Source organism: Pangasianodon hypophthalmus, chromosome 27 (genome assembly GCF_027358585.1).
Source record: "Pangasianodon hypophthalmus isolate fPanHyp1 chromosome 27, fPanHyp1.pri, whole genome shotgun sequence".
Classification (NCBI taxonomy): Eukaryota; Metazoa; Chordata; class Actinopteri; order Siluriformes; family Pangasiidae; genus Pangasianodon; species Pangasianodon hypophthalmus.
In genome coordinates this window covers 7,557,145-7,836,182 of record NC_069736.1, presented here as the reverse complement: position 1 = coordinate 7,836,182, position 279,038 = coordinate 7,557,145, and the positions used below count along the sequence as shown (strand labels likewise).

General features: G+C 37.9%; 7 protein-coding genes across 17 annotated transcripts; 2 read left to right on the top strand and 5 right to left on the bottom strand.

The window, feature by feature from the left end:
* The first annotated feature begins 9,037 nt into the window (after window positions 1–9,037).
* On the top strand, window positions 9,038–103,818 carry si:dkey-220k22.1 (multiple epidermal growth factor-like domains protein 9). Its single transcript, XM_026922487.3, has 6 exons — window positions 9,038–9,773; window positions 26,505–26,703; window positions 68,461–68,600; window positions 80,990–81,139; window positions 95,726–95,995; window positions 97,355–103,818. The coding sequence occupies exons 1-6, from the start codon at window positions 9,341–9,343 to the stop codon at window positions 97,774–97,776; spliced, it is 1,614 nt and encodes a 537-aa protein (XP_026778288.3). The 5' UTR covers window positions 9,038–9,340; the 3' UTR covers window positions 97,777–103,818.
* A 128-nt stretch (window positions 103,819–103,946) lies between these two features.
* On the top strand, window positions 103,947–117,648 carry si:dkey-220k22.3 (uncharacterized protein LOC796870 homolog). Its single transcript, XM_034300538.2, has 4 exons — window positions 103,947–111,088; window positions 111,638–111,665; window positions 113,524–113,583; window positions 115,432–117,648. Exons 1-4 carry the CDS (start codon window positions 110,993–110,995, stop codon window positions 115,845–115,847), a joined length of 600 nt encoding a protein of 199 aa, XP_034156429.1. The 5' UTR covers window positions 103,947–110,992; the 3' UTR covers window positions 115,848–117,648.
* A 28,899-nt stretch (window positions 117,649–146,547) lies between these two features.
* Window positions 146,548–149,060, bottom strand: LOC113531275 (tumor necrosis factor). The gene is made up of 4 exons (XM_026921878.3): window positions 148,619–149,060; window positions 147,813–147,846; window positions 147,629–147,706; window positions 146,548–147,469 (listed from the first exon to the last, which is right to left on the bottom strand). Exons 1-4 carry the CDS (start codon window positions 148,721–148,723, stop codon window positions 147,039–147,041), a joined length of 648 nt encoding a protein of 215 aa, XP_026777679.3. The 5' UTR covers window positions 148,724–149,060; the 3' UTR covers window positions 146,548–147,038.
* Window positions 149,061–163,605: 14,545 nt separating this feature from the next.
* Window positions 163,606–201,145, bottom strand: sh3glb2b (SH3-domain GRB2-like endophilin B2b). 6 transcript variants are annotated; one of them, XM_026921868.3, is made up of 12 exons: window positions 200,836–201,145; window positions 194,442–194,583; window positions 185,447–185,575; window positions 180,645–180,778; window positions 180,288–180,380; window positions 175,402–175,464; window positions 171,128–171,151; window positions 170,831–170,920; window positions 169,807–169,907; window positions 168,041–168,055; window positions 167,082–167,310; window positions 163,606–165,995 (listed from the first exon to the last, which is right to left on the bottom strand). In XM_026921868.3, the coding sequence occupies exons 1-12, from the start codon at window positions 200,896–200,898 to the stop codon at window positions 165,888–165,890; spliced, it is 1,191 nt and encodes a 396-aa protein (XP_026777669.1). In that variant the 5' UTR covers window positions 200,899–201,145; the 3' UTR covers window positions 163,606–165,887. The 6 variants fall into 6 exon arrangements, with proteins under 6 accessions (XP_026777669.1, XP_053086442.1, XP_026777672.1 ...); XM_053230467.1 differs by lacking the exon at window positions 171,128–171,151; XM_026921871.3 differs by lacking the exon at window positions 168,041–168,055 and having other exon boundaries at window positions 200,836–201,144.
* Window positions 201,146–203,210: 2,065 nt separating this feature from the next.
* On the bottom strand, window positions 203,211–222,664 carry pip5kl1 (phosphatidylinositol-4-phosphate 5-kinase-like 1). Of its 5 annotated transcripts, XM_026921559.3 has the most exons (12): window positions 220,373–222,664; window positions 219,869–220,036; window positions 215,165–215,365; window positions 211,037–211,087; window positions 210,315–210,469; window positions 209,054–209,178; window positions 208,932–208,966; window positions 208,789–208,841; window positions 208,158–208,270; window positions 205,896–206,058; window positions 205,053–205,091; window positions 203,211–204,774 (listed from the first exon to the last, which is right to left on the bottom strand). In XM_026921559.3, the coding sequence occupies exons 2-12, from the start codon at window positions 219,884–219,886 to the stop codon at window positions 204,351–204,353; spliced, it is 1,377 nt and encodes a 458-aa protein (XP_026777360.3). In that variant the 5' UTR covers window positions 219,887–220,036; window positions 220,373–222,664; the 3' UTR covers window positions 203,211–204,350. The 5 variants fall into 5 exon arrangements, with proteins under 5 accessions (XP_026777360.3, XP_053086179.1, XP_026777361.3 ...); XM_053230204.1 differs by having other exon boundaries at window positions 219,869–222,664; XM_026921560.3 differs by having other exon boundaries at window positions 215,165–215,362; window positions 219,869–222,664.
* Window positions 222,665–222,800: 136 nt separating this feature from the next.
* dpm2 (dolichyl-phosphate mannosyltransferase subunit 2, regulatory) lies at window positions 222,801–227,952 on the bottom strand. Its single transcript, XM_026922257.3, has 4 exons — window positions 227,842–227,952; window positions 225,443–225,532; window positions 224,802–224,904; window positions 222,801–223,354 (listed from the first exon to the last, which is right to left on the bottom strand). Exons 1-4 carry the CDS (start codon window positions 227,842–227,844, stop codon window positions 223,299–223,301), a joined length of 252 nt encoding a protein of 83 aa, XP_026778058.1. The 5' UTR covers window positions 227,845–227,952; the 3' UTR covers window positions 222,801–223,298.
* Window positions 227,953–229,330: 1,378 nt separating this feature from the next.
* eeig1b (estrogen-induced osteoclastogenesis regulator 1b) lies at window positions 229,331–278,767 on the bottom strand. Of its 2 annotated transcripts, none has more exons than XM_026921584.3 (13): window positions 278,645–278,767; window positions 278,248–278,325; window positions 277,853–278,141; window positions 245,126–245,246; window positions 244,784–244,813; window positions 237,466–237,582; window positions 236,953–236,999; window positions 235,628–235,794; window positions 235,432–235,533; window positions 235,107–235,308; window positions 234,410–234,531; window positions 234,120–234,189; window positions 229,331–234,022 (listed from the first exon to the last, which is right to left on the bottom strand). In XM_026921584.3, the coding sequence occupies exons 3-13, from the start codon at window positions 277,996–277,998 to the stop codon at window positions 233,977–233,979; spliced, it is 1,170 nt and encodes a 389-aa protein (XP_026777385.1). In that variant the 5' UTR covers window positions 277,999–278,141; window positions 278,248–278,325; window positions 278,645–278,767; the 3' UTR covers window positions 229,331–233,976. The 2 variants fall into 2 exon arrangements, with proteins under 2 accessions (XP_026777385.1, XP_026777386.1); XM_026921585.3 differs by having other exon boundaries at window positions 278,248–278,322; window positions 278,645–278,743.
* Between the last annotated feature and the right edge of the window lie 271 nt (window positions 278,768–279,038).

Genomic DNA, 279,038 nt, shown 5'->3' with positions numbered 1-279,038 from the left:
CATTTACTTTTATTATTCAAAGCCTGTGTTGTGCAAAAACCTGGTTTTTCAGGGTGAAAGCAACTTCTGCAGAACATATCAGAAGATAATCATCCTCTTGACCCATGGTTCTCAAGGGAACTCCTGGGGTCCGGGAAGGATAGCTGGGGGAGGTCTGAGATTTTATCATTTTATTAGAGTGGTGAAAATCACAGATAAAAAAGTTATTATACTTCTTATTGAGTTCTTATAGTTATTAGCCAGCTTTACTGGTGAACTGAATTTAATCTGTATAATCAAAATCTCAATAATAGAGTAAGGCTTAAAATAATGTCAATTTCAATCAAACATCAGGGTTTTTTTTTTTAATGTGTTCTGGGAGTAGAAAGTTGGGAATAAGACAAACATATGGCTCAAATAAACTGCCAACATATTATTGTACACATTTAAATAATAACTCTGCTATTTTTTTCTCCATCTTATTGCTGCAAATACAGAAAGAGGGATAGATTAAACATCTAAGATAATAAGATAATAAAAACAACAATAGTAATAAATATTTTTTTAGACAATAGCTACAATTCAAAGTTTACCTACAAATAGATAATATTCCAATAATCGGTTATTTTTTGTGTTATTGTTGAGATTTAAGTATATAATTCATTTCTACCACCAAATTTTAAATTTAGGAGCGAGTTTGCTAAGTTTATTGTAATGTGTGAAGTATTCAGTACTCTGAATAATAAATTAATCTGTACTTAGGGGTTCTTCTTTTTTAACATGTAAAGCAGTTCTGACTGCTAATATTTTGAAAACCTGAAAACCTGAAAAGAAGATGAGACATCAGGGACAGCTGTACTTGGTGTACTATGTGTTTTATCATGTTAAACTTTAATGTTTATTTGTATTTATTTAAATGTAAATTAAACTTCTTCTTTCAGGGAGAATGTAATTTAGGCTAATCATTAGAGCTGCAAAGCAGTGCAGGGAAAAAAGGCTTACAGACACTTCCACTTCTCAAAAGCAGACAAAACCCTCACTGTCGAAGGCTGGCTATTGAATTTAATGAGCAGAGGATAAGAGATCTTGCACTGGAATTTATTATTTTTTTTTAAAGGTTCTGCAAATATAGAACTGTACATAAAGATGGAGAGTGTGCTGGAACTTCGAGGGAACAATACATTAACTTGTAAGTTGAAATCTTTTTATTTAAAGTCATCTCTTTCTATTTAAAGTCAACTCTTTATTTAGACTCAAATCTTTTATTTAAAGTTCCTCTGTTTATTTAAAGTTGCCTTGTATTATTTATAGTCGAATTTTTTATTTGAAGTCGACTCTTTTCATTTAAAGTTGCCTCTGTTTATTTAAAGTTGACTTTTATTTAAAGTTGACCATTTTATTTAAAGTTGTCTCTGTTTATTTGTTTTATTTATTGTTGACTTTTTATTTAAAGTTGCCTCTTTTCGTTTAAATTCATTTCATCTTCTCTTTTTGTTTGTTTAAAGTTGTCTCTGTTTATTTAAAGTTTATTTGCTTTATTTAAATTTGCTTCCGTTTATTTAAAGCTGACTATTTCTATTTAATGTTGACATTTTATTTAAAATCAGCTCGTTTCGTTTACATTCAATTCGTCTTATCATTTTGTTTGTTTGAAGATGTCTCTGTTTATTTAAAGTTGTCTTGTTTTATTTAAAGATGACTCTTTTTTTTCAGTACTTGTTCTATTGTGCTGTAGGTTTATTTACAAAGTCCACAATCCAAAACGCAGTAACCAAGAACAGGCCAGGAACAAACACAGGGATATCAGCATATACGAAATAAAGGGCAAATCCAAAAGAGTGGTCAGTGAATCAGGCGACGGTCAACACACAATGTTAAAATTGCTGGGGTTGCCAGTAAATTACTGCAGAATTTACAGTAAACAACTGTAAAACATTTTTACAGTAAAGTACTGTAATATGTTAATGTTGTACAAAATAACATAGCACCCAGTACACTGGCTGATTCAGCATACAGCTGAGCTGAAGGGTCTTGCCCAACCATAACAGCTTGGTAGCACTGGGATTTGAACACACAACCTTCTGAGCTGTGACACAAAGCCTTAACTACAGATCCACCAACTCTACAACACCACAACTTGTTTGCATTGGTTTAACTACATCTCCCACAGAATTAACTCCACTGAAAGATTACATTGAATCAACACAAGCTAGTTATGGTGGCTTGGTGGTTAAGGTTTCAACTCGCAGCTCAGAAGGTCCCATGTTCATATCCCAGCACCACCAATGTGCCTTCATTGGGTCTTTGAGCAAGACCCTTCTGTTCAGTTGTATCCTGCATCGAGTAAATGTACTGGGTTATGTGTGATTTTATACTATGTATGAATTTACAGTACTTTATTGGTAACCCAGGTTTCCAGTGGCAATATCCAAGATCCAAAGGCGATTCCAAAAGAATAAGAGGCCAGGGAAGGGCCATACGCAAACTTACAAAAAGAATCAATGGCTCAGAAGTAAATGAGAAGAGTCACAGTGTCCATGTGCTTTACATGCTGTGGAAATGAGTGTGACAACAGAAGTCCTCTCCATTAGAATTTTGTGGATGGTGCCCTCTAGTGGTGGCAGCATGTCCCAGGTGGATGTGACAAAAGGTGACTTCTATTTAATGTTGACTCTTTGTATTTAGTTTTTAATTTTAAAATACAAAGAGTATTTAAAGTTGACTTTAAAGTTTTATTTACATTTGACTTTTTCTTCCATTTAAAGTTGCCTCTTTTTTTTTAGGTGCCTTGCCCTTGAGGGCCACCATAGGAGAGTATGTGATCACTTACAATAAACTTGGGAAGGTGCATTTCATCATGTTACACTACAAAATCGCTCATGTAAACACATACACTATATGGCCAAAAGTCTGTGTACACCTGACCATCACACCCATATGTGAGTCTTCCCAAACTGTTCCCACAATATTGTAAGCATATAATTGTATAGGATGTCTTTGTATGCTGCAGCATTACAATTTCTCTTAACTGGAATGAAGGAGTCTGGACATGTTTGATCATGACAATGCTGCTGTACACAAAGCAATGTCCATGATGACATGGTTTGCCAAGGTTGCCAAGAGCCTCAACCCCACTGAACACCTTTGGGATGAACTGGAACACTGACTGCACCCCAGGCCTCCTCACCTAACATCAGTGCCTGACATCATTAATGCCCTTGTGTCTGAGTGAACACAAATCCCCAAAGCCACGCTCCAAAATCTAGTGGAAAGCCTTCCCAGAAGAATGGAGGTTATCATAACAGCAAAGGGGGGACCAACTCTGTGTTGCCCATGGTTTTGGAATGGGAATGTATGAATGTGATGATCAGGTGTTCACATACTTTTTGGCCATATAGTGTATGATATCATGTGAATAATATGTGATCAGGTGTGGGAAAAAAGCCACATGCCCTACGTTGGAAAAACAAACATGTGAAAATAAATGAATAATATGAGAAAAACATGTGGGATATAACACATCTAAAAGTGTAAAAATCCCATGAGTTAAATTCATGTGTGAATCATGTGATTATTCAGATGTGAAATTGTGACTTTTCTGTAAGGGAAAAGAAAAAAAACTAGTTCATGCAATTCCAGTACTCCTCAGTATCTGGTGTAGAGATACAGGGAGGGGAAATAAGTATTCTGACATTTTTGTTTTTGTTATTCAATTTACTTCCGGTCAATATATCCACTTCAAAATTACACACAAAATGTTTTTTGACATCGTACTTATAAAGATGAACAAAAAAGTATCTATTTATAAGCAGAAAAAAGATTATTAAAAAACAATATTGATAGGGAAAAAGTATTCAGACACTATATTATATATATATATATATATATATATATATATATATATATATATATATATATATATACATACATATATATATGTGTAAAATGAAAATATTAAATTAAATCAGGTTCTAGATGCAAATAAAATAAATTCTTATGTAAATTGCACCTGGTGTCACTGTGAAAGGTGTTGCCATTGGTTGGGAAGATTTCACACAAGTAGCTATCATGGTATAGGTGAAGGACCTTCCTAGTTCTGAGGGACAAAATTATTAAACAACACTTGAGTAGAAAAAGCTACAGAGCCATAGCAAAGACCATAAACATCCCTGTCTGTACAACTGGTTCAATAATATGCAGGTGAAAAGTTCATAAGGAAGGTAAGACAGGAAATGGCAGTCACTCAAAACTACCTGAAAGCAGCAGAGAACAATAAGCAATGAACTAAACTGTCAAGCAAAACTCCTCTGTCAAAAAATGAAGCACAGAAATGTGCGTCTAAAAGCATTTAGCCAAATCAGAATTCCTTTGGAACAATATACTCTGGCCAGACGAAAGCAAAATATAATATAACAGCTTTGTAACAAAGTACTAATATATGGTGTCTGAATCCTTTTTTCCCTGATCGGTCTCATTTTTGAAACATATCTTTGTTTATGCTTATTAATACTTTTTTTAAGCACAAGGTCAAAAGACATTATGCCTGTAAATTTGAAGTAGATATATTCAGTGGAAGTATATTAAATAACATAAACAAATGTATCCGTAATGATGGAATATGGCATCTATCTATGGTCTATTAATTCTGGAAAGTTTCCATATTCATATAACTGTATCTCTAGGTAGCCTGGGCTGCAGCATGCCTCTCTTCATTTAAAAATGGCCTTGCAGACTCTGTGAGCAACTTTGCATACTGTTGTTGTCATTAATGACTAGTTTCATGGTAAATTATGCCACATGCTAAAAACCTTAAGGTTATGAGCACTTGGAGACAAGGTTGTATAGGCTCCCTCTCTGGGGCACTCCTGTCTATGAGTATTCGTCTGGCTGGTGGTGCCTGTTGGTCTTCACTGATGTAGTCTAAATAATCCATGTATCTCGTTTGACAAACACTGGTAAACTGACATTAAACTCAACTGTTCAAAGATGGTTGGCCAGTTTGACATTGATGGCCTCCTTTATTCATTTTCTCTGTACAGAATGTGTATTTTGTTGTCTGCAAAGTAAAGAATGACCCAAAAAGTTCACAGGAACCATGTAGGATTAAACCCTTAGATGGCAACTCAAGCCAACACTCTGTGCAAGAAAAGGCAAACAACAAAGTTGAATATTGTAGTAGTTCAGACTGCACAAAATATCTCAACAAGGTTAAACTGATATTTATAGTGACTTTGGAAAGTATTCAGACCCCTTCACATTTTTGAAAACTTTACTGTATAAAAGATTTACAGTGTTTTATTTCTATTAAGGTTTTTTTTTTTTTGTGCGTGGATTCTTCGACAATATAGACAAATTACCATATTATTGCTATCTTTAGTAATGATTAGGAAAGAATTGCCTGGTTTTGGAGGGTCTAGATTTAAGCTCATGGGTTTTTAGAACACATTTTAGCCCGTGTTGTAGTTTTTGGCGCATGTTGGACTAGCCACTGCATTATTCATCTTATAAAGCAAATTAGATGAATTAGAAAGTTGAACATGTTTTGGGTTAGTGATAATGAGCTATGAGCAATTCAGGATGAGCTATGAGCAATTCAGGACATGCCTTATATGGTGAAGTGTCAGGAAAAACCCAAGAGTAAACATTGTGTGAGGATCTTCAGTAAACATTATTTCAACCGCAGCAGCGCACAACCGCAGTCAAACACTCGTACTTCAGAAAGGGCACACAACAAAACACAAGTCCAGCATCATCACATATACAATTCACTGCAGTGAGGAATGTATTGACTTGTGCAGAGTATAGAGGAGAAATTCTTCACGTCAGGAAACATACACATTCTGGACAGACAAATGGTCTAAAGGAGGAGACAAATGTTTTAAAGGAGGACTACTGAGCTATGCAGAACTGCAACAAGCCATCTCTAAAGCACAGGGGAGGTCTGCAACACGATCCCACATTTGTTTATAATGACACCCTGATATACACTCACCATCCACTTTATTAGGAACACCTGTACACCTGCTCATTTATGCAGTTATCCAATGAGCCAATCATTGGCCATTGGCTCATGTGACAGCAGCACAGTGCATAAAATCATGCAGATGCAGGTCAAGAGCTTCAGTTAATGTTTACATCAAACATCAGAATGTAGAAAAATGTAATCTCTGTGACTTTAACAGTGGTATGGTTGTTGGTGCCAGATGGGCTGGTTTGAGTATTTCAGAACCTGCTGATCTCCTGGGATTTTCACACACAGAAGTCTCTAGAGTTTACACTGAATAGTGCAAACACAAAAAACACTGAGTGAGCGACAGTTCTGTGGGTGGAAATGCCTTGTTGATAAGAGAGATCAGAGGAAAATGGACTGATTGGTTCAAGTTGCCAGGAACAATATAGTAACTCAAATAATCAGAGTCTTCACAGTTGCAGACTGGAAAAAGACCAGGTGATTTTTTCTTTCTAATCTTCAACTGTCCAGTTTGGGTGAGTCTGTGCCCATGATAGCCTCTTGGCTGACAGGAGTGGAACCTGATGTGGCCTTCTGCTGTTGTAGACCATCCATGACAAGGTTCCATGATTTGTGCATGCTGAGATGCTTTTCTGCTCACCACGGTTGTAAAGAGTGATTTATTTGAGTTACTATATCCTTCCCGGCAGTTCGAACCAATCTGTCCAGTTCCTATTAAAGTGGACGTTGAGTGTATTTATCCCAGACCTTCAGGTCTATTGACACCTCCAGACCCTGGTATCAGTGATAATCTCATGATATCACAGATGTAAATTACACAGTGTTAGATTTGTCCACCAAGAACAGAACTGATAATGCCACATAATTAGTCCCTTTTTAAACTTGGTTTTTAGCAGGCTATTGTTAATAAGTGATTCTCAGTTGAAAAAATTAAGAATAAACAGGACTAAAACATTAGTATTAAGACAACATTAGGCACAACACAACGAGCTCCTCACCCAAATCTGCTTTGAGGTGGCAGGTTTAGTGTACTTCTAGTTATCGTCTCTCAGGGGTTGTGGGGATGGTTAAAGATTCTAGCTTCCTAAATACCTGCCATTCGGAATCTTTTATGAAAGGGAAACCATTTGTTGTAGGGTTGTATATAGACCTTTTAAAGCACAGGGAACAGCAAGAGCAACATTGGAAAACATTTGTGGTTTTGGGAGGTAAGCTCATGTGAAATAGGTGGATGTTTGCCACAAGATGGCACCAACGACTCATGATTTCACACTTTCTCAATGACTCACAACATTCAAAATATATCCTCTTCAAACCTAGTATGTATGTGGACACCTGACCAATCACACCCATGTGCTTGTCGAACATCCCATTCTAGATTTAGTCCCCCCCTTTGCTGTTATAATAATCTCCACTCTTCTGGGAAGGGTCTCCACTAGATTTTGGAACATGGCTGTGGGATTTGTACTCATTCAGTCACAAGAACATTAGTGAGGTCTGGTACTGTGTTGGGTGAGAAGGCCCAACATGTAGTCGCATTTCAATTCGGCCCAAAGGTGTTGGGTTGAGGTCAGGGCCCTGTGCAGGCCAGTTGAGCTCTTCCACTCCAACCTTGGCAAACCATGTTTTCATGGAGCTTGCTTTGTGCAAAGGGGCATTGTCATGCTGGAACAGATTTGAGCCCCTTAGTTCCAGGGAAAGGAAGTCAATGCTACAGCATACAAAGACACTCTAGACAATTCTTTGCTTACAACTTCATGGCAACTTTTTGGGGAACGCTCACATATGGGTGTGATGGTCAGATGTCCACATACTTTTGTATATGTTTTCCTCATAGAAAGTTTGAGTTTAATTCACTTCCGTTTCCCATTACTTTCAACTCAATTCAAAGTTAAAGGTTAAGGCTAAAGGTAGTCCCATTAAATCTTATACAACACCATACTGGACCTATAAAAAGCCAAACACACAATTTTTTTAAACAATTAATTATATTATTATCAAAGAATAAATTATGAGGAAACTGTTTTACTTAGCCATCATTAAGGTTGGGAGTCATTCCCAAAAAGAATGGATTCCAATTGGGATAATTTTATTTAAATTTAATTTATTTAGTTTTTAAATTATGAAAACTAAATTGGCAGTTTTTCATTCACGAATGTTGAAGATAATCAAGATTAAGACAATAGACAGATTGAGCTAGTGACCTTAAGTCCATCATCCACAACATCCTCAAAAATGAAATTACCTTACATTGTGTCCAATCTTATCTGTAAAGGGCCAGTGTCGGTGCAGGTTTTCATTCCAATAAAGCAGAAGCCACACCTAAGTCTATTGAAAGCCAAAGTCAACTGATTAAACAGATGGAATCGGGAGTGGCTCCTGCTTGATTGGAATGAAAACCTGCACCCACACTGGCCCTTCGTGAACATCCCTGTACTAGACTGTGTGGTTCACTGCTCATGGATAATTGTTTGTCAATGAGATTGTTAATGCTGCTGTATGTCTTAGTAAGGTGTTGGGCTACCACAAGCTGTCAGAACAGCTTCAGGTCTCTGGAACGGTATTGGAGGGATGAACATTCTTCCAAAAATATTCCCTCAGTTGGTGTTTTGATGATGGGGTTTGAGAGTCTGATGCTGTCTAACACCAAACACCAAAATTTTTCATAGGTGTTCACTTGGATTGAGCTCTGATGACTGTGAAGGCCATAGCATATGATTTACACCATTTTCATGGTCATCGAACCATTCAGTAAGCCCTTGAACCCTGTTTGAACAGAAATGTTTCATCCAGGTGATTCAGTCAGATTAACTTTATAATTATTTATGGTGACCTTTCCCTCTAAAGGGACATGTGGGCCAAAATCATGCCAGCAAAAACATGTCTCCCAAAACATAACAGAGTCACATGAGTTTCTTTCCATTTGTCACACATCTGTTCCTTACTAGAAAATATTGAGTGGAACCGATTCTTGGAACCGACTCTTGGAATCGACTCAGTCGATTCCCTACACTCGGAACTGGAGTCGGTTCCAAAAAATTCTGGAGTCGAATCCTGGCGGTTTAATTGTAGCTTTTCCATTAAGACAGTTCATTTAGGGAGCCAGTTTTGAAGCTCCTCATCCGCGTGCTGTGATTGGTCCAGAGGAACGTCTGTCTTCGAAAATTCCGTCGCGTGCAGTCTGTGATTGGCTGGCGGAGTGTTTGTAGTAGACGACTGCGAGAAGAACTGTCAGTAGTTGGAGTGGAACAGCAGAAACCGCGGTGTACGAGTTCTAAAGTAGAGACGTTCATTGTCCCGGGGGTGACCTGACCGGGGCTAGGCTTTCACCAACCGGATTTACTGTTACGACCTTTCACATGGGGAGCTAAAGTGTGCGCTGTATACAGAATGTTAGTTTTTCCGGTGTTTGAGTTACTCTTGCTCGCGTGCGCGGCTGGCTGGTCTCGTGCACTCCGCTCACACGGCAGAAGCGTCGCGAGGCACGCGCGTGCCGTGTCGGATAACCAGCTGGAGGTGTTTGGTACCACAACCATCCCAAACCATTTACCTGAGGAGAAGTTAGCACTGTTGACCTCAGCTCCATTTCTCACAACTCCAGAGGACAGTAGTAGGACCACCACGGTGACAACCACGGTCGCTTCTTTACCCAAAACAATGGCTCCAACGGTACAAAACTCGACAAAGCTAAACATTTCACTAACAACTACTTTCACATCTCCTACTTACCCACAAAACATAACTACAGTGGCTACGACGGATTTTACCACCACCACCACCACCAACAACAACAACAGTACACCCGAGCTTACCACCAAAAAAGGTAACTTATACCAAAACTAAAGCTTGTTTTCAGTGGACATTGTCTATTATTATACTTAAAAGTAGGTCTGAGTTAGGTTGTTTACTAATAAACGCCTGTGTATTAGTAAAGCTCACTGCAGCCACATAAGTAGCAGCTGCCACCCCTGAACTAATGCTTGGTTTTCCATCCTGACCTCAAGTCCCATCTCTGACAGGTCTATTACTCCTGTATCCTTCATGCAAACTACAGTCCTATTCAACTCATCATTGCAGAGTTATGTGTGTTAAGCAAAAGCCTTGAGTATTAGAAACTATACAGCAACCGTCAAGCCGATATACAGTAATATCCATATATGACTTAGAAATGTGATTCTTTTAAATGTCTGTGCGTTTATACATTTCTGTAAATGCACCCTTGTCCTACATTTTGGCTCCCCTGTGTCTGAAAACCTGGACATGCCACTGTCAAGGGCATGGAAATTGTATGTACTTCTGACCCAACAAAACACACAATACACAGTACGCAAGGCAAGGAGTGATTTCTCCATTTTCGATTCCTGTTCTTTATGTTCACCATTCAGATGTTTTTTTCCTGTCTGTAATGCGCTTAAATTGGTCTGTCGTGTACTAACATGTCATGGCGTCAAGATGCATTTCCGCTTTGAAAGTGGGAGAACTCAACATGTTTTGTTGTCATAGGAATAATTAATGGCTAAAAGCGAAAGAGCATACGAAGCTGAAAACTTCCATGGCCTTTGTTATGAGGCACACCTTTGTGTGCCCTCGTAGTGACCGAGGTGTATCGGACAGGAAACTCTAAGTACACCCGAGAGAATGTTTGTTATGAATGGCTATAAAGTTTGTCCAGTGCTGTAGATCAGGCAAACAGCTGGTAAACGCTCTTGTTTAACAGCTTCATGATTATAAAGATGAAAAGTTAAAAAGAGGAACTGTTCAAGCTCTTTTTACTCATTTATCATGAGTAGGGCTCTCAGAAGTCCAGCGGTTGCCTGAAGTTCATCTAGGATTACTTTTCCGCTGAAGACAAATGAAGATGGAAAAAAGCCAACTGTTGTAATTCCATATCTGAACTCCAAAGCTCCTGGTACATATGATTATGGGGCATGAACATCATTCACATTTACAGTTTAGTGTGAATCACCAATTTGGAAAGTCATCGCACGCCATCCTTTTGTAGAGATGGCAGGTTTTTCAGGCTCGAACTAATCATCTTATTTTGCTAGTGACTGTTGCTCATCATGTCTTTACATGTTTGCTATTGATATTAGGTGTCGCGCATATAGAGATTAAACCTGATTGGCAGTGGCTCTAGGAGTAATGATTGTTCCAGATATTAAAGCCAGAATAAACATGGCCTTGTTTAATAAAATTAGTTCATTAAACTTCTATTTTAAACTAATGAAATTTAAGCTTTGGTTTGCTCCACTTACTGGTTTGCCTTGCACAAGCATAAAGACTGATGCTAAAGCTCTCATTGAAAATCTCCCCAAGCTGAAGCCATGTTCAGAATTGCACTAAGGAATATATTTACATTGCATTTACATGTTTTTATTTGCCAGACGCTTTTATTCAAATCCAGAGCGACAAATGAGGCAGAATGCAATCCAAGCATAAAAGGAGCCGACAATAATATATGCGCTGTAAGGACCAAATGACCAAAAAATGTACAAGAATAAAATACTCAATAGCATATAAACTGTAAGGGTCAGAGTAAGTGCTAATACTCGTGAGTGCAACATTTGACATAAGCATTTAAGCTACACACGATACAGTTGCAAGGAGGCTTGGAAAAAGAGGAAATGACAATGACAAAAACAATAATACCTAACTGGCAGGAGCACAGATATACAGGTGCCCTTGAAAGAGCTGTCTCTCGAATTCACAAATCTTATTGGTCAGAACGTGTTGATTAATTTTTCGTAAAAGCATCTCCGCCAGTAGTTCAGCTGCAAGGCGAATCACAGGTTTATATTAATGCGCCCCAAAGTGTGTTGTTCCTAACATAATTAACCAGTATGCTCATCAGAGAAAGCGTACCCTCTCTGCCACCAGTTTCATTTACCAGTTCATTTAATGTGATGCTCTAAAATAGACTAATTAACAAAAGAAAAAGAACTGCAAATAAACGTTATGGGATGTTACCTGAGGTAGTGCTTATTTGCATCATCACTACCTTTAGGCTGTTTTATTTCTTTTTATGAAGATCTGTTACATTCATTTATAGATAAACTAACTGGTTGTCATAGCTTTCAGATTAATAACAGTTTGTGATTTCCCAAGAGCAAAGTGTCCATCAGCTGATCCCTTCTATAGTGATGCATATAGAAGGCCCTTTTGAGGTATATATGTTTTTACCTATTCGGTTTGGAACTATCCTACAAACGGCTCTTGTGGAAGTTCCTCCCTCAAAGAGCCCTGTGTAGACTTCATCATTTCAGAATGGACATTACCATCAGTTGGCTGTCATCACAGTTCATGCATTATTTGGGCTCTTTAGGTCATGATAGATGTCCTCTACAGAGCCTTAACAGCTGGTAGCCAAGCCATCAAACTGATTGGCAGCCGTTAGGGAGATGTTGTCCAGTTGTGAGTACCTGGTACCTTGTTGTATTGCTTAAGCCTTCCTGATCAGTCTTCAAAATCAAAAGCTGTAGTGGTCCGTGAAGGCTGCCTAGCTGGTCATCAGCCTTTACCTTGATTTTCATGGTTCAACCTCGATGATCATGATAATGAGCTGACCTTGATGTTCCAGTGTTTGCCAGGAACGTTGTCAATCAGCATGAATTTGTCCTCTCAGCCCAAAGTTACATTATGCGGAAATTTGTTGCAAGTTTCTATGAGTAATGTATTTTCTCTGATAGAGTTCTGTTTGACTTTTCTGTTCATGGGCCGAGCAAAACAGGAAACGTTACCTTCAGTGATCTGACTCACCTCCTGCACTTGCGAATGGGAAAAGCAAACATCATATCAAAATGCGTTTTACTGCAACACCCTTTAAGCAATTAATGGACTCAAATAGAACTGAATCAATGTACAGAGTTATTATTAGAATTGTTTATTTTCCCCTCTCACTAGGGGAATGGGAACATAAGCATCAGATTTCCTTTGCCCTACGTAGGATAAGACGATACAATCTCTGGCCTTAAGGCATATGTAATACTTACTGTCCCAATCTTTCAAGACGTGAACGTCTGTAGTGCGTGTATAGAATAATAATGAGATGTAACTCTGCCACAATCACATGGAGGTGCCTTTCAGTCTTAGACTTTCAGCAACGTGGCAAAAGGATTGCAAAATCAAGCCCCTCAAAATGAGCAGTATTTATTTCTGGTTTTTTTGGTAGCTTTTTTGTTTTTTTCAAAGAAAAATCTAATTTGAGCAATTTGCATCCGTTATACCTTTCGTCAAGTACTCTCTTATTGTGTCCTTTGGAAGCAAGGTCGGTGTTAATCTGTTTCTTCAGCAGGCAGTGTAGCAGAGTCCCTGTGACAAACTGGAAATTGTCCTCTCCTCAATCTTCCCCGCTGTCTACTTCCCTCTATCACACTTCCCTCTTCAGTCTCTTCATCCAGCCGCTCTTTCCCGCCTTGATTGCACCGATTTATAATGGATGAACCGTTTAGGGTGCTTGTGACAAATGGGTCAATAAAGACAAAAGAGGAAGTCAGCTAGTTTCTGCTATTTGGAAAGACATTGCAGAAAGGACTTCATGTGCAGGAATGGACAGATCGAGTTAAGCAACGGTCAGACCAAATCCAAGGAAATCGTGCCCGGTGGAAAAAAGTCAGTTTACTCGAACAGGAAAGGATGCAGGGCACTAAAGAGGAATTTGCTCATTTCACTTGAACACGAAAAACGCTGTTTTATTATTGTCACTTACATTTTAGTCAAAGTCTGCAAAAGAAAATCTCGCTAATCACTTTTATGTCCTGAAGATGAAATAAAAGTGATTAGTGGAAAAGACTGCAATAGCCAAAGTACACAACTGGTTTTGTCTGAGTATGAGAAGAAGACAGCAGCAAAACAGCAATGCAGTGGAAAGATGTTATTAGGTCCATCCATCCATCCATTCATTCATTCATTCATTCATTCATCTTTATGAAATGCTTTATTCCACCTAGGGTTGGTGATGTTTGAAGTTTTTCATTAATAAAATTTTTGCTTCTTTGTCTGTATGCACAGCACATGAGTGTCCTCTGTGGCCGTGTTTAGATATAGGTCTATAACTGTAGCTATAGCTAGATATAGTGTTGGAACATACGACTTGCATGTCATCGTTTATTCAAAAAAACCCATTTCCATCCATCCTTTTTTTTTTTTTTTTTTTTATTTATTTATTTTTTGCATCTTGTCTTTATTGATAATTGAACTTTTCCATCTCAGCTAAGCATAAAAATGGGTTTGCAATATGTGTTTTCCTGTTTTATGGCTTTTTTTAAAAGAAAATTTTCCAAAAAATCATTTTAGAACATTTGTATAAAGAGCTGGATAGAAACTGGATAAACCTATAGTGACAAAAAAATTTTTACCTGCTTATGGTACTCAATACACTGACTCCCAGCACAGTTAGATGTATCTAGATCTGCTGTCCTTGATAGATGATTATGGTGGGGTACATTCCAGTTAGTGTGGTGGCCTTGGTCTGGCCTGTCACTGAGATGCACAGTAAAGTCAGGCATCTCACCGACCATAGTGTCTTGTTCACTCTCTTGCTCTCTCTTTTACCCCCTCTTTCTTTCTGTCTCTTCTTGCTCTTCTATGTCTATTCCTTTCCCTCCCTCTGAGATCCTCTTTTCCAAAGGGAAATTTAAGTAAACAAGAAAAATGGGCTAGAACAAAAGAAAAGCTAATTTGGTACCATTATTGTACAACTGTTCTTTAGATTTGTTGTAAGTTTATAATTCTGTTGTTTCTTACAAATTATTATTTTTATATCCTGCACACAGATAATTAAACTTGCAGTTTAGAGGTTGTGATTTAAGTTCATCTTCTGTGTGAATAGAAAATGGCTGCATGCCACAAACTCGTTCAGAGAAAGTCAGCAATTCTAGACGTCTCTCAATTTATGTTGACCTTTTCAGCCCCACTAGCTACTCGTCTGCTAAAGACAGGCTGGAAGAACCTTCCCTCCTCCTGAGCATTTCAGTGCAGCATTGCCTTGGAAAAGGGCAGTGTTGCCCTGAGACAAGACAAGTGTGGTCAATAGTCTGTTAAATCATTTCACATTTCACATCTTTGATATCTGGACTATCCTGCAGACTTGCCAGAGAACTGCATACAGCTGACAAAGCCCTATTCTGACTGGATGGATTTTACATGGAGAGGAGGGGTAAGGTAATTATTACTGGAGTATCTGTGGGATTGTAGTCCCATCCAAATCTGTCATGGACTGTACGTGCAGACATCTGGAGAGATTATGGCATATTTTACCTTCTATAATAGGACATGTAGAAATAACCCAAGGTTAGAAATAAACCCGAACTGACACGTTGGTAAAGATTCCATTATATTCTGTGGAAAAAATGTTCTTTTAATGCAGTATAAAGCACTCCAGGAAGCACTCTTGTCTCCCATCAAAAGCAAAACCTAACCAAGTGTTGGCCAAATTTAAAATGCAGAGCAGTAAACTATAGACGACGTTAAAAAAAGATTTATCAGCGAATCGATGCTTCTAGGATTTCAGGTAAGTTATTGAGTTCTTAGCGCAGGTAAGCCTACAGTCATGTGACCTACTAATGATAAAATGCAACACAGCACTCAACGGTTACAATAAAGGTTTTAAAAGTATGCATGGTATTTTTAGTATGACAACCATGCGTACATTATGAAGACATTCCCATCTCTGTGATTTACACAGAAATGACTTATCCCATGTGAATCGATAATAAGTACAACAGACTTAACGTATGTCTGGAAATGTCATCTGAATATTAAGCACAATGTTCAGTAATGTGTATTTGTTCACATATATTTCTGCACACAATCTATCAATATAAAAACACGGTGATGTAAGATGATTTGTGGCTTCATTTATAACTACTGCACCAAATTTAGTCTGTACTGTAAATCTGCTGGGTATTTTGTGCATCATTCTCTCAAGGAGAAAGAAACTCTCAAATTCTGAACACAGCAGAAGCTACAGTGTGAAATAGTAGCTTAAATGCAGCAACACTGCTTTCTCTTGCTTCAGCACTTTAGGGATTTTGTTTTCAGGCAATCTGAGCTGCTTCCATATATAGAGCATAGGACACATTGCTGGGGAGAAAGCATGAAGTAAAAATGAGCCTAAATTGGAGAATGCTTTAACCATTAATCATATGTACATGTTTCAGGCTGCCAGAAGTATCTGACAGCAAGTCTGGTGGTATATTATTATTATTATTATCATTCATTGGGGAAAAAAATTTTCACCTCAAGATTTTCCATAATTCTTTTCCCTCATCCTACTTTTTAAACCATCATTCATATTTACTGTGGTCATCTACATCATTACCACATGAAAAGAATGAATGGACTCCTTCACTGTGCAATCAAGCAATAAGCTCAATGTTGGGGTTTATTTTATTGTAAATGATTATTTCTCTGATGGCGCTGTGGTGCAGCAAGTAGCACTGATGCCTCACAGCTCCAGTGTCCAATGCTGAACTCAGGTTACTATCAGTGTGGAGTTTCCTAGGGGGTTTTCTTTTGGGTTCTCTGGTTTCGTCCCACCTCCAGAGGATTAGTTATGCTAAAATTGCTCCTAGGTGAAACCCTGTGCATGCATGGTGTCTTGCAGTGTACTGGCATCCCATCCGGGGTGTATTCCTTTGTCACGCCCAGCATTCCTGGGATAAGCTCCGAATCCAACATGGCCCTGACCAGGATGAAGCAGTTACACAAGATGAATAATTGAACGACTGATCATTTCTAAACAAAAGAAAAAAATGTTAAAAATGGATATTTATTTACAGGACCTCAAAGTGTTTCCTGTAATTGAAGTAGATGGCATGATATTGCAGAATTAGTGCATCCTCTTGTGCATTATCCTGTCATATCCTTTCATTTGGTAACCCAATTTCTTTCTAACGCTTTTAATAAATGATAATACACAGTGGGACCGTTACAGACTTGCCAACACTGAACAACACAAAATGACATGATAAAAATAAATTTAAAAGACTTCACAGAGCATTTGGATGTGGATTAATACAACCGTGCTTGATTGTTTTCCTGGGCATCGTGCCTGTATGCTGTGGCTGTCTGAGTTTGAGTTGAACCCCACCCATTTTTTTGAGATTTTATTTTCTCTCACTCACAGTAGGTTATATTGTCAATACTGACTGACGCCTTGCTTTTTTTTGTAGTGCCTGAATATGAATCCAGCCTATTAGAGTCCAATTTAATAATGCCCAGGTGTTTGAGGTGCATGAATGCTCTTATCCTGCCTCCGTTTCCTCTGTGCTCATTACCCAGTTCTCAGGTGGAAATCTAGACTGCTGAGGTAAATGGGCAAGCAGAAATGAAATGAACTGATCAGGGAGACAAAAATAGACACTCAAGTATAATAACGGCTCCGACGCCAGACACAGCCGTCTATTTCAGTGCTAGTTTTAGGGCAATAAATATCTGATTTGGAATCCAGATATCTGATCAGGTGTGGAAAACAGAATTTCTATCCGCGTATTAAGCATATGAAGCTAGCATGCATCAGTGAGTATTCAGCCCATATGCTATGCAAACATCAGACAGGCGTTTGTGCCTGACAGGGTTTGGAGTATCATCTGCCATATGGAATTGTTTCTTTAGCTGGTTTAGTTTTTTTTTTCTGGAGAGCCAGTGGCAATGCAGGGTGACAGGATGCCACATAGCCTGAGGGAATCACACACTGCCACTGTATTATCAGCCTGTAACATTCTTATGTAACAGCGTCAAAGCCACTAAAGCTGACCCTGGGCTTTTGTCCTAGTATGAACACTATCCTGACATCAGAATCCATAAATCCTACAATACACATTATAGTTTTGTTCTGTAATGTAATAGATTGTGTAAAATGGTCTGCAGATTAATTAAAGGAAAACACCACCCTGAAAAACATGTTTATGTTGAAACGTTTGTGACGTGTGTAGTGATTAGGGTGCTAATTTTTTTGGTTGGTGCTGTATTTTCCTTATTCATGTTAGAAGTTAGACATTGTCTGTCACACTTGCATCATTGCTGGTGCAATTTTAAAAGGGAAAAAAATGTTTCAACAACCTCAAACATACAGTCAAATTTTGTTATTATCTCCTAAAAACAAAAGAGCAAGAGCTTCTCAGCATTTTCAATTTTCCAGCGATTTTCAATGTCACATTAATGAGAAATCCAACATAGAAGTAGTGGAGACACCAAACATTGGACTTCCAGAGTGCAAAGCAGGTATAAGACACATGTTGAGACATGTGAGTTGCATCAGAGACTTTATTGACCTAGTTAATGATCTACAAGATGATGAGTATGATGGCGTTGATGACAGTATTAGCATGAAAGTTGAAGGTTTGTGAGAATAGACCAAGTCGTCGATGAAATTTAACTCTGAATTTAATCACAACATAAATCTTTTTGCACAATTTAAGATCACACATTGAGTATAAATATTGATATGGAATGCACTCAGGGTGCATATTTCCTTTAAAGTAAATGTCTAATTTTTCTCAATTACAGATCTGCATCCTTGTTATTAGGGCAGCTTGTAAAAGTAAACATTCTAGGACATAATTCATTTCAAGTACAGGCATGTCTAGTAGAAGTGGGCCCTAGGCTTGTGCATATTGATTTATTTCACTTGCTTGCGATTTACCATTTTAAAATCTTGATAAACCATTTAATCACCCAGAAGTGAATAAATTGCTTAAAAACAATGGGAAAACAAGCATTTGTAATGGAATAATGGAGGGTGTAATAATATTATCAACTGTGCAGTCAGGAACTGCTTGCGGGCAGTGGCAATCACGAAAGCTCAGCGGGATGGTGGATTTAGGTGATTCTGCAGTATAGTGTAGTAAACAGTAGGAAAAAAATCAGTTGTCTAATATCCACATTGCTGACAATTTCACTGTTCATTTCAAGTGTTTGCTTCAGCTTTTATATTTAGTAGATGTGTTTATGTAAAATGTCACTGTTCTGAAGTCTTCACTGTCTGTCTCTCTTGACTTTGCAGGCAGTAGGGAAATGTGCAGATGTTGACTGCCGATGGCTTCATTCCACATTTGTAGGGCTCTGGCAGGGTTTTCATCAATCTGAGCAAGTTTCAAACTCCCTTCTGTGTGGTATCTGACAGCACTGAGCACTCCTGCAGTGAGACAGGTGACAAGTGTGAGACGAACAGAATCTCTAGCAGTGGATGTCTCCAACTGCTTTATTTGTCTGTCACTAATCTTGTGCTGTAAACGACCCTTGAAAGGTCCAATCAGTAGAGCTCTTCTGTGAAGTATTCACTTCAGCTGTTCATTTTCATTTTCAGAGCCATAATCATTTGGTAAACAGCAACAAACTATAGTCTCACAGGTATAGACCAACTAAAAATATGGACCATGATATTTACTCAGTGCCTCGTTTCTGCTCCTGTGCCAGATGCCCGGTTGGTTGGAGGCTCAGATGTCTTAATTTCCTCTGTTAACTGTGTGGATCAGTAACAGATACTCACCAAGGGACTTGCATTCAGGTGAATGCTGTACATCATTTCCTACTCTGTTCTTTGCAGAGTCCTTAGAGGCTGCAGTTTTCTCTGCAGCCTCTGTTAATTAGGTTTAACTGAAAAATGGCAGAAAACTGAAAAATGAGGATTAGATGATGTCCAACGCATTTAGATTGCACTGAAGGGGAACTACTGAGTTAAATTATAAGTCAAATCAGATTCGGAGCCTGAATTTATGGGGTTGAATGAAGATTTTATCATATTAAAAATTTCACTGCAAACCTTTGATATTTCTAAATGTTACCCCAGAGTTCACCCTTCACAATTCAAGTCCAAGATACAAATTCAATGAGTATACAGAACCTTACGTTTACATAGTTGTGAAACATTTTTAAAACCTTATTTTGTCCCAATTTATTTGCCAATTCTCACCCACAGCCAGCTCTCCCCTATCAGATGACAGCTACCAGTCAGGGAGGGTGAAAGCTAATGTGCTTCCTTTGAAACACATGAAGGCAGTCACCAGCAGTCATCTTTTCAAACTTCTGCTACATCACAGGGCAGTGTAACACACTCGGAGGAAAGCGCTATCTACCCTCTTCCACATACTTGAGCTCACAGACAACCATTATTGGCTAGTGTCGCTGTAATTGACAGATGAAAGAATAAGGTCACTCCTTCCACCATCAGGATTGAAACTTGGAATCTCCTGATTATAGGATGAATGCTTTTCTGTTGTGCCACTCACAAGCCCATAGTTGTGAAGCTTAAGGTTAAGCTCAAGTGGAAATTCCAGAAAACATCTCAACAAGAAAATCTTTAATCAGGCTTCCAGTCTTTTTTTTTTTTTTTTTTTTTTTTTTTTAATTTTGAATTTTTACAACATGTATTTTCATCACTTCAGAGTTTGCTACTAGTTGATTTTGTTTCTAAACTAAATTGTCATAACCTGAGTTAGGGGGAGTTGAATTTGGAATGACATTTAAAAATATGTGACAACTTATGGTCACAGAATTTTAAAAAAGGGCAGTTGGATATTATATTAATATTTCTGATGGAAAATTTTTAGTTATGATGAATTCAATCTCAGGCTGTGGCTAATCTGATTTTGAAAGCTGTGGCAATAACACAGCCATTGATGTGGATTTAGTGGATGGATTTAGTTATACATCAATTTATTGAGTTTCTTTTTCCTTAAATTCATTAAGCATGATGAACATCATGAAGGTGAGGTTCTGGTGAATCTGATTTTAAGGTCATTCTAATCAGTTCAAATGTGCTAAAAATCAGAATAAAAAAATGAATAAATAAATAAAAGCACACGTCCCTCCGGTTGAACCTGGTGGATGGTATTATTACGATGTGATGGTGCGCATCTCTCAGCTTTCCCATTGTGTAATCTTATCTTTAGCAAGGTCACCTCCATTCCACAAACATATTGGTCCCTCAGTCTTCCAGTGGGAACCGTACTTGCTGTGAGCTCTTTCTAAATATATCCCTGCTCTCCATTTCTCTCCCTGTATCAAAGATTCTGAGCATATAGTATAAATTATTTCAGTGACGGTTTACTGTAAAAGAGCGTCACAGTACAAAAGTGTCAGTCTCTGCGCATGCCGCTTGATTTGTGTGTTGGGCAATAAAACCGTGCTAGCAGGCATTCACAGTTTTATAATGATGAATTATGCGGCAAAATCAGCAGCAGGCTCTCGTCTCTGGAGGGCCATTTCACTCACGTGTTTTACTTTCTGACCTCCCAGCCAAGCACAACAATCCGGCGTAGGCAGTTTCCGAAAACCATTCCAACACAGATATGCCTGCCAGTGGCTTTCTTTCAGCATGTGTGCACTGAGTCCTTTGCTTCTCTCTATCTCACTCTCTCTCATTTCTTAGCCCATGTGGACTGCCCACGATAGTCTCCTCCAGGAGATACCACCTGCCTCATCTTTGGGGAAAAAGAAACGTGCTGCAGCATTTTTTCCCCCCTTATGATCACACAGTTCACAGCCAATATAGTGTAAAGCTAACTGTGTCTGAGAGGAAGATGAAAAAGAAGCAAAGTCAAACTAGCAAGTCACCATTCAGAGTATTTCTGTACAGCATTTATTATACTTTACTATATTGGGGGTATAACACAATGACACTGTCTACTATTTTTAGTGAATCTGACTGCCTATTTGTTCTCACCCTCCTGAAAGGAAAAGGTTCCTGCTTGCATGACTCTTTTGTCCTGCAGGATCCCAGTCCCAATGCACACATCTAATCTCAACCCTGTGAACCTGGCAAGCTTTAATCTGTTTAGAACACATTATCCGTTCATTCTGCATAATATTTTCTTATTCGGTTACATCCCTATACTATACAGTACATTATTACTGTACGAACATTATGATTAATCACACAGAGTGTTTCAGTAATGATGATTAAACATGCCATTTTAAATTTTGCGACCCCAGCAAAAAAGCTGCTGAGCAAATCGATTTTTTTTTTTTTTTTTTTTTTAAATTATTAAACTACAGCCAGTATAAGACCTCACCCAGTGACATTATAACACATGGAGCATAATGTGTTATTGATAAATCAGTGTGTTACCTGTTTGCTGGAAGCTGAATACATGCTAGGCCAGGCTTAAATAGTTAAATACACCCACGAGGTGTTTATCTCCTACTCCAAAAACTGAGGAGATTTGTGAAAGTCTATGCAGGTAAAAATTGTATACCACTGTGTGATCCACTGCTATGATTAGCCAAAAAAATAAACTACTTTATAGTTTAACGAGGCCTGTTTAATTTAGGCTTGTTCAGATTAGTAATGAGATAAGTGTGGCCTTCTGATTTATTACACTTCAAATAGAGAAGTAGAGAATAAAAACAGAATAAATGTAAAAATGCAGTAAACAGTTAAAAAAAAAAACAACAACAGATGTAACAGTGCATTTTCAAAGTTCTTCTTTCAGCTGCTCTGGTTAGGGGTCGTCACAGTGGATCATTGGTCTGCATATTTGATTTGGCACAGTTTTTACGCCAGATGCCCTTCCTGACGCAGCCCTTCCTGACGCAACCCTTCCCAATTTTATCCGGGTTTGGGAACGGCACTGGGAGTGCACTGTCTTTTGCAACCCCAGTGGCGAGTTCCCTGGCTGGGAGTCGAACTCGGGCCATGGCGGTGAGAGCACCGAGGACTAACCACTAGTCCTCCAGGGACCCGTAACAGTGCTTTTTCAATATATTTCTGATTTATTGATCACTGAAACCAGGACTGTGAAACGGTTACGCACGGCCAACATTTTTCACTGTGCTGGGAGGAAAGGGGCGGGGCTTGCAGGGTGTTAATGACAGAGAATTCCAAACACCTGCCAATCATTCCAGATTCACATGTTGATTGACTACCTTTTTTTTTTGTTTGTTTGTTCTTTATGTATTTTTGAGTGATAGCTTGTAGCTGATGTTAAAATGCCTATGAAAATGCATAAAGGTTAGCAGATCTGGATTTGACACTTCACTGTAGGCCTATTTAGCCTTGATTTCAGTCTGTGAAAAAGTCTGGGGCGGCTGAAACTTTGGTTCATCCTTAATAAATATAGTTATTTAGATATAGAGATTAACTACATACTTGTGTAATGTTAGCTAAGTCAAACATACATACATGGGTTTTATTTCAAAACATTCTTCATTTACCCTGTGTCAGTGCATCTTTCAAGCTGGAAAATCCTTCGAATATGAGAGTATCATCCAGCAGATTATTGTGAAATGGGGGAAAGGGGGTGGGCTTCCAGGGGGTGTCAGTTAATATTGGAGAGTTAAACCACAACTGTCAGTCATTCCAGATTCATATGTTGTTTGAGCCCATCTGCTCTTTTTATTGGGGGGCGAAATAGAATCATACCAGTGTATTGCAATGTTAAAATGTGGCGCGCCTACGCAAAATGTGTAAAGGGTGGCAAAGTGAAATTGTCAAATTTATAATTTGTAATTTAAATGACTTCTCAGAACAGGGAATAATCCTTAAATTAGTCAATTATAAAGAATATTCAGAAAGAGAGTACAGTTTGTCCAAAGTTTCAGGCCACTGATAACAATTCAGTATGCTTTAACTTAATTATTACAGTGCATGAGTTCAGAATTCTGAGCACACAGTTTGGAACAATATGTTACTCTTCATGTTTTTTAATGAGTACAATTCTGCTTTTCACTCCATGTCAATGTGCCTTTGGAGATATAGCCCCCTGGCCAGCAACAAAATGCCCCACCAACAGAGAATAGTCATTAACATTTCATGACATTCTTAGCTCTTCTCTTTGCTTGACAGAATATTTCTTTCCTACATTAGCGCAGAGTTTTTTTTTTTTTTTAAATAAATAGATGAGGTGTGGTGCCCCACTGCTTCTTCATCTAGCCACTGTGTACCTTGCGGATGAGACTACTGCGCTTTCTGCAGGAAGTCACATGAGATTGACAACTGAGTAAAAGGGCGAGAAATCCTCCCAATATTACTTGCATGTATTCGAGTTTCCACTACCATTTCATTAAATGCAGCAGACTGAAATGTTTCTGCAAGTTTTTTGGAAAGGAAAGGCACTTTGCAGTTCACATGTCCTTATGTTTCTGCAAGTATGTCTTCAAAATACAAAAAAGTCAGAAATTTATATTTTACCCTTTTCCAGTACATCTTCCTGTAATTAAAATATTTTTACACTTATTGGCCACTCTATTGTACACCTGCTCATTCATACAATTATCCAATCAGCCAATCATGTGGCAGCAGAATACATAAAATCATGCACATACAAGTCAAGGGCGTTAGTTAATATTCACATCAAACATCAGAATGTGGTAAAATGTGATATCAGAAACTGCTGATCGTCTTGAATTTTCATGCACAGCCATCTCTAGTTTACATGGAAGATTAGAAAACCACTTGGTCTTTTATCAGTCTGTTCACTTTGGGTGAGCCTGTGCCCACTATAGCCTCACCTTCCTGTTCTTGACTGACAGGAGTGGACCCTGATGTGGTCTTCTGCTGTTGTTGCCCATCTGCCTCAAGATTTGGCGTGTTGTGCATTCTGAGATGCTTTTCAGCTCACCGTGGTTGTAAAGAGTGGTTATTTGAGTTACCGTAGACTTTCTGTAAGCTCGAATTAGTCTGGCCTTCTCTTTGATCAGCAAGATGAAACTGCTGCTCACTGGATGTTTTTTGTTTTCCGCACCATTCTGTGTGAACTCTACAGGCTGTTGTGCATGAACAGTGTTTGAAACACTCAAACCAGCCCGTCTGGCACCATCAAAGTCACTGAGATCCTATTCTCTTGTTAGATAATGCAGTATTGTATCTCTTGGCCTCAATGCTTTGACAGAATTTATGATTCTGTATTATTGTCACACAGGTGTTTGTCAGTATTCAGTCCCTACAATACCCAGCATGAATCCTCACTGCTGTTACCTGTGGACTTGTGAGTCAGAATGACTAGCTAGTCACAGGGGGAAACCAACACCTAATGGAATGAGGCTATTTGTTTCCTTTATCAAGTATAAGATGAATAATCCCTGCCGAGTGCAGTGTAATAAATATGAATGGCAAAAACCAAAGGTGTTATTTAAAAGCTCTATATAGTGGTAATAGGAAAAGAGAAGGACTTTAGTGCTTCAAGCCTGAGGACTATGAGAGAGATTATTACGGAACTGAACGCAAAATATTCCTAACGAAGATTCTACAGAAGAAATTGTGATTTCATAAGCATTCAACACAAAAGAGATACCAGGGCTAGGTTTCTTCGAGAGTGGGCTTTGAGACATCGTGCAAGCTTTTGTTTTTAGTTTGTTACCCATACATGTCATGTAATATTATCATTTTTAAAAAAGTGTTCTTCTACAATGTGTTCTTTAGCTGCTCAGCTCAGATCAATGTGGGAAGACCTGAATATTTTTCTGCACTATTCTGAGTGTAGTGAGGTTTTGCATCCAGCTCTTTTATGCAAAGTCTGAAAAAGCGAATAAAAAAACCTGAATGGAAAAGCCTGAAATTTGAAAAAGTGCCTAAATATTGTAGAAAAGGATATTACGTTTTGACTGACGTGGAAAAGTTGGTCCATCAATAAAGACAGGGTGTGACGAAGAGTGATGGAAACAGGTTTTTCAAATAAATGATGACATAGAGGGACATAAGTCACATTTTAACATTATATGTAGATCTAAAGCTAAACATGTTTTTTCTTAATAATGAAAGCAATGTCAAATGTCCCTGTGACCCTGAGTGGGCTAAAGCAGATCCTGAAGATAAACAAATGCGTATATGAATGAACATCAAATGACAAATCTCTCTATTCACTGCTGTTTTGGTGCTCTTTTCTTTCTGTACTCAGGTCAGAAACAGTGGTGCACTTTAGCTGTTTGGTCTTAATCAACTTTTAGTCATTATCAGGATTTTCGCATGACTGTATATGATAAAATGAAATGAATCAGTTTTTCTCAGCTAGAGTCAGCTAGCAAAAACTTTTAATCGTTGGAGTCTTTCAGAATTGTCTTCCATGTCTAAGATGTGTCAATAAAAGGGTTTTTTGAGCGTTCTCGTTCTTCTGGAGGCTTCACTGTGACTGCCGAGAAAGGCAAGTCGGTATGTTTACAATAGATATATTGATAGTTACTCTTTTGATTCTGGCCCACATATCCTTTTAATCTTTCACTTCCTCTGTTTTGTGGTTTTTCCTTTGTAAAGATTTTTTTGCAGTAGGACAGAAAGGTAAAAAAAATTGTATATAATTTGTTTGGTTGATAATTTAAACAACTTATGATTTCGACAATTTATGCTTCTCTCTCTGTCTTTCTTTCTGTCCCTCCATGTCTCTCCTTCTCTCTATTTTCTTTGTCTCTCTCTCTCTCTCTGTCTCTGTCTCTGTCCTTCTCTGATTCTCTCTGTCCCTGTCTGTCTCTGACTACTTTCTTTGTCTCTGTATCGCTGTCTCTGTCTGTCTCTCCGTATCTCCTTCCACTGTCTTTCTGTCTGTCTGTGTCTCCATCCTTCTCTGATTCTCTGTGTCCCTTTTTTTGATTCTCTCTCTATCTCTCTCTCTCTCTCTCTCAGGTCCTCAGTGTAACTGCAGCGCAGACGGCTCAGTGGACCCAGACAGATGTGACCCACTCACCGGCAGCTGTAAATGTTTGCATGGCTATTCAGGACTCCATTGTGAGCAGTGTTACAGCGGCTATTTCAGAAACCATGCAGGTGGCTGCCAGCCGTGTGACTGTGACTCATCCGGAGCAGCGGGGCCGCAGTGTGATAGGTAAGTGAGAGAGGGACGTTTTTTTTCCACAGAACGTGCTTTGAGAATCCCTCAAGCAAATTGAAGCCCCTTACAAAGCACTTGCCAAAGCAGTTGTTCACAGTTACATATTTTGACGTCAAAGCGAAATGCTCATTTGCATGAATGATGTTTACCCTTGAAGGAGTCATAAGTGGAAAATGTACAAAAAGGTGAGGTGAGTCATTATCGTAGATCAAGAAAAATGCATTATGAGTTTGTCTGTAGTGTACATGCCTTTCATGGAAATCCTACTGTTACTTGTGACGTTGTATAATCGCTGCCATTTTGAGAATTGAATAGAGGAAAAATCGCGTTAATGTTATTGTGTCTGTGCTTCAGTAAGAAGATTCATTTTCATTTATACTGATAATCAGCTGTACTAATACACTCCAGTACGTACATCAGCAACCAGCATCGCAGCCGATCCTTCTGTCGTGCTGCCTCATAGCTATGTTAGATAGCTACGTTATGAGACAAACTAATTAACTAATTGCTAACATTAGTTAATTAGTTAGATAATATGGACATACCTTCTCTATAATGATGTTTTTTTTTTGTCCTGCTGATGAAACACCCTAGGATCTGAAGAGCCAGTGTACTTCTGTGCTCTTAAAAACTTTTAGGCACTTCAGAACAAGGAGAGGAGTTGTGTATGAGGATAAATATATCAGGAAAACACAAATTTGGTAAGTGTACTGCCAGTTTACGATGAATCAGCGGTTCTGGTGAAAAGACATAAATCTATTTTATTAGCTTTGTCGAAGCACTTTTTATTCCCTTCCGATGGAAGGTGAGTAATTTTAGCCATCTTTCACCTGTAGATACATTCCTGTAACATTCACATTCACAAGAAGCAAGAAATTCAGTCCCAGATATGGTGACCACAACAGAAAAGTCACATCAGGTGATTTAACACAGTGAGGTTTCTTCAAAAATGTTGAAACAGTTATATTTAATCATTCTTTTGCAATTGATGAGCTGCAACAGACTGCAGATGGAGTTCATGCATTGTCACACATCATGTAAGAGTCCTGCTATTTATTCTGCATTCATGTTCATACACATTGTGTCACTGTAGTCATAGCAGTCACATGTGAATCATCCTGTTCTGTTTCACCGGTCAAAAGGGTATACCAGTTGTCATCCTGTATCTTTGATGTCTTTGATGGTTCCAGCCAACAGAAACTACGGCACAGTGAAATGACTGAGTTGTTTGGTGCTCCTGAGTCATTCATCATCTTGTGAAGTATACTTAAGTAGACATGAATTTTTTGTTTTGCTTGATTTGCTTGAAATAATGACTTTCTTGAAGCTGTGCTACTGGTTGACAACAAATACTTGGTACCAGGGCTTCCTGTTGTACCTTTTGGTTCGGGTCTCATCAGTTATGGTGTATGATAAGGCATAATGTCATAGCTCTTCACACAGAGACAACCTAAATAAACTTGAGTGCTTCAGAACAGTGATGGATACACTCCCGGAATATATTCTGGCAGTGGTGGATGCGCTCCGGTCCTTTTCATGTCGCTTTTTTTTTTTTTTTAAGATTTGCTTCATTACATCTTAATTATTTTTATGGTACACATAAAATCAAGACCCTCATAGATAAAGGGCACAGCCATCACATTTAGTCACAGTCTGCATCCAAGACTTACATTGCTAGTGTTGCCACTAAAGAATAATTATTAAAACGCTGCTTAGCTTACAAACCATCAGAGCCAATGCATTATGCACATAATGGCAAAGGACCATAAAATATATTTAGCTATTAATTATGTTCACTGTGCCATAGACAGGTGATGATATTCAAACTACTCTTCCAGAACTCTTCTAGTCTTGGCAGCCATGACTCTGTTGCCTTCTGCATAATATCTGCTTTATATCCTCAGACCTGCCAACGTTTACGCATTATGTGCAGGAGCTTCGCATTTTGACGTCACAATTGTAGTGCGTTATTTTCATATGGCTGCACGGTCTGTTCTAGGTTATTCCTTTTGTGATGACGTTGCATGCGTTAACTTAGTACATCATGTCTGTATAATATGCAGTCATAAAATCACCAAAATGCTGACCGTTCAAAACAAAAGGTCAAATGCAACTGGCAGCTGAAGCCTATGCCTTTCCCATGTGTGACTGAAAGACTGAAAGTCAATTATTATAGAATCATAATTGACGCATGTCGTGATTATGTTAAGTAAGAAGTGTAATGTTTTGCTAAAAAAAAGTAATTAATTAATCCAAAATGTGCTTTTTATAAAGTTCTGGAATGCAAAATTATGCAAAATCAAATACTGTGTTGGGATTTGGTATTATCTAACTAGGTAACAGACTATCTATTTAAATGTCCTTCATGAATAATATTGCTAGAGTAAAACCCTTCCTTACAAGCATCACGCCTGCGCTCCACGCCCACAAGAGACAAACTACAAGCAACAGAAGGGACTTGTTGCTCACTAATGTGAAAGTAGGATTAAGCTGGAACTTGCTTACGAATCCAGGCTATGATAAAAGCCACTGACTTTTAATAAATGTCTTTGCTTTCATGTGGAAAATTAGTCAATTTAAAACTTTTCAGTGAAAACTTGTCTCTGCTTTGAATGAAATTAGGGATTCTAGTAGTTTCCTCCATTCATCTCTTTATGCATTTGCAGTGTGAGGTTGAAGTTAGCTTTGCTCTGCTGTGCCGGGACAGTGTGAGTAATTATAGCTTGGCAGCAGCAGACCGCCTGCAGTTGGAAACCACAGTCAAGCGAGCCTCAGCCTCTCAGCTCTGTTTGGATTGGAGACAGCACAAAGCACGTAGCCGCCTCAGTTTGAGTCCAGGCATCGGCTCAGCTCTCTTTCTCTCCCGCTGAGCATCAGAAGGAAGTTGCGTCCAAAAATTAAACTGTCATGATAAACTGTCATCCACTGACACCTCCCAAGAACTATTTAGACGCTACTCTATGGGGAATGCAGACTTTGGGTTGAATTTGGGCTCATGTGAGACAGGAAAAGTAGAAAGAATACATTTTGTCAGTTGTTGCTCCTAAGAGAGCATCGCAGTAATACTCCTGAACAGCTGCTGCTACTGACTGACCTTACATGCTAGGTTAGGACCTTAGACCTGCATGAGTATTTGGAGCTTGTCAGCAGTAGCTGTCAATTTTCAGAAGCAGAAGCTGTACAGAATGCACAGCCCCATACAGCATACGCATATATGTACTTGGCTATAGCACTTTACAGTCTCCAGGCAGAACCAACAGAAATCGTACAATAGCAGGAACTTTTGTCTGCCTTAGGGTTGTCACGATGTCACAGTTTGACAGTTAGTCACAGTGTATGACTATTGAGATGGTTACCTCACTGATGACTTTTTCAAAATACAGAGTAAAGTGCATTTCCATCTCTTACGTCAACCCGATCAAGTTTCTTACTCCAGCGTTTCTCATTCCTTTGGTGTCCGGCTGCAACTCCCCAAAAAGCCTCCTCCCTCTGGCTCCACGTAAATCATGCTACCGCAACATTCGTTTCTGCACTGAAAATGATTTGGATTTGATATCTGTCACTGTTGTAAACATATTAGATTGCTACCTCTGCCGCTGCTCCCGGCATATTCATAACGCACATCATGTCGTACACGATGGCCATAAAGTGCACAGAAGAACATCGCATTGCTGATCAGTACTAAACAAACATGCCAGTTTTGGCTTAGCAGCACTTCATACCTTTCCTCACAGCCACATTCTTTATTTTATTTTATTTATTTATTTAAAAAAAATTTTTTTAAAGCAACAACTTGATAAATACTGACAGTGAAAGAGATTTTATAGAAAAGTCATTCTCAAAATTATCTTTCCAAGAAAGAAGAACAGTTAATGGATTTGATCTTTTTGTGTATATATATATATAAACCTTGATATTTTTAGGCTATCATACTGTGGAAACTTCAAACCGTAACACCTCTCGTCGGCTTGAAGAATTTCTAATTTGAGGTCCTGACTCGAGATCAATAATGGTCAGTGGTGTCAGTGCATATTTAACTATGGAGTTGTTGTATTCGGTGATAGTCATATGAACAATTTTACACAGGTTGTATTCACAAGGGTCTAAAGAGCAAAGCTCTTCTCAGGACTGAAGGCTGACGGTTCATGCGTAATACATCATCCTGACTGATAGCCCCTTCTTCTCTATAACCCCTGTGTCACCTTCCTTCATGGTCAAATATACACACTGCGACCTGACAAAATCCCATTACCATTAACAGCCATTATATAGTTGTTCTTTTTTGATGTTGTTTAATAATCTTATTTTTGGCTTTAGTTAATAGTTTCAATTTGGTAATAGCTTTCTGTTGTGGCATGACTGTGAGGGTTCAATGTCATTCATGTAGGCATGCTTAGAAAGAACAAATAAAGACAAAGAAAAACAAGCTGCTGTACAGGAAAGATTGCGACCCGGTCACATTTAAACAGCAGCCGAAAACCTCCACACGTCCTGTGTCAGGGGATTGGTGTACTGGAAGTCATAGTGCAGTAGAGTGATTAAGCTGAGCTGTATGACTGTGTCAGAAACCTTCAGCTTGCCGTGGTTGTGTGTTTAGAGGAAGAAAAAGAAGAAAACTATTCATCATGAAACACTACAAAACTGTAGGTTACAGAAATATTATCATGTCTTGTATTATGCACCACATTTGTCTTGCCTGCTGTATTTTTGTGTTAGACATGGGGGCATTTATATTTGAATGAAGTTTGATTATAAGTATAAAATAATTTGTCCATCGAATATGATAGTCATACATCATGCATACATTGACCTTTCCTCTAGCTTTCTTTAAAGCTATGGTTTTGGTAGAAATAATGTGATGTTTCTGAGCTACTGTGATTCTCCCTGACAGTCCTGTAATAGTAATTCACAGTCAGCATCGTGTCATACTTCATCACACTTCAACTTTATGCACAAAAGAAGGCCAACTACATGGTGACAGGCAGGGGAGAGAGAGAAAGCATGTGAGAGTGTAAACCAAACAAGAGTTTGGGAGTGATACTATGAGAGGAAAAACAATTCACAAATGATGAAGCTTTAGATTTTTTTTCTCACTGAACAGGTAAGACATTCATTTCTTCACTAATTGCATGGGAAGCTAGTGATTGATAGGCAAGTGATTTATTCTTGTTGTGGAATTTGTATAATCGCCCAGTTGCAAAGTTTTTTTAGCCTAAGAGATAACAATAGCTGGTGAGTGGACGACTTATTGTGTTTGGTGTGTTTCCGAATTTTAGTATTTCAAACTTGGTTATTTTGCCTTGGGGAAAGATCCTGCGTTTAATCTGCTGTAGTGCCAAGCAACACGCTGTGAGATTACAGCGGAGCAACCCTTTCCCCTTCTGCAGGAATTTATGCTGCATTTGGCTTCCCTCGGAATTGGGAAGTTGGAACTCAGAATTATGTCATTTTTCAACATCCGATGCGATCTTTGTGCGTGGACGTCTCCATGTTCATGTATTGTTAGCAAAAGGCTAGCCAGGAAACTGTGACGAGCGATGCATATTTTCCTCCTCAAAACAGCAAACATTATACAGTCACTGTTATATAGCATAATAAGGTAGGAGGTGCTACTTTGTTTACTGTCCATGATGTGCAGCCTTGTTGATTTGACGTCACTTGCTGAACACTGGGTTGAGGAGAGAATCCCAAGTTCTAGAGTAGGAGTTCCGAGTTGAGTTGTTTTCTTTGTTTTTTCCTAGCCTGCAGACGGAAACTAAGGGTTAAGGTAAGCACATGATGAGTCACAGTAAGAGCTAACCAGCTGACAGTAACTAAATGGTTATGCTTATTCACATGGTACTCAGTAAATGTGACATTTATAACAACAGTAACAGATTATTTATGTTCCCAGAGTTGTAAACTTGGACTACGTACCAAACTACTACTATATAATGTGCAGTGTGCTGTTTCAAACTCAGCCTTGAATTCTGATTGACTATGTATTACTTGCTGCAGCAGTTTTGCTGGAAAACTGAAAGTCTCACTGAAAAATCTGAGTTAGGATTGACCATGATGCAGTCAAGTGTCACTATACCACGGAATATTAATGCCCAACAGATTCGACATTCAAATACAGATCAAGTGTGTTCCAGGAGAGTAAAACCTTTGTGACAGCTTAACTGAGCTGCCAACATGCCACCAGTGCAGTGTTCTGGTAGAAGTAGGTCATTTTATTTACTAAAATCACATAGTGGCTGCAAATCTATATTAGGTGAGAATCCGCAGTGCTCATTTAACTGACGGCAGACTTAGCAATTCCTGGCAGAAGATGATAAGCTTCAGTAAAATTCTGAATAATTCTTAAAGCACAGCATTAAGGCTAAGATTTCCCAGCTTTCCTAGCTGTTAGCATTCTGTAGGTCAGCTCTAGATGATTACTTGCGGCTAACCTCGGCTACTTATTCAGTTTTAGGCTCAAAAGGTTAACGTGAGTTATTTCTCAGAGAATGTAACCTGAATGTAAGCCAGAGTCCACTGTTTAATAAATACAGCGAGAGATCCTTATCGGCGCTCAGCATCAGTACAGTACAGTGTTTGCTTGTGTCGGTATGCTAGGTAGCTAGCTATGTCTCTAGCTTGTTTTTTGCACCATAAAAAACACCATATGTATTGCAGTACATTCTAAAAATGAGACATTTCCAGATGTTTTTTTTTTTTTTATATAATTTCGTAGGCACAGTAGTGGTGTTTTTAAAACTCGTTCAACCAGTGGAAGACTACTCGCTATTGACTTTCACACAAGAAATGTTTTTATTTGGTATGTACTGTATATTTAAACAAAAGGTGTGTCACAATGATTTAAGCACACTGACTTTTTGTCTAGGCTACAAACATGATGTGCTACCTCAGACATTATCTTAGAAAGGGAGTTTTTATACAATTTGTGTCTGTATTAATTCACTAGATAAATGTCTTACCATATTTCATTAAATTATGTTTGATACCACATTTTAGCTTAGTTAATTAAGTTTCTGGGCAGCCAAAACATAGGACTGGGTGACACATTAGCCTGATGGGCTAGCTAATGAATTAATTATTTATCACAGTGCAATATGAATGTACAATATTTTGCATCACAATTCATGGCATAGGGTTGAAGGCCTTGGCTTATGAAATGTATCGTACATGGAAATTCAGTCAGGCCAGTGCTATCAGATATCAAGTAGTGATATCTAGGTAGTTCTCCGAATAGGTATTGGCCAGGTAGTGAGTGATGTATGAAGCACTGAATTCAGTATAGACATTGTTGCACTGTGTGCACCCCATTAATGTGAAGCTCAGGCAAACAAGCCTGTAGGCAAAATGCCGTTTGTCTTCTAGTCTACTGGTTTTCAGGGGAAAGTGGCAGGTGCTTGTATATTCTGTGTTTATTCACGTGTATTCATGTTTCAGTAGCTGTGTGGTCTAATGACATGGTTTATTTTGAAATGCCATCTTGAGCAGTTTCCTTTTCAATACAGAAAACTAATTCTGGTCTCATTTATGGTTTAGGTGACTTTAAGGACTGATGCAGTCATGGTACAGGATGGATGTGTTTAGTTGCTTACATCATACTACACCACACACTGCGGAAACCCACATGCTAAAAACAGCTAGAGACGTTCCAGTGTCCATTAATCTCTGTACTTACACAGTTTACACACACACACAAGCACACACACGCCTATCAGCCTACAGTAGATTAGCATTCAAAACATGCTCTCTAAAGTAATAATTAGGTGCACAATTGAGTCCTGATTTGATTAGTCCTGATCTGTCTGTCAGACTTGGATATAAATGAATCAGAGAGCCGAGCCATGAGCTGGTCAGCCACTGTGGCCATAATGAGATTTTCACAATTGAGCCAAAAACACACACGCAGTCAGTCATCATGAGTATAGCAGCAAAGCTAGACACAACTTGGATGTGGTCAGACCACATGGGTCAGAAGAATGGCCACTGAAGAGCAACACACAGTGCAAGACGTGTTTGTGTGTGGGTGTGTGTGGGTGGGTGTGTGTGTGTGTGTGTGTGTGTGGTTGTTTTAGTCTGTGAGTGTTTGACTGTTTTTATAAGAGGAAGTTGAGTTTATTGGGGGTTCAAGAAGATTCCAGAGCAAAGGTTAAAACAATAGAGTTGCAGTAGAGTAGGGTTATGTTAGTGCACAAATTCTTATACAACAACACTGTTGAATTCTTAAATCTGTTTAGTCAAAATGTGTTGATTAATTTTCTGATAGTACCCACTGTATTTCAGATCACAGGTCTATTGATGTCCATGTTCTAATACATTATTGTTACTATACTAACAGCTCATATACAGGGATTATATGGCAGAGACTTTATAATCCAACTCTAATAATAAACAATTTCAAAAACATGTTGTTATTTAACAAAGAAAAAAAGTTGTTGATATGGCGAATCTTTTTGTAAGGAGATGTTTATTTAACATTTCTGGAAGGAATCTCAGGTCTCTGTGGTTTGACTTTTATGTTTTCCATTCTATATGGACAAAAGTTTGTGGATACCTGACCATCACACCCGTGCTTGTTGAGCATACCGTTCTAGATTTAGTGAAGTCAGGCGCCGATGTTGGGCGAGGAGGCCTGGATTGCAGTCGCTGTTCCAATTCATCCCAGAGGTGTTCAGTGGGGTTGAGGTCAGGGCTCTTTGCAGGCCATTCAAGTTCTTTCACTCCAACTTTGGCAAACCATATCTTCATGGAGCTCATGTTGTGCACAGGGGCATGGTCATTCTGGAGCAGGGAAATCTTAAACCTACAGCATACAAAGACATCCTATACAATTGTATGCTTCCAACTTTGTGGCAACAGTTTAGAGAAGAACCACATATGGATGTGACAGTCAGGTGTCCACAAATGTTTGTCCATAAATTTTTTTGGTCTTATCAACTGTAAGAAAGAGAAAAAAAGAGGCTGGTGAGGGAACAACTATTCATAGCTGTTATAACATAAACAATAGTAGGACCTATCTTGTTTCGTGGATGTTTGTTTATTTATTTTATTCATTTATTTTGAATATGAATATTATTTCTTACTCAGTTTCTTAGCAACTGTTAATGGGAGCACAGCAGTGAATAAGGATCTGTGTGAGAGAGGGGAAAGGGTACAATATGGAGGACCACCATCTGTGGAAGAAAAGCAAAGAGCATCCACACCCACCGCAGCTTTTGTGTGTTAGGGGTTTGATAGTATGTGGGGCTCCATAATGAGAACCTGCAACAAAATTAGTGAGAAACAGATGTAAAGGACCTTGTGATTCAGAAACATGGTCATGTTGCCTATATCACCCTCCTTATTGCTCAGACATCAAAATAGCTGAGATTTTGCCATGAATAGTTGAATTTTTCTGTAAGGATGGAATCGTTTAGTGCTCTATAGATCAAATCCAGTAATTCTGTGCTGCTGTCTGTGCTGGGCTATCTTACAGAGAGGAAGTGATAGTGTATGGCCTTCACATGTGAGCCTTATATGGTGACCCATCAGCGTTTGATTTAAACTCTGGCATGGAACTGCTTACAAAGCAGCATCCTCCTTCCCTGTCACTGATCTCGCTTACCATAAATAGCATATTGTTGGATCTTTACCACTAGGAGATGCGTATTTGTTTATTTGCATGAAATTTAAAATTGTTGAATGCACAATTACATATGCTTAGGCAGCTCGAAGGGCTTGAGTGTAAGTACTTCTGTAACAACTGTATGGTAATTAGCAGCTATTTAAAACATTCCTGAAACTAAAAAGGGCTTTTAGCATTTTGATAGTGCCATGTGGAAAGGCATAAAGAAAAGAAACTTAATGCTACCTAATCCTACTCCAAGGCTATTTTCATAAATCTGAAAGTGTTCAGATTCCAAATGAACTGTTTATATGCATTCTATGCAGGGTATATAAAGAAATCCTTCTTTACATATGCATTACATGTAATCAGAACAAAATATAAGCATATGTGAAAACCAGTGTTTAGTGTCTACTAGATGAGACAACAAGGCATTTGTGAATTTTGTCAAACTGAGATTCTGCCCAGGTATTTTTGTGTGCCCTTGAAAGGCCATAATATAAGGCTATTCTTTTTTTTTTTTTTTTTAAACTTACTATCTTTTGTAGTAGAATAGGAAGAAGCAGGCCTATATTTTTATATATAAGATATAAAATTATATAGATTATAAATAATCTGTTTTCCAAATATCAAAAATATATAACCTTAAGAAACTCCCACAGGTTTATCTCTGCTAAGAACATGCATTTCTCATTTGTATCTCATTTGAACATGTATTTCTCATCAGTCTATTCTTCACACTCCATCAACCTTTCTTTCTTCCACACATTTGTAGACCATTGGACAACACCCAATCTGAATCATTTTCGCACTCACTTCTAACTTGCATCAAGCGCAGCAGATAGGTTTCGAGTTTAACCAGCGTTATATGGTATGGTTTTGTGTGAGTTCTAGATAGCGTGAAAATGTGGAGTTGTAGTGTACTGTAGGTCATTTCAACATTATTTTTGCAAGTTAATGTGGGCAGAAAGAAACGAGGCAGCGGGCCATGTTTAAACCACAGGCCTTGAGTTTGACACCTGTGTGTTAGTAACAGTGTTAGCTAGTTATTCTACCTGACTTTTAATCTCCTTGCTTGTGTTTTTAACGAATGTTAAATTATATTGATCTCAGCATAATGTCATACAAATGTATTTGGCAATGAGGGGAAAAAATCTAAATGTATTCCATATTCTCCAGATATTCAGCAGCTTGCTCAGCTAATGCAGATACATTCCCTTTACTCATCTTTTAATGTTATCAGTATGAAGACATTGTCCAGAAATAACTGCACAGGAAACAGTTTATAAAAACAGGTTATAAGAAAGTGTGTTTTTTAGTGTATATATATTCTGTTTTTTGTTTGTTTGCTTACTGTTATTCTTATACAGTTTCATTCATATTGACCCAAATCCGTTTACTCTATCTTGATTGAGGTGAACACATTAAGTCTTTTATCTATCCCCAGTTTTGCTTGCAGATATGCCACTTGGAGTTTTGGTTACCTAAAAAAAAAAAAAGTCAGGTAACTGAATACACGCTCTCTCCATTAAGTCTTCCAATAAAGTGGAATACGCCGTCCTGTCAGCATCAACATGTTGGCTGTCTTAGACTTTTTACAAGGTTTGATGGTAACTACAAATGTGTTTCACATTATTGCCTTTTGTAGATTTCAGCTGATTAGCAGAATGTGGCTTATGACTGAAATTTGTAATTCTTATTCTGTATGTCATTTCTCAGTAAGCCAGATGTTTCTTTAGTGAAATTCACTTGACAGGAACACTCGATTAGAAATTTATTTAAATTTCATTTAGGTCTGGTCAAGATTCTGACTCCTAAACACTTAAAATGTCAAAATTCTGTAATGGTCATTGCAGCCATTTTGCCTGTTTGAGTTTAGGTCAGGGCTTCCGTAATGAACACATGGTTATCACAGTGCTTAAGTAAACGTACAGTTTAGTACTCATTTTGATAAAACCAAAATGGACAACAGGCTTCTTTTAGGCCTCTGTAGTAAGGTGCTGTATTGCTAATTGATTTAAATATGACTAGGTAAATATAACAGAGTAAATATACTCAACTCCACTATTCTATTTTTCCTCTCACTGGTGTTGCCTGGGAGTCACACACACATGCCAGTAAGATAATAAAAATACAAAGGAGGTCAAAAGGGTTCAAGGCCAGCGTATATATTCTGAATCAGTCATATATGATTCATGTGTGTGAGGGTGACCAGACACTAGTATCCCTGACCTTTGTCAGATAGACAAGCAGATGGTGAACACCGCTGACCCTCATTAAGCCTTTCCCTGCCTGCATGTTAACTCTGACTTGAACTATTGCATGTCTGAGTGTGTGGGTGTGTGTGGGTGTGTGATTGACTGGAACTGTTCCAATTTCCTCAACTGTGCGTTATCATTCAGGCCAGACGTATAGAGCATTGCTAATGGGCTTGCCCAGAAGACTACAGTCATGGAAAAGTACCTTTAATACCACTTTGGGGTTGTGAAACCAGATCGACAAATGTCTTTTGCTTTTGTAATTCATCAGTAGCAGCACAAGAAAAGTTCTACTATGAACAAATGGAAATATTTCATTGTTGCTGTTCAGGCTGGAAATAAATATAGAATCTGATCTAGGATCGTTCAAGTACGACTTGACGGTCACACATCTCAAATTTTCCTGAGCGCGTAGAAATGATATTGTCTCGGGGGGTATCCATAGATCTTTGACCTAGACCATGACTTTCAAACTTGATTACATTGCTGAATGATTTGCAGTGGCATGGCACTTTGTAAAACTCCTGACAGCCTGACTCACTGTCACTTACATGGTTTGTTCTACACGGGAACATTAAGTCAGTTTCATTTTGAATATTTCAAACATCCTTTTTTTATAATGTAGTTTGTTTTTGTTTATTTATTCATATGAATGCAGCAGCTTCTTGTCTTATTATAAGAGCTTATCCACAGCCTCAGAAACCTCAGTTGTTTGACGGGTTAATGATCATTTGGCTCATCTAGTTTTTCTTTTATATGTGCCACAAATGAGCATTTTTACTTGCATAAATGTGCTAAGGATGTTGACTTAACAATCTTCAACTTGGTCCTGAATTCTAAGTTGAAATGGTTAAATCCTGTAACTATGAATTTGTCAGTTCTTTAAACGGATTGCAGTTATCTCAGGCAGTCTTGGATTTTATAACTCTATTGTCAAAGGGAAAAGAAAGTAACAGATTAGTCAGTGAAATCTATTGTGTCTGTTTTCCGTTTGCTTCTTAAATATTTTTTAAACTTATCGTTTTTCATAAAATGGATACACTATTTTGTTAGCAGTCATTTAACAAAGCCTTAGCAAAATCAAATAATGTGGAACATTATCATGCATCATAAAAATGTTTTCAAGTATTGTGTTATGATATTCTTGCCACACCAAATTTTGGATTTTCAAAGCCATCATCAGTAAAACGTCAAAAGGATCAAAAGCCTGCAGCAGTTCTGTGGGAAGACAACAAGAGATTCTTATGTCATCTTAAAATAACTACCGCCATTTCTTATTAAAAAAAAACTACAACAGAAGGATAGAAAAATAGTATAGCAAAAATTGCAAATGGAATCAACATTTAAAGTTCCCTATTTATCTTGCCTATGCTGTACATTTCTGTATTTGTTGCTACAGGTTTAACCCTGGTGTTATAAACTTAGATTGGCAACCAATCTAGCTCAAATTAAAAACTTTTCTTCAGGTAGGGCCAAGAGGTATACTTCACTTTGAACATTGTAGCTAATAGCAAAAACACAAAGCTCCAGAAAGCAGGTGTGATTTTAAAAATGTTAAGGGTAGTACGAAGAATTTGCATATATCTTGGCAAAATCATGTTACATTGAAGATACAAGGCTTTAGAAGGTCATGATCAGAAATGAATACCCCTTTCTTGGTGTAAAGCATGACGAATGATGAGCTTCTCTGTCAGTAAGACATTAATTTAAAGGGTATGACATTTCTACATATGCTTTTTAAAAACTGTTGTCAAATTCGGGCTTAACTCCACTTAATCTGACATTTATGTGGTTTGGTTCAAAATGCAAGGTTTCAGGGGAATTGATCTGGATTTTGTCTTGGCCTTTGTATTTGGAACAGAAAATTTTAAATTTTCATCTATTTTTGTGTTGCATTATCAGCCTATGTCACAAATCCTGCTTTTTGGAGATGTGTCGTTTTTTTTGACAGAGAGAAGGCACTGTGCAGGTATATTTTTGTTTCCCAAGGTAAAATGTAAGCACATTTTTAAAGATCCATCCGGGGTGGGGGGGGGCCTAATATGCTGGTAGCATGGTTGAGTTGTGTTCTCTCGACATAGCATGCACTATTCATTGCTGAGTCTGCTAAATTAGCTGGGTTTCCGCTAATCCGCAGCTCTAAGGTTGGAGTCGCTTTTTTTTTTCTCTCTCTCCACACAATGCACCCCTTTTTCTTTTCACCTGGGCCGGATTTCCCCTATACATCATGCAATACCTTGTGGTAAAATAACCATGCTGCAAGTTGTGTACTCAGGCAGTTGGCTCTAGGAAGCTGGAGATGGACACCACGTATGTAGTCACTACCTCAGCTTTGACCTTCTAAAGGACACAGTGTCTGACTCTGACATTCCCTGCGCTGACTGTGTGGAAATGCCAGAGTCGAAACAACATGCTCAGCTGGCAGATTTAGACACTGGTTCAGTCAAATCTGGCCCACTGATTCACAAAGTTGGGCGATATGACCTTGGACAGAAAGCCCAGATTCAGCCACATGGTCACGTGAAAGTCATATGGCCATCAACACGTGCAAAGGAAGCTTATCACCAGAGCATGCAACTCCTCAACTCTTTTAGCCAAAGTGATTGCTAGCAAGTAGACACTTTTCAGAGACACCCACTTCAAGTCATCCTCACACATTTGGAGGAGGTCCCACATCAAGCTCCTAGGGGTCTATGGTGGGTTTGGACACCTCTTCCGGTTAAAAAATGCTGTAATGCCATCCACTGTGATGTGCACTGTGCTGCTTGTCATGTACACCATAAGGACAGGCAGGAACTTGATGCTGTTTAGCAGTGCCTGGAGGAACCCTAGTAAACAGCCAGTGCACCGGAATGAAATGAGCTCCATTCACAAAACAACTTGCACTTAAGGGCATACAAGGCCTGTGTGCTAGAGGCCCTTGCATCTGAATCTGAATCAAGGAACCAAAATCTTGCTGGGAATGCTATGGGACTGCTGGCAAGATCTTGAGGTCACAAGGCCAAAGGGCAAAAATTGGAATTCCTGCCCTTGGAAGACAAATTTTCAGAAATATCCGTGTTTCAGAGCAACATGACAATAAGTGTTGCACAGATCCACAGACACGAGCCAGTCCTATGTCTGCACAGCCTGATCTACATCTGTTTACAGCTACATCTTGTTGGAAGATCTGAGGGTCTGTTTGCATTGCAGGTTTTTCCCACAGCCCGTGGCAGTTCAGGTCGGAGAAACAGAACCTGTGCTGAGGTTGTTGAGACTGTACATGGGCACTCAATAGAACAGCACTATGTACAGAAATTGAATACATGTGTACACATGGCTTTTGTTAGCTGCCTGGGACACCATTCATGGACTCTGTAAATAGGTGTGTTCTGTATAGAACAGCAGTTACATTTACAATTTTAAGTCTGTATTTCTTTGTATGCTAAAGCTCTAATAGTTTTATTAGACTTATTTATGTTCAGCTTATTTACCACTTCTTAAATTGTTCTAGTGAAATTATTAGCACACTGTTACTTCACTATGTGTAACATGGAAACAGTTGACATGACTCTGTGTTGTGATGGTGGCCGTCATGCTTTTTTTTCTTTTCACTGTGACCTGCTGCTGTAGTTGGATGATGTCTGATGCCTTTGGCAATTTCCTGATTAGCTTCATAAAAGCCTTGCTCTCTGCCTAGCCTTGCAGCATGCCTTTTACACTGCACTGCCTTTTACAGAACAAAGATATGCCACCTATACACTGATTTTTGCCATTATGAAAGATGATGGACAAGTATTTTTATTTTTTTATTTTTTTTTTGCTGGGATACTGTAACAGAATGCTTGAAAAGAAAAAGACCTGTGTTCTTTCTGACAACGGAAAAAGGAAGTTGCAAAGTGCAGCTTATGGCTGCCATCTTCGGAAACTGTGGTATTATATATGAGTATATATGAAAGAATATTAGGCAGGTCATTGCAGGGAGGCTAGGTTCAGGCATTAGGCTCTCTGCAGGCTGTCACTGGCCTGTCTCTCTCTCTCTCTCTCTCTCTCTCTCTCTCTCTCACTTACTCACTCACTCACTCACTCTCTCACACTCACACACAAAACTGTGGGCATATTGCACTGACCTGGAATGACATCCAAGCTCTCCAAAGCTTGCAGACTCTACTATTTATGACAAATAACCTGCCTCTGTTAACAGATTCACAGCTGCTAAGAATGATCAAGATGTCAGTGTCACATTGATTTAACAGGTGGCTGCAGAAAGTAAAAAAAACTGGGCTGTAGGCAAGACAAAAATGCATTATGCAAGCAATAAAATTCACAAACTTTCACAAAATCCTGTCACATGCCATCAAATTTATTTTGATTTGTATGTATAATTGTATAATTCTAGTTTTTTTTTTTCCTGTCAAAAGTTATCAAGGACTCCTGAGTGGCACTACTGAAAGGCATGACCCAAGCATCCAGTGATCACGAGTTCAAATCCCAATGATGACACAGTCATCTGCGGCCGGGAGTCCAAGAGTGCAAAACTGACTGTACTCTCAGGGTGGAAGGGATGGCATTGCTCTCTCTCCTGTCAATCACAGCGACACTAGCCAATCATGTATGCGGAAGAGGCCGGATAGTCTTCCCGGCTACCTCAAAGCAAGCTCAGTAGTTAGCATACAGTCTGCATTTCACTCTGCTAGCAGTGATCTAGGACAGGGCTCTTCAGCCAGGAATCATCAAGCTGAATTCAGCCCAAGGCAATTTTTTAGCTTGTTTGTCTCTCTGATTATGTAGTGCACCATCCATCAGTATCTGGCCCTATGTTTATTTTAGAAAACCAAATTCCCATCAGATACAATCCAGCTAACAATCCACACAAACCACAGTCCAGTCATACAGTATTCTCAACCCAAGTATCCTGTTTCAGGTTTTAATGCATTAAGAGTTACCACTTCAGTGTTTTTAAGGCTCTTATAATGACAAGAACATATACAGTAGGCATTGCATCTGAACCACAATACAACATACATATCTCTCTACTTTTCTTTCTTAGCCCATTCAATCCATTCTTTTCTTCCTGGTTAGCTGTCAAGCATGAAAGGAGGACTGGGTTGATGTATATCACCTACCTGAGGCGCAGATTAGGAATTCATTATAAGCCTCTGGTGTATGAATCAGTAGACAGCCAGCCTGGAGATTTCCACTCTGTCTTCCACACACAGTGAGCCATCAGCAGATCTGCTACACTGGAGGTAATTAGCCTCTGCAGTGCTGCATCAAATACTCACTAGTGCATAATGTTGGTGTCTGGATACGGCGAGAGTAGAAGCCTTTCTCCTTAGAGACGCCTTGTAGAGTGTTTTATTAGGTTCATTATAGAAGGTGTGATTTATGTTATCAGAGATGTAATACAGTCTGACCCTGTCAAGAGGAAGCATTTGGTCGACATCTCCATGTTGCTTGTCATGCTGTAATATCAAATCATCGAAGCATTATAGTGGTCATTGGATTCAAGCCTTCTGGCTTTGACTGTAAAACAACAAAATGGCTCTGATGTGATTGTAAGTGCATACTTTATTTGTTTGTTCTGGTTTGCCGAACTCGTATGTCTGAGTCTTGGCTGGCTGCATTGATTGCTGCATTGATCGAGTTTGGGGGTCAGAAATCAGAAAGAGATCTCTAATCAGCCGACATGGACTGGCTTATATCCAGAGGCATCAATAGAGCACCTCTAATGAGAGGGCTTTCCCCAGGGGGGCAAAGACTAATGCTTAACAGATGAATTAGTGAAGAAATCTTGTAGTGAGATATTAGTTTTCTGTACAGCCAGCACAAAACCAGATACCAATGCGGCTTTGTGTTACCAAATGCACACTCACATGCTTTACCTTGCTGTCTCACACACGCAATATGCTAATTGTGATAGCAGTGTGTTTTGACTATAAGGCTAGCAGATTCATATGAGTGGTTAGTGCATAGTTACTGAGCACCAAAGGCTCTTTCACAGAACTGATGAGCTCATTTCCTCCTTCTTCACTTGATGTACTTGAGAGAAGGCGGCATTAGAGGATCTTAAAGGAGAACTGCATAATTATTTCCTTCTGCTTATTTTTCAAGCAGTTGATCTTCTGCTAATATTACACATCAACTGCCATCATGTTTAGACATCAAGGACGTGACAGCAAATTGTGTAACAATGCAGGCCTAGTTCATCTTTTTGAAATCCAAACATAGCCTAAAAATCGATAGAACCTAAGGAGGAAAAGAAAAACTATTTTATGATTCTGAAACATTTTTTGTGAAAATGAAAAGACAAGGTAACATGGTTTTGTGGAGGAAGCACTTCCCGTGGCGCCAAACACCATAATGATGGATAAATTTCCACATAATCAGAGTCTCTTCCTGGAAATCGTCTTGCAGAGTATCAGAATGTCTATATTTGTAAATGCAAGGACAGACATGTGAGCATTGGAGATGCAGTGTGCTCGGTGTGTAACTTGATATTTAAACTTAAAAGAGGCTTCCTGTGCATGTCTTATATTTTTAACTGTAAAATGGTGATTTGTTATACATTCAGCAGAGAGTGCTGTGCATTCTTTATATATATATATATATATATATATATATATATATATATATATATATATATATATATATATGTATATATATATATATATATATATATGTGTGTGTATAATGTAAACATTAAAACCACTGAGAGGTGAAGTAAATAACACTGATTATCTCATTACAGTAGCACCTGTCAAGGGGTTTGATATATTAGGCAGCAAGTGAACAGTCAGTTCTCGAAGTTGATGTGTTGGTAGCAGGAAAAATGAGCAAATGTAAGGATCTGAGCAACTTTGACAAGGACCAGATTGTGATGACTAGACGACTGGGTCAGAGGATCTCCAAAACAGCAGGTCTTGCGGGGTGTTCCTGGAATGCAGTGGTTAGTACCTACTAAAAGTGGTCCTGGCTGATCTGTGTGTGTGTGTGTGTGTGTGTGAAAGAAATTGACATTTTTAACATGCAGGAAAAAAAAACAACTGCAATGAACAACAGGAACAGTAAAACACTTATGGTCATATAAAACTGATAGTTTATGTGTATAGGTTTATGCATAGAAGTCTGTTCCCATTTCCACCACTTGTGCCTGAAACGACCTGTTTATGACCAAACTTCTCTAGTTTGTTGTGGAGATTAAGTTTAAAACAAAGTGCCAGTGCTTTAGGTCTTAAAGGGTTAATGAAAAGTTCTTGGTTAAAGTTTAGTGTACTGTTGTGTTTTATCTAAACAGTGTAATGGGCTTTGAATGTTATTAGTCCACTTTGTAGTGTTTATTCTGTTTGAATTGAGCTATTTTGATAATGCCTTGTGTGGATTATGGGTTGTTGTGTGGTATAGCTGGACAGAACTTTTGTCGTCTCGGAAATGTCTCACAAAACTGTGCACAAGCAGACCTGTCTACTAACCAAACAGACATTTAACAGACATTCTGTTACTCTTGCCGTCCTTATGGCAGCCTTTTCAGTCATATAAACAAGAATTCTATAAAGAATGTGGTTCATTCATTCATCTTTAGTAAACGCTTTCTCCTGAATTCAGAGTGTATCCTGGACAATGGGAGGAAACTAGAGAACCCAGCGGAACCCACACAGACACAGGGAGAACATCTGAAACTTCACACAGATCATAACCCCAGCTCAGGATTGACCCAGGAACCCTGGAGATGTGAGGCGACAACGCTACCCACTGCACCACCATGCCACCATTCTTAGATTTAGGCTTTATTTCTGCTGGTCAATGCTTTCACTTACAGAGAAGTGAAATCCTGCTTCTGACTTCTGCATTCTGAGATTTTTTTTTTTTTTTTTTTTTCTCTCACCATGGTTGTAGAGAATCGTTATTTGAGTCACCATAGCTTTCCTGTCAGCTTGAACCAGTCTGACCCTTTTCCTCTCATCAGCAAGGCATTTGGTTAGAACTACCACTCACTGTTTGGTTTTTGTTTGTGTGTTTTTCTGTGATCACTCTAGAGACTGTTGAAAATCCCAGACAATCCCAGACGATCAGTGATCAGTTTCTGAAATACTCAAACCAGCTAATCTGGCGCCAACCACCAAACCACTGAGATCACATTTTTTGCACATTCTGATGTTTAATGTGAACATTAACTGAAGCTCTTGACCTGTATCTGCATGATTTTATGCTTCTGCCGCATGATTGTCTGATTGGATAATTGCATGAATGAGCAGGGGTGCAAGTATTCCTAATATATTGTTTGGTGTCATTTGTTTGCTAGCTATAATATGTAGAGCTGAAAATGTATCTGGTGCCATCTAGAGGGTGTATTCTTGCTCTGACACACCTCTGCCCATCCGTCAGCACACATAGAGGTGACGGAGCACTGTGACCTGAGCTCTTCAGCTAGACATAATGAAATGATTGAGATTCTCCAGAGACACACGCAGGGAGTTTAACTGCTCTCATTGACCTGAGAGAGCTTCATTTATGAGCTAATGATGCTTTTAGTGGTCTGTTTCTGGCATGTATTTCCGTCATGTATTTCAGGTACAATTTAGAATAGAACAGGATAGATAATGTAATGTTGGTCTAAAATCAAACCAGTAGTATTTCTTTTAATAAGCTTGAACATTCCTGTTACTGCGTCTGAGCTCTAACCTTTACCGAAGCTAATGGAATGGAAATTGGTGCTTATTATAAGCATGTTTGGGCTGATTGTCCATGATTTGTTTAATGCCTCAGCAACAGTGACTCTGTAAACCACACAAAGTGGTGTGAAGCAAATGCAAAAAAAAAGTCTTACTCATCACAACAGACATTATTAGATTGAATGAAATTTATCCAAAATCTAAAATGCATTGAACATCATGCAGATTGGAACAAACAAAGTTGTGAATGTCTTTTTTTTTTTTTCTTCTTCTTTTTTTTTTTTGTTTTGTTTTGTTAGTATTTTACTCAAACTGTTCCTTTAAGCTGAGGTATTATCAATCCTTGTGTCGTGGTTGTGTGTTGCACAGTCATACAGAGGTCACTGGGTTTTTCAGGTACAGCAGAGACCACTGCACTCCAGAACACTGAGTAATCATTTCAAGTACACACACACACACAGGTTTTATCACTGAAATGGCATTTACAGGGCTCAGGGAGAAGTGAAAAAATGAAGGGAAGGGAAAAAAGAAGCCCTTTCTGTTTGTGAGTGCACCTCACATGATGTGTTTAGATTTGGCTTACCAGTCTACTTTGTCTGGATCACATTTTATTGCCAGTTCAAGGTTTGGGTGAGGGGAATGATGGTCTGTTCTGTTCTCCTCTGTTGTGCTTCTGATGCAGTTTTATTCTAGCATTGCTGACGATTATGGTTCTTGAGCAATGGCAAGCTGCCAAGTGCAGAGTTATCACCCCATATTAAGCCCCCGAGCTGTGACGTTTGTTAATTTTCCAGCTCTCTTGAGAATACAATTGTTCCCTTTCCGTCTTTATGCCTGTATGCTTCTCTCTCTCTCTCTCTCTCTCTCTCACACACACACACACTCTCACACACACACACACACACACACACACAGACACTGTCCGTCGTGGAGATGAGTTTAGCAGGCCCATGTTTGCACAGGATGTGGTTCTTGCCCTGTGCTGCACACCCGGCTCTCGGTCCCATGCCAGCTGTTAGCTTCTGCTCCTGCGACTTGTGGAGTGTTGACATTTTTACACAAATGCAGATGCCACAACACTCATAGGATCTGATGTACTAAACCTATTAGCTCACATAAATTAATTCCCCACTGCAAAACTAATTCTGAAAGCCAGTAACGATTTTAAGTCTTCGAATAGGTGACAAATGTTTTTACCAGCCACTTCAAGCATTTGTTTTACTTAAACTTGCTCGATGATAGCTTGTTAAACAGTAGGCTTCAAATGTCTTAAAACTCTTCAGATGGCCAACCTTGAAATAATTTATTCAGTTTTGTTGGGGTATTTTTTTTTTTTTGACAGAAAAGTCAGTATTAGTGAGAAAAGGTAGATATAGAACAAACACCCAGTGAAGAACTGTAAATAATGTAGCAAGAATGAACACACTTCTCTGCAAGCAGCTCCAGTACAGCTTTGACACAAGCAGACATGACTGGAATAAATCAGAATTACGATCAATACCAAGACAAAAATAAGCGGAAAATAACTTTCCAAATACACTGGAAGAACACTTACAGTTGATTAAATACAGGGGATATTACACAAGCTTGTACAGCACCAGAGAGAAATGAGAAACTGTATTGTGTTGTCTGGAGGAACCATCCAGAAACTGCAGTAAATGTTATTCTCAACCAATTTTAGGATTAAAATGATTAGAAAACACAAAGAAAGATCCATGTCCCTGTTAGTCTCTCATGCATTTCTTGTGAACACATGAAACATGCAGTGCCCTGGGAGCAGAGGAAAGAATTCCCAAGCATGCTACTTTAGCAGCGTCTGCTAAACAGGTCAGCCTGCAGACTGTATCACTTCCTGCCTGTGTGTGAAAGGTTTTGTTGCTGTAGATATCTTTTATCTGATTGTATATCCAGAATTATATTATTAGGGATGCAACCAAATTATTTGGTCAAAAATGGTCAAAATCTGCACAAGCCAAAAAAGAATGTTTTCATCTAAAATATCAAATAGGTCTAATCTGTGTCAAATCTAAGACTTTACAAATAATGTTCATGGTGATGATGATTATAAAGTGATTAAATACACTGTTTTTGTTTCTTTTTCTTTTGTACTGGTCAGTGCTCAGACACAGTCAAACCCTTTGAGCAGCAGCAGATTAACAGTGAAAAAATGTGGCCATGTGGGCATTAGACAACTGATGTACTGTATAAAAGGGATTATATAAAAATTACAGTTATATTTATGGATCAGAATTATGCACTGTGGAATCTCCTAAAAATCCATCATTCAAATGAGTGTTTCACGTTTGCCACTGCCAGCAAGCAGTTCCCGACTACACAGCTGATAATATTCGTACCCCATACTCCCCTTGAACGTAAATTGGTGGAAATACTCACTTTCCTGTTTTTTAAGGCTATTTGTTCTGGACAATTAAATAATTTACAGTGATTTTAAAAATGGTAGATTGCAAGCTGGGAAACAATATCACACAAGCCTAGTAACGCTATCAGTCCATTTGGCTGAGGGGCAGACCAGATGTTTGTCGTCTTTCCCTTTAATCAGCTAATGCGGTCTACCACCAAAAGCCATAATGTGTGTCTCTTTGCATTTCTTTGTCTCTCCAATCCTTTCTCCCTCTTCCTCCCTCTGTCCCACCCTTGTCTTTGTATGATCCATTCTTCACTGAGCTCTAAAAGCTCTTTTCATTTGCCTAAATGTTGGCAATGGCGTCAACCCTGCCCATGCCTTCAACTGACCTACGTCTGTTACGGCTGCGTGCGAGCAAACAGACCTCATTTGATATCATCGAAAAAGGCCTTATTCACTTCAGATGGAAAAAAACAGAAGTCTGGTCAATATACGACCTCCTCGAAGTCGTCTTCCAACCAGGCCACCCTCCTTCCACACCCACAGGGATAATGTCATCAGCAAGCTGCTCCAATACTTGTCCATTGTGGTCCTGCACTGCTCAAGTTCCAGCAGGATGAATCATAAAACATGACATTTGTAGGCCTTTTTTTCTGTCTGACAAATCACTCCAGAAACACTTGAGCTCTTTTTCTCCAGCTCGGTGACGTTTAGTCAAGCTGGCAGCAGCAGTCCATGGGGGAAAGCATTGATTGCGTTCTGAGAGGAGCTTTGAAACTCATTTCCAAGTACCTTATATTGATGAAATAATACAACACACAATGTTTTATCTCTTCATTGAAGTGCTGCAATGCTTTGAAATTCTATATGTGAAGTATTTCGAATCCTGCTGTTGAGTCGATTTTAAAACAGAAAGAATTTTAAAGCGTTTTGAACAGCTTTGCTGAATCTTCATTTTATTCCATGTACAGAAAATCATTAAAAAAGATGATTCTTTGTGGATAATTTAACCAAATGTTCACTTCAGCCTCTTGCACACCTTTACAGGATTTTAATTGGTTAATAGGAGGCAGTTGGTTTCCGGATGATTAGAGAAAGAAGCTGAATTGCTGTGAAATGCAGACAAAGGGAAAAGTAAATGAAATCAGGAGAGTGAAATTAAGTTTGACTGGAGGCTTTCCTTTCCTCCAGTGTCTCATTACACAGCTGCATATTTGACATAACGGTTGTGTGAAATGGGATTTGATTATTCAGATATTCACACACATAGGCAGGTCTGTTGGAGTGAAAGCCTAGAGGGTCAGGATCACTTAACACGGCATGATTGAGAAGCTCTGCATGAAAAGTTGGCTTTAGAAAGGTTAGTATTGCTGATGTGAGATATATTCTTTAGCGCAAGGAGTTATTTCTGACCAGGGAGTGTTTTTCCAAATTAAACAGTTTGTCTTTATCGCTACTCATATTATTAATACCATAATTACTATCTGCAAATCATTCATTAATATCAGACTAACCAAGTAGCTTTATTGTTCAGATTTCAGAATCAGAATCTCTTTATTTTGCCAAGTATGTTACACATATAAGGAGTTTGTCATGGTGTGTGCGCATGTGTATGAAATGTAATGTACTAAACAGACCAGACAAGGAAAAATGTTTGGTTGAACATGCATTAAATTTTTGTGCCAATATTGCAACACATTAACTCATTGTATATATATTACTGGACACTAGTTTTGAGCTATCATGACTTTGATGTCAAAATTTCTTTAAAGCCATGATAGCAGCCTCTCTTAGCTTTAACGTCCACAAAAGTAAATATATATTTGTATTTAAATATGCTATTATTAATAGTAGAATAATATTTTTCTTTTTAACCATTGTTCTGTAAAAGGACATCTCTGGACATAGTCTGGACATAGTCTGGAAAAAAGAAAAAAATAAGCCTCATTGTCTCAACCTTAAGCCCATGATGATCATAGCAAGGAAAAATCTAACATGGAGCTAAGGAGGAAACCTTTGGAATGGGTGGATCCAGAAATTGTCGTATTATTCTTGATTTTATGGATATAAGTTCATGGTCAGTGATACCAGTGCACTAGTTATCACTACAGCCATTATAGTGAAGGTGTAGGTAAAGGAGACAGGTTAGCCTTAATCTGCAGTCAGTCAAGGAGCTCAGGATGGCAAGAGTACGATCCATTTGGGGAAAGAAGGGCTTGGAGCTCGCCGGATAGCGCAGGAGGTTGTGAGCCTCAGGATGTCATGAAGCAGCAGTCATTAATAGGCCTAAGTCACACTGGTTAGTCCTGGGAAGTTGCTCCTTTCTACTCCTGCCCCAGGTCCTGATGCAGTAAACACTCGGCCGTGGATAATGGGACAGATGGGACTGAGCGATATTTCCATGATTTCCCAAGTGTACTCAGTGCTGCTGTAACTCTTACTAACAAACTCCTTTTTTCTGATTAATTCACACTATTGTGTGACAAAGCATCAGCTGACCATTAATTTTCATCTCCGTGCTTGACATGGAGCTGTGATTTCAGGAACAGGCGACAAAGCAACAGCATCAGGTGACAAAGAATCATTTGAATTGAGGGTTTTTTTGTTGTTTTTTTCCCCTCCCATTTCTTTTTTGCCAATTCCCAACCACTAGTTAGCTCTTCTGTCATACAGCAGCTACCAAAGGTGGTAGGAAGGTGATGCCTAGCATATGCTTCCTCCCAGACACATGAAACCACCACATCTTTTTCAAACCACTACTTGAGATTTTTTTTTTTATTATTCTATGCCAATTGGGTATGACACAGAGAAGCAACAAATACAAACAATTTGCTCAGATGAATCCTCTGACAAATCCTATGGCATATGTGGTCTAACATTTTTAAAATTCAAACTTTCAACTTCACTTCCTAGCTGCAGTTAGTTTTCATTTACTGTTTGACATGCAAAAATGGAAGAGAAACTTGTATACAACTGACAGTAAATGTGTATAAAGACATTATGAATAAAAGTTAAGCTTGGAGGGAATTAACAGATTGCTTTGCTAATCTGCTGATGATGCTAATAGGAAGCTTAGCACATGACATGTAATTAGTGTGGTATTTAAGTTGTGTTTAATTAGGTAGCTTTAAAAGCTATATAGCTATTACCATTTCTCCTCTGAGCTTAAAAAAAAAAAAAGTACACCCACAAGAGACAAAATACAAGCAACACAAGCGACTTGTCACGCGCTATTATGAACGTAGGGTTAGATATGAAATCATTATCAGCCCTGGATTTTTATGTAGCCGTCTCCTTTGATGGCTTCACCATGTTTCTTTAGTGCCTCTGTTCAGCTCTACATCAGTGTAACAGCATGGGATTATTGCTTAGTGCTCACTGTGCAAAAGCCCAGCCACTGTAGCCAAATAAAAGAACATTTCACTAATCGACTTTGTTGAAAGCTACTTGTGAAATAAATCAAATCTTTGAAATGAACAGTCTCCTTCTCGGCTGTGGATATGACCTACCAGGCTCAATGTCAAAATGTAAAAATGAACGTTTTGTCACTTTGGCATAGAGTCATAGAGGCCAGCGGTCATGCTTCACGCTAAATCTGTCCTGGAGGATTTAATTATGACTGGACCAAGGGTGCTAGCAGTAGTCAGCAGGACACTTCACTTGGAAGTTCATCACTCTAGTTCTGTCAGTCTGAGCAAGTTGAAACATGTCCTTTTCCTGTGTGCGTAAGAGGAATTGGCTAGACCTAATCCAGATGCACCCCAAACATGGCGTTAGAACATTCTCCAGACATGTAATGAAAAAAGTGTAGGGGCAATTTATTTTTGACAATGTGGCTAATGTCTTAGGCCTAGTTTCTTTCTTTTTTTTTTTTGCAGTGCTAAGCAGAGCGAACATTGACTGCACTGTTATTTTAGAAACATACAAGCAGGAAGTCATTAACCCTCGACTGGCTGAAAATAATTTGGGGAAACATTGCTTCTGTTGTTCTGGATTATTGGGCTACATTTAGCCTTCAAGCAAAGAAAACTGTGATCAGTGTTGCATTAGATTCTCTCTACATGGTAACTTTCACTATGAAAGGGCTAAGAATAGATACAGTAAAGTTTATTTCAGAGTCATAAGTAGGTTTACATATTAGGCTTGTGCAGTATTGATTTTTCTCTCCTCAATTTAATCGTCCTTAAAAACTTCAGGAAAACGAGCATTTTCACCATTTCAGGTTTGAGGAAGAGTAGGGGAGAGTGTAATCATATTTCCAGCTGTGCAGTCGGGAGCCGCTTGCCGGCAGCAGCAATCACAGAACTCAGCTGGATGGTGGAATTTTTAGGTGATTCTACAGTAAACAGTACAAAAAAAAAAAAAAAAAAAAAACGTTTTTCAGAATAACCCATTTACACGTTGGTTGTCTAAAGTCCACATGGCAAACATTTTCATTCTTCATCTGCTGTTGAAAGTGTTTGAACGTGTTTGAGTGCTAACCACAGGAGAGCAGGTTGTTTATGGTATTTAATCACTTTCTAATCATCATCTGCATTAACATTATTTGTAAACTATTAGATTTGACACTTCTTTATACACTTTTTTAAACCTTTCAGGTCAAAATTTTTGTCCTTTTTTTCCTCTTTCACAGAAAACTGCAAGTGCCACTTTTGACCATTTTTGGCTGAAATTTTTCTGTATCATTTCTGATAAATATAGGTAGCTGATAACCCTATACTTCTCTAACGTTAGCTGTGTCAAACATAGATTCATAGATTTTATTTCACATTAATGAACTCAAAATATTCTTCATTTACTGTGACAGAAAAGCAAAAACAAGTCCAGTCAAGAACATGTTAGCTTCTGGAGCTCCGTTGGCAGGTCTAGTAATATAGTCAGAGTAAATGTCACTGGATATCATGGCAGTGTAAAATTATATAGAGATGTTTGCTACCGGCACTAAAATGACAGAAAATTCACAACGACATCTCTCAGGGATCATTTATGCGGAACACTTAAGCACCTGCCTTCTGTGCTGATGAATATTTTATACTGAAGCGTACTCAAGAAATTCAGCTGCTCATCCTTGAAGTGTAAACAAGTACCATTGGTCTAAAAAAAAAAAACAAAAAACTCAGTGCTTAATATGATAGGTTATTGATTAGTAGGTGCTGAGTTGCTAGTGAACTGCCCTTGAACAAGACCCGTAAGCCTGAGCTGTTCAGCTCTGTGTTATTGTAATAGTCTCATTTGTAAGTTGTTTTGAATGAAAGGTGCATCGAAATGTAAATGTAAAAGTGCCCAGTGGTTTGTTAGTCACCACACCTCCTGCTGATCTGCCCACGTTTTTACTGAAATGAATGGTCCTTGCAGGCGGAACAGTCAGAAACAAGAATCATTCTTGCATTGTGCCCTATCTTGAGTGTTGGACATCCCCCCCCCCTCCGCCCTTCCCCTGCCCCTCACTGTGACGAGGCTGCTCAGAGGTAACCAGCCGCCAGAAGCCGTGGGCTAACAGAATGAGCTTCTAATCCTATCAGCAGGCCAGGCGCTGATAAATGGCTGCGGATGCAGGGCAGGCATTCATGGGACACTAAGCTCTGCTCCAGCAGCTCCTCTGTAATTCAGCTCGAGCCTCAGGCACATTGTCCCTACCGTGTCATTACCTATGCAAAGCAATATTCAGATTTTAATCTCAGGTAAATTAAACATTTAAAAAAAGTTGACTTCAGTGAGCAGAACCCCAAGGCATGCATTACTGTTAAAATAAAGCATGGATGTAAAATACACTGGCATTCCTGAGGAAAAATGTCTCTGAAAGAAAGACATGTCTTATTATATTCACATTCTCAGTACTATTATAGACATGGAAAATTATTACTTCTAATAATCTATACTTTATAATCATCATGGGTGGACAGATTGTAGATGAATATAGTTATATAGCTGCCAGCATTTCAAATCACGTAGTCCAGGTAAACCTTTTGGCAGCTTATCTTTGAGATTTTTTTTTTTTTTTTTTTTCGAGTGATTGCGATGATATCTTTGACATCTGGTGTTTCTTTTGTCATTATAGTGTTTTCACATGTCTCACATTCTTTATGTAATCTGCTCCCATTGTGTTTTCTGATAGTTTCTATGCTAAAATTGGTTGTGCCTGGAAAAAAAGGGACGCTCTTTGATCTTTCCTACAGATGACACAATGCATTTTCTAATTTGGCTCTGTTGCCGTTCCCTCGTCATCATTTGTTTTTCCAGTGTGTTTCAAAAAGTTATTTTCCATTTATTTTTGTCACAGTAATGACCACAAGCTAACCCTAGCATTATTTCTCCTTCCTGCTTTGCAGATATGTGGTTGATTTGGCATGCCTAATGTTCACCAACGTGTTTGTGTGTGCAGACTTGTGTACTGAGCAGCTCTTGTTGAATCTAGTCACCAGTTAAAATTGAGCACACAAAATTGAAACTTTAAGCGTCTCAGAGTGATGCAGGGACTCCACCGGGTTTCATTAGGATATACACTATATGGCCAAAAGTATGTGGACGCCTGACCATTACATCCATATGTGGTTCTTCCCCAAATTGTTGCCACAAAGTTGGAAGCACACAGTTACATAGAATGTCTCTGTATGCTGTAGCATTACAACTTACCTTTACTGGAACTAAGAGACTCAAACCTGTTCCAGCATGACAGTGCCCTTGTGCACAAAGCGAGCTCCATGAAGACATGGTTTGCCAAAATTTGGAGTGGCCTGCACAGAGCCCTGACCTCAACCCCACTGTACACCTTTGGGATGAACTGGAATGCCGACTGCACCCCAGACCTCGCTCGACATCAGTGTCTGACCTCACTAATGCTCTTGTGCCTGAATGAACACATCCCAAAAGCCACGCTCCAAAATCTTATAGAAAGCCTTCCCAGAAGACTGGAGGTTATTGTAACAGCAAAGGGAGTGCGAAAAGCATATATGAGTGTGAAGGCCTGGTATCCATATAGAGTATGTGTGTGCGTGTGTGTGTGTGGACACCTGGTTGAGGTCCAAACTCTGTCCAGTCTTGGCAAACCATGTCTTTATGGTGCTCGCTTTGTGCACAAGGGCATCGTTTTGCTGGAACTTGTTTGTGCACATTAGTTCCAGGGAAGAAAATTTGTAACGCGGCAGCATACAAAGACATCCTATACAATTGTGTGCTTCTAACTTTTTGGCAACAGTTTGGGGAAGGTGCTCGTATGGGTGTGATGGTCAGGTGTCTGCATATTTTTGGCCATATATTGTAGTTTGGTTGTCCGGGATTAAAAATTGATATCCCGAGGTGCCCGGATTTCTGATCTGTCTTGAGTTTCATGTCAGAAAACTCAGTTTGGGGAATAATGCATCTTTTTGTGTCCGTGTGCATCTGTTGATGTGCACCCAGTGTGTCTAGGTCACTGGTGATGACTGACTATCTGTTCGTGCTAAAACATTTTTCTTCATACATGGTCCTTGCTGAGAACCAGATGGTTCTTTAGATCTCCACTGATCATGCTGGAACTTCCTATCTCTACAAACTTGTCTTCTGTCAGGCATGACTTTTGCCTTGACCCATGTCCATCAATACCATAACATGGCAATGCATGGACATCTAAAAACCTTTTTCTATGTGACCTTCTGACAAAGTGATTAATGGAGGAGGGACCCTGGAAGGATGTTTCTGCTCTCCAGTTATTACGATACATATTTCCTGCTGTAGACGTCTTTCTACTTCACCTAGTGGAAACAAATTTTAATTGTTTGAAGTGTTACTAGGAAATCATGAAGACGAAAAAGACATCAGAGTAAAAATAATTTCAGCTAGAACAGCAGTGTTCTACAAGGAAATAACTGTGAAATAACTGTTTCATAAGAGGATTAGGCACAAGTGGCCAGAAAAAATGACATGGAAAGTGTGTTTGAGTACCTTCATTTAGACAGTCCTTGATATTGTAATATGAAAGATTTTTTTTTTTTTTTCATTTGAAGCACACATGTGCTTCAGCCTATTTTATAAATTAGATCTTCTTGTGAGTACCTGATTGCATTCCCCTTTTCTAATTTGTGGGATAAAAATCATTCAGCACTCATAACTGCTATGTATTTATTTGACATGTTGATAGGTTTGCAAATTCTCAATTGGAAATCACCCTGGAAAACAAATTTCAATTTAATTCAACCCAGCCTCAATTCCCCTTCATTTTTATATATGGCCTGATCATTTTTAATTAGGTTGTGGTTGGAGAGAAGTAGGCCATTCCTCAGCTCAAAAGCATAATGACAGACCTGATCAATAACATTGAGACATGGATGCTCTCTCTGTCTCTGAATTCTTTTTTTTTTTCCCCTTTTTTTTTGAGCTGCACTCAATCACATCTTATTTTCTAGAGCTGGTGAAAGGCCTTGGCTGGTGCAAGGCCCCATGTTCTGGTCCTGACACGGTAATGGGACCTGACAATGTGCTCAAATGTCACCTTTCTTTGTTACTCGTCCAGAAAACCTTACCAAGTGTACTCCTTAGGTTCATCCATCACAAGCGAGTTGGCATCTTTTAAGCCCCAGCCAAATGACCCTCCAAGGTCTGTTCTTGTTCAGAATGGGAAAACAAATGGCTGGTGGTTTCAGTTTGCATACATTACAGACTTCGGAGTGTTTCTGGGTAGTAGTGTTGTTGCAGTATCATAGTTTCACATTGTATGATCAGACGATTATCTCACCATTAACTTTTAATTAAAAAAAAAAAAAGAAGAAACTAAAATACATTTCTGTCTATTGTGTCAACTCGCTATTCTTTTTACCCAATCAAGATCCTTACATAGCGTTTTTTCCTTCCCTTTGTGTTTGGCTGCTTCTCCCCAAAATTTCACAACGACCTACCTCTGGACTAAATCATACTGCAGTGACCTCTGTTTCTCTGCGCAGAGGACACAGTGGCACTGAAAACCCTTTGGCTGTGTAATCCGCTACTGTTGTAAACGCGTCACACTGCTACCTCTGCTGTCGCTCCTAGAATGTTTGTAACTTTATCATACACAACATCTATGAAATGCTCAGAAAAACTTGACATTGCTGACCCAAACTAAACAAGACAACTACTGTATTTTGCCAGACAGCGCTGCACATAGCAGAGATTTTTATTTTGTTTATTTATTTATTTATTTGATTTTTTTTTGGTTCAGCGTGCCATCTCACAGCCACACTCTCTTTCAGCTTCTAACAACAACGTGATAAATAATTTTCATGTTACGGTTGATTAATACCGTGATATTTTTAGCCTGTGTATTTCACGCTAATGAGTAGTCATGTAGCATCAGTAGGCTGCTGATACAACACTGTCCTGTAATTTCTCTTGAGAAGAAGGATTGCTGTACAGACGTAAATTGAGTAATTTTTGAAGAGCACTTTTGCTCTCCTCCCTCATTCCCTCCATTTCATTCTCTCTCGGTCAGTCCTCTGCATTCACTCAGACCAGCTCTGGCATGCAGACGGAGGGGCTGTTGGTTCTTTCCAGCTCAGCTCTCAGTACAGAGCTTCTTTGTTCACCGTGCCCACTGCCTTACCCAACATTTTAAACATTTTCAGCCAGCACTATTTTTGAAGCTCCTGTCCTTTTTTTTATTTTTTTATTTTTTTTTTTTTTAATACTGACATCTGTGGTGGCTTTATTCTTCTAATGTAGCTCCAGTTTGATGCTTGATGGGGGCAAAGCAACAAGAAGATGGTGTCCACTTTTTTCCTTAGAATGATCATGGGGGGTATTTGTAACGCAAATGCCAAAAGTATAGAGGCAAACCTGACTACTTGTTTTAGTGATGCCCTTTTTTAAAAATTTATTTTCATTTTCATTCATTTTTCAGCAGATTTTAAGTGTAATTAGTCAGCCTTTGATGCATTATGAGATGAATTATCCTGCCTCATCTGCATGGCTCTTACAACTATGTGAGATTAATCTCCCCAAATTTTTCAGAAATATGATAGTAACCGTTCACATCACTGATAACTTAAAAACGCTCTCTGTGTCTGGGGAAACTAAGATCAGGATGACAGAGCACAGGTATTATCTCCAGATGTTCACATTACCTTAATTTTTTTTAGTATTAAGAAGTTGTTATTATTATATGGTTGTGAAGAGAACCAACTTAAAAGTTCTTTTGGTTTTTATTCATCACAGTGTTGATGCATTACTGCTCCAGGGTCAGTGGTTCGATCCTGAGCTCGGGTTACTGTGGAGTTTCGCATGTTCTCCCTGTGTCCATGTGGGTTTCCTCTGGGTACTTAGGTTTTCTCCCATTCTCCAATAACACACAGGTGGAGCTGGTGACTCGAAAATGCTCATAGTTGCGAATGTGTGTGTGCATGATGCGAAGGACTGGCGGTCCATTCGGGGCGTATTCCCACCTCACACTCAGTGATTGGCTCTGGATCTTCAGTGCTCGGATGTATTTGCTGAGCTGTGATACAGAGTGTAACAGAGTAACTGCTTATTTTCCACAGTTTGTTAAAGCTAATATCTGTGTTGCTGATATTTGCTGCTTAATCTCTATTTGTCTATAGTCTAACAAGACTCCAGTGTTTAATCAGTACTATTCAGTTTTGGAGGACTGATGTATCTGTTTCAAGTGATGTAAGCTTTTCAGCTGAGCTGGCACAATGTTGCGGCATGATAACGAGGACGCGAATTATCCTGCTTAATGTGTAAGCGTGAATAGCTTATAACATGGGCCTCTGCTGGCACCGCATCCTCCCTGATCCTCATCCCAGTCTTGCTGTTCTTGCTCTAAGAAGGTGATAAGGACGCAGCAGATGAGATCTCCATGGGTATCAGTCCTTGGGAGGTGGTTGGCATGGATTGCCGTTTGTTGGCAGCAATTGCTTCTGGGAAGAGGAGCTTTGCTTTTTTTCCTTTGGTAGAAATCAGTTTGAAATGCACAAGATGACAACATGGACTCAGTCTAGTCTTTCCTTCAGCTAAAAAAAACATGCATTGCCAACCAGTATCACTGCAGCATGCTATGTACATTCTATACACCATAGCTGTATAATTTCATAGAATTATATAACACAATTTTTGTATTGCTAACACAATATTAGGTAGAATTTCAGTTAGAGCTATCTCAAATGATTTTAACCTCGAGATTCTTTTTTTTTTTATAATTATATTCTTGTCCTGCACATCAAGTTAAATAAAATAGCTCAGGAAATACCCAGGAACTGAGTGAGCTTGATGCTAGACTCAGGGGGAGTGTGCCTATTTCTTAATGAGCTGGAAAAGACCCAAACGCCAGCAAAAAGCTGTAAAAGCAAAAAATGGCCTCATTTCGACACTCACAGCAGGTCTGTTCTTTATAGAGCTAACCTTTTCCAACTTCTGAGAGCTTTCCTCTGGCGACAATAAGACCAATCAGCAATCTTTATCCACTAATTATGCCTAATTGTTTTCGGAGACACTGGATACATTTTTGCAGATGTGCTCATTATTGCGGAGAGTTTTGAGGCCGGTGAAGCACTTTGTCATTTCCGAAGGGGAGGCGCCACAATTTTTACACCCATTAGCCTCCTTGTATTTGTTTGAGCAGAAGGTGCTTCAGCTCTGACTCATGCGGCATTTCTTCCTTTTTTTTTTTTCTTTCTCTTTTTTTGTGCTGTTGTGATTACAGCAGACTTTCACTGAGTCTCTCTGATCATAGCCGCTTGCATTTCTTGGGGTTGTTGCCATGGAAACATGCCTCCACAAGGCTTTTTGTGGGGTAGTGTGGTAAGCTTAACAGTTTTAGATCAGATCAGATAAGTCTTTTAGATAACCAAGCTGGATAATATCAAAGTGTCAGTGATGTCTAGAGTAATGCTGTGTTTTGACTCCCTTCTGGCCTTGTGTGTGTTTTTCCACTCTGTCTGCCTTGGCTCATTTGATCCTTTTCATCCTTTCATATGTTGTTTCATGATTGTCCTTTCAAATACTCACAAAAGTTTCCATGGTATGCTGTGAGTAAAACATTTGTAGACGTTTCTATATTTCTACACCTTTCTTCTACACACTGGGCCGTATTCATAGTTGAGTTAATTGTGTACAGTGAGGATTTAATATCGAAATTGTGTGCAACTGAATTCTGACTTAACACAAAGCCCCAGCCTTTAGCACTATTCAGAAATCTAGTCTGATTAGAAAACCAGTGACGTGAGAGTTACATATATAGGGTACGTTTGAGTAAAACAGAGTGTCGCGGTTATGTGAACTGACATTGGAACTTCTGACATTTTGATGTGACCACAATATATCAAGCTGAACTTAATGTTTTGCGCACTGAAAAATACACTGGAAAAAAGGATTGCCATTGAGGCAATACACATAAATGACACTGTTCATTTATTAATGGTATTGTCCCTGTAAAGTCCACAAAAAGTGGTTTCATGCTCATTTTTGATGTTTGTTCGTTTTTTTCCATAGCGGACATCGAAAGTTATGAATGATCTTAAAGTGAGCCATAAGTGTAGCAGTCAGTAGCGGTCAGCTTATCCTTCAAACCATGAGCATGTTATCTTTACGGTGGAGTGCATCGAATAAACGAAACTATTAACATTATTTTAACTTTCAGTAGCGAATTCAAAGCGTGATAAAGTCGCAGCTCATCACTTGCACATATTTCAAGTTCAAGACATCCATTTAGTTTCTCGTGGCTTCATTAAGCTGTGCTCACAAATAACCATCAGAGTGCCATTTAAAAAATATAAAATAAAATGCAGAATAATAGGATGTGCTGGATCAAGTGCTATTTTTATAAATCTCAAAGCTTTACAATTAGTTTTTAGTCTGGTATGTTCTCTTTTTTGCTTGTCCATCAAATTTGATGTGTTTAAAAACATTAATCCATATTAAACTAATAAGGCTGTGATTTGCTTTATGTAAATTTTGCTTTCACACAACAAGTTTGACAACCTTCTAAAATAGATACTGTTAAACCGATGTACACTGGCATACCAGGAAATTCAATCCTTATTTTTTTTAATGATACACACGTAGTAATAGATCTATGCTGAACACACACAGATCTGTTATTGAAGTTGGGGGAAAAATCTTCAGTAGAATTTAGGTATAATATCAATAACAATGACATTAGGAGCACTGGTTTTAGGGGTCATCAAGTAGCAGACCATGGTCCGAATGCAGATCCAGCAACGTATTGACCGAATGCTTGAAAAAATACCGTAGCTGAGTCGATAAAACTATATAAACAGGCTGCAGTGCAGTGACTCTAGTTTTCTAACCATGAAACACCGCAGCCTGTTGTGGTATTATTCTTAGTAGTAGTAGCAGTAGTAGTAGTATTACTAGCTACACAGCTGGAGACATTAGCTCAAAGAGCTTTCACAGATTTTCATAGATATTTTATTTTATTTACTCTCTCTAATCTGATTAGAAAACCAATGGCATGATTTATTAACAAAAACGGTGAGGACAGAGAAGTGTGCCTTTAGGATGAAGCACCATGATGAAAAAAAAAAAAGCTAAACACAAATATAAGGAATGTTATTTATGTTATTTATAGCCAAAAAACGTATCACTTGTGGTTAAGCATTAAAAGCTCACTGCTGTCGTCTTTCAGTCAAGATAGTGTGTTGCTTATCCGGACCTTTGTCAAACGGTGTATATTTATAGGTACACACTATCTGAGTGTTTTGATATTTAATCACTGAAAGTGTTCTGTTTTGCCAGTGCCGTGTTATATAACACTACAAATACTGTTGTAGCAGTGGTGCACTTCCACCATTATCCACCGGAATAAAGTTCTTTGTGGACTTGTGACATAACACTGATTTACACAAAGCTTCTACTTGGCTTCTTGGCGTTATTACTTTGGCGCGAGTTTACTTGAAGGGATCTGTTTCTCTCTGTGTATACACTTCACACAAATTATGAACCACAGCCATCTCTGTCCCCCTCCCCTTCTCTGTTTTTGTGTCTTAATATATTTCTTCTGACTGTGAGACTAAGCACAGCAAGGCATCAAAGCCTCAAACTGCTGCTGTGGAGGATTATAGAGTCAGTCATCAGCTCAAACCCACTGCCTGTGGCACAGAACTCAGCCTCAGGCAGGCAGTCAGCTTCCTTAGACCCCTTGGCATCAATTCAGAAAGACGAATTTCACACTTTAGTTTAGAGCTTTTACAGAGGATTTATGTAGTCCTAAAAATACAGCAGATTAACTGTGTTCAGATGATTAGAGGCTTATATGGTAGCTGATAGTGTAGTTATTAAATAAAGATGAGAATCTCAACGGACTGATTTGATTTTGATTCATGGTGCCGCAATGTGATTATAAAGCCATTGTTTATTCACATTGATGTTTTTTTTTTCCTCTCTATTAGAGCTGGCACTGATCTGATACCAAGGATTGGTTTAAAAAATATATATATGTGTGTAAAAAAAATGGTGGATTGGAATCAGATTTTTTAAATTTTTTTTCCTTTTTTCAGAACTCATTCACAGAGTCATTATTGTATTTTTTTGTTGTTGTTGTTGTTGTTAGGATTGATTTGATTATATTTAGACATCATTATATTTATTATATTTGCCATGTAAGTGAAAGAATTAAGAGTGTGGTTTTCTGTAAATCATGTTTTTAGCTACGTATTTTGTATTTAGAGAAGTGCTTCCAAAATATTTTAAAAATGTATAATTTTAAATCTTAGTAGCTTTAAAGGGAAAAAAAATTTTTTTTAAAAATTTATACTTTTAAAGCTTAGTAGTTTTTCAAGAAAAAAAATGTTTTTAAAAAATCAAATTTTCCAGCTTAGTAGTTTTTTAAAGAAAAACATTGAATGAGTATCGATATCATCTGATACTCAAAGGTTCAGTATTGTTATCATAAAAGAAAAATGCCATGTCTACATTATGATTATTTTCTATTATACCTACTTGCATTTAAAACATCATTGACTTAATTCTTTAAAGCTTTATTCATACAAAAAACATTTCATGTCACTGTTTAAATATTATAATAATTTCATAATGTTTATGTTTTTAAGGGGGTTTGAATAAGATCCACATTCTGCCTAAAGTAAGGAAACATATATCTACCGAATATAACAATATAACTACTGAAACATATATAAAAATCAGAATTATTTTATTCACTATATACATTTACATGTATGTATGTGTATATATATATATATTTTGGCGTTTGGTCACAAACACGATACATTCAACACAGTTTACGACACACATCACAGACAACACAACCTGCAGCATAATTACCATCCTAATATTGCACCTTAAGGCGAAACTGGTAGACTCAGTGGTACAATTGTGATATATAATAAATAATAATACCAATAATATATAATGATGATTATGATGATTATAACAATAACAACAACAATAATTTTATAATAATAATCATAATAATAATAATCATCATCATCAAGTGCCTAGTGCAGGAGTATAGGCCTATTTATTATTTAATTATTTGCCAATTATCTGATGATGATAAAGTGATATTTCCTGTGAGTAATTAATAACAGACACTTACTACACTTTTTCTGAGGTGGGATTTCAATTTATAGTGAAATATTCAAAATCAGATCAATACTAAATCTTTTAGACAATTCCCATTCAAATGCAATTTTGAAAATGACTTTGACAAGCCTAGAATGTAATACATATTTTTATTGGAAATATTGATACTGTTGACTTTTTCCATACAAGCAAGTTTGATTAAAAGTCTGTGATGATTTTAGTCAAAAAAAGAGAGTGAATCTAGGAATCAGGTTTTTTTTTCCTCGCCACTATTATTAAATGACGTTGTTTTCTTTCTGCTTTTTTTTATTTATTATTTCCACTTCTTGTCTGAGTGTAGGATCTAATTCCGTGTATGTAAGTGTTTAAATGAAGATGTCGCTGACTAACGCAGGACCCGGTGTGCATTTCATCTTGATTTGTGGTTAATTTTCTCTTCCATGTTTTTAATGAGCTTGAGCTTCTGCACTGATGTATTATTAGGCTGAAAGTCTCAAGGTTATTATCAGAGAGAAAGCATCAAACATATCCAGCACAACAGTAGGTAGGCCAATTACAGTGGGTCGGGAACGCACAGTTATGATTGGACCTGCGGGGTTGGGGGGGTACATTAGAGGGAACTAAATTAAAGTTATTTGTGTGTGTGGGAGGGAAAGGAATAATTGCAGATGCTGCACAGTTTTATGAGCCTCTTAGTCTTGTAGAGAAACCACTACGATGTTCTGCTTGTGCTTCGAATCACTGAAGTGTCTTAGGTAATCATATGTGCTGTTTTTTTTCCTTCGTTTTTTTTTTTTTTTTTTTTTTTTTTTTTTTTACTCTGACACTAAGGACTGTCTAGGTAGGCATATTATAACATTGTGTCTCCACCAAACTCTCCAGACCAAAACACACAACAGACAAAATGAAAATAAGCCAATTTTTAAAGCACTGATAAAAATGTAAATAACCTCTGAAAGGAATAAAGTACAACAGGGTGGTGTAATGCGTGAAGTTTATTATTTTCCTATTACAGTACATCCCAAAGTGTTTTATTCCACACAGCGATTTGGCAACAATTTACAATTTTAACTTTAACACATGAGTTTTAACTGTATATTGTTACATTTAATGTCATGGAACATTCACGAGACAAGTTAGTTCTTGTTATCATCTACTTTATAGCTGCTATAAACCTTAGCAAGTTGTTCCCTCGCCACCCTTTGTTTTTCCTCATTCTTGAAGTTATTAAGACAAAAACAACGCAGCATGTCGTGTTGCATAGAAATCAGAAGACTCTTGAAGAATTTCCCATAGCGGAAAACTTACTGTTACAAAGCGCTGACACTGGAGACTCCTTCCATAAATGTTCAATAAATGTCCAGAAAACTTCACCATATCAACGATTATATGTTTTCTTTGTTAAATAACAACACGTTTTTGCGTAGATTACGTGGAGCGTCTGCCTATATACAAGTCCCTGTTATTGTAGAAACGATAACGTATTGGAACAAGTGCACTACTGTCAGAGCTGTTATGGAAAATTACCCTACGTTATAAGACTTGAGAATTTAAACAGCACTGTGGTATTAAACCAAAACGTAGCCTGCCATTACTAAATGGCCTCACTGAGAAACTCAGAAAAGGTTTTAGGAGAAGTGGAATGGCTTCCCTAATAACGATTGATTTCTTCTGTACCTGGTTGTAATTTTCCAACTTTTAGGTGCACACTTCACAAAGAGCACTAAATAGTGTTTAGTGTTTACCCCCGGAGAAACCAGGCCCACTCCAAAATCACTGTGTAATGCACGTCTACTACTTTGGTACAACATAAATGAAAATAAAAGAATAAATGTTCCTCTGAGCCAGAATGAGATCAAGATGCACATGACTTCAGAAAGGAAATATTAAAGTCTTTGGTGCTTTTATGTGCAGAAAGTACAAAGTTTCGGGGAAAAAAAATCTTCTGGAGACTGGATGACATTCATCCCAAAGAAACATCGCTGTGATATAATGCTTCCTCGTGCGACTCTCAGCGTGGAGCATTATCAGTGACAGATGTTCAGGTTCAGGAAAAGACCTGACTTTTTCCCCCTGCTCTTCCCACACTCCAAGCAAGATGAAAGTGGCTTTTCTTGTTAGGAGAAGGAGGAAAATCAAGCCGCCCGAGAGAGAAAATGGGGTTTCTTTTTCAAGTCATGTCTGTTTGATGTTCTTAAAGCGAAAGCGCTAACTAGTAAGCTGTTTGCATTTACATGCTTTCCTAGGAGCAGTCATAACCGCTGCAGGGGAAAGGATGGGAAACTGATCCCAGATCAGTGTAAAAAGACTAACTACAACCAGGTCTGAAGTGAGTAAAAGTTTGAGGAAAAGTGTCTGGGGATTTGGAGAGTTGAAGTAGTGAGCATTCAGTCTGACAGCTCAGAGGAAAACGTCCAGCGTTTGATCTGAAGACGAGCCTGTTTTTTTTTTTTATTATTATTTAACATCTTGGAGCCTGAGAGCTGAAGTAAAGCTTTTGCTGTCTTGGCTTTGACTGAGCGTGTGTGTATGTTTTAAACTGTATACACCGTTAGCAGAGTTGGCTTGTGGGTGTGTGAGGCCATAGGTGAGAACTTCATCCAGCAGACACAAAAACACTCAGTGTTGATGCACACATAACTAGGAAATGAACAACTTAACATTTAACATCTTGGTACTCTACTGACTTCCCCTCTAGGGCTAATGTAATGTTTGTTCCCTGTTACAATAACAATAACCAATTTATATTACAGATAAGGAATTTGTTTTAAACCATCACAAATCCAATCACAGATGTTGCCCGCATCTTCATTTTAAATTGTAAGTTCTCCTTATTTTCATGTTTGAGCAGTTCTGAATATATATTCAGCAATTTCTAGTCACTTCAGATAGTTTCTATGTCAGTACATTCAGTTTTAAGATTTTTTTTTTCATTTTTTCTTCACTGTTTTGCAGAATAAATTATAATCAGATGAATTTATAACTCCAAGTACGCTAATAGAGTTGTCAATATAAAATTCCTCAAAACATAAAAGACATAAAACAGTAAAAAAAAAAAAATAAATAAATAAAAATAAACAAAGACCTATTTTTCTTTGTGATGGTCAACGTATTCCCTTCGTGATTTGATCTGTTCTCTTCGGAATGAAATGAGGTAGTAGGCCATATTTGGTCTGCTGGCCTCGAGTTTGATGCTCGCCAGTGTTCACCTTCATGCCGGGTTATAGTATACAGGAGATAAAATATATGAACATTTCAAACCATATGTTTCTTGGTCTTTGTTTTCAACGCCAAATGGTGTAAACAATGTTATATATTAATAGCCTGGTTTCACTCACTTTCTCTGTCTTTTCTTGTTGTGTTTCTCAGCTCAGGAGTGTGTCAGTGTAAAACGGGAGTGTACGGCGACAAGTGTGACGACTGCCGTCCGGGATTCTTTAACTTCAGCAGCACAGGATGCCAAGCGTGCCAATGCAACAATCACTCCAGCACCTGCGACAAACAATCAGGTGAGAATGTTCACACACACGCACACACTTTACCAAATGTTTAACGGCTCTGAGCGAAAATTTACCATGAATACTTATACACAGAACACGATTTAGTTGGAAGATGTTCGTGTACATGTCTCCTTCAAAAGAATGTAAACCAACTGGGTGTGAAATTTGAATTTATTTGAGGCTGATGGAAAATCTGTTTAAAAAACCTGTAAAATAGAAGAACAATTACCATATAAACTTTTAAACCTGACTCAATTCTGCAGTCCAGTGAGGAAGCAAAATTCATTTAAAGGTTTTAAATTATTTTTGAGGTCATGCAGGGTTGAAGGGCATCCAATTAATTTCAAAGCAGAATGTTGCGGGACTTGAACTGTTTCCCTCACCTTCTGTTTAATAATGACATTTTGAGGACAGTTTACTGAGCCTGAAATAAAGACTTGTTAGGGCTTCCGAGTGGTTCAACAGAAAAGCATTCATCCTATTGTTGGGGGATTGTGTGTTTAAATCCAGACGATGCCACGGCCATTCATGGCCCAGAGTCAATAGAGCAAAATCGTCCTGCTGTCTGGGTAGGAGGGATGTGAGCCATTACCCTCTTCCATGTTGATTAGAGTGACTTGAATTGCAGCTTGAAAAGACGTGGTGGTGGAATTGCACGTGTTGGCGCTCACCTTCCATGGCTGTTAGGTGTCATGCAATAGGAGAGAACTAAGCAGTGGGTGGGAATTGGCAAACAGAAATAGGAAACAGAATGTGTGAGTAAATAAATAATTTAAGACATACTCACAACAAAAGCAGTTATACGTTGAAAGGAATCACAAGCTTCTTGCTATTGCTGATGATTATGACATTAACTGCAGTTCCTCAAATGTGCATATATTTTGCTGAGTTTACAAATCAGTAGCCAGTTGTCTGGATTTATGGGCCAATCAGATTTCAGGTCCAGGCTATTAATTTTTAATTCATAGTTGCCTGGAGGACAAATAGATTCAACACCCATAGAATAAAACACTCCTTATTGACTTTGGCAAAACAGAAGCTTTCATTTTTTAATGTTAATGCATAATGTGCTTCACAGTGGCGCAGCACACACGGGGAAAAAAAAGGTAATTAAATTTACTTAATGCGTACGTCGGTTCCATGTGATTTGAATTGTGTTGCATTAACACAGTTTGTTTTCATACATCCAACATGATTTGTTCATGTATTTTCGAAGCCCTGAATAAAATCAAAGTCTGCACTCTCACCTGAACTGGAGCCCGAACTCAGATCGCTGGCATTCTGCAACATCTGTATTACTGCTGCGCTATTCTACTGCTAATGTTCTAACTGCACTACTTTAATACTGTGGTTATGGATCCAAAGTGCCAATGTCCTCATGGGATTTCATAATGTAATTGGTTTACGTTAATAGTATGTGAATAATAATCATGCTCATTTTACATAATTCAATTTAGTAATTAGAAACTTGTTTAAATTAAATTTGGTTTAAAGAATGAAATCACGTTTTGATAAGAAATGTAATATTTTTATGTAAACTATATGTAATACACGTTCTCTTAAATCTGACTAACCATATATTCCTTTTTTTTTTCAGTGCACCTCAGTGCTGTAACTATAGCGTGCCAGAAATATACAGTTGGGTCCATAAGTATTTGGACAGTGACACAATATTTGTAATTTTGCCTCTGTACATGAAATGAATCTGTATTTGAAATGAAGCAATCAAATTGTGATTGAAGTGTAGACTTAAAATATTGCATTAATCGTTTAGGAATTACAGCCTTTTTTTTTTTTTTTCCTCAGAGTCCCTCCATTTTCACAGGCTCAAAAGTAATTGAACAATTGACTGATAAGCAGTTTCCTGGCCGGGTGTGGCCTGTTTTCTCTTTATTTCAGGACAAATTAAGGAGATAAAAGGTCTGGAGTCTCCAAGTATTGAATTTGCATTTGGTAGCTGTTAAAGGGATCTCTCAATATGTGGTCTAAAGAAGTGTTGATGCAAGTGAAGGAGGCCATCATTAGGCTGAAAAAACAAAACAGACCTATCAGAAACTTTAGGAGTGGCCATATCGACAGTTTGGTGCATTCATAAAAACAAGGAATGTACCAGCGAGCTCAGCAACACCAAAAGACCTGGAAGACCACGGAAGACAACTGAAGTGGATGATTGCAGAATTCTTTCCTTGGTGACGAAAAACACCTTAGCAACATCTAGCCAAGTCAAGAACACTCTCGAGGAGGTAGGAATATCATTGTCAATGTCTACAATTAAGAGACACCTTTGTGATTGTAAATACGTCAAGATGCAAACCACTGGTTACACTCAAAACCAGAAAGGCCAGGATAGACTTTGCTAGAAAATCTCTAGAAAAGCCTGCCCAGTTCTGGGACAAGATTCTTTGGACAGATGAAACCAAGATTAACTTGTACCGGGAAGTGAAAAATAGGAGAAGGAAAGGAAGGGCTCATGATCCAAAGCATACCACAGCATCTGTCAAACAGGGTTATGGCATAGGCATGTATGGCTTCCAATGAAACTGGGTCAGTGGTGTTTATTGATGATATGATGCTAGTAGAAGTAGCAGGATGAATTCTGAAGTGTACAATGCTATACTTTCTGCTCAGATTCAGTCAAATGCTGCAAAACTGATAGGAAAGCGCTTCATGGTACAGATGGATAATGACCCAAAACATACCCCGAAAGCAACCTAAGAGCTTCTTAATGCAAAGAAATTGAATGTTCTTAAATGGCTGAGTCAGTCACCTGACCCCAACCCAACTGAGCATGCTTTTCACTTACTGAAGACAAAACTGAAGGCAGAAAGACCCACAAACAAGCAGCAACTGAAAGCAGCTGCAGTAAATGCTGAGGAAACTCAGCATTTGGTGATGTCCATGGGATCCAGACTTCAGGCTGTCCTTGACTGCAAAGGATTGTGTCCAAATATTAAATATAATCCTTATATTTATAATTCCATTAGTTTGTCCAATTACTACTGAACCTGTGAAAACGAAGGGCCAATGTAAAAATTGACTGTAATTCCTAAACAGTTTATGCAGTGTTTGTTTGTTAAACCCCTTGAATTAAATATGAACGTCTACACTTCATTCACATGTTAATTGCTTCATTTCAAATCCAGTGTGGTCCTGTAGAGAGGCAAAATTATGAAAATTGTGTCAATATCCAAATACTTAGGAACCCGACTGTATATTAGTTTTATTCAATGGTATTCTTTGCCTCATAAATGTACATCTGCACCAAGAACCTGCTGTAGCTAGAGACTACCTAAGTTACAGAATTTTATACATTTCAGATGGTCATTTTTTAAAATTAATTTTTTAGCCCTTGGATCACCTATGTTCTCCTCTTATTTGAAAAAGCACCTAAAAAAACCTACTAGTATCCGACTTTTGGTGCTTGTTTCAAAAAGCAAAAAGAATTTGACGTAATATACTAGACTTTAGTTTGTATTAATGCACTTATCTAGCTTGCCATATGTTATAGCATTACATTAGCAACCACTTTTTAACCAAGTCAGTTTGGTTTTCAGGCAACCAAAACATGGGACTGGGTAGCACACTGGAGGTTTCTCTTTCCCAGTGGGTTAACTAATGAATTTATGATTTTTTCAAATAGAATTTCAGTATATGAGTTTAGGGCACAAGCCTCTTCTTTATGAGGAATTCTTCAGCTGTATATTGAACAAGTAAAAGATCTTTGTGGAAGCTTTGTTTGATTTGTTTACCAAACCAATTATTTAGTCTCTCTAGTGATCACCACATCAGCCATCCTTTATGTATGTGAGGTTATAATACCTGCCGCACAACGAAGAGTTAATATATTTTGTGTTCACACAACACTGTGAAGCACCACTAAGCACTTTCTCTCTCTCTCTCTCTCTCTCTCTCTCTCTTCCTCTCTCCCTCTTTCCTCACCCAGTCTGGCAGCTCTCTCTGAGCAGCTGCAGTCATATATTACACAGATTGCACTAATTTCACCTGACCTGCAATCAACAGTAACAAATGAATTCATCTATACCACTACATTTGTCTGACGTTTGCTGCAGATTGCTGAAGACACTGCCAAAATCATTTCCTCATGACAGTGTATGATGGGAGTTTACAAGTCGGTTTATTGTAGCACGTCTTAGATGAAGCCTAATTTTGTGCTGTTTGCCTGTAAGCTGTTCTGCAACACAAGGCTGCACTTAAAGAGGTTTTATGCGAGCTAGTAAATCTTTTTGGTTGAATTTTTGGATCAGACCTTCTTTGCTACCTGCTTAATTCAGATGTATTCTTTACAGTAGTATACTGTGCACAAATACATGTGTAGTACATGTGTAGCATTCTGTAGATCTTGAATTTGGGGATGGATGTTGAATATTGACTCTTGTTTCTTTTCAGCACCTGATTTATAATCATGTTGTAGAGTTCCTCATTGAGAACAGCCTGCTGTGATGGTCTGTCCAACTTAATTGAATTCTCAGTGTGGTAGGAGAAGCGGAGGTTTTCCTCTGGAGAGCCTCATACACTTTAAAGATTCTGATAAAAAAGATTCTGAAAATATGGAGCATTGCATACTCTTTCCCCTTGTCTTTTGTGTTTGTACATTAGACAAGTAGGCTAAGATGGTGTATCATACACATAATGAGTTTCATCACGGCATTTTGGAAACGAAAAGACTTTAAAATCTCAAGTCTTGAAAGAATCAGGACTAATTCCATTATCATCCCATTATTATGTGAAACAAAGATGCAATATCTTGTATGCACACATAAAGTATAAAAAGTAAAACTGCAAACAGTGAAAGTAATGTCCACATTTTCCCAACTATATCTTCACCCAGAGTTCCACAATATTGTCCTCTATCTCTGTGGTTTACTATATGTACTGCATCCATGCAATGTTTACATCTTTCTTTCTTCAACTTTTGGTTTCCTCCTACCTAGGAACAGGTATGATGAGTGCCACTTTAGGGTTTAAAATCTGCAAAGGTTTAAGATCTGGAGAATTTTCACCATAGACACTAATCAAGAGTCTATATGAGTCTTTAAATTCTGGTTTTCTGATTATGTCATTGGCACTACAGAACTTAGTGTATGTTTTCGGTTGTAAACATGTTTGGAAATATTGCAAGACCTCCAGTCATTTTGGAAAAACATCCGAAGCGATCTTGTGTCACCAGATTACTCACGCACAACAAGTTCACTTTGTCATGCAGATGATCCAAAAGAATGTCCATGTAGAAAATGTCTTATTTCAACTACAATTTTCTGCTCCTGATTGGGAGCATTGTTAAAGATTATAAGGTATTCATTTCATTTTATGCACTTTCTTTCATTTGCACTCCCTTTCTTCTGTCTTTCTTGCTATATCTCTTCAGAGTGAGACATTATCGTAAAGCCTCTTATCACAGACTTCCTTTAAAAAGATAATGTGGGAATGAACGCATTTATAGCTGCTGTGCTCATTATCATAATTGAGCCATTTTGAGTCTTTGACAAAATGTCTTTTTTAAGTGTATCTTTGTGGATAAGGAAAATACACTTTGAATTCCAGCAGCCAGTTGGCCACGCTGATGGACTTGCTTTCACGTTTTTCATTTGCTGCTGTGTAGATCCATTTTCCCCATTGTCGTACCTCCTACAATGTTTTCCCCTAACATTACCCATCCATTTGACAATACATTTTCCACCACCAAGTGAGCAGATAAATTGTCATTTGCAGTGAAAGCATGGCGAAATGTTCACGCAAATTTGATGTGTCCTGGTGTCAGATACTGCTCGTACACAGATACACAGTTCCACGCAGATGCACTCTGACTGCCAGCATTCGTGATTAGAGTGACACAGCGTGAAGTCACACTGTCTGGATCGATGCTGCAGACCTAATGGAACACACTTCTGCTGGCTCCATTCACAGTATGTCTGCTCCTCTGATCGCCCTTGTGAGGGCAGGATGGGTACTGTTACACCATTGAAGCACAATTTGAGCTTTTATCCTAGAAGGACATGACTTTGTGGGTAAAAGTGTGTACATATGTTTGCAGTTTGTGTGCATGTTTTTAGCCCTTTGTGAGGAACATATGTCCCCGTAATGACATAAATGCATAATAATGTTGACCTTGTAGGGATATTTGGTACACAGCACTGGAGCTAGAGTCGGGTTTCCCATCATTTCCCCCTCATTCTCTGTCAGGTCGGGTCCTTACTTTCGGGTCCTTACGGGTCCTTTCGTTCTGAGTTTCCCCACACTACCAGCTGTTTTACCAACTAGTTGCTCTCTGGCTATGCATCGCTAGAATGGTTGAGTTGATAACCTCTCTGCACCTACAGCGCACTGCTTACGTTAGTTGGATTACTAATACTAATAATGAATTGCTTTTCCTCCATTCCTCTCTCATTCTCCTGCCAGTCAGTTTCTTCCTTGAAACCTTCACTGAGTTTTCCACAGCCCCCACCATTCTCAGTTTGAATGCTCCTGAAGCCAAAGAAGGGCACCCACTATCTGCTCACTGCCTCAGTACTGATGATCTTAAAGATCTTAAAGAGACAATGTCCTGTTCAAACATCACCTGCACTGACCGGGTGGCGATGCCATCTGGCCAGTTTAGACTCTGATTCAGACTTTGATTCTGACCTAAATGCCACAGGCTAAACAAATTGCTTGTCGTAGTTTTTAGCAAATTCTGCTTTGCTAGACATGTGACAATTAACCCTTTGAAATCTACCCTCTCTATCCCACTTTGGACTTGCTGCTAAAGAGGCCCTGGAAAGGAGAGTGCAGGTTGAAGAATTACAAAACCAACATAGCCAAAAAAAAACACAGCCATGTGGCATGTTTTGCTCACCACAACAGCACACAGTATTGTGAGGGACAACTACTCACCTATGTTAGCAGTGCTTTGTCACAGGCCTGCTAATTGGTTAGACAGTCGGTAGTGTAGATAAAATTCTGAGCCTAAATAGCTCCCCCCATCACCACTCCTTGGGGAACAGAGGTTGGTGGTGGAATAATTTACAGCAGAAAACTTTGCTTTTTGGGTGACTACATCAGATCAGTGGTTCCTGATCACAGCGTCACAAGGATACAAGGTTCAGTTCCACAAAATTGCTGCTCTGACCCAAGAAGTTAATTCCGTCTTGGACAGAGGCATGATCAAAAAAGTAGATCCTATGGTTCAGTACTTTCTGATTCAGAGGAAGCATGGTAGTTTCTGCCTGGTTCTTAAATGTCCTCATCTTCGGTTCATACCAGTGGATATTCACAATGCTTATTTCTATTTTCCCATCACCCCATAACAATGATGCTTTTTCCAAGGACAGGCATTCCAGTTCATAATTCTAACCTTCAGCCTCTCTCTAGTCGTATACAGGTATCCCTGTCTCCTCTGATGGCCAGTGGCATCACTATACTGCCGTTTTTGTTTTGTTTTTTTGTCAACTGACTCCTATACCGGATACAGTTGCCATGTCTTTCCGCCTCTACTGCTGATTCTTCCCATTTTGCACAGATTTCAGGAGTTAGGCTGTACTTGTGGCCATGCATAAAGCATGTAAACAAAGTTTTCACTCTGCAATCTCATAATAAAACTACCATAATAAAGTATGTATATTTTACATTAAAATGTTTTACTGATCTGTGATGTAAAATTAAAGTTGTTTTCAGTGGAAAGTGTGTCTTAAAGAGATGACTAACACTTTTTCACTCTAACTGGTATCATTTTTTTTCCCCATTTGTTAAACAAATCAAACATCAGATGTGCAGAAGTCTTAAAATGAGCCTCATGAAATCACATTGAGAATATTAATAGCTTTGTGTCTGGCCCCTGATGTATTGGACCCCACAACAGCTCTGCTTTAACACATGCTGTGCTGCATTATCATCCCTGCTGTCTCACTCACTGCTGTCTCCTCCATAGAGATGAGCACGCACAGCAGCACCACCTACTGGATATGGTAGATGTTAATGACACAAAACAAAAAGACTGTCTAAAAATGGATTTCAGATCAGGTGCAGCTCACATCCCCCCCCCCCCCCCCCCCCCGTTCATCTCCTCAGAGTGAGTGACACTTTTGCAGGAGTCTCAGGAAGTTTGATTTAGAGACCTCATTTGGCTAATGGAGCATAGGAGGTGCACATTTAATCATTTGTGCACACACACACACACGCATATCTTGTCATTGACTATGCATACATGCACCACCGTAGATTGATTACTAATGCCTACCTCTGGTTTCTTCGTCTGCTGCCAATGTGTGTTGACTTGCCTTCAGCTCTGCACACCATAGGAAGTGTTTGCACAGCCTGCACACTGCGGACACCATCTATACACACACACAAGTGACAAGCTTTTGAACAATAATGATCCTGCACCCACGTTGTTTTCAGGACAGCTTAGGACATGCGGTAGGGGGAACATGCAAATATAAATGCCACACTCAACCCATTTTATATGGAAAATAAATTGATAAATTGAAATCTGACAACTGAAAGGGGTTCAATAGACTCTTTTCTATTGATTTCAACTGGTTTGGGGAAAACCTCTTTTGGTCAGGTAACGCAAAAAGCAGAGAAACAGAATGCCTATATTCGTATTTGGTGTGTCAGATATTGGTAGGAGCTGGAACATGATGTTGTATGTGCCAGTCTAGAGGAATGCAAAGATTTCCATAATTAAATACATAAGTAGTGTTTATTCCACTGAGTGGGATAATGGGTTAGCTGTAATCCTACTGAAGCAGCATGCTCTGGCTTGAATTTCATTTACATTTACATCATTTGTTTGACCATTTATTCAAAGCGACTTGCAGGTGAGACCAGATATAATTGAGCAGTTGAGTATTAACAGCACTCAACTTGGGTTTGAATTCACAACCTTCTGATCAGCAGCAATCACTAAAAGATGCTCAATGGGTGACATGTCTGAAGAGTATGAAGGCCACAGAAGAACTTGGGCATTTTTGAGCTGCCGGGAAGGTTGTACAGATCCTTGCAGCATGGGGCCATGCATTATTGTGCTGAAAGTTGAGGTGATTGCAGTTGACAAATGGTACATTAATGGACCTCATGATCTCTTTACGGTATCTTTGTGCATTCAAATTGCCATTAATTGCCAAAACCCCATCACCACCATGGGCCGCTCTGTTCAAAACACTGACCTCAGCAAAACTCTTACCCACACAATGGTATACACACTGCCTGCCATCTGCCCTGTACAGTTGAACGCAGGATTCATCTGTGTAGAGGATTGTTCTACAGCATGCCAGAAGCCGTCAGAAGTGAGCTCTTGCCCACTCATTTCTGTTACAACGCTGAAACAAACAGGTTTTTTAGTAGGACTGAGAAAAATTAACTTAATATACATTGGAAAATTAATATAAATCAATTTAAAGCTTTAAAAAATCAAATTTTCATGCTTTTGCATATATTTCCTTTGAGTGAGTCAGTGAGTGAGTGCTTTTGTGTGCTTGTGTGTTTCAGATTAACTTAAAAACACAGTCATGGACAATGATCTGAATGAAGGTCTACATATAAAAGATGTCTCTCATTTTGTAATCATATAATCAGTATAATCAGCAGTTATAATAAGCTACCAGAAAGGGCCTCACATGTTTTTGTTTTCCAGTTCACTTTCAACAATTAAGTCTAATTTACATTTTAGTTTCCTTTCTCTTTTGTGGATTTTTTTTGTTTCTCTCTTCTTTTTTTTGTTTAATTGCCTACGTGCCCTTATCTCACTCTCTCTGCAGCAGTTACTCATTATGAGCACCTGCTTGGAGAGAGCTGGGCTAGAAGTGCCGTTTTGGGAGAAAATGAATATGAAAAATCAAACTCGCTGCAGGGGAAATACACTCTGACATCCTTATCACAGGTGTTCATCAGCATGTGAATGGCTGAAGCATCTCAGTCACATCCTGTCTGGGTGCTTTAATACCAATCACCTCTGAGCTTTCCGGTCTTTCCAGCTCTTTCTGTCGTTCTCTCTCATCAAATTATTGTCTTTGTCTATGTCTCTGTCATTTAATTATTTTCATTCTTACTGTGTGATGTATCTCTCTTCCTCTTGCTTTCCTCGATTATTTTTAGTATGCATAACTGTGTAGATAACAGAGACGGTGTTGCCAGTATTGGGTTTTGGGCTTGTTTTTTTCTTCTGCAGGTTTAGGGTTGGGCATTTTGCATAATATTTGCCCATTGCAAAACACTGATCTTGTGTTTTCTCAACCATTTCTGTGAGGATTTGGGTGTATGTTTGAGTGTATATCATTGTATATCATCTTACTGATGTATCTATATATCTATGCCAAAATCATAATCCTCTGGGGAACGGGTTTGCATTTAGTCTGTGCTGGTATTTAGTAGAATTCATGATGTCACTAATTTTCACAAAGCCACTGGATCACCATTTATTTTCTCTCATCTGAACGCAACACATGATTCCAGTTGTAGTGCCAGTTGTGCTTAGTGAAGCACGGGTGCTGCATTTTGTGGTTTTGCTCTCAGGAAGAGCATCTGGCATGCAACAGCTCATCATTATGAATATAGTTAACATTTTATTTTACATTTTATTGAAGTCCAGGAATCACCTAAATTACAATTTGAAAACTGTGATGGGTCCTCCTCTTGGTGAATTTTCAATACTTGCAGGCTTTTTTTTTTTTTTTTAATTATTGCTCTAATTGAGCACAATATTTTACATACCAGCTGCACAATATGGCCAAGAGTATGTGGACATGCCCCCTGTGCACAAAGCGAGCCCCATGAAGATATGGTTTGCCATGGTTGGAGTGGAAGAACTCGAGTGAGCTGCACAGAGCACTGACTCAACCCCACTGAACACCTTTGGGATGAACTGGAATGCTGACTGCACCCCAGGCCTCCTCACCTGACATCAGTTCCTGACCTCACTAATGCTCTCGTGGCTCTTGTGGTAAAATCTAAGGAAAAGCCTTCCCAGACAGGTGTCCACAAACGTTTCAGCATAAGTGTATTTTTAAATCCATTACCTGATTCATACAGGTCAATGACCAGCTTTTTTTTTTGTTGATGATGATGATGATGATGATGATGAAGTGAATTAGCAAAAGTATCAGTAGCAATAAGATATTGTAACCACAGTAAATGCACATGAATTACAAATAATAGGCTACCTTTACTGTATGATTGTATTATGGTATGCATCAGTGAACTGCTCAACTCATTCTCATAGTTTTACTTGTTTATGACAATATTTGTAATAAAACAAGACCGTTTTAGTACCATGGTGAAAGAACTATTTGAGGAAATGGTATGTTTTAGTAGTGCTGTTAAAAATATTTGGCTTTTTTTTTTTTTTTTTTTTTTTACATTTTGCAATGAAAGTTATGCCAATATTTACAAGCAGTGTATATTTTTGGGAGGAACATAGTTTAGGTTTGGGTATGGGCTTGTTTTGCACTGGTTTTATTGAGCTGCCAAACAGATCTGGCAACCCTGGACAGAACTAACATTAGTTAGTTCTCATTATCGATGATGCTGCTTTTTTCATGATCTCAAACTATTAATGACCCATGCATTAAAAAAAAAAAATAAAACATAATAAAATACAGCACAATGCAAGCTAACATCACATAGCATTGAAAGTACATGTTAAAATTTAACATTATATGCATATGAAATTAATTTGTTCTTAATTACAGCACAGTGTCTGAATAGACCTGTCATGTAAAGGCCTATCATAAAGCATTTTATTTTATTGATTAGTATTAGTAAGTAATACAGGGTGTACCAAAAGTCTCCATACACAGGGTGTCAAAAAAAACACTTGGAAGTGTTGTTTGCCCAGTTACATAACAACTAGACTATTTTTATTCATTGACTGCATGTTTGTATCTGTTCTCCATACAGCATACTTTCTAGTTATGCAAGTCCTCATTGGACATATCTCGCTTTTTTAACTTTTGCGATACCGAGAAGAATTTATCAACATCATGCGCATACTTTGCAGAGAGTGCTCTTCAGTGTAAGGATTTCATAGAATATGCGTCAACTTTTAACAGAATCATGTGCCTTTGCATCTCCTGCAGTTGAATTTGTTATTTAACCTCTCCAGCAGCCCTGCATCAGGCCTGATTTGCAGCTTGTGCTTTCTCAGAACCATCTTCCTCCAAGTTCCTGGTTTCTTTTGAAAATCTTGCAGTTGCACACACTTTAATTTCCTTTTTTTGTTTGTTGGCTTCTGTGCTGCTGAACCTGCACCTCCGTGTGCAAGCACCTCACTGGACCAAAGTCCTGTCAGTCAGATCTCTCAGACTGTTTACTCAACTCCCGTTCTCTCCCCTTCCCTTTTTCTCTCTCTCTCTCTCTCTCTCTCTGCCTTTTTCTCCCTCTCTGTTCCTTTGTTTTTCTCCCAGGCGTCTGTTTGAACTGCCAGGGAAACACCAGAGGTCCCAGCTGCACGGATTGCAAACCAAACTTCTACCGGGAGCGTGGCTCCAGCCCGAGAAAGTCATGCTTGCCCTGCCCCTGCTCGAGCGTCACCTCTTCAGGCAACTGCACACTCGGTGAGTCCCTGCCTTAACTCCTGACATTAGCCTAGCATAGCTTAGCCTAGCCTGCTAGCTTCCTCTGTCCTCTGGGGGGCTGCTGTGTGAATCCAGGTTCTGAGATCTAACATCATCTCTGTGTCTGCTCCTGATTACATGCGTGTGTCATGTCATTCTGGTTTGTTGTCCGTTAATGCAGTGGAATTTACACTGTTTAAAAAAACTGGTGTATTTCCATGAAACTGAGCAGAGCGTTGTTTGTTTTTTTGTTTTTTGTTTTTTGTTTTTTTTTTTTTGTTTGTTTGTTTTTTTTACTTTGGGCGGAAGAAGCCCCCACCACTTTTATTTAAGGCAGGAAGGTAGAGGCTGATGTGCAGACTTGTTTAGACTTGCCTGACCCAGTCATTTTTTTCCACTTCTTTACTTTTACCTCTGTTTCTATTTATGTTTATTGCTTGAGTTTATTGCTTGAGTTCCTACTTGTTTTTATGTTTCTCTCTCTGTCTCCCTCTCTCTCTCTCTCTATCTGTTTCTCTCTCTCCCTCTTTCATTTTACCTCTGTGTGCACTGTTTGAGTTATTGTTTTTGTCAAGCTGCGCATGCTTGTGGTTTTTACCTTCCTCTCTCCCCCTCTTTCTCTTTGCCTCTCCCTCTTTTTCTCTCTCTCTCACTCTGAGTGGGTGCACTCCGTGCTGACAGCAGCGTTCTCAAGCAGCTGCGTTCAGGTACAGACCCGCGAGCGGAAACCCCACAAGCCAGCGAAAGGGCAGGGGCTTGTACAGTGTGTTCATTTTCACACTCAGTCATACTGAAACCGTGCACTGTGCTAACAAAGGGAAGAGCCGTGTGCCTGTAGACACGTTCCAGAATGAGCTGTATTGGGTCAAAATACGACACATCCAACCACTAAGTGCTTGGGCGTATGTATGTATGTATGTATATAAAGATTACCATTCAAGGAAATTTAGACATACAAAACCCACAAGTTTTTTTTTTTTTTTTTTTTTTTGTTTTTTTTTTAAAGTAATGATGTTACAGACATTCAGTATGAGCACCATCCAGGTGATAATCCAGATGTTGCCATATACACTGCAGCATGTCCACATCACTGCTTTTAATAGCAGCTTTGATTCTTGCCTTCAGGTTAAGAAATGAAAATGAGAAAACTTATAAAAATGAGGTATTCAGAAAAACTTAATGTTTCTCCATAAAATGGGACAATACCAGTAGTTTTACATCTTCTCCTTAACTTATTATTTTGGATAAAAGTTGTAAAGATCATTTTTGGACACCCTGTATATTTTGGCTGAAATTAGTTTCTAAGATGAATGTAAATACTGACCTTAATTCCTGTGTTTACATTTATTTTTGAAGTATCCTAGTTTTTATAAGTAGTTTTACATTTAAAAAAAAATTAGATATCATTTCCCCCAAGTCATTTTCATTTATGTCTTTTTGGGAACTTCAGAGAAGGTCTCCTGGATGTGTCATCAGAAATACTGTTAAGAATTTAAAATATAAAGTAGTTTGGGTTTGTTGAACACTTTTCTTGATCAGTGCATAATTCCATTTGTTATTTTATAGTCCATCTAAAGCAGGGTGTCAAACATACAGCCCAATAAAATTTCTTATCTGGCGTACACAGTGAATTTAGAATCCGTGTTCTGAATATAAATTGTCTTGTGGAGCGTGATTAAATTGAAAGAGTAAAAAACAGAGCTTGTCTAGTGTATTATTCCAATAGGGAGAAAAATAGAGTAATAAACGCAGGGCCATAAACTCAGCTACTGAGAAAATGTGCTAATGATATATAATTCTTTATTAGCAAACTAAAACATTTGATGCTGTAATGATGTCTTTTTTTTTTTTTTTTTTTTCCTTCTTTCAAAAAGGACTAATTTAGGGAGTTTCACAGCAACAGGGGTGAATACTTATGCAGTCACAACTTTTATGTTTTTTATTTGTACCATTTAGATAAAGGCCAGAAAATGAGCACATTTTGCCACACACAGTTTCTACCAATATTCACAAATCTCCACCCCCAGGATCTCTGGTGGCCAGTAGATTGTCTATAAAATGATTGGCAGGAGGCCCATCCAAACACAAACAAGCATTCTAGTCCGGAAGTCAGTTTTCTACATGATTTTTTTTTCAGCCACTTGTACTGTCATGTCTTAAGCCAATATTTTTTAATCATCTTCTAAATATCTTCCAGGTTATAATATATATATATATATATATATATATATATATATATATATATATATATATATATATTGCACCTTTAAGAGGAGCTGCTGATGTCTTATCAGTCTACTAAAATAAGTTTTACTAAACAAATGGATCCAATCCCTGCCACCAGATTTCTCCCCACATGTTTTTCTTTTCATTTTTCACCATATCTTTGTCAAAGTATTTTTTTTTCCTATGTAAGACACCTTTGACTTGAACTATTTGAGCAAACGATGCTAATAAACACATTCCTGTGTGTTACTTTTTCCCTCAGCCTAAAATTCTTGAATATAATATGAGATCGACTCAGAATATAAACAGTATGAGAGAATAGAGGAAACAGATTGGTCTGAATAAAATCTCTGTCCACTCCAGTCCAAACAACATAAACAATCTGTTTAATAATGCTTTAATGACAGCCTGAAATCAAAACCTTCTTTGTTCATAATCTTTCACTAAAGTGTAGTGAGTACGCCAGTGTGCACTTGCACAAGGGTGTGGGGAAAGAATATTCTGAAAAATGTTTTGCCTAACTCTCTCCCACACCCAGCTATCATCAAACAGAAAACGCAGAGTCAGCTCGCACTCAGTCGCAGCAATAGCGAGTAGGAAAGTGCAACACTAGCTTTGGGTCTTCCTCATTTTTTACAAATGCTTCACCACCAGCAGCCTCCTTTTATGTCATTTGTCTTGTGTCTAACCAACAGAGAGAGAGCAGGTAACTCAGCTTGATGGAATAAAAATGTATATATTGAAGGTTTTTGGTCAAAAAATTTGTTAGCTAATGTCTGTGTGTTATTTACTATGACTGCTGTATACCACTTCTGTGAGTTATTGACTCATTGTATGCTAATAGCCTACACCCACAGGACAGCAGGTGATTAGCATTAAGCAGGCCTGATCTCATTGCATAGGTAAATCACTGATGGTGCAGTCTGATCAGGTGCATAAGTACACTCTGGTGATAATCTAATCCCTGTTTTCCCAAAAGCCCTTGACTCTTCATTAGCAAGGCTTGTTTGGGAGAAGCAGAACAGTAGCCGAACAGTAGAGCTCATCCAGTCCTCTGGAGAAATCACTGTACCTATAAGTTTAGGAGGAGGTACTTATACGAGCAGAGTGCGTTATTGTACAGCTCTCCTGCAATAGTTGTGTTTTTGTGGGACTTAAATGTGTATAGGAAAGGAAACGTCGTTACGATGATCAAATAGGGAAAGTAGTGAATGGAAAGTAAGAGTGATCAAATCGGGAATTTGAGGAATATGAGGAATTTTCTCTTTATCCTAACTTGTTACTCACCACTGAGTAAGATCCTCAAATTTGGATTATAAAAGCTGAAACCTGATTGGCTGAGTCGTTTGGAGCTCTTGTAAAATCCTCCCAAAATTCACACCTGTGACTACAATAATTGCACAGGTTTTAAACCAATAAATTCATTATACTTAATGAATATGATACCCTAATACAGGTATTTTTCTGATATGTTTCTTAGCAACCAAAGCATACTGCTATCAGTTCGGTATCTGCTATTGTTCGGTTGGAAGAGTTGATTACTGCAAATATTATAAGTGGAGTAACACATGACAAATGATGAGGTTATACAAAGATAATACATACCGAGTGGTGTGATGCAGCATGAAGCAAAGTGGATTATTTTCAAATAGCAGCATGGTCTGGTTTGTGTTATTCCAGAAATGTTCAATTTATTAAGGACTGTTGTGGAATGTCCGAGAGACAAGTTAGTTCCTGCTACAACTTGTGTTATAGCAGTCTTTCCCTCACCTGCCTTCCCTCACCTGCCTGTTTCCTCTCCAAGAAAACACCTTGTCATTTTACTGAGAAAACACAAAATGTATACTCCTCTGTCCTGAAGACATTCATGTGCTGGGAAACTTTTTAAAGCACCACTGTTACTGTGACTGTTGCTGTTAAGTGCTCACACTTGAGACTCCTTCCATAAATGTCTCCTAAGAAAAAAAAAATTTTCGCCACTTTTTTTTTGTTTGTTAAACAACTTTTTTTTTTTTTTTTGTACAAATCTGTTGATTATTAGTCTTAGATTATGTGGAATATCCACCATAAAGTCACTGCATATGAGTATAACAGCAATGAGTATAACAGCACTGCCATGCTATTATACAAAATAATGCACACCTCCAACCAATCAGATTTCAGAATTCAGTTGTGCTGTGGTATAAATATCAATAACAAATTATATTATTTATTGACACTTGATTTTTATCCTACTCGTTTTGTTACCGTTTTATCAAAGAGCACGTGTTGGAGTGATTTTATCACGTAATAAAAACCGGTTATAAAATCACGCCTGCCCTCTTGTGGCTTATTGCTTTAAAATAAACGGCATTTATTATAGAATTTCTGCCTGGTACTTGTGCTGTTTTAGAGAGAATCTACCAGTATTAGTACTGCATTCACTAAAACTTGCTGTACTACATGGAAAACCTTGATGAAGCAGGACTCTTGGAGATGGTGAAGAGAGGAGGGAAGCATTACACAGTTCATTAAGCAAGTTCTGATTTGATCCAGATCCCCGATGCAGCCCCACCCTCCATGCTTTCAATAGTTAATCATCATGTATATCACACTGTTGAAATTTTCTCCCAAAAAGCTCCCCTTTTTCATAAAATTATAAAACACAGAAGCCCTTCAATGTATAAGCCAGTAGTACAAATGTCACACAAGTAGAAATTTTTCAGACCAGTCAAGATTTACTATCACGGTTGAGCAAAACTGCGAAGATGTTTGATATTTTTACTTTAAAGCATTTCTGAAGCGCTCTAGTGTGTTTTCTCTGCCTCGGCTCTGTTTCTCCATGCTGGGCATGCAGTGCCACAAGTCGCTGCGGCTGGGGTGAAGACATATTGATGGTTATGGGCACTGATTAAAACCACACAAAAGCAGTGCAGAATAGGGCTGGGGCTTATGATGATACAATATTGATATTGTGATAAATTATGTCACAATGCACTTTTGTGAGATATCACAGGGGACATGATATATTTTTATAAATTTTCAACAAAAGTTTTTTTTAATAATTACAAACTCTGAAAGCAACTGATTTGATATTTAATAATAATAATAATAATAATAATTATTATTATTATTATTATTATTATTATTGTTGTTATTGTTGCTGTTGTTATTATTGCTGGTTTTTATTGTTATAAAGTAGTAGTAATAATAATAATAATAATAGTAATAATAAATAATCAAGTAAATATATTATATACTATGTAATAAAATACAGTACATATGCCTTTGGCATTACTCATAGACATTTATGACATTTCTAAAATAGACATACTCTTGTCTTATGTCATTTATGCATATAGTGAGCACACAATGTACAAGGGTTATTTGGAACAGAAAAGCATGCACATGACACTTTGCGTTATCACCATTGAGAAATTTCTGTTAGTTTTAATGTATTTTATGTTTTGTATTCAGTTAAAAAGATGTCTCTACCTTTTAGACTGTTTTGTGGCCAAGTTATGTATATTGATGTATTAAGTGTTTGCATGTGAATGTGTTTCTGAAATTAATTTTCCAGCGCGCTATTATGAAAAGTTATCAAATAATTCTTCTGGAGCACTCTCCTTTCACAACAGCTATTTGCAAGCTGTAACAAAGCTGATTTGTTTTTGTGTGAATAATTAATCATTGCTTGTGGTAATGCCTCAATAATTTATTTCCTGCAAATGAGCATGACTTTGTTGATTATGTAGGACGAATGGGCCTGCAGTAATAATTGCTCCTTCTTATTGTTATGTTAATGTGAATGCCATTATGTTTGAACGCACTACACAAAACAATTCTATCACTTCTGTTCAGCGTTGTAATTTTGCCATGTCAACAAGACAGGAGCTCGTTTATCCATTCCGACACACGCTCGCACATGCACACACAACAAAAATGAACACTAACTGAACGGACAAAGGCAAAGCTTCACAGATATTATTAAGAATTCTAGTTAAGTCACATTTGTTGGAGAAATGTGACTTAACTGAGTTGTTGGACACCTCCTTTTGAATTACAAACAGCTTTACTCAAACAAGATGTCAAACTTTGCAAAATAAAGTGTCTTAAATGCTCTGACATGTCTGGATAGCTCTTGTAAAGATGATTCACCAATCATCCATTATCAATTAATGTGATTCACCAATCAGCCATAGAATTAAAACCACCTGCCCAATATTGTGTACGTACCACTTGTGCTGCCAAAACAGCTCTGACCCTCCGAGGCATGTACTCCACAAGAACTCTGAAGGTGTGCTGTGGTATCTGGCACCAAGCTGTTATCGTCAGATCCTCGAAGTCCTGTAAGTTGCAAGATGGGGCCTCCAAGGATCGGACTTGTTTGTCCAGCACATCCCACAGATGCTCGATCGGATTGAGATCTGGGGAATTTGGAGGCCAAGTCAACACCTTTTTGTCATGTTCCTCAGACCATTCCTAAACATTTTTTGCAGTGTGGCAGGGCGCATTATCCTGCTGAAAGAGGTCCCTGCCATTAGGGAATACTGTTGCCATGAAGGGGTGTACTTGGTCTGCAACAATGTCTAGGTAGGTGGTATGTGTCAGCAACATCCACATGAATGCCAGGACCCAAGGTTTCCCAGCAGAACATTGCCCAAAGCATCTCTGCCAGTCTCTGCCGACTTGCCTTCTTCCTATAGTGCATCCTGGTGCCATCTCTTCCCCAGGTATATGACATACATGCATCTGGCCATCCACATGATGTAAAAGGGATTCATCAGACCAGGCCACCTTCTTCCATTGCTCCATGGTCCAGTTCTGATACTCACGTGCCCATTGTATGGGCTTTTGGTAGTGGACAGGGGTCAGCATAGACACTCTGACTGATTTGCGGCTACACAGCCCTATATGCAGCAAGCTGTGATGCACTGTGTGTTCTGACTCCTTTCTATCATAGCCAGCATTAACCTTTTCAGCAATTTGTGCTACAGTAGCTCTTCTGTAGCCTTCACTCCCCACGCGAATCAATGAGTTTTGGGCGCCCATGATCCTGTCGCCGGTTCACCGGTTGTCCTTCCTTGGACCACTTTTGGTAGGTACTAACCACTGCATACCAGGAACACCCCCACAAGACCTGCCATTTTGGAGATGCTCTGACCCAGTCACCTAGCGATCACAATTTGGCCCTTGTCAAAGTCACTCAGATCCTTACACTTGCCCATTTTTCCTTCTTCCAACATATCAACTTCAAGAACTGACTGATCACTAGCTGCCTAATATATCCCACTCCTTGACAGCTGCCATTGTATTGAGATGATCAATGCTATTCACGTCACCTGTCAGTGGTTTTAATGTTATGGCTGATCGGTGTAATTATGCAAATCTATACATTTTTATTAGTCGGTTCAAAATTTGAAAAAGTAGTCGGCTAGTTGTCATTTCATAATTAAAGCAAAACATGATTCAAGCCATTGCTATTTAGGCTGTTTAGGAGGATCAGCAGCATCAGAGAGGTTTTTCCAGCCTGTCAGTGACCCAGGAGTTGAACATTAAGACTGAAACAAGTTTGGATCAGCATCCATCAGTTAGCCTGCACCGATGATCACAGTTTAAACTAGCCGAATGGAACTGAGTAGTGATGTGCAACCCATGGCTCAAAAAGCGCTGGTCACAATTGAATGTACTTTGCAAGGATTTATTTCAGTTTATAAAATAACTAGGAGTTCTTTCAGGAGCAGGTGGGACTAGGATTAAAAACAGTCCTGCTCACACAGCTACATTTCATACAAATGTTCCAGTACAGTGTTTCATTAAAGCAAATGAAAACATAAACAAAAAGACTTTACTCAGCGCAGTCTTTTGCAGTTGACTGTAGAATTGGCTTCATCTAATCTGCAATATTTTTACACTAACAAATTACATTTTTACACAAATTACAATACACATATTGCCTTGACTAGCTGACAACTCGGTGACTAGTGGATTTTCAGTTAACTAGTCTATGTAACCCCTATGAGTAATATTTTTAGATACCATTTATCTTGTAGGGGTGGGTGACAAAATATGACAGAAATAACATACGATACCTGAAGGTATTCCTTCAATGCGCAATTTATCATGATATAAATGTTTGCTAATAAAACAGTAAGCTGAAAAACTGAAAAGCTGAATTCAGTACTTTTACTTTTATTTACTTAAGTACTTTTAAGTACTTATTTACATAATAATTTTGTTATGTAAAATGATTTATATAAATATAATAAATAAATAATTATATAATAAATAACACTAAAAAGAAGGAAAAATAGAAATGATCTGTAAAAAATGTTTAACATTTTAAAGATTCAGCATAAAGACTTTACCCGCAAATCAGTTACTTCAAATCAAAGTACTTGTTATGTTTTAAAAAATCATTATGTTTTTAAAAAAAAAAAAAAAAAAATATATATATAGATGTCATGATACTGGTGATATCTCAGAAAAGTGACATAATTTATCACAGTATCGATGTTATATCAACATCATATTACCCAACCCTATTATCTTGATACCAGTTACTGAAGAAATATTTGTACAAGCTTAATTTTGTGTCTGAAGGCACAATAAGCCTTGCCTCTTCATTATTTTCATTGGTTTTGCTATAACTTGTTACAGCTATTTCTAATAGCAGCTTGAGATTTTGAAAGAAGAGTATTAGTTAGTGAAGTTGTATTATAAGTTGTAAGTAGATTGTAAGTATTTTTTTTATTTTGTAGTAGAGTAACATTGATTAAACTCTATTGTTTCATTGTCTTAATGTAAATAATCGATATTTTTTTAGTCCATCATTTATTTTTATCGGTTGTCAGCAAAACTGAGATAACGTGATTCTTTCCATTGACTTGTCTTTTTGCTCAAAAGGAGTAGATTAGCTTTGATGTGACCACGGTGCAACATGGAGATGAGTAATATAACCACAAATTTGTAGCAGAGGCTGAAACATTAATGTTTCTAGGGAACAAATTAAAAAGTAAACAGTAATTTCCCCATGACACATCTGATTAGAAATTTCCATTCAAGACAAATCAGCTGTTTCGGAAAAAACAACATCGCTAATCATCGAATGATTCAGCAGGAGCAGGATAGGATTCTCCTGTTTCTCTCTGTAGCTGCCATGTTGATTTGAATATCCGGATTTTATTTGCATTGAGCTGAGCTTCGTCAGGGTCACCTGTTTGATTCGCGACGTCTCGTTTATTTCACGATCAGTGCTGTGTTTTCTCGCTGCACTCATCTCCTCGGTATGTCTCACTTTACAGTACTTCCTGCAATAATAGAGCCTAAACCACAGAGTGGATAGATGATGATGTGTGACTGACTTAAAGAAAGAAAGTGAAGAATATTGGTGATTTTTGGTCTATTTGAAGTTTCAGTTTTGCTCAACAAGTGCGTATGTCTGTTCCAGCGTTTGTATAGGGAACATCGTGCTCAGGGTGCTGACAGAGCGTACGTGTGTGAGTGACAAATGCGGAAATGCAACAGATGTTGCCAGCAGCTTTGTTTCCAAAGGTTAATGATTGACTGGCCTGAATGCCTAAGGCACTGTTATGAAGCAAATCTGGAAATTCTCCATAGCTGATTGGTGGAGAGCAGGAGAGCTAACATAACACAGAGCTGGACAGGGGAGAGGTACGAGGTAAACTGAGTATGACCTAACAAGGAATATGAATGTTTCAGGATGGGCGTGTTTGTGTGTACAGAAGCCATGAGTAAGATTACTTCAGGTTGATATGTAACCAAAATGGTGCATGATGAAACTGCAAACGATAATTGCTTCTGGCTTTTCACGGTACTAGTGGGAGTATCTTGCTAATTTGATCAAATTTTGATATCGCCTACATGTTGTTTTCCTGGATTAAGAAAGTGATAAATATTCACTTTCAGTGGTTTATATGATACAACTGTATAGTTTAAAAATAAATTTCCCCCATTTTCTACACAGTTTGCTCACCAGTTCCCTCCAATCATCTCATCTATCTCTCTGCTATCGCACAACACCTAGCAACCAGAGAGGTTGAAGGCTAGCAGATGCTTCTTCCAAGACACGTGAATTCAGCCTACTATATCTTTTCAAACTGCTGCTTCTGCTGTATCACAGGGCAACATAACACACACAGAGGAAAGCGCTATCAGCCTTATTCCGCACACATGAGCTCACAGATGCCCACCATTGGCTAGTGTCACTGTGATTGACAGGGGAGAGAGAGTAATGCCATCCCTCTCACCCAGAGAGCATGGCCAGTTTTGCTCCCTTGGCTCCTGGCCACAAATTTAAATGTACTTTTAAGGGAATTATGGCAGCCCTAGCTTATAATTTTTTTTTTTTTTTCTGAAAAGCTTGGTACTGCTTACAATTTTCAATTAAAAATAATTTATTCAGTTATAAGTGAATGTGTAACATGAAAGCAAGAGATCATTTTAAAATTATAAATAAAGGAGACCAGGCCAATTTGGTGTGTAAAAAAAAAAAAAAAAAAAAAAAAGGAAAGAAAGAAAAAGAAAACATGCACTGCAGGTTCAATTTCTGAATCACACTTAACCAAGACGCACCTTTGTTTTACTCATATGTATTTATTATTATTATAATACCTGAGGGGTATACTATTCCTCTTCATTTCTCATTTTCTTTCTAGCTCTCTTCATTTTTCTGGCAATGTATTCTTTTGTCCTCTTTTACATATCCTGCCATTTGTACATGAGATTTCCTCCATTTTCCTTCTCTCTCATCTAAATCAGTATCCCTGTCTGTCCAGTCCCACTTCATGTTTTAAAGTATCCCTGAATGTGTTATTTTGTACTATTAAAAATTATATATCAAATAATAATAATTTATTAATATGTTCAGTTTTTTTATTTATGCCAAAGAAGCTACTAATATGGAGTGTCTGTACCTTTTCCATTAAAAATGAATGCTAGAATTGATGAATATGTAAATTGGAACATTGTAATAGACATCAAAATCTGGACTTGCATATAAAACTCCTCTTTTTTTAATGGCAAAATGTTACTATTAAGAAACCTACACCAAATATTATAACCATCATAATGCATTCAGCAGGCATTAAATATTTAAACATCACATTTTAGTGTTCAGGGCACTTCAGTATCTCTGGCTGCTCCATTTTGCTGCTGTATTCGGGGTGATTTTGTGATTTATCCGCAGGGAGTAAAGTGGAGTCTAATCAATTTGGAAGCAGTCCTGTTAAGACTTTCACGGTTCTCAGTCAGGGCTTGTGCAGAAAATCCCTCTGTGTTACAGCAGTACAGGGAGAGAAGCAGGAACCAATTGACAAAGCCCCAGATGATTATAAAACTTCTTAGACTTACATGCAAAAGGATAAGTGCTAAGCCTGTGGTACAATAGGTAGCATGAATCGCTACACAATTTTCAATTTTAATTCACTGAATTTCTGTCAAATGCTTGGACTTCAAAATATTTATAGTCATTTAAATCAATGTTGAGTACACAGAGAGTCATTTCATGTATCCAGTTTTAATATATAGATACAAAACACAGTCATGGCATCAGCAGTAGACATTATTTTCTAAACTCATGGCACTACAAGTACCACTAGATCATTTATTGTAACTGAAAAGTTTCTACACATATCATTGAAATGATAAGAAATCAAAGCTCTTTACATGTCACTACTAAATTGCTATTTCATTTCTTGAAATAGAGACAATCAAGACTTTAAACTTGACTTTCAGTTCTTGCCTTTGAATGTGGAAAAATAAGGACATCTCGATGAAAAGAGATGAATGTCACTGTGACAAAAAGCAAGCTGCGTGGCATGACCTGGGGGAATCCCTCTAGCCGTCTACTGCGCTTATTATTCATTGTGAACTGTCTTTATGTTGTGAAAGGAAGTATTTTGAAATGCAGACCTGGATGGTGCTTGCCCCATTCTGATGCCTGGGGAGATTATATTTGAATGTAATATTGAACTCATCCAATACAGACAGCTCTGGGAAGCACCAGAGGTTGTCATCTTTGTTCACTGGCCGTGTTTTAGCGCTACAGAAATGTTGGAAAATGCTAAATAACATCAGTAATCCACAGTGCTTAGGCCAGATGATCTTGGTTTAGATTGCTGGGTTTGCTCAGAGGTTATTTCTTTTTATATTGTATACCAATTTAAATGCTCAGTCACTGGAACTGATGTGAATGGATTAAACAAAAGCAGGAGATTTCATTAATGTGGTGCCTTGTGTCTTTTGATGCAAAGAAATTACCTTTTTTTTTTTTTTTTTTTTTTTTTTTTTTTTTTTTTAAAAAGGCCCTATAGGGAAAAAATGCTTTATATCAAACAAAAGCATTTAAAAAAAAAAGGATTATTATTATTATTATTATTATTATTATTATTATTATTATTATTATATACATATATTCAGAGTGGTCCAAAAGTCTGAGACCACATTGAAAATCTGGGATTTAAAAATGGAAATAAACAGAACATTTTAGACTTTTGGAATATTATAAATGTGAAATAATATAATTTTAAATATTTCAAATATTTCAATTTTATAACAAAGAAAGTAAATGTTCAATATCTTGAATATTTAATATTCAAGATTCTGCACTATTTCTAGGTCTCTATTTAAATGTAAGCCAATTTGTGCTATTGACCATGGTAACTGCTTTGTACAAAAGGTCAAGTCTATTCCCTTAAAGCATGTGTTCAGACGACACAACGATGGATTTGATAAAACATGAATCATCAGGTTTTACAAACTACTGGAGTTCATGCCAGCTCAAATGTGCCGTCATTACAGCAAAACGGGGACATACCAAATACTAAGAAATTCTGAAATTCATGTAAATATTAAAATAGATAAAATTATTACATTTTCTAAATGAAATTTTAAAAAATAATAATGCAAAATGTGCCATAGACCATTATGATTTAATACTGTTGTTACACAAGGATGGACAATTCAGAAATTCATTAGCTAGCCTACCAGGGAAATAAAAGCGCAAATGTGCCGCCAGGTTCTACGTTTTGGTTACCTAGAAACCTGTAAAGTGTGCAGTGTAGTCATATTTGTGCCTTCAAGAAAAAAGTGAGCAAGTCATTGGCAAGCGTTTCATCTATGAGCTGTTGTGTTCTGTCCTCATGTCACACATAATCACACGTAATAATGATCAGATATTCGAAAGTAACTCATTTTGAAAAAGATTGTCTGTCCTTCGTGCACATTAGATAATCCTTCTGTTAATAAATTAAAAGACATCACATCTATATGATTGATTAGATGGTAGAAGATTTGAATGAAATTCATTAGTGTGAGTTGAAATTTTAAAATTCTTCTTAAGACCATTTGTTATTTTTCATTTTAATCTCACAAGAACTCCCAAGTGATAATAATATCCCCTGTTGCTAATAGATGCACAATAGCATCACGATTCCACGTATGTTAAGCTATATACAGTTTACCTTGATGCTAAACGGTATATAGCTTTATGCATGCCGAAACCCGACAAGCTTTGAAATTGAATGTTATTTTAACTTCATTTGACTGAGGTAGTCAATTATTCTTTAAAGATCCGCTTTAAGGAAGAGAAACGTTGACTGTAATCTTTAACACCTCGCCAACTCATTTTCATAATTAGCTTCTTGCTGTTATCTGTAGCTTCTGTGGTAAAATGAACACTGCAAAAGCAAAACCAGCCCCTTCTTTTTTTTTTTTTTTTTGGTCTACCATTTATTTCTGGCCAATTTGAGTTATACTGGAACATGTATAAATTTGCCCCAGCCAGAAAAACTGCTCATTCCACCGAAAGCAAAACTATTTTTTGAGAATGAGAATTAGCAGAGATAAGATCTCACACACCAACACAATTCTGATCAGGCGGAAAACAGAGTTTTTGTAACTTTTAGTTATAATTTAATTATAGTTAGGGATGCACAGTTTATTTATTGCATATACCATAGGGAAGTGCTTCTGTAATGACGGATCATTATTTTGTTTGAACATTTGAAATCTTGAAAACTAAATAAGAAAAAAAATTATCTGAAATTGCAAACTGAGTTGAAATGAAAACTCTTTATTGTATCGGTAAGTCTGTCCCTAAAGTTGTTCAACAAACACATTATATATTGATTTAATTTGAAGATGTTGGAAGTGCATTGTGCCATGTAAACAGCCTTATTATTATGGAATGATACATTATTGTTCTGCTTAAGGGTAATACTCAGTTGCTTTACCATACTAGTAAGTGGAACTTTAGATTAAAATGTAACAAACATTAAACTATTTCATTAGCCACAGAAGATTATGACCAGACGAACAGCTCTGAAAATTGCTTGCTTTATTTTTCTTGTGCTCTGACAGACGCAGTTGGCCGGCCAGTGTGTGACCAGTGCAACCCTGAGTACGAGGGCTCCAACTGCGAGCACTGCAGAGATGGATACTACAACGCCGACAGTATCTGCGTGCCATGCGAATGCAATGGGAACGCTGAGCCAAGCAGCGCGCCCCGCGTCTGCCACCCAGACACCGGACACTGCCTGAATTGCAGCTACAACACCACCGGTCCTCACTGCCAGCTCTGCGCCCCTGGTTTCACCGGAGACGCCCTTGCCAGGAACTGCACAGCCATCGGTAAGCCATTGGAGGTTCAAAACAATTACATACCAATCTGCTATCTAATCCTCAGCAACAACTGCTGAGTGCCTTCACAAAGGCAAAAAAAAAACTACACACCCTAGTGTGAGTGAGGAAGTACTGAGGACTTGGCCTTTATGAATTCCATACCAGTCAGACAAATACTTTTACTGTTATTCATTTGTCAGCTTTTTTTATGCAGAGTGAGGCAGAATACAATCCAAAAGCTTTTAAAGAAGGTGACAGTGATAAAAGTGCTGCCACCAGTTAATCAAAAACAAAAGCAAAATAGTAGGCTAGAGTAAGTAGTAATGTTTAGTAATCATGTTTAGTAAATGAGAAGGTTCTTTTGTTTTTTTAATGTTCATGCATCATCATTTTGTTGCTCTATGCGCAGATTACATTGTACCATGCTTTTCTTTTTTGAGTGAAACTGTCATTGTTTTAGGTATTAAGGTTTTGACAATTTTCTTATTGTTACTAAAATTAAAATAAAAATTCTGTCTGAGTTAACATTAAACTCTTTTTCCACATTTGGTCTGACAGCTCCATTAAGTAAGAAACCTGTAAGAAGCAAGTGAAATCAGTCAAACTGATTTTAAAACTGCATTAACAGTGCTGGAAAACAGCTTTGCGCACAGTGCTATGTGGTGCGATAGTAGCATCACTGCTGCTGCCCCAAACAGCTTCACTGTTGTATAACATTCTACCCAGGAATACAGAAATTTTCGGTTGTTATTGTTGATTAAGTAAATGATGCGTTGAATATAGAAATCCAGAGTCACTCAAAAGAAAGCACCATCTTGCACTGTGATTAAACTGGTGGGTTTATAAAGTCTCTCTTTATATTTTCTTATCACAAAACTATGATTGTAATTATCAATAAATAAATACAATAATAACATCAAATCACAATATGTGACACCCAGACATCTGGGTTTTCAGGTAAAGAAACTTATAGAAACTTGCCGATCCCTTAATGCTTCATAGTCCTCAGGATACAAGAGTTTTATCATGGATGAGATAAATACTGCAGATAAATATGCATCTTTAAGAGCTAATGTAGAAATGTATGCATTTAAAAAAAATAGAGCAGATTCAAAATCATGTTTTCTGTCCTCTGGTGAATAGATTAATACACTTAGTTTATCTACAATCTGTTTTTCTTTCTATCATTCTTTCACTTTATAGCTTGCATGTTCATGTTAACTTTTGTTAAATGCCAAACTTAAAAACTGGCTGTGCGTGCTCCAAGTCTAAGACGTAGAGTATATATACAAGACGATTGTATCCTAAATCCGTAGTGTACCTTGAAGGCTATTCTACCACTACAAATGTTGTTCTCTCTCTCCTCAGTGCCCACTACACCTGTGTACACTTCCACTATGACCCCCAGCCCTAATGTAACTGATCAGCTCCCCACCTCGTCCACGGCGCTCCTCTCCAGCCTGACAAGCCCCACTGCCAACAGCACGTCTTCCCCTGAAGGACTTTCCTGGGCTCAGTTCAACGTAATCGTGTTGGCTGTCATCATCACTCTGATACTGGCACTGCTGGGAGCAGCAGGCGGCATCTACACCTACCGTCAGTACCAGAACCGCAAGATCAACGCACCCTTCTGGACAATCGAGCTGAAGGAGGACAACATCAGCTTCAGCAGCTACCACGACAGCCTGACCAATGCGGACGCCTCGGGCCTGTTGGACGATGAGGCGTGCGAGGCAGCCTCCAATGGGCAGCTCACCCTCAACAGCCCGGGGAGTTTATACATGCCGTGACGTGATCTTCAGTGAATTATGGTAGCATAATATCGACTAATCAATTTGAGATGCTAATTAGAGAATTGTGATTCAATCCTGTATTTGGAATTGCATTTCTCTTTGTGAGTGTGCATCAATTATTTGAGCATTAAATCAAAATCTATTGCACAATGATTGAGTGTAAAGATGAAGTAAAATTGCAAAAGGGCCTCTTAGTATTTCCATAAGGAAGAAACTGCTATGAAATTTGGCAATTGACGTGTTTTGCAATTGAATTTCAGTTACAAATTCATGCACACCCATACAGGAAATGAAATCATAAATATGTGCAGGAATTTGCATTTTCTAGTTAGCATTGTAAATTTGAGTTAAGTCTTGATTACACTGCCATAACAAAGGGTTTTATTTGTTTAACGTTCAGCTTATGGTTGAGAAAAACGGACATGCTTTGATGCTTCTGGTTTTACAGGAAGTGTAGACACATACATGTGAAGAAATGCACAATGGAGGATAAGGAAAGCGAGACCGCCTCCATCGGACAGTCTCAGCAGCTCAGCCAGGTTTTACAGGGTGTGACTGTGGCACCCGGCACTCTGAACTTTTTATTTAACTTTAACCGAGGTGTTGTGGGACCGGACATGCACTGATGCTTTAGAATTTCCTGAAAAGCTACACACAAACATAGACCTAAAGATAAGGGAGATGCATAAAAGAGTTGCACAAAGGAGGAGAAGATGTTGAGTGTTGTGCCATGTGGTCGCAGGTACAAAAGCCACGTGTTAACACTGACGATGGTACTCAGGCATCCATTTCCACGCATACTGCGGTGACGTTGAGGCTGGGCCACTGCCTTATGGGATGGAATAGAAACACATGCAGTTCCTGAAGTAGGGGCATGTCTACATTACATGAATTTTACTAATAATAATGACAAAAAAATCAGAGTAATGCTTATTTTTTTTTGGATGAATTTATGCTCTTTATCACAGTTTAGTTCTGAAAATAGAATGTTGAGTATATAAGAATGTACAAGAGGTGTTTTTAGTCGAATCGATTTAGCTTTGAATCACTCCCCATCTCAGCAATTCCACAGGCGTGCCTGTAGAGGGCAGTATTTAATCAATAGCTAAAAGCTCTCCAGCAGTGCTGGGCACCGCGCATGCCACGTCTTACCTGCTAATCTAATATGCACTACATGAAGAGAAAGAACAGCAACTGTTCCTATGTGGCACTACCGGCGGATCATATATGCTTTTTTTTTTTTTTTTTTTTTTTGAAGAATATACAATTTTATTTTTTTCCCCAGTTCCCCTGAGTGAACCTCATGGCTGGCCAGTGAGCACTAGCTTCTCTGTTGCACTGCACACTGATATTATTCAGGCGATTTGTCTTGCAGTAAGTGAGGTTGCACTTGAAGGGATTTTTTTTTTTTTTTTTTAAATGAGTGACACCTCAGTTTCCTACTGTTAATCACTGAAAGTCTCGATTTGACTAATTAGAAATAGGTTTCGAAGCATACAGGTGGAAGCACTCACATGGAAAAAGTATTGTGTCATGAGTCAGACTGTCTGGCCAAGAAAAGCCAGGCTTGTTTGGCTAAAGCAACTTTTCAAATTTTCTGCTCCTGATAGAATGATTGAAGAAGTAAACACATTTGTAGTGAGTAAGCTGAGTGGTTGATGGGAAGAACGCCAAAAAGGAAAAACTTCAAAGGGACTGTTATTAAGTAAATTAATTGATTGAGGAAATAACCTGAGCCAGAGCTATAAAAGGAGATGACTGATGTGTGTGGTTTAAAAAAAAAAAAAAAAGTTCACTGTCATGACAGCACAAGGGAACTGTTTGGTTTAGGCAGCTTTTAAGTGAAGCACTGAGCAGTGTGTACATGACACCATGTCCCATCTTGCATCTCCCACCACATTAAATAGCACTCTTCTCACATTCAGGTTCTCCCTCACACCCAGGGTGTGGTCATAATGTAAATACATGTTGTACATAGAAATTACATTGTAAATAAAGATGCTGCTATTGTATTGTATAGGTACAATATGGGGGAGATACTATATATATATATATATATATATATATATATATATATATCACAGTAGATTTCAGACCATCTGAGTGACCAGAGAAAGGATGGCCAATTTTATCTGGTCTTAGGCTTTGTGTTAAAGTGCAGATCATGCAACCAACCACACAACTAACTCTGTGAATGATTTCAATAAAATTTTTTGACCAAATTGACTGTGTATGGTGATCACTGTACCATGCATGCGGTCACACGGTTGAGTTCATATTTGAGGTGCCATTTAGCCCTTGTAAATTCTTTCAGCATTTGCAGCAACAATATCTCATTTTTACAGAGTTTCTTTGCTGCCAGTGGCTGCATTGTGCTCTTAAATGTCTAACAGGGTTGGTTTTTATAGCATAGAATTATCATTGTTAGGGTCCATGCCAATGGCATATGGTCATTAAGGACTTTCTAACAATGTACTTAAAATTGATTAAAATTGATTAAAGGGTTGTACATTCAAAATGACCTTTTGAATTCAGTAATATCACAATATTATTGAAAAGCAACAAAAAGAAATGACAGAGCTTATTTTTCTTCTTCCCATGATCTTCAGAAAATTCGTGTCAAGTGAATGGAACTAAAACCTACATTTTTTATAACATGTAATGGACGCCACACGGAAAAAGATGTTTCAAGCATGAGATGTTAAATGCATTCACACATTAATGGAAAAAACATAATATGATTTTTGAAGTATTTGAATAATTTTATAGTTTATAGTGCAATGGGGCAGGCAAAAATGCTGTTTCCTAAGTAGATTTTGTAAGTTCTATTTAGGTAATATTTTAAGTTATTTACCTGAAAAATGCACATATGTTGAATATTTTACCTATATTTAAAATGTATTTTACCTTTAGTTTACATATATATTCATGAATGTAATATCAGTGGGAACCAAATGGCACCTCAATCATGGAATCACCTACATAATCTTTTGATTTCCTTTGTTCCTATGTGTGTATTTCAGTGAGTCTTTGTTACTTGATGCAGCCATTTCATCTTATCAGCCATCAATATGTTAGAAACAGAGATGAGAGATTGTGAGTTTGAATGCCACAACCAGCTGCTGTCAGGAGTTAAGGAAGCAACATTGTCAGTGCTCTCCCTCCCCTGTCAATCACAACGACACCGTTTGTGAGAGTATGTATGTATGAAGAGTGCAGATAGGACTTTCCTCTGTGTGTTATATGCTGCCCTGTAACGCAGAACGCGCAGCAGTTCAAAAAGACACTTTTGGCTGGATTCATGTGTCTCAGAGGAAGCACGTTATGATAGGGGAGAGCTGGCTGGTGGGTGAGAATTAGCTGATGACCAAAGGAAAAATGTACAGTGCTGAGTGTCTAATAAGGTTATGTTCAGAGGCAGAAAGGAATATAGTCACATCTGAATCAAATGTATGCAAAGAATGCTGCCTTCTGAGGTCCGTTTATCTGGCCGATATTTTTTAAGGGAGCTTAGACACGTCATTCACTGTCCTGTATATCTGATGTGACTGTGTGTATCAGCCAACCCATTTAAAAACCACACTGAGGAAGGGGGGTGCATTCTGTGCACAAATAAGCTTTTTGTTTTTTGTGTTAAGTTTCCACTTCAAGCGAGAAATGACAATAATGTCACAGAATATTTGTTCTGTTTTATCCCAGTGATACTTTATTCAATCTTGACTAACAGATTTCATGAGTATGGTAATGCCGGTATCCTGGTAATGTGGTGAAAAATTCTTTCTTTGAAGCTGATCACAAATGGTGTCAGTGTCAGTGCACTGCCTTATAAGATGACTGACTTATTAGACACAAGTAAAATTCTGAAATGTGATTAGTCAGTAATTCTAGTAAGGCATTCAAGCTTCCCTTTCTCTGCAGTATTGCACAAAACTGATTTTGCATCACCGTTATGCAATCTCAAAAAATGAGTAGTCCTAACGTAACCTACCAGTATATTTAAAACAAAATTAATGCGTTTGTGTGTTAATGTTTGTTACGCATAGATGGGTTATCAACAGATAGCAGACAGCAGTGTTTCTTAACGGTAAATCAGAACTACGTGATGTGATTCTGAACATGTTTTGATATAGACACTGTGGTGTGCAACAGAAAGCCACAATGTCGTATCGTCATTCGTAAGTGAGAGTGTGGAAAGCTGTGAAACAGATATCATATCAGCAATATCAAATAATATGTATGTAGAAGTGAATGATGGTAAGCCATATGTACAATCTGTCACTCTGCTCTTAAATAAAAAAAACGTACAATTTAATAGCTATATTGTTGCCATGTACTTAATGTGACTATCTTGAGCTATCACGAGAAATAGAAATTGGATTTAAAATATGATTATGTAATCACTTTGAGTCCCATGATAAACTGGTGTCTAATGTTGTAGTGGTCAGCTAGCTCAGCTTGGTGTTTTCCCGGCTCTAGTACTCCGCACTCTTAAGGGGCTTCATAATTATCTGTAGTTTATTCATGACCCACTTCTACGTACATGCAATTACATTTTGCTACTTAACAATACTGACCAGACTTGGCACACATGATTGTGTGAATGCTAGACCAGATGTTGGACCAGAATGAACAAAACTGAACTGCGTAGCTCTTAATTTCACAATTAATTGTGAATCTCATCATGGATTAGGAAGTAGTAGATTACCGTACCCAGTGAGAGTCATTTTGGATTATACAATAACAATTGAAGTGGAAAAGATGCAGACTCTGTTACTTATTTCAGCAGAAAATCACCCAACACCCCATTTTTTTTTCTTCCGATTGCAAATGAAACTGTAGGTGACTGAAGTTACCTGAAAGTAGTGTGTGAATCATAATAAAACACCTGCTCTAACTTCACACAACAGTACATTATTTGTCATCAGTCATCATCAGTTTATATTGAGTGGGACTGCTACTTTTGTCAGTGACTGTGACCTTTTCGCCACTAGTTGTACTAATCACGTCATGTTTAGGCAAGTTAAGACATGTCCCTTTGCCTTTATATCAGCACTTGCATTAAGTCTCGGTTGTATTGAGAGCATCGAAATTTACAGAATGTAAGTGTAGAAGGAAGGAAGTTGATTAAAAATTAATTCATCCATCTGGAAATTATAATAAATATACACATCCAGTGTAATTGCAAACATCTCATTGATCAAAAATTGGCCTCGTGAAGTATGCGCTTTAGCATCCACTATTGGTTGTTTCTGTAATATTCAAGGCAGTGGCATATTAGGCTTTCTTTCTTAGCAGATTGAATGTTTGTATCTGTAGTTTACTCCCTCTTATTGCGTTAAATTCTATAGTTATTTACCAGACAGTTATGGACTTGATGCCGTGATTTTTTCCACCCAAAATACTCAGTACTAGAAAACTTATTAAGTAGTTTTCACCACATTACAGTACCAAAGAGAATTGGCTGTTTTGTGTGTCATTTTTAGCCCAAGTAATTATGAATCTCATCATAGATTCATTTACGTGTCTCCTTGTTGCCAGCGATATCCTGGTAATGTTTCGATTATTAAGCAAATAGGGGCTGTTTTGTATTTAGGTATTACATTTGCATCTTCTTCTTTCATCTTGAGTAAGCGCTTTATCCTGATCAGGGTTCCGGTGGATCCGGAGTGTATCCCGGGGACACAGGGCAGGAGGCTTGAATACACTCTGAATTGGACGCCAATCCATTCCAGAATAAAAGAATGTCGTTTCAGTCACAACTTCTGCTAGTAACATGGTATGTTAACATACCAAGGATTTGCTTGTGTTCTGTGGTAAACACTAATGCATTTATAAGATCACACTTCTTCTTCTTTTGGCTGCTCCCATTAGGGGTTGCCACAGTGGATCATTAATCTACATATTTGATTTGGCACTTTTTTTTGTTTGTTTAATGCCGGATGCTCTTCCTGACGCTCAGTGTTAATTGTCAAAATTTTAAAAATGTGCTCTGTATTTGTTTCATCATAGATTGAATAAACATTAATCATTGCAGGCGTATGCTGAAGTTGCATTGTTTTTGTATAATACTGCGGTCTGGAGTGTGTTATTCCACTTATTTGCCAACGATTACAATGTTTCATTTATTAATGAATGACACATCGTCCATTTTGTCAATTTATAGTTAGATTTAATGTTGTGCATTGTCTAGTTAGTTAGTTCCTGTTTTCACTTACATTATAGCTGTGATAAGCTTTTAATAAGACGAAACAAACACAGCTTTCCATATTTCAGATTTGAGAATTATCCTCGCTGTGGTATAATGAAAATGAATACTTTTTAACTTGTTTTATTCAGAGACTGCTAATGCAGTAAATAAAGTTAGTTAAGGGAATGTTAATGTAAAGCGTTATGTACATGTGAAACATTTTATATTTCAAGAGTAGCATTAAACTACTGGAGGAGTGTTTAATTAAGCAGTTGCTTCAGTATCTTCCATGAATCACTGTGCCGTGGAACAGGCAAGAGCATGAATACTTCCTGAGCTGAGCGCAGTAATTTCCCAGCCAGAATCTCAGCCCCGGCATGTGAGATCAAATATCTTGGATTCCAGATTCCAGTCTAACTAATGTTCTAACTAGCACTGTGGTCAGTGCATTCCTGTATGAGGTGTCTGTTTCTTAAAGGAAAAGTCCACCCTGAATGACTTGCGCACTAAATTTTATAACTACCAAGATTTATAACGGAAGCTGCCTTTTTAGTTTAAACGTCATTCATCGACATGCTGATCTATTTGCACTTTGTTTAACAGCTTCTTACATTACCCACAATGCCATTGGCTACTGCACAATCAACTACTTGCTGATTGTAGCACCATTGGGATTTTGCCCTTGCATCATCTCTACTTAAAAGTAGTTCAGCGGTGCTTTAAGGCTTTAGTCTGTCCAGCTATCTCACCTCCTCATCTATATACTCCGCTCAAACAGACCAGCTTTCAAATCTTCAACATTCATGCTAACAAACAACATCATTGCCATCACTCTAATCATCTCATAGAGTGCTAACTAGCCAAGCAGAGTATCTCGGGTAATGCTGGTGCATTGTATAGCTGCATTTTATTCTGGAGCTTTGAGTCCAATGTTTACAGTGTGTACTCATTCTCCATTGGACTTCTTATTAATGTGACACTGAACATCACTGGGAAATGGTGAGTGTGGGGAAAAAAAGCTCTTGCTCTTTTGTTTTTAGGAGCCAACAGCAAAACCTGACTGTTATCCCTTATGTTTGATATCATTTAAGTTTCGTTCCTATTAAAAACCCTTGTAACTGCATTAGCAATATTCTCCTGTGACGTCAGAGCAACATACAACCAAGATCTTCTCACAGAAATAATGAAAGTACTGCACCAACCGATGAAGCAGCACCAGAATCGCTAGCACATCACAAATATTTCACTGTAAACAATAAATCTGTGTTTCAGGGTGGAGTTCTCATTTAAGATCACTGGGGTAAAATGGGTGACCTTTGAATTGAGAAATTAAGACCTCGTATTTAAAGTGTGGGTTAGTAAACCAAGCCACATTTTAGCAGTGTGTTGGTGTCCCAGAAGAGCTCTATATGACTAATATCAATTGTTGTTGTTTTACAGTTAAAGTTTAATGTAACTTGCTCTAATTACCTGTCTCATGTGTCAGAGAATGAGAATGCTGACACTCTCTGATATTAATCTCTCATACCCTGCCCCAGTTTGTACTAGTTTTCCATTTCGATAATGGAGAGCACCGAGTGGAAACTGAGCAGAGTCTTTCCTGTCTCTCTCAGCTTCTTGTGAAACCCTGCTACTGTGACACATAGGAAGATTTTTGATGTTGTCTGTGAATGGATTCTGCATCCCAAAGGGACTGTGTGGTGCTGGGGGTTGGTTCAAGACTAACCAAATTAGTCACCTCATCCAAGCATTGGTTATCTTAAATGTGATAATTTCCCATAAATGAATCTTGAATCACTGATATTGTCCTGAGAAGTAAAGTGTTGTTCCATAAAGTCCCATGAAACTATACGTACAAGACGCACAAGACTTACTATTGGCTACCTCTGATGTAGATTTACATTCAACATACAACATGCCTAAAAGGGTCGTACTCGGCATAAAAGTATATAACAGGAAATACATATAGTAAGCTGATGAGTTGCAGTTAAAATGAAATGTAGATATTATAGAGTTGAATTCATAGTGTACCGATCTAATGTGTCCATGTAATCATGTTTTCAGATCCACCATGGATGGCTGAGCGGTGAATTCCCTTTGATTAGTCTTTACCCAGAGACAAGACCTAGTCTGGGTAGCTCCGGGGCCTTCACAGTTTTTAATGTTTGTTTACATGTTTTAAAGTGGAAGCTGACCGTGCTAGTCAGCGGAATGCTAGAGTGGAAATTGCAGCTTGTTTGACATCAACAAGGCTTCTGAAGGATCATTCTGAAGAATGATCATTCAGTGGCTTCCGACTTGACTGGAACTGCTGGGTAGCAGTTTTCCTCTGAGAAGATATTGGAAATAGCCCCAACTTGGAAATAAGACGTTTGTTGTGTAAATAGATTTGAGTAATAAACATGAGTCATATTAAAAATATGACAGGAAATCAAACATTTGCGGCTGAATGAGAGGTGATCAGAGCCTTAACACAGACATGGCAGAAGCTAGTGCAGGCGTGTGTTCAACACCCACACTTAAGCATATGCTGCCTTTTGTTCAAGTAATCAGAGATTTGATTTTGGATTACCTTGTAGTCAGTGATGTTGGAGGAAAAACCGAGAACAGTGGTCCCTAGACCAACATGTACTTTCTAATCCAGCTCTCAATCTAAGGCCAGTTAAGGTTGAGAGGCAATGTTCTTTCAGATCTTTCGATACCCAGTTGGCTGAGTTGGAGCTGTCATGATCACAATCTGCCCACTACTGTCTACTGCTATGACACAACTGCTTTTGATCAGGAAGGATTCTGTGTCATAGCTAGCCTTTCCTTGAAGCACTGCGGTTTGTTCTCACTGAGGTTGATGGTTATTGTCGTGTTCCATTTGTATATGTTACAGTTCTACTAGATAATGTTATTTACTTTTTTCAAAGATCACATCACAGATAAACTGTGCAGCATGGCTGGCCTTTCAGTTTGTTGAGATAGCAATCCCTGCCACTGGCAAATAGGTCTTGGTTTCTCATTTCTTCCTGAGCTGTAGAAATGTCAAATGCTCCATGAGGTTTCTTAGTCAGAGTCAAAATGTTCATCATAAAACTTTGAAGTCATATCGTATTTTTCATTCTCAGCACATCAAAAACCACAACATTATATAATATACTTCTATACTGACATGAAATACAAGCAGGAACTGCTTTGGGTATTTGTCTACGTGATTATTTTGTATTTTTTTCACTAGTGAATAATGTAAATTTCCAAAAATTGGTGTACAGTAAACAGCCTGCATGTCCTTTTTGGTATCACAATGTACCCCATATGATATTCACCTTTACTCCAATTTTAGAAGTGCTAAAATTAATTTCAATTCATTTTTGAATGAGTACTAATATTAGCTCCTTAAGTAAAGAAACCGTAAGCAAGCATTGCAGATACATGAGCAAATGGCTGTTAATTATAATCATGTTATTTATACATTATGCATAGTCTATACAGTGGTTCTTCTGTTACAGCCAGGGGGTCTGTGATTTTAAGATTTTTTTCATAATGATGTGACAGTGAAGATGATGATCAACTACTGTTGTTATAGTTATTATTTAAATGTAATAACTTACGTTAAATGTAACCTATACACTTGCTCATTCACACAGTTATCCATTAAGCCAATCATATGGCAGCAGTACAATGCGTAAAATCATGCACATACAGGTCAAGAGCTTCAGTTGAACATCAGAATGGGGGGAAATGTGACCTCAGTGGCTTTGACCATGGCATGTGTGTTTGTGCCAGAAGGGTTGATTTAAATATTTCAGAAACTGCTGATCTCCTGGAATTTTTTTTTTACACAAAACAGAAAGGCCAGACACAGCACTTGGAGTTCAGTTTCTGTCTCATGACACCAGATAATCTTTCCTCATGCTTTAAGCACCTTCCCTATGCCTTTTACTCAGGTGTGTCTTCTGTCTAGCCACTTTACCATAAAGGCCTGATTGATGGAGTATATCTGAGATAGCCCATCTCTGCTGAGAGCTTATGAAGCTATGTTAGAGTGGCCATTGGATTCTTGATCACCTCTCTCACCAAGGCCCTTCTAGCCCAGTTAATGAGTATGGCCGAGATGACCAACTTTATGAAGACTCTTGGTGGTTCCAAACTCCTTTTCACAACAATGGAGCCCACGGTGCTGCTAGCAACGATTGAAAGATTAAAAAAGGTTTTATACCCTTACCCAGATCTATGTCTCAACACAATGAGATTGTGGAGGTTTAAGAAGGTTCATTGGACTTCATGGCTTGGTTTTTCGATCTGACATGCACTGTGAACTGTGGGAGCTAATACACACAAGATTATGCCTTTTTAGATCATGTCCAGTCAAATGAATTTGCTACAGGTGGACTCCAGTCATGTTCTACAGATGTTTCAGGATAATCAAGGCAAACAGGATGCACATGAGCTTAATTTATAGTGCCTTAGCCAAGGATCCGAATACTTCTGTAAATAAAAGAAAGTTCCATTTCTGATTTTGAATACATTTGCAAAAATGTATTTTTTTAAATAGCAAAAAAAATTTCATTATGGATTATTTTGTGTAGGTTCATCGCCAAAACAAGTCCCTTTAATTCATTTTAAATTAAATCTATAATACAATAAAGTGTGCAAAAGGTGAAGAGGTCTGAATGCTTTCCATACCAAATGTTCTACATTCATGCAGTTATCTAATCAGCCAATCATGTGGCAGCAACTCAATGGATAAAATCATGCAGATACAGATCAAGAGCTTCAGTTAATGTTCACATCAAACATCAGAATGGGGGAAAATGTGACCTCAGTGGCTTTGACCGTGGTATGTGTGTTTGTGCCAGAAGGGTTGATTTAAATATTTCAGAAACTGCTGATCTCCTGGAATTTTTTTTTACACAAAACAGAAAGGCCAGACACAGCACTTGGAGTTCAGTTTCTGTCTCATGACACCAGAGAATCTTTCCTCATGCTTTAAGCACCTTCCCTATGCCTTTTACTCAGGTGTGTCTTCTGTCTAGCCACTTTACCATAAAGGCCTGATTGATGGAGTATATCTGAGATAGCCCATCTCTGCTGAGAGCTTATGAAGCTATGTTAGAGTGGCCATTGGATTCTTGAGCACCTCTCTCACCAAGGCCCTTCTAGCCCAGTTAATGAGTATGGCCGAGATGACCAACTTTATGAAGACTCTTGGTGGTTCCAAACTCTTTTTCACAACAATGGAGCCCACGGTGCTGCTAGCAACATTTGAAAGATTAAAAAAGGTTTTATACCCTTACCCAGATCTATGTCTCAACACAATGAGATTGTGGAGGTTTAAGAAGGTTCATTGGACTTCATGGCTTGGTTTTTCGATCTGACATGCACTGTGAACTGTGGGAGCTAATACACACAAGATTATGCCTTTTTAGATCATGTCCAGTCAAATGAATTTGCTACAGGTGGACTCCAGTCATGTTCTACAGATGTTCCAGGATAATCAAGGCAAACAGGATGCACATGAGCTTAATTTATAGTGCCTTAGCCAAGGATCCGAATACTTCTGTAAATAAAAGAGAGTTCCGTTTCTGATTTTGAATACATTTGCAAAAATGTATTTTTTTAAATAGCAAAAAAAATTTCATTATGGATTATTTTGTGTAGGTTCATCGCCAAAAAGGTCCCTTTAATTCATTTTAAATTAAATCTATAATACAATAAAGTGTGCAAAAGGTGAAGAGGTCTGAATGCTTTCCATACCAAATGTTCTACATTCATGCAGTTATCTAATCAGCCAATCATGCGGCAGCAACTCAATGGATAAAATCATGCAGATACAGATCAAGAGCTTCAGTTAAACATCAGAATGGGGAAAATATGACTTCAGTGGCTTTGACCATGGCGTGTGTGTTTTTGCTAGAAGGGTTTGTCTGAGTATTTCAGAAACTGCTGATCTCCTGGAATTTTCACACACAACAATCCCTAGATTTTACCTAGAATGGTGCGAAAAACAAAACTCAATATAGTAACTCAAATAATAATTGAAATCAAATCGAATAACCTGTATCTGCATGATTTTATGGGTTCTGCTGCTGCCACGTGATTGGCTGATTTGATAACTGCATGAATGGTGCAGGTGTACAGGTGTCTCTAATAAAGTTGATGGTGAGTGTATATGTACATAAATAAATTCTACATATATCTGTATGTTCAATTATAATCTAAAACTAAATAACTAATAAGCATTAATAATGTCAAGTTGATCCTGCCTGTGATTTTAAAGAAACTAGAAAAAGTGCTGCCAGTATGATGCTAAAAAATTTGTAATCTTTTAACAGGTGTGGGTCTGTGGTTGGAAAGTTCAGAGATAAAAAAGCACTAATGTTTTCACTAAATAATAAATTATTTCACTAAATAATTTGCATTTTGTGCATTAAGACAGCAGTGCATTGGGTTGCTTTTTGGTTCCCATTCCGTGTGTGTGCACTTTCACATGGGTTTACTCTGAGTTCTCTGGTTTTCTCCCACATGCCAGTAGTTGAGGGAACTCTACATTGCCCCGATTGTGTGTTACTGAAAATAAATGAATGAACGAATGAATGAGTATTCCCATAAAAGAAATATGTACTGTGATCTTTTTTTTATACGCAGAAAGTCTGAGATCTCCTGATATAATGTACTTCATACACTCATGTCGCTTCTTTGCGCGTATGCTGAGCTCTTGAATTTGTTCAGCAAGGTTCAGCTATATGCAGTTACAACAGCACTTGTTTTGTGGGATGCACATGTCTCATGCTGTCAAGCTGAAACCTCAGATCGCTAGTTCTTTTCCCACTATGAGTGGAGGCGCCTGTGGGGTAGTGTGCGTTCGGTGTGTCATAAGTGCCACCCCCGCACATCTTAAGTCTGAGCCACAGAGAGGGAGAGTGGAGGGGAGTGAAAGGCCGCTTGGATGCGTGGGAGATCCCCTTTACTTTGTATTTGATCAGATGTAGACGCACGCTGCGCTTCCAGTCTGTGTTGCGGCTGCGGAGGGGAGAGAGGATGGCGCACGCGGCCAGAGCGCATCTTACCTGGATGTCTGCAGTGATCATGGTAGCTGTTACAGCCTCCTGTCTAACCTGGCTCATCGTGTCCAGGGTAAGTGCTTGTTTGGATATTTCTTGGATTAAAGTGTCTCATAGCGTGGCGCTGGATGTTCTGATAGCTAAACATATCCGTTCTCTATGTTTAATGACTTAGTTTGAAACCCCCGATCCATGATTTGCGCTCAAGTGCGTTATTCACAGTGATCGATTTCACTTACAAAGCAGTCTTTTGCTTAAACTGTTTTACATTGCCTTTGTTAAACGCTGCCAGTGCAAACTGTATCCTTGCAGAATGTAATGTGTACATTAGGAAAGCTGTAAAGTGTTTGTAAGTAGTATAGGGGCGTGTTTGCTGTGCGCTGTGGCGCGTAACCGTAAGCGCGTCCTTGTGCGTCTCCGCCCGTTTCTGTGCCGTGTCCAGCCTTTTTGTTTGTTTGTTTGTTTGTTTGTTTATGAGAATATGAACTGCTAACCAAGATAAATAGTCTAATTCTTTTGGGAACAATTTATGTATCAGACATAAACGTCCAGCTCCAATTAGTTTCTGCATTCTGGAAAGATTGGCTGATTTATTTATTGCTTCTCTTTCTTTTTTTTCCAGGAGAAACCCAGCGCAAGAATCATCAGCGGTAGGTTTCCACCTGACTGATCCGTGTCTCCTGACCTATGCACTTTTATCATCCCTAATTCCTACACTTAAGAAAGAAAAGAAAACTTCCATCTTGCACCATTCCGGTTTCTGTTTGTTTGTTCCTGGGTGAAAAATCCAGCTTGTTTCCAGATGAAAAAATGTGAATTACTACCCCTAAAGCTAACCTCGCAGACCAGATGTTCCTATAAAAATAACACAACTTAGTTGAAGACTGCCAAATAATCACTTTAAACCTGTAATAATGAAACTGGAAAATAATTTATCAGCTGACAAGGATAGCAGTTTGACCAGCTCAGCTTGTGTTTTTGCAGTTTGTAGCTGGCAAGGCCAAGCATAATTATTCAACAGGATTGTCCCTCTGGAGGAACTCTAACAGGTTTCATGTAGAACCATAAAAATGGAGGATTTCCAATTCAGAATGCTTCTGAGTAAAATGCCAGAGCCAATAAACAACCCAGAAGAAACACCACTTAATACTAATGCATGTTTGGGAATATTGTAACATTACCATATTCATAGAAAAATTTCTTTGGGGGAATCCTTAAAGCTTGTATATAAAACCCTAGAAGAAATTAGTTAGAAAGTTAGAATAGTTAGAAAGAGTTCCTAGAATCCCTTTAGGAACTTTACGTGAGTCATTAAGACTGCATATGATTTGATTTCAGAAATGGGAAAACCTGTCACCCTGTGCCACACACGTGCTCACGCCCCTGCCTAGGCTTTCCATACTCTTACTTTGCAATGATGAACACAGTGAGATGTTTGATGTAATCTGTTTTTTTTACAGATGTTCATTCTCTAACAGTGCGCCGAAACACTGAACATCTTTTTATACCATTATCCAGCATTTTGAGGTCAATACTTCAACAGCTTGAGTGCTGGAATGTGTTTAATAATTAGCCACCATATTACAGCACGTTCAAATAAACATATCAATGGAGACTGACATTTCTCAGCTCACTTTTAAAGATAACTATTGACTTAGATAACAGCTGTAATATTAATGCCATGATGAGTGCTATATTATTTATGCCATGTTGTAACAGGTTTTCAAAAAGAAAACACCTTTAAATGAACATGGAATTGTGTTTTGTGGGTAAACTATTAAAACAGAAAGAAACAGTAATACATTTTTTAAAAAAAGACACAAAACTGCACTCTACTGTAGGCATGCATTAAGTTGGATTTATTCACCACATGCCACATGACTTGGCTGTGTTCTCAAGCCACAGCTATGTGTACAAGCCTTCAGTTACTATATTTCTATAAAAATAAATACCTTTGTAAAGTCTATAATAAGTCGTTGAAGCAGAACAATCCATAGCAAGTCACTTTTATCACTTTTATTCCCCTAAGACACACTGACATTTACATTTAGAATCTTATTGTAGGATGTTCTGCAACACATACAGGAAGTTGCTTTTTTATCTTAGGGTCGTGTGTTGGTGGTCTGTGTTATATTTTTTTCCCTTTCAAGATCTTATCAAGTGAAACATTTTCTTTAGTTTGCAACTGAAACAAATTCTAGATGTTTTCCACTTACTGATCATCTGAAAACTAGAATTGAGATACTTTATAGACAGGAGTCAGGTGCTTGCTTATTGTATGTTGCTAATATGTGTTGGGGTGGGTGTGTGTGTGTGTGTGTGTGTGTGTGTGTGGATTGCTTATTTGTCGTGCAAGCTTGTGGTGAGCTGTAGAGCTGTTTCCCGTAACTCTCCTTCGCTGTTTCTAGCACGCTGCTTGGCATGACGCATGGGTTTCCTTTGCAAGTGTGTTACTATTAACCTGTAAATACGTCACATCATATCAGATTTTTTTTTCCTGCCCTACAGGTACATTAGTGGCAGATATGTTCAGACTTCCATCTTCCCCAGAACATTGTCTTTTTAAAGGTGAGGGTTGAATGAGCATTTCAGAGAAATGAGTGTGTTTTTAAAGTTCCTTCAAAACAGGTCTTTAAGATTACCTAATGCCAAAAGTTATGGAATATACTTTCCAGAACATAATACATATAAGTAATCAATCATACTATTATACAATATTATAAAAATGTGTTACTTTTTCCTTGAATTTACTTGTTCCTTGAAGTGTTGTGAAAAATGGTCAGTGGTCAACAGCACCTTTAACCTTTTCAAGTCCGAGCTTATTAATCAGTTATTCTTTACACCTTAAAAACATGCTATTCAGTAACTACTGTGAATTATTCAGTAACTACTGTGAAAGTAATTTAAAAAAAAAAAACGTATATCGCTACAGAGGTGCCAGCATCTATGGTTTCGCTGTACCATTTTATGATTTTTTTTTCCCCATTTGCTACAGTGATACAGGAGACACCTCAAAAAAACCTGTGCTTTTCTTCTTTCTCAGTTCAATCATCAGTCAGATCAAACACGAATAAAATTCACCCAGTGGAAAAGCCTGTTCATTAAAGGGGAAAGGACGTGGGACGTGAAAGATGCACATTTGTTTCTGATAGTGGTTACTTTCGCTTTGTTCTGACTTCATTTGTTTGAACTTTGAGCTGTGAATTCATGAGTCTTGGTTTTGTGAACCAGTAGGAAACACAATGGCATTACATGATCAATTAGTCAATGTGCTACCAAAAAATATGTGGCTTATAGTTTCTTTTCATGTGAGTAAAGGAGTGTAAAATCCAACCCTTATGCTCTACGGATGCCCAGTTGATCAACAGTCAATAGTTTTCAGTACAGTTGTAATTGTTTATTATTATATCTACAATCCATACATTTCTGCAGTTAAATATAAATCCAGCCTTTGCATGTTTTATCATTCATGCTGTTATTACGTAGCCGTCGTCTCCACCAACAGGTGTTTGTGGTAAATTTAAGGTTTTGCTAGGATTTTCTTGTTACCTCTGGCACTTCTGTAGTTATGATAATGAGGTATGGAAGGGATTAAAGAGGTTCTTTCAGGTTAGCTGTTCAGTTTTAAGCTGTATAAATGAGTCTTTTGGTCGTTCCAGCTAAACAATGTTTGTCAGGACTTTGTCAATACTAAGACACACTAACATTTAGATTTAAAATTACACGAAGGGCTGTCTGTTGATATTTCTGTAACATGTCTCTAACAGTCATCAAGATAAGAAATGCACTTGTCTTGTGTAGTAAATAGAACTGGTGTATTTGCTCATTTGTGTTATGACCAGATGTTTAAAATTCATTAGCTCATTTTTTTTAAAAGCTTTTAGCATTAATCCTGTGCGAATTGGCTGTGCTGGCCTACTTATAATTATATAACAGTTAGGTCCGTTCCACTAATTTGATTGGTCAAGCAGCATTCCAAAAGTACCTATATTTACTATAACCACATTGGAACATTTCATTGTGTGTATCACTCCACTCATCTGTTTTCACCACATAAAATTCCACTTCCTATTTTGAAATGGTTAGTACAGTAGTATTTCCACTAGCGGAGCAAAAATAAACAGAACATTTGGCCATATTGTGTCCTAAATGTCACTAAATCTATATTAATTTCTTGTTTATAGAACTGTTGTATACACTGTTGTATATACTGTTGTATATCACACTCACAATCATGCTGTTATACTGAATATCAGCACGGCTGTGGTTACCTACGGCCAAATCACAGCCGCGCTGATATTCAGTATAACCGCACTCTTGATCTTGCAATACTGTTTAAATATAAAGTGATATCTAAGTGATGATAATGATTTAGTGACTCCAACCTCACGAGTGAGTCTTTTGTTTGGCATCCAGTGAACACCTCTGCAGAAGACAGCCGTCTGGCCTGGGTGAAGGAGTGGAATACCGACAATATCTTCCTGGATGAAAACAAAACGTGGATAAGTGTGGCGAAGCCGGGCGTTTATCTGGTCTACATACAGCTGACATACAGTCTCAAAAAGGATGGAAACAGCTCTAGCGTAGACCTCATGTTGCGTGTGGAGTTCAGTTATCCTGAGGGTAAGGAGGAATTCAGTGGTGCCTTTGACACTCGGCAGCTCACAGAGAAGGAGCAAGACGCCCATCTCTCAACCTTCCTCCTGCTCCAAATGAGGGCTGGGAACAGACTCTCCATATTGGCATATCCGAAGGATAGGATGAAGTATGACGATGTTCGCCCATTCTCCAGTTACATCGCCATCATTCGGTACGCCGACTGGTCAGGCTGAGCAGGGAGAAGCTCGCAATTTACCACAAGTTCGTCCATATGCTCTATTTTTATGTCAGCTATTTTCCTTCTTGCTACTTACAAAATTGAAGTTCTTCTGTGATGATGTCCAAATGATGACCAATGGCATCAGAGGCTTCTACGAAGTAAAATCGAGAAATGTTAAACCACAAGAAGAAATATGACCACTCAACAAATTCGGGATTTTTGCGTAGGGAGGTGCAATATTTATCTCGGTAATTTGTTCTTTGTTTTGTTTTTTTTCCCCTCCCCCTTTGTTGCATAATGTTCCCGACTCATGATTTTCTGAGAAGCATGACACATTTTCCGCCCATTAGAGACAAAAGTGATTTTCACTTTGTTTCGGGTTCGTTATGACTCAGTTGAGAAAGAGCATCATGCCTGTTTCCTCATTTCTCGGTTTGACGAAATGAGCACACACAAGTTAATGTCACTTCCACTAGCTGCTGCAATTGACGCTTCATTACGTTTGTTAAACGAGGGATCATTTTTTTTGGGATGGTGTTTCTGTGAAATCTGTTCTTCCCATTATTTTGAAAATATATACAACTGAATGGCTGAATGTGATGTTTTTAAGCATGTTCTGAGAGGAGTATCCTGTTATTTTAAAAAATTTTTAATGTGTACCAACAATCCAGAGAAATTCTCAGTACCAAAACAATAATTTAGCAGTATGTGATGACCACCATTACGTATTCCTCTTTGTGTTTGTTTGTTTTTTGTTTTTTTTTGTTTTGTTTTTTGTTTTGTTTTGTTTTCCCCACCCTGCGCAGAGCATCATCCATTAATAACCTCATTATTATATAATCTAAACCAAAAATCAAGCCATGCAATTTCCTTAATGCTTTTATCATAATGTTTTTTTTCTATGGTTCAGGGAAAATGTCCATTTTGCCTTAACACTTAATATAAATGTAGTATACTTAACACAGTTAAAATGACTGTGATGCTCTTCAAGTAGTACCACTGAGACTTCGTTTTCCTGATCAGTATTTTTGATAAAGATTTATAAATATGAAAGAAAGTGAGGTATGTAATACCATAACACACTAATTTAACAGCCATAAAGCTGAAATCTGTTGCATTGTGATAATCAATATTAAGATATTTTGGCACCTCAAGTAGTATATTTTCTCCAGGTTGTTTGTAATAGTCTCAGGGTTGAGCTTAACGTTCTTGATTTTCTAATTTCCTGAACTAATGTTTTATCTATCTGAAAGTCATCTTTACAAGAATAGTTACATGACACACAAAACCAGTTTCCTTGGTTTGCGTTTGTTTTGAGTCAGCTGAAAAAAAGCATTTCAACTCTTTAAGGTCAGATACATTTGGGGCTGCTGATCAGAATTCTAAGGACATTTTCTAAATCATTATACTATGTTTTTTGTTTGTTTCTTGTCCAAGTGGCCTTGGATGTGAGACGTAAGAAAGGCCCTACATAAATTAAACATTATTATTATTATTATTATTATTATTATTATTATTATTATTATTATTATTATTATTGTTATTATTATTATTATTGTTATTATTATTATTATTATTATTATTTTAAATCCTCAGTATTGACATTTGAAAACATTTGCAACTACTCTTCAGACATATTTGATTGTATATGACAAGTATTTTTATTGTTAGCCTGAACGATACACTCATATTGAAATATTGAAATGGACTACTGCCTTTGTTCTCAAATAGCTCAGTAATATTGTATTTATCTACTGCATTTTCGTATAATTGTAATTATTTGTTATTTAAAGCGATAAATTCATTTATAATTGCATCTGAACACTGTGTTTTTTATCAAGATTTTAGTATCAGTGACTTTCTTAGTCATACACACACACACACACACACACACATATATATATATATATATATACACACACACACATATTTCTTACAGATATACATATTACAGATTTACATCTGGATCACTGAGAGTAAACCGTGATTTCTTTAGATCATAATTCAGTCTTGACTTCTCTCATACACAGTCATACTCTCACATAATCTCATACTTTCATATACACATACTCTCATGCAGGCGATCATACTCTCACACACACACACACACACACACACACAATCATACTCTCACACAGATTGCCGTCATACTCTCACATACAACTGTACTCTCACACAGACTATTATACTCTCACAAAGACTCATACTCTCACACACAATCGAGTTCTCTCGTACATGCTATTAAACTCTCACTCACAATTATACTGTCACACTCTCTTAATACTTTCTTTTTAATACTTTCACAGTCATACTCACATACGATTATACTCTCTCACACTCATCCTCTTTCATACAATCATACTCACACCGTCTTCCTGTGACACACTAATAATCTCACATTATCATACTCTCACTCAGACTATCATATTCACATAAACAATCATTCTTTCACAACAATCATTCTTTCAGACTATCATGCACTCACACACACAATCATACTCTCTCACACAGACTATCATGCTCTCCCACCCACACTATTATACTCTTTCATGCACACACACACACACTCACACATCACACTATCATACACATCACATTTTGTCACGCACACTATCATAATTTCACACACAATAATACTGACAAGCACTTTCATTCTCTCTCACACACTGTCATACACACTTACACACCAATGCACACACACAGGCATAATCTCTTCTACATCATCATACTCTCTTGCACACACTCCTACGTATTACTCACACCTCCTTACACATATTATCAAACTCTCAATAAAACTTCTTAAACTTGCCATCATATTCTCTCACACAAACTGTTTTGAAATGATGCAAAAAAAAAAAGTGCTACACATCTAGAAATCACAGGAAGGAAAATGTTGCAAACATATTTAGGGTTTTTACCGTACTAAAAATAGGGTAATTAAGAGCAGAGTGATCATTTTAGTTCCGAATTTGGTTTATGGTTGCCATCTGTCCCTTTCCTGTCAAAGTACCGTTCTGTCGGATGAAAATCAAATGTAAAATCATCACGCTGTAACCACATCACAGCTTGGTATGGAACAGAAATATAAAACAACTGGCAAGTGAGAAATAAATCCTTTATCATACAAGATGATGCAACATATAGGTACAGGGGTTCTGGCAAACAAGGAATAGCACAAAATTGTTACTTATTGCACAAAACACTAACATTTATATTCTTTTCTGACAAAAACATGTTTTATAACTTAATTAAACTTAAAGAAAGCTAAAAGCACTTGAGTGTAAATTGAGATTAATATGTTTTTTAATTGAATGGCTTTTAAACACCCGCAGCAGCACAATAGTGCCTACTAAATAATATTCTAAAAACATGTATTTCACTTTTTTGTTTTGATTTTTTGAGATTTTTTCAAATATTCAAAAGAACTGATTCATCTTTAGACCATGAATACAAGCCACTCTCTACATTACTGTGAATATTATACTGTATCAGAAGTAATAATAGAACATTTATTTAATTTTATATTAAATCCTGTCAGAAGTCAGACTCTCTCTCTCTTACTCTCTCTCTCTTTCTCTCTCGCTCCAGTGTGTAGTACATCAACAAAAAAGGATATTACCAAAGTATTTCAGAATTAAATATTTTAGCTTTATACTTTGCTCTATCTATACCTCTATACTGCTCTATTTCTCGCTCTCTTTCAATCTCCATCTCTCTATTACACTTCAAGCTTCAATAAGGTTTGGAAAAACAATGTACTATAAATTGTGGATGCTCTCAGCAGCCCAGAGGGAAATTTTGCAGAGGACAATCAAAATGTTATTTCTCTGAGAAGCTTTGTGCAGTGGTGGAAAATGACCTATTTTCATACACAATTACACAACATCAAAAGCAAATTCATGATCTAAAAAGATTATAAAGATTCCTTTTAAATGTCCCACTTTTGTGTATTTCCAGATAAACAAAAATATATCAAAGCACCACACTTCCACTACACCATTTGTGGAGTCATTTTAATGGAATTTCCCCAGTCAAGAAATAATCAATATATAAACCAAAAATAGTGTTTTTTAATCTGTTTATATTGTTTTAAATAACCATCGTAATACAGCAATGCTGAATCGTACGCCTAGAGATCTGACCTGCTGTCTAACTTTCCTGATCCAGCTGATTATAATTGCAAATATAATTGTTCCAAAACCTTATTAATTCATTATCTGTAAAGATTATAAAGATTCATTTTACATCTTGTACTTTGATGTATTTCCACATATCAAGAAGACCTTAGGAGTGATTCCATGTCAAGTCAACCAGGGGGTGGAACCACACCGCCACAGATTTAGCTGATTTTTCACCATCTCTTAGTGTAGGAATGAGAACAACAACCCTGAATCAACTCTCACTCATTAGGGAATGGTAGCCATTTGAAAATTTGGCCCAAATGCGCTTCGTTATGTCCCTCTCCCCCTTTTTTGAAACACGTTTCCCTTAATGAACTTGGTATATTTATGGTACCTTTTTACATTGTATTTGGGAATGTAGTCTTGTTAAACCATTTTGGAAACAAGTTATGGATGTCTTAAGTTGCTGGTATGGCTCCGAAATATCTTTAACCTCTAAATTGTGTTTATTAGGCGACAAGTCTCAAATACCTAATGTTTCAAAGCGTGTATTTTCTGTTATTATGGTATGTATTACAACGGCAAGTAGGATTATTTTGAGACACTGGAAGACAGTGAAAGCCCCAGAATTGAAAGAGTGGGCCAGTGCAATGGTAGAAATTGCATCCTATGAATCCATGCTTAATCGAGTAAATGGTGTTAGAGAGGAGGGGTTGTCTCCATGGGAAGAGTTCTGGACGTATATTACTGTAAGGTCTCAAACTGAATAGACAACTACTTTGTGTTCTGTCTTGCATTGTATTTTCTTACATGGTCAAAACGTGCCTGTAAGAATCTGTAACCTTGCATAATTATGGTAATGTTGTATTTCTGTTACCTATCAGCCTTCCAAAATAAAAGCAATAAAAACTTTAATAAAAAAAATATATATATATCTATAATGATTTCAATAATAAATGGCAAAAGTCACTTTTTGGGGGTACCCAAACAACTTTTATCCCCCAGAACCCTACATTTAGTAGCTTCACTTCATCTTACAAATAAATGGTGTATGTGTGTGTGTGTGTGTGTGTGTGTGTGTGTTATGCCCCATTACAAAGAAATTGCAAAAACTTCAACAATCTATCATTTTTGCACATTTTGCCAAAACATGTACAGGAATGTATATAAAAATGTAGATAGTGATTTGACAAAATATAAACAAGTATATTTTAAGAACCAAAAACAGAACTGTCCTTTATAATCACAGCTTAATGAAAGTCACCCATAAGACAGTAACGATATTAATTTAGCAACAATGATACATAGCTGTTAGGGAACAACTTCGGAATTCTAACCAAAATCTAATTTGTCTGACCAGAGTCACGAATATACTGTGTGTACGCACAAACACTGTTCAAATGTTCAAATAACAAATTCTAAGCTACAAAAAATTACAACATTTCTAACTACTCAAACACTGTAAGGGCACAACCTAACAAACTTTTTTTTTAGAGTTTAAGTTTATTGTCATGTGCATAAAGAGTGCTCGAGCATCTATATACAATGAAATTCTTGTGCTACAGCTGCAAACTCCTACCCAGACACAGTGCAAAAATGATAAATGAACTCTTATGTAATACAAAAAGTGGCAAACTGTAAGCACTGAACAAAGACAAAAGACTGTGCAAAAGATCATATTAATGTGCTCTAAGCAAGTAAAAATAATAAACTGTAAACATTGTCTGCAGTCAGAAAGTGACATGGTGAGAGATATTGCACACACAGTACTCTAAATATTAATGTACTCTGAGCAAGTACGCATAATAATAAACTGTAAACATTGTATGCAGTCAGAAAGTGACATAGTGGGAGATATAGCACATAGAGTACAAGGACAGTCAGAGTCTGATATCAGAGTAAGACAATATGAATCTGAGTTCCATGTGGTTGTTACTGCAATGATACAAATGATATCAGCATCCCAAAAAGGAATTAATGAAAGCTTTCATAATTACAGTGTCAGCTGGGTCATTTTTGATGGAAAGTCGTCAAAATATTTCTAGATTTTTTTTTTTTTCAGAACTAGTGTCAGAACATGAGTGAATGGCCCCCAGTATTCTTCCTTCCTCTCTGGCCAGAAGAAATTGTGGTCTGGTTTATGATGGTGCATAAATTTAACATAAATGTCCAATGTTTTCTCACAATACAAATAATATAACCAATGACCACACCATACATAATACAGCAGCATACTGTCCAGGTTTGAGATCATAATATCTGGCTACAGTAGCAGATTTCTCCTGTCAAATGATTGTGGAAGTTTTATCAGCCGACAGTCTCAGCATTTTCAAAACATTTTCAGGTATGAGTAACCAAATATTTTATAGTGCCCCCAATTCCATCACAGGCACTTTTACCATGGCTGGTTGCACAAACATTTCCATTCAGCTGCAACTGCAAAATCATCATTCTTGCTGATTCTTGTGATTCTTCTACTGGCTTGCTGTGCCATCACAGAAGTAATGCACAAGCTTCCAAATTTGGTAACAAAACCTACAATGGGTTCATGATAACTTCAGTAAACCTATGAACAGCAGCACTGTGTTCCCTTGCATTACTAACAATGCAAAAACTTTTGCAACTCAATGAACTATAACCTTCAGTGACTAAACAACTTCCTTTCGGTTAATGCAGTTAAAACTGTTGCTCCATATTAGCAGCAGATTTTGCTCCTTCTGTGTCAGAGTTAAATTAGGCCTGTCATTTTTGCATGATGATCTAAGTGGCGGGTTGGGACAAGGATGACTTTAATACTGCATTTCTCCAGTCTCAGTGACTGTCATTAAAACAATGACAATGACGACTCACCTGGTTTTCATAATCACCTAAATAGGATGGTGAAATCTTAAGGCCCACGCCGAATGTATTGAATGGCCTCACCCAATTGATGATGCAATATAGGGTCTTACAAATTTCATTTGCCCTTAGTGAAGATGATGCAATCCCTAAGTTGCATTATAATCATGATCATATTCATTCCGGGAAAAATTGTACTTTGTACTTTTCTATATACATTTCTATATACGTTCCTCTACATATTTTGGCAAAATGTAAGTATTGACTGTTGATTTTTTTTTTGTTTGTTTGTTTGTTTTTGTTATTTGTTTGTAATGGGGCATCACACACACCCAAAGTTCACGTATTTATGAGATAAAGTGAAGCTAAATGTTTCCTAAAATGTGTAGCTTGATACAGGTTGACAGAAGTAGGTTTCTGTTCGGATCAAACATGGGTACCCCAAAAAGTGTTTTTTGCCATTTATCATTGAAATCATTATAGATGTGCCAATCTGATTCTACATCAAAGATTACTTAATTGTCTGAGTTTCATCTTCATAGTATGTATACTTTTATGAGTTATCAAGAAAAAAGTGCAAATTCTGTAACCAGGAAATGCGTTATAGTTTTCACAGGAAGTCTGTGTACACTGATGGAGACTAGAGTGCAAAACTGTTTGTGGCAATTGCAGTCCTAAAGCTATCATAGCAATTGTAGTCAGTCCTAAGCCATCATAGCATAACCGCTCATATGAATTTTTCTTTTCGTGTAGCGGAACGTTGACTCTAAGCATTCAGGTTGCCTGATCAAGTTCTTTGGGATCAGACAGTGATCATAGTTGATAACTCTGGGAGATTATTGATAAAACTCTGTGCAGTAGCTAACATGAATGTACATTTGACGCAGTAGCGTGGCAAGGTGCATATACTGTAAGACAAATTTTAAATGAGATGAGATAATGATGTAAGATAGCTTCAGACTGTAGAAATGTGACTATATTTTCTATATTTAATCTGAATGTTAGTATTAGACCAATAGTGTGACAACCATTATGAGTGGGTCCTATTACATTCTGAATCTGGCCCCTGCTGAATCTGGAATGGACACAATTGCTGTTCTCAGAGGGGCATCTGGGTTGTCAAAATGAACATTAAAGTCTCCAACAATTAATGCTTTGTCTAAAGAAACAACCAGGTTAGAGCTGAAATCTGTAAATTCACAAATGTATTCAGAATATGGCCCTGGGGCTTGGTTAATAATAAGTAATGACTGGATAGACTTATTTTTTGTGGCTGCATTTGTTAGGTTAGTATAAAGAACTTCAAACGCATTGAATTTATGACTAGGCTTTTGTGTGATGCCTAGATTATCATTATTAATGAGTGTGACACCTCCTCCTCTGCCAGTTAGATGGGGCTGATATATATAACTGTATCCAGGAGGACTAGCTTCATTTAATGCTACATACTTATTTGGTTTAATCCACGTTTCTGTTAAACACAGTACATTAAACTTCTGATTAGTAATAGTTTCATTAACAATAAGCACTTTAGACGTATTTAACAGTCCTAGCTTCAGATCAAAGGTGCTGGCTATGCATTCAGTATGATTTAATTTTATGTTAATTAGGTTACTAAAACAAACTTTCTGAGTATTTTTCCTTTTTTGTTTAGCTCGGAGAACAGACACAGTCTCATTATTTTGGAACCTAAGTGACGACCCAGTGTAGCTAGCAGACGGTCGGTTTAGCCTGCTTGTCTGCTCCCTGGCCTTGGCTCTGGATTGTCACCAATTAACTAGGCCTTTTCTGAGACTACGTGCTATGCTGCAACAAATGAGAGCAGCACCATCCCGAGTGGGATGGATACCGTCCCACCCTAACAGGCCAGCCTTGTCCTAAAAAATGCTCCAATTATCTATGAAGCCCACAATGTTTTCGGAGCACCACCTAGACATCCAGCAGTTCAGCGACCATACCCTACATCACCACGCTGCATTTGGATGGGGCTAGAAAATATTACTGCATCAGACATTGTCTTCGCTAATTTACACACCTCTACAATGTTACTCTTAGTAACCTCTGACTGACGAAGGCAATATCATTAGCTCCTACATGTATAACTAGCTTTGAAAACCTATGGTTGCTCAAGACTATAAGATTACCTGCTATGTCTGGTGCCCTGGCTTCTGGTATACACTCAACTAGTGCTGCTGGTGCCCCTACAGGCCTAGCTAATTTCACAAGGAAGTTTGGTTTCCCTTTTTGCTGCTGGAATATTTACTTTATTCTTGTGTAGTATTATCACCACTTCATTATAATACAGTTGAAAGTGTATACTCACTAACTCATTCACTTTCAGTAATTGCTTTATCCTCATCAGGTTCACAGTGGATCCAAAGCCTATCCTGGGAAAACTGGGCCTCAATTATCAAGCTGGATATGAATGAATTTATGAGCAAATCGTTCATACAAGTGTTTACACAACAAATTTGGTATTCATGGAAATCCAGAAATTAGAGAAGTGCTTTGCAGTCTCTATCAAAAACACATCCTCACTAGTTCACAAGGTCAGGGACTTAGAATACATCAAGAAAAGTTTATGAAAGCCATTCCATTCCATGAAAACCATTTTTATTTTTTGGCAGTAAATAAAGAATATGAACAATAAAGAAATGGAGTCAACAAAAAAGCATGAATTACAACAAATAAAACTAATTCAATTACATTCATTTACAACAAAAGAAATTCTGCCATAAACACGGAGGACAGGCCGTACTGTCTACAGGAAGCCATGTGCCATAAACAAATGCCTCAGCTGAGAAGCATTTAGTGCTCGCTTATTATTATTATTATTATTATTGTTATTATTATATGTTATTAAATATTTTTATTGGCATAGTCAAAATAGCTTCCATCTCTTCCTTTCACCCTTTACCCAGACCATTCATTTCATGCTTGCAGCTGTCTGTCCACTTTAATTTTTATGGAGTTTTGTGGGCGTCACTAAATGCAAATAAGCTGTGTCGGGAGCGAACGTTGCACTTTACAGGTGATCACAAAGAAAATCACAGTTTCCAAAACTTTTGTAACTCCGGCAGAATTTTTTTGTCTGGTTTGGCTTACACTAACCTTTACACACAACCTTACTAAACGAGTGATAAATGAGGCCCACTGTGCATGAGGTGGGAATACACCCTGGTTGGGACACCAGGCATTTGCAGGGTATCCTGCACACACATTCACAACTACGGACAATTTACATATCTTAGCCAATTAACCTACTGACATGTTTTTGGTAGGTGGAAGGAAATCCCTGTGGACAAGGGGAGGAACCCCACACAGACAATAAACCAAACTCAGAATTGAACCAGGGACCCTGGAGCTGTGAGGTGGCAACACTACCTCCTGTGCCACCCTGAAAGTGAGCAGTTACTGTATATTGTTTTTTAATTACGGTGTAGTGGTGATGTATGTTTCATGTATATGATGGCACAGTGGATCAGCAGTTTCGTGTCACACAGCTCCAGCTTTCCAGTCTGTATACACAACCCATGTCCATAAAATGTACGTCTGTCTGTATGTCTGTCTGTCTGTGTGTATATTTGCATGTACATTGGTATAGTACACAAATAAGCATACAATATAAAAATTAAACTTGAACATTTTTATATTTTTACTTCGATGTCTTGCTTCTGAGAATAACCAGATATGATTATTTCAAACTTTCAAAATGTACAAAAATGATTAATGTATGCTAGTGAAATGTTTAGATTTATTTACAAAAAATACTTGGGATACAAAAACAACAGTGAGTGCTTACACTCTACCTGTGCAGCATCCAGCATTTGTGTTGTTTGTTCCCTTAAAAAAGACTAATGATGCCACCCAAAGGCTCAACAATGCCACTGCAAAGTATGTTCGTGTTCTCTGCTTTAATACAATCTCCCCAGTCAAGACATAATATATATTTGTTTATATTAATATATAGATGTTACAGTGAAGAGAAGAAACTTCATTTCAATACTTATATATACTGACCAGCCATAACTTGCCTAATATTGTGTAGGTCCCCCTTTTGCCCCCATAATAGCTATGACCCTTCGAGGCATGGACTCCACAAGACCTCTGAAGGTGTGCTGTGGTATCTGGTACCAAGACTTTAGCAGCAGATCCTTTAAGTCCTGTAAGTTGCAACATGGTCCTCCATGGATCGGGCTTGTTTGTCCAGCACATCCTACAGATGCTCGATTGGACTGAGATGTGGGGAATTTGGAGGCCAAGTCAACACCCTGAACCCTTTGTCATGTTCTTCAAACCATTCCTGAACAATTTTTGCAGTGTGGCAGGGCGCATTATCCTGCTGAAAGAGGCCACTGCCATTAGGGAATATCGTTGCCATGAAGAGGTGTACTTGGTCTGCAACAATGTTTAGGTAGGTGGTACATGAATGCCAGGACCCAAGGATTCCCAGCAGAACATTGCCCAGAGCATCACACTGCTTCTGCCAGCTTGCCTTCTTTCCATCCTGCATCCTGCATCCTGGTGCCATGTCTTCCCCCGGTAAGCAACGGACACACACCCGACCATCCACATGCTGTAAAAGAAAACGTGATTCATCAGACCAGGCCACCGTCTGCTCCATGGTCCAGTTCTGATGCTCACATGCCCATCGTAGGCAAGCATGCTCACTATGACCGGTCTGTGGCTATGCAGCCCCATACACAGCAAGCTGCAATGCACTGTGTTATGACATCTTTCTATCATAGCTAGCATTAACTTTTTCAGTAATTTGTTCTACAGTAGCTCTTCTTTGGGATCGGATCAGACAGGCTAGCCTTCACTTCCAAGGCGCATCAATGAGCCTTAGGTGCACATGACCCTGTCAGGGGTTCACCGGTTGTCCTTCCTTGGACCACTTTTGGTAGGTACTAACCACTGCATACCAGGAACATCCCACAAGACCTGTCATTTTGAAGATGCTCTGACCCAGTTGGCTGGCCATCACAATTTGGTCCTTGTCAAAGTCGCTCAGATCTTTACGCTTGCCCATTTTTCCTGCTTCCAACACATCAACTTCAAGAACTGACTGTTCCAGCAGATCCTTTAAGTCCTGTAAGTTGCGACGTGGGGCCTCCATGGATCGGTCTTGATGGCCAGCACACCCCACAGATGTTCGATTGAATTGAGATCTGGGGAATTTGGAGGCCAAGTCAACACCTTGATCTCTTGTCATGTTCCACGAACCATTCCTGAACAATTTTTACAGTGTGGCAGGGCGCATTATCCTGCTGAAAGAGGCCACTTCCATTAGGGAATACCGTTGCCATGAAGGGGTGTACCTGGTCTGCAACAATGTTTAGGTAGGTGGTATGTGTCAAAATAGCATCCACATGAATGCCAGGACCCAAAGTTTCCCAGCAGAACATTGCCCAGAGCATCACACTGCCTCCACCAGCTAGCGTTCTTCCCATAGTGCATGCTGGTGGAGGCAGTTTCTCTTCCCCAGGTAAACGATGCACACGCACCCGGCTTTCCACATGATGTAAAAGAAAATGTGATTTATCGGACCAGGCCACCTTCTTCCATTGCTCCATGGTTCAGTTCTGGCAGTGGACAGGGGTCAGCATGGGCACTCTGACAGGTCTGTGGCTACACAGCCCCATACGCAGCAAGCTGCGATGCACTGTGTGTTCTGACACCCACACACATCAGTGAGCCTTGGGCACCCATGACCCTGTCGCTAGTTCATCGGTTGTCCTTCCTTGGACCACTTTTGGTAGGTACTAACCACTGCATACCGGGAACACCCCACAAGACCTGCTGTTTTAAAGATGCTCTGACCCAGTCACCTAGCCATCACAATTTGGCCATTGTCAAAGTCTCTCTAATCCTTACGCTTGCCCATTTTTCCTGTTTCCAACACATCAACTTCGAAAACCAACTGGTCACTTGCTGCCTAATATATCTCACCCCTTGACAGGCGCTATTGTAACCATTGTATTGTAATATTGTAATCAATATTATTCATTTCACTTGTCAGTGGTCATAATGTTATGGCTGATTGATATATATATATATATATATCATATATATATATATATATATATATATATATATATATATATATATATATATAGTCATGTGAAAAAATTAGGACACCCAATTAAATATTCAGTTCTTTATTAAGAAATGTCGACATGTCAATTTCTGATCTTGATCTTACATGCAATTATCATGTTGTTTACACGATAATTGCATGTAAACAACAAAAAAATCACTTTGTTTTCACTTATTAAACAAAAGAAATCAACAAAAATTAGTATTTCAACTGAGGAAAAAGGTAGGACACCCTATGCCCTAATAGCTAGTGTTTCCCCTTTGGCTGAAATAACCTCAATGAGACGTTTCTTGTAGCCATGTACCAGTTTGTGACATCGACTAGAAGAAAGTTTCCCCCACTCCACAGTGCAGAATTCCTTCAGCTGTGTGATGTTTCAGCTGTGTGATGTGTGTGAATTTTCAAATTAGATTGGTCAGAAGGTGTTGCTTAATTTTCTGTAATGGCATCTAGCAACAGCTGTAATTCAAACCACAGGTTTATATTAATGCGCTTGTTCTAATATGTTACCATTTCTGTAGTAACAGGTAATTCACAAGGAATTGTATGGTGGACGATAAAAAAAAAAACATTTAAAAAATATGTTGTTAATTAACAATGAAATATATATAATCATTTATATGGTGAAGCTTTCTGTATTTGTCATTTATGGAAGGAGTCTCCAGTGTCAGCACTTTCTAAGAGTCAAGTAAGTTTTCCGACACGGGACAGAGGGCATTGCACTCTCTGGTTTCTCTGTAGGGTTGCATGGCAACCCTAGTGAAAAAAAATATGCTAAGTATACTTGCAGCCAGACTAATTGTCAGTATACTTTAAGTGTGTTAATGATTAGTTAACTTGAAGTGTGCTATTTTGGAACAGCTAATTTTGTGCTAAGTATATTTTAGTTGTAATTAAATTGTAGTAAAGCATAACTTGAAGTTTATTTAGTGTACTTTTATGTGCTAAATTGGAACAACTTCAAGTATACTCAGTACACTTTAGGTATATGCCTGTGTAAGATAATTGCATGCTTGATTAGTGATATTAAAGTGTACTTTTTGTATTACAAGTACATTACAAATTAATTAAGAGTGTCTTCAAAACACACAAGCAATATACCATAAATATATTATTTTTGAGTAAAAATATGCTAATTTTTTTCCCAATGCTGAATGCACTTGTTGTCAGGGTCATTACAATAAATAACATGTAACTTCAATAACAGACATCTGTATTTCAACCCAGTGGCATGACAACACCGGGAATCCTCCCGCTGCTCCCGATTAGCCAACATCAGTACCCTTTTCCAACATCTTTCATTTTGAATGAATCTTTAATGTGACTCGGGAAGAACGAGTCATCTCGGGGAGTGATCCGTTCAGTCGCGCATGCGCAGCATCCTATAGGTTCTGTACTGGAATTAGTTCACCTGTTTCGAGTCTTCGGGTCTGAGTCATTCGAATTTCCCTTTCCGGCTCAGGCTGCACTGGTTAAGCTTATGGGGCTGTCACGTGATGAATGAACGACTCAGACCCGAAGACTTGTCAGGTAAGAGGTGAGGTGAGCTAATCATAGACTAAAGATCCAGGTAAACAATGAATTAATGTTTTCTGTTTCTTATAGCATTATAGTTTTGTCTTGTTTGTAGTATGATCAACGTTTGCGTAAGTAGTAGATGTGTTAGGGAAGTAACACGTAATATTTTCATTATATTTTGCTAAAATGAACGAAATGACTCGAAAAAAGATTCGTTCATTTTGCTGAACGAGACTCAAAGGTCCGAGTCGGTAAAATGATCCGAACTTCCCATCACTACACCGAACTATAGCAACGTCTCTCTCTCTCTCTCTCTCTCTCTCTCTCTCTCTCTCTCACTCTCATTCGCACGGCTAGCTAGCTAGCTAACAGGCTAAGATAACTGGAGACTGAGATGATGGCTAATTCGGGGGATTGGCTATCAGAAACATCAAGTGTGAATAGCAACTTTAAAAAATGCACAGATCCCCTCAGACAAGAGCACAAACAATTAAACATCAACTACCAAGTCTGTAAACTGCAACGCTGCCTTTATAAATAGCTAGCTCTATGAAGTTAGCAATACCAAGCCAACAAAGTTCCCCAAACAATATTAAGTCTATCGGATTAGCTAGTAGGCTAACTGTTAGCACTCTAAGCTTCAGCCACAGCACTGATAGCGAGCTAAGCAAAAAAAAGCATCGGCTAATGCTAATTTAATTGCTCATTTCGCCCAAAATTCATCTGAAACATTTCAAAAACACATTGGATAAAAGGTTACTTTCCTGTAGAACACATTTTCTTGTGTTCGTATGGTGTGCTGTTGGTATAAAATTAGTCATGGATTGATGTTTATACATTGGACCTCTCTGTGACATTGTATAAATTTATTAAAATACTTAAATCACAATTACAAGAGTAGCCTTTTGTGCAGTGCATACACTTTATTTTAAAATGTTTTAACTGGGCTTTCAACGCATTTATCATATGTTTTATTACTTTCTGAAAGCAGTAATGAAGTGAATTGCAAGCATGAAGAAGTACACTTAAAAATTACTCCAAAATTTAACTTAAAGTATACTACAACTTTAGGTTATTTAATAATGTACTTTGAAAGTAAACTTTCACTGCATTGTTACAATGGTCATTTTCAGCACACAGTTAAAAATAATACTAAAATATATTTACATAAAGTGCAAATAAATACACTTTAAAAAAAATTTCAATTCAAGTATATTTTTGTAAAATATATTTTTAGAAAATATACTAAATTACAGTTATTTTAAAGTGTGTTAAAAGTTGTATTGTAAAAATAGGTAAAAGCATGGTGGTAATACACTTTTTATATATTTAAAGTTAGTACAATTTTTTGTTAGTATATTTGCAATGTACTATTGAAACAGGAAATATATTACAAATACAATAAAGTATACTTTTTTCACTAGGGTAAGCTGTGTGGTTTTTTTTTTGTTTGTTTGTTTTTTTAATGAATTAAAAAATTTGAATGAATGCTTATAGCTGCTATAACATATTGCAAGTGTTAACTTGTCTCACGGACGTTCCGATACATTAAAAATGTAACTAATACATTAAATGAAGTTAAAAAGCATCATATGCTGTTCATTAATAAATAAAAATTGTGTCAAGCCATGTTAGACCACTCTGTCACTGATTATTCTCCTATAGCAGAATACCCTTTCATGTTTTATACCTCACATAATACAAAGGTCATGATTTGTCATCTCTTTACTGATTGCTCCTGGGTGTGTTTGGAAACAGAGAATGACTCGGAGGAAGTCTGTACTCTTTATCATTGTCAGTGTGAAAAGCATCTGAACTTAGACATCTTCCACCAAACAAATAATCCTTTGTAGCTCTTAACCTTCTTAATCGTGGAAGGCACTATCGTGATAATCGTGGAAGGCTCTCCATCCACAATAGAAGAGGTAAATGTGAATACTTTCCATTTCAACTTTCCACGTTTCCTTGGTACTCTTGACTGTTTCAATGTCAAACCCTTGACAAGATTTTTTTTGATGTTGCAGAATGACAGGCTTCTCTATGTAGCTAAACACCTCAGCTGGTGTAAAAGCTGTGGAAGTGAAGTGACTTGTGGTCAAGTATGGTGACCCATACTCTGAATTTGTGCTCTGCATTTAACCCATCCAAGTGCACACACACAGTAGTAAACACACACACACACACACTGTGAACACACACCCGGAGCAGCGGGCAGCCTTTTTTTTTGCTGCGGCGGCCGGGGAGCAGTTGGGGGTTCGGTGCCTTGCTCAAGGGTCTCACCTCAGTCGTGGTGTTGAGGGTGGAAGAGAGCACTGGTCATTCACTCCCCCCACCTACAACCCACGACCTTCAGGTTCACCTTCTGGTTGCAAGTCTGACTCTATCCATTAGACACTGTTCTGGCATTCAACATTAATAAAGTGCCCTGAAGGGTCTGTCTTATGTGTCTCTTGATGCCTGCTGACCCACCTGGTGATCCTAAGCTGATGGATTTTGCTAGCATTAGATGTGGGTGAACTAATAAAAGTACAAGAAGAGGCCTATCCTCATTGATTAGGGAAAAAGGGGTATCTTAGGGCTGCTGGTATCAGTACTGAAGTGTGGCAACAGGATAGGCACAATGTCCAAGGCCAAATTCTATATCTGTGAAGGCTGTTATGTATCAGTGTGATTGCTTCTTTGCTCTCTCATTTTTTTCCTCTGTTTGTTTGCTCTTCGTCTCTGGGTGTCAGGGACTAAGAGTACTGTCAGTCTAAAAACCCTGTTGTGAAGTAGAGAATGAAAAGAAAACAAAAGAAAAGGTTATCCTTTGATTTTGGGATTTTCCCTGGTTTTCTTCTGCTTAGACATGGTGATGCATCTCCAGGACTGGTCAGCCGCTTAGTCTTGATGGGATTTAATTTAGGCTTATGAGCTGCCATCAATGACAAGATGTCTGGCGGACATTCTGAGTTCGGTGGAGAAACATGATGGAGTCTGAGGGAGTAAAAGAGGGGATGAGTTGAGTGTAATCAGCATACAAGTGGTATAAAAGCCCATGTGAGGATATGACCTTACTGAGAAAGTGGGTGTAGAGGAAAAACAGAAGAGGTCCCAGTACTGAGCTTTTTGGGACACCAGCGGAGAGTCTGCTTGGAGGAAAGGTAGATCCCCTCTATGTCACCTGATATGACTGTCCCTCCAAAACTCATGAGGGTAGACAGAAGAGTCTTGGGATTGACTCTGTCAAAGGCTGCTGTAAGGTTGAGGAAGATGAGGACTGATGATGGTTTGGCTCATCTAGCGGCATGAAGCTTATCAGTAATGGCCAAAAGGACAGTTTCTACAGAGTGTGCAACTTTGAAGCCAGATTGTTTAGGATCTTGGAGGTCATTTGTGAGAAATGATACATGTTGACAGTTGTAGTGTAAGTCCTACACTATATAGCAAAAATTTTGTGGACACCTGACCATCACACCCATATGTGTTTCTTCCCCAAACTGCTGCCATGAAGTTGGAAGCACACAATTGTTTAGGATGTCTTTGTATTCTTTAGCAGTACAATTTCCCTTCACTGGAACTAAGAGGCCCAAACCTGTGCACAGAGTGAGATCCATGAAGACATGGTTTTCCAAAGTTGGAGTGGAAGAATTCGAGTAACCTTTACAGATCCCTGACCTCAACTCCACTGAACACCTTTGAGATGACCTGGAACAATGAATCCCCCCAGGCCTCCTCGCCCAACATCAGTGTCTGACCTCACTAATACTCTTGCACTAAATCCCCAAAGCCACACTCCAAAATCTAGTGGAAAGCCTTCCCCAAAGAGTTATTGGGGAAGTACTTATTATAGCACCAAAGGGAGACTAAATGTGGAATGGAATGTCAAGTATCCACAAACTTTTGGCCATATATTGTACGTTTCTAGAGTGGGTATCTTTAGCATGGGGAATAACCCTTGCTGTCTTGCATGCAGTTAGTACATGACCAGATGTTTTGGAGTCATTAATGATTGAAGAGATGAAGGGGAGGAGGTCTCATGAGATGGTCTGGAGCACTGTGTAAAGGATGTGGATAGAGGAGTTTATGAGCATCATGTGCAGAGGCTTCCAGGTTTGCCTTGCAGAAGCACATCAGATGAGAACTTTGACAGAAAAGAGTGATATGAGAGGAGATGAGAATCAAGGTGTGATTTCCTCCACTTTCTCTCAGCTCCCCTTAATTTTTCCCAATTGCTGCGTAACACAACTGTCTGCCAAGGAGAAGGGCGAGAATACTTCGTAGGATTGGACAACAGAGGGCAGAGGAAGTGAATAGATGAAGAACATGAAATGTGTTGCTGGCTAATTCAAGAGGTAAAAGGAAAATGACAAAGGGAAGGGTTGATGGCGTGCTGGAACCTATGGAAAAATGACACATAGAGTGGAGGTTGCGACAAGTAGGGAGAGGTATGGTTAGTCAGTGGTGACGCAGGAAAGGTGAGGGGAATGAATACAAGGGGATGATCTGAAATGTGGAAGTGCATAAAAAAATTGATGTCTACAGATGTAGAGGGCTTTCTGACTCATTTCCTCCCTTATGTGTTGGGGGTGGATGCTTTGATAATTTCCTCCCACTTTGCTGGTAGTGATAAGTTTTGTTTGTTTTTGTTTGTGATTTTCTGTATTTTGGTTTGCTGTGAATGCAAGTCTTAGTGCTGTGTTTTTCTGTAATTATGATAAAATCTTTAGCCATATCCTGTCAGTCTTATACTCGCCACCAGTTGATACCGTCCTTCCAACCCACCATCTTAATACTGTTATTGTTCTCACTCTTTCCCTAGACCTTAGCCTCCCGCGGGAACATAACAGCTGTGTGTGAGGCATAGATCACACTGAACCTCCCTGCTTGATGCAGAGCTTTTGATTTACAGTGCACTACAAAGACATACTGTATTTCTTTGGCATTGCTGTGGAGATTGCTGGCTGCTGGGCTTCATTATGAAAAAGCACTCTGTTATCTGTCATCAAACAGCACTGTCAATAGAATTCTCCCTGTCGCATGAGAAACTTCTCCTCTTCTCTGCAAACACAATCTGGCTTGCAAGTCACATGGTAACACAGGTATTTTAAAAATGCAGATAGTTTTTACCCTTTAAAATATTTTGGCAACTGACAATACAGAAACTTTCCACATTTTAAAATACTAGCAGTGCCAAGTGACTTGCAAGCCTGATTGTTTTTGCAGAGTTTTTGCAGTGTTTTTGCATTTCATGAGCTCAGTAAGTCTAATCTAATCAATATGTTAAAACAGAGGTAAAATTATGTATTAAATATCACTCTTGCTCAAATAGCATAGTGGTAGAGGTTAGTTTGGTTAGAATATGTTGGTGCAAAGTTTGATACTTTGAGTGAGAGTATGATACGTTGCTTGTGCCAGAACAGTGATATTCAACATATAGAAGGTGCTGCAAATAAGTTGCATGTGAACATTTTTTCTGTGAGACCAGGTTTATTTATTTATTTATTTTTATGGGGGGAGGGGTTTGCACTGGAGTGCAGTGGACTGGCATCTCAGTGTTTTTGGGAAAAGGCTCAGAAGCCACTGACCATGCTGCTGAGGGGCGCAAAGAAAAGCATTTGCCCTATCAACAGAACAATGGGAGATACGTGCCAAGGGAGCAAAATCAGCCATCCTCTCTGGGTGAGAGAGATGGCATACTCTCGTTCCCTTGTAAATCACAGCAACACTAACAAATCTTGGGCATGTGGCTGAATTCTGGCAGACAGCGAAAAATGAAGGGGGAAAAAAAAAAAAGGGCACAATTAGGATTTTCTGGCTATAACATACTTTGACATTTCTAATTTTAGGAAATATAATTATATGTAGAAATGTTTTATTTATAAATAAAATAAATACATATTATTATTTCTGTTATATTTAGTTTTGTCGTATTATTTGTTATATTTATTTTCCAACCATGCCCATGGATTCTGCAGAAATCATGTTAGGTAAATAAGGAGCCAGTTTAATAAATGCGATTTTGTTTAACTGATAGCTTGCTATCTAAGTGTTTTAGTCCCACAATGAATTAGTGCTTCGATCAAGTTGCTGGTTATGTGTTATAACAAAATAGACACCAGCATAATAGATTCAGTTTGTAAACTGTCTAAAGATGAGCTGTCAAATTATCCATGATGTACACACACACATGATGTACCACATACCTCATAGCTGACATCCTCAACTCAACCTCAGTTTGCCTTGCCACTTTGCTTGGACTAACTGACCATCTATTACTCTTGCTCAGAGTTGTGCCTCTGGGTTGAATCTCGCGACTGTTCCGGGGGAAATCCCCAAGGGGGCAGTTTGATTGTAACCAGAATCCAGTAAAGCATGATATGTACTTGTCCTTGAATACCTACGGGTGTGTGGTATGTCGCAGCTAGAACGGGGAAGCATGTGGCACATCAGGGAGCTGGACCGATGCTCCCATTTCCATAACTGAACATTGGTCCTGAAAGTGCTCAGGCTGTCTGCAGCACCAAGAAACCTGTCTAGGCCTTAACGCTGCACCTACACTACATAGCCAAAAGCATGTGTCAAAAGTAAGTAAGTAGATTTTGGAATGTGGCTATGGGCATTTGTGCCCATTCAGCAAGAAGAGCATTAGTGAGGTCGGTCGCTAACGTCAAGTGAAAAGGCCTGGTGCGCAGCTGGCATTTCACGTTGTTGTTGTTGTTGTTTATTTAATGGCTCAACTATTTGTTTTGTTTTTATTTTTGTTTTTTTCAGTTGTAATGAATGTTTAGAAATGGTTGCAGCACCTCAGTGGGACAGATGTTTCCTTAGCTGTCTTGTCGTTTGCCCAATGTGAAAGTTCAAACACAAGTTTAAACATGTCAAAGGTAAAGCCTTTCTCACATTTTTTTCCATAGTCTTCTGTATTTTCTTTCTTCACTTCCTCTTTTTGAAGGAAGGGGAGAAGTCTGCATATAGAAAGCTCATGTGTCTCTAGAAACAAATATAAGTAGGAGGAACTGAGAGAAAAGTACTGTTTTCTGTTATCAATATGAAATGAGTCAATCCACTTTAAGCAATTTGCAAGAAATACTTTCAAAGATTCTCTTTCTCACAGTGGACACTCATGTATATTAACTTTCAGAGTTAATATACTAATGAAATACAATGTAAAACTTAGGTGGATTTTAACTGTATAAGGTTGTGCTTTATGTCTAATCTATCTCAGCAGAGGATGGTTTATCTGTCCTGCTTTGCAAGGATCTAATATAACCACAGTATTGTTTGACTACTTTGACAGATGGCAGCTTGTCAGCTCATATGAACAACACACATTAATTAGTTTAATTAGCTAAATTAGCAATACTACCAATGGTCCAGTTGTGCTAGCTATTTAGGCAAGATTTGCTAGATTAGTTGTAATCATGTGCTTATGGATATTTAGGTAGTGTTAAAACCTTTTAAACTAATGTTAAAGGTAACATCAGCTTTAATACTGTAAAAACAGTATCCGATTGGAGGCTGATATCATATTTTGTGCTTGTATCTTGTACATCTGAGACAAAATGTTCTTCTTCTACATTTCGTAATATGCTAGCTAATGCTCTGACTAAACATTTCAACTGTACTTCAGCTGACTATTACCTTGTCCTGTGTTTCAACCTGATTAAACTCATTTGTGATGTCTGGACTGTCAATTGAAATGTTGGTTGAATAATGAATGTCCAGTAGTTCCTTGGCAGCAGAATTTTAGCTGCTACATTGGGGGTATTACTGTATATTATTCCATGTCATCTTCCTCAAATTTCTGTAATTTTAGTGTGAGTAGCAAGAAACACTTATGGGATGAGTAAGAATGGAAGAATTTTTGTTGCTCAAGACCATTTACACTTTTTCCACTACCCAACCAGGATGTTTTTTTTAAATGGTTGTATCCATTTTTACTTAATTTCCTGCCAAGTAAGAGTTTTTTTTTTTTGTAACTTAATGTTGCTCTAATCTTTCTGCAATAAGAACTATTTAATTAAAGTGGAAAGGTTTTATTACAAAGTAACAAACCAAATACCACTTCTTGTATGTAGAAATACCCAGAAAGTTTGTTTTAGTAAACAAATTAACATACAATTCACAAAGATCATACGGAATGCACAGCCAGCACCTTAGATCTGACGCTAGGACTGTTAAATATTAGATCTCTTACATCTAAAGCGCTTATTGTAAATGAAGTTATTACTGGAGTTAAATGTACTGTGTTTAAAAAACAGAACACAAAAATCTGCACATGAATTTAATGCATTTGAAATTCTTTATACAAACAACATATGTAGTCTACCCAGTTGATTCCACTAATTATTGCTAATTATTATTTACGGAATAAAATAGTAAATAAAATAATAAAACAAGACCTGCTGAGAACAACGTTGGTGTTCATTCTAGATTCAGTAGGGGCTAATTAGACCATAATAGGACCCACCCACACTGGTGGACACACTCTTGATTTAATACTAACATTTGGATATTCGGTTATAAATATAGAAAATGTAGCCACACTTCCACAGTCTGAAGCTATCTCAGATCATTATCTCATCTCACTTAAAATGTGTCTTAGTCATAATTTATGCCATGGTACAGTGTCAAATGTACATTCAGGTCAGCTACTTTACATAGTTTTATTAATAATATCCTCGAGTTATCAACCTTAAGTGGATCACCATCTGACCCCACAGAATTTAATATAACCACATCAGATCAATGATTATAATGGTTTACTCCCCTTTGAGAGACCGAACTAATTTCACTAATTTCCTTATCAAAATCATCAACTCGTGTACTAGATCTCTAACCTACACATCTCTTCAAACAGATACTACCAGAAGCAATTGAACTTCTATTACCTATACATATATATATAAGGTGGAGTTAAGGGAATGGCTCTCTCCTGGCTCAGGTCTTATTTGACTGATCATTATCAGTTTGTAGATGTAAAGGGTGACTTTTGAATGCTAGTGAAAGTTTGGTGTTCCACATGGTCTTGTTTTAGGCCCACTGCTTATTTTTTAATCTATATATGCTACATCTGGGTGCAGTTATTCATAAATATGGTATTATCTTCCACTGTTATGCTGACACTGTTATATGTCTCAGCAAAACCAGATGAGAGACTTCAGCTTAATAAAGATGAAGAATGTATGAAGGACATTAGACACTGGATGCTGAGTAACTTCCTTCTAGTTCATTCTGACAAGACAAAAGTACTTATACTAGGACCACAGGAAGCTAGAAGTACGCTTTCTGATTATATGGTAACTTTGGCTGGCCTTTCTGTTACACCATGTGCAGAAGTAAAAGACCTTGGTGTGACTATTGACTCCAGTCTCCTATTGGAAGCTCATGTAGATAATATTAATAGAATAGCCTTCTTTCATCTCAGAAATATTGCTAAGATAAGAAATATAATGTTGCAGAAAATGATGCAGAAAAACTAGTTCATGCTTTTGTTACATCTAGGTTGGATTATTGTAATGCCCTGCTGTCTGGATGTTCCAGTAGGTGCATAAACAAGCTCCAGTTAGTCCACAATGCAGCTGCAAGAGTCCTTATTAGAAGGACTCTTCTAATAAGGACTAAACAAAAGATCTAAGCACCTCTATCTTATCCATGCTGCATTGGCTCCCAGCAAAAATTTTGCATGATGGTCCAACATAGACACCCTAAAGATGGCTGTGGATGTTCCTTGGATAGTCGACTGTAAATACTGCAATTGCTAAGAACAGTTTACACTCAAGTCTCTACCAGTGAACAGTTAAAAATGTCAGTTTGATACAATAGACCATAAGTTAAAACTCTGATGATGCTCATACTCAAGTTTTTGTTAACACAGTTAGCATTTTTTGACACTATAGTATACAGTTAAAGAAGAGAAATTATTTATCACCTTATCTGGTGTCACCTAGAAGAGGATGGGTTCCCTTTTGAGTCTGGTTCCTCTCAAGGTTTGTATCTCGTTTCATCTTAGGGATTTTTTTCATTGCCTCTGGCTTGCTCATTAGGGATAAATTTAGAATTTTCATTTTAATTTTATATCCAGAATTAATATATTTCTGTAAAACTGCTTTGTGACACTGTCCATTGTTAAAAGCACAATATAAATAAAATTGAATTGAATTGAATATGTAACTCATAGGATCACTGTCTAGGTTAGCTACCCAAATTTTTCTGCTAACAAAAGCTAGCTATGTTACCTTTCTATATTACTTTTCTATCACTTTTGTAGAGTGTAATTTACAAAGTTACAGTATATTGGAGCAAGGATGACATACCTTTGTATTTTTAGTAAAATTTTTGAACGTAAAATTAATAATGTTGTAGAATCATAAATTATATTATGTTGTTACATTGTAAGAGAAAACAAAAACATTAAAGACCATATAAATAAATAAATAAATAAATAAATAAATAAATATGGGAGACACATCTAGAGAGTATAATGTCAGACTGTACTATCTATCTATCTATCTACTGCTGAAGAGGTGACTTCACTTCACCATCTGTATTCAACCCCCCTCGAATTTATCAGATTTGTCTTAACACATGCTTAATAATACATGCGCAGTTTTAATGCAAACTAAGGGAGGATGCTCTGGGGACACCTTTTGTCCTCAGAACCTGGGTTTCTTGTCAAAATTGAAGGGAAAATGGATGGAGGAAAATACAGGAGGATATTACATGAGCACCTGCTTCATTCTGTTAAAAAGATTATATTAAAGCTTGAGAGAAACTTCACCTTTCAGCAAGGCAATGGTCCCAAACTCAAGGCCAAAACAACACAGAAGTGGTTAAAAACAAAAAGGTGAATGTTCTACAGTCAAAGTCCAGATCTGAATCACATCAAGAATCTCTGGGACTGTTTGCAAAATTGCAGCCAACAAACAACGTCCAACCAACCTGAAGAAACTGGAACAAATCTGTCTGGAAGAAGGGATGAAAATAACTCCCAAACAGTGTGCAAAGCCCCAACAGACTTAAAGTTGTTATTGCAGCAAAAAGTAGTTCTACCAAATACTAGTCTGAAGGGGTTGAATACTTACACAAGCAGCATTTTCCAGTTATAATTGTTTTTAAAGATCTGCTGAAAATTTACTTTAAGATCATTAAAGTAGTTTGCGATAAAAATGCTGGCTAGAGCAATCTGTGTAAGTGTCATTTTTAATCCAGACAAATCTGAGGAATGTAAAGGGGGCTGTATCTAGGTTTCTGATGTATATTTATCTTTGCGACCAAATGCTTATAAGGAGTTATAAGCAGTGGATCACAAAAACATTGTCATCATTATAATACTTTTTATAAATCTCATGGCATACAATGATCCCACTTTACTACAACTGGCAGATTTTCCATGAGCACTAAGCAGACAATTGTACATTTACAACCACCCTTATCTAGAGCAACTTACATTTATCCCTGAAGGGGAAGCATATACAGCACAGTGAAATTCTTTTCTTCACATATCCCAACTTGTTAGGAAAGTGCACCCCTGGAGCAGGGAAGGTTAAGCCTTGATCAAGGACCCAACAGCAGCCGCTTGGCAGTGATGGGGCTTGAACTTCCAATCTTCTGAGTAGTAACCCATAGCCTTAGCCATTGAGCCACCACTGCCCGATTGTCTCAGAAACGATCAACTGAAGTCACTACCAAGATGTTAGGGTTAGTTGCTAGCTAGCTTTTTAACTAGTATAAATAAATCCACCACAAAAAAAGCAGGCTGATATGGACTAAGGAATCATTCCTCCAACTTGATCTTTCATATCCCCAGGACAAGCTGTTGGATTTATAATGTAAAATGATTACCAATGATTACTATGAATCACTAATAATTACTTTTATATAAAATGATTACTAGTAAACAGTTTTCAAATGTAATGTATAATTCTAAATATACTAATTTAACAGACACTAAAAAATCCCACATCTGGTTTAATCAAAGCATTTTGTATTTATTTTAACAGTGGTAGAAATATTTTTGAATTATGACTCATGTACCTCAAGCTTGTTAACAGCCTGTTACAATTATGTGTAATGTGGTGGTGTGAGAGTGAATTGCAGGGTGCAAGTATGGACTTAAAGGTTATTCAGATACTGTAATCTCTACAACATGCAGGAGTTCAAGCACAGACAAAACACTTCCTGATTACACCATCAGTCAGCAGGTTAGTTTCAAGGCCAGGGAAAGGTGAACACTGAGAAAATATACTAATAATATGCAAAATAAAGCAATGCAGGAATGCAAACAAATTTGCAAGACTTTACAACCAATGAGAAAAATATAGATGATATAAATACACAAACTAAATTAACAGAAACATGCAACAGGTGGAAACAATCAGGAAGGGAACCAATCAAATAAGGACAGGAAGCCTTGACCATATAAGGAAAGAGCCCTAAAAATAAACTAAACATTTTTTAAAGTTCTTATAATCTATAATATAATCTATAGTCTATAAAGTATGAGTGTGCACCTACACTACATGGCCAAAAGTATGTGGACACCTGACCATCAAACCCATATGTTCTTCTTGAACATCCCATTCCAAAGCCATGAGCCGTAATATGAAGTTGCTTCCCTTTTGCTGCTATAACAACCTCCACTCTTCTGAGAAGGCTTTCCAGTATGGTTTAGAATGCAGCTGTAGAGATTTATGCCTATTTGTCCACAAGGACATTAGTGAGGTTGGGCACTGATGTCAGGTGAGGAGGCCTGGCGTTCGATCTGAATTCCAATATATATTGTGTAAGTATAAAGAAACATTATGTGAACTATCTGATATTTTAAAATACATTTTCAGTAAAACTGAGAAAAGGATATCTTTTGAGTTTGTTAATTTGTATATAAATATAGTGGAGAGGTTATTATGTAAACCTTTTGTCTACACTCATTGGCCACTTTATCCGTCAATTAATGGAAAGGGACCATAGGACCACTGCTGAGCAGATATTTGAGTTAGTCTCAAATATCTCAAATGTATATTTCAAAGTGTTATGCATACAATATTGTACAACATTGTATGTATGTATGTACAGTATGTATGTGTATATATACTCACAGAACAGTTTATTAGGAACACCTGTATATCTACCTGTTTAAGCAATTATGTAATCAGCCAATAATATGGCAGCAGTGCGATCATGCAGTCATGCAGATACAGGACAGCAGATTCAGGTAATGTTCATATCAACCATAATGTGATCTCAGTGATTTTGACCATGGCATGATTGTTGGTGCCAAATGGGCTGGTTTGAGTATTTCTATAACTACTGATCTGGGATTTTCACACTCATCAGTCAATAGAGTTTACTCAGAATGATGCAATAAAGAAAAAACATCCAGTGAGCAGCAGTTCTGCGAACAGAAATGCCTTGTTAATGAGAGAGGTCAACAGAGAATGGCCAGACTGGTTTGAACTGACAGGAAGGCTACGGTAACTCAGATAACCACTCTTTACAATTGTGGTGAGCAGAAAAGTATCTCAGAATGCACAACACATCGAACTTTGAGACGGATGGGCTACAGCAGCATAAGACCACATTGGGTTCCACTTCTGTCAGCCAAGAACAGTAAGTCAAGGCTACAGTGGACACAGGGTCACCAAACCCAGACAGTTGAAGACTGGAAAAACGTAGCCTGGTCTGATGAATTTCAATTTCTGCTGAGGCACACAGATGGATGGGTCAGAATTTGGTACCAACAGCAAGAGTCCATGTACCCAACCTGCCTTGTGTGGAGGTGGTGTAATGGTCTGGGGAGTGTTTTCTTGGCACAATTTGAGCCTGTTAATACCAATCAATTATCGCTTGAATGCCACAGTCTATTAGAGTTTTATTGCTGACTATGTACATCCCTTCATGGCCACAACTGACCCATTTTCTAAAGGCTATTTCCAGCCTGATAATGCACCATGTCACAAACCAAAAGTCATCTCAACCTGATTTCATGAACATGACAATGAGTTCAATGTTCTTTGGTGGCCTTCCCAGTCAGCAGATCTGAATCCACTAGAACACCTTTGGGATGTGGTAGAACAAAAATCTGCAGGAATTGTGTGACCCAATCGTGTCAACATAGACAAGAATCTCAAAGGAATGTTTCCATTACACAATTATCTAATCATCCAATCATGTGGCACAATGCAAAAAAATTATGGAGATACAGGTCAAGCGCAGACATTAGAATGGGGGAAAATGTGATCTGGTTCGAGTATTTTAGAAACTGTTGCTCTCCTGCTATTGAAAAAGGTGTGAAAAACAAAAACATCCTGTGGGCAGCAGTACATCCTGTTGGAAACAGTACAAATGTAACACAATATACTGTGTGCTCTTGGGAATATATATATATATATATATATATATATATATATATATATATATATATATATAATATGAGCACTTGGGATTTTTCACACGCAGCAGTGTCTAGACACTTTTGCACAGAATGGTGTGAAAAACAAAAACATCCTGTGAGCGGCAGTTCTGCAGGCAGAAATGTCTTGTTGATGAGAGAGGTCAGAGGAGAGTGGCCAGACTCATTCAGTCTGACAGGAAGGCTATAGTAACCAAAAATAACCACGGTCTAAAACTGGTAAGCAGAAAAGCATCTCAGAATGCACAACATGCTGAACCTTAAAGTGGGTAGGCTACAACAGCAAAAGACTACATCAGGTTCCACTCCTGTGAGCCACGAACAGAAATCTGAGGCTACAGGGGGCACAGACTCACTGAAAGTATAGTGGTGAAGATTGGAAAAACTGTGAGATGGAGATAGAAGAGAGAGAAAGGATATGTGGCAAAAGTAAAGTGAATACACAAAGTTTTTAGAGAAATAGGATGTTATGGACAATGGTCCTTCATCAGGTTACACTTGGTTGTGTGTGTGTGAGTGTGTGTGTGTGTGTGTGTGTGTTAGAGAGAGAAAGAGAGAGAGAGAGAAAGTATATACACCGATCAGCCATAACATTAAAACCACCTGCCTAATATTGTGTCGGTCCCCCTTGTGCTACCAAAACAGCTCTGACCCATTGAGGCATGGACTCCACAAGACCTCTGAAAGTGTGCTGTGGTATCTGGCAGGAAGATGTTAGCAGCAGATCCTTTAAGTCCTGCAAGTGGCAATGTGGGGCCTCTGTGGATTGATGGACTTGTTTGTCCAGCACATCCCACAGATGCTCGATCCTGGTGCCATCTCTTCCCCAGGTATGTGATGCACACACACCTGGCCATCCACATTACGCAAAAGAATATGTGATTCATCAGACCAGGTTGCCCATTTTTCCTGCTTCTAACACATCAACTTTGAGAACTGACTGTTCACTTGCTGCTTAATATATCCCACCCCGTTATTCACGTCACCTGTCAGTGGTTTTAATGTTATTTCTGATCAGTGTATATGTATACGCATATCATGCTTTCATGCTTTTAACTCTTTATTTCTTTATTTCTTTATTTCTCTATCTATCTATCTATCTACACTATATGGCCAAAGGTCTGTGGACACCTGACCGTCACATCCGTATGTGCGTTTGAACATCTCACATCTTCTCTTCTGGGAAGGCTTTCCACTAGATTTTTGAAGTGTGGTTGTGGGGATTTGCCCAATCAGCCACAAGAGTATTACTGATGTCAGGCACTGATGTTGGTTGAGAAGGCCTGGGGCACATTTGGTGTTCTAGCTCATCCCAAAGGTGTTCAGCGGAGTTGAGGTCAGGGCTCTGTGCAGGACACTCAAGTTCTTCCACTGCAAACTTGGCAAACCATGTCTTCATGGAGCTCGCTTTGTGCATGGGGGGATTGTCACACTGGAACAGGTTTGGACCCCTTAGTTCCAGTGAAGGGAAATCATAAAGCTCCAGCATACAAACACATCCTATACAATTGTGTGCTTCCAACTTTGTGGCAACAGTTTGGGGAAGAACCACATATGGGTTTGATGGTCAGGTGTCCACAAACCTTTGGCCATATAGTCTATCTATCTATCTATCTATCTATCTATCTATTTGGCTTATTTACAGTAGAGAAAATCATGCATACAGTGAACTCCTAAACACATCTGCCTAGTTATAAAAATGCTGAGTTGCACAGCACATTTCCTAATAGGATGTTTTAAATGCCATATTACATTTCAGTATCTTTATCTATCTATTAGAAGGAAATTGAGAAAAATAATAGGTTTTTTTATTGATTTTTATTTAACTGTCAATTTATCACAATGGAACATCAGCACAAAAAAGACGTTTTAATATAAAACATGTCCATCGCAACTGGCAATGAAAACCATTCAAAATCTGGGCCATTTAATATCACAAAAGACCAATAACAAGAAGGCCGTATTTTTTTTTAATTCAATATATAATATTCAGTATCTGAATTCCGTATGGAAACATGTTGTAGAATTTAACAAGAATATCTATGTTGTAGTTCAGAAAAACCTACAAAAAAAAGCAAAATACAAACAAAAATTATATATTTAAAAAGTAATGGTCCCTTTTTTGCTGTGATTTGCATATAAGTGTTTTAAAAACCACTTATTTTATACAGCTTTACTCAACATTACAAAATATTAACACCAACATGTGGATTCAAATTTAAAGTAGAAACCATACTACAGAAGAGTGACAGTGAAGTAAGTGCTGCCATCCCCATTTATAAAATCATAGTTCACTGGGTTTATGATAACTCTTAGCTTTGTTCCTTTCTCAAGCCTGACCATTTGACTTAAAGTAACAGACTGATACCAGCGGTCCACACATTGCATCGTGTCCATGCCCTTTACGACATCTCTCCACTCAAGGTAAGAAGGATGGTACTGCTTAATACAGGTCGTCAAAAGCAGATTTTCCTTGCACTCATGTCCAGTAGGTATATAGTAGTACATTTTCAGATTCACAAAGTACAGGCCTTTCTTAGGCACGACAAGGGTTGTGCTGTTGTCCTCCAGTTTGAATATGCTTCTAGTGTTATGATACATCCACCAAATGTAAATGCCCTGCTCATTTAAAGTTGGAACCACTTTCCCATCTGGTCCTCTTGCAGCTTTAAGAGAGGAAGGAAGAATTAGTCTTAGTGGTCAAATTGGCTTCAATTCAAGTACATGAAAATAGATGTTTATGGGAAGGCATAAACAGTTAAGAAGGAAAAAAAAGTGCTTTCTTGTGAGCTTGTACTAGAGTAACTGAGGATTGAGTTGCTTACTCAGTAGATGCACTGTTTCCTTAGCACGTCTAATATTCTTCCGTGGCTTGACACCTGGCTGAACACCTCCCTGGATATCTGCTCAACAAAAGAAAGTCAACCTCCAAAATGTGCACATCATAACAGGTTTAAATTGTATTTCGAATTAATTGAAAACAAAGAACATCCAAATAGTAGAACTTACCCTGGCCCTCTGGTTGCTTCGAAGTATTTGCTGCCTAGAATAAAGGAGAGTAAAGTAAAAAACTTCAAAATGTAGAAAATATTCAAACAAACTTTCTGATATTGTGGGTTCCTAAGAACACTCGGTACAAAATGGGTAATTTTACACTTATATACTAAACCTACATAAGCTTCTGGTCAAAAAGTATGAAAGAAGATCATTATGAGTTAGTTTGGTAGTCTGGGGTATTATCCAGGAAGTCAGTATACTTATACTATTTTGACATACTATAAATATTATTTAGTATGATAGTATCCATTTGGGGACATAGCCATGGAGTTATTTGTGTTAATGCATTATTTAACACCCTCCTCCTGAAAAAAATAAACAGTTTTCAGACATTTATGTATGAAATAATGCATTGCATATGAAGTAGAAATACACTCTCAGAAAAAAGGTATAAAAACTGTACTTTTTTCACCCTGGGGTGGTACAGCATGTGTGTATCTTTTACTGGAAAGGTGCATGTGGTGAATTAATCTAAAAGCTATTTAAAGGTAAATCAGTGTTCCTTATGGGGCAATAATGTACTTCAAATCAAAGGTACACTACTCTGTAGTACCACCTAGAGATGTACCATCTAGAGGCTATCATCACAGTGACAAGGAAAGCTACAGTTTAGTGAAAACACGTGAAAAATAACACGCATACAGCAGTGATTTATTTCTCCTTATGGATAGAATGTTGCATGCGGTTGCATGCGTTTTTTACGCACTCACATCTGGAACCACGCGGTCAGTGATCTAGTGTGCAGTTTGGTACGTTACCTCAGTGACGCGCAGTGATACTTGGAGCCAGAGCATCACGATCAGGAATCCGGCAGCCCAGCGCCATCCCTCCTCGTGCTGCTTCATGTCCCGGCACTGCTGCATTCTCGCATGCAGTATTTCCAACTCTTCCAAGTCGCAGTCCTCGCTTTTTGACTTTGCACTTGTTCTTTAAGTTGCTGTTGCGTGTCCTGCTCTTTTCCATGGTCCTGTTTTTATCCACACTGTTGTCAAATGGACCGCCCCAACGCGTGAACGCGCCCTGCCCCTCCAAAAGTACTCAGAGGAAAACCCGTGACGCGAGCGCGGGACACATGCCAGAGGAACCGCTCTGGGAGCACGTGAAGAGAAAGGGCGTGCCAAAAAATGAATGAGTCTGGCACACACGGATTTCTGACACACGTCAAGTCAAGTATAAGGGGACAGTTTTCACATTAAGCTTTTCTGTCGTTAGTGAAAGAATCCCGGGGGCATGGTGGATTAGTGGTGGCCACGCGCCTCTGGGGTTGCGGGTTCGAATCCCGCCTCTGCTCGGTGTACGTGGAGTTTTGGTGGGTTTTCTCCGGGGACTCCAGTTTCATTCAACATTCCAAAGACATGTCTTGTCTTTGGCATTTCCTGTGATGGGCTGGCACTCTGTCCAGGGGTGTCCCCTGGCTTCCCCATGACCCTGTTTGGGTAAAGGGTACAGAGAATGGATGGGTGGATGAACAAATACATTTCTGAAATTCTCAAGGTGTTGACAATATACATATAAAGAAAAAAATGTTTAGGCTATATCATACTCTAAAGAAGTATGGCTTACCCTTTTGTAAAAAACTTTATAGATTTTTATGTTTTGTTGTATAATTTGGGACAGCATCTTTGGCAATATTATTCTTTTCATATTATCACTGGGTCTTTAATTTCATTCTCAGTGCCACGTTTAAAAAATGTGATTCGTATGTTATGTATACTCATTCATGGCACCACTAAATCAAATTTCAGTAACAGGACTTGAAAAAAAAAAATCATCTCCAAGTTCATCCACATATTCTAGTAGTCTAGGACGTTGGTGTAAGTAACATTCTGCAATTCATTGCTTACAGCAATAACAATTCAACTGAATTGTATTTTATTTATATTGCACTTTTAACAATAGACTTTGTCACAAAGCAGCTTTCCAGAAATCCGGAATAGATTAAGATCTCTAATGATCAAGCCAGAGGCTTGTCCTGAGACAACACGAAACATAAACATTGAGAGCAACCTGACTCCAAAGAGAACCCATCCTCTTACAGGTGACACCAGATACAGTACTGAGTGTGTTGGAAGGATCTCCAGTACAAACATCATGGTCTTTTTTATTTTTATCTTTGTCTGTCTCCTTGGTGCCATTCTATTTTGCAATAAATGTATCATAGTTAGGCTTGGGTTATAAAAAGGCAAGAGCAGATTAGATTACTGTTGTGTGTTTTCCTTCACTGGAAACCCTATTAATATAAAGTACTAATTAACAAGATCAGTGCTTTAATCCCAATACTATCGAAAATGATTAAATTTTAAACATTTGTACATGACATGAACAAACTTTATACTTATTTTGTAACAGTAGTATAGCTTATTCACTGTATATATGCATAAAAAAATTGGGTAATATATTAATCATGACAATTTTACAAATGACAAAACCTTATAAAATCATTTCTATCTCATGCTTTTTGGGGTCAGCTTTATTAGGTACACTATACTAATACTAGGTAGGACCCCTTTTACTCTCAGAACAGCTTTAATTCTTCATTGCATGGATTGCACAAGGTGTTTGAAACATTCTTTTGATATTATGATCTATTTTGACATGATTTGATCATATAATTGCTGAAAATTTGTCAGTTGCTGACTTATGCTGTGAATCTCCCGTTCAGAGCTGATGACTAGGGAGGCCACTGACGTGGTAGAAGTATAAGACAATTTGTGCTTTGTGACATGACACATTTCATGCTTTAATTAGTCTAAATGGGCCTGTTTCATGCAGGTGAATTTGCAGGTTGTTTCACACGTACTTCCACAGCACACGTTTTGTATAATTGCTTAAAGTAGTTTTGAAGTTGAATTCCAAAAGATGAGGTAAGGTAAATCAGAATTAATGGTTTGGTGAAGGGAAGTGTGCATGTGAAACCACCCAGGAAATCACCTGCGCACAGCCTTAAATTGGATGAAGGCCAATACATTTAAGCCAAAAAAAATTATACGCAGTTCACGCTCTCGTTCTCAACATTTCTCATGTAACTACCACTCCAGCACCTTTCTGTTATTATGTTAAATAACTCCAGTGATACATTAATATTTTAAACCAAATTAATCCAAATAGGAAACATAATCTTATTTCTTCTACATTATTTACATTTGTTCACCTTTATTTATTTATATACACCAATTAATTCATAATATAAAGGCCAACTGAAACGTTGTAAAATGGCTGGAACGTGTTCTTGGCTGGCAGGAGTGGAACCTGATGTGGTCTTCTGCTATTTTAGCCCATGTGCCTCAAGGTTCAATGTGAGATGATTTTCTGCTCACCATGGTTGCAAAGAGTGGATATTTGAGTTACTGTAGCCTTCCTATCAGCTTGTCTGGTCTTTCTCCTCTGACCCCTCTTATCAAAGTGTTTCCTCCAGCAAACCTGCCACTCACTGAATGTAATTTTTTTTTTTTTTTACAGCATCTTGTGTAAATTCTAGAAATTGCTGTGCATGAAAATCTTCAGGCTCTAGGAAGAGTCTTGGTGGCTTTTAGAATGATGGAAGTTATACAGATAAGTTATACAGCTAAGTAGCCACACAGCGTGATGTTCCTACCTCTGTACTTCACTGTGAGCACATTGTTCTTGGGATCATATGCGCATCCCTTCTTTCTATAAGCAGCATTGTTGCTAAAGATATATAGCAATAATTACCGCAGTATACTGTTCAAAAAGAGTTCTGAATTGTTTAAATGCTTTTCAACGTGCATCTCTGTGCTTCTTTTTTAGCAGAGGAGTTTTGTGTAGGGTGTAGGAATGGAGAATACATCATTATTCTGAGAGCACACTGTAAAATCTTGCATGGCGCACCTTTCCAGGGATGATTAGTTGTGGTTCCGTGAACTGTCCACCTGCATATTATTGAACCAGTTGTACTGACAGGGATGTTTGATCTTTGCTATGGCTCAGTGGCTTTTTCTAATCAAGCATTTTTTAATAATTTTGTCCCTGAAAACTTTAGGAAGATTCTTCATCTACACCATTATTGTTACTTGTGTGAAATCTTCCCTATGTGAAATATATATATATATATATATATATATATATATATATATATATATATATATATATATTTAATATAGCATCCAAATCATTTTCCCTATCAATTTAGTTTTTTAAACATCTTTGTTTAAGCTTATGAATGCAAGTACAAAGTCAAAAGACATTATGTATGTAAATTTGAATTGGATATATGCACTGGAAGCATATTAAAAAAACAAAAAAGTGTTTGATTACGTAATTCCTCTCATTGTACATAAAAAATATGGTTTACAGCAGTAAAGAACACAGGACAAAAATGAAGCTATTTTCTCAGGCCATTTGAACACCCATGTATGTTTACCTAGGACAGGAAATTGCCCCAGGTAAGTCTCCTCTCAGTTAGAAACTGGTCTTGACTCCAAAAATCAACTCTTGATTACTCATTGCCCTGCCACGTGGTTAACCTACAGGAAACACACCCAACTCTTATTGTTTTGTCTTTTCATATCCTGCAATTCACAGAATGATCATCTTTGTACAAAACAACTTTACCAAAAGTGTTAGTCATCTGCAATGCTGTAATTGCACTTAGCTGCTCCTGCCTATTTTATTACAGGTAGCTAAAAAAAAAAGTATTTCTTTACTTGTATGAACAAATGGCACGTACGTTGTACGAACATGTCTGTTTAATTAGCAATATGAAATCTTCTGTAATGACACTTCCTCTCTGCCACACATACTCCCAAAATTACTATTTATATTTTGATAATTAAAATCACTCAATATTATTTAAGTTGAAGTTGCAGCTGTTTAAGTAATAATATATAAGCCTGTGAGTAATGCTTTCTGAGTGGTATGTAACCTGTAATTTAAAATACAGGAGCAGAGAAATCATTTAGAGGCGACTGAACTCTTGAGGAATTTGGGAAAATTTGGGGTCATGAGTAGCTATGGGAAATTTGCTCTAAAACTGATTTTATCAAGTAATATAAACTGCTGCATGGACGAGGAAAAATAAGAGAAAATGGGTGTGTTTCCTGTAGGTTAGACATTTGGAAGAACAATGGGGAAGTAAAAGGGTGACCTGGCATGAGAGTAATGAGATAATAAAGCTCATGAGAAATACATTACCTGGTGACTTATATTTCCCATTCTGGGTAAACATGTCTGTGTCTTGTAATGTGTTGAGCACTCTTCCCCATAAATAATATTTCACCTCAGTTTATTAAGTTGAATAACATTTGTTGTTTTTACGGCTTGCTCACTTCTTCTGGTAAATGATTGAACAAATATGATGCGATCTATTTCTTTAGACAATTATGCTGGATTAAAATATATATATATATATGTGTATATATATGTGTATATATATATATATATATATATATATATATATATATATATATATAGGCAAATACAGTCTATTTATATTTATTTATATTCATTCATTCATTCATTCATTCATCTTCAGTAACCAATGAGTTGTGGTGGATGCAAAACCAGGGAATCCATCACAGGTATATTGAATAAGGTTCACCTACAGGGTGAGGGATACTGTATGTTTTGTATAAAACATATTTTTGCACAGATGTTCCATTGTACTCAAGCATGTGGCAAGGTGTTCTCACTCACTCACTTTCAGTATCCGTTTTATTCTGGCCAGAGTTGTGCTGGATTCGGACCCCATTTGGACGCAAAGCAGGAACACACCCTGGATGGGACGTCAGTCCATCATAGAGCAATTTAGTCTAGCTAGTCTGCCTACTGGTATATTTTTGGGAGGTGGGAGGAAACTAATGCAAGAACACAAGAAGAACGTGGAGAGAAACTCCACAGAGACAGAGACAGAGCTCAGGATCGAACCTGGGACCCAGGAGGTATGATCTGTTAAATTCTTAATTTTCATCCAGTTTTACTGAGTTAAACTATATTTTCAATGTAAATGTTTTAAGGCTTGTAAAATTTAGCAGCGTGTGTTACTCTTACAAATACAAAAAACTATCATTTTAGTAACATTTAACAATACTGTTCAATAACTCATAGCTAGGGCTCCCCAGCCACATTCCACAAACTTTTGCAAAGCCTTCCCTGAAGAATGGAGGTTATTATAACAGCAAAGGATGTTTAACAAGCACGTTATAGTGTTAAGGTCAGGTGTTCTCATACTTTTGGCTATATACTATAATAATACTTAAGTCACTACTATTGACTACTAATGAATACTGTATGATTACTCAGTAGATAATAATAAAGTAATGGTTTGGTAGTTCATTATGAACTATACTATAATTACTGAGTGTAAAATAGCTCATGAAGAACTATTAACGAACTACTAATGAAACGGAACCACACTGAAGAACTACTAGCTGATGCAAAGTAGCCTCCTCCAATACACCAGTATCTGTAATATAAATGTCTTTTATCATAATAATTATTATAGTCAGAGTAGGCAAACGTCAACTCCATATTCACCACTCTCCCTTCTGAGCTCTCCTTGTGGCAGTATGAGCCAATATGCACACTGCACACAAGGTAAATCACTACCATCTATTACTCACCTCCCACCATTCTTTTGAAGTACATGTATCAGTGTTCCTTCTGAAAAATCACAATCACATATAGATGGCTTACATAAATGCATCACTCTGTGTACTGTATGTCTTATTTCCAACACTGATTGAGTAAGCAATCTGTATATGTCAGAGAATGACTGAAGTGATACAGTTCATCCCAGTTGTAAAGAGTGGTTATTTGAGTTACTGTAGCCTTCCTGTCAGCTCAAACCAGTCTGGCTATTCTCCTCTGACCTCTCTCATCAACAAGGCCTTTCTGTCAACAGAACTGCCACTCACTGGATGTTTTTTGTTTTTCACACCACCGTGTGTAAACTCTAGAGACTGCTGTACATGAAAATCCCAGGAGATCAGCAGTTTCTGAAATACTCAAACCACCCCATCTGGTACCAAAAACCATGCCACAGTCAGAGTCACTGAGAGCACATTTTCCCCATTCCGGTGTTTGATTTGAATATTAACTGAAGCACTTGACCTGTATCTGCATGATTTTATGCATTGTGCTGCTGCCAAGTTTGGCTGAGTGAATAATTGCAAGTATTTGTAGGTGCAAAGGTGTTCCTAAAAAGTGTCTGTCAGGCACAGTCATGTTTTGACAGCATTAATAACCAAAGCAGTATGACCTAAAAAACATGACTGTGCATGACTTCAGTACAAGCGGTCTGATGTATTACAGAAATAAGCCTTTCTTTTTTGGCTGGCAAATAACTGAAATATTTTTACCAGTTTCTCCAATACTCAGTCAACACAGGCTTGCACAAGAAGAGCTTGGAAACTTTTTTTTATAGCTAAATTTATATAGTATCTCAAAAATGCAGGATAAATAAGGAGCACTAAATAAAATATAGCTACATGCAGCTAATGAGGGGTCAGGCATTAGATAGCACCACCTTGGGGTCAAATGACACCAATATTTTCGTCCTCCTTCAGGACATGGTCCTCAACATAGCTTTCAATTTTGTGTTTATACAATCAAGCACTGCAGACATATGACCTCACATTATTTTTGTGGCTGTTTCATCATCAATGTCCACCATATTACATTGCAGATTTCAAAATCAATATGTCTTTCAAGCCACAGTCTCCAAGAAATCACATGACAAATTAAGACATTATGGTTTTAGGTCAAGAGTTGAAGAGTTGAAGTTGAAGAGTTGCAGTTGAAGAGTTAAGAGCACTTTTTTAAAATTATTTTACAGACTGAAATCTTTGTAAACGCTGAGATTATTCAATAAGATAGGAGTTTTATTGTTACCTTAACTGTACAGTTTTGGTATTGCTGGATTTCTGTTTATTCTAATTTTTTTAAGTGCAGTTAAAGCAATATTTAGTGTGTACATATGATTGAGATTTTGTATGCCTACACACTTTCGACAGACTTTATATTGGTAAAAATACACTAAAAAAATAGAAATTCATAGCAATAATTTAAAAATGCACAATTTCTCCTACAGACCAAATGAGCCAAGACATCTGTTAAAATATCAGAGATCAGTGTGCTTTGTTTTTTTAAGAAAGGCAAAGGCCTCAACATTGCTTTTTTCGACTTGTCTACAAGCATGTATTATATAATCATTGGACTTGGTTTGACTTGGTTTTATCATTGGACTTGGTCATGATTTGTGAATTCATATATGTGTTTTCAAAATATGACCTTGCTTCCTGTTACACCTTCACAGTCAAATTTGTTTGCATGCTATAATGGCTTTGAGTCATTCGGCATCACATCAGAAATCAGATGACACCAGAATTATTCATTTATTCCAAATGCTTCCAGAGTAAATAGCAAAAGCATAGGATTTCATGGTTTAGTGCCCCTTGTGCTCAAATGATGTGAAAATTTTGGGGGACCCCGGGGGTGCCACCCCAGTAAGTATTCTCAAGTTCCATGTTGATCCATCAAGCCGTTGTCAAGACATGGCCTCACTTCCTGTTTGGCTGCTTCACTGTTAAATTCATTTGTATGATAGAAGTGAACGCTTTTGAATATCAAAAAAGCTTCTGATAACATTTGTGAAGATTAGTCTCAATATCATCTCAGCCAAATTTGGTGAAAATTGAACAAAAAGTGTGGGCTGTGAAAACCTTTAAATCTTTTTTTTTTTTTTTTTTTTTTAAAAACTGAAAATGGTGGAAAATCCAATCAGTGAAAAATGATATCTTGTGGTCCATTGAAATTGGCATAAGCCAAGGATTAATGCAAAAAAAGGATTTAATTCCTATGTCAAATACTTCAAAAGTTATAAGTAAATGTAAGTTGAAATTTGACCCAGTGGTGGCACTAGAGGCATTGAGGGGAGGAGGCCAAATCTGTTGAAATGACTACTGGCACTATGCCCAGTCAGTGTGCCAAATTTCACAGCTTTTTACCATATGGTTGTAGGAGCTGCCATAGACTTCCAACATAGAATAATAAGAAGAAGGAGGACAAAACAAAAACAATTGGGTTCCATCACCTTCATTGCTTGACCCCTAATAAATAAATGAACACTAACATGCTATACTGGCAACTGAATTATATTGGTGGTGACGACGTGAACTTTGTGAGGTACTATAAGATTAGATCAGCTTTATTCCTGTCATATCATAAACAAATATTTTATTAATAATAAGAAAAAAGGGGGGCTTTCCTATTTTGAGTAAAATGGAAAGAAACAATACAAGTACAGTTTATGGAGCTTCTCGAGTCATTGTATGATCCTGTGTAAAGGATATTTTTACATATAAAGTTATGCCTGATGTATAATGTGATCAATTTTCAATGCAAATCTAAAGGAAAAAACACATCCACAAAAAAACAAGATATGAGAGTTTAGAGATCAATCTAAAATCTAGTTTAATTTCTTAGAAATGTAATCTCAAGTTAGGATCTACAGAGAGGAGTGTTTTCAACCTATGAATTCACTGTGTCACCCCTCCTACCTGCCTGGATATCCCCATGTGCATGTGTGTGTACATGGTGAGACCTTCCATTGTCACAAAGTGACCTATGACACAATATTTGCCATAAATGCCAAATGTTATACTACAGTGCCATCATTCCCATTCTCATTTTTTCCTTTTCATGCCACACTGTATGAACTATAGCTGTCCAGTCCTCCAAAGAAGCTAGAGCTGTCTGGTCCTCTTATTCTTTTCTAGCTCAGTAAGTGTTTAATTATACATTTAAATTTTTTGTAGAACGCTATGAGGATCCCATTTTTTCCCTTGTTAGGCTTACTGCCCTACATTTAGCTTGCCACTCACCATGTTCTGTTTGTGAACATTCATCTTTGTGGGCTTTGCCTACACTAAGTAACTTTCTATTCTCCATACACTAGTCTCATTTTCCACAAAGTCAGTTGTTTCCACTACATTTCCCCCCCTCAGTGTCTTCCCCTCATACCAAACAAACTATTTGATTAGCAGATAACTGTCAGAGTTCCTGTGTTATTCAGAACCTGCACTGGTCAACTGAGAAATTACTATGGAATTATTGCTGTATGATACTGGATTTATGATAAATACTGCTGTCATACATCACCATGTGACTGTATTGAAAGATACAAACAGTAGTTACACAGGTACATACAGTACTGCTACACAATGCATAACTGTAATACAATAAGGTCTAATTTGTTTTGATGACCTCACGATGACTGTTTTGAAATCTGTTGCCAGGTTAACTTGTTTTTATACCTGCGTGAAACAAAACCTCACAGGAATAGACAACAGGATACGTGTGATCCACTGTTTTAATTACAAGTCTGATTGAAAACTAACCATGTACTTGTTACCTGATTAGTTTGAAATTATAACACATGCTTAATCCACATACACAAATTCACAGATATTATATATTATATATTTTTATGTATTACATCTATAACATTTATCAGATGCCCTTTTCCAAAGTAACTTTACAGAGGTGCTTTGTAGCCTCTATGAAAAACACATCCCCATGCTAGTTCAGTAGGCCAGGGAGTACCATCAGTCTAAAAACTCTGTTGTGAAAAGTAAAGAGAAGACAAGGATTTTATAATAGATAACCCATGCGCTAATTCAAGTGCTTGATGAAGATGTAGGTCTTTACACTTCATTTGAAGACAGCCAGTGACTCAGCTGTTCGGACTGCTAGGTGAAGCTCATTTCAGAGAAGAGTCTTGATGCATGTCTTCCAAGTAACTTGAGGGATGGTGGATCCAGTCGAGCCATGCTAGAGGCTCAAAGGTAACGTGGCTCAGAGCAGGGTGTGATAAGTGCTTTAAACTGGAATTAAGCATGGGCTTTGATGCTGTCATTCCAAAACACAAATCATTCCTTTGTAGTTTTTGACTTTGGCTCAATTTGCATCCTAAAGACATATTTCTGGCTGACTGGAACAGATACTCCTCAGGAAGTTGCTTGAAAGCTTTCCAGTTCCTCCTGCTGAAACACAACCTCAGAGTGTGATGCTACCACCACCATCCTTGATGGTAGGAATGGTGTTACTTGGGTGATGGGCTGTATTTGGTATGTTTTAAGAATAAATATCTCAACTTTATTCTCATCACACTACAAAATCTTTTTCTAAAAGCTCTCATATTAACTCTCAGTGTCATATCTACCCTCTTGCACACTTCTCTGACAATTTCCTTTCTTGCTCCTGTGCTCAGTTTGGAAAGATGGCCTGATCTTGGCAGTGTCTGCATTGTGCCATACTTTTTCCACTTTGTGTGGAAATGGATTTCACAATGCATCTATGGAGGTTCAAAGCTTTGCTGATCTTTTTAGAACCTTCTTCAGCTTTTTTTCTCCTAACAAGTTTATCTCAAAGCTTCACGGCCAATTCCTTGATCCTCATGAGACCAGGACTATTCTGAGCTGCTATTTTAGCTGTAAGACCCCCAAAGTCAGTGATATTTACTGTGCAGGTGGATTTGAAATTAACACAGTACCTTGTTTAACATATTTAGTGTGAGTGCTCAAGAAAATGAAATACTAGTCCTAATTTAGACTCTTAAAAGAAATTGTGATAAATACTTATCAATTAAGCAATTTTTAGATTTTTCTTTTTAAATAGTCTTTTTTAATACTTCTTAGTCTTAGGCTAAGTCTTGGGCAACCTATTATTATTTTTTTGTTTGTTTTTGTACAAATTTGTTATAGATGTTTCTAGATGTTGACTTCTGCATTATTGAGTCAGTACAAAAAAAATATGTATATTTCCAAACATTACTTTCCAACAAAAAATTAAATGATGCAGAAAAAGGCTTGGATGTCAGTAACAAAAGCAGCATATTATGTAACAGGTCACTTGTCAGACAAAAAAAAAAAGAAGCAAGTGCGAGAGTCAGAGTCTCCAGACTCTCCAAGATGCTGAGTAAAACTTACTAGCTAATTTCCTTCTAAGTGTACCTGCGAGTACTATTTAAAAAAAAAAAAAAAAAGTGTTGTCACACCAAATATTGACATTGTTTAGTTTATTACTGTTTACTGCTCATTATAGTATTTTTCGTATGTAGAAACATTTACTTTCATCATTTCTGAAGCCTTCTTTGATTTATGACGTTTCTGTGAATGTGCACATGTTTTTGTTCTTGTGTCTGTGTAACCAAATTCATCTGCTTTCTCTTTTTTTTTTTATTGGCACTATAAAAAAAAAGGCATTATGTTTATTACTCAAGTCCATCTTTCCTTGTTTTACAAAGCATGACCACTCCTTTAGTCACAGTAAAAGTGATTACAACACTTTGGCTTTGAATTTCACAAGGCAGGAATTTCCCTTTAAGAGACAATAATTACAACAATATCCATGTGAAAAATCAATTGACTCATTCATAAATGGTTACCTCATCTTCAGCAGCAACTACTGCAATCACACACATTGTTTCTGTATCTGTTGTTTTGTTGCTGTGCAGCATTTATAACCTTTTATGTTTTTGTTTTTTTTCAACTGCCACAGCAATTGGTTTCATTTTCGTTTTAGGGTTGCACCCTTCTTATTGTACCCTTCATTTGATTTAGTTTAATAATGGCTATTAAAAAAAGACTATTTTTGCTCATAATATATTACATTAAATATACTACATGGCCAAATGTACCATATGTGGAAAAACAAGATCAGGAAGATTTATCTCATTATGGACTGAGGACGCAGATTCCTGAGTGCTAAAGGACTTTGGGAAAGATCTCACTCTTGTCAATGCAGCCGGTTGACCTGGTTTGGAGTGTACAATTTTTTATTTTATTTGTTTTCTCTTTTTTTCAAATAGAGTGAAAGTTAAAAAAAAAAAAATCAACATGTTGACTCAATATTTCCTGTTTTTCCTGTTTCCTGTGTGCTAATGATTGAGATCAAGTGTTTCTGCCATACCCACTGCTAACAGGTGCATAAAATCAAGCACGTAGCCATGCAAACAAACACTCCGTAAACAAACACTGGCAGTAGAATGGGTTGTACTGAAACTCTGTGACTTTAAACATGGAAGTGTCATAGGATGCCACCTTTGCCAAGTTCAGGAAAAATCTATCCTGCTAGATGTGCCCTAGTCAACTATGAAATGGAAGCATCTAGGATCAACAACAATATATAGGATCAACAACAGCTCCGCCACACAAACTGACAGAGCAGGGCCGCTGAGTGCTGAGTGCTGAAGCTCATAGTGTGTAAAAATTGCCTATCCTCTGTCGCATCACTCACCGGAGTTCCAACCTGCCTCTGAGAGCAACATCAGCACAAGAACTGTGTGTTGAGAACTTCATGAAAAGGGTTTTCAATGGCCATGATGACGTACACAAGCCTAAGATCACTATGCACAATGCCAAGCGTCAGCGTAGAGTGATGAGTGATGAATTACGCTTCTCTAATTTTGGCTGGATACTTCCACTTTTAATTGAGTAAAATTTGACACATTATCTATACTATCAATTATGTATTATGTATGTTTATATATTTCTGTAAAGCTGCTTTGGGACAATGGCCATTGTTAAAAGCCATACAAATAAAATTGAATTGAATTATATATATGAGTTCTTAGTATTTTTTTCACCCCTGGCAATTTATTACAGAAACTGTTAGGTTATCACAGTTATACAGTAGATAGATTACTAACAGCATTGAATGTTAGCAAGATTTTAGCTCTACATAATGTAGGCGAGCATGGGAAACAACCTAACGCAGGGCAAAATGTAACAGTTTTTTTTTATGTTATTATACAAGTTCGAGCAGCCTGTACTTCTGAACCCATTATCATATTTGCAAACAATAGTCTGCAGCCAAGTTTCAGATTGATTCACCTGTGTTCTTAAGAAATCTGTCAAAACGTGATTTCAGGGCATATAAGTAGTTTTTTTTACAGGTTACTGTGTGGTGTGTGTAAATTACAGAATCCAATGTTATATTACATTAATCACCATCTTCTTGCCTACAACATAGCAGTGTTTTGAAACAAGTGACCATCCAAGACAGGGTTAAGTACAACCTCTATACTGCAGGGTTAGTTGTTATGCGGGGTTAAAACGAAGCCACCTTTCGTAAAGAAAGGCAATGAGTTCACAAAAGAACCAATTTCTTGAATTTTTTTATTCGTATAGTGAGACACCAACTAAGAAAAAGCTTGTGTGGTAAAGATTTGTGTCTTCTGTGAGGGATGGGAGGAAAAACTGTGCACTGAAGGGTATAAACACTACGTTTGTCATACTGTGTTGATCTGATCGCTGTATTGTTAAGAACACTGGTCAGGCAATTTTACATTGCTGCCAATGCACAAGTAATTTATTTCCCATGTTTGCATAGAGTTAAAAAGATGAGAAAAAATTTTAAAACATTTTTTTATTTGCTGCCCTACCTTGTTAACAAAAAAAATGTGTCAATGTTTGACACAGTCTCATGTTAGTATTCATATATCATTTGACATATGATTAGATAGATAGATAGATAGATAGATAGATAGATAGATAGATAGATAGAGAGATAGATAGATAGAGAGATAGATAGATAGATAGTATGCAGTTTGAGTAGAAAATACATTTGTTATACAACATAGAATTGTATTGAATTAACTTTGTTGGAACTAATTTATCAGGCTTTTATAGCAAGTGTTACACCCAACACTCTGTTTGTTACAATTAACCCTACCCATGGGCTACAATTACAATATATTTTTTTGAATCCATTTATTTCTGTAAAGCTGCTTTGTGACAATGTCCATTGTTAAAAGCGCTATACAAATAAAATTGAATTGCTAATTGAACTGAATTGTAACATTGCACATCCAGTCACTTTCAGTAGCATTGTACATGAACAGTAGGTGCTAGAAACTAAGTTCAAGTGTTCATTTTATTTTTTAGCAGAGATGTACATGTTGCTTGTATAAAAACATGACTATTCTAACTTAAATATTTGGTAAATTATTTCACGAAAATGTGTTCGGTTGTACCCCGCTCTCCCCTATATTCCTGTATATGGTTATGCATTTTATGTTTGGGTTTTGTATTTTATTATGGCCTACTTACATTAATATCTGACAGTATATTTTTTAGTAAGAGTATATGTTTACATGATTAGTTGGCTACTATGCTTCCATTCTTGATTTACGATTAAGTTATGGGATTTTAAATATATTATTTATATTTGTAGAATTAATACTGGTTATAAAACATGTTTTAATCTACTGGAACATTGAGTATACCAAAATATGTTTCATATATTTAACTACTTCAAGTGTTCTGGTAGGCCATTTTAGCTTGCAATGCAAACACAATATGCCAAATACACTAGGCTATGGAATTTTACTGTTTTGCTCATATAGCTATAAAATATTTATATAATACTATATTATAATTATATAATACTATTATTATATAATATAAGAATAATATCAAATATAACAACAATAATAATAATTAAATGGAGGTTGTTGTTATCAAAATTACACATTTTTAATATTACTGCCACCATTGTCCGAAGTGTCCATTGGATTTTCCTGATAACAATATTGACTCATCATTTACAGTGCAGACACATTTATTCTGATAGCACAGTTTAAAGGCTAACTGACTCACTCTGCTTAACTGGGGTGAACATATCAATGTGGCTACACCTCCAGCTCCAAGGATATCTGAGGCATACTGCATGACTAATATGATAAACAGAATTTTGGCTCTCAAAAAAGGATTCTGAACAGAAGGCATTTCAATAAAGCTCTCTTTATTATGTTCAAGTTTCAGTCATTCAGTATGCATTGCTTAATTTTTTTCTTTTTAAACAAGCATCAGTTACACAGATGAAGAAAGAAAGACTAAAAATGGGAGAGTAATGGTGTTCACAGGGTAGTAACTGGAGAACATAAATGAAATATCACATTAAATATAATTGGACCCATTCTGAGAAACATTTACAAACTATAGTCCCATAAACCACACGTAATGCATATCTTGCCAAAGTTACAGTCACACCGAATTCAAATGAAGACACTTCTTAGATAGCCAAGGTCTAAACCAGTTTTTCCTGCCACTTTAAAACAACCTAGTTTCAGGCAATAAAATAAAAACACACAAAAACACACAAACACTACCAATTTCATCACAACATGATGTAAATAAGCTAATGTTAGTGTTCTTTAAATAGCTTCTTCTAACTGGGTGAGATGCAGATAGAAAGAAAAATTGGTTTTAAAAAAAAATAACACACACATAAAATGTTATTTAGGACACAAGGGAATATTTCGTAATCCAGATGCTTTTTTAAGGCTACACAGGCAGAATATTTTAAACTGAATGTTTAAATTAGACATCAAATTGGAAGAGTTAGCCTTTAGACCTCATACGATTGACAATTATTTTTCTCTGAACAGATTATGTCTATACTCTCACTAAATTTTGTCATCAGTGGGATTTCTCCAATTTAGTATGAAATGTATCCAGGTTATGTGTTTTGCAAAAAGCAATTGGAAATTGTAAATGGATCAAGGAATGGAAAAGGTAATACGGAATGTACATGGGAAGGGAATTTCCAACTGTTATCATTTTCCTTTGTGACTCACCCTTCAAGTGAGTACACTCTCCCTAAATTCTCAAAGGGAAAAGAACAATGGAGGAAAAAGTAGAACGATGCCCAGTGTCATATTGCTTGTTGGGAGGTTTGTGGTGGAAGCAATATTAAACCATAGCATTGTTGAATTCTCAAATTTGATTAGTCACAACAATTAATTCCTTTATGCCAAATTAGCCACATAATCTAATTATAAACAGATAAAAAAAAAACGTTATTTAACAAACAAAAACAGTAAGGAGATGTTTATTTAACATTTACAGAAGGAGTCTCCAGTGCCAGTAACAGACAGAGGTAAAGCGGATAAAGTGAAGGACGTTGCACTGCGGTTTCTCAGTAACAAGCTGCACTTTTTCTGTCTTATTAATTTCAAGTAAAAGGGGGGAGCGACTGTTTATATCTGATCTAGTGTGTTTTGTGGACTTAAAGGTAGCTCTAAACTGATTAGAAATATAAATATCGTACTTAAATAAGGAAAAACTGTAATAGTTGGCAAATTGCAGTGGTATAAGAGCTGTACTTCAGGCATGCATTTAGAGGAAAATAATCAGCTTTGAGGTGGTTGATTATTTTCATTTTACATTTTACCCAGGCTCCATAGTGTTTTATTCCTTTAATAAATATTTATAATGGATTGACATGAAGGGTGATCCACTATATAACTACCATATAATAATATGTCTCTTATTCTGATTTGACTAAACTGTAACTAAACCGCGGTGGCAAACAGAGGTAAAGAAAAACAAGCTAGTTGGTAAATTAATTTAAAAGGAAAGACAAGGCAATTAGAAAATCTAATATTTCAATTTTTTTCTATTACCTTTTCCATTTCTACATGTAGAGTTCCTTGATTCCTAGTTAGTTTTTGAACTCTGATGGTATTTAGCACTCTTTGATAATCAAACTGCGATTCAAATACTTAACATTTTTTCAATTTTTGAAACAGAAAACCTGCAGTGTCGATAATAATCACAGGAATATCTCTGATGTGCATAGGGGATGCACAAAGACACAGGTGTCACATGACGCAGACCAGAAGCAGGATGTTTCTGCATCATATTTACGTTCTACATCTATATTTTTGCAGTGTCTTGGAAGCTGAGATCTTTAAACATATCCTTATGAAATGCCTCACAGTAAGCTGACTTCTTAGGCCTTTTTAAATGTATGGGTTAGGAATGAATGAGCTGAACCTAGCTAACACAAAATATATGAAGTCCCAGAGTGTTCAGGTCTGTTTGAATAGTTTTGCTCATGCAAATTTTCCATTACGTTCCCACAAACTAATTTTGACCCCAACAATACATTGGGGAATACAGGAATACATTGAAACGGTGTCTGTAAGGGTACCTTTGCATCTTCCCATCTTCCCATGTGCAAATACCTGTCTGTGCATGGGTGTTTGTGTTTGTGTTTGAGCATTTAACTTAGCAACTCCAGGTACGTAACCGGCACCTTGCCTTTCTGATTCCCCCGCTCTCCGATGAGCCAGTCTGGATCCATGCCTGGGACTGTGTAGACTGTAATGAGCTGAAGAGACAGAGCATGGGACAGTCACAGTCACATATCAACCCACTCTTTCCATAACAGTCATTGCAAAGTTATTCAAATAATTAATAAACAGAGACAGAAAAAGAAACAAAGCTATTGTTTTGATCCCGGAAAGATCTGTAAAACATACTTTAAATAGAAAGGACGTGACCTAGACCCTGTTTGGATCAATTCCAAAATCCAATCACTTCATCTTCTGGTTACAAAAATAATTCCACATAAATCTTACAAACTTAACCACACGTTCTTGAGACATCGCACGAACGAGAATCGGACAGATGTACAGACAACCTGAAAACATAATGCTTCAACCACCTACTGGCAGAGGAATAAAGAGCAAACCATAGGTGAGACTGGCTACGAAAATCTCACTGAGACAGCATGAGAAAGAAAACCTTAAGAGACAAATGGGAAGCCATCCTCTTCTACGTGACACCAGACAGTAAGATTAGAAATCATTACTCTTCTACAACGCTATACTATTGAGTCAAACAGTACCAAGTGTGTTGAAAGGATGTTCAGTATAGCGCCCTGGGATGAGCACAGGAAAGTCTTATTTTATAAGTCTTATATTATATGATTATAGCAGCAGTTCTGTATCTACAAATCTACAGTATCCAGATGAGACTTGGTCATAAATGGTTTTTGGGAAGTGCAAATCTTTAGAGTATCCATGTGGGACCATCTACGGCAATATGAAATTTGAAAAGATAACAGACTTTTTAATCAGTAAACAATGAGGCTTGACGAGATTTGATAAAGCTGTACTCAATGTGTTGGTTATGTTTTTTTGAAAGCCATCTGCTTTATCTGAAGCATCTATGTTCCAAGTGTGGAATGTGCATGTGATTGTGCGTATGTATGCTGATTTCTCCGCCTTGTTTGCGTCAACGTTATGCTGAGAAGTACAGCCTAGCCTGCGCAAATTTTGTGGGCAATTTGGGTGAAATTTGCTATGCAAGTGAGAACCACAGCCGTGAGATAGTTTCTTTTAAATCCTATTGGTTACATCTGCACATTTTGGGCTTACGACACACATACACAGGCTACACACACTCAGCCCACCTCGTCAGCTAGCAGCGAGAGTTCGCTTGTGTCTGCAGCGTCGTAGTCATACAGCACTTTGGCCTTGCGTGTGCCAGTGGCTGGAGGCTTCACCTCCTCAATTTTCAGTGTGTCCAGAGAGCTGGAAGAGGCAGCAGGAGGGGAGACCCCAGGCACAGCAGCACTGGACAGAGTAGAGGAAGTGGAAATCGCTGATGCGGAGGGGTTAGCAGCAAAGGCATTGGGAAACCTACACAAGAAAAGCAGAATTGCAATTATTATAGGAGCATGTGGCTCGACAAGCAAGCTACGTGCCAAGAGGTTTTGAGTAATATGGCAATGAACTTTATTAGCAAAGCAAAAAAATGTCTGTGAATGGGTACCACACAGTTTTGAGCAGAGCAGACAGAGTAAAAACTGATCAAAACGTCTTACGCCGCTTAAATATTATCTTTAATAGAGAGTGAGGGCGGCCGACCTGAGCGTGCAAAGCAGTATCAGTGGTCACCTCGCGCTCATTTTTAATGACCATCCTCACTGCTCTGGATGTTCAGCTCGGCCTATCGCTAAACATATCGTTTAAAACATCTTAAACAGAAATCTCAGCATGAACATGTCATTGCAAGCAACATTCAGCAGCAACCAACATGAATAGAGCTAAATAAAATGTCCCACTATTGCTTAATACTAAGGAGGTTACTCATTTTAGTATCAGCATCAGGTTTGGAAAGTACCTAAAAAAAAAAAAAAAAGATATCTGAAAATATTTATTGATGCATCTCTAGTGATGTTGGTCATGCTTTTCAAGCCATGGCATGGCAAATGAAATTAACAAAGCATAAATACTGAGAACTACCATTCATTCATTTATTTACACTTTACAGCTTTATACAGGAGTGTATTTTTAGAAATACAGTGATAGAAGCACATTTGTCAAGAATTATTCTGGTGCTGCATGTTTGAGAAAGGAAATTACTTACGTATCCCCATTTGCACTGAAAGCCCAAACGGAAGAGAGAGAGGGGAAATCATTTCAGTCAGAGCACAGCCATATTCCCATTTTAAAATTATCCCATTTTATAAATAACTTTCCCAGGTCACTAGACATATGGTGTTAATTATACCACAGTTTGTTCAACAGAAATGGATAATCCCTCACTTAAGGATGTCACATATAAGGAAATCTAGGCATAGCAGAGGGGAAGGAAGTAAACTATTAAACAGTTTATTTTTACTTGAGTCAGTCAATCAACCGTTGTGCATTCTCGCTACAGAAGTCCATTCAAGAGCAAAAAAATGTAAAAAGCTGGTGGCTTGACATGTCTTAACTTATTGTAATCTACAAAACTCACACAGAAAAGCCTAGGAAGTACTATTTGGATTCCACTGAGTAGTTACCGGGTGGTACACATTACTAATAATAATAATAATAATAATAATAATAATAATAAGTTTATTATTATATTTAATAAGTTTATTTTATATAGTGCCTTTCTGCAAACTCAAGGTCACTTTACAATATGAAAATAGATAAACATGACAGCAGACAAAGAACAAAGTAAATAAACAAGAAATCCACGGCATGAGTCAGATCATACAGTCAGAGATCAGAAAAACAAGAAAGAAAAAGATGTGTTTTAAGGTGGGTTTTGAAATCCTGTCATGAAGAAAGATCACGTATGTTTTTGGAAAGAGAATTCCAGAGTGTGGGGGCAGAGATACAAAACGCTCGTCCACCAAACGATGCTAACCTGTGGTGTGGAATTAACAGTAGACCAGTATCAGAAGAGCGTAATGTGCGAATTGGGGAGTAAGTATGAATGAGATCAGAAATGTATGGGGGGGGGGGGGGGGGGGGGGCGAGACTATGAAGTGCTTTGAAGGTGATAAGGAGAATCTTGTATTGAATACAGAAGCGAATGGGTAGCCAATGAAGTCTGTGTAGGATGGGAGTAATATGAGAGGATTTCTTAGAAAAAGTGAGAACCCTAGCTGCAGAGTTCTGGATATGAGCTGAACAGTTGTGCTTTTCCACTGCTCAGCCTAGCTCCATCACTACTTGTGCTCTAACACTACTGCATCTAGCTCTCTTTAATCACCACAGAATTCCAGGCATAATATTTAGCCTAAGTGATGTCTGTACAAACTTTTGCATACCCTTAGGACAAAATTAAAGTTCACAAATGTTCATCGTCCCAGACAACAAATGATCAAATATATGTTCAGATATAACGTGTTCAAGACAACCAAATGATGTCATTGTAAAAGTTTCCCTTTTCCCTTTTCTGAATAACATGGTCCAGACTTTTATATATTGCTTTTGCATGTCTCAAACATTTTTCATATCCTCTAAACAGCTTTCAGATCCTCACGGTTGTAATATTCCCGTACCCCTACATCTGCAAAATCTGATTCCCGTATACCTAACATCTGCAAAATCTGATTCCCGGTATACCTACATCTGCAAAATCGCATTCCCGTAGCTTTAAATCTGCACAATCTTCCTGACATATCTGTTCACATACATCCTTCTTTAGATCAGACCTGGTGATTACGAGGGTCAGGACAAAGCTTCTTTTGTTGATTTTCACTTCCAAATATGGCTTGTATAACTGTTTTTGTTATCCTTTGGCTACAGTATATGTGCATATTCATACATAGCAAGAAGAGTCCAGTGCAGATAACATCCTTGCTCTTCATTCTGAAGTTAAGGTATTCAGCTGTTGGCACTTATGCTGGCACTCACCTACTGAGCTCTTTCTGAAGATCCTGCATGTGCTTGTGACACTGGGCATAGTAAGCTGCCTGGGCCTCCACAAATTCATGCAGGCAACGCAAATGATTTACCTGCTCAAAGAGAGATAAGTGAATTTGACACGTCATTCTTGATGGCTCTTAACTTATGCCTGATTAACTTAACCAGCACAAACAATAGCTGCTAATAACACAATAAAGGAAGTCAGGAAAAAAAAATTCAAAAATCAGTCGCAATCACTGTTAATTACACAAAGCAGTTTGGGAGATGTCTGCCCAACATTTCGGCAGTAAAGAAATAAAAAGGAATGGAAGGCTGTATACGTAAATGTCATCTAATCTCAGGAGCTACACTACAAACAATGCATGTTAAATTAAATTTCATAGTTCCAGTTTTGCTTTCGAAATGGCTAAACCTGGATGAATGCTGTAAACCTGGATGAAAGCAATGCAGCTTGTACCCTGGCCTGTACATATGATTACATTACAATCCTGCATCTCATATCCATTGCAATGTACAGCCTATCTTTAATACATCTTTTATACATCTGTTATAGATTATCTTGTCAATATACAGTATCTACCCATATAAACTACGAGATGAAATATCCAAAATATATGCTTGCAAATTACCCTTAAAATACATGTATCATCATCAATATACAGTATATTTAATACGAAGAATTTAAAATGGTCTGGTAATCAATCATTCTTGATTGGAATACAGGTCAATATATTACATAGTAATGTACTGTTATATATTCATTTAGCATAAAGTTACTGACAAAACAACATATCAGGAATAATTAAATTAGGAACAGAATAGTGAACATTTCTGCTTCTAAGACGCTGTGTCATAACCTATGTAAAACCACCTGTTGTAGTGGGGAAAATATGGGTGGGGAAAAAAAAATCCATGACAAAACAGAGACTGGAGCAGCTTTTATCATCATCTTATCTCCAATGTTTGTGTTACCGTGGAACCATAGAGATACGTGTGATAATCTCTGACTCACGTGTGTACTGCTGATGCCTTCTAGGAGGAGACGGGTCACTTCAGCTTGTCTGTCAAACTCAGTCTGAGCCACACGCAGTTCCTGCTCTGCCTAACACAAACACACACACACACACACACACACACACACACACGTCCAGTTATATAAAGCAGGTAGCCTACAATAAAACAGCATGTACATTCAAACAAAAATCTCTATATTAACCAAATTCGGAGGGGGTTATCTGGATGTCAGTACAAATCTGAATGCTGTCAAAGCAATTTCAATAACCCCTGTTTTTAATGAGTGTATACTTACTTTGTCCACCTCTTCACTCCACAGCTGATTTCATGCAGCACAACAGACAAGAGAGGAGGCATTAGCTATTTACTCATGCAGTGATGACATGAACTTAGAAAGACTCGCAAGTTTAAATTACTAAATCACCAGCGGTGCAATGAGAACCTGTTCACTAATGTTCACACATGAAACCTGCCTCTTCCATTCACAGACCAGGGTTATGTGTGGATGTGGCCAGGGCCGGACTTATACACGGGCTAACCTGGGCTGTAGCCCAGGGCCCCAGGTGAAACGTACGCTTCGATTGTATGCTTTAGGGCTGCTTTTCTTCAGCCAGAACTGGGGCTTTATCAAGGTGGAGGGTATCATGAATAGCTACAAATACCAGTCAATTTTAATGCAAAACCTACAGGTGTCTGCTAAGAAGCTAAAGAAGAAAAGGAATTTCACCTTTCAGCATGACAATGACCCAAAGCATACATCCAAATCAACAAAGGAATGGCTTAACCAAAAGAAGATCAATGTTTTTGAATGGCCAAGTCAGAACCCGGCCGTGCGCAGGAGATGCCCTTACAATTTAATGAATCTAGAGTTTGTAATAATCATATTTGCAATAAACATGTAATGGACTTTTGAATAATTATAATTATTAATAATTGGTACTGACAGAAAAAAGACAATCAGACACAATGTATGAGAGATGCTGTATAGTTGATATAAACTGGCTATAATTCCATGTTATCGTGATTTTATAGTAGCTAATGTTTTGTGTTAATGCAGCCTTGATTATTTATTTTTTTTTTTTGGTTGGAGCGATTGTAGTGGTTCAAAAATGGTTCAAGCAAAGAGGCTCCTGCCACTCAAAAGTCACTCCTGGACACAGCAGCTACACAAGTGCCAGTGTTCGCATACTTGCCTGTGTACCTTTCCTACATCTGGAATGTTACAAGCGCTGTTCACTAGGGTTCAGACCAGAGCGCAAACATACCTCTCTGTTCTCTGACCACTTCACTTTGTTTTGCACAAGTTAAGCAGTAAAGATGGCCAGAGTTGATGAGGCTATGATGATGTGTACACATTGAGAAATTAGCAGAAGCAATGGCAGTGGCGCCAACATAGATACTTTATCAGACCATTAAACCAACAACTTTGTGACAGCAGCGTATTCCTTTCCTATGGATGACAGAAACTGAAGCACCATCATGTTGCTTCACATACTGTCCCCATTGTTTATGTTGGTATTTTTACGTTAATGTTGGTACTGCGTTAACGTGCACTGAATTGTCGCAGTGAATAAACGCAGAATATGCCTGGCAGACATCTTTCACATGCATACAGCTAAAAGCAAGTATAACCCTGGCCATATAGTGTGGTTTGTGTGTAAATCGCACCATCTTCCAGGCCAGCTGAGAGAGGCTGCGTTCCAGTACTGTATTCAGCACATCATCTTAAGGACTGACGAAATACTTTATTTGTGCTAGTAAATTTTGTTAGATATCAAAGCATCAAGACAACAGGACTGTAGACTCGAGGACCAGAACACTGTAATCCAGATGAAGTCACTTATATAAGATCAATTATATGCTAAACATTTAAAAAATACAGCATTAGATTTGCTACATTCAATTTTGTCTATATGCAGATGACACATTGCTGTAATGCCGGGGCAGCTGACAAGGACGTGTTCGATCCAGCAGAGGAAAACCAGGGAATAAATTAAATCAGTTTAAAATCAATTTAATCAAGCTTCTTCTTTTGCAGTGTAGATGAAGTTAAAGTGTTCAAAAATACTATCCCAAATTTACACCAGATGTGAAGCTTAACATCCAGCCATTCAATCCACACCAAATGTTTTCCATATGTGCTTCCAGCATGACAGTGTGGTACATTTTTATCCAGAAGACTAATGCTGAAATGGGAATACAGGCAGCTGAAGTTACAGCCTATGTCAATAAACACTCAATATCAGAAAAAGAGATAGTTAACAAACAGCCTTTTCTTCTTTTAGCATCTTTTATCACTGAATCTTTCATCTGCCTCCATCACACAGATAAAGCCAAGCCAAATTAACTACTAAATGGCTTCCTGTTCACTTTATCGCTTTATAGGGTCTGCCAAATTGGCACTGTAAAATCCAAGTGGTGTACTTTATAAATATTAGAACAGTGTACAAGTAACAATAGTATGTTCATCAATAAAGATGATAATGCTGGAGAGGCAATTTTGTGTCAGGCGAGGAAAAAGCAGTATTTTACTAATTTATTACATAACGAGAGCACACTTAAACTCATGACTACTCCATTACACCACCCCATCACAGCTTGCTGTGATCACAAACACATCACTAGTTCACATATTAGCAAGCCAGGATTCTTATACTTAAGAAAACTTAAACCCATTGTATATCAAGCCTCTATGCTGCTTGATGCAATGGCTTGGAATTCAAGGCCTAAAACAAACCCACAAAACAAACAAGTGACTAGACAAGGCATATAGAAACAACTATCTATGTCAAACATACACACACACACACACACACACCACACACACAAAAAAGCTATTCGGAGAGTTTATCAGACCACATTAAACAGCCCTTGAAGACACTGACAAAAAGTTTTGATCTATATGGACCTTCAGTGCACCATGAAAAACTATGTACTACCATTTACATCACACAAAAAAATTTCAAACACTCAAATCATTACACTTAACACAGCAATAAGAAAGCAAAGGCAAAACATACAGCATATCAATGATCATACACGTTCAGAATTGTAAATGAAATGCAACTGTAGCCAAGTGTGAATAATCTAGGGAGAAGAAATGGTCAGAACTTTGTTCAGAGGTTTATACTGTCAACTTTAAAAAATAAATAAATAAATAAATCACTTTGCTTTCAAAGTGAGACCTACAAACTATGGAGCTCAGAATCTGACAAATGCATCTGAATATGAGTTTTGTATATTTGAAGTCTATACACATCACACTGAATAAAATTACATTTTTTCCCTTTGCTTTGAAATTGCTAGAGGTAAGACTTCAGATTTTAAAAATTTGGAACCCTAAACTCTACAAATCCCAAAAATTAAAATAATATATATATATATATATATATATATATATATATATATATATATATATATATATATATATATATATATATATAAATTAGGTCAAAGATCATCCTGAGATCATCCTGAGATTCCCAGGGAAAAGTAGATGCTTTCAGAGAGGTTGAATTTAGCCACAATCATAGATGTCTGCCACGGTCACGCCATGAACACAGGGTGAAGGGAATGGCTGTGGAGCAGAGGGAAAAAAAGAAGGATGGACTGGAATGAGGTAAGTGCATCTAAACTTTTTATATTCTACTTGAATAGTTAGTTTCTATGGTGATGTTAAGCATACTTAGTACATGCCTAGTGTAACTATTTAGGTAATGTTCTAGCTAGTTAGGCTGCGCAAATGCTAACTTGCTGGTTCATCTTCCTTTTTTTTTTTATTTATTTATATATATATTTTTTAATTACTTAATTCCACTCCACTTCAGGGCCTGAGTTCGACAACTCTGAAAGCATCTTCTTTTCCCTGGAAATCCTGGGGATTCACCTTTGAGCTAATTTACATAAAATCTGTATTTCCAAGATTAGAATTATTTTTATTTATTTTTTTTTGGGTTGTATTTAGCGTTCTGAATTTTTTTTTATCTGACATCTTAGGGTTCAGATCTTTTGAAATCTGAACTCTTACCTCTAGCAAGTTCAAAACAAAAGAAAAAACACAGGTAAAGATGCAAATTTAAAATTAATTCACCAAAAGGAAAATTCCAAGCCCCATACAAACTGGCCAGTCAAATGAACGGCGCACACAAAGGTCAGTGAAAGGACCACAACTGGGAGGATGGACAAAAGTAAAAGAAGACACATTAAAAAGAGGAACCCACCCACGCACACATGCCTTCCTCACTCCATATTCCCACACTGTCCTTTGATATTTATAGTTTTTTGTAAACGTTACGGCTAAAATCCCAGCAATTTGCTTGAAAGGCAGTTTGGATAGCAAACAATTAATCTTCCTAAGACAATACACAGTCTAACAAAATATGTATGTGGGCATGATGGACTGTCTGAGCATCAAAAAATCTAGATCTTTACATCAGTATGTAGGAGTGTTGGCAAGCATTTTTCATGTAAACCAGACACTGTGCTTTTTGTTTGGGATTGGGGCTTAATTTCTGGAGAGGGAGAGGGACAGGAAGAGAAAGAGACCAATATTTTCTGCAGCACTCTTACCGCAGATGCACTGGCAGACAGAACATAATTGCGGGGCCTAGTCTCCTGAAAATCAGGTGCAGCCTAAAAGTGAAGGGGGGAAACAGAATTTTACACAGAATCATGCATCCAGATAAACTGCCTCAGCACACAGCACACTTAGTTAAAACTAAGGAAACACAAACAAAAGCAAGCAAGCAGCAAAGCAAAACATGAGATGCAGAGTCAAACGGTAATCCTTTGTCATTTCCAAAAAGCAAACAGCCCCAGACACAGACTTGTTAATATCGCAAAAAACGTCGTTAATATTTAGCAGCACCTCCTCTCTCGCCAGATCTTCTTTTTTTTTTTTTTTTTTCCAATTTAACATCCTTCTCTACTTTGTATGGTGTGTGACGGTGAAATCATGAAATCATAATTTTAGATCTAAAAATAAAATGCCAAGAAAAAAAAAAAAAAAGAAAGAAAAAAAATCAACAACAACCCTTACTAGTTCAATCATCAAGCCTTGGGCCTATGCACAATCCAGCCTGTGCAAGTTTATCATTCATGCATATTTTTTTTATTATTTTTTAATCACAATGTGACCTAAATGTGTTGCTTTAACACCAGAATGATCCAATGGGCTCAATCAGCTAAAAGATTAGGGAAATCCACTGCCAAATGAAAGGCTTCACATGCTGGGTTGTACAGAAAATGTATTGTTTCATATAAAAGGCAAAATCTGCCTCATTTTTAAGATTTTCAGACCATGGTTAGTATTACAGAGTAAATAGTGCAGTATTGATGCAAACGTTATTAAAAAAAAAAAAGAAAGAAAGAAAGAAAAGAAAAAAAAAAAAACATTATTTTGAAATAGGTATTAGTTAGGTATTATTAATAGGTATAAGCTTTTTGTTCATGACTAGGCTTAATCAGTGCCCAGAAATCCAGACCCAAAAAACTCCACATATTAACACAGTACTGCAAAAATACTGCTGTGTTTTGAATGCAACACCTTAGTCATTGCGATGGTACACCGATTGTGCAAGTCTAAGAAGGAAGCAAGCATTAATTTGCTCTATGACAATAAAGCCTTAGGACACAGTAAATTCCAATACACATAGTCAAGTATATGCACAAACCACAAAAGCATGAATATCTCCCTCCAGTCCTCTGGCATCTTGCCCTAGCTTGACCTGAACACTGTGTAAATGCTTGATTGGTGTCTGTCTACAAAGTGGTTTGCAAATAAACCTGTAAATCATGAAATCATAGTTCTGTTTCAACCCTCTTAACCACCAGGGTTGGTGAGAATCACTTGGATACCTTCTTCCCGAGACCTTCAACAAAGTCACAGTGTAACTCCTGACAGAATACCAGAACACAATGTTTCTTCCCAACTGGACTAAATCAGAAACTCCCAACAGCTACCACTGTACATCTATCACTGCACACCTGCACTTTATAATACTGCTATTGGACAATTTATTATATAATATACACTCACTGAGCACTTTATTAGGAACACCTGTACATCTACACATTCATGCAATTATCTGATCAGCCAATCATGTGGCAGCAGTGCAATGCAAAAAAAAAATCATGCAGATACAGCCCAGCAGCTTCAGGTAATATTCCACATCATCCATCAGAATGGGAAGAAATGTGATTTCAGTGATTTTAACTGTGGCATGATTGTTGGTGCCAGAAGGCTGGTTTTCGTATTTCTATAACTGCTGATCTCCTGGGATTTTCACACACAACAGTCACTAGTGTTTGTTTCACCACTCAGAATGGTACAATAAAGAAAAAACAACCAGCAAGCAGCAGTTCTGCAGACGGAAATGCCTTGCTGGTCAATGGAGAATGGCCAGACTGGTTGGAGCTGACACAAAGTGTTAATTACACTAACTCAGATAACCACTCTGTACAATTGTGGTGCGCAGAATAGCATCTCAGAATGCACAGCACGTCGAACCTTGAGGCAGATGGGCTACAACAGCAGAAGACCCTGTTGGGTTCCACTTCCAAGAACAGAAAGCTGAGGCTGCAGTGGACACAGGCTCACCCAAACTGGACAGTTGAAGACTGGAAAAACGCAGCCTGGTCTGATGAATCTCGATTTCTCCTGAGGCACACAGATGGTAGGGTCAGAATTTGGCACCAACAGCATGAATCCATGGACCCAACCTCCCTGCCAGACCAGGCTGGTGGAGGTGGTGTAATGGTGTGGGGAATGTTTTCTTGGCACACTTTGGGCCCATTAATACCAATCAATCATTGCTTGAATGCCACAGCCTATTAGAGTATCATTGCTGACCATGTGCATCCCTTCGTGACCACAGTTTACCCATCTCCTTATGGCTACTTCCATTAATGCACCATGTCACAAAGCAAAAGTCATCTCAAACTGGTTTCATTAACATGACAATGAGTTCAGTGTTCTTGAGTGGCCTTCCCAGTCACCGGATCTGGGGAAGAATGCGAGATTTGCAGCATGAAACTGCACCTGAAAAATCTACAGGAATTGTGTAATGCAATCATGTCAACATGAGCAAAGAGAGGTGCTACCCACTATTAGTATGCATTCCTAATAAAGTGCTCATTGAGTGTATGACTATTTATTATATATTATGGCTACAACCAAAGCTGATTGCTGCTACTACAGTCAATAGTTTACAGACAATTGTTATACTCGTTTATTTGTTTTGGTTTATATTTTTCAACTCAGTACTGTACCTGTGTATTTACTGTATTGTATGCACTCATCTCACAGTGTCGTATATCTGCTCTATATGTTGTCATGCGTACTGTGCCACTGTATTGTTATATGACTGCACCATGGTCCTGGGGAAACGGCATTTCTTTCCAATGTATACAAGCTATATAGAGGAATTACAATAAAAAACATTTAACTGACTTGACATAAATACCAATGTTATATGGCAGGGGTGTTAAAACTTATCCACGAAGAGCCGGTGTGGCTGCGGGTTTTCGTTCCACCCACAGGAGCCGATATCTGATTGATAGCAAAGATGAACTGATTAAACAGGTGCTGTGAAAACTGGCTGCCACACCTGCACTTTGAAGATGAGATCGGACACCTCTTTCATATGGCTATCATTCCCATCATCTACTATCATCTTCTTTCTTCTCTTGATGACTGCAGCTGTTCAGAACGCCGTGGCTGCTAGCTTGAGTTGGGTTGCATTGACCTTGTGCGAGTCCTAAATAAACAGAGTTACACTCTCCAGTCCCTAGCAGGTGCCTGAGAACTAATGAGTTTTCCTTCCATGTACAGGATATGAATTAAATGAAAATATTCCAACAACTTTCCTTTCAAATCCATGCTGTAGACAGACACAACCTTCAAACATTCATGCCACCAGCAGTGTAAATGTCAAGCAAAAAGGTGAAGGAAGCAGAGGGAGACATGTGTGCCAATTTCAGTGTGCTCATACAATAAGTCATGCTAAAGATATACTCTGAACACTGAAGACATTTTAAAGTTTTGATGGATCTTTTGTAAGGCACTTATGTAGGCCACCTTATTCATAAGTATTCACAATGATCCAAAGTTTTTAAATTTGTACTCAAAAGTATAACTAGGAGTAAAAGCAAATGGAAAGGCAAGTTAATCCACTTTTAAGTAAAGTAGATACTCGGGCATTGGTATTATATATGCAGTACAGGGGTGGTAATTCAGTGGTTCTGTATTAATAACCAGAAGATTGTGAGTCCAAATGTCAAGATGGCCTGATAGATATGTTAGGCCCTGAGCAATGCCATTCAGTGCTATGCTTTAACTGATCTGCTTCATCTTTGTCCATTTTAATAATAAACTTAAAGGCTATTTGTATGTCTGTTTTTTTGGTTGTTTTTTTTTTTTTTTTTTTTTGAGGGGGGATTTTATTTGTTATGACTAGTTATTATTAATAGCCACAAGACTTGGCTGATTGGAAAAGGGTGAGAAACTTAATATAAAGGTTAAACGAGAGAAAACCAAAGAGAAACAGTACGTGAGAAACACATCCTCACACACAGACACTGGTACTCACATCTCCCTCACACTGTGCAAATGACAACAAAGAAACATGTTAATGCACATAAGAAAAGATAAGGGATTGCACTCCTCACATCTACAGACACACACACACACACACACACACACACACACACACACACACACACACACACACACACACGCGATAGGCAAGAAAGTGATGACTGTTCCACGTATTCACCTGTTAATCTAGTAGTACTAGTTAATCTAATAATCAAAGTACCAGCTATGCAATTATAGGTATTTATTTAAGCAACCAAGAAACTCTAAGAACTTCATCAAAACCATCTGACCCAAAATGAGACACTGTGTCTTCTGTCTTAATGTCACTATTCAGATATTTCTATTTTATGGCCCAATATTTTTGGAAGAACAAATGTAATAATCATATAATTCATAAACATAATCACCATGCGTCATACTCAAGCATAATGACATAATCGCCCATCGCCTGTAAGAGCTATGAAAAGTTTATGAGGCCAAAAAGTGAAACATCCAATCGTCAGAAGTAGCTGTGACTAAATGCTATTTATAGACTCTTTCTATCCAGTACTTAGATGACTTCCTTTGCTATGACAGCAGTTCCAGGAATGATCTTGGCAGGGCTCATCTGAAGACTTCCTGATGTCCTGATGCAACTCAATCACGAGTGCAAACGTAAACACACTGCTCACATGGTGACTTCACTTCATGCTGATTCACTGGGATACATTGCACCATTCAGAGAGGCTGTGGTTCCCTGAATACGACGTGTATGTGGGTGAAACCACAAATGACCATATGAATCGGGGTTGGAGGGGGTGGAATTGGATCTAGAAATAGAGGACCAGCAAAAGGTTAAGCAAGCGGTAACATGACTCACAGCAGCCTTGGCTTCCGCCAGCTTGGCTTTCTTCAGGCGTGCTTTGCAGACATCCAAGTCAAGGCGGCGGTTCTCCAAAAGCCTTCTTTCTTTCTGAAAGACATACAGTTGATCTGACCACAGATACCCTTTGACCTAGTTATGGACAGACAAGTACTGTACTGAAGAAAAACAACAAAATTAATCACAAATTTATTGTTGTTTAAACAAAAGGACTTGTGTCGCCCTGTATAAAAATAAAGCAATATAAATACATTAGAAGTACAGATGACTTTCATGATATAATGACTGACACATCATTCTCTCTCCCCCCGTGTGCAAGCTGGTTTAACTGCCTTCCAAATAAGCTGATCTTACCGATATGGTTCTCCAGTCACCCTCTAGAAAATTCCGGAGAGGAGTGAGGAAGCTGACAGCTGATGCTTGTAAGAACTCTCTCTCTGCGCCTCCTAGCCTCTTCTGATAGTCTCCTACGGTGTACAAAGTACTTCCTAAACACACAGAAACAATAAACTATTATTTTCTATTACATTAGGCCTATTTTTTCATGATGTACCGGATATCACAAAATTATCATGTCCTACCAATAATGACGCTGGTTATATTTAATTTTTTATATTTAAGGAAAGATTTTCAGCGATCTAAACACATGAAATTTGATTTTTTTGCTCAGTTTGACCAGTCCAATCAGATTTTTTTTTAATCATTCCGTGTGCGGTGCTTCATGACATCTTCAGTTTTTGTTGCTGTTGTCTATGACATTCAGAACAGTCATTAGATAATGCATGCAAAACATGATCGACAGTCAAATCTCCATGTTGGTGGCTAACTAATTAGCTAACTTTCACCTGCACTACTCGGTGTATGCATGACTGCGTTGATACTATAACGAATAACGTGGATATGCAAGCAAAGGCTATTACAGCCTGAGCAAACAAATCAGATTTAATCACTTGTAATTTGTTTTTTAATTACAATTTGTCTGTCTGCTTTCTGTCTGTTTACTAAAAGTGCAAAGGGAACTTAAATATATAAATCTTGCACATCTTGCACATTAACGAACAATAAACAAGGTACTATTGCAAAATCATGCAAATAAATAATGAACAATTATTTATTCAAGATTTACTAAGGTACAAATCTACTAAATATTAATAAATCACAAGAAAAACATACAAACTGTTACAAATAGGCTCAGATACTCTAATTCTTCTATTTTCCGCTCCTACGAGGTATGTGTGTGTGTGTGTGTGTGTGTGTGTGTAGTAAGGTCACGGGATGAACAAATAATTTTACAAATTATGAGTAATTCTTCCATTTAACATCAGGGTTGGTGCCTAGGATTTGTGTAGGAGGATCATTTCCATAGTCTTTAATCACTGGAAAAATCTAAACACAGGAAATGCTAGTCTTCCTGTCCTGAAACACAGGAGACGCCATCCAGCCCACACCACATCTTCATTTACAGGACCCCATTTATAGAAAATAAAACTTTTAACATCCTGGTTTCCAAGTCATTCTTGTGGTTTAAGAGGAATGCACATTGTTTAAACTAGACAAAACAAGCCCAAAATGATCCTACAAAGCAGAGATTCATTATAATGGTGTTAAAGGATCTCTGTCAGCAAGTGTTGTCAACATCCCAAATTAAAAACAGTTGCTGAATACTTGTAAATTTTATTCAGAAACTGCTTTTACTATAGGCTTGTACAAAAACTACAAGATTTTTATAGGCTGTGAGCACTTATGAGGAACCAGCTCCACATAGTACAAATACTCCTTTACTTCCTGTGGGCATTATTACCTTGTCTTAAATAATGTTTAATTGTTTAATTAAATAATGAACTGAAACATTATATAACCCCTGCTGTGATGCTAACTACAATATAAGGCCAAAGGCATGCAGACAGCTGACCATCACACCCATATGGGCTTGTTGAACATCCCTTTTCCAAAACCATGGGCATTTATATGGAGTCGGTCCCCTCTTTGCTGCTGTAACAGCCTCCACTCTTCTGCGAAGGCTTTCCACTATATTTTGGAGCATGGCTGTGGGGCTTTGTGCCCATTCAGGCGGAAGAGTATTAGTAAAGTCAGACACTGATGTCAGGCACGGAGGCCTGGTGCAAAATCAATGTTCCAATTAATCCCAAAGGTGTCCGGGGTTGAGGTCAGGGCTCTGTGCAGGCCACTCGAGTTCTTCCAGAGCGACCTTAGCAAAGCATGTCTTTATGGAGCTCGCATTGTGTACAATGCAAAATGCTCTGAAAGGCTAGTGTTCGCTCACATCAAAACCAGAATTCTTGCTGACCTGCCTATAAGGCAATACACACACAGAAAATACACACCTCCTTAACCCATCTGGAGCAAGAGAACACGTATGTAACGATGCTCTTTGTCGACTACAGTTCAGGCTTTAACATAACTGTCCCTGCCAAGGTGATCTCGAAAACACTACCGTCTCAGCATGAACACTTCAATTTGTAACTGGACTATGCAGTTTCTCACTAACAGTCCCCAGAATTTCAGAATGGATACATACACCTCCAACAGTTTGACTCAACACCGGTGTTCACGGTTCAAGGTTATGTACTGAAACCCCTACTGTGTTCACTATTCACCTATGACTGTGCACCTGTGCGCACACCCACGACTTCACCCATGGCTTTTCACTATTCACCCATGACTCTGCACAACAGGAACACTACCGTTAAATACGCAGATGAGGCCATCATCCTCGCCCTTATCTGAGACAAGCCCTCAGCCTTATCTGGCTGAACCTGGCCAGGTGGTGTTGAGAAAACTATCCGACACTTAACATCATTCAGGAACTGAATCAGGACGGAACACCCTGCTCTCTACATAAACAACGTAGACGTAGACAGAGTGGCCAGATTTAAACTTTTGGGAATCAGTGTGACGAAGAATCTCTCCTGGTCACTAAACACTGCCCACATTGTGAAGAAGACTCAACAATGCCCCTTTTTACCGAGTTGGATTGCTGCTGATGTTTCTTATATCTTGATTTCTGCACTTTTTCTAATGGTACCTTTAGGTCCAAGCAAAACTTAAATCCAAAAAATAACACCAGGGCCAAATTCAAACCAAATGCCAAATTCCTTCTAAATTAATGCAAGTTTGTTCAATGTCTTTAGCTCTTATTAGTATATAGTGGATATAAAAAGTCTACACACCTCTGTTATAATAGCAGGATTTTTTTTTTTTATGTTAAAAAAATTAAACAAGATAAATCTCTGTCTTGTGATATAAGCAACTAAGAAATTAAAAAACAAACAGAGGAACAAGAAAAAGAAAAAAAACTTACAAAAACCTGGCTGCTAATACCTTGTTACAGCACTCCATCATTTTTAAAGAGTCTACCAACCTAGCACATCTTGATTTGCCAATTTTGTTCCACTTTTCCTTGCAAAAATAGTGAGGGGATCTCCTGTGCACAGCCCTCTTCAAGTCATTCCACAGGTTTTTACTAGGGTTGTTTTCAATAAGATTTCAATAGGATTTCATTAGGATCTTCTTCTACTGAAGCCATTCCTTTGTTGACTTGGATTTGTGCTTTGGGTTGCCATGTTCATCTACATGTTGTCATCTTCACCTGCCTTAAAGTGGCCTGCAGGTTTTGTGCCAGAATAGATTGGTATTTGGACCTATACATGATTAGCTCTTGTATTGGACTTATACATGATTAACCTGAGAGCTAGAGCTCCAGTCCCAGCTGAAGAGAAGCAGCCCCACAGCATGATGCTGCCACCACCACGCTTCACCATGGGTACGATATTATTTGGGTGATAAGCTCTCTTGTTTTTGCACCAAACATACCTTTTAGAATTATGTCCAAAAAGTTCCAACTTGGTCTCATTAGACCAGAACACATTCTGCCACATTGTGGTTTGGGGTGATTTTTTTTTTTTTTTTTCTGTGAGAAAGGGCTTCCGTCTAGCCACCCTACCCTATAGCCCAGACATGAGCAATTGTTGGTCACAGGGAGTGACTAGCTCATTTAATGTTGCCATATGTCTCTTGCCTGCCCAATAAGTTTTCTTCTTGTGCATTCGTCAATTTTCCATCAATCCTATTCTTGGTAATGTTACTGTAGTTCTCCACCTGATGATGGCCTTCATGGTGTTCCACGCTTCAGCAGTCAGATGAAACCAAAAAAGGAAAATCCTACAGAAACAGCTGATTTTTATTGGTGTTTAATCAGAATCACTTCATTGATGACAGGTCTATGATAATTACTTTTGAACATGCGTTTGAATGTGATGGGTTAAGTCTAACCAAAGTCACATGACGTATTATAAAAGGCTGTGTGCACTTGTGCAACCAGGTTATTGTAAGGTTTTTTTTTTTCTTTTTTTTTTGTTTTGTTTATTTGTTTTTCACTTTAATTTTTTTTGGGTGCTATATCACATTTAAGGTGGAAAAAGATCTGAGATAATTTATCTTGGTTTCATTTTTCACATCACAAAAACATGCAATTTTATAGCACTTATCAATAAATTTGCGAATTTTTTCATCTTCAAGCTAAATAAAAATGCCTAGGATATTATTGCAATTTTGAAACAACTCTATGGTGGCCTGTGCACACAGAATCTGAGGGAGTACATCTTAAAATACCAGAGCGACTTGTCTATAAAATTCAGTATTGGTATTTAGAAGTTGTTATTTGTTTGGTCATGATAATGTGTATTGGCTGGATATTTTTATGCTGCAGACAAAATTTTCAATTTAAAGGTACATTAACCAGAATTGCAGAATGCAGAATTACTATTCCTTTGTACATAGCAGTGTAATAAAATTTTTACTATAAAATATGTCATCATAATGCTCATGACCTTTTGACATTTGGGACATGTAGTGAGATATATAGTGCACTAGTTCTGTTCCATTCTTACGGTATATGGTAGAGAAGACAAGTGTGCCCTCTACTGCCCACTGAAGAGCATCTGACTGAATACAGCTTATAAGCTAATGTGTGTGTGGTAAAGGAGACGGCAGCGTTTTATTGAGGATTTGCTTTATTAGACCATGATTCCATCTCATTCATCATTTGTGTCACACGCTACCCTTTTTCTGAAATAAATAATGGGAAGTATCCCACCAAAGCTTCTATCGGTGACTGCAGGTTCAGCTTTACATACCATACGCAGTTCCAGGTCCAAAGTCCTTGGCAGCATCCTGCATGTACTGTCCCAGCAGCTCACCATTGGTGGTTCTTGTTGGGATCTTTCTGTCCAGTTTCTCATAGAAGAACTCCTCAATGCGGGCACCTATGTGGACACTTGTATTAAAAGATGGCCAAAAGATAACATCTTTTTTACACATTATAAACCACAGCCTATGAGTTGTACCAAACTGCTTCCTTTCGCCATCAGGGGTGAAATGTATGAAAAATCCCCAACGTGAAAAAACATAACTAACTAACTATAAATGTAAAAAAAAAAAAAAAAAGAAAAAAAACTAAAAATCAATATTTAGATGCATGATGCTTCTCTCAAGAGATTCTGCATCTGGTTATTTACGTATGCATATGATTTTTATATAGACCTTACTCATTTATATGTTTTTTTTTTTTTAAAGATCCAAACACGGCACAAGAAATGAATCATGAGGTCCATAAACCATAACGAGGTTCATTCCTATCCATAATCCATTAGTCCAATCCATTATAAGATTCACATTTTCAAAAGTTTTAAATTGTCAAGTGGCATTGTAATCATTAAATTGCCAATGGAAGCTGATACATAAATTTTTTATGATTATTTTTTTCTTAAAATAATCTTTAAAAAGTAGGTGACCCTGTTTTAACCTCAGAAATATTTTTATGACAACATTATCTGTAATACTACAGCATAACAGTGGCATTAAAGCTATTTTCTATTACAGTATAACGTAATCCTGTATTCCATCATACAGCACCACTTGAAATCTATTCCAATCATTTTGGGGAAACAATACTGAATGCAACAGATGTTATATAAATGTTACTATATCCATACAACTAAGAGAATGTCATGCATATGGTATTTTATTCCTCCCTTTACCATAGTTCCAACTATGAGAGAAGGAAAGTCAGTCATTTGAAATGTCTTGCTCTGGAAGACAGCGGTGGCTAAAGCAAAGTAATTTAGTATGATTTCTCAGTAAGCTGCAATGGCTATTAAAGCTAAGAACCAACTTTAAAGTATGGGTTTATGCATCTCATAATACACAAAGGAGAATGGAGAGAGAGAGAGAGAAGGACATAAGGGCATTCGTTTCTGGAAATGTTCCCTTGATGGAACAATTCCCAACATAAATCAACTTCTTTTTACTACTACAAATATTCAGAGGCATGAAATGGAGACTATATCGTGTTCATCAGAAGTGTCAGACTTATCTGTGAAGGGCCAGTGTAGCTGCAGGTTTTTATTCTGAACAAACCGGCACACACATGAAACCAGTTCCTTAAATAAGTGGAAACAGGTGTAGCTCCAGTTTGAGTGGGATGCAAACCTAGAGCTACACTGGACTATCCAAGCAACATGAAGAGACACAAATAAACCAATAAACACAGACACACAAAATGAAAAAAAAGACAGGATCACGCGAGAGGTGAGACAGACTACAGAAATTCTCTAATCGTTCAGTCTAGCAGTCTTAAACCCAAACAGAAATCTTAGATTTTCTTTAGAAAAGTAAAAATGTTTCACCCCTCCTAACTTCCAGGAGGGGTGAGAATCACCTGGATACCTTCTTCTACACATGAGCACACATAATGAGACCTCACAACAAAGTCACAAAGTGATTTCTAGGCATGTGGACAACCTGGTGGCAGATGAAATGGATGATTAAGAAATGGAGGCCAAGCAACACAGAATCTCCTCCTTATAGCCATTGAGCATAAGGATACCATCTCTACAGGTGTGTCTGGGAGATTTTTTTGTGCCTGGGCTCCACGGCACACACTCTAGCTAATATGACTGCTCATGAGCTGATTAGCCTGGGCCACATGCCTGATATTGATTCTTGCATCAAGTTGCTGGTCTTACCAGATGAACCATTACATCCAGATGCATGTTGCCCAAGTACTGAATGCAGACGCACTGATGATATTCTAGTGAGAACTTATAACACATAATGCATAATGTGCGGAAAATACGGACAGTATGTTAGCGGTTTTGGTGCTAGCGTTGGAAAGGTCACTCCAAACTTCAAACCTTCCCTCAGACTACGTCGCAACAGTTAGATATATTAATCATATGGGTCAGATGGCTCTCTCCACCTTGCACAGAAGGTGTTAAGGTGGTCCTATTTACGCACAGTCTCACTGAGAGCAACTCACCTACAGTACAGGGACTGTACAATAGAGCCGTAGACACCTGGCATCTGCACTCAAAAGTGGTGTCCTAGATCAGGAGAATGTTTAACAAAGTCACCTCATTGCTGACTGAGCTGGAACGCCTGCTACAACAGGATTAACAGGAACACTAGTGTAATACTGTATACCTTTTCCTCCTCTACTGTTGATACTTCATGTTGCACAGAATTCAGTAACTAGGCCATAGAGTCCAGCTCGCTGCCCCAAGATAACCAGCAAGGCCTTGGTTTCCAGGTCACCTGCGAGTTTGGTCCCTTAGAATTAAACACAAATTGAGATCTGCAAACTTGCAGTCTAAGAAATATTCTTAGAGATCCTAATGTCCTTGTACTTCAATAAAAATTTTCCTTTAGGGACTGCTAGACAGCGGCACATCACCATATACTAAAAGTGTATGTGTTGGCCATGGCTGTGCATCACCACAAGTGGCATCTCTCTGGGGGCTCATAAATTATTATATCCTTCTTGAAAGGGGCGAGGTATCTCCATCCACTACAATTTCCCGAGAGCAGGTGTGGGATCTCCCCCTTGTGCTGGAGTCTCTTAAGACTCCTCCTTATAAGCTCATGGAAGACTCAAAACTGAAATAAGTGTTTCTAACAACTGCCTTTTTAATAGCTGTCACTTCAGCAAAAAGAGTGGGAGACATGGATGCTCGGGTAATTAGCTCACCTTATGCATTGGTGGCAAGATGACTTTGGGGTGACATTATGAGAAAACTCTGGTTCAGGCACATCACCCACTTTCCAGGTCATATCACCCACTTTCGTCAATCAAAAGCATTCCATGAAGGCTAACCTGCAGAGCATTCCTGCAGACAATGTGGTGGCCACTGTTCATACATCATGCTGGAAAGACTGGGGGGTGGATTTCTTGCTTGTCTTAACATATAGTACTGGCATATTTCTGTTTCATGCCACCTTTCCAGTTAGTCCTAAGATGTGTCGGTTCCTCATAACAAAGACAGATGTTATCCAGGTGATTCTCACTGCCCCGATGGTTAGAAGGTGTAAAATAGAACGTTAGTTATGTATGTAACTGTGGTCCCATGAACCCTGGATAACTGCCAGGGTTCCTTGACTAACCAGGAGGCTTACCTGGTCAATGTTTTAAATATAAAGTCACAAACAGAAGCATGGTAAAACAAATTATCCATATTTTTTAATGTCTGGTGTTTCATGTAACCACAAACATTGTCTGATTTAAAATAAATACTCAAAAGGACACTGAGCCTTATACATTTCTACAAGTTCCTTTAATATTCTCTATTATCCAAACTATTCAATCAATGCTAACCATTTAGTCTATCGCAAAGCCATTAGTGATGGCCTAATGGCCATTTTCAGACAACAGTTCAGCTCCTTTTATGCTGATCTAAAACCAGATCACAGCCATTACATCAAAAATTGCAAAACTGGCCTCAGATTGGAATAAAAGTGCAAATCACACCACAGCAGATCAGAAATGGAGAACAATTTATGAGAACATTGTCAAAGAGAATGAAATGGAAAACCCTTGGAGATAAAAAGAAAAATATTTTCCACCACGTCCAGAAGTTGCCCGTTATTGTCTACATTTTCAACAATGGAAAAGACAATTGCTTGCTTTGATAACCAGCACTATCATGAGAAGAATATCAAGATTTTCAGGTGGCTGAGAAACACTGGTTCTAATTAAGATGCCACACATAAAACACCTAATGGGAAGTCTACAAGCCGCATTGGATTACCAATCTAGTCAGGTGCTCAAGGGGGATCGGAGATTCTTCTACCTCTGGATGGGTGAATTAAAAAAAAAAATCTAAAAGCACTCAGACCTTCTGGAAGAGTTCCCAGCACCATGGCCATTAGCTTCAATACTCAAAATGGGAGATTTGGAAAAGTGGCTGAGGTTATGACCTGGAGCGTAGGGAACTGCGAATACAGTAAGACTTACCAGTGCTGTCAACTGGAGCATGTGAAGAGTCAGAAAATTACATGTTAGAGTCTCATTTAACTGAAGACATTTCACTACTTATCTAAGTGGCTGCAGTAAAACATGCGTTGAAGCCCCTCAGATGAGTGGCAAAACATCTTCAATATTATAACAAGTCCAGGCGCGTATACTTACTCCTATGATGCATTCAAAATCACCAAACATTTGACAAACATTTTGGTCAAAGTGGTTATCCATAACTCAACCACTGTCAAATGTTAGCACCTATAAAACAGTTTACTGCAAATTATTTCTATATTCCTTGTGTGAAACCAGGATAATGAGGGAACACTATGGACCATTGTGCATTTTCCAAGAGAAGATGCTTAAACTTGTATTTAGACTGACTTTTACTACAATTCTTACTTCCGAGCTGTTTCAAAGCGCAGAACTAATATTCTCCATCTAGATACATATTTACATATTTTGTGAAAGCTATTATGCATGGCAGTTCTAAGTGTTGAAGTGTAGTAATTACTTAGGATGTAATAGTTTAATACGTATTCTTTACAAGTAATACTTAGTGTACATTTTGCAAGTACATAGTAACAAATGCAGAATACAGATACCAAATACCAGAGGCCTTATTCACAAGAATCCTAATGCTAAAAGTAGCCCATAACTGGCAGATTCAGGAGAAACTCATAGCCAGGTTTATCCTAATATTACGACTCCTAATTTTTTCAGTCCTGAAAAATCAAAAAGCATTTCAACAGGTCCTAAACCTGTGAAAACTTTAGTAGGGGACCAGAGGACTATGGAATTAAATTTGCACTAAAAGTATTGAACGTAACATTTCAAGAAACGAAAAAAAATGTAAAATGAGAAAGAATAACAATCTGAAACTGAAAACAATGAACTCATGGCAAAAATTTTACATGGTCTTCAAATAAACAGCATTCTTTGTTAACAGTTTTGAAGCTACCTTTCTGCTATGCATGGCTTATGAAGGCGCTGCCAGAGTTTTCATTTACGCTTTCAAAGTTTTCGTTCACACTCCTCAAGTTTACGTTCGCCATTCTGGCACAAATCTCTCATGTGGGTGGGCTTAACAGCGATTTACTCTCATTGGTTAGTGAGATTTGGATCGACAGCTCCCTGACCTGGGAGTAGATACTTCAGGTGCGTGAACTTTGGAGAACGTTCTGGATGCGGTTCTCTGTATAGTTACAGTGTATGTACTTTGTAGTGGAAATTACTTCCTTCCTTAGTTAGTTTGAGAATTGGGTAGTCTCCTATGACTTTTTTTTTTTTCTTTTTTCCCCCAGATGAGCTCTCAGGAGCATCTCTACTTCCAGGTCAGGGAGCTGTCAATCCAAATCTCACTAACCAATGAGAGTAACTTGTTAAGCCCACCCACATGAGAGGTTTGTGTCAGAACGGTGAATGTAAACCATCCTTAGCGAAAAGGAAGCTTAGAAAACTGTTTATTTGAAGCCCACGTTAAATTTTTGCCACCGAGTTCACTGTTTTCAGTTTCGGAGTGTTTTTCTTCTTTCTCATTGTATATTTTTCCTCATTTCTTGAAAAGTTAGGTTCAATACTTTTGGCACAAATTTAATTCCATAGAGGACTTCCATGATACTATGATCAAATTAGTAACAAACTACCAAATTAACTAAGAATTAAATAACCACTAAATAATAATTAAATAATCCATTAAACAATCACCAGCAATTCATTTCAGTTGTGCGAGTATTGCAAGTTTTTGACAACTCAGCTACTTAACCATGTGACCAATGCAGCTCTATTGCACCCCTCTTTACCACCATGCCTCATCTGTGCATGTCTGACTACATGAACATGATATGAAGCTATTTGCATTTTACCTTGGGACCACTGTCAGAGCTACAGGTGTCCTGTCCTTCAAAGCTGGAGATACCCTCGTCTCATTTCTTTCAACCTTGGTGAGAGTGCTTTCTTTTATATTACGTGTTTTTTTTTTTTTTTGCAAAACTCTGCAGGGTTCTTTCCTACTGAATGGTTTTCTATCCACTGTATGATCAGTGGCACTTACAGCTCATTTCTTCCCTCAACATACCACACACTGTTTTATTTCTGAGCCTGGTAATTTAGGTGGATTCCTGCTATCTCACAGCAACTTGTTTTGGAGTGGGTTTGTCTGTCTCCGTCTCTCAGAGCGTGCAGTCAATTACAATTCCCTCCACTGAATGCACTATTTTTTAGAAAGCTAGGCTGGCTTGCCACCATAGTTCACAGACAACAGCTACAAATAAACACACTACAATACTTGTGCTCATGCGGCCAGTGTTCAAATGTCTTGGGAGGTCATGGAGCGCTCACTATGTTGAAACTGATCGTCTACATTACACTAGGCTCATTCTTTATAATATTAGCCAGTTGACTTTAAATGGATTTTTAAGTGCATTAGCTAGCTACATCAGTAGGGTTGCACTGAGCATGGGGTTTTATTTCACTTCGGAAAAGCGCTTCTGTACAGCGGTAAGTAAAATATGTTTCATTGTTTTCATTATGTCAGAATTTCTCATCGTCAATGATCGATAGTGGCTCACTTTCAAGAACAACATACCGGGTAAGAACTTCTGTTATAGAAAACCTAGGGCTGTCTGTAGATATATTTTCTCGCCAAGTTAGTGTTTGCGTCAGCGTTCATTTCTGCCATTTCACGCTATGTTTAAGATGTTTTATCAGGTTGCTTATTTCATATTTTAGGAAGATGCTGTAGTACCTCCTCTTGATTTTTTTAACCCTTTTATTCTAGGCTATCACTCTCAGGTCAAAATATAGCCTGGTAATATCGATATGAGAGAAACTGACCGAAGTACATAACATTTCATGCTGCCTAACTTTTATATTTGCTGTATTCTCTCAGCTTTATTGCATTGCAGTCGTGGGCCAGTGATCACATCACAGTAGTGTAATGTAATATGAACCAATCTTCTCTATTCCACGCTCCATAAGTGGTCATGTACTCCAATATTGCTAATATTATTTCTAACATCATAATACTAGACTCAACATGTAACATCAAACATTCAGCTAGAACCAACAACAAGACAAGACTCAACATCAGTCACGGAGACATCATAGTTGCTCATGGGGATCATCTAAATGTAAGGTTTTTCAACTCCAGTCCAGAAGGACCCCTGTTTGTCCTGCCCCAGACATACCTGATCGAACATATAGACAGTTATTCCAGGTCAATCAGTTCATAAACTGGATCAGAATGTGTGTGCAGCAGAAAAAACTTGGGCAGCAGGCCTCTGAGACTAATGAATGTTTTACATTTATTCATTTAGCAGACACTGGTGATTTATCCAAGTAATGCATCCTGAATTGGCAGCATTGAAGCCGAGCATTATGCCGTGCAGTTAAAGCTTAAGGCTCTGGCATAAGGGCTAAACAGTGTCTCTCTGCAGAACTGCTCGGCTGCCACAGCCTCAATATGTCATTTTTATACACCAACTTGGAAGGAAGCTGAGCTGAAAGGATCAAGTTTGAACTTTTCTCGGATTTCTGGGATCACAATGTTTAAATTACCAGCACAGAACCTTAACCTTATTGAGCAGACTTGATCACATGACGTCAGCTTTATTAGGCCTCTGTGTTGTTTTCTTTTTTGTCGGCTTGGGAATTTGAGGTCATGCCACAGTGACTTGTGGGAAATCCTTCACTTTGCTTGGATAAGAACAGTTGTGAAGTTGAAGTTGTTAAACCAAGATAGATAGCTTTCTAAATTACCTTGCAAGTCATTACTAACAATCTAGCTATGTTTTTTTTTCTAAATTGAGGATCATCACATTCATACAAACTGAAATGAAAATACATTTTACAGCTTTCTTGCCTGAAAGTAAAAATGAAAAGCAATGGTTGTTAAATAATTTTCAGCAATAAGACACATTACTTTCTACAGAATCATGAAATCTGTGAAAGTGTGATCCAAGCACTTTCGTACACAGCCCAAGAGGAATTCTTTATGAGTTACAACATTAATTAAATAACTATTTATAGATAATTAGTCAACGTATTGTTGGGTATTTTGTAGGGATTCACATCCTGAACAAGACCGATTTATGTAAGGAATAAATATGATGCATCCTGTTTTATAAATAAGCAAATAGCAGAGGGCCAATACCATGCCGAAGATGATTATTTTTCTATAACAGCACGTCCCTAAGAGTCTTAATCCTCTTTTAGCACTACAATTTACCATGATTACAATTTTTTATTAATAAAAAAGCAACACATTATAATTTTACTTTATACATTTAACTTTTTTATAATTTTATTCATTTATATTTATGTTTAATGCTGTTGCACGTCTGCAAAAAAAAGTTAGTTTCTGTTCTCTCTTGCGTTGTAACAGCTACACACAGTTGTTCACTCACCAACTTCTTTTTTTTTCCCCAGGTCAGACAAAAAAAATGCACACATGGTGTCTACCATACAAGTCCCTATGAATGAGCAGTTACTATGGAAATGAAAACATATTACAACGAGCACATTAATATAATCTTATGACTTGTATTACAGTCTGCACTACTGTCAGAGTTGCTGTTATAGAAAATTCATAGAAAACACTTTCTATCCAGTCAGACTCAAGCATTCAGCAGGACTGTGGAATAAATCAAAATATCCCAATTTGGCATTCTTTTTTCTTTTAAGTACTCCTTAAGCATGACACGTCGCTTTATCATGTTAAACAGATAGCGCAGGCAGACAGTATGGCTGCTCAGTCTCATATTGCAGAGTGGCGTGACGGGGATTATTGAACCTTGTAGTCCTTACATGTACAGTAATTAATAAGAAGGTATTCTTACTAGGGTTTGGCTGCAGCAGCACCTCAGTCTGCCTGAAGATCTTCTCTGTCCAGTTCTTAGTGCAGTCTCCTCTAGCGATCAGGTTTTCCAGATGAGCGTCCAGTTCAGTTTTCTCTGCCTGACCCAGCTTCTCCTCCGTGAACTGAGAGAAAAAAAAGGAACAGTGAAATTAAGCCAATTGGCAAGCTTTTTTTATGCAGACCCATGGTTATGATGATGCAATGTTATGGCTAGAAATGTGCTAATATTAAACCTTCCTGTGCCAATAGTTGCTTAGATTTTTATCATGGCTAAGACAGTATAATGCCCAAGATGGTCATTTTACCTTTGTGGGTCACTAGTGCATATTTTAGTCTGACAGTATTTTGAAGTGAAACAGGATCTATTTCTACCTTGTAAGATACTAGCGGTTTCTCTTTTTTTTTTCCTTCAGATGCATTATAGCGTATGTGCCGTTTTCGTCTCTGTAGCCTACTCTTTACCACTATATTACTGAGTGCTTAGAAAGAGCCTATTTGCCTTCATGTAAAGAAACAACTAACACAGAGGTTTAAAAAAAAAAAAAAAAAAAAAAAAAAAAAAAAAGCATGAGTCATTCTTATAAATCACTGGTTCCAGATTGCAGCGTGCCAAATATACTCTTCAAGACAGATATAATCACTGTGTTCACCACTTGACTCAGTGCATGTGAAGCTTACAGATAACACCGTTAAGGAAAGTGAGAGGGCAATCAAAGAGAGAATGAGAAAATATGTAGAGAAAATAGTGCACTCACAGTATCATTAACACGGAAACTGATAACAACGCCAGAGTAAATGCAAAGAAATACAGATACAGAGTTCGGAACAATAAATAAAACACTGAAAGAAATTTACTAAATTTATTAACTCGCCAAAAATTGTTGGTTGTGAATGTCAGTGTCAGTCTGTTCTATAAACCTGCTGCACACAATGTTTTTGTGGGGGAAACCTGGCACATTTTGAAATTATGACAAATAACCTCAGCTTAACTCTAAACCACACAAGAACTGATTCATTACTAGCAATGCACTTTAGTTAAAATTCTTGGCTGAAACAAAAATTAAAAAAAAAATAAAAAATCAAGACACACAGGGCAGAAAACAAAAACTGTAAAACTGAAAACTAATTATTATTAGTAGCAGAAGGAGGAGGTGGAGGTGGAGGATGATTTTTATGCCATTGCATTCATTTATTTTGCCTTTTCATGCTCTTGAAAACTGAAACACAATCAATGCTTAATATATATATATATATATATATATATATATATATATATATATATAGTGACTTCAATAATATTTACATCCCCATTTTTCCACCACATTTTCTGCATTATCACCCTTTCTTTATTGCATGGAAATAATGATCACTGAATGTTTTTTTATTGGTTGAAATTCTTCCATCCTTATAAGTTTCAGTTCATATTTTGATGCAGCTTAATTCTTCAGCCAGCTTCTTCAATTGGCAGAAACTGATAACTTGCAGGAAGGGACTATCTGCCCATCACCTCCAAACCCGACTGGCTAAGAAGGCATCCGAAAACCCTGTCTTCCATCTGTCCATCAGACTGAGAGACATGTTTGGGGTATTTAATAACAGCTATACTTCTTAATGACTCATGAGCTGACTTCCTTTCTTGAGGCCCAAAGAGTTTTGGTGAGACGTGATTTCATCAGCACATGATTATTCAGATGCGTCTTATCCTAGAGGTTTGATGCATGAAGACATGAGGTTGGTACATCAGAGTGCTTCACTGTGACTGCCAGTATACTCATCCTCTCCCATCAGAGTGTTACAGATTACCACCACCTGACACTAAAACAGTGTACAACATGGATTTCCTCTCTCACATTCAGGAATACCCTACTGCGAAATATGCCACTCACGGCAAGAAAGACCTCCGCTGATACAACAGAAAACACAGGATACTAGAGTTCAAATTATTCTCAGAGATGCTGTTAGTGTAGGTCTCTCCTTTATACTTTTACATGCACGCTCCAACTCACACACAGGTACACAAACAAAACACACACAAGCACACCAGCTGGCCTCTTTCAAACACTAAGCATACACACATCTTTTATCACAAAGCCATTTCTATTATTCACTATATTGTTATACAAAGATGATGACTGAATTTAAGTCTAGCATGGATAATTCGGTTTCAAAGCCTGCAGATAAAGTATAGTCTCTAACTGTCTCTAACAAGTTAGTGTCAGTATGGCTACACAGTCTTTAAAAAAAAAAAAACAGCCAAGCTGCTGTGTCTGATACACTCCCACCAGCACCACACACACCATGTCAGTGTCATTGCAGGGCTGAGAACGATCCATTCCTAAATAATATCTCGCCAGCGGTGGTCCATTTCCATTGATGGATGGAGTAAAACAGGGATGACAAACTGTGCATAGCTACAGATGGACTACACTCAGTAATTGTACACCTACAAAGTGGTGTAGTGTAGATGATAGCTGGTGTGAGGCGACACTGTCCATTTAAAACTGTACAGAAACCAAATGTCAGCCCAGTGACACCAGTACAGTGTTTCATTCCTCATGATCCCTTTTAAATTAAATCTAACCCAACCAAAAGCAGATAAACATCTACATAACTATTATCATGGGTTAATGATAAGAGGAGGACAAGTCTAAACCAGAGTGTCAGCGCTACAGGCATACAAAAACCTGTTCTTAAAAACAAACACAGGTAATGTCAGACAGCTTTAGTTTATCAGTACAAAGTCTAACAAAGCTTATTGTATTTATAGTCGAATTTAAAGTATTATCCTAGTCGTAGACGTGGAGGGTATAGAGCTTATAAGCTGACAAAAGTATATGAATTTTGTGGATATGTGAATTATAAATTATATACGTGTCATATGAAATAAAGTTCTTTTTGTCTGTGGTGCATTTAATAAATGTAAATTTTGCCAATGTTTTTAAAACATATAATTTAAAAATTACGGCTTATGGGGATGGGGATGTTCCCATCTTACCAAGCCTTTACATGTCAAAATTCAAATCTCAAAAATACAGATGTTATGTAAATTAGGCCAAAGGTGAAGCATCTAGGATTCGCAGGGAAAAGCAGAATGATCAATCTGAAGAGATATGAAGTACTGAAGTAAATTTTATGCTGTACTGAAACACCAGTAGTATTGTATAGACACGTGCACTTTTATACACTATATGGCCAAAGGTTTGTGGTCACCTGACCATCACACCTATATATGAGTCTTCCCCAAACTGTTGCCACAAAGCTGGAAGCACACAATTGTATAGGATGTCTTTGTTTCCCTTCACTGGAACTAAGAGGCCCAAACCTGTTCCAGCATGACAATGCCCCTGTGCACAAAGTGAGCTCCATGAAGACATGGTTTGCCAAGGTTGGTTTGGAAGACCTCAAGTGGCCTGGACAAAGCCCTGACCTCAACCCCACTGAACACCTTCGTGCTGGATTAATTGAAACGCCTGACCTCACTAACGCTCTTGTGACTGAATGAGCACAAATCCCCACAACCACGCTCCAAAATCTAGTGGAAATCCTTCCCAGAAGCCTGGAGGTTATTATAACAGCAAATGGGGACTACATCTGGAATGGGATGTTCAACAATCACGTATGGGTGTGATGGTCAGATGTCCACAAACTTTTAGCCATGTAGTGTATGTTATAGATAGCTAATGGTACTGTACATAGATGTAATTTATGACCTTGAACGGGGCTCATAGATCTGTGGGAATGACACCAGTCCTTGGGATGGGTGATGGGCCAGTTACTTCAGGGCACCTCACCAGTGACAGCTTGTCCAAACATATATCAGCCATTCAAAAAATTCCTCATACATAACTCCACAGATTTTAAATTCCGTTGAAATACTAACTACTTCTTTTAAGTGACCAACAACTTTTTCAAAAATATGTTGCTATTTTACAGATATAAACCAATGTTCCTTTGGTTTGCTCATCTTTCTAGATGGTGCACAATCGACTTCAAGTTCAAGTTCTTTATTTGTCACATACAGATTTATACAGTGGACTGCGGTCCACTGGGAGCATTAGCGTTAGTGGTCAAAATGAGAACTGCAACAAGTGCTAACAGAGGCAAAATGGGGCAGAAATCACTTTGGCACTTGTTCTCGCAGCAGACAGACAGTTAATAACTGGGTTGCTGGAAATTGCTGGAAGTTGCTGAAACCTGGCAACCCTGGGTAATGATATAAGCTCTTCTGTGTGCACCTCATTAGCAACAGGAACACACCTGCTGTATCGAACCCAGTTGAACAAAGGTACGTTTAAAACCGCTCAAAACGAGCTGCTAGACTGTACGCTGGATGACTGTATGGTGTTGATGTTCAGTTGCCTATTTCAAGGTTACTCTAAAAATTCACTAGACAGTAGCCTATAGAGTTAGTCAAGTGTGATAGCCTCGTAATTTTATTTGAGGCCATGCCATTATTAACGTTGTTCTTCCCCAACAAAATCTATGGTCACGAGCCACTCCTGGACCTCACCATGAAATAAAATCAGTAAAGGAAAATAAAACAGACAATAAAGAATTGCAAAAAATCTGAGCTCAGGCTACTGTCTGTGTGCTTTCTTTGTATGTTCTCCCTGAATCTCTGTGGGTTTCATCCAGGCTCTCTGGTTTCCTCCCACCTCCCAGAAACATCCCAGCAGGTGGATTTGTGAGACTAAATTGCCCCTAAATGTTAATGAGTGTGTGAATTTGTGTGTGCACGACGCTCTGTGATGGGCTGGCATCCCGTTCTTCATAGCGCCACGATCCTCGGTTCGATCCTAAGCTCGGGTTACTCTTTGTGTAGAGTTTCACACGTTCTCCCCGCGTCTGTGTGGGTTTCCTTCCACTGCCCAAAATCACGCATGTCGCTAAACTGCCCTAGATGTGACCGTGAATCTGAACGTCTGTGTGCAGGAGGCCGTGCGATGCATCAGTGTCCCGTTCAGGGTGTGTCACTGCCTTGCACCCAGTGTTCCTGGCTCCAGATCCACTGCAGGATAAAGGATCCTGATCAGGATAAAGCACTTACTGAAGATGAATGAATGAAAGATTGAAGTTGAAGTGTAATGTTGTAATTTTGACTTAACTCATTATTTCAAGTTATTATGCCTTCATTTCATTATTTTGAGTTATGTTGTTATGCCGACTTAATACTTAACACTCCACAATCTATCAGTAAGACTAATTTATTGAATATTAACGTATATTTCTTATTCCATTTGACGTCTCACAGACAGAAAATAAGCCAGATGCTGCATTAACACAATTATATATAAATAAAACATAGATAAAATAACAAGATAACCTTCCTAGACAGACAGACAGATAGACAGATAGACAGACAGACAGACAGACAGACAGACAGACAGATAGATAGATAGATAGATAGATAGATAGAGACAGACACAGATAGATAGTGTCGGAGAGAAAGACAGATAAATAAACAGACAGACAGATAGATAGACAGATAGATAGACAGATAGATAGATAGATAGACAGACAGAGTGTCAGAGAGAAAGACAGATAAATAGACAGACAGACAGATAAACAGACAGAGTGCCAGAGAGAAAGAGAGATAGATAGATAGATAGATAGATAGATAGATAGAGTGTCAGAGTGAAAGACAGATAAATAGACAAACAGACAGATGGACAGATAAACAGACAGTGTGCCAGAGAGAAAGACAGATAAACAGACAGATAAATAAACAAACAGACAGACAGAGAGACAGACACACACAGATAGACAGATAGACAGATAGATAGATAGATAGATAGATAGAGTGCCAGAGAGAAAGACAGACAGACAGATAAATAGACAGACACATACATACAGATAGACAGACAGATAGATAGATAGATAGATAGATAGATAATAAATGTACATTTACATCAGTATTTATTTGTGAAATTTTCGACAGTTATTATGTAGATTACACCACAGCGTGATACTACGGTCCCGTGTGTGTGTGTGTGTGTGTGTGTGTGTGTGTGTGTGTGTGTGTGTGTGTTGCGGCCATGGCTCTCTCCAGGCACCCTCGAGCAACATACACTTAGTCACACAGCCATCAATAATAGATGCGCGCTTTAGCTTGTCCTTATCGGTTTACAGTAACGGGGAATAAAGCAGAGAGAAAGCAGCACAGGCGCGTGCCATCTGACTGCTTCTAAAGCGCCTCCACAAACAAGCCATGAAATGGAAAAAGGAGCGACGCTCATGTAGTCCTGTAGTCCTGCCTCCTGATCCCCTGCTGCTTTCATCATCCTCAGAGAAGTGAAGCAACACCAATACAGCACATATACAGGAATACACATAAATATATATGTTTAAAAAAAAAACCCGATTTGTTCGCCCACCTGAACGGCGCGCGTGAAGAAGACGCCAGCGTCAGACGCCAGTTTTTTCACGTTGAAGTCCATGATCCAAGCCTACATGGGCCGGGCTAATGTTCCTGCAGCGGGAGCCGAGCTGACGACAGCGAGGGATGGATGGATAGATGGAGTGAGTGAGTGAAGCGGACTGGAGGAAGAGTGTCGCTAATCCGCCTTCTCATCAGTTACATCGGTCATCATCCACACAGCCTGTTTAAAGGGACACGGTCCTGGTCACGTCCCAAACCGCAAAGCAGTGCACACCTGCTCAGCACACTACCCTAGTGCAGGGTTAACTGTTTCACACCTTCCGGTTTCAAATGACACCTAGATACCCCTTCATAACAGCAGCATACATTCAGTTTCTGAGCATAATAAGGTAAGGTATGAATATTAAGCATATTATGTTCTTAATGTGTAGCATTATTTTTATTTACAGTGTGGATTAATTTTCTTTGCAACGCAGCTCGGTTGAATGCGCGAATCTGATTGGTCAGAAGGCGTGCCTTATTTACATATAACAGCACAGGTAGTTCCGGCTGTAACAGGAACCTTAATATTAATGCGCTCGTCGTAACGTGTTACTGTTGCTATAGTAACAGCTCATACACAGGGACTTGTACAGCGTCGCTCCACATAACCTATGACTAATAATAAACGGACGTAAAAAAAAAAAACGGGTTGTTGTTTAACAAAGTAGTTCTTACAGTTGTTGCTATGGTGAATTTTTTTTTGTTGAGAGAAAGAGAGAGAGAGGTTGGTGAGAGAATGAAACAGGAACTAATTTATCTCTCGGACGTCCACAATATTAAATCTAACTATAAACTGTTAAAATGCGCGACGTGTCGTTCATTCATAAATTAAACATCATCAATGTTTAATAAATTGATCGTTTATGAGGGCTGGGAGGTTTAAACTCACGGGTCGCATCACAGTTTGTAATAACAGCAGGGTCTGGAGTGTGTTATTCACTGCATAACAGCGGCTCTGACAGTAGTTCCGGCTGTAACGTAAAGCACAGGTTTATATATTAATGCGCTCCTTCGAAAACGGTATCGTTTCTATAGCAACAGCTCATTAAAGGGACTATATGGCACAAGTGTCAAATAATGTAAGTCTAATAATTAACAGATTTTTAAAAAGTGTAGTTGTTGAACAAAAATAAACATCGTCGCTGAAGCTGTGAGGTTTACTGAAGAGTTATGAAGAGTCTCCAGTGTCAGGGCATTTGTAACAGTAGGCAAGTTTTCCTCCACAGGAAGGTCTTCAGGACAGAGGACATTTTGTGCTTTCCAGTTTTGTGGTAATATGACAAGCTGCATTTTTCTAATAACGTTAAGAAAGAGAAAAAAGAGAGTATGGTGAGTGAACAACTGCTGTAATGTAAGCAATAACAGGAACTAACTTGTCTTGTGGACATTCTGCAGTTAAGCAATACCGCGCGATCCGAGTGCAGTTATACTGAACATGGGCACGGCTGTGATACGGCTGTGATTCGGCTGTAGGCCGAGTGCCGCAGGTAATCACAGCCATGCAGATATTCAGTATAACAACACAATTGTGAGTGAGATATTGTTTTTATACAAATTTTATAAATAAGAAATTAACATAGAGTAACTGATGTTTCAGATACAATACGGCCAAATAATTTATTTTTGCTCCGCAAATGGAAATAGATCCCGAAGAAGCCACACTCGCTGACAGCACATCAGCTAGCTGGGTAGCTAGCTCACAGTGATTTGTACGTTCCAGTTAAAGGTGTTTCCGATGAAATTGGCTTCCTTTCTTCCTTTTCATCTTCATTTGATTAGCTTTCTTATTTAAGTCAGAAGTGGAATTTTATGTGGTGAAGACAGACAAGTGGAGTGATACACAGTGAAACGTACTAAATATAAGCACTCCTGGAACACTGCTCATCCAATCAAATTATTGGATGGAACTAACTGTTGTATAACATTAAATATAACTATAAACAGATTAATACATTTAAAACTGTAATTGTTGACTAGTGACTGTTCATATAAGAGGAATAATACATTTCAGAACATGTAGTTTTTGGAAAATAATCAACTCTATAGTTACTTTAACAGTAACTTCGCTTCACATCAGGCCATATCAGACCACCCCAGTGTTGATTATTTTCCTATAAGAGAACAACCTGTCATGTTTTATTCCTTACTTATTCCTCTTACTCCTTACATCTTTTTGTTTATGAAGTTTCGCCCACTGAACCCAAACTATCGATACTGTTAAAACAAAAATCTCTTTGTAGCTTAGCTGTTGCAATAACGCACTAAACTTTATCGTTCTGATGACTGCAGTTGCTGCTTTCTTCTTTCTGACAAAGAAATAAACTGAAATTTGTTGTTAAAAGCTTTTTTTTATTTAAATTACAGAACTTCTCAACTGTATAGATAATATTCATATATATATATAAGCTATGAAATGTGAAATTGTGATCTCATACACACAAATATGCACACATGCACGCACAAACACGATTACACAATTTTAATACATACCTGAAATAACAGTGCTAGCACTGTGTTAGCGTCATCATGTTTATAATCTTTTTTCTTCTTGCAAAGTTTTGAGTTGAACCTTGATATGATTTCAATAATATCAGAACTGTGTTACATAACATTCTGTGATCTTACGCAGCTGAGTTGACTCAAATATAATTTTGGTAAACATTCATATCACAGGATTTACTGTTCATTTCAAGTCATATACGCAAAATGCATAATAAAAGCAAAGATGGTTTCAGTTCTATTGTATTTTGCATATAAGCTGTTATCATAAAAATGAGAAAGAACTGAAACAGAGCTGAAAATGCTTATTCTTTTACTGCGTATCAGGTCTATTTCTGTATAGTTTTAAAGTTTTCTCTTTTGCATGGCTTTGGAAAATGGATGCTGCAGCTGGATGCGTCGTCTCTTTGGAGTTTTGTAGCTGTTTGACATTTCAGAAGAGAAGAAAAACCCGCCAACATTCATCACTACACTTCTTACACTGACCGATTCACTGATGTCCAGATATAGCCACAATGTTAGCACAGTAAGGTATACTTTCACAGATCAATTTTGTTACTTAACATTTCTGTATGATCTATGACTCTATATTATACTTTTAGGACTTAAAATTTAAAAAAAAAAAACTTTTTTAAAAGAATTTTATAATAAAACCTTTTCAAGAATTAAGTTACAACTTTGTATCAACTTCAACTTCATTATAATCATAGAACTGACAGAATTACTCAGGTTTCTTTGTGACAGGATTGTAGTGCTTGTAGTCCTGTTATATTTAAACCAAAACTCTTAGTAGTAAGGGCTTATGTTAGCATTGTGGCTACATGCTAGCCAACACACATAGGTGCTCTTATTTGCCAGAGCAAAATTCATTCTTTTGGCTTAAGTATGACCATCTGTGTGTATCTCCAGCATGTTTTTCAGCACATTTGCTCATTTTCCAGTCATTACTGATCCCCCCCCAGTCGTAGGCTACTTGGTATGGTCCTGTACCCACTGGCACAGTCTCAGACAGTAGGCAGGAGGGCTGACAGTAGAGAAACTTTGTCCAGGATGTCTCAGCCTCTTCCACAGGTGCTCAAGTCTCTTCTTGAAGCCATAAACAGTGAAGATGTCAATGATGCCGATGAAATAGCGCTGCTCTGGCCCGTCTATTACGTGAATCGGGTTTTTGAAGTTAGGCAGCAGCCGCCGATTCTGGGCCTGAAACTCCAGCAGTTCAGCCGATTCTGATCCAACCTTAGAGGCCCCGTCGCTCTGTTCTCCAAATTCTGCCTGAGACGTCTCTGTGATCTGCCACTGTGACGTCCCTGAATCCAGTTCTGTGGCTTGGATGGTTGAGTCTTCCTCAGGCACCACTCCTGGGACAGCAGCACGGGAGCATGTGTTCACTGACCTAATGCAGAAAACCAAAGCCAGTCAGAGCAATCCAAAGCAACATCACACGCATCACTCTGGTTTGGCAGAGCTTGTTAGTTTGTTGGCTGACGCACTTAGCACTTGGATTAGCTCCAACAAATCGGTCCATTTTAAACTCCCATGCTTTCATGTAATGTGAAAATGCAATCTCAGCATGAGTAGTGTAGCTAGCAAGCTCATGCATGGTTATGGTTAAACACTTTGCAATTATGACACTGGTTATTTATACTGTGCTGATATGTCTTAGCTACATGCCTGCCTGCCACTGGCCTTGTGGAGGGCAAAGTGAGGGATCTGGAAACAGAGGTGAACATGGAAGTGAGATTCGGCACAAACAGGAAACTAAGAACATGCATCTGTGATTTGAGCTTTTGATGAGCATTGAACATAAAAAAATGATGTAACTGTAATTATGATTTTAAAAAAACTTTCAGTTGTAAGAGTTATTCAGATTCTCAGATGGGAATGGCTTGAAATCTGTCAAATCGGATTTTCTAATTCTAAACTGTCCACTAGAGGATGCCATCAGGGCCAATTTAAAGGAACAATTTTTTAAACAATTTTTAAAGTTCAGTTTAAAAAAAAAAAAAAAAAAAAAAGATCACTCAGTGTCTAACGTTTGCTTCTATAGTTTTGTGCTGGAGCTATGGTTGATCATGAATAAGAGAAGTTTATTTCACTCAAAATATTTTAGATAACATCGATGTCCATTACTTAAAATTACATAAAAAATTAAATGGGCAAACTTTAGACACCAAGTATGTCATAGCTGATGGATTATGGGGTTTGGGATGGACATTTCCTTTTGAACTTTTGGCAGAATTTTCCTTTAAAATACTTATAGCCTTAATTCTAAAGCCCCAGTGTTAGGGTCGGAGCTTGTATATAATTTCTAGCATTTTTTGGAACAATTGTAAATTAACACATGTGCTCAAATTTAATCAAATACCCGTCTAAAACGTTCACCACACAATGTACTTGACAAAACAGCTGAACAATTCTAAAGCAATAAGGTTTTCCTTCGCACATATAATCTCGGTAGTACTCATGTCACAGACTAAACCCTTAAACAGAGTTGTGTGTTTGTAAGTCCCTTACTTCTTGGTGCGCATGATGAGGGTGGCGAAGGACAGGCTGGGGTGACGCTCGTCCTGGTGCAGGGGCTGATGAGCCAGCAGGAGGCTGTAGTCCAGTACATTCAGTGTTCGCAGGAAGGATGTGTCGATTTGCACCTGACGTAACAGCCAGGGCCGCTGTTGGTCTGCCTCACACACATACACACACACAAGCATACAAACCTGCATTTCAAGTCAAGCTCTTGACTCAATAATTAAAGCAAGACACTACAGGTGATTAGGATAATTTTTTTTAATGGTGTATTGGAACTTTCTTTTTTATTATTTATAAATTTATATGTATGTATGTATGTATGTATGGATTGATTGATTTAATGAGGCTTTGGATAATTTAATGTGTGTAAATTTGAATACTTAATAAAACCAAAACTACAGGTTTTTATTTTATCATACACACAACAAGGAACACTTGTACACCTACTCATTCATGTAATTGCCTAATCAGCCAATGGTGTGGCAGCAGCGCAAGTGCAATGAAAAATCTGCAGGAATTGTCTGATGCCATCATATCAACATGGACCAGAATATCAAAGCAATGTTTCCAACATCTTGTGGAATCCATGCCACAAAGAACTGAGGCTGTTTTGAGAGCAAAGAGAGGCCCTACCAAGTATTATTGTAGTGTTCCTAATAAAGTGCTCGGTGAGTGTATTTTTATTGTTTAACCAAGAAAACAATTATCTCTTATACTGTTTTTTGACATTTTCAATATAAAATCTACCATAAATCCAACAGTTATGTACATTTTGGTCATTTCCTCTGTAATATTCTTCTAAATAGGAATAACAATGAACATGTAAAAGTCTATGAATATACGTAGGTCATCTAGAAACTGTGATCCTTCATATAGGAAAAAAAGATTTTGCAGTTGAAAGGTTTTAAATACACAATGTGTTTTCATGTGTTTCGCTTCATGTGTTTAGTTAGTGTAGTTTATAAGGTTTAGAAAGGAAGTTGGTGTGTGTCATATGATACACTTCTGACACATAAATAGATGTGTATATCACTATGACACAAAAAAGTTATGAATTAATATAAAGTGAGCTGTAAGTATAGCTGACGAGTGCTTGGTCAGCTTATCCATCAAACCGTGGGCACGTTTCCTTTACAGAATTAAGGAAACAACAACAATTAACAAAAACACTGGCCTTATTTGAATGGAGCACCAAGAAAATCAACTTAAGTACCTGAGTACTCTGAATATGTGCAAATTTCCCTGAGTAAATATTGACATAACATTTGGACTTAAGTCACCTACTATGAATATAGCCTGGAGTGTCTTGCCCTCAATTTACACATTAATGCAGAGATTCTCAAACTTTTTGTCAAGTGAACCCTTTCGACCTAAATTATTTGTTTCAAGTTCCCCCGGAGATGTTAAATTAATCTCTTGCTCATTGAAAAAGCTTGTAAATTACTCATTTACAGCTTTTTAATCTGTTTAATCTATGCAACTTTGCCTTGTTTGGGTTCATGACCAGATTTTCACGTCTTGTTTCCAACTGTCTTTTTAAGAAAGCTGGCTTCATACTTTCATTAGAAAACTGCATCAAACTTGCCACACAGTGGGGGCAATGTGTATGTCCATTCTGAAGGTCTTGTCACTGTCCATTCACATACATCCAAGTTTTGAATATTCCCTGCTGGACTTTGCTTGTCTTTGCTTTGTCTGTACATTTTAAGTGATTTTAAGGAGCTCTAAAGCTGAAGACAATTTTAGCCACAATGAATGATTTAGCTAGGGAACACTGTATGTTATGTTTAACTCTCACATGCTAAGAAGTATCTCATGACATGACTAACGATTAATTCAATCAACTTCTATCACTTTTGACTTATGAGGTTATAGTAAAATGCTACAATATTATCAGTTGTAATTACCTTAATTTTGTATTTGATTATATACAATTTACCTTAATGTGTCATTGACATTTTTATCACTGCCTCACCAACCCCCTGCAATGCCGCCACGAACCCCTAGAGGTTCACGAACCCCTGGCTGGGAAAGTCGGCATTAATGGGATAATCACTTAATAGGCTTGTATATGTAAAACAATTGAGCTGTTTTGTTTGCTGAATAACTGTAGAATGTTTTGCACTCTGTACAGGTCACGTTAGCATTCAGTGATGTCCTTTATGAACTTGTTTCTGCCTAATTTGCAAATACTGCGTATGTAGTCTACCTGATATCAGTAAACTTATAGCACTCAGAGTATGGCATTACCTAATGTGATATGTTTTCCCTCAAAATTGAGATCCTTGAGAACAACGATGACCTGACTCCCCTCAGGTGCTGGGTCCGTCCACCGGCTCACTTCACAGCCCTTTATATCATATCTATAGAGAAGGAATATGTACAGTGTGTACATTATGCTGTGCATGCATGTATATTTGCTTTAGTTTGAGAACATTTGGCACTATTTGTTTTTACTAAGGGTGGTGCTGACTTTGACATCCTAAAATCATATGGTCATTAAATAAACAGTACTTTTTTCAGCAACAAATGGTTCCTGATACACTGATAATAATGAAGCCTTGGAAGCCTTGGTTGTATGAATTTATACTCAGTCTTAAACTTAATGGCTTAATTGCAGATGCTACAGGCTTTATAGTGTCACCTTCTAGTACAGATCTTGCATCTAAAGTAAGACATCATGAACAAAAACGTTCATTTTAGCCATGATTAATATAAAAAAGCCAGGAGAGACTTTACAGAGCTGGGTCAGAACATGCTTCTTGAAAATGTCTCTTTTTTTTAAATATTAAGGGTGGATAAATAGCTTGAATCCAAATCAGAGCAATGTTCTCTTTATAGACTGTATTCACACATTCAGAATATTTCATTAGTCTTTTACCTGGCACATATTCTTTCATCAGGATAGAAGACACTTTGCATCACTATAAAGTACTACAGAGAGAAACAGATTTGATCATTACGTTGCACATAGTTTATCACCACTCAGGTGACAACTCGACAGTACAAAAAAGACCTCTCTACCTTCCTCCGATGGGCGATCTTGATGCTGTGAACACCTGCGATTATGAAAAGTGATTATTATTTAAAGCAGAAAATGCGCTGATGCTAGCCTGATAATACATTTGTGGTTGTGAAACTCTCACCTAAAAACTTAACCAGGAGAGAATGGGGGTACTTCTCCAGATGCTCCATGTAATGCTTTAGATGAGATAGGAGGAATCGAATCTCCCTTCTGTTCTGTGTCTTCAGGAAGAACCGTTTATCATTCCTGTAATAAGAAGAATATGAATACACGATGCAATATCACACTTAAGAGCTTGGCAGTAAGTGTGTAAGAGAAAGAGCTTTGTCTACACTTTAACCAGCATAACACACATGCTTTTTTGAACAAGAACCTCATGACTAATGATTAACACATAGAAAGGTATATACAGTATGTATCAAGTAGTTTCCTGAACTGAAAAAAAGTTTCTCTTTTTTCTGTGCATCTCAACCACAAGTAAAGTTCGAGCATTTTAAATTCTGTTTACCCCAAGAATGAAAAGGGAGAGAACTGCTTTTAATGATTTCATTCTGACTGCGGAGCAGGAATATCACAGATAGTTTGACAGCTGGTATCTGGGTACAAACTGAATTGATTATGTTTATGTCCATTTCGCTATGGCACGTAGCTATCCAACAACTTGATCAAAGCCTAGCATTCAGTGTGTAAGTCTCACTTAGCTAGCAAAGTTTTTAATATTTAAGGATAGTGACTGTTTTTAAGACTGCATTTGTTAAACTGGCTCCTGACCCAAAATGATCTTTGCAGGCATCATTTTAGAAAAATACATATCTCGTTTCTTAAAGCTGACAGATACTGTAGGTCATGCTATAGGCGGAAAAACCTAATTTTGGCTAAAACCTGATTTTTCTATCTTTTCCATAGCTTTTTGGCTATTTGGTAGAATTTGCAATTTCATAGATGGCCATACATAATATAATACTATTTTAACTAGTCAAACAACCAGTTAAATGAAATCATAATTTGCCTTTGTGTTTAAGACTGTATAAATTCTCTTAGGCTATGCAATTCCCTAAAGAAATTAACTGGTAATTTGTTCTGGGCTTTTGGAGAACTTGCTACACTTCTTCTGTCTCTAAAGATAAAATCTCAGATAGCCTTAATGGTCAATTATTATTTAAAAGAAAGGATCTCTGTGATGTTTAATTAAAATAAAAAGAATTTAAAAAGCTATAACTTCACTTCTGGTTGAGACACACCCAAAAGGGAAACATTTCAGTTCAGTGAAAATGTAGTGTTCAGAACTATATATAGTAGAGAATGGGCTTTCCAAGGGCACCACACACACACACACACACACGGTGGTGTATCTAAACTGCAGGCTGTTAGTGCTGACTCACGTTAGGAAGAAATCTGCTTTGCTCTTTGAATTGCTGATGAATTGCAGGTAGCAGCCTTCAGAGGAGAGAGAATGCTGATACTCTTTCTCTGTCATCCCCAGAGAGCGCCGCAGGCTGGCAAACACCGGCCCTGCAAACGTCTCCATCCTAAAGTCCTTTACACAGGCAGTCACATGAGCAAATAATGACATATTCTAGATTATTCCGTAGGTAGTCTATTACTGTAGGGAGCAGTGTACTTCAGTAATAGTAGGAGATGTAGTAAAAGATATGCAAAGCACACAATGTTTCTAGGATGTTTTGGACAACTGCTTCTGAAGCTGCAGGAGGTGAAACCTGTAGATATTCGAACAACAGGTATTACATCATTTCGAATATCAACCGGTGTGACCGCATACAGCCTCAGAAACACTTTTCTAGCACAGCTGATGAAGGACTTTTGTCCAAAACATCCTGTTTTTTTGGAAACGTTTGGAAATTTACCTTGCTTGGCTCTTCTGTTTGAAACTCTTTTACAACATCTACCATTATGTAGCACAAATATATTCAAAAACAATACCAAGCAACACCATTATTACATGTTAGGTAGTTAGATTCCACATAATATAGACAAAATAACACCACATATACATAACAGATTACACCATTACTGATTCTGACAGCTGTTAAAGTATACACATACTGTATAATTGAAATCTTTAGTCACTGCAATTTGTAAGTACCTTATGGATTTGTGTCACCTCAAGTCGGTAATCATCTTCAGAGAGTTCGTTCTGAAACAGTAGACATGTAATGAACATGATTATGATGGTTGTGAGGTTGCATATTAATTATAAATAACGTTCTAATTTCCACAGAATCAGTGTTGGCCATGATTCCCTGTACTGACAAAAGAACTGAAAATATGTTTTCTTCAAATTCACTTTTAATATTTTAATTGTTGATGGAAGACTGAATCTGTTATATACAGATGGGCAACAACTTGAAGGACAGCACAAGTGATTTATAATAAGTGAGTTATAATCATCTTCAGATGATTTGCCTGGCTGTGTTTTGACCCCTACTATATACTTGGATTATGATTCTTGGATTTGCTCAATAAAGCATATACTGTTTTTGTGCACTTGCATCCCGTCTCTACTATGTTACATTCTCAACACTGGACATGATTCATCATCACATGCTACTCACAAGAGTTTGATCTTTGTAGATCTTTATGGTTTGTATTAAGATTGATCTACAGTGTACAGAGTTAACAAGATCAGAGTTTCCAGTTCTTGCCCAGAGTTTCCACCTTTTTAAAAAGAGGGATCATGTGACAATTAGCATGTGTCTCGCTGCACCACTACAACCCCACATTCTTCCAGAATGTAACAACATGCATTTTTGAGCTCCTCATTTATTAAACAATTACAAAACCTAAGCACAACAAAATATTGGTAATGTAGTGTTTTTATGTGTGTAAGATGGAGGTAGGAGCTTTGAGTCAGAAACAACAGACTGCACACTCACTATCATTCACAGTCAAACTGCTGCATAAGCAGGTTAAGTTCAACATATGACTGTGTGTGTGTGTGTGTGTGTGTGTGTGTGTGTGTGTGTGTGTGTATAACCTACACATATGCTTTTTATACACTAGACTAGCAAAGCCATGCCAGAGTAACATTTGAATTCTTGGGTGGGAATTTGTGGATTCCTTGCCTGTTTCGCTGTTGGATCATGAGTGTAAGAGCGAAACCAAACAATAACACTAGAGAAAGACAAAAACTAGCATAATAGCTTGGTAAAAGGTTCCTAATGTGTTTCATAGGAACATCTATCCATTCCTTCTTTCATTCCTTCATTTCTCCCATGACACAACGTAAAGTCACACTCCAAGGGATTTCAATCTTATCTCTATCCATGTCAACTGTAGTGCATGTGTGACTACTAAGAACAATAATTTTGATTTAGATAAAAATTATAAAATATATGAAAGAATTACATATAAATAAAAAACACAACTGTTTACTCCAATCTCATTTATAATGAAAGTCTTTGGGCAGGTGTACAGAAATAGTTCACTATAGAAAACAAATTCAGTACTACAACCATTAACAATTAGTCTCTTAGGACAGGATATGCATGAGACAATGTCCTAATAAAACTCTTCTTATGTATTGTTACTGAAAACCGGAGAAATACAGTAAAGAGTAATTCCAGTTTCTTTCACTTTTTCTGGTATGGTTTTATGGTATCCAAGCGACATCAGACACATCGTTGAGGCAGATGAGCTACAACAGCAGAAGACCACATCAAGTTCCACTCCTGTCAGCCGAGAACAGGAAATTGAGGCTATAGTGGCCACAGGCTCACCAAAACTGTTTCGCAAGACACAAGGCAGCAGTTTGAGTCCAGGGATTCTTGCTGGAGATGCCAGATTCTGACCCAAGCATGTGCATGCTGCAGCAGAAATCGTGATTAATCAGTCCAAGAATGTGGTATCAACAGCATAAATCTGTAGCCCCAAGTGGTGGTGTAACGGTGTGGGGAATATTTTCTCGGCACATATTGGGCGGGTGCCACAATACCAATTAAATATTGTTCGAATGCCACAGTATATCTGAGTACTGTTGCTGACCATGTACATCCCTTTATAGCCACCAACTGAACTTGATCTTATTTTATCCTTATCCTTAGCCTTATCTATAAAGACTACTTTCCAGCATGATAATACACCATGTCACATAGTCGTCTCAAACTGGTTCTATGCACATGACAATGAGTTCAGTGTACTTCAATGCCCTCTCGAGTCACCAGCTACACGGGATGTGGGAAATTTGCAGCATGAAATGCACAGCTGACAAATCTGCAGCAATTATGTGATGCAATTATGTCAACACGGGCCAGAATCTCAAAGGAAGGTATCCAACACCTTGTGGAATCCATCCCACGAGAGAATGTTCTGAGAGCAAATGATTCATTAGCAAAATATTTTATTAATGAATAGTTTTGTATCTGTTTTTTAGATGATATTATATCCATTTATATATGGAGCATGTATCCAGATAATTGTAGATAAATAGAGGAGTTGTTGATGTGTTATTGGTCTGTTAAAGTTTTTTTGTCATAAAGCCCACTTGACATTGAACTAAGTGTAATGTGGACCGTTGCCTAAAATAATGAAATAAAATAATGACACCCCAGCCTTACACATGACAAAAACAGTAGGTAGAGATCAGCTGGAGTATTCCTTTAAAAAGAAAAAACTTTGGCGTATTGTTTTCCGCCTATTGCTCTGTGCGGTGGAGACTGAGGCATTGTGGTATCCCTCCACCCCTCTCCTACACAGGCTTCACAATTGTGTTTGTGTCAGCAGAACTGTGATGTTCTCTTCTTCTTTCTCAGGGGGCCAGGCACCGTGAGCACCCAAAACAATACAGCACACTGGATAGCAAGTTCATATTCGTAAACACATGGTCACTATGGGACCAAACCTAAACACGCTTCTCTCTGGGACTTAATCAACCCCCTAATTACTTATAAACACAATGTTTGAATCTGGTGTGTCTTTAATGACGTCTATTATATTTAATATCAGGACTGGCGATGGGTCCGGACATACAGCACATTTCTCACACTTGTAAAGATATACCTTTTACTATTAGTCTCACTGTAGTTACTGAATCATAAGCCATGATTTTAAAGGGTTAAAGGCATGAGCTGAAAATCAGGTAAACCACTAAATCATATTATCATGCACACTTTGAAAAGCTGCCTAAGTCAGCAAGATTTCTTCAAAGTTTGTTGAACTTTTGAGAGAAGGAAATCTCAGTAATTCTGTTCACAACAATTCCATTAAAGTTTTAAAAAGCTTTACCAAAACACAACTGTTACACAACAATTACAATATTGTGATATAATTATAATTTGTGATAATAGTTACTGCAATATGAACATTTTTATCAGCATATAACTATTATCTACTTAACATCAGTTTGTAGTTTGGTAATATAAAGAGTCGATATTTATTTCTTTATATTCAGTGTTAGTGGTCCTGAAATCTACTCGGATTAGCCTGATAAACTAAAAATGAATACACTATATTTCTGCTGCGGCGTTTTAAGGAAAATAATACACTCGAAATTCAAAATATTTGATGTCATTATTTGAAAAATAACAGCTGCAGCACAAAATGTTTAATGCTTTCTTCCAGATGGAGTGTTAAACGCATGTGTGGTCACCGTTTAATATGAAATGCTTTAAACTTTAAACAGCTGCAGCAACTCTTAAAGCATTAACCATTAAAAGCTAATGTTTTAATAGCATATTTTAGTTAATGGAAATTCACAATAAAGAAATTGAGTTAAGACGAGAGCGCAGTCAGTTTAGGATAAGTCCTGCACAGAAAACACCCTCTCAGAGGGCATGGTGTTTGTTGTAGATATTCATTATCAGTCATCTTTTACCAATTTAGAGGATACATGTAATGTTGTATTCATTATTCTTGTCAGTAATGTTGAAGTTTAGCTTTAGTTGTTGCATCCAGCCTATAACTAACTACACTAACATCAGATGGATTATAAGATGTTCACATATTTTTTGGTCCTAAATTGGACTATGTGTTTCTTAAATTGGAGAATTTGATTACTACTTGATTGATTGCTTTTGATTTTTACAGCAATCTTGAATATCTGAAAATATCAGCTCATTCCCAATTTCCTGTAATGAAATCCTGCAGATGTACTTTCACAGCATGTCTAGGTCAAAGGTCAATTCTCCTGCAGAATTTTCCCAGCTTCACATCCTATATGTACTCTAAAGTGTCCTTGTGCTTTGAAAAGGTGCTTATTGCTATTCTTATTACTCACAGGTATTGGGTTGTCGATGGTGTTCTGCACAGCACCAGCCAGGCCTTCCTTCATCATGCAGGTGAGTGAGTAGAACTCATGCTGCTGGTCGATTTCAAACACACCCAGGAGCTTCCAGCGCTGCCGCAGGCCTCCCCAGAACTTCCTCTTGACCACCCGCATGCTGCTGCTGCTGCTGCTCGGCCCTGCCATCTCCATCTGCTGCGATTAGGAGTCCAAATGCAAAATATAACACTATTACTTCAGAGGTCTCCACTCCACTGGCTCCGTGCAATATCACAATGGAATGGTTTAATCCTAAGAACTTAACACGTGACGTGTGACGGATCATTTCATTTTCAGGATTTATTTCCTGATAAACCTGATGCAGAATAAGTTAACAATATAATCAGCATTCTGTTCATGACAAGTCTCCTGTCACGTAAATGTAATTAGCTTAGAGAGGCCTTTGTTTGTTAAGTATCCACTAATTCATGTTAAGCTGTGCTACTTCTCAGAAATAAAGGCACCCAACTGTACTTTTCCTTGTCGCCAGGGTGGAACCAGCAAGGTCATACCTTTTGTACCATTAGTATGTATCTTTTACGTGCGTGTGCAGGTGCATGTGATGTACCTTTAACCAGGTTTAAGAATAAAGCTTTAAAGCTACTTTAATCAGTGTTCCTTAAGGTCCAATTGTGTCCCGTAAATTATTTTTAAAAGTATAAAAAGATGTACCATTTGTGATCCCGCCCCAGCAACAAGATACTTTTATTTCTAAGAGTGCATGTGGTATAGCATCTGCCTTTTTCTCTCCATTGTTATGTGAATAATGTTTGTATTGCTGTACTTACAAAACTCTTTTGCATACTAGTGTATTAGCTGTATCATAATATCCTATATTTAATCTAATATTCCTCTCTGTTTTCCAATGCTGGTCCTAATTTTTCCCAGAATGTCACATTTTGCAGTTTTCAGCCAAAAAAAGATCTGGAATCTTCATTTTCTGCTACGGGTGCAATAATGTCTTCATTTCTTTCCAGCGCACGTTTTCCACTCTTCTTGCTGCAGATCCACACGTGAGCTCGTGTAAATCATAACAGAAGATGACAGACCTGCTGCTTCCCGTTTCCTTGACAACAAGACAAGTGGTAAAGAATGGAGTGTGTTTTCAGTTAGAGCGCGCCCTGTGTTCTACATTAATGATCTGAATAATCTACCCTGCTCAAAAATTCATAGTGACCATTAGAGGTTTCTGTTGGTTTCTAGTGGCTTAGTAATGGTTATTGACTTTATTTTGTGTTTTCCGTCTTGAAGGAAAGATTCAAGACACATTAGATGTTTAGTGATGTAGGAGTGTGGTTTCTGATGGAGGCCTTGTGGTGATAATCTGGGGCTGAATCCATGGTCCAAATGGTCTTCTGTGATATTTGTGGTAATCAGTAATAACCCTGGTGCTTCAGACTGTCAACATGGAAACAGAAAAGCACTGATAAGTAGCATATATCTAGATAGAACTGGCAACTCTTCCATTAGGATACAATTCAATCAGTAAGACACTGAATATCTCCCAGATCTGTAATTGTATCAAGAATGAGTCAGCTTCTGGCAACCATTAGATGAGGTAATATTTACAGTTTCATTAGTAAGTCAAACTATATAATGTATTATTTTTTCCCAGCAGGGTACAATTTCCAAAGAGCTATATGTAACAAAGAATACTGTACTTCTGCTATGTAAGAAATAAAACATACTGTTATAGTAGAAAGATCAACAAGGGAGCGGAGCATTACCACCCTGAAGGTGATTATTTTCCTAAAACAGCATGTTCCAAAATGTTTAATTCTTCTTATACCACATTGTGTCAACTAGTACAATTTTCTATTAATTAAAGAAGTTAGTTCTTGTTGTGACTTAAGTTATAGCAGCTATAAACAACAGTTCCCTCACCAAACCCTTGTTTTTTTTGCTTTTTCTTGAGAAACCACAATGCCTTCAGGCCTGAAGATTTTTCACCTGACAGAAAACCTAAAGTTCCAGCTTTACCTCTGAATGTTATAAAGCAGTGATACTGGAGACTCCTTCCAAAAATGTTTTAAAAACCTTCACCGTATCAAAGATTACTCATATTTTAATTGAGGGAATTGAGGGACTCATACACAACTATTACAAAAGGTGCAAACATTCACTGTTGCTCAAGAAGGCAACACACTACATTAAGAGCCAGGGGGATGTAAACTTTTGAACAGGATGATCGGTGTAAATTGTTATTATTTTGTTTAAAGATTTTATTTTTTCATTTAGTACTGCCCTTCAGAAGCTACATAAGTTATAATCCGTTTATGGGGAGCATCCGTAATCAAATTGCCTATGTAAATTGTTACTAAAGAAACTATAACGCATTAGATTTTGTGATTTTAATATAAACTATAATGTTGTGTCAACCGGAACTGCTCTCAGAGCTGCTGTTACAGAAAATTCATCAACACATTCTGACTGATCAGGATTGAAGAATCAACAGTGCTGTGTTGTAAAAGCTAGTACTTAGGAGATGTATACTCTGATACTTTATGATATTCAAAGGCATTTTATTCAGGAGAAACTAGCTTAGGTAGGCAGGTAAGAGGAATAAGGAACCTGTGACGTGGACTGGTACAGCACTGAAACATGGGACTTAACATTCGTTCATACATTCTTTCTCAGGAACCTCTTTATCCTGGTCAGGTTTGTGCCCAAGCCTATCTTATCCGGGTAGTAATGGGTGTGAGGCAGGAATACACTCTCGATGGGACACCGTTCCACCAGTCATATATAATATATATTTATGTGTGTGTTTATATATAAACACAGTTGGAGTCATAAGTCTACATACACCTTGCAGAATCTGCAAAATGATTTTAAAACTGCATTTTGTTTTTGTTTTTTTTCGTACTGCCCCGAATAAGCTATTTCACATAACAGATGTTTACATATAATCCACAAGACAAAATAACAACTGAATTTACACAAAGAAACCATTTCAAATGTTTACGTACACTTGATTCTTAATACTGTGTGTTATTACCTGGATGATCAGCGACTGTTTTTATGTTTTGTGATAGTTGTTCATGAGTCCCTTGTTTGTCCTGAGCAATTAAACTGCCCACTGTTCTTCAGAAAAATCCTCCAGGTACTGCACATTATTTGCTTTTCCAGCATCTTCTGAATATTTGACCCCTTTCCAACAGTGGCTATATGATGTTGAGATCCATCTTTTCACACTTAGGACAACTGAGAGACTCATACACAACTATTACAAAAGGTGCAAACATTCACGGAAGGCAACACACTACATTAAGAGCCAGGGGAATGTAAACTTTTGAACAGGATGATCAGTGTTCATTGTTATTATTTTGTTTAAAGATCTTATTTTTTCATTTAGTACTGCCCTTCAGAAGCTACATAAGATATTTAAATGTTTTCCTGTTCAAAATTTTACACCCCCCTGACCCTTAATGTATTGTGTTGCCAGACCCCAACTATATATATATATATATATATATATATATATATATATATATATATATATATATATATATATATATATATATATATAAATTCAATTCAATTTTATTTGCATAGCGCTTTTAACAATGGACATTGTCACAAAGCAGCTTTACAGAAATAAGACAGGAGAGGAACCAGACTCAAACGGGAACCCATCCTCATCTGGGTGCAGTTATAAATAAATCCCTTGTAACTGTGTACTACATGGACAAATTTGTGCAACCAGTAAGTTCATCACAGTTTTCACTTGAAGTCTGGTTTGTTGAAAATATCCGATGTCCACTGATGGAGACCTGAGTGCAAAACTACTCGCGACATTACTACACCGCAGCCCCAAAGACACAAAACCCCACACATTGATCAGCCTGTTCAAAATTTTCCACCCCCCTGGCTCTTAATGTATTGTGTTCCCAGACCACAACTATATATGTATATGTATGTGTGTGTATATATATATATATATATATATATATATATATATATATACACACACAGACCGATCATCCTGTTCAAAATTTTACACCCCCCCTGTATTGTGTTACCAGACCCCAAGTGTATACATACATACATATATGTATATATATATATATATATATATATATATATATATATATATATATATATATATATATATATATAAGTTAAAAAAGCTGAAACTGTGCATATCCTCAGTGAATGTTTTGAGTGTTTGGGGCAGATGCAGATCCAGCAGTGGTCTCTGGCCAGCTCACAAAGGCTTATTTGTCTGCAGTGATGGGAATCAGCTGCTCAGATGCAGCAGATTAAATCTGATAACTCAGCTCCTTGACATGAAGGGTCAGTGTATTTTAGTAGCTTTTTAACCTTTTCATACCCATGACCTGGCATGAAACATACACATGAACACTGCCATAACAACACAACGTTACACTGGCTCTTTTTCATTCTGGACTATTCGGTAGGTTTCTGAATATTTCTCACAGAAAGAAAAACACCTACCTTATCTTTCCTGACAGCGTTGTCGGAATACAGCAGACAAATCTTTTTATTTGTTTATTTTTTTTGTTAGCAAACTCGACTGAAAGAAGGAGCGCGTTCAGAATGAACATACAGCTCAGCATAAACATGGACATTTCCTAACAATCCTGTCTGTTAAACAGGAAACAGTTTTGAGGAAGAAAAAGATTAAGAAGATGTTACCTCAGTTTGACTCATCATGGAGACACTGCTTCATGTCCACTGACTCTGCGGTTTCAGCGCATTCTTTCTGTCCTCAGCTGCCACATCGCTCAGCGCTCTGCTTCTGCCTGGGAGTCGATTCCAAAGAGAGTCGATTCCAAAAAAGAGTCGATTCTTCGATGACAGCCACTGAGAAATCGAGAGTCGACTCCACACAGTGAAATAGTGTATTTATTTTTTATTTTTTATGAACTGTAGGTTGATGAAGAAATATACTACATAATATTACCGCATTTTAGGTGGATACCAGACAGTAAAAGGAGCGGTGAAGGCACGAATGTGTTATTTAATCATTTAAGGCACGACCTCCCGCCATCTTGCCATGTTAATAACACTGCCATAAAACACCTTTATTACAGTTCCACTGCAGATAATTCAAATAACATGCTAGTGATAATATGAAATAAAACGACAGCATATAAAATAAAAAAAATTGACATTTTATTTTATAAACATTGGCTCTACCCTTCCTTTTCTCCTCTTTCAATAAACTTTAAGTACTTCACAGTCCATCAGTTTGATTGCTCTATGTTTAAAGGAGAGCTATCAGACGTGTAGCTTTCAAACATAAACAGGGAAAATGCTTGATTCCGATTGGTTAATCCTACTTCTCACCATAGCAACTGGTAGCCAATAAAATGTGATTAAACAACCTGATTTGTCTGATGTTATGGAATATGGAATCGTAACGGCTTCGTTTACGTTTTATGAACATCAGTACAGCGCAATTACTGCGCAAACGATGATATTTGACAGTTATATAATCAGCTGCGCGGTATGTGTGTTACGTTAACCATCACGAATGAAGCATTTGGAGCCGTTATAAACTATTTGAGGGGAGTTTAAACCCTCTGAGACGCCTGTAAAGTGAGAGGACGAGATTCTCATCTCCACAGCACGAACCACAGCAGTTTAAACAGCATTTTACTTTTGGACAATGATGTAAAATGTACAATTATAAAACAAAAAACAAACTTTAATTAAACAACATCGCCAGTTAACTAAACCGTTAATTAAAGAATAAAAGCCAGGCTACTTAAGGCAACCCTCCAAGAAGCTAAAGTAATTTAGCATGTGTTAGTCCAAATCATATTGCTGATTAAATCTTCATTAATGTTCAAATGAATTTAGCATATGAATTTAGTGAATTTAGACAAAATTCCTTAAGCATAATAGTGTATTAGGTACTTTTAGTATAATTAAGGTGTTTCCTGTCTTCTGCTTTAGCTTCTGGAATTGAGAATCGACTCTTTGAAGCGACTCCTTTGATTCTCAGCACCTGCAGTGGGAATCGGAGTCGATTCCAACACTTCTGGAATCGAACAGTGCTGTCGCTCTCGCGGAGCCGCACTGAGCGTCACGAGCGCAGTTAAAGCTCCGCCCACACGGTGCCGCTCTCGTGCGCTTATTATTACAATACTGGTTTTATACATTCAGTAATTCATGAATTAGAACATGCATTAATTTCAAGAATTTCCATCCATCCATCCCATCCATTTTCTGCACCACTTATCCTACACAGGGTTATGGGGAGTACTGGAGCCTATCCCAGGGGACTCGGGGGCACAAGGCAGGGGACACCCTGGATGGCGTGCCAACTCATCACAGGGCACATTCGCACACACTCACACACACACACCATGGACATCTTAGAGATGCCAATCAGCCTACAGTGCATGTCTTTGGACTGGAGGAGGAAACCGGAGTACTCAGAGGAAACCCCCAAAGCATGGGAATATGCAAACTCCATGCACCCAGGGCAGAGGTGGGAGGCGAGGCAACAGTGCTAACCTCTAAACCACAGTGCCCCCTCAATAATTTCCAATCAAACCGAAATGTAAAATATTTTAGTTTATATTTTAAATCATTATTTAAACATAAACAGTGGCCTGTGCAGGTTTACAGACATGGGATATCAATGGAGACTGTCTGATTTGTTGTTTCTAGAAGCAAATGACATTACTGTATTGACATTATATTAGTTACACTGTAAGTCCTAATACTCAAGAGATTTGAAAATACTTACCATGCTACAATGACTACGTATATGAACAACTGCTAGACATGATGTGCTAGAGATGATTCATTGCATGAATTGCATAGGAGGAATAGACCTATTAGATGTGTCATGTGTGGGAACTGTGGTTGCAGAGCTTATTTTCATTCCATATGAGCGCACCCCAGAATATTAGCCTACAAAAAAGTAATGAAAGTAAAACCCCTTGATGTGATCCATTATTTTTTGTTTTGTATACAGAGTTGTACCTTGTAGCTACACTTATTAAACATCTCAATACAAGTGGACTTAGTAGGTGTACATTTGATGACACCTTTTCGTCTGCTGTTATGCACAATTCAACATCTCAGCCCTCTTCTACATTGTCTGTTAGTGAAACAGGACCACCATAAGACCACCACTGAGCAGGTATTTTTCTCAACACACCAATCCAATCAAAAATATCCATCCAACCACATTCTCTGATTGGAAATGGACACTGATGAAGGGGCAAGAGAACGAAGAACACAAATTGTTCATGTAAAACAATTTAGCTATAGTCTTTTACTGTTAAATTACAATGTGGACTTATAAGGTTAGTGTGTTTAATAAAGTGGCCAGTAAGTGTACGCAGTGTTTAAAAACCCCTCAGTAATCACATCAGCTCGACACACACTACCAGACATTCAGTACAGGTCCAAACCAGACACTTCTAATAAATTATATAACATATATAATTATATAACATATATAACAATAATATAACCATACTCACAATCTTATAATCCTTAGCTTAGAGTTGAATTCATTGTGCCACCATCATTATTTCTAGCTGCTGTAATTTCTTAGACACAAACCTGAGATAATCAATAAGAACAGTATGAAATGATGCAAATGTTTATGTAATAATTATTTATTGCAGCGTCTACAAAACACCCCTGAAATTTGTGTACCTTCTCTCATTAACATCTCATCAATCAGCATTGAGCATGTTATCCCTATTTATCATTTACTAGCACACATTTATGTTTATTTACAGTCTAATAGGATGGCAGAAATGCATAAGAGCAATGTTTTAGTGGTTACTGAACATAGCAACTGTGTATAATGTAACAGCAGATAGGACAGTAATGCGTATTTTCATGTCAGTGGAATGAAATTTCCACAGATTTCCACATATACAGAAATGAGTAAATATTTTTACCCCTTGTGGTCTCTAATTGGCTCCTTTACACTCATTGGTCATTTCCTCAGGGCTAAACTGTCTGCTACATGAAAAGCCAGGAAGCTTCAGAGAACAGTTATACATGAGACTTAAGTACAGGAGCTGATACGCAGGTTGAGATTTCGTCATGTCCTTGTTTCGGGCAGCTGAATGACAGTGACTGGAGATTCCTAGTCGACTTTCTTTGGTTTACGATTCTTCCAGGTGACTATTCCTATGAAGGTACCTGGAAAAAAGGTTTAAAGGGTTTTTTACAACAGTGCAAGTTAGTCATACAGCAAGACGTGTGTCTCAAGTAAGGAACATGCTATTATAGGAACATATATAAAGGATTAGGATTATTTTCCTATACAAGTATGTCCTGAAGTGTTTTATTCTTCTTATAGCACAGCATTTACAGTTACAGGAGACCCTGGCTGTGAAAAGTTGGAGAACACCTGACATAATGTGTCATGGTATCAGACCGTCATGGCAGTTTATCACAGCTTACAACGTCTTCCACAACCCAGTTATTTTGTCCTATGACAAATGTTACAAAAGAAAAGGCTTACCAAGAAATGTTACGCAACATTTTATCATCTTGACTTCTCATGGAACAAAATAACAATTCATTATCCACAGAAATACACTCACCGAGCATTTTATTAGGAATTAGTATTGCTATACTAATACTGAGTAGGGCCTCTCTTTGCTCTTAAAACAGCCTCAATTCTTCATGGTATGGATTCCACGAGATGTTGGAAACATTCCTTTGAGATTCTGGTCGATTGCATCACGATTGCATCACACAATTCCTGCAGATTTTTCAGGTTTAGTTTCATGCTGCAAGTCTCTTCTATTTGGTCTTCAATTGGATTCAGATTCGGTGACTGGGAAGGCCACTCAAGAACATTGAACTCGTTGTCATGTTCATGAGACCAGTTTGAGATGAATTTTGCTTTGTGACATGGTGCATTATCATGCTGGAAGTAGCCATTAGAAGATGGTAAATTGTGGCCATGAAGGGATGCACATGGTCAGCAACAATACTCAAATAGGCTGTGGCATTCAAGCAATGATTGGTATTAATGGGCCCAACGTGTGCCAAGAAAACATTCCCCACACCATTACACCACCTCCACCAGCCTGGACTGTTGACACAAGGTAGGCCGGGTCCATGGATTCATGCTGTCGGTGCCAAATTCTGACCCTACCATCTGTGTGCCTCAGGAGAAATCGAGATTCATCAGACCAGGCTACATTTTTCCAGTCTTCAACTGTCCAGTTTGGGTGAGCCTGTGTCCACTGCAGCCTCAGCTTTCTGTTCTTGGCTGACAAAAGTGGAATCTGATGTTGTGAGTGAAAATCCCAGGAGATCAGTAGTTACAGAAATATTCAAACCAGCCCATCTGTCACCAACAATCATCCCACAGTTAAAAATCACTTTTCACCATTCTGATGGTTGATGTGAACATTACCTGAAGCTACTGGCCCATATCTGCATGATTTTACACACTGCACTGCTGTCACATGATTGTCTAATTAGATAATTAGTTAATTAGAGTGCATAAATGAGTAGGTGTACAGGTGTTCCTAATAAAGTGCTCAGTGAGTGTACATTCTCAATGTAGTCGAGCAGTTTTCACTTCGACAGATGTTTACACAGAAACATACAGTATGTCTGCCAAACTTACCAACACAGAGTAATAGTATCAATGCTGCTATGCCAGGAAGTATGACAGAGTACTCTCGAGGAAGAAAGTAACTGTGGATCACGTGATCGCTGTCGACAAATGGCTGAAAAGAAAGCAGAAGACAGTCATCGATCATTGAAGCTCTAGGTTTTATGTCAAACTAAAAAGTCGAAAATAAGTGTAAGGTTGGAGAACAAAAGGGGAATGGTATCCTTGTACACTATACACTACATGAGTACACACTGCAGACTGCATACTATTACATGTAGTGGTATGCAGTATAGTGTGAAGTATCATTTATCATTTGGGATACTACACCGACCTGTAATCACTCATCAATCATATTCCCATGTGCACGCAGTTCCTTCTGTTACACTGACTAATATCTGTTTGGAATATTTTGACCTTAAATGTGCAGGAAACACTTTATCCTTAACTTGGGGACAGACGTTCCTAGGATAATTGTCATAAATAGCTAATCTTCTCTCTGTATCAAGTATTACGCTGTCATAGCCAGTTAATAGCCCATTTAAAAAAAATTATGCAACAACTAAAAGCAAAATGGAAATAGCCGTTTTTTGAAAGCAAAGGTACTTTAAAAGTCAATTAAAGCTAAAAAAGTGTAGATTCATTTTACTTACCAGCACTATAACCCATATGGTGTAGTATGTGAACAGTAATAGACTGAAGCCAACGAGGCCCAAACCGACAGCTTGATCTGCTCCAGTTGCCTTTTCAAAAGACAAATGTGAAAGTTTTCTGTTACTATGTTACAGCCACGGTTTAACCCATAAATGCCATAAATGTTCATACAGACTTTAAGTCATCAGCAAAACAGTATTTATATCTAACACACAAATTCTATTTCACTAATAGTGTAAAACTAATAATAAGTAATAAAATAATAAATATTTTTGTTACATCCTAATACTTTGTTGGTTACTTATGGAATGCATATTATATAAGTAACTACATATTGCAGAAATTATAAAATATTTATATAGATAATTAAGTATTCCTTGTTATTCTAACACTTATTTAAGAAAAACTGCATTTTTTAATGAGTAGTTCTGTAATGTGTAGCAAAGTCTGTTTCATATTAATGACAAACAAAATATTAAAATATAACAAAAATATACACTGATCAGCCATAACATTAAAACCACTGACAGGTGAAGTGAGTAACACTGATTATCTCATTACGACGGCACCTGTAAAGGGGTTGGATATACTCGGCAGCAAGTGAACAGTCAGTTCTCGAAGTTGATGTGATGGCATCAGGAAAAATGGGCAAGCGTAAGGATCTGAATGACTTTGACAAGGGCCAAATTGTGATGGCTAGATGACTGGGTCAGAGCAGCTCCAAAACAGCAGTGGTGTTCCCACTATGCAGTGGTTAGTACCTACCAAAAGTGGCCCACGGAAGGACAACCGATGAACCGGCGACAGGTTGACATGGGCACCCAAGGCTCACTGATGCACACTGGAAGTGAAGGCTAGCCTGTCTGGTTGCATCCCACGGAAGAGCTACTGTAGCATGAACTGCTGAAAAAGTTAAAGCTGGCTATGATAGAAAGGTGTCAGAACACACAGTGCATCACAGCTTGCTGCGTAGCCACAGACCAGTTAGACTGTCCATGCTGACCTCTGTCCACTGCCGAAAGTGCCTACAGTGGGAACGTGAGCATCAGAACTGGACCATGGATCAATGGAAGAAGGTGGCCTGGTCCGATAAATCACATTTTCTTTTACATCATGTAAATCACCGAATGAGTGTTTGTTCCTTACCTCGTGAAGAGATGGCACCAGCACACACTATAGGAAGAAGTCAAGCCGGCGAATGCAGTGTGATGCTCTGGGCAGTGTTCTGCTGGGAAACCTTGGGTCCTGGCATTCATGTGGATGTTGCTTTGACACATACCACCTACCTAGAAATTGTTGCAGACCAAGTACACCCCTTCATGGCAACAGTATTCCCTAATGGCAGGGACCTCTTTCAGCAGGATAATGCACCCTGCCGCACTGCAAAAATTGTTCAGGAATGGTCTGAGGAACATGACAAAAAGGTGTTGACTTGGCCTCCAAATTCCCCAGATCTCAATCCAATCGAGCATCTGTAGGATGTGCTGGACAAACAAGTCTGATCCATGGAGGCCCCACCTCACAACTTACAGGACTTTAAGGATCTAATGTCTTGCTGCCAGATACCACAGCACACCTTCAGTGGTCTTGTGGAGTCCATGCCTCGACAGGTCAGAGCTGTTTTGTCAGCACAAGCAGGATGTACACAATAATACAATATTAGGCAGGTGGTTTTAATGTTATGGCTGATCTGTGTATTTTATTACTTAGTATGGTGAAGTGAAGTTAGTAGTATAATTTGACAAAAAATGTTAATTATAGCAAGGCATCACGCTGACAATGATAAAGATGATATCATAGTTTTATGTTGCTTTATAGAGAAATGGTTTTATTTCCCAATTAAATGTATTCTTTAAGTCAGTCATCGCAACTGTTAACAGCAGTGTATGGACTTGATCATTAAAGCATTAAACACATTGTCTTCATTTTGTTAGTTTGAAGGCTTTACTGGATCATGTATCTTTGGCAGAAAAAAAATCAGAAGATATTTTAAGATTGATAATTAAGTAAAAGAAGTAATCAACTTTCCTGTATTACATTTTCATGATATTAATGTTGAGATCTCAATATGATACATAAATTGAAGAAACAGGGCTCCTAAATTTCACAGTGTACCTGCTGTTTATACAATTATAACTCTAACTGTAATGTTGTAGACTCAGTACAAATAATGAACACAACAAGTTTTGTTTTTAAATATCATAAACACTATTAGGTTCTTGTTAAACAAGCTATTCAAGACGCCCAGCTTTCTGTGAAGTTAGCTAGCACTGAGAGATTTATTTCCTCCCTCAACAGTATATTTAAATGATACATATGTGCCACTTTCTTGAACCATTTCTTAATAACACGTAAGTAAATAAGCGTAAATACAAGAAAAAGCTTTATTTCACCTTACCATGTCGAACACGTCACTGCCTGAGGTATTTCCTGTAGTTTGCGCTTCCGGGTTCCGGTCCACGTCCGACTGAAAGATGGGAAATGTAGTTTTTCAGAGGACACAAACGCCGCAAGATGGCGACAGAGCACAACTCGATGATTTCTCAGCACTTCTGAATGTTTTCTTGTATAAGTACAGTATGTGTCGCCTTCTCTATGTTCAAAATCACACCCTATTCCCTAAATAGTGCACTATTAAGGGAGTTCAGCTGTTTTCACAGGCAGGAAGGATTGTAACAAACTACAATTACTTTGTTATTGTACTTACAGTAAATCTGGCTTTTAGGTATTTGTACTTTAGTTTTTAGTTTTTTAGTTTTTCATACTTTTGACATTTATGCACTACATTTCACAAGAAAAAAAAAATCTCTTCATTTTCAAACACTACATCCCTACATTTCTCTGAAGTAAGAGAGCTTTATCAAAATGGCTAACACACATGACAGGAAGAATGAGACCTAATATCTATTAATGTAATCTAACTGTTGCTACTCACGCTTTGTATTTATCAAGGCAGTTTGTATTGTGAATTAGCATTCAGCTAGCTTGTATTGTCAGAGTTATACTATAATGCTGAATGTTTGTGGACACCTAACCTTCACACCCATATGATTCTTCCCCAAATTGTTACCACAAAGTTGGAAGCACACAGTTGTATAGGACGTCTTTGTATACTGTAGCATTACAGTTTTCCTTCACTGGAACTAAGAGACTCAAACCTGTTCCAGCATGACAGTGCCCTTTTGCACAAAGCGAGATCTATAAAGACATCACAGAGCCCTGACCTCAACCCCACTGTACACCTCTGGGATGAACTGGAGCAACGATTGCATCCCAGGCCTCCTCACTCAACATCAGTACCTGACCTCACTAATGCTCTTGAGGCTGAATGATCAAAAATTCCCACAGCCATGCTCCAAAATCTAGTGGAAAACCTTCCCAGAAGAGTGGAGGTTATTAAAACAGCAAATGAGATGTTCAAAAAGCATATACAAGAGTGATGGTCAGTATCACTCATAAAAGTGTCCGCACACTTTTAGCCACATAGTGTATTATGCTAGCTAACATCTGAGAGATTAGGAATAAAGCTGTTTTCATTCAGCTCATTTTTCCCCATGTTCCCTGTTTCCTTGGTGAAAGAGGGAACTAATTTACCAACAGTACCTACATGTGATTTAAGGCAGATATCTTTTTCTTTCTTGTACTTTTCTTGTACATTCATACCTTAAGTAAAAGTACTTCTATACTTTACCATGTGCAAAAGAATTTGAAGCTGTACTTCATCTTGGACCAGAGTATTTATTTCAATGAATACCTGCACTTTCACTTGAGTATAGAATTTAATACGGAACAGGGAACAGGGTGGCATTCTGGACACAGTTTGGAATAGCTGCATCATGCTTTGTAGCAATCATCTATCAATCTATAATAATAAAAGAGGTCCAACATTTATTATACGATGCCCAACATTTCCTTTATTTCCTCCCAAATAGTCCATTAATATGCATCCATAAACAAATTTACATTACAGAATATGAAACATCCATATTTGAGTGTAGAAATACGGTTTAGATCCATCATGAAACAATAATACATCAAATAATACAACATGAGGTCAAGAAAACTTTGGAAACAATATTATTTGTGTGATCGTAAAATAGAAGTATTCATCTATAATTCTATATTTAATATAATCAGAAAAATAAAGAAATTTGTGGTAGAGTTAAATATATGTATTGGCTTTTCATAGACATCTTAAATTTTCCAATATATACTGAAAATTTGATAACTGTACGGAATATAGTGGTGAAAATGAACCACTCTTAAAGGAATCTTTCTGGCTGAGCCAAGTGCATAGCTTTATAACCATTTACAAAATAGAGAGACAGACGTCATTAGTTATGGACAAAGTTGTATATCTTGTTACATGAACGTTAGTATTTAAGTGCCGTTGTGGTGTGTGTCATCCCTAAAACATCACAGTGTAGTTTAACGTTTCATTTATAACTAATACCCAAAACTCATAATGATTCACGTAAAGTCAACACACGCCACATTTTACCCACAAATCATTTTCAGTCTCAAAAACCGTGTAAATCAATCAGAGTGTGGACACTTGCATCACGATGAGGGAATTACTTTGTATTTCAAGCATTCTTTGTAATTTTACTAATGTAACTCACAAACAGCAAATTACATAAACACTATGGTGCATGAAATCCTTTTGCCCCTCATACATCCCGATAATGTACTCACATAGCAAATTAAATCAGGTTTACATTTACGTTTGTGATTAAAAAAAAAAAAAAAAAAAGTCACAGGTTACAGTCTGTTACGACCGAACAACAGCATGGCACAAGGCTCTTTATAAAGTAGAAAGAAAGAGCAAGCAGGTATAGCCTCTTAAGTAGTGTGTACATCAGTCATCTCACGCTGGCACAATTCTCATTAATCACTAACGAAATAAGAATAAAGAGAGTTGTGATGGAAATAGCCATCGAAAATAAACCAGCCTGCTGGTTTGGAAATTTAGTAAGACAGCACAGTATTAGCATTAGCACGTGGCTGATGACCTATGAGAGCAAGATCGGCACAGAGAGTGACAGACTGTGCTGCAAATAGATGTAGGAATCAGAAAGTGTGTGGCATGACAAGAGTTTAAAGATCATTTGGAAAATAAGTTCCCTTGATATAAATTAGGCATCCTGCACAAATGCACTTATCTAATTGTAATGTACTTTATATTTGTTCCCTGGACAAAAAATTTAGTCACATCCACCAACAGTAGTGCGTTATTGTACAACGTCAACAGATTGCACACACGGAGTTCAAAAAACTTAGGCAAATGTCAATCATTCCAGATTCATATGTCAAAGTGGTCATCTGCTGTTTTTATTCGAAAGGAAATGACATGTGACAAATTTTTTGTCTGGGGAACAAAGATGTGCCGTAAGAAGAACCATTTTTTTCATTTCCTTTACAACATTTCGCCCCATGATTCTTTAGCAATTCTTTTCACCACGATAAACTGAATAATCAAGAACATAATAATAAAGAACATTTCTATCCATCCATCGATCAAAAGGATCTTTAGAAAACCAAAAATAGTTCCATTTCTTGTACTTTTATTTCTCTGAATGTGAAGTATAATGAAGAACCTGAGAAAATGATTTTAACTGATTTTGTCACAGCTGTATGGACTTGTTTGTAGGGACTCTTAGTCAACTGAACTGTGAAATATTATAATGAAAGAGTTTGTTATTTGTCAGGAGCAATCCATGGAGCAATCTTTAATATAGAATTCCTTACACAAATGTAGGAAATATCTTGTGTTTGTCAAATTTCGCTACAGCTTGGAATCACATGTTAAAGTATTAAAGCATGAAATAATCCTTGAATCAAGCCTACATTGCACTTTTATTTGTAAAGATAAGGGAACGAAAATGTGCAAAGTTTTCTACTCTGTACGTCATCTCAGATCAACTGAGATGATTTTTCTCCATGACAAACATCATGGTTAGCTCATTCAAACTGAAAACAAAACAGTACACAGACTTTTAAAACACTAACACACACACTAACACACACACACACACACACACTAACACACACACACACTAACACACACACACACTAACACACACACACACTAACACACACACACACACACACTAACACAGACGGGGAAAAGCTCCTCTGTCTCTGGACGCACACCAGGTGCAGTGGGAGACGCGAAGGCTGTTGCCAAGTTTAGTGGCGTGATTATGAGTCATTTGCTCTGATCTAAGCCTGCAAAACAAGGCCAGTTTTTCAAGCCACATCCTCCATGTGTCCACTCACATGCATTCTATTATGCTGCACACAAGCTCACGGGTTTCTGCTCCGCAATGATAAACGCATTTCCTTACAGCACTATTGGCACGTTCTGTGTTAAAAATGGAGCAAAAATCGATAGGAGAATGACGAGGACATTCTGTGCACTGCACGGCAGTACAATTCTAATACTTGATTAACACTTGTATGCACGGCTGAATCCTGCAGCACAAACATATACAAGCGAAGAAGAGCTGGATGAGTGTGTATGCTGATGGAGATGGAGAGTATGGATATGAAGAAATCTGACCTTTAGTGGGATTCCCCAGGCCAGCTGGAGAACATATGAGTCACGAGTATGAAAGCTCTAATACCCCAACACACATACACGCGCGCACACACACACACACACACACACACACACACACACACACACACACACACACACACAACAAAAACATGTCAGAAGGCCGTAATCTATGGAGGAATGGCTAGAAGCTTGTTAACCTGAATCTGATATGTTTTGGTATGGCCAGCCATACACCTCTATGTGTCTATTCATCTTTTTGTCATATGGTTTGAAAATTCCAACTAATAGCAAAACCATATTTTATGAATACTCTGCAATGGTTCAAAACAATTTGGATGATTTTCTTCAAGTAAAATATTGCACAAAAATCACCCACAAAGGCTTCCACAGGGCATAAAAACCAGCAAATCTGTCTTTAAAGTGAAAACTTGTTTTAGCGACGCAATATTTTCGAAAAGTTATTATATCTAATGATTCGTTTAAGACCTGATAAAGACATTCCTACTACGCTGGTTATGATGCTTTTCTATACATGCTCAGTGTGTAAACTTGCAAGACAACTGATCTATCTAGCAAGAACAGTGAATTGAGTTACACCCAAGATGGTCACATGTTCCCATGTTCCTGCGCTCCTATTTCAATTTAAAGAAATTGGAAAAAAAAAAAATTGAGGCTCATAAATTCACAGGTCAAATTTCAAACAGATGAAGTCAACACAAAGCGAAAGTAACCGTTACTAGCAACAAATTATAAATACTCTTATATTCTGTCCTTTCCCCTTCAGTGAATTGGCTTTTCTGCTGGGTGAATTTTACTCAGGTTTACTCTAAGAGCTACTTTATCCGAAAAAGCAGAAAGGTGCAGTTTCAGGTGTCTTGCCTATTGCGTTAGTAATGAGTCAAAAATTTAAATATCGGTGCTAAATATAGATTTTGGCACTGAATTTACATTTCACTCTGAACACTTCCCTTACTGAATCTGGAGAAAGTGGTGTATAAAAATACTGAGAAATTTGCCAGAGACGTACACTACCTATATAATCGAAAGATATCCAAATGTTTGACTCATAATTCAGGTGTCTGTTTAAGCCAGTACACCGAAAACACAAGTTATTAATCTCATAGATCAGGATTTTAGGTTTAAATATTCAGTAAGTATGTTAAAATATTCACTGATATAATAGTGGACACACAAAAATCTGAAACCATCTGAAACTAAAGGGTTTTATGCCCTGTGGAAACCTTCAGTGGGTAATTAATGTAATATATCTTACTTTAAAAGCATGCAATCAAGAAAAAATGTTTTTAAACCACTGCTAAACATGCAGTTTTCTTTATTTAAAAAAAAAAAAAGGAATTTTCCTTTTTAAAAGGTAGTGGTTAAGTAAAGCAGAATATAAATGCTAAGACTCTGAACACGTTTTAGTGGTCTGTAACGCAGGCAAAACAAATGTTCAGAAAAACAAATCTGGAAGAAGGAAAACACAGATCGGAACCATTAAATAATATCGGAAAGGCTAACCAAATATGAATCGTATTACTACTTAAAAATCCTAAGGGCTGCCGTTTAGGCCATAAATACGATGTTTCCTAGGCCAAAGACAGTTTTTCACAGTGTGCGACTACTTCAGGTATTTCAAGTAGTTTGTTTACTTGCAAATAGGGTGTCAGTAACACATCTTTCTGATTACGTGGCTAATAATAATAATAATAATAATGATAATAATAATAGTAATAATAATAATAATAATACTAATAAAAAACCACCCACCACCGTTTGCGTATAATACAATGTAGGATTTTCGGTGTTATCATCATAGCATGTGAATAAACTGATCGGTGAAGACAATAAAAAGAATGTAAGTAGCAAAACATCTTGCTAGTGCGATGCTGGACTTCCCCTCTGTCTTCTCTGTCATCCTCACTTATTTTGGCCATCTTTCATATTTCAGGAGGAGTGTGACTGATACCACTAATGACTCTCAATCACGACAGGCTCAAACACCCCCGCTGACACCCTGCCAGAGAATGAAACAGGTGTGTTAATTATCTGTGATGTTTGCCATTCAGGATAACTGAAATAGTTAATAAGTATTCACTGGAGGCCTGACTCACCTGTTGCCCAGCTGGATGCCGCTAAGAGCAGTGGTACCATCCCGACTGACAAACAGTTGCAAATTGCTATCTGTAAGAGAGGAGAAAAAGGAAAAGTGTCTTTTATCTTTTAATGCCATGGTTTGTGATACCATTAACATTAGGGCTGTTATGAATGCAAAGAGTTGTTAGTTACGATGCAACTGGGAAATAGGATCATCTATCAAAGAAGGCTGAGCATCATCAGACAGGACGCAACGGGTTTATCTTGGAAAACTGATACTTAAACATGTGTGAGCTTTCATACACACCCTCATTGTTGCTGACATCAGCAAAGTCCTGACTCTGGACGATCTTCTCCACGATGTCATCAGCGTCGATGCGCGTGTCATCCACCCAGGTGGGGTGGTTCTCCACAGAGTCCTTCTTTCTCCTAGAACAAGAGCAGAAACTGCACTATATAAATGAAACATTATTACTACTATTATTATTATTAGTAGTAGTTTTTCATTAATACCCATCACCATCCTGTTACTGGAGAACTAGGAATATTACAAAAGTTGGGATATCAAAACACCAAAAGATGGACAGATAAATCCTTTACATAAACAAATAAATCCTTTAAATATAGTTTTTTTTAAATAAATGACCCAAGTAACACTGTATTGTTCTTCTAATTACAGATAATAAATAGAATCTTTATACAAAGAAATACAAAAAAGGAAGAATGGACAAACTAAGGATAACAAAGAAGAAGTGGAAAAAGAAGAACAAGAATAACAAAGTATATTTTAATGAGAAGAAGGATCTTAAATTAAGATAAAAATAAGATAAAAACAAGAAGATGATCAAGAAAGGGAAGAAGAAAGCACTTTCACAAAAATAAGCAACCCCCCAAAAAAAAGTAATGAACATTATATAAAAGTAAAACATGTAACCCTTTAACTCTGTGAGGATCACTACAGCATGCAGAAGCGTCTCTGCACTCGAGTCACAGGTTGTCCTTACCTAGAAGGTCGGTTAGTGAGTATGGCAGGCCTCGGGGGGCGAGGAGGCTTCTCGGGTTTCACCGGCTCTTTGTCCGGCTCTGCTGGGCTTTCAGTAGCCGTGGTGGTCCCGGCTGAAGCATTGCTGCTGCTGGTGGATGTGTTCCTCCGGTGCTGGCTCAGGTCTGTCAGGCTGGACGAGCCCGAGTGCTCTGTGCTGTAGCCTGCAGGAAGGACAGACATCACTACATTAGATTTAGAAGCTACAATTAACATATTCAAAGACAATATATGTACAAACTGTGTAAAATATATGTAAAACTGCATGAGCTGTGTGAGAATCTCACCTGAAACTTTGCTCTGTTGGCTGGCATAGCTGGAATTCCTCGAGTGGCCTGTGTGAAACACCTCTTCTGGTGAGAGGTTCTCGTCTAACATTTCTGGCAGACCTACAAACAAAACACACACACCGAGGATTCAGTGGATTCTGTTCATAATGTGTGTGTGTGTGTGTGTGTGTGTGTATACGAGGCCCTGGCTCACCTGAGCAGGGCATAGAGGTTCTGGGTTTGTGTGTGCGGCTGGAGCTGATTCCCGGGCTGATGCCTGTGGGTGGAGTCGGGTTATTGCCAGTGCCCTCTCCCTTACAGTCCAGCTGTAGAGACGGGTCCTGACCAGCGAGTGCTGTGTTTTTAGCTGTACTTGGAGGCCTGAAGAGAAATAAACACATCTGTCTGCTGTGTACTTACATATTTCTATTATTATACACCATTTACCATCCTTTTCCAATAACAGCACATCCTGGAGTATTTTATTCCTCTTATAACAGAGCAAATTACCAATGATTAATTTTTTTAATGTATTAATTTTAATGTATTAATTAAATTTTTTTTTAACCATTTATAGTTACTGAACGTTCGTGAAACAAGTTAGTTTCTGTTATGACTTGTTATAGCAGCTATAAACAATTAGTCCCTTGCCACCCTCTCTTTTTTCTCTCTCAACATTAATAAGACAAAAATTGCAACTTTTCAGGTTACTGAGAAACTGCAAAATGCAAAGTCCTCTGTTCTGAAGACTTAGTGGAAAACTTAAAAGTTACAGTTTTACCTCTGTTACAAAGCACTGACACTTTTTATAAGTCTCTTTATGAAAAAACTTCCATTTTTCTTCACTGAACAACAACACTTTAAAAAACAAAATTCATTATTAGAGATTACTATAGAAATGATAATGTATTACAACAAGCGCATTAATACAATTTATATTTATATTAATTTAATCGATAAAATTCCGACCAATCAGAATCAAGAATGCAATAGGACTGTGGCATAAATAAAATACAGCTTATGAAATCTGATGTGTTTGTTTGGGATTTGGAGTGTAACATTCAAGTAATGAGTATTGTGATAACAGTTTCTAAAAAGTTATAAGCAAAATAATCCCAGTTTTAGTAGTAATTAATAATTTATAATGGCTTCCTGTTTTTGAGTAACAACCAACATTATAATTATAATAATAACTATTATTATTATTAAATAAAAGTAGCTTGGGATCACTATTAAACAATTTAAAACAATGTGGGAGTTCTTATAGGAGCAGGTCCAATTTATTATGTTGAGAATGATTTTATAATTATACACACGATTCATGACAACTGGTCACATTCCAGCAGGTGGCAGTATAGAAGTAAACATGATGGAAATTTAAGGAAAACCATAATCATATTAGGATGTGCAATCATACAATCATAGCTGAACAATGTCCTAGTTAGATGTTTATTCCAAAGACATCTTTAAATAGACATGTTTTCTGGAAAGGTCTACTAAAGACCTTCCTAACTCCAGTCCAGGAAAAAGATGACTCACGTTTTAAAGCAAGGATCCCCGGAGAGAAGAGTCATCCCAATAGTGACCTTAAAGAAAACAACAAATACAATAAATATGATTACTTTTAATCATAACCTACCACAACAGCAGCATATTTACTGTAAAAATACTGCACGTGAAGTCCTGTCGTCAGTTCCACAACTCAATTTAGAAAATGCAGAAACATAATTGACTTAAAACACCGGTTCCTTTTTTGTACGTGCAAAATGTTCATTTCAGACAATACAGCAGACAATGAGTCAGGCTAAATAAAGGCATACGAATTCAAATTTAGCTGCGAGTGGGCTGATCGAGTCACACATTTCCCACACAGTCACCGTGTGGATGCAAATGAGTGCTGTGATTGTGGAGAAAAACTGTAGTCATGGAGATTTCCTCATATAGCTTGAAGTTAAAATAGACATGGATGTAAAAATGCCCTTTACTTAAACGCAGGCCACTGGCATCACAGCTGAACGAGTCTGGCTTTCTTCATCAGGTTTTCTCACGTACCTTCAGAATGGAGTTGTCCTGCCGAGTGTTCTTGGTGTCGTAGCCCTCCAGGATACAGCAGCGCACGGTGGAGCCTGAACCCGCAAACTCCGCCATGTTGAGGTCAGCAAAGCCCAGCTGTGTGCAAGACAGAGAAAGAGAGATGCATTAGATAAGTGGAGTAAATGGACACACCACATAAATTGTCCAGAATTATTTAAGTTGAAGTTTTCCTAAGAGAATATATCAGCCAAGATAAACAATACACGACTCCTCACGCGAGTTTTCCCATGAAGGCACTACGGTCTCAAGAAACCACTGATGGCTTTGATGGTTTAGTCTTCATTTCCAACATCTCATCTTCATACAGCTGCACTGCACCTCTGCAGTCCTACTGCGGACTATGGAAAGTGTGTTTCAAATCGGTCATCTCGGTTTAATGGGTTAAATAAAGTGTACAGGCGCAAAAAGGGGGTTGCTGTCTTGCTTTTCATATTCTCTCCTCTCAATGCCACACACCAAAGCTTTACTGGCTCTAAGGTTTGGATCAAAACCAAATGTTTATGGGATCTACGGTTTGGTTTGGAGCCTTTGCTGAACGAGCCCCATAGGAAACTTCTGTGACTGGCAGGCAATAATAGAAGATGTTTTTTTTTCTCTTAGTGAGTAAGCTTGCCCATGGTAGTGGTAGAACAAAAAATAGCTTACGCTGCAAATATTTTGGCTTCTAATGTGTACCACTGTCAGTGTTGACACAGCTACAGTATCTATGAGCAGCAGAGTTGCTAGCAAAGACATTAGCTAGCTAATTTAACTAACTGCATCTTCTAGTAGTATGGTGGCAACATCACTGCTGCAATTTATAACTGCTTTATCCTTTATTGGCCTGAAACGAGTCCAGTTTGTCAACGCAGCTTCCTAGTTAGCTATGTAAGGAACAAAACAGGACATATGTATATATTTCCAACAACAGTGCTGTTACTGGAAAATATTCAGAGATGAGGTGGTGTGATGCGGCCTAACCTGGAGTAGAGCACATCCTGTAACAGCACAGTCTGAAGTGTTAGATTCATCTTATGACCACAGCAATTTACCAACAATTGCAATTTTTCATTAATGAAGGAAAACATGTCAGACATTTTGTCTATTTATAGTTATGTTTAATGTTATGGTACAGCCACCAAACAAGTTACTTCCTGTTCTCACTTACATTATAACAGCTGTTTCCTTACCAGCCTCTGTTTTTTCTCTCTTGAAGTTAATAAGAGAAAAAGGAGCTTGTCAAGTTACTGAGAAACAGGAAAGCCTTCTTTCCTGAAGACTTTCCCATGTCGGAAAACTTAAAGGAATAGTTTTACTCCTCACTGTTACGAAGCACTCACACTGGAGACCCGTTCCATAAATGCTAATAAACATTTCCTTACTTTACCCTTTTTTTTTTTACTGGTTAATATTAAGCATCCATCATACAAGCCGGAACTACTCTCAGAGCCGTACAGATTTAGAAAATTAATCAACACCTGCTGACCAATCAGAATCGAGCATTCAGCAGCACTATGGTGTAATTTTTTTTTAATTAATAAGAGTTTTACTCACTCAGTTATAGATGTGCTTTAATGTAATTTAGCTACATTTGCAGTGTAGCGTGTAGCGTGTTTTAGTGAACAGTGTTTTTAAAGTAGGTTTCCCAGCACTGCCTTCAGTATAAACTTGAGATTATTTGATAGTAAGGTTGTTGCACACGAGCTGAGTAACTGACAAAATTTGTCTGGCAAATTCCACGACAACTTGCAACAAACAGTTCATACTGATATGATCTTTAGTTTAATATGAAGTCTGGTAGGTTTACTGTGTTGATATCAGATGATGAGGAGCTTAATGATAAAATGAAAAAATAAAAGAAAAAAAAACAAATTAATGGCTGGAAAAATATGGCTAAAACTTTTCTTTGGAAGTACAGCTCCCCTTTTTTGAAATGACTGTATTTTTTGCTCGTGATAGTGTACTTTTTTTTAGGGTGACAGGACTTTCTTGGACACCATCTCATTTTTTTTTTTTTTTTTTTTTACATCTATTAAATAAAGAAAAGACATGTTTTGGTGTACAATGTCATTTTACTGTATGAAATTCTGCTCATTGTCAGTACTCTGGCTCTGTAATTTACTGCTGTGTCTGTTCTACTTACTAATTTTCTTCATTTACTGCATGTGTGTGTACAGGAAGGAGAAGAGGAAGCCAGTGATATTATGCAACTACCGGCACTTGAAACTGGCAAGGTCATCCATCTATGATGAGTCCTATCAATCTCTCTCTCCTGCTGATAACAGCTTCTGTCAACACTCTCTCTCATATACACAATGTTCTCCAACTGTATTATCTTCTCATCTCATCTCAGTTACAGACACACACACTGACTTCACCAACAGTTCCTACTTTCCCATCTGCCTCCTGCTTGTTCCTAGCCAAGACAACTCAGTAGTGCAACGCCATATCTAATGCAAGTATCAAACTGGTGGCCTTTAAAAATGATCAGATTTCTCAAACTGCTCACCCTTGGAATTAAAAAAAAAAAAAAAAAAACAGATACCTTTCAACATATATTTTGTTGAATAATTTTTAGCAACCTTTTCGTTCACGTCTACAGTTACAACATTAACAATTTACAATTCCAAGGTCTGCATGTGGATTACATACAGGTACAACAACAAACAGCAACAAAAATGCAATTATTCATTTCAACTGTTCACACATTTTTATAGAACTGTCTTAACAGGCAAAAGCTCTAAAAAGAATCGTGTAGCTATTTTTGGAAGTAGCATATCCTGTCCATTCCCGTTTCTCTTTAAAAATGTAGCTAGGATGCTTCTTTATTCTGCAAAATATAAGCTCTGACTGTACCGGAACTGCTGCATTTTATCAATAAAACATTTAGATAACTGAAAAACTGAAGCCCACTCTCCTCTTTTAACACACAGCCTGAGTCCAGAACTAAGCTGGTTTGTTGACTGTAGCTGGGAAAAGGCCAGGTGTAGTTCCTGCACCTCTCATAGTACTTGCTGATAAGAAGCTTTGACAGAAAGCAGCTTTGAGACTTATGCACATAGTGGACTGAGCCAGCTGTCTGACCTTCTGTCTATGTGTTAGTGCGTGTCCCTAACAGTCGGTCTGTTCACGGTGCCATATTACTTTTTGTGTTGAGTTTGAAACACATCAGTTGAGTCTTCCCTCAATTATGACTTCACATTTTTAATGAATTCTGGTAGAGTGCCTTTTTCTGGCTTTCCAACTCGCAGACTCCACTGAGAACAGCCACTAGTCTTAAATATTCATAGGAAGGGGTTCATTAAGTATGGGATAAAACATAATGGGGCATTCTGTTATACAGGTTTTCAGAAAATACAGGTTTTCAGTCTAAACTAGTCCTTGGATACGAGTGGATGCTTTCCTGCCACAGAATACTACCCAAGTACGACCCGAGTGTTTTGGACCAGCTGAAATCTTCTGTTGGAGTTTTCATCACCTGAAAAATCACTCGCTGCTGCTCAGGAAGGCCCCACATGGACAGCCTGATCACCATGAGATTACTGTGGATGGTACCACATAGAAACCATAAAGATGGCTGTGGATGTTCTTCCTTGGACAGCCTTGAATGCACTCAAGTCTCCATCAGTTAACAGTTAATAACTTCAGTTCAATACAATAGACTTCAAGTTAAAACTATAATGAATTCAGAAATGACTGATTCTCATGCTCTTAAGCTCAAAAGTTCCTGTTAACACAGTTGCACTTTTTTTTGACTATATAGTATACAGTTATAGAAGAGAAATGATTTATAATCGCACTATCCGATATCACCCAGATGATGGGTTCCCTTTTGAGTCTGGCTCCTCTCAAGGTTTCTTCATGTTGTCTCAGGGAGTTTTTCCTTGCCACTGTCGCCTATAGCTTGCTCATTAGGGATAAATTTAAAATTTCTAACATAAATATCAATTTTATTACAAATAAAATTGAATTGAACTGAAGACACTGCCCTAGAAACAGATTTTCTCAGTGTTGCTGCAACTGAACAACTAAACAAGACAATTTTCACACTATAGCCTCTTTACAATACACTTAAAGATAAAATCCTCAGTTCAGATCCGCATGTACATTCTGTCTGATGCAAGATCCTTCCTCTTGACTTCCGTTTTCAGGAGCTTCCTGACTCCGAGACAGGATTTATGAGGATGTGTGTTTGGGCTTCAGACGTTTCCTATACTCTTAAAGTATCACACTTCCCATGTGACAATAAGGCCCTCAGTCAGTTAAGCAGAAACATGGAGATAAACCACAAAGAAGCGTTTCAAGCATTATCAGCATTTTGAAAAGCAGCAGGAACTGGGACACACGCTCGTTAGGCCTCGTTTCCGTCTTTCGGTGTCTCGGTCAGCCAGGGTCCAAAAGGTTTGCCCTTTCCTCCCCTCATTCTCTTGTTCTGCACGGTCAGCAGAACGTTCTGCTGTGTTGCTCTCCTACTGCATCAGCAAATGAGGAAAAAGCCAAAGTACATGGTCACTCATAAAAAAAATAACCCCCACACATCTTCCTGCAGCCGCTATGATCTATCCTTCACCTGCTGAGCTGTTGACAGCAACAGCTTAACATACTGTAACGTCCAAGAGTATTTCCATCTCTGAAACTCGTCTCAAAACAACAGCTAGTGCTCAAGTGATGTTATAAAAGAACATAGCTCAATCCTGGCTTTCTCATAACGACTCACACCTTAAAGTGCCAAAGGGTGCTTTGACAGGGTGCAATAACCAATCTATGATCCTCACATTTTGTTTTTATTTGCAGTGACCTCTACAATAACTAGGTACCTTTGTTAAATGTGATTACCTTTCTTACCAGGGTACCTTAAGTACCAAACAGCGACATGTGGGTGGAGCTAGGAATAGTGCAGAGCATTGATTTATCAAATGGAATCATTGCAAAGAAACTTGAGTCAGACAACTGCCATTTTGAAAACAAATAAACAAAAACACTTGAGCTGCATCCCAAATGGCACACTGTCATGGTAAATAGTAAAACCGGTAGCTAGTGATGTAGCTAGTGTTGGGGAGTACTTAGCTATTAGTAATAATGCTACTAGCATAACTACATTTTCAGTCGTATGGCAGAAGCGGAGGGATTTACAAAATATGCTTTCCGGCTTTCCTTCAATAACAAGCTACGTTTTTCACAGAGTAGTGATGTAGTGTGACAAAATGCTACACCACCTATTCCCTTTTTATATCAAACAAGTGTAGTTAGCTGCTATTTCTTAGTAGCTTGCAGTATAGCCAGCTACCTTATTAAAAGAACAGCAGCTGGGGTTTTTTTTTTTTTTTAACTGCACATTAAAGAATAGCAATCTTTAGCTTTAGTGTGTGATAATCTCGACTAATGCAAAATCTGGAAAGTTCTGTTTGATTCCTGCTTTATTACTCTTCATACTCAACCAAATTTGATTCTGTTTGTGCAAGCTGAGTGGGAAAGAGGTCACAACTCACCAAACACCACCTCAACAAAGGGTCACATAGTTCTGTATTTGGATTAATAACTGTATTGGTCATACCACACTGTCCAGGGGAAAAGTGCTCCAGAAGGATACGATAAGGTTAAAGAAGACACTGACTCATTAAGGTAGCCAGCCAAGTAGTAAACAATTTATCGAGGTGACCTGAATCATATGACGAGTCAAACATGTGAAACATGTGATACTGGTTTACAGGGAACAAGGGTGCAGAAACTGTGTGTTAAGCTAACCAGGGAGCCAACAAACACAGTCTTAGTAGTTATGAAATGTGATGACAGGTTTGGCTTCTGTTGTATAAATCGCTGAGAATGTGACGACGGAAACTGCATATTCATATACATTCATAGATCCTGGCATCTGGATCTATGAATGTATATGAATATGCTGGAGCAGAAATGTTACTAGATTGTTTTTAACGGTTCTTTAGTTTTCTAAAAGGGTTATTTTTAATCATTTAAAATGAAATATGCAAGGATATTCATAAGAATGCTTACAGAACAATTGGTCTAATCTCTCTGAAATCCCTAAATCAGAACCAAATTCTAGAAAAATGCCCAGAATAATACCCGGATAATATTTTAAGCTGGGAAAAAAGGTTATACTCTTGGTCTGAGGATTTCCAGTTACAAATATAGCAACCAGTCTATCTGGATTGAAAGTTCTTTGTACAGAATCATCTCTTGAAAAAGACATTCATGGCTATGCAAGTGGCTGTATTGCTTCAAAAATACTTTTTGGGAAATTATATAGCGTTTTGGTACAAAAATAAACAAGTACGCGCACACAAGAACACCCGCGCTAGAAATTCCAGGGAGGACCTTCATTCCAAACACAAGTTAAGACCTGACACAGACACACACACACACACACACACACACACACACACACACAGAGCATTATGCACCCTATAATCCCTTAAATAACACCTACCAGAACTTTCTATTTCTGCCTATGAACCAACAATCTGCATACTTCTTTTATCCTTGTAATTTACACAATGGCCTGAGCATCGCATTCGTTCAAGACATTAGAACACATTCTCATTTGTTTAAGTGTGTGTGTGTGTATGTGTGTGTGTACACATTACTCCAGTGGAATTTATGTGACTGTATGAGACAGTGTTACAAAAAAAAATATTTTAACTGTGATTGCAATGTTTGGCCTCCTCGTTTAATTAAACAAAACTGACTGCAAAGTTGACAAGCTTAGCTAAAGTTAGTAAATCATCTAATGTATTTTTTATGGTCCATTCAATCACAATCCCTCTGTTCATATATTTAACAGTCTGACCAATCACAAAGTGCACTCTATCACTCTATATTTCCGATGATCTCTGCTTTCTAAACACAGAGAGTCTGCAAATGAAGGCAAGACTCAAAATCAAAAGACACAATTGTTTAGACCTACAATAGCACAATATGAGGACAGCTGTTTGCTTGCTGCGATGTTTGCTTGCTTACGTATTAATTACAATAATAATTACGTATTAATATTTATTGTGTTTATGTTTGTATTTATTTGTATTATTCTATTGCTTAGTTAATAATTTTTCAGATTTAAAATATGCAGCTAACTATTCCATTTAACTATTGCAATAAATACACACCTATTGTTATACAATATAAAATAAGCAATTGTTTTGTAGATTTAAAATGCGTAAAGTGCAGTTAGACTATTTTACTGAATAATAAATTGAAAAATAAATTAAATGCTGAGCAAAATAATTATGATTACCAAATTACTGCACAATCTTAGAAAGAGAGAATGTCAAAAATGTCGTACCTTTGAGAAAGACTTTCCGCCCTTCAGTTCCTGTACAGTAAAAAAAAAAAAAAAAAAAAAGAGAGACAGACAGACAGACAGAGAAGTGAGAGATAGAATGTGTTATGTAATTGTCAGCTGTTGCCATGGTGATGGGTAGTGAGGACACAAAGTTCATGCGTAAAGCAAAAGAAAAAGACTCTTGTGACACATTACACAGTAACTGCCACATGCCACATCATTTATACCAGCGAGGAGAATGCAGTACTAGTCTATAGTGTGCACTCATTAAAATCTAACATGGCACTTAGATACATTACATTTAAATTACCAAACATATGACAGGATAAAAGGTTAACGCACCTTTCGCACAGACACTCGGCAGATGCAGGGGTCCAGCACCCCCGTCGTAGGATTAGCACTCATCTTGCACACGAAGGAGAACTTCTTTCGCCAGCGAACACAGTTCTCCTGCACCTCTTGCCTGTGAAAGGACAGAACACGAGAGATAGAGAGAGAGAGAGAGAGAGAGAGAGAGAGAGGATGAATGAGAATCATCACCATCTTCACCACATGCTTATAAAAACCTCAAAGCCAGCTAGCTTATTAAAGCAGCTTGACATGTTACAATTGCAAAGTAGCTTCCTCAGCCTTGGATGTAACCTAACTAGCTGGATTTTTTTTTTCTGTACATTAAACAACAATCTTTGGTTTTAGTGTGTGATAACAATCCCAACTAACGCAAAATCTGGAAAGTTCTGTTTGATCCCTGCTTTATTACTCTTGTGAGTTGAGTGAGAAAGAGGTCACCACTCACCAAACACCACCTCAACAAAGGGTCACATAGTTCTGTATTTGGATTAATAACTGTATTGGTCATACCACACTGTCCAGGGGAAAAGTGCTCCAGAAGGATACGATAGAGTAAAAGAAGACACCGACTCATTAAGGCAGCCAGCCAGGTAGTAAACAATTTACCGAGGTGACCTGAATCATATGACGAGTCAAACATGTGATACTGTTTACAGCCAAGAAAAAAAAAAAAAAAAAACCTTTAGCACACAAAGAAAGAGCTACTTGCATACTTCAGATCAAGTGTTATATTTAATTCTATCTATTAATTTCACCTGATTATTTTTCACCTGGTGTTTATTTTTACAACAGCATGGCTCTGTATTTTATTTAGCTACAAGGCAAAGCTGTTCCTTTCCTACTTTCCAAAAGAGAGAGGAAAGACAGGCTGGTGAAGGAACGACTGTTTATAGCAGCTATAACATAATATCAGGAACTAACTGTTTTGCAAATGTTCTACAACATTAAATATAACTACAAATGGATAAAATGTCCAACATGTTGTTCTTTAATAAATCAAAATATAGTTCTATAAAAGTAACCATAAACAGATAAAAAGTACATGTCATTCTTTAATGAATAAATTTGTAGTGTTGTCAAATTGCTGTGGTATAAGAGGAATAAAACACCCTTGTAGAAAAATAACGCATCACACCACCCTGTCACTGATTATTTTCCTATAGCTGCATGCCCTGACGTGTTGAATCTCAGAAACGAACACTACACGTCTGCAGCAGCAACAAAAAAACGGAATAAACAGTGACATCAGCAGCAGATTCAACATACTTCAGCTGTCTCGAATTGCAATACTATCTCAAATGACATACTCATGTAATTACTTTCACCGTGATTTCCTTACAAAATGTTGTTTGAATTTAACAAACCTCTCACCTAAAAGTCTACATCCTACACTCTAATCTCCTTGATCTTCTAGATTAGTCTGAAGCAAAGTAGATCACAGTAACTGATTTAAGATCCAGCTGAAATGTTTGAAGAGAAAATAAAAATAACATTTTGAAAAGAAGCTCAGAGAGTATGACGAGTCCATGCTGCTCCAAAGCGGCAAATATGCATCCCAGGATAGGTTTTTGGCTGACCTAGCCTCTAGCGGATACGGCTTTTAATCCACCAGATGCACAAACTGTGCACATAATATATAACACTGGTCAAATGACTTCCAAGAAAGAACACACTGCTGGATCTACAGCGCTCGCTCACTGCTGGCACGTCTGCTGAACAAACAGCAGCACTCATATTTGCTAGTGAAGACTTCCACTGAACACTGCAGGCTGCTTTCCACAATAGTACCAGAGTTTAGAAAAGACTCTTAAACACTTTGGACAGTAAAAGGATTAACTAGAATCGCTAAAAGTCTGAGTCTTAGTATCAGGGAAATAAAAAAACATTTAAAATATTTAAACAAAAAATCAGTTATTATTTAATAATTAATTAATAAAACACATGCAACACTTTTAGTGTTTAAAAAGTGTTTAAAAATATTCTAGCAATTTCCTTAACCAGATTCTTAAATACTGCTCCAGTGAAAAACATTGTGTACAAAAGTATTGTGCTGTGAACCTGCTTGATAAACTTGATAAACTCGAGCGAAATTTGGCATTCGCAGTTACGTTTAATTTTAATAAATACTTTTAACTAATACTTTTTAACTGGTGTAACAGATTCAGGAGTAGACAACTAATAAAAATTCGTTAGCATATCGAGCAAGTAAAAGCTCCAATGTGTTGCCCAGATATCTAACTGACTCTAAACAGTGGTAGCTAAAGTAATATAATAACATATGGCAAGCTAGCTTATTACTGAGGTGCATTAATAAAGACAAAAATGAAATAAATGCATTTCTGATAATTATCCTTCTGAAAAGTTTGTAATGTAGTACATCACATTTACAAGTATACACAAGTCATTGGCCAACATTTCTGTGATGTTCTCACACTGCACTTAAATTATATTTTATGTCGGCATGTTTAAGTGCAAAGTGACTGCAGACAGTGGGATTTGGAACAAGTACACCATGCTACAGTTATAACCTCGAGGTACGTCACATCATGTCACGTCACCATACAATGAAGTGCATTATGTTTAAACATAGAAACACACCAAATAAAAACTGTTTTAAGAAAGTCAAAGAGTATGCTTTCTTTCTGCTTGAACCCACATATGAATAAAACAAATATCCCTGGCTTGAAATGACGCAAAATGCATTTATGATACTAAGAATATCCCGCCGCTGGACTGTCCTCCAGATCAAAATGTTCTCTCTGATGCTTCAATCACGTCTAATGCCAGTGTAAATACAGGCTTTCAAGGCTCACTAAAGGGATGAAAACGACATCATCCATTACTCTAATCTTTTATTCTCTCTTCCTCTCCATCCTCCCCTCACTGCAGTGCTTAATGATGAATGTAGGTCAGCATGTCCTTTACTTCCCGTTTCATTCCCACACATCTCTCTGTCTCTCTTTGCTCCCACTATCACCATGATTCGCAGTATTTAGTCTGTGTTCTTACATTTCCTACTAATTCTCTCCCCAATTTATCCCTCAAAACATTTTAGAGCACCAACTTATCTGTAAACCAAATCTGTAAGAAGATCCTAGACTTGCTAGAACTTCCCTAAGAAAATGCATTTGCAAGTCATTAAAGTGTACATGTTGTGTAAATTACACTAGGAGGCTCATGCAACAGCCTGTCCCTTGTCCCTCTTTTGAAAACCCGAAGCCACTCTTCGTTCCAGTGGGCATCATGCCATGGCATCTGCCACTGTTATCTGCTAGTATGCCAGACTATCTTGACAGTCAACCGAGCGCACATAACCCTGACCAACGCTGGTCCTAAGCCATACCACACACTTAGTCATGAAGCATGAGAAGAACCAGACACTGAGATTCCAGACCAGACAATTAACACCTCATTCCTGCTTTTAATGATACAGTTTAAGCCTGTGAGTAAGCTTTTAAAAAAAAAAAAAAAAAAAAAAAAAATCCAGAAAAAACAAACAAACAAAAAAAAAAACATTTGGTAAGGGGCCGTTCTGCGGGCGTAAATACTTTGTTGATGATGGGGGTCGAGGGAGAATGGCCAGACTGGTTCTAGCTGACAGGAAGTCTACAGTAACTCAATTAACTACTCTTTACAAGTGTTGTGAGCAGAAAAGCATCTCGGAATAAACAACACACCAAACATCGAGGTGGATGTGCTGCAACAGCAAAAGACCACATCAGGTTCCACTTCTGTCAGCCAAGAACAGGAATCTGAGGCTTCAGTGGGCACAGGCTCACGCAAACAGGTGATGTTTTTGGGATCTGTGATTAATTTCATACAATAATATTAATTAAAAAACATAAATGCTGGCAGTGACATCCCTCATGATCTCTTTGAGGCAAAAAAAACAGAAAAAAAACAGAATTCAAAAATGAATAACAAGTGTATCCAGCAACAAGAAACAATCCAAAACATTAGTCAAAATCAACAAAATATATTTTGAAAAGCTTTCCTTTCTTCATTTTGTCCTACGTTATGCAAACTTTTGCAGCTGGCTATAATACATCATTATTTCGGCAGCATGTACTGCAGATGTACCACTTCTCCTTGCACTCGCACCACATATTTTAAATTCCCGCTACTGAATTGATTAATTTGAATAGTTACATTTAGCACTGGCCAAACGTGTTTTTCCTCCCTCACGCAATCATAGACAACAACGACATTTATAAAGTAGTTAAACACACATACACGATGAATTTCAGGAGGAATTAGAGGACTAATGATGCTCACCTGAACCTGAACCTCACTGTCTAACCCGTGTGTATGGTTCTCACTCCAGCTGTGCAGTGAGCGACTGCCGTGATGAAACACATACCTAATCAGTCGCACATTCTTTTTACGTTATTCTTTTGACACGTTCAGTCTTAGGCCAACATTTATTAGGAGGCCACCTGGTGGCTGTGGAGCCTTAAACAGCTGCTTATTACGTTTATTGGGCAGAGCCAAGTCTGAAAGCATCCATTATCTTTGATTACTGATTACTGGAAGCACATCTTTTCCACGAGAAAACTTTATAAAATGCTTCATAAATGTTTTCAGTGCGAGCTGGCCTGGTTTCTGGTTTCTGATTCTTGTCCCCCTTTACTGTAAGTTGACGAATACGATTTAATGAGCTTTAGTTTTATAGACCCACCAACATAGCATTAAGCAAGACACCTGGCACAAACCTCCACCTGTGATCTTAAAACTCAAAGGCAGTCACACTGACATGCCAAAAAAAAAAAAAAGTTTTTTCTTTTCTCTTCCTGTCAGGAAGTAGCAAAGACCCACCTGCTTTCTTTATAGCACAGAGCTCACAGGCACATCTGTAACGAGTAATCGGCTTTACTGATGCTCTCTATAGCAGAGTAATATCAGAACGCTGCACTGTTTGATCCTCGCTGTGGGTGGAATCAACACAATCTGAGGATGATGGGAAAAGGAAGTGCAAGGAAATGAAGCGGGGGTTCAGCAGTGGAGTGGAAAGGATGAGGCCTAGATTTTGTTTACGGCAAGCTGAAATAAGGGAAAAGTCTCCGGCATGCTAACACGTTTGTGCATGTGAAAATAGCACAAAGAAAACTTGAAAATTCCAATTGGACTTTCAATCAGGACCCATAGTTTATGCATGTTGTTCTGTTTTAAATGTTTTGTTAATATTCCATTAATTGCATTGTTTTATTAATTAAAAAAAATTTTAACTGCTTTATCAGATAATGCACAATGGCCTGTATTATTTACCTAACTGAAATTTAAACGTTCATTGTTTATGCAATACTAATAAGCTCCCCAGAAAAAAAAAGGTTGCATTGGTCATTTCTTTTCTACTACTTGGTTATGCCTCTCTCTTCCTAAATAACTGCACCAGTGCTGTCAGATCAGGATTCCATCAGCCTCTTGAAAAGGTTCCTGTCAGTTTTAGCCTACACTTCCACTGCTTAGTGCAATTCAGCTAGAGGTTGTGGCCTATTTTGCAGTTCCAAATCATCCTTCGTCAGTGGATGTTCGTGGAGGTCCACTTCTCAGTTGGTCTGCAACACTTCCAGTCTTTTTGAATTTGTTTATAAGTTTGGCAACACTGTCGATGTGCTTGCCATGTTTCCTTGTAAAGTTCATCGCAACCTTGCAACAGCTTCCCGATCCAACCACAAGAATAATTTCAATACGTTCTTCTTTTGTCACAGGCATTCTTAAAGGCTATCTAAAAAAAAATATAACATAAACTAAGTATGAACAATTTTGGAAGACATTTTGTTAGAAAGTGTTAATTTCCCCAGTGTATGGAGATTTCTGGGACACCCTGTAGTTTTCTATTGGACTGAACATGGTGCACCCTGTACCCTCCATTCAGGAACATGGGTGTGTCGGTGTTGTGTTCTGCTACACAAAAGACAACCTCAGAGTCTGGATAAGTGACCAACTGCTTTTATGGTAAGTTGACATCGTAAAATAAGATTTAAAGTCCAAAATTGCACAGTTTAAAGTCCAACCTGATCCCATGCAAGAGTGGCATGAATTGTAATGATTAAGAGCAATTTAACTAGACCTCATGCAACCTAACCCCCAACGGGTTCATGTTTAGTCTTACAAGTGTGCAATCGTGAGAATGTCCTGCCCTTACAAAACTACATGAATGTAGAAAGGGGTGAATAAACGTTCATTAGACTGAAACCGACAATATATAAAAAAAAAAAAAAAGAATTCTGAGCAAGTATTGCTCAGAGTATTTTGCCCTGAAATTCGTTCCATGTGTGGGCCTCGGCAGTGTGGAAGTCCCTGAAGAGAATCAGACAGCACAAATGCGCAGACATAACAAGCCTCCAGCTTTGAACACGAAAACAAATATGCTACGTAGAACTATAAACCTACAGTTACTTCACAAAGCAATTTGATTTAAATTTTTACTTTTGATTCAAGATGCTGATACAAAAAAGGACTAAAATTATTCCTAACCCCCGTCAATTATCATTCATACACCCTGACCCTACATTAGGATTGTTTCCGGCAGGGTCAAATGGGCTAGCAAGGCTAACCTCCCCTCCTTGTCTTTCAAAGATAAAACATCAATATAAGGCTTTGTTTTTGGCATGAACATCAGAATAGTCTGTTGTAACAAATATCTTGAAGCAGACTATTTTGGATTTATTTATGTGGAACCAAGTACAACAGCACCTCCAATGTTTGTACAAGAAAAAACACAGTGAATGGTATGAAGAAGTAAGGCTGGGGCTCATTTCTTTCTAGCCCAGACTGTAGATTCATGTAGCCTATCAGTGACAGTCACGTCAGGTAATTACTCAAAGAGACACACTCCCTAGTATTTGAGATTCAATTTGTTTCTGAGCAACTTTATAGCACTGCTATGAGTTTTAATTACATTGTCCTTGGCCAGACAATAATTACCAACCTTGTAACACTTTGACTCATATGGACTTTCTCACATTTTCATGACTAAAATGGTGTCTCATATACAACATATAGGTGTAATAAACTCAGTCTAACAGAAGATTCAGGAGCCACTAACTTACTGGGACAAGAGCACACATTAAGAAATATCTAATCTTCCACACACACAAAAAAAATACAACAGTGTCATTACATTTATAGTCATAACTAATTTGTATGTAACTGACCTTCAAACTGACCTTTTTTTAAATCACAAAACATTATCCCAATTTAATTTTGTCCTTCAAGAGTCAAAATTCCATCATACTCACTGCAGAAGTATATTCAGTAACATAAGTGAAAATTACACATAAACCTACACCTCAGGTGGACAAATCAGTAGCCCAGGCATCGGGGACAAGATAATATGTACAAGCTTTCTTTTTAAATTCATAATTGCCCAGCGGACAAGTAGGTTTGCCATCATTCAAAATCCAGAGAAAGAAAATACCCTACTTGCTATGACTTTGACAAAACAAAACTGCTAGGTGGATTAAATAGCATGCACAGACAACAGACAATCCTTTCAGAATCAGGAACAGGTAGGTATGCGGAAACACTGACAAAGCTAAGCAGAATGAGTGTAAAGCTGTCATATACAAAGCTACCTGTTAGATCACCTTGTTGTTAGACAGAAAAAAAGACACCTTTTATGTGAAATGTGTAGAGAAAACATCACAGCTCACAGATAAATGTTTGCCAAGGACTTGCTGACTTTATTCTGAGGGCACAAACCTGATATGCTATGGATGGATTTATCATTTGTCCACCCTTGCTACACAACATAATTTTCTACTATTATATCAGAAGCCATACCCGGACGGGATTAAATTCACATTTAATCCAGGGGTAGTCCTAAATCCTTGGGTATTTTCCTATTTTACAGGTGCCCCTCTGTGACTTTATTCCACCCGGATTGGCCATGTGGTGTTTTTCTCAGGCGTCCTCTGAGAAAATTACAGGCCGAAATATCTACTGTTTTTCACCAAATTCAGAAGTCGCCTGATAATTTTAGTCCTGTCCGGGTGCACATTCAGATTTTCTATGCAGTCGGCTGCAGATTTTCAGATGCAGATTTTCTATGCCTCACAGGGGGAAAGACAGTAAACACTCCCAGAGTTGCGAAATTAAAAATAGATGCTTCTTGAATACTTTGTGATTATTGTTTTATTGTATTTTCAAAATCAAAAATTTTATTGTATTTTCAAATTCGCCCAAACTAAAATAAGATTCAGCATCTGTTCTCTACTCCAGTGCCTCTTCGATTGCTTGGATACCATGCTCACGATCATATGACCACATGACGCAAAGATCCGTGTTCATAGAAAATACAATCCACAAGAAACTCACTACTCTTACTGGTAATTTTACTGCCGTCCGGATACGAGTTTCTTATCACTTATCACTTATTTAAAAAAGTATTTTCGTTGCTCCCTCAGATAAACTAATCCAGTCTGAAAAGGGCTAAACACATGACATAATACATTCAAAGTGCTCCACATGTCCCGATAAAAGATTCAGACAGGTTCTATTAACAATATCATTCTATTTATATGGACATCAGACCATCGTACCCAAATGTGATTCTTCCCCAAACTGTTGCCACAAAGCTGTGTCTTTGTATGCTGTAGCATTACAATTTCCCTTCACTGGAACTAAGAGGCCCAAACCTGTTCCAGCATGACAATGCCTCTGTGCACAAAGCAAAGTCCATGAAGACATGGAGTGGAAAAACATTAGTGTCCTGCACAGAACCCTGACCTCACTGAACACCTTTGGGATGAACTGGAACACAGACTGTGCACCAGACCTCCTCACCCAACATCATTAATGCTCTTGTAGCTGAACGGACAAATCCTCAAAGCCACGCTACAAAATCTAGTGGAAAGTCATCCCACAAGAGTGAAGATTATTATAACAGCAAAGGGGGACTACATCTAGAATGAAATGTTCAAAATACACATAAGGGTGCGATGGTCAGGTGTCCACAAACTTTTGGCCATATAACACAACACAAATATATATCTGCTTGCACACTACAGACTAAATCCAGGTAGACCCAATTAAAGTCTCATAAACAAGAAGGCACTCCTTCCAGCCCAACAGTTCATTTCACAAATAAGGATTATGCTCACATCATTAGGGTCACTCAGTGCTCTTTAAATACGCAGATTTAACATAGCAAGGCTAGTAATTAACTGAGGAACTATGGTTTGTGTCTGCGTGTGTGTGGTTTGTTGTGAGAGATGCATGTCTGTCATGAGTGTCCACTGTCCCATATTTCTTCCTCTACAGATTCTCAGCCTCTCTTCCTCTTCCTTTAACACAGTTTTATACACTATACAGTGTAATGTGTACACATGGTGAAATGTTTGTGTGGTCTCTCATTATAAAAGGAAGCACTACGCTAACGGTAGCTTTGTGGGCTTGTAATTTGATGGCTGGTGGTTTGGGGCACAGCACTGCTGGCTAAAGGTCAAAAAAAAAAAAAAAAACCCACAAGGCCAAATTCTGCATTTACAATCCTTAGTAAGTTCAGTTTATCTACAATTCTAACTTTAACATGCATGATTTTAGAAGTTCAAATGCGAATACTGATAAATTAGAACAGATACAATGCAGGACCCACTTTGGATTCCTTGGATAGTTAAGGGTTCTTAGCTTCCTAAAAGGGTTCTACATGGAACCTTCTCTGAAAGGGAGACACTCACTTCTATGGTAGAAACTTTATGGTGGATAAACCAAAGAGTCCTCCTAGGTGTTTTAATTGGTTGTTTTTTTAAATAATCAATATAGTTTTAAGTGTTTAAAACTTACCAACAATACCAGAGATATACGCAGAATATTGTATCATGATGTAATTTGTTGGGATATTGTCCGATTGTCAAACCACTCAACCCAACTCTCTGTCACTGAATAGGTCACTGAATACACACTCATTTAATATGAGTTTAATATGAACGCCTGCTCATTCATTTAATTATCCAATCAGCCAATCATCTGCCAATGCATGAAATCAAGAAAATGTCCGAAACAGCACAGTTGAAGATTGGAAAAACATCGCCTGGTCTTTTTCCAAGCTTCAACTGTCTAGGTTCGGTGAGTCTGTGCCCACTGTAGCCACAGATGCTTCTTCTTGGCTGACGGAAGTGGAACCTGACATGGTCTTCTGCTGTTGTATCTCATCTGCCTCCAGGTTCAACATGCAGTGCATTCCAAGATACTTTTCTGATCACCACAGTTGTAAAGAGTGGTTATTTGAGTTACTATAGCCTTCCTGTCAGCTCATACCACTCTGGCCATTCTCCTCTGATCTCTCTCATCAACAAGGGGTTTTCACCCACAGAACTAACTGTGTTTCGTTTTTCACACCATTCTGTGTAAAAGCTAGAGATGGCTGTGTGTGAAAATCCCAAGAGATCAGCAGTTTCTGAAATACTTTCTGAAAATAGGACAGATAGCAGCCCTTCTGGCTCCAACAACCATGCCACAGTCAAAGTCACTGAGATCACATTTTAATCATACTGATGTTTGATGTGAACATTAACTGAAGCTCTTGACCTCTTGCGCTGCTGCCACATGATTGTCTGATTGGATAATTGCATGAATAAACAGATGTTTATAACGGGTGTTCCTAATAAAGTGAATATCCCCACCACTTTTTGAAAGCATAGGTCATTAATAATGTTTTATATAATAGCTCATGCCAGAAACTGGTCCAAATGCTTTATCAACTGTAGCTTTTGTTATAACAATTTAATCAGGCTGTGAGATGTAAGGGCTGCTATATTGTAAGACTTCCAAAGCATTGCGTTTACAGTTTAACAGCTGGTGTGGATTTAGACACAGAAGTATATGTTCTGGTTTGTTGTTGATCATGCATCGTTTTTTTAACATGCTGGCCTGCTCTCATTCTAGTCCCCTGCATTTTTCTTGAGGTTATATCCAGAGCAAAACCTCTCACATTTAGCCTGTTCACTAGGATGTAAATAACACTTATAACATTAACTAATTCTGCCAATATAGTCGAGATAGAATCCTAACATTCCAATGTCTCTGTACATCCAGATTGCATTATTCATATTTTGACTGCTTTACAGCTCGAGTTTTTAGCACTCCTACATCAGAAGATCTGCTACATCACCTACATCTCTAGCACTTGTATTGCTCCACACACCTTTAACATTCACATGCTTGGATTGTACGTTGCCTCATAAATATTTGCCAACTGATTAAAGTCAAATGGGTCTTTATAAGCACTAAACAATTGCAAGGCAGGTTAAAACAGTACGCAAGTGACCTGAGTCAAGCGACATGTCTGAGCATGTAGAAAACCCACAGCCAAATGCAGACAAAGAGAAAGGAACTCAAACGATACATCCGCTGGGTTTCTAATTAAGTTAAGACAGGCACGCACAGCCACGAGTGTTGTGTATTCACACACACTCTCGCGCACACACTTTCAGCCAGACATCTGTGTCAAATCGAAAAATGGCAAACTCCAGAAGCATTCCTCATCTGGATTGCATAAAGTACAGGAGAACTGGTGGAAAGGCAGAAATAAAGCAGGGACTGGGAACAAACACACTTCAGGACACACTTGACACACACACACTCGTGCATGAACGTCACACTTTATTCTCTGAGTTAATCCACAAGGCGGACTTGAACAAGCTAGATGCTAGTCGAACAAATAAACACGACCTCACACACGTCACTGTTTCCTAAGGCCAGTGCAGGTGTACTTCACTTTGCAAGTACATTCATTATTTGTAATAATGCTAGTTAAGATCTACAAACCACTACTGCGGAGTGCATCAGAGAGCTTGTAAGATGACGCATAAAGATCTGCCAGACCTGGGGCCTGTGTTACGAAGCAGGTTTAACACAGCCTGGGTTCTTGACAAAAGCCAGGTATACACATCAATGTTGCAGGTTGACTTAAAATGTATAACGTAATTGTATAGGATATGCTGCCTTCTTCTTCTTTAAATGCAACACTAGCAGTCATGGATGCAAAGTAACTTCTATTCTTCTATGTCTTAATTTATTATGTCCTATAAAAACAAAGCTGATAAGTTGCAGTAAAATGAAAGAGAGAGAGAGAAAAAAAAAAAAGGGACCCAAAAAGGCTTGGCGCGAGTCCACCTCTGCCAAAATTTACTCCAGGAGAAGGCTGTACCTAATAATGGCAATCCATCATGGAGGGGCTACAGGGTGGTCTGACTCTGTCTCTAGCAGCTCAAGCCATACTTCTTTGATATAAGGCATGTGTATGTGCTACAGCAGTGATGGTGCTTTTCTCAAAAAACACAAGCTTTAATGTAAATTAATACACTACCTTAGTTGAATGGTGGGGGAAGAGAACAGTGTGGATATGTTGTCTCTGTGCTTAGAGAGAATGTTTTCAATGTAACTGCAATTGCCAAGAAGTGTTTGTCTCTTTTAGCCTGTATCTTATGTCTTGCTACATTTCTGATCTTTTATCAATTGAAAACAAAACCATGTATCATTCTGAAATGGCACGTTTTTGCTTTCAATCTGTTGTCTGTTTTTAAATTGTTCTCAATCTCCAGCAGCTCTACTGTTGCTTTGTCATCTCCAGAGCATTCAACACAAAATTTCTCTCCAGTTCTAAGCCAAAATGCTTAATTTGCTTATAAGAAAAGCTAAAAGAAAGCACAGGCAATTCAAAAATAGTGCATGAATACTGTATAAAAAAAAAAAAAAAAAAAGAACTGTAGAATTGGGCTGAAGAAAAATTTGCCGTATCATCTATTATAATGCCATAAAGCATTTTTCAATTGAATAATAAATCTGCAGGAATGTGTTTAGCTGATGATCATCCTGTTGGTTTGGATGGAATTTTTTCATACAGAAGACCACTTAGGAACTTGTCCCTTTTATTTCAGAAGAGAATGTAAAGGGGGAAAAATGAAAATATAAAGTGGAAAAAAATCTGGAATACCCATCCCATGATGCACATCTCAGGAATGCAGGCTGATAATGATATCGTGAAATTCTGGATTTGACCCAGGGCTGACTGGAATCAGGAAAACAAAACATACTTCATGCATACCTCCTTTCCACTAAATTATCTATAGCTCCATCTTCGTGTTCTTAACAAATGAGCAGAAGCATTTTTATACTCTCCAGTTCTGAACACTGCAGCTCCACTGGTATGGAATCTCTCGAGTGTTTCGGTGCAGATCCACTTGGCGAGAGTTGGGAGACAGCATGCCAGTCATTCCAGAGCTAAAGCTCTCTACGTGTACACACTCCCACACTCACACTAACAGGACTCAGGGGTCCCTGACCCACTGGCGGAGGCAAATTCATCAATTTAATTCCAGTTTTACAGAGCAAGACCCACCTGCAGGGACAGGACATATACGGTTCTAGAGGACATTTAACTGAACGATCACTAAACTGTGACTAGTTACGAATCATCAGAAATTTTTGATTGTTTTCCCAGAAGTGATGAACTATAAAATTAAAATGAGAACGTCACCAATTTTTTTTTTCTCTTCCAGATATACTATTGCATTAGTGTCCATAACACTAAGGAGCAGGTTCAAAAAGCTCTGAAACACAATTTTTATTTCAAGAGCACATAAAATTGTGATTAAAATGCCCTAAAAACAAGTAAAAAAAAAAAAAAAAGTGAAATTAATTTTACTCCATTATGCATCACACTGTTACTTAGTTAGATAGCCAGCTTTCTAATGCAATTAGCTTAATCAAAGTGACAAAGCATATTTAAACAATAAATGATGCCTAAACTTATAATTTTTTTAAATTTTTTTATTAATTCTTTTACTCGTCATCTTTTACTGGTTCATTGGAAAAGCCCAAATAAAACATCATCTAACTTCCTCACGGTCTACATAGCAGCAAGTTGCAAAACTAGCTGTTTTTCATTAACAGATCAAGGAATGTGAGGGGGGGGAGAAAAAGGCCAGGAAGAATCCTGTGTGGTTATATGAGCTGTTTCTGTAGATTTAAAGCTGTGCTCACAGAGCTACAGGTCCATCTGCTCTCTTTCTCTCTCCCTCCCTCCCTGGCTTTCATTAAAGGCCTTTCTTTCGACATGCCAGTAGAAAACATCTGGATGAAAATAATGGTCTACAATCACTCCACATGCACGCAGCACGAAAGAATTTTATGTTCCTGATTTCCGCCATTGTAACGAAAAGGTGTAGGCCATCAGTGCAATAACACCTACATTTAAACTCTACAAAAACACATGCATACTTGCTGCAAAGTCAAAAAAAAAAAACTCTTCCGGCCCTCATTAAGTAACACAAAGGACACTGCATGTGTTACACAACACTCACAACGGACAACGCCAGAGCCAGAGACCAAATGTGTCCAAACAGTCCCTTGTTCACAGAGATTAGGTTACACCTGTGCTGACTCAGAGAAAGACAAGCAGAAAAAGGAAAGGACACTTATGTAACACTGCCCACATGGACCCAGGACCAGTGCGCATACATGTTTATACAGGTTTGTGCAGGTATCACACAGGTCCTGGGCATGAAAAGGAGACATGTAAGGATAACTGAATTCTATCGATGATCTTATAATCATCCAAGATAAAAAAAAAAAAAAAGTGACCTGAAGGTTGCAAGTTCAAATCCTGGGACTGTTCAGTCTTCACAGAAGTCCCATAAGGCATATATTTAGGTTGTCTTGCAGTCATTTTTGCCTCTAATCTCTAAAATAGTGCTGCAGAGAATATTAAGAATGCAAGCTATATATAAGCAATAGAGCAAGATTAAAAACATTATATATATATATATATATATATATATATATATATATATATATATATATATATATATATATATATATATATATATATATATATAAGCAATATAGCAAGATTAAAAACATCCATGTTTAACTTTGGCTATTTCAAAGCTCTTCTGTATTTTATTTCAGTAGATTTCATGATCTCTAGTCATTTTGGACCCAATCGTTTTCAAACTACAGCTACAGGGTCCCTGGTTCAATCCTGAGCTCAAGTTAGTGTCTGTGTGGAGTTTCTGTGCATGTTCTCCCTGTGTCCTTGTCTCTGGCTTCTCTGGTTTCCTTCCACCTCCCAAAAACAGTAGGTGGACTGGCCAAGATAACTAAGCGTGAATATGTGTGTGTGTGTGTGTGTGTGCGTGTGTGTGTGTGGTCCCCTGGGACATGACTGGCAGTGTATTCCCACCTCCCACGTGTTCCCATAATCCACCTCGACCCTGACCAGGATAAAGCAGAAAGTGAGTGCGTAAGTGAGTATGTTATAATTTATATTCTGTCTCAGTTGTAAGGTACGTTCAATAAAAATCTGCCAACCAATGAATGAATGTAAATGTCTAGTGATTAACCATAATAAAAGGGGAATTAAGATGCAGTCACACTACAAATTTACAACATGCGTTGTCTTGCCAAACAGGAGTGGCCAAGGAGGGACTGGAAACATGTGACGAAAAACAAAAACAAACAAGTCCTCCATGTTGTGTGCCAAAGTTCAGCAAAATTCATCAAAATTAATTGCCAATTTTTTGGCTCACAAAATTATTCAGATCTAGTTATGGCAAATGAGTGCAGTTCTGAAAGCTAATGTGTCAGGGGCCTTACTCTGGAATTCATTCAAAACATTGTAAAAATCAATAAAAACTTTGTAAAAAACAAAACAAAACAAAAAAAAGAACTTATGTACAACAGTATCACTCTAAAAGCACAGTGCCAGTTTAAAGAACCCTTCTTTTTCACTTGTATCTTTATTTCCTTCTAAAATCTCACACTACCTGCATTTCTCTTCCTCTTCTCACTCTACACTTACACATTTGTTACAGAATAAAATATCTGGTGGCGTGCCGTTTTAGGAAAATTATCAATGACAAGGAGGTGTGATGTAGCTTGATGCGAAGCGGAGTTACTCCTACCACCATAAAAAATCAATTCTCTTCCAATAACAACAAAGAGATTTATTCCTCTTATAGCACAGGAACTTGTAAATGAATACAATTTATAATTTATCAGTGAACAACATGTCATACATTTTTTCCATTTATAGTTACATTTAATGTTGTGGAACATCTGAGAGACATTAGTTCGTCTTATCAGGTTAGACATTATCGTTATAGCAGCTATAAACCCTCATTCCCTCACTAGTACCTTTTTTTTTTCCCCTCTTGAAGCCTTCTATACTGAAGACTTTCTCATGGTGGAAAAAATCACTGACCATTCCAAAATGCTGACACTGGAGACTCCTTCCATCAATATTAAATAAACATCTCCTACAGAAAGCTGCACCATATTTTCTTTGTTAAATAAGAACACATTTTTAATTCATTTATTATTAGATTATGTAGACGGCCAGACATTTGCTTATTGTCCTGTGAATTAGTTGTAACTATAGAAACAACAACGTATTAGAACGAGTGCATTAATATAATCCTGTGATTTGCCCTGCAGTCAGCACTCCTGTTAACACCTCCTAGCCAATCAGATTCAAGAATCCATCAGTGCTGTGGTATAAAAATCAATACGCAGCTGATCAGTTCATTGATTCTGACTGACTGGATGTTAAACTGATCCTTGCTAACTTAGAAGAACAATGAGAGGCGGAGACATGGAGCTAACCGAGCTATGTGCCAAATTTATCTCACACTGTTCAATCCTGAGATTTAGACTTGCACCTGAGGGAACCGTGACGTGCTCTTTGTTTGTGGAGCAAAGCAGGCTCCACTAAAACTTCCAACCTGTCATGTGAGAAACCAGGAACAAGTCCCTGTGGACGTCATAGTGCAAATGAATAACTAAGATGGAAACAAATGAAGGCTTGGCCATACACACACACACACACACACACACACACACAAGTCCCTGTAGACGTCATAGTGCAAATGAATAACTAAGATGGAAACAAACGAAGGCTTGGCCATATACACATACACACACAAACACACACACATACTTTCCATTTAGCTTTGTTTTAGTAGCTCGGTACTGCCATACCTCCACTTGACTCTAACAATGACCTGATCTCAGTCAGCTCTGTGAGCTGTTAAAACAAAAGGTGCATGTTCAAAAAAAAAAAAAAAAGAGAGAGAGAGAGACAAAGTGGAGTGATAAAGACAAAATCTATAGACACACAATTGTGGACAGCATTTTATTGAAACTCGTACGGTACGCATGACATCCTTCACTCACTCCTTACAAACGAACAAAAAAATCTAATAGCACATCTTTAGCTAAAAATATGGTTTACACGTTATAATTTCAACAGTAACAACTAATTCGGAAGGATGTGTGTGGCAGATGTTCCATATAAGCCTAATTTAATGCTAATTACCAGAGAATAAAAATGTTATTTAACCAAAAAAAAAAAAAAAAAAAAAAAAAAAAAACTATCATTGATATGGTGAAGATTTATGCAGCAAGATGTTTGGCATTTATGGAAGGAGTCTCCAGTGTCAGCATTGGTGCTTTTAAATAAAATGACTCACCAGTATTGAAGCTTAAACTATCACAAAACATGCGAACACTTACATTTTATGACCTTTGGCTGGAGAAAACACACATGCCTCCTCTTAAACATACACAACATTGCTCCTTTCTAATGCATCGCTATGCAAACACAATGCAAAAGTGTTTGCACATTATCAGCATGAGCACAGTTACATAACACACTGCAAATAACCATGGAAACACCACACACACACACACACACACACACTTCTCTCCATCAGTATATCTCATGACCTTAAACCTCTTCCACTTTCAGTCTTCAACTGCAGCTATATCCTCTCATTGCTGTTTATAGATCTGTACGCAGACAAGACACACAAGCGGCAGCGCTAAACTCGCACTGCGACGCAATTCCATCTTTTACATCTTTCTCCAAGAACGTAGCTACAAATTCAGTTGTAAAATTATCTGTAGAGAAGGAGCTTCTCAGCAAATCCGATGAACAGACATACCAGAAGACTGAGGTGTCACTGTGCAAGATCTACACTTACTGTGTGTATACTCCAACAGAAAAAGAAATGTAAACTAACTGCACTCACACTAGAGCAAGTGATAAACAGTCGTTTTATATGCGAGTTTGCAACATGATGCTGTAATTCTCGCAAATGCAAGCAAATGTTTTTTTTCTGGTGAATTCCTCAGATCGGTCTTATGGTGTAGATTAAAACCGCCCATGCCCAAATTCTCACAACTCCAGTTCACAGTGTTTGGTGCAAAAAAATAGAAGAGAAATGTGGATCCTGAGTGGCGCAGCAGAGAAACGCTCACTCTACTGTTGCGAGATCGCAAACTCGAATCCCGACGACGCCGCAGTCCTCCGTGGCCGGGAGCCAATGCTGCAAAAATGTCTATGCACTCTAGGTGGGAGGGATGGCATCCTCTTGCTCCCCTGTCAATCACAGTGACACTAACCAATCGTGAGCTCATGTATGTGGAAGAGGGTAGACAGCACTTTCCTCTGAATGTGTTACGCTGCCCTGTGATGTAGCAGGAGCAACAGTTTGAAAACGACTGGGCTGGTTTCACATGTCTCGAAGGAGGCACATGGTAGCCTTCATCGTCCCCCGGTTGATAGCTGTTATATGATCGGGGAAAGCTGGCTCATGGGTGGGCCATGGCCAAGACCAAATTTGGTAGAAAATTATGGGGATAAATTTTTAAAAACTATTTATATATTTCTTTATATATTATGTAATCTTTCAAGGTTAATGATTCATACTTTCCCTAATCCTTTCTCTCTCTCTCTATTTGTAGCTGTTGCTGTGTTGGAAGAACTGAGTGTTGTAACTGTACCAGATGTCAGAGTAAAAGTGCTGAGAAACAGGTAGGAAGGAGGACAGGAATGGAGAAGCAAACACAAGAGAAAGAAAGACAGCTGTGGATAAAATCCTCAGTTTGCACCACACTGTTGGGGACCTTTTTAATCACCAAATAAAAACACTAATGACACAAGATGGTGCAGATTGATCAGGCTTGATCTCAGCCGAGAAGGTTCTCTCTCACACACAACCTCTTTTTCTCTAGTCATGTTTTCCTTGATAAAGACTGGACAAGTCCAGGCAAATACACACACATCACAAGTTAACTCGATTTCTCAGAGGATGAGCTAAATGTTCAAGATCACGCCCAAGACAAAATTATTGCATCATGAAAAATGGTGTTTTCCGATGCCTTTGTGTGTGTGTGTGTGTGTGTGTGTGTGTGTGTGTGTGTGTGTGTGTGTTTATCTGTGCCCATGGAAATCCCAAGCCCTGTCATAAATGTCAGCTGGCCTTGTGGTGTGACTCATACACACCCCTGAGCTGCTGCTTACACTGCAAACTAGCAGAACAACATAGCAACTATGAGCTTGATTATGCCAGGAATGTGTAGATTTCTTTCATATCCCAACATTCACACACACTCTTCTGAGGTTTCGGTCTGTGTTGGTCAGGAAAAACAGCTGCCTTTGATTAAAAGCATGACAGAAAGCCTCGACGAGAGGCTGAGGATAATGATGATAAAAAGGTGGTGGGGGGGAGTGTTGGACGCCACGTGTTCTCAGAAGTGATGCATGAAACTCATTCGCACATCTACGGGAAGAGAGATTTCTCAAGAGACATCATATTCTTCATTTACAACAAGTGAACAGGCTATTTACACAATTTGGAGCAAAAGCAGTTGTTAGGCCTAGGTTGGAGCTTTGAAGTTTAGAGCCTGAAAACTGCTTTACAGCTTTACAACACATAAAAAAAAAATTGCAGAACTAAAAACAATAGTAGCAACCATCTTAAAGAAACCAACAGAAACCAGAATCACTTTCTCCAGAGAACAGCTTGGTGTCACTTCACTTCCACTATGACTTACACCTCGCAAAGTTTTCAGCTTGCATATGGACTTATTCGACTGTTTTCTGAAACTTGTACGGACGGATACTATTACTGAGACTAACAATGTCTTTTGAGTCGAGTGGATCAGGATTTAGACATGAAGTTTGCACAGTGCTAAACTGGTAGCCATAAGCGTCGTCTATTTGTGTACAATATTTACTTAATATCGAGAAAATATAAGATGCCATTTTGCTTGTGATACGAGAAGAGTACACTGCAGCTGATATCCAAAACTTTCGCAAATGAAACATCATGTGCTACATCATAAACTCAACAGGAAAGGATAAGGACTATGGCTACAATCGTCCACTCATTCACTCGTTCATTTCCCTGGAGTCTATAATGCACTTAACCAGCTAATCAGCTCACCGTACGTTATTATATTACATTAGCTACCACTTTTTAAGCTACAGGCCATGAAAACATGGAACTGGGCAGCACACTGGAGCTTTTATCTGTCCTGTGGGCTAGCTAACAAATCTGCCATTTATCCACACATGTTTTTTTTTTTTTTAATGAAAGAACAGTGCCTGTTCATTTATTCATCTCAGGTATATCCAAGGTGGATCTGGAGCCTATCCCAGGAACACTGGGTGCAAAGGCTGGAACACACCCTGGATTGGACGGCAGCCAATAGCAAGATTTTACCAAGAAAAATTGCCACTCAGTGCCATGTTAACAAATTTAACAAACACCTAAACAACAATCTACCCTCCAGTAATGTAGAAAGCCGAGAACAAGTCTCTGGCACACCTGTCAATCACTTCCCACTACAGTCAGGAAGCTAGTCTGTGACCCTGGAGGAATGGGAACTGTGAGCTGCACTTCCCCCACACTCTGTCTGCCTAAAATCCTGCTCTCAAATGTCAGAGATATGGACCTGGAACTCCCTGATCAGGATCTGGAGCAAAGAAGAGAACAGCCAGAAAAAAAAAAAAAAAAAAAAAAAATTCCCCTCCTTGAGAGTAAACACACTGATCTGGCACTGCGATTGTGATCACACAGGCGATGAAAAACATGAATCCATGAAATCAGGGAAAGCTGGCGGAAATCGAAATGCTGGCTGGAAACTTTCCAGTCTTGCTTGATGTATTTACTTTACGCAATGCTGCTTAAGTGTCACACAACAAGGACAATAGTTGCATACGGCATTTTAGTAATCCGAACCTGCCTACCATACAAGTTCATTCGTTATTAACTAAATCTCTTCGCCTCCCCATGGGAAATATGCACTCTGGCCCTTTCCTCTTTCAATGTCATACAAATCTTATTTAAAATTTCCCAACTGTCCCAATAGTAGTTTCATTCTGAAACTCTCTCCCACAACCACCCATGACAAACACAAACTCATGATAAATAATCCACAGATTTAACAGTGGCTTGAGTCACAGGAACAAGGGTTTTATTTTATGAGCATAGCAATCATAAGCAACGATCTCTCACACACCCACTCATCCACAAGAACACACGCTTGTAAGTTACTGGAACAAAGATTTCAGGATTTATATTTCTCCAAGCAAAATAGAAGGTTAATACTCACATAAACTTAATTAAGCTAACAGAATCCTTGCTAACTTTGATCCTATTAAACATCGACAGCTGAATTTGTATTACGACAGTAACACACTAATATTTACTCATGCATTTTCAAAGCACACACTTCACCTTTTCACCCTTATAAAGACAGACCTTTAAAGGAATACTCGAACATTTTTTTTTTCCAACCTAATCACTATCAACTAGATCTGAGTTTTATATGTGAATAACATGAATAATAATTTCAAAACAATTTCTGGAATAAAGAAATAACAGAAAAACCTGTTAACTTGAAACTCACTTATGTTAGATATAATGTTATATGTTAGATATCTAGGGGCAGGTGTTGAACTCCATTAATAAACTTTAATCTATGCGACAACAGGATGAAAATTCAAAACTACAACTGCTACACTAACAACATAAATCAATGGTGAAGGAAGACAATACCGGCTCTTACCCAGTATGTTGTTCTTTGATGATCAGCTGCTATTGGTCGTTCTGACACAATGAAAACAAAAAAAACAAACAAGCAAACACAAAAAAGTACTTACAGCTGAACTGAAATCACACAAAACCCACTCTCCACTGCAACCCTACCTAACTACTGTAGCTAGCTAAAAATCAACTAGCTAACGTTATAAAGAACGAGCCTAGTATCCTAAGCACTTTTACATGCATGTGTGCACTTTTCATAGCAACTATTTAAACTGATAAAAAAGCAAACAGAGCTATATAAAACGAGTAATACTAAGTTCGGTATGGTATGGACAAGTACCAAAAAACATACACTCATACTGGCAAAAAATAAAAAATATATAAAAAATAAAAGAAGAAGAAAACATTATATTGATGAAACCTTCTAACACTGAGGTAACACCGTATAAATAGTATTCATATATCATCAGACAATTGATTGATGACATACAGATTTAGATCAATAATTCATAAAAACGTTCTACAAAATTGTCCTTTGGATAATCATTTATTGACAGAATTCAACAACTGCCCTTAGACTTCTATTATTAGAGAGTTTGGACTCAAGACATTTTCTGTTTTTCTCTCTCAGTGCCAGGAAATATTTTGAGATTCTTGTCTGTGGAAATTGTATATACGTTACACATACAGTGGATAGAGTTTACGTTGAACAATGCCGGAGTATTCCTTTAAACTGGTTCTGGAAGTGCGGAATGGGGGAAGGGTAGAGAGGGTTAACTGAGAGTCGACTCCACATCTGCAGCTCAATAAACCAACACTCGGGACGTGGAATACTTTGTCAATTTGACCTGTGAACCTTGACCTTTGCACAACCTGTGACTGAGCAAAAGTTGCAAGTAAAGACACAACAGGAGGAAGAGTTCTGTCTGTCTTTGTTTGCAGGCTTGGAGCTATATTCCTCCACACTACCTGGGTCGCTTAAAATATAAGCAGTTTCTCCGCTCAAGCATGATGCTTTGAAATGGAACTATTTTAACAGTAACAAGAATACTGTTCACTTGTAAGAAGAGTCAAAAAGTTGTGCCTTCGCCTCCTCTCTCCTCCTATTCCCCCAGGACTACGTTTAACCTACTTCTTTTTGGTGCTCTCTTCCAGACTCGGATTCCCGGGCTCTATCAATGTTTCTTTCTTTATGCAGAATAATAACAGTCCCATATTACAGAGAAAGAAAGAAAGAAAGAAAGAAAGAAGGAAGGAAGGAAAGAGAGGGAAGAAAAGAAACACAGCAGCCTGCTAAACAACGCAGCAGAGATCAGAATTTGCAAATCGTCCGTCTCTTCAGAAGAATTCCAGCTGTTTCGATTTAAGTATCGCAGACATTTTTAAACAGCTAAAGTTTAACATAACCAAAACATTTAGGTCATTTAACGCCTGTTCTGTTTCCAGGATTTGTTAAAGTGGGTTTTAAACAGATAACTCCTCTTGGATGGCTGATGATTTGGTCAGATTTGATACCACACTGCTATGTTCACATTTTCCATGTAAAAGTGAGACTTTCAGTAATTCATAAAACTGAATCGGGACGCCTTCCATCTGTGTTACAGCCGTGAGTGATGTCTTGATATGGGTTCAAGCCACTGAGCCTAAGGATGGATGAAATGGTGATATAATATTGATATTGTGATATCATTCATCACAATTCCTGAGATATCATGGGTATACATACATATATATATATATATATATATATATATATATATATATATATATATATATATATATACATATATATATATATATATATATATATATATATATATATATATATATATATATATATATATATACACATTTTTTTTTAAATAATTACAAATTGATTAGAACCAGCTGATATGTTGTTTAAACTGTAAAATTTATTTTTACAATTTTACTGATTTTTTTTTCCTTTTTCAGTGTTAAATATGTTTTTCAGTGTTAAATAATTTTTATACATAAAAATATTAAAATATGATAAATAAATCAATTATGCATTTGTTTATTTATAATACATTTCCTATTTTAAATTAATATATTTCTTATTAAGAAAATTATTATATATAGAAGATTTTTAATGCAGTATATCACGATCTAAGTTTATTAAAACTTATGAAATGATATTTCTGCCATATCGGCCACCCCGCATCCAGCATAATTGTTCAGCCAGAACTTGTACTTAGCTAGCTAAAGACGTAAAACAATCCACAACGCGATATGCCGTTACCACCCCAAACTTAATTATTTTCTTATAACGGCATGTTCTGAAGTGTTTAATTCTTCCTATACTGCAGTAACGAATACAACTTTCCATTTATTAAAGAACAACACGTGACACCTTGCATCCATTTAAAGTTACATTTAATGTTGCAGAACATCTGCGAAACAAGTTAGTTCCTAATACCACTTTCATTATAACAGAGCAACAGTTGTTCCCTTAACAGTCTCTCTCTTTTTCCCTCTCTCTTTTGAAGCTAATAATAAGAAAAAACATGCAGTTTTTCACCAAACTTCAAAGTTTTTTAAACTTTACTTTTAAAAAAATCTGTTTGCTGTCTAAGACTATGCGAGTGTCCACGTGAATGAGCGCTGACTATAGAAACGATAAAACAGAAAAGTAATCAACAACATCTGACCAATCAGATTGGAGAATTCAACAGCGCTGTTGTATATGTAAGGAATAACACACAACAGACTGTGAGGTATATACGAAAATAATTCACACTTGGGGGAAAGCGTAAACTCCTCTGTCCTGAAGACTTTCCTGTGCTGGGAAACTTTGCAAAGCCCTGTAACTGCTGTCAAGCGCTGACAATCAACACTCCTTCCATAAATGTTAAATAAATGTCTCCTAGCAAAAAAAACGTCACCACATCAACGATTATACATTTACTTAGTTAAACAAGTTTTTGGGTTTTTTTTTTCCCCAAGTCCCTGTGTATGAGCTGTTACTATAGAAACAATAACGTATTCGAATGAACACATTAATATAAAAAGTTTGTTCGCGTTACAGCTGGAACTATTGTCTGTGCTGCAGTATAAGCATGGATATTCAATTTGAAAATCTCTACCCTTTTCATTAAAAATATCACTAACATGTAGCTAAAATAGCTAGTAAACTCTCTCACACGAGGGGGATTTTGAGATAGAAGACTTAACTTACACTGTCATATTTTTACTGAGTTACTTGACAGCAGCCAAACTTATCAAAAATATATCATGAAACGCAAGATTTTACTCATCGCTTACATTAGCTGGTTACCTAGCTAGCTAATTATATTAACACAGATGCTGTAGCTGGAATGTTCCAGGCATGACTGGTCCAAAGCTTATCTTATTTAATGAAATCACGTAACATTTCCTGAATCGTTCTTTTCTATACAGAACTATTGAGAAATTCTGTAATTTGAGCCGTGCTAACAAACGTGATCTAACATCCATTTCGCATCCAAATGAGTTTAAACTTTACATGAGTTCTGAAGTATTCGAAGCATACAGTGAATCAGACTGTGTTGAAATGAAAGGAACAGAGTTGTTATTATTGAGTTATTATAGTTATCTCCTTACTACAATAGCAGGTGGAGCAAAGTGAAGGCTAATCTCACAGCATAGTTCCACTAATAAGATGCTAATAATAAAACTCGATCCTTTATACTGCTCAATAAACCCTTGATCCACATCTTACATAAAAATACACATACGGCTCTAAAGGTTCACAGTGTGTGTGTGTGTGTGTGTGTATAACGAACACTCAACATAAGATATTTTCAGCGAGAGGCTGCCAGGATTATGGGCTTTGCTCAAACCAAATTCCCTCACAGGAAAGAAGTATAGAGGAATATATAAACTGGAGACAGAGTTTGGAAGGAAAAAGAAAACAACAAAAAAACAAAAGAGAGGGAAAAATAACAGCTTCCCGAGGCTAATTGCTACTTCAGAGAGGACAAACTCCTAAACCTAAAACAGAGCTGTGATTGCTTGTGTGTGTTATTCATGGATTGTTTTTTTTTTTTGTTTAGTGAAAGGGATACTCCAGTGTTTTGTCACCCTCTTCTCTATCCACCATATCTGTAGTGTATATGTGATTAAAAAGGATAAGAACTGTTACTGAGAACGGAATGAGTGAACAAACTGGTAACATACAATTTACTTAGGTCTAGGGGCAGTTGTTGAAATCTGTCCAAAAAAAAAAAAAAAAAATCTATATGGTGTGCTGTTATAGGAAAATAATCAACGACAATCATGACATGGAGTGATGATTGATTATTTTCCAATAACAGCACAACCTAAAGTGTTTTATTCCTCTTACACTACAGCAATTTAAAAATTACAAATTACGATTCCTAAGCTATTCACGAATGACATCATTTTTAGCCATTTATAGCTACATTTAATTTAATACAAGTTAGTTCCTGTTATCACTTACATTAGAGCAGCTATAAATGGTCTATTATTTTCCTCTCTCTTGAAATGAGCAAAACCATAATGGGTTAGAAAGCATTACTCAGACTTCTCAAAATCATCTTAAGATGAAACAGACATGAAATGACTTAACTAATGATGTTCTTATGAAGTACCAGTAATTCTGGTTAACCTAGGCTAAAGGGGTAGATTGGAAGAATGATCAGATTTAGAACTTCATTTATAAATACAATGTACAAAAAAATGAACGTTTCACATAAACGTCTACTGACAGAATTCAACAACTGGTATAAGTAAAAACAGGCTTTCTGCTTTTCTCTCAGTACAGAGAGCCATGACAAAATTAGAAACATGTAATTGCAAGTAGGTTTCAAATGCTTAAAGGCGTATCCCTTTAATTGGACCATCCACACCCAAATACTCTTCTCCTCAATCGTGTGTGCTGATCATTAAACGTTTCTGAGCATAGATGTAACGAGAGAAGCGGAAAATTGGACATTAGACACACCTGAATTGCAGGCCAGGAATAAAGCAGCCTCACTCCTACTCAAATCCTGCCTTGTGTCATATCTAACAAGAGTGATGATGTGTGCTTCATGTAGATAAGTTATATAATATAGAGATATATAGATAATTTATAAAAATAAAGAGCATGAAGTTACACACTACATGGAGCAATGAAACAGAACAAATGCAAAACGGATTAAAATGTGTGAATAACTGATAAAGAAACGTCTGATAAAGTGACAAATGTTTTGTTCTATTCTTTTTAATCAGCAGAGTATAACAGCCAGTGTGTGGTACGGTCATTACAATGTGGGCTTGTGGTGTTTGTAGGACAGAGATAAGGGAAGGCTAGAGGCTTTTCACAACACTGCAGGGGCTAAATCAGCAAAACGCTAAGGGCAGATAAAGCATGAGTGTGAATGTGAGAGTGTGTGTGTGTGTGTGTAGATTTATAAACCTTTATATCACAGTGCCAAATGCTCAACCCTGTTCCAGGATTATGGAGCTGGGCTGCACTTGAACAACCTTCTATTCTCACACTGCTCTTTGCAAAATTTTATTTCTCTCTCCCTCTCTCTCTAACCCCCTCTCACCCTCTCCCTCTCCTTGTCTCTCTCTATAGCAGCTCACTCATCTGGAAAATGAAAGACATTAGATACCTACTGATCAGAGACAAGGAAAGAAAATTACAGAGCAAAGGAGACAGAGACATACATAGAAGGGAGAGGGAGAGAGAGAGAGAGAGAGAGAGAGAGAGAGATACACAACAAAAAAAGTAAGAGAAAGAGAGACAGATACAGAGGAAGACGGCAGCAGAAAAGAGAAGAGACAGAGAGAGACAGAAAGAGAGACTTGGCTATGTTGTCATCACTTATTAAATATGCAGCTCCTCTGATTCAGTTCTGCTCTAATCTAAATCCTAATCTCAACCTGATGCTTCTTAGCCAGTAGAGTTATTGTGATTTTCCACCATTAAGGCACAGTGGTGTCACTGATCCAAACCTAGAAGCAGAGATACCCCTGTCTGGTACCTTTATCCATTGTGATCTCATAACAGTACTCATAAAAGCTACATGCAGAATCATACCTGGGTATTTAAAAAAAAAAAAAAAAAAATTCATAAAACGTGGTAATATGATCAGTTTTAATCTAGCCACGGTTGCCCTTTTGGAATGGTTATCATGAGTAATGCTTGTTTGCTTTGGGAGTGTATAAGTGTGTGTGAGCGCTGAACTGATACTGGGTGTTTTGCCTTTGATCATGACTGACTGAGTAACCAAGCACAAATATTCCAATAACATAGTGCATTAGGCTTTTACATAAGCATGACTCTGGGTGTGTATGTGTACCGAACTGAAACTGGGTGTTTTGCCTTTGATCATGACTGACTGAGTAACCAAGCACAAATATTCCAGATACATAAGCCAATAACATAGTGCATTAGGCTTTTACATAAGTATGACTCTGTGTGTGTGTGTGTGTGTGTGTGTGTGTGTGTGTGTGTGTGTGCATGAGTGCGTGTTGAATCTGTGTGCTTGGCATGTTCATCAATTCCATCCACCTTAGAGATACACGCTGCATAGGATAGAGTTCATACTGTTACATCAAAAAATGTGGCAATGTGGCAAACACTTGAATCATTGCTGTGTGTGAGTGAGAGAGAGAGAGAGAGAGAGAGAGAGAGAGAAGCACAACAGAGAATAGTCTGAAGCAGCATCTCTAGAATAATTACAATTACAGTCTAGCATCATAACATCCAGACATCACTGAAGTCTAACACACACACACACACACACACACGAGGGTTTCCTAGACAACCCCAGCCACTACACACACCCGCATACTGCACATAAAGCTACAGCTTTGATTTTCAGAAGAAATTTAAACAACAATCATTTATCACTCAATCTAAAGCCAAAAGCCTCCTGCCAGACCAGCTAGACTAAAACACATTTATTTAAAAAAAGAGCATATTAATTAATGCAATTTATGTCGTGTATACACAATGCTCAATTTGCACTGCTACTTTTTATAAGTCTGCTCCCTTTATATTTCTTGTCATCCAAAGACCCTGTGTATTTCTATAAAAATCCATTCAGATGACTAAAACAACACCCACCAGACAGCTCACTACTTTGGACTTTTTGTTGCCACGTATGAAAGTGAAGAACATTCAGTACATAAAATAAAAAATAAAAAAAAAAACTCTGTAAACTGTAGTGTCTAAAGAATGCCTTTGGTTTGTGAATAGCACCATTTCAGACATAGCTAATAGCCTTCAAATGACAAAACTAAACAAAAACAGAAGCAAAGAATTGTTAATACACACTAAATGTGTGTATTATCTGGTTTATGTCTTTTTATACCACAGCGCTGCTGAGTCTTCAGGACAGAGGGCTTTGCGCTTTCTGGTTTCTCAGTAACACGACAAGCTGCGGTTTTTGTCTGATTAACTTCAAGAGAGAAAAGAAAGTAGAGGATGCTGAGGTGACAGCCATTTACAGCTGTTAGAACGATAACAGGAACTAATTGTCTCACAGACATCCCATAACACCAAAAGTACCTAAAATGGTTCAGATGTGCACCAGTCATTAACAGAGCACAAAGTGTAACTGCTGGCAAATTGCTGCAGTGTAAGATGAACAAACACTTTGTGACACGTTGTTACAGGAAATTAATCGATCTTGCTTCATGCGTGCAACATCACCCCACCCTGTCATTGATTATTGCCCAATTACAGCAAGCCCTAACATTTTATTCCTCAGTTAAGACACTTCACAGCATGAGTGGGGCTGAATGATTTTGAGGAGCCTGTGAGCCACAGTTTAATGCATTTTGACACAAAGATGTATTTAAATATGGATGAAGTTAATGATAATGCTGCTTCGGCAACCTCAGACAAGCAAACAGAGGACCTGCCGATCAAACAATGTGCAGTGACGCAAGCACCTATGTGATATTCGAACCGAGCTAACACGGGAACAAAAGAGTTATTGCTCAAGAGTGGTGCAACAAATTAGCATTCACCGAATCGTTAGGAGATCATGAGTTCGAATTCTGGCGATGCCACACACAAACCAAGAGAGCGAAGCTGGCCGTGCTCTCTGGATGGGAGAGATGGCATAGTCTTTTTTCTCTGTCAATCACAGCAACACTAGCCAATCGTGGGTGTCTGAGAGCTCATGTATGAGGAAGAGGGCAGACAGCGTTTTCCACAGAGTGACTCAGCATGAGCAGCAGCACAAAAAAGGTGCAGAGGTTGGCTTCCGATGTCTCAGAGGAAGCACATCTGCCTTAACAATCCTCGGTTTGTACCTGCTGTGTGATGGGGGAGCATTAGCTAGTGGGTGGGATTTAGCAAAAACCAAACTGGGGATAAAATGGAGGAGGAAAAATAGACACAGAGTTGCATTTAAAAACCAACTCAAACCATCACGTCTTTTTTTTTTTTTTACACAAAAAAGCATCGTTACGCTTCTAAAGCTTTTTGTTTGTTTGTTTGAGCTTACATTAAAGCATCACTTTGCTGTTCACCCACATTAACAACAAATTTCTGTTAATTTATGCCAGGATTTCTGGATCTGGATCACAGCAATAACAGCTCCTCTTCACCACTCTCCTGCCCACTGTGCTGATTTGATATAGAGGATATGTAATGTGTTTGCACATGTCAGTGTTTCTCAACCGATAAACTGCAACCCAGTCAGTCACCCTGCCATCCTTCAAGCAGTTCCCCCTCCCCGGCTCCCAGCCTCGGCCGTTCGGGAAGAAATCTGAAGCGGATACTTCGTCTTCATCTGTAGTGCTGAGCTCCTCTTTCACCGTGTCAACTCATGCGTGTCTTCGCTCTTAAACAAAAAGGAGCTGGCTTTTGTTAATCGACCGCTTCACGAGCACAAGCCACCGGGATAAAGAGGGAGGGAATGAGAAATACGAGAGAAAAGAACTAGGGAGGAGGGAAAGAAAGAGATGGAACAGTGTGGCTTAGGGGGGGACAAAAAGCCTTCTGTCTATAGTATCACGAGTCTCTGTGTGTTTCTCTTTCTCTCTCAGGCCACTTCTCTGCTTTCTCCCGACGGCCTTTTATCTTTGCTTCTTTTTGGTTTTTGGTTCTAAAGCAACATGCATTCTGTCTGCTCTGCATACGCCGCCCTCTCCTGCCATCTCTCCATCTCTTCTGAAGGAATGGTAATGAGTTTGGGACATAACCCCTACATGCCTGGGCTCAGTAGACAGACGATGCATTGTGCAGGATGAATGCAGTGGGGTATTTCAGTGCAACAAGTACACAAATGTGCCTGGCACTGCCAGGGAATCAGCGCTACCACGCCATGCCATGTGCCCAAAAATACCATCTGAACACCCACACACGGAGACAAAACCCTGTTTCAGACAAGCTGCACATAATAGACATATTCTAACACCCGATATTAATATGCACGTTCACCTAAAGAGACCCACAATGGCAAAAAAAAAAAAAATCTATTACATATACGTAGCTGAATAGAATACAAATTTCCAGTGACAAGCATTCATATACCCAAAACCACACACGAGCACCGTAATCACATTAATACGCCATGCAAAATGCTGCAGCCCCATCTGCACCTGGGTGTCTGTGCTAGATAAGCGTAAACTGCTCTTCTCAAATCCGAGCGACTCTAAAATCTATAGAAAGAGACTATAAAGATTACTGCACAGCAAATTAAGGAAAGAAATAAAAAAAAGCCTAAACATGACTCCTCTTCATACTCTGTGAGGATATGATGACACTGGGAAGGAAATGATTTTTTTTTCATTGTGGTTTGCTGAACAGCTTGTAAAAGATAATTATACACCAGACCATCACAGTCAGGCAATTCACCTGCTCAAACACACCTAATTCAAATGAACACTTAGTGAGAGTAGAAATAGCTAAATGAAGGTTAATCCAGGGATTGAAACATCACCACATATATTTTAAGTGTATTTGTGAGGCAACACCTTGCTTTAACCATTTAAGAGGTGTGCAGATTAACATAGAAATAACATCCATATTTAAAATTGACAGATCAGAAAATCCAGATCTCTCTGACTAATAGAGACTAGAAGATCAATATTTCTCACTAATAGAGAAGAGCAGAAGATCTAGATCTCTCTCACTAATAGAGATCAAATGTTACAGATATTGCTAATAACGAAGATCAAAATACACAGATAATAGAGAGCTGAAGATCCAGACAGTCCTAGTTGAGGTCAGAAGATCCAGACATGTCACGAATAGAGAAGATAATAAAAATCCAGATAGCTCTCACTCAGAGATTGAAAGATCTTGACAACCCTTGTAAGGGACAGAAGATCCAGACATGTCACGAATAGAGAAGATAATAATAATAATAAAAAAAAAGAACCAGATCTCTCTCACTGAGAGATTGAAAGCTCTAGACAACCCAAGTAGAGGTTAGAAGATCTATGTATCACTAATAGAGGAGATAAAAAGATCAGAAAATTCAGATCTCTCTAATAGAGATTAGAAGGTCCAGCTTCCTCTAGTAGAGGTACAAAGATCTAGACAATCCTAGGTGAAATCCGAAGATCCAGATATCTCTAAAAGATGAGCTCAGAAGATATCTCTAATATCCATATATCTCATATAATAAGATCTACATGTCTATCTCCAATAATGAAGAACCCAAGACTAGTTTAGTCTAATTAAGATAATGAGAAGGTCCAGTTATCTTTAGTAAAGACAAATCCAATTCCCATATCTCCCTAACAGAGACCACAAGTTCTGAAGAACTTAAAGAAGAACTTAAGAAGTACTGAAGAACCCCAAAGGTCTAGGTCTAATCAGGAAAACCCATAGACAGATATCTAGCTGAGAATGATGATGCATGATGGCAATCATGGCAATGGAAATCTTTAGTGTTTCTCCTACCTAGATGAACACATGACAAAGTCTCCCCCTTCCAAAAGCCGGATTTTGCAGAAGAGCATCCCGTTGATAAACGGCACAGCCGTCAGCTCTTCTAGAGTGAAATGAACGTGGAACTTGAACTTCTTCTTCTTCATTAAAAACGCCATGGTGCTTGGAAACTGGAGTCAGAAACCACTGGAGAGCAGGAATAAGAGGTAGGTAATGGTTGGCTTGCTTAGTCTGGCGCCTGGAAGTCCTCCTTCTTAACACCTAGGACTCGGTTCAGCATCTCCAAAAGTAAATCCAAAAGCTGTGACCAGAAAAATACAATCAATCAATCAATAAATACAACCCAATCCATGTAAACCCAGAGGAGTAAATGTAAACCATGGAGCATTAATAGTATACAAGCTTACCTGAAGGCTAGTAGGAAAGGACAGTCTGTGCTGCTTTTCTTCGCCTTCTGCACAGTCCAAGGTCTACAAAACTCCCTGCTACAACAACAAAACGACTTATTACCCATAAAGACACCCCCAAACACCCTTAAATCCTCTTCTTTCCAGTCTGAACTGCTTTTTTAAAAAGGAAAAAGCACCCAACATACAGACTAGGGGAAATTTAAAACAAGAAAAATGACCGTCGTCCCTAACAACACCAAACACCAAACAAGCGGTTAATGGAGAAAGAAAGACGACGGTTTAACTACTCCTAGCAAAACAAATACCACATAAAACAGTCAGAAAACCTAACCAAAACATTAACCTTGCTTTTAAAGTGTTTCACCAAACAAACACGTTACAGCGGAGGGATTACCTGACTCTCGGGCAGCACACTCGGAGTGTAAAGCGACAAAGCAGCGCTACTCAAGTTCAATCTCTGACTACGCTCACTAGCGCACTGCCTACTTCCGCACTAAACAGTACGCGAGGTCATTAAACGCAGCGTATGATTCACACATACTCACTAGAAAGCTAGTATGCGATTTTGAATGTAGCCTCTGAACAAGCCACGCCTCCACCGTGACGTGTCAACTTCCTTAAAATAAAATATTTGCATACTACTGTTGAGTTGCAGTTATATTCAAACACTTCTCTTCCACCGTTAGTTACCACATTTTAAAAAAAAACCTTTAAATCCTATTTATTTCCTAAATAGGCTATAATATAAATATACACCAAATCCTTTTTATTTTGGAGCTTTTATTGAA

What these genes read in the sequence shown, in the direction of transcription:
- LOC113531275 (XM_026921878.3), bottom strand. Translation starts at nt 148,723, where the DNA reads ATGCAGCAGTGCCGGGACATGAAGCAGCACGAGGAGGGATGGCGCTGG. An exon ending in TATCACTGCGCGTCACTGAG is followed by an intron (nt 147,847 to 148,618) that starts GTAACGTACCAA and finishes CCTTTATTCTAG; the next exon opens with GCAGCAAATACTTCGAAGCA. An exon ending in GAAGCAACCAGAGGGCCAGG is followed by an intron (nt 147,707 to 147,812) that starts GTAAGTTCTACT and finishes TTTGTTGAGCAG; the next exon opens with ATATCCAGGGAGGTGTTCAG.
- dpm2 (XM_026922257.3), bottom strand. An exon ending in CCATATGGGTTATAGTGCTG is followed by an intron (nt 224,905 to 225,442) that starts GTAAGTAAAATG and finishes CTTTCTTTTCAG; the next exon opens with CCATTTGTCGACAGCGATCA. An exon ending in GATACTATTACTCTGTGTTG is followed by an intron (nt 223,355 to 224,801) that starts GTAAGTTTGGCA and finishes CCTTTTTTCCAG; the next exon opens with GTACCTTCATAGGAATAGTC.
- eeig1b (XM_026921584.3), bottom strand. Translation starts at nt 277,998, where the DNA reads ATGGCGTTTTTAATGAAGAAGAAGAAGTTCAAGTTCCACGTTCATTTC. An exon ending in TTTGTCATGTGTTCATCTAG is followed by an intron (nt 245,247 to 277,852) that starts GTAGGAGAAACA and finishes GTCCTTTCACAG; the next exon opens with GCAAGAGGTGCAGGAGAACT. An exon ending in GCCGAGTGTCTGTGCGAAAG is followed by an intron (nt 244,814 to 245,125) that starts GTGCGTTAACCT and finishes TTTACTGTACAG; the next exon opens with GAACTGAAGGGCGGAAAGTC.
- si:dkey-220k22.1 (XM_026922487.3), top strand. Translation starts at nt 9,341, where the DNA reads ATGTTAGTTTTTCCGGTGTTTGAGTTACTCTTGCTCGCGTGCGCGGCT. An exon ending in CACCTGCGACAAACAATCAG is followed by an intron (nt 68,601 to 80,989) that starts GTGAGAATGTTC and finishes TTTTTCTCCCAG; the next exon opens with GCGTCTGTTTGAACTGCCAG. An exon ending in CAGGAACTGCACAGCCATCG is followed by an intron (nt 95,996 to 97,354) that starts GTAAGCCATTGG and finishes CTCTCTCCTCAG; the next exon opens with TGCCCACTACACCTGTGTAC.
- pip5kl1 (XM_053230204.1), bottom strand. An exon ending in GATGAAAGAATATGTGCCAG is followed by an intron (nt 208,271 to 208,788) that starts GTAAAAGACTAA and finishes CCTTCTCTATAG; the next exon opens with ATATGATATAAAGGGCTGTG. An exon ending in CTCATCATGCGCACCAAGAA is followed by an intron (nt 205,092 to 205,895) that starts GTAAGGGACTTA and finishes CTCTGTTTCCAG; the next exon opens with ATCCCTCACTTTGCCCTCCA.
- sh3glb2b (XM_026921868.3), bottom strand. Translation starts at nt 200,898, where the DNA reads ATGGACTTCAACGTGAAAAAACTGGCGTCTGACGCTGGCGTCTTCTTC. An exon ending in TCTTCACGCGCGCCGTTCAG is followed by an intron (nt 194,584 to 200,835) that starts GTGGGCGAACAA and finishes TTTTTCTCTCAG; the next exon opens with TTCACGGAGGAGAAGCTGGG. An exon ending in TGTCTGCCAGTGCATCTGCG is followed by an intron (nt 171,152 to 175,401) that starts GTAAGAGTGCTG and finishes GCATGAAATCAG; the next exon opens with CTGTGGAGTGAAGAGGTGGA.
- si:dkey-220k22.3 (XM_034300538.2), top strand. Translation starts at nt 110,993, where the DNA reads ATGGCGCACGCGGCCAGAGCGCATCTTACCTGGATGTCTGCAGTGATC. An exon ending in CCTGGCTCATCGTGTCCAGG is followed by an intron (nt 111,089 to 111,637) that starts GTAAGTGCTTGT and finishes TTTTTTTTCCAG; the next exon opens with GAGAAACCCAGCGCAAGAAT. An exon ending in CAGCGCAAGAATCATCAGCG is followed by an intron (nt 111,666 to 113,523) that starts GTAGGTTTCCAC and finishes CCTGCCCTACAG; the next exon opens with GTACATTAGTGGCAGATATG.